The sequence below is a fragment of the Canis aureus genome, chromosome 7 (assembly GCF_053574225.1).
Source record: "Canis aureus isolate CA01 chromosome 7, VMU_Caureus_v.1.0, whole genome shotgun sequence".
Classification (NCBI taxonomy): Eukaryota; Metazoa; Chordata; class Mammalia; order Carnivora; family Canidae; genus Canis; species Canis aureus.
The window spans coordinates 22,721,225-23,009,582 of NC_135617.1; the positions used below are offsets into that span (position 1 = coordinate 22,721,225).

The following is a 288,358-nucleotide window of genomic DNA, read 5'->3' on the forward strand; positions in this document are numbered from 1 at the left end:
CTAGATTAGATAACGATCACTCAATATTTAGAGAATACAGACAGTATTCTGCTAAAGTGCAGAGTGGGGCATTTTTTTCTATTTTGCTTTGAATCCTTGTTTCAAAATGAAGTGCCAAGACCTAAAAAACCTTGGAAAATGTCACATCTGAAAGAGATGACAGAAGTTGGAAATCACTTAACCACCTAGGAGAATCATTTTTAACCTCTTTTTTTAATTCAATGTATAAGTACAGTATAGAAGAAGATATTTGTCTCTCATTTTCTGTGCACACTTTGAATTTTTAAAAGAAATCTGCCATGTAAAGATGGAACTGATAAAGATAGGAAACAGTTAAAATATCTCAAGCCATCTAACTACTTTTGTTTTCAAAATTATCAGTTTAGTCCCTACTACTTTAAGATTATTTGTGTAAGAGCTATCCTAAAGTTTACTTTAGGGTTATCTGTGAAAAAATAATAGTAATAATAGACTGCAAAGCCAAAAAAATTATCCAGTGTTATTAGAGAATAAGAAGTTCTACACAGATATATTCACTCTCTTAAAATCCCTAATTTTTACTGAACACTATTTCATATGTCCATGATGACTCTGTGTTAACATTGTAGAAATAATTATTGTGCTATGCTTTAATATAGTTGTAACCTCATGACTACTAGAAGTTCAGGCCATTTACCCCTACACTAAACGGCCCCAGGTTGCTTCATAATGAGAGATTCTATAGCATCAGACTTCTCTACCTTTCACCGTGAGCTGTCCTTTTACAGTATTTGGATTCTCACACCCCTACCTCAAAGCCACCTTTGCTTCAAAGGTAGAGATGGGGAAGTAAGCAGATTCCTTAGAAGTTTGGGCTACCATCTGGCTTGATTTCCATTTGAAGAAAGCTTACCAGAAAGCATGCTAAATTATGAAATGATGGAACAACAGAACAGAAAATAGTGTGCAAATTGTTTTCTGCTGATAGTGTATACCAGCTGTTATTTCCTATCCAATCTTTGTACAAATTGTTTTCTCTACAGATTTAATACTATGATCATGCCTTTACCAGACCTCTTCTGCTTTATTCTATTTCTACAGTTTACCAATAAGATTTTTTTAAGACTTTACTTATTTATTCATGAGAGACACAGAGAGGCAGAGACATAGGCAGAGGGAGAAGCAGACTCCCTGTGGGGAGCCTGATGTAGGACTTGATCCCAGGACCCTGGGATCATGACCTGACCCAAAGGCAGACACTCAACCACTAAGCCACCCAGGTGCCCCTACCAATAAGATTTTAAAACCTAAAGCTGCCCTCAAAGTTCTGCCCACTATCTATTGACATCTGGTAGTGGAATGGGTTTGATTTTATATTCTAGTCCTACAGGTCTTGGATGAAATTGTAATAGTTTCACTGGGTTCAAGCCTAGTTCATTTGGAATAGTTAAAACTAGTAGCTATAGCTTCTAATGTTAAAACTGATCCTTTGCAAACATCATTAGAGAAAACTTCATGATTTATCTATAAGACTCTGCTATGGCAGAGAATTCAATTCTTAGCCTCTCATTTAGTCAAATGAGCCAAGACAGGCTACCCCTGATGAACATTACCACCACCTCAGCACACAGTATAACAGAGCCAAGGAAATTCCAAACTGCTATTCATCACATATGTGAGAGAAATACTTTATGACCTTTAAAGTGGGCCTTTGTACATTAATACAGCTCTCTGACAATGCTCAACACATTTACTCATGGTGGATTTGACTCTTGGCTCAATGAGATCTAAAGGAAGTTAACTAAAAATACAGAAGGGCAATTTTTATCACTTATTTCTCTGAGTGTGTAGAGAATTTGCTTAGGAATCCAAGTCCTATGGCCTGAAGTACTCAAACTGTCGCTAACACACATAGTAAGTTCAGAGAGTGGCAGAGACTACACAGACCTCTCAGCTTCCCCCTGGGGGAATCAAATCTGTTTGCCCTACAGCTGTGCTGAGATGTATTTTAATAGAAGCACTATTCTTTAAAATTAGTGTCTGTTTCATGACTAATTTTACAGGATTATGTGTGACCATTAAATCAATACACTCGTTTGCAGCATGTGGTATTCACTTCACTTTCAAAAGTTAAAGTTCTTTAAAATTGTATTAGTTTTCTCTTACAGAATAACCAGTTAGAATTGTTAGAATCATTCTCAAACGATTATATTTTATAATGTGTTTTCACAGTGAGCAAAAGCAGAAGTGGAGAAATGAGCCAAAACTCTCCATCCATATAAAACATGAAGAAACCTAATTGAAGAGGTCATATATCCAGAAGCCAAAGTTGCTTCAGAGGGCTTAGATCAGAGCCCATCCTTTGGTCAACTATCCAGTGGGCTCTGTCTTCACCTGGGGTCAGGGTGTGCGAGGGGTCAAACCTGAAACTGAAAAGTAGAATAATTATCCATTCAGTACCCGACTTCACATGGTGAAATGTCCCACTAAATTATGACTGGGTAAACTGAAACCATATCCAGATGCCCCCAGGGCTGCTCTGCTCAATACCTTCCTATCCACCTGCCTTTCTCCGAAGCCCTGCGCAGTCCATGGAATGGACTAGTTCGGCTCTATCTCTTCACTTACCTATCAGTTATTCTGTCTCTACAGAATGGAAAGTCTTGTTTTCAACTCTAACACTCGCTCCCCACTTCCCTGTCCTTTTTCTTCGAAGCAATGTAATTTGAGCTGAAATACAGAGTTGCTCACTCTTTTTTTGCCCCTGTTGCATAAAAACTGAAAGGGAGAAACAAAGGCTCATGTGAACTTTGGAGATTAATACTTCTGGTCCCAGCTGTCAGATTTATTTCTTCTTTGTAGCTAAATCGGGTTATTATACTACAAATCTTTATTCTAGATGAAAGATTTAAATCTCCACAGAATTTGAGGAGTTGGGGGTGCAGTGGGGGGAGGGTGTGCATAATAATCCATACACAGTAATTGGCTGTAGTTTTATCTGGATGCTTGTATGGAGGCTGCTATCAAATTCTGATAAACTTTTACTGACCCCTTTTACTTTCCAGAGTCCCTGGGAATCCCAGCAACCAACTGCATTGTCCTGGCATTCAGACTTTTGTGCTCAATTATAAACTCTCTTCACATCTAAGACGTCATGTTTCGACAGAGCTACTTTAAGGAATCAAAGAAATTAAAAGATCTTTTGGGTTGCTTTGTAATAATAGTAGTAATAAAAAGAAGTTTCTATAACTCAAGCATTTGTCCTTGACGTGTTCTGAATTATTTCTTCAGAATTAAAAAAAAAAAAAAAAAAAAAAAAAGAGGCAGACATAATGGAAGGCTTAGAGATTCCATTCAGCTGCTTTAAAACCAAAACCAAAGAACAGCAGTGGCAGCAAAAGTCTGAAAAGGCATTAAGTCATCAAAATCACCATTCAATGGAACAGCTTTGAAACAGATGTCTCTCCCATCATCTTTATCCAAAGAACCAGGGAGGGGACATTGAGTATATTAATAAAGATAATAAATTAACCAGCCTTAAGTCAGTGCCCCTTTCATACAGGTATTCTTTAGGCAAATTTGTTAAATGGTCCCGAAGCACCCCTTGTAGATTTTGCTTCATGTAGCAACCTCTTATTTTCTCAGTATTTCAAAGGGTAAAAGGATGATACTGGGCACTGAGTCCTAAATCAGGATACTTACTTGCACTTACAGAAAATGGGAGAGTAAAAACTTATCTGTAGCCCTGATTAGGCTGAGTAAAACTCACTTGTGTTTAGGAGTCCCAAGCACAAATTAGGATTTCTGAAGAGCCTTTCATGTTCCAATCTCCAGGTGACAGTGATCATTGTGATTCTATGTGGATAGTCCCCTGGCGCTAAGCAATGCAGAGGCCCTGGATTAAAGGCCTTTTGAAAATGTCCATTTGCCACATTTTTACTCACGTTTCCTTCCGAACAGCTAGAGAGGTTCTGTTTCCAATTGTTTCAAGAACAGTATACTCCTCTGAAGGAGGAAAGGTGGAGCCTGTCAAACAGCAGGGGGAAATGTTCTTGGGTCAAAGTACTTATGTCAAAAGTCCTATGAAAACTGTTGGGATCCTGCCATAAATGTTTGAAATCCTGACTGAGAGAAAGGCTAGAAACTAGGGCTGCCCCTGCTCATAACCTCAAGGCCCCATCTGACAAAATTATCTTTGACCTGGTCCTGTCATAATGTCTGAAATTGCTCCCTCTGAAGACCTCTTCCTTGTTAAGTGCATCTCCTCCAGAAAGTCCCTATTTAAATGCTAATGTTTTGCTCACCCAATATCAGTCATTACTTTATCACATTAGCCTCAATCACCCTGGGAAAATGGAACTCAGTCAGGTAAACACTAATGAAAGACAAGGTGAAAGGGATGTTCCAGAACATGTGTGGGGAGCAAAGATGTGAGTGGTAGCGGTTAAACAGAGTATACTGGGGTCATCAGCTAGAGTGACAGGCAATAAACCAGTACTCCCTCTCGCAAGTGGGGTACATAACAAGCTTCCTGGAGGAGAAGCCAAAAGAAGATTAGGGGATACTTTAAACAAGCCTTATCTCCTTCATAGTTTTATCTAAAGTTGGTCCTAGTTGGGTATAAGTAAATCCAATAAACAAGACAGAAAATACTAACACTAATCTTAACTAAAGCATGGTCAAACAGTCCATATGCCTCCAGAAGAAATAACTCAGCTGGGAATTTAAAACACGCATTTGGCCTTTGCCATTTAAGATGATCCACTGCAAAGTAGGCCAACTCTATTTGACAGAATGACAGCTATTCCCACAGTGGCTTTGGGATGTTATTTGAAAATCAGATTATTTATTTTTTAAAGGCAACATCCATTGTGAGGCTTGTTTTTCTTTCAGTTAATCTAAATGGGAACATCCTTATCTGCAAGGACACAGATACCTTTTTGTGGAGCCTTCTGCAAGATACAAATGTGTTGCATGGTAATGATCTTTCTGGTTAAATTAAGATGTTCTGTACTACAAAAGCCTATATGTACAAACAGCAAAGGTTGGATGTAGTAAAGAACAATTCATTGGGTGTCTAAAAGCATAAGACAAATAGCGCAAGATGGCAAAATATTTGTGCAAACATATTTTTTGAAACATATTTAAAATCCAACTTGTTTTATTAATATTTTTAAATGATGCTTATTCTTAACATGCTTAAATGTCTCCCAGAGGGAAAAGTGGTCTGCAAAAAAGCTTTTGATCTTCATTTATTTTCAAGCATCTGCAAATTAAAAGACCTGTTGGGGAGATATTTCACTCATTTGTTGGCTGAGAGGCACATTTTGTTTTCAAAGGGAAGAAAGATGTTCATTTAAATTTGAAGGAATCTCCTTAAGTTTAGGAAATAGCAATGTCTCCATGAAAGAATATATGACTTCTCAGGTATTTTTCGGTGGCTTTCTACTGTTCTCTATTGGAAGAGAAATTTCAGGATACTCAATTAATAGGGCAAGAATATATGTCCTTTAAAGTATATCTGTGTTAAAGAAAACATCTTTGCATTTATGACACCACCTGCTGAAGGTGAGGGAATTTGTTCCTAGCCAGAAAGAAGATGAGCTGGTGAGATAAAATTGTATAGTGTTGGTGAAGACAAAGTTTTTTGGTCAGTCTGACATGGATTTGAGTTCTAGTTCTAACACTTCTTAATTAATTTGAGGCTGGAGAAGTCATGCAATCCTAATGCCTCAGCTGCATTATCTACAAAATGGACACAAAAATAGAACATCCTTCATAAGACTATTGTTGAACATTAAAATAAGATAATGCCTATAAATGGTAATGAACACATAATGCACAGCACCTGGCATACAACAAGTATCCAACAAATAACAACAATCTGTCATATCATTATTCATCAATGAAACTTTAATTTTAGGCTATGTCTATATCAATTTGATAATAGAAATATTTTTGGTCAAAACATTTTGTGTAGTGAGGAAGGCTTAAGGTAGAGAATCATTTAGCAATAATACCATCATTCTCAGATACTAGTGTATACTTTTATAGATGAGTTCTTATAGCCACATATAAAATATATGAGTTGGCCACTGCCCTAAACTCTGGAAAAGGGCTGGGGATATACACCCTTTCACATCAGATCTAGAAAATAGTCATCAAGTCTTTTTACTAATAGTTACTCCAGAGGCCTCTGAAATACCTGTGAACTACCTGTGAAATGAAATCGCTTTGTCAGCAAGAGGGGCAGAGACAATTTGAAAAGGTTACTGTCATGTGTGGCTAGCATATCGGGAACATCTAAACATTCCACTTTCTATTGTCATGTGTAGCTAGCATATTGAGAACATCTCAACATACCTCGTCCTACCAGAAGAGACATAATTTCAGTACAGTTTGTTCAGCATTGACAAAGATATGAAAAATCTTTGATGTTCTTGTTATTCATTCATAAAGTAAGTCAAAGAACAATACCAAACAGATACAGAAATCCATCAGTGTATCTTATTCAGATCTTACGGATTTTCAGGCATATTTAAATCATATAGAAAGATCATAAATTCCATCCTCTGTAATTTTATATATTAAAAAATCAAGTTGCTGAAAAGTTAAGGACTCCCCCTGAAGTCAGAGGGCTCATTACGGGCAAAGTTGTATTGGAAGGCATGGCTCATGATAGTCCATCCAGGCCTCTTTTCACTACCCACTTATGGCTTATAAGGAATACAAGAGGTTTGCATCTCTCCTAACTCCAAAGTACATGAGTCAAAAGGAAGGTTTTCATGGGGAATTGCAAATCAGGTCACTCTAGTGAAACTAACAATTTTATCCAATATTTATTAAAACAAATTAGGGGGCATTTGGGTGGCTCAGTTGGTTAAGCATCTGTCTTCAGCTCAGGTCATGATCCTGGGATCTTGGATGGAGCTTTGTGTTCGGCTTACTGCTCAGTGGGAAGTCTGCTTCTCCCTCTCCCTCTGACCCTCCCTCCTGCTTGTGTTCTCTCTCTCTTTCTCTTTCAAATAAAGAAAAAAAAAAAAATCAAGTCATGCTACTCTATTAACTTTGCTTAGAATTCTCAATATACTATGAGCTAATAGTAACATAAAGACTAGGAAATTAAGCAACAAGACAAGCTAAACCATGCAGCATCAGTGATTAATGCACAATTTAAGTGTTAAGGAACCTGGGTTGAATTCCACTGATGCGTTCAATGTAGCCATTAACTGGTACACTACAATGTTAATAGTCCTGTTGAAGATATAAAAGTTTTCCCTTCATAAATTGATAGACCCAGAATGAGTTTTATTTTTAACTATAAAGCCCCTATAACATTTTTTTTAAAAAACGACTTATTTGTAGTTTTCTACAGTTAGCCTAGTTCCTTCCTTAATCACTTTTGTGAGGTCTACACACACACACACACACACTCCCATTCCCCCATTCCACTCTCATTTCTGCCAGAAATTGTATACTGCACTAATTACTATAACAATTCCACAACAAGGATGGCTGGTTGTTTGTTTACAATTCTGATTTATAGTAAAGAAGGGAGAAGTCAGAAGCCTCTCTAGGTAAAGAACTACTCAGCTACTTCTCAGAGCTGGAAAGGTGTGTCTGTAGGAAGCTGAAGAGAATTGAAACATCAAGAAAGAATTTCCGTGTTCTCATTCAGTCTGAAACCAATATAGAATTGGAAATCTTGCTTCACGCTTCCTTACCCCAGTACCTGCAAAGCTCACATAGCACCCTATAATTCAAACAGAGAATGAGATGGCCTGGGGGCATTGTGTGAACGAGTCAGGAGCCAGCAAGGCAGACTGAATTCAAACTTCCCTGGTACTGATGACAACCGTTAGCTTCCACTATTTCTGACTTTTCTATGCTTGCTATCTAATTATGTCACATCTTGAAAATGTAGCAAGAGAAAATTCCATTTCAGCTCTAATAATAGAAATGGGTAATATTTACCACTTTAACAGATTGTGCTATGTTGTGAATGAAGGCTGACTCTTCAGTCACATTATATAGATGAAGTTGCTTTGGCAATAGTGGAGCAGATGGGAATTAGAAAACTAAGTAGACTATGAGAGTGATGTGATTTTAAGAAAGTAATTTAATCTAAATCATGGTGTTAAATGGAAATCTTATCCATAAAAAATTGTATGTTGGAAAAGCAACTAAATGTCCTAGTAGGGCGAAAAAGGCAATTTTAAAATGTTATTTTAAAGTATATTAATGGCACTGAATCCTACTCTATTGAAAAATCAGATCATTTTCCCAAACAAAAGCTTAGACTATAAACTTAGTAATAGCAATATGCAGCATTAGTGGACAATAGCAGGAAATGCCAAGATGTCCTTGAGCCACAGATGAAAACAAAATGACTAAATAAACCATCTATATAAACCAATATAGGAGAGAATGAGGGACACTTGATGAAGATTCAAATAATAATGTGCGAAAAAAAATGGTTCATACTCTCTATGTGGGGTTTCTCCTTATTTTAATTCCACCAGTCCTGCAATTCCAGATTTCCACCATGGTCAGCAATGACCATCGCTGGCAAACCCCATCAGTGTTCCACTAGCTGCAAGTAGATACACCCCTAGAGAAAATTAGGGGTGCTTTCAGCACATTTAAAACTTTTCCCTGGGTCACACTTAAAGACAAACAAAAACAACAAAGTCAACTAGTACAAAGTACAACAGTCTCTGCTGAGGGGAGTGGGGTGGGAATGAGCCCAATAAGTGTGATAAAAGTTGCAGTCAGTTTGCAGAGAATAAACCTCCTATGATGCCAGGAGACCTTAAGAATTGATAGAATATTTTCTGAGAAGCAAAGCAAATACATTAAGTTCTGCGTTAATATTCAACAAACCTTTATTGTGCCTAACAGTTGGGTGGAGGCTAGCTAGGTAGCATATGCTTTGCCAAGACCTGAGGTCAATTAAATCAAGCCTTAGGTCCTGCTAGTTATCCTCAGTGGCTCTTTTATAAGATATGTGGGGTAAGTTCGATAACAGAGGATGGTGCACCTACACTAAAAAGTGCTCGCAACTTATCTTGGACTGGGATCCACTGCAGCCTTTTATAGATCCTCCTTCAGTCACTGAAGCCTCCCTGGATCTCTGGGGCATAATACAGGCAATACCTTATTTTATCATATTTCACCTTATTGAATTTTGCAGATATTATGATTTTTACAAATTGGAGGTTTGTGGCAAACCTGCATCAAACAAGTCTACTGGCACCATTTGTCTAGGAATATTTGCTCACTTTGTGTCTATGTCACATTTCAGTAATTCTCACAATATTTCAAACTATTTCACTATTATATTTCACTGTGATCTGTGATTAGTGATCTCTAATGTTACTATTGTCATTGTTTTTGGGTGCCATGAACCATGCCATGTAAGAAGGCAAACTTAATCCATAAGTGTATATATTCCAACCGCTCCACTGACTGGCCATTAGCCTGTCTCTCTCCCTCTTCTCAGGCCTCCCTATTCCTTAAAACACAACAACATTGAAATTAGGCCAGTTAACAACCCTACAATGGCCTCTAAATGTTCCAGTGAAAAGTTCCATGTCTCTCACTTTAAATCAGAACTAGAAATGAGGGATCCCTGGGTGGCGCAGCGGTTTAGCGCCTGCCTTTGGCCCAGGGCGCGATCCTGGAGACCCGGGATCGAATCCCACGTCGGGCTCCTGGTGCATGGAGCCTGCTTCTCCCTCTGCCTGTGTCTCTGCCTCTCTCTCTCTCTCTCTCTCTCTCTCTCTCTGTGACTATCATAAATAAATAAAAATTAAAAAAAAAAAAAAAAAAGAACTAGAAATGATTACAAGCTAAGGAAGGCATGTTAAAAAAATCAAGATAGGATAAAAGCTAAGTCTTTTGCACCAAACAGCCAAGTTGTGAATGCAAAGCAAAAGCTCTTTTAAAAAAAAATTATTTATTTATTCATGAGAGACACAGAGAGAAAGGCAGAGACACAGGCAGAGGGAGAAACAGGTTCTATGCAGGGAGCCCGATGTGGGACTCGATCCAGGCATCCTGGGATCACACCCTGAGCCAAAGGCAGACGCCCAACTGCTAAGCCACCAAGGCGTCCCAAAGCAAAAGTTCTTGAAGGAAATTAAAAGTGCTACTCTAGTAAACACACAAGTGATAAGAAAGCAAAACAGCCTTATTGATGACATGGAGAAAATTTTAGTGGTCTAGATAACGTATCAAACCAACCACAACATTTCCTCCAACTAAAGCCCAATCCAGGGCAAGGCCCTAAGTTTCATCAATTCTATGAGGGCTAAGAGAGGTGAGGAAGCTGCACAAGAAAAGTGTGAAGCCAGTAAAGGATAGTTTGTGAAGCTTGAGGAAAGAAGCCACCTCCATAATATAAAACTGCAAGATGAAGAAGCAGAAAGTGCTGGTGTGAAAAGTACAACAACTTATCCAGGAGATCTAGCTAAGATAATGAATAAAGGTGGCTACACTAAACAACACATTTTCAAGGTAGATGAAAAGGGAGAAGATGCCATCTAAGGCTCTCATAGCTGGAGAGGAGAAGTCAATGCCTGGCTTCAAAGTTTCAAAGAGCAGGTTGACTCTCTTGTTAGGGGTTAATGCAGCTGGTGATTTGAAGTTGATGCCAATACTCATTTACTATTCCAAAAATCCTAAGAAGCCCTTAAGAGTAATGCTAAATCTACCCTCCCTGTACTCTAGAAATAGAATAACAAAGCCTGGATGACAGCACATCTGGTTACAATACAGTTTCCTGAATATTTAAAACCCACTCTTGAGACCTACTGCTCAGAAAAAAAATATTTCTCTCAAAATATTATGGCTCCTTAACAATGCACCAGGTCACCCAAGAGCTCCGATATAGAATGACAACAGATTAATGTTGTTTTCATGGCTGCTAACACAACATCCATTCTGCAGAACATGGATAAAGAGTAATCCTGACCTTCAAGTCTTATTATTTAAGAAATAAATTTTGTAAGTCCATAGCTGCCATAGATAGTGATTCCTCTGATGGATATGGGAAAAGTCAAGTGAAAATCTTCTGGAAAGGAGAAACCATGCTAGATGCCGCTAAGAACATTCATGATTCATGGGAAGAGGTCAAAGTATCAACAGGAGTTTGGAAGAAGTTGATTCCAATCCTCATGGATGACTTTGAGGAGTTAAAGATTTCAGTCGAGGAAGTAACTGAAGATGTGGTGAAAACAGCAAGAGAACTAGAATTAGAACTGGAGCCTGGAGATATGACTAAATTACTGCGATCACATGAAAAAAACTTGAAAGGATGAGGAGTTGCTTTTTATGGATGAGCAAAGAAAGTAGTTTTTTGAGACAGAATCTACTCCTGGTGAAAATGCTGTGAAAACTTTTGAAATGACATCAAAGGATTTAGAATATTACATAAATTTTGTTGATAAAGCAGTAGCATGATTGAGAGGATTGACTTCAATTTTGAAAGACATTCTACTGCGGATAAAATGCTGTCAAACAGCATCACATGCTACAAAGAAATGATTTGTGAATATAGGAGGCAATCTGTGTGGCAAACTTTACCATTGTTTTCTTTTAGGAAACAGCCCCAGCCACCTCAACCTTCAGCAACCACCACCCTGACTAGTTAACCTTTCACCAACAAAAAGATAATAGAGGACTCACTGAAAGCTCAGATGAAAGTTAGCATTTTTTAGCAATAAATTACTTTTTAATTAAGGTATATACTTTTTTAGACATAATATAATTGCATACATAATAGACTACAATATAATGTAAATATAACTTTTATATGCACTGGGAAGTGACAAAATGCATTTAACATGCTTCACTGCCATATTCACTTTATTACAGTGCTCTAGAACCAAACTCATATCTCCAAGTTATTTCTGTATAGTGAGCAATAAAACTGTGCCTCATTATGAAATCTTAGGGAAGAGTGTTGCCACCATGATACCCAAAGGTATTTCAGGAGAAAATTTATAGATGTCTAAATCAAAATTTGTGAATGCTATTATGTTATCTTGCATGTTTTATTTTCTTTTATCACTGTAGCATAGCTCACACATAATGTTACATAGTTTCAGGTGTACAACATAGTGATTTGACAACTCTATTTTATACTACCTTACAAGTATAGCTAACATCTGTTACCATACAACACTATCACAACCATTGACTATATTCCCTATGCTATACCTTGCATCATCATGACTTATTCATTCCATAACTAGAAGCTTGTATCTCTTACTTAGTTTACCTATTTTACCCATCCCAACAACCACCATCACCTGCCCTCTGGCAACCACCAGTTTGTTCCCTGTATTTATGGGTCTGTTTTGGCTTTTTGTTTATCTATTTGTTTATTTGTTTTGTTAGTTTCCACATATAAGTAAAATCATATAGCATTGGTCTAGGTCTGACTTATTTCAGTTAGCATAATACCCTCTAGGTCCACCCACATTGTCATAAATGGCAAATGGTAAGATCTCATTCCCTTTTGTGGCTGAGTAATATTTCAGTGTGTGTGGGTGGGCTCTTTATATCTCACGTCCTCTTTATCCATTCATCTATTGATGGATGTTTAAGTTGCTTCAAAAGTTGGGCATTGCAAATAATGCTGCAATAAACATATGGATGCATATATCTTTTTGATTTAGTGTCTTCATTTTCCTTGCATAAACAGTCAGTAGTGGAAGTACTGTGTAATATGATATATTTTTTTAATTTTTTTAAGGAACCTCCATACTGTTTTCCACAGTGGCTGTACCAATATATATTTCCCCCAAAAGGCACAAAGGTTCCTTTTGCTCCACAACTTTACTAACACTTGTTATTTCTTTCTTGGTAGTCATTCTGACAGATATAAGGTGATATCTCATAGTGGTTTTAACTTGCATTTCCATGATAATTAGTGATTTTCAGCATCTTTTTATATGTCTATTGGCCATCTGTATATCTTCTTTGAAAAAAAATATATTCAGATAATCTGCCTATTTTTAATCAGATTGTTTTGATGCCAAGTTGCATACATTCTTTATAGATTTTGAATATTAACTCCTTATCATATATATCATTTACAAATATCTTCTCCCATTTGGCAGGTTGCTTGGTCATTTTGCTGATGGCTTCCTTCATTCCTTCATTGTGAAAAGCTTTTTATTTTGGTGTAGTCCTGATAGTTTATTTTTGCATTTGTCTCCCTTGCCTGATGAAACATATCTAGAAAAATGTTGCTACAGTCAATGCCCAAGAAATTACTGCCTATGTTTTCTTCTAGGAGCTTTGTGGTTTCAGGTTTCACATGTAGATTTTTAATCAGTTTTGAGTTTATTTTTGTGCGTGGTGTAAGAAAGTGGTCCAGTTTCATTCTTTTGCTTGTCACTGTCCAGTTTTTCCAGCACCATTTAGTATAGTGTATAGTCTTGCCTCCTTTGTTGTAGATTAATTGACCAAATAAGTATGGGTTTATTTCTGGGTTCTCGATTCTATTCCATTGATTTACATGTCTATTTTTGTGCCAATAACATACAGTTTTCATTACTATAGTTCTGCAATATATCTTGAAGACTTGGATTGTGAAATTACAGCTCTGTTCTTCTTTCTCAAGATTGCTTTGGATATCCAGGTTCCTTTGTGGTTCCACACAAATTTTAGGATTGTTTCAGTTCCATAAAAAATACAATTGCTATTTTGATAGGGATTGCACTGCAGCTTTAGATTGCTTTGAGTAGTATAGATATTTTTATTTTTTTTACTTAAACTCAACTTAGTTAACATATATAGTATTATTAGTTTCAGGGGTAGAATTTAGTGATTCATTAGTTGCATATAATACCCAATGCTCATTACATCAAGTGCCTTCCTTAATGTCCATCACTCATTTACCATTCCCCCACCCATCTCCCCTCCATCCACCCTCAGTTTGTTCTCTATAGTTAAGAATCTCTTATAGTTTGCCTCCCTCTCTGTTTTCATCTTACTTTATTTTTCCTTCCCTTCCCTATGTTCATCTGTTTTGTTTCTTAAATTCCACATATAAGTGAAATCATATGGTATTTGTCTTTCTCTGACTTCTTTGCTTAGCATCATACCCTCTAGTTCCATCCACATCATTACAAACGGCAGGATTTCATTCCTTTTGATGCCTAAGTAACAAAACTAATGCTTCCAATCTAAAAGCATGATAAAACTTTCCATTTGTGTCATTTTTAATTTCTTTAATCAATGTTTTATGGTTTTCAGGGTACAGGTCTTTTGCTTCCTTGGTTAAATTTATTCCTAGGTATCTTATTTTAGTGTAATTGTAAATGGAATTATTTCTTAATTTCTTTCTGCTACTTCATTATTAGCATATAGAACATATTACATCTTGCAACTTTACTAAGTTCATTTATTAATTCTAATAGTTGTGTGTGTGTGTTGAATCTTTAGCTATTCTATACACAGTACAACATCATCTGCAAATACTGACAGTGTTACTTCTTCCTTCCTAATTCAAATACCTTTTACTTATTTTTCTTTCCTGATTGCTATATCTAGGACTTCCAGTTCTGTGTTGAATAAATGTGGTAAGAGTGGGCATCCTTCTCTTGTTAAAGCTCTCAGTTTTTCACCATTGAGTAATTAGCTGTGGGTTTGTCATATATGGCCTTTCTTATGTTGATATATGTTCCATCTTAACCTACTTTGCTTTTATCATAAACAGATGTTGAATTTTGTCAATGCTTTCTCTGCATCTATTAAGATGATCATGCTGTTTTTATCCTTCATTCTGTTAATATGACATATATCACACTGATAGAATTTGCAAATATTGAACCATCCTTGTATCGCTGGAATAAACCCCACCTGATCTGATCCTTTTAATATATTTTTGAATGTGGTTTAACATTTTGTTAAGGATTTTTGCATCTATATTCATCAGGGATTTTGGCCTGTGGTTTACTTTTTTTGTAGTGTCTGTCTGGTTTTGGAATCAACACAATGCTGACCTTGTACAATATATTTTAAAGCTTTCCTCCTCTTCTACTTTCTGGAATAATTTAAGGAAAGTAGATTTTAATGTTTGGTAGAATTTTCCAGTGAATCCATCTGGTAGGAGTTTTTGATTACCAATTCAATTTCACTACTAGTAAATGATCTATTCAGATTTTCTATTTCTTTCTAATTCGGTTTTAAAAGATTGCATGTTTCTATGCACTTCTTCTACGTTGTCCAATTTGTTAGCATATGATATTTTTGTAGTACTCTCGTATCTTTTGTATTTCTGGGGTGGTGATTGTTATTTCTCTTCTCTTTCATTTCTCGTTTTATCTATTTGGGTCCTCTCTCTTTTTTTCTTCATGAGTCTGGCTAAAAGTTTATCAATTTAGTTGATCTTTTCAAGGAACCAGCTGGTTTTATTGAATTTTTCTATTGTTCTTTTTTATTATTTCCATCCCAATATTTATAATTTCCTTCTTTCTACCAACTTTGGGCTTTGTTTATTCTTTTTCTGGTTCCTTTAGGTGTAAGTTTAGATTGTTTATTTGAAATTTTTGTTGTTTCTTGAGGTAGGCCTGTATTGCTATAAATCTCTCTCTTATAAATGCTTTCACTATATCTCAGAGATTTGGGACCATTCGGTTTCATTTTCATTTGTTTTTATGCATTTTTTAAATTTCCTCCTTGATTTCTTCATTGGCCTACTGGTTGTTTAATAACATGTTATTTAGCCTCCACGTGTTTTAATTTTTTCTAGTTTTTTTCTTGTGATTTTGTTGTTGTTGTTTCATACCATGGTTGGAAATGATGCTTGATATGATCTCAACCTTCTTAAAATTACTGAGACCGATTTTGTGACCTAATATGTGATCTGGAGAATATTCCATGTGCACTTGAAAAGAATGTGTTCTGTTGTTTTTGGAGGGAATGTTATGAATATATCTATTAAGTCCACCTGGTCTAATGTGTCATTTAATGACCCTGTTTCCTTATTGATTGTCTGCCTCGATGATCTATCCATTGACGCAAAGTGTTATAGTCCCATAATATTATTGTATTACTGTCAATTTCTATCTTTATGTCTGTTAATATTTATGAATTTAGTGCTCCAATGTTGGGTGCATAGATACTTACAACTGTTATAGCCTCTTGTTGGATTGATCTCTTTATTATTATGTAATGCCCTTCTTTGTCTCTTATTACAGTCTTTGTTTTAAAGTCTGTTTTGTTTGAACACAATAGAGAACCTAGAAATGGACTCAACTATTTGGTCAACTAATCTTCAACAAAGCAGGAAAGACTGTCAAATGGAGAAAAAAAACAGTTTCTCCAGTGTTGGGAAAACTGGACAGCAACATGCAGGAGAATGAAACTGGACCACTTTCTTACTCCATATATACAAAAAATTCAACGTGGATGAAAGAAAGAAATATGAGACAGGAAACCATAAAAATTCTAGAGAAGAACACAGGCAGCAACCTCTTTGACATCAGCCAGTATAACTTCTTACTAGACATGTATCCAGAGGCAAGGGAAACAAAAGCAAAAATGAATTTTTAGGACTTCCTCAAGATAGAAATCGTCTGCACAACAATGGAAATAATCAACAAAACTAAATGGCAACCTACAGAATGGGAGAAGATATATGCAAATGACATATTGGATAAAGGGCCAGTATCCAAAACCTATAAAGAACTTACCAGATTCAACACCCCCAAAATAAACAATTCAGTTAAGAAATGGGCAGAAGACATGAACAGACATTTCTTCAAAAAAGGCATACAAATGGCTAATAGACACATGAAAAAATGCTCAACATCACTCATCATCGGGGAAATACAAATCAAAACTACAATGAGATACCACCTCATACCTGTCAGAATGGCCAAAATTAACAATTCAGGAAACAACAGATATTGGCAAGGATGCAGAAAAGAAGGCACCCTCTTATACTGTTGGTGGGAATGCAAACTGGAAAATAGTATAGAGGTTCCTCAAAGAGTTCAAAATAGAACTATTCTGTGATCCAGCAATTCACTCCTAGGTGTATCCAAAGTCTACAAAAATACTGATTCAGAGGGGTACATGTACCCCAATGTTTATAGCAGCACTATTAACAATAGTCAAATTATGAAATTGTGGAAAAATCCCACATGTCCATTAACTGATGAATGGATAAAGAAGATGTGGTATGCATATTACACACACACACACACACACACACACACACGGAATATTACTTGGCCATCAAAAAGAATGAAATCTTGCCATTTATAAGACTTGGATGGAACTAGAGGGTACGATGCTAAGTGAAATAAGTCAGTCAGAGAAAGACAAATATCATATCAGTTCCATTTCGCATATGGAACTTAAGAAACAAAACAAATGAACATAGGGAAGGGAAGGAAAAATAAAATAAGATGAAAACAGAGAGGGAGGTAAACTATAAGAGATTCTTAAGTTGGTTAGGCAAGTGGGAAAGAGGGTACTGGGAATCTCCATGATGGGATGCAGGCATGCCTGCTAACTCATTTATAGCCAAAGTGGTATCAGCCCGGAGTGTTCCAGGGTGCTTTGTGCCATTGTCATCTTGACATCTTGGCTAGACCTGAAGTGAGTACTCAACAGGGGTGTCCCAGTATGTTCTGCACTGAGGCCACCTTGGTGGGATGGCTTGTGCTGGTGTGGGCTAGAGACTTGCAGCTCAATGAGGCAGTAGGCCAACTAGTGTGCTCACAACCTACTTCCATCTACACTATCAAGGTGGAGGAGGAAGACAAAAACCAACACACTCCCCACAACCCCCCTACAACCTGGAGAGAGTTACAGCAGTTCCGCTGCCATTTGGCAGAGTTCTGAGGCTGGAAACCTTATATTCATTCTAGTTGCTCTCTTAAACTGTGGAGGGGGCGGTTTCTGTGCCCCACAGATGACAAATTTTCTGACAGTCCCTCAATAATATCCCTCCCCATTGCAGTTTGCAGCGTTGGGTATAGGGGTTCCCTTAGTTACCTTGTTTCTGACTCTCTTGCCATTCTCTATGTGGCCTTCCTCTCTTTCATTGTACAGAAGCTGTTCAGTCAATCCTCAGTTCTTCTTCAGGAGGTACTGCCCTATAAATAGGTACAGATTTGGTATATTAGTGGAAGAGACAAGTTCAGGGTCTTCCCACGTTTCTATCTTGGATACTCTCCTATCTTGCCTATTTTAAATGCACCATAGTTGGAATTTAAATCCCAAATTGTCTAGGCATCACATACTGCCAAACATGCCTTTAAATAGACAAGAACTATACTATTTATAATCTACAGAACACCATGAAAAACCTCATTTTCCTAAGTATAAAATGTGGAAGCTAGGATGAGAGTTTCACTTGATTTATAAGCTTTAATAAGGCCCTCCAAACCAAGAATTTGTGCGTGAGTACCTCATTTTTTTACTCTTTTAGGAGATAAAAAAGCAAAATATTTAAAGAACATGGAATTTTGCTCTACTGTGAATATCAGATCTTTTCTAGGAACAAACTATTTTCCAGAAGTAGAAGATATTTCAAAGGCTTTAACTGAGTGTCCAAGAGGAGTAGGAAAGAAGCAACATTTTACAAAGGAAAAGAGATGTGGTGAAGAAAGAAAGATGGAGAGAATGCAGATTAAATTGTCTGTTTCATCATTTTGCCCATAATTTTGGTTTGATGTAGCAGCCATGACAATTCATGATGCAGATAGTGTATTAGTGAAATTGATCAGGGGCCCCAGCTGCTGTTCTATGAAATCCTTCTGAGCCTTTGCCCCAAGGCTGTAACTCCCACATGTGCAGCAGAGCTACTCAAGCAGATGGGTTCCTGGTCCCTGGGAGGTATAAGACTCAAGGCCTTGATGAACCTTCCCCAGATTGCACAGCAGTTCTACCAAGCTTTTCATTCTCTTTAACTCAAAGTCAGGTTTACTTCATGATCTAATGATTCTCTTGGCCTTTTCCAACACTCTCTCTTATTTTCTTTCATAGCCAGCTCCCCTAATAAAATCACTGCATATTAATTTCCATCTTGCTCTCTGCCCGAAAAAAAGTACACAGTGACCTGATAGGCTGAAAGGATTTCTGTGCTTCCTTTAAGCCCTTATTTTGCCTCATATACACATCCTTGAGAGGTTCTCTCCATTTTTTTTTTTTTTACTTTTTTTTTGGTTCTCTCCATTTTTATCCAGAAAAACTATGTGAACTTTTAAAAATTTATTTTGGTGAATTTCACTACCTTGTACACGACTCACACCTACTTGGAAGACAATTTTTTAGAACACTTTGAAAAAAATGTTTTAACTAGAATGAGGCAGTTCATGCAGAGAGAGAGTTTATGCAGTCAAATAAATACTCATCAAAAGTTGGAAGCCAGGTCTTGGTTGGGGGTTCCTTATTTATAACATTTTAAAGCTTATAAATCAAGTGAAACTCTTTCTTTCATCCTAGCTTCCACACTTTACACTTAGGAAAATGAGGTTTTTCACGGTGTTCTATAGGTTATAAATAGCATAGTCCTTGTCTATGTAAGGCATATTTGGCAGTATGTGATATCTAGACAATTTGGCATTTAAATTTCAACTATGGTGCATTTAAAATATGCAAGATGACATAAACCATAAGCTGGGCTTCTAAACTCTGGCTTTTTTATGACTGATATTTAAAATAATGTATCAAGAGGTTAATACCCCCATTGAAATTGTCTCTGTGTCTCTTTTACACACAATTGGTTTGACTGTTATGACTGTCAAAATAAATTAGAAAAGAATTGAGCCAATGGTACCTTAGACACAGCTTTAAATATCTCTACAATAGATGAAAAATGAAAAGGTTAAACTAGAAAACGTCTAAGGTTTCTTCCAGCTTTAGTAACATAGGATTCTATAATTCTGTAGTTTAATGCAGTCAGGTATATTTAGAGTTCTCCCTCCCTGACCATTAAGTTCCTTTTACATTATGTACCTTTACATAAGTTTAGAGAATTTCCTTCTCTAAACATTTTCAGCAACCATGACAATTCCAGGTCTAATATGTGGGCACTGCTGGGCCATTTCTGTAACTAGCATCAATCAGATGGTCAAGAACCATAGCATTGTCTCTGAGAAAGCACAGATCTCTCTTGCCTTTATTCTCCTTTTTCTGTTGCTACTTTAGGGGAATAACGATGGGAAAATTACTCTAAAAATATCCAGCTTTAGCATTTTAGCATACACTAAAAGCAACCCAACACAACTTTCCCTAAAGATCACACTTTCCACAACCAAAAGTTACTTGCAGTAAGTATCTTCTGACGGGTTCTAAGCTATTGAACAGGGCCAGTTAGTCATGCTTAGCCATTAAAATCTCTCAAAGCCACAAATACACAATTAAGTTCAACTTGAACTTGAATGATGAGAGAGTAAAAAACCATGGTTTGTGTAGGAGAAGCTAGCTCCCCCCCCCCTTTCCAATCAAAAATAAAGGAGAACCAATTAGATATTTGCTGTTATTATTTAAAGAAACTATAAATAAATCATTAATATTCTTGTTATCTAGTGTACCTGCATTTTATATTTTAGTATCATTTAAATTATATATGTTTATATGTATAAATACATGCTCAGATGCATATATATATCTAAGCTTTGACACATCTACTCTCTATTATCCTTCCTGTCTTGTATTTAAGTACCATGACCAAGAAATAAATAAAACTTTAGGAAACCCCTGCCATGAGAATTTTAGAAACCTAACCCTTACAGATGAAACAGGATTTCTGAATTGTAAATACCTATAAATTCAGAAAAGCGATTTTTTCATCTTTTCAAAGCCCTCAAATTCTTTTTTTTTTAAGATTTTATTTATTTATTCATGACAGACACAGAGAGAGAGAGAGAGAGAGAGAGAGGCAGAGGGAGAAGCAGGCTCCATGCAGGGAGCCTGACGTGGGACTCGATCCCAGGTCCCCAGGATCAGGCCCTGGGCTGAAGGCAGCGCTAAACCACTGGGCCACCAGCGCTGCCCTCAAAGCCCTCAAATTCTGTTCAAAGTTACTGTTTTTCAAGTCTATGCACATAGTTGTTTTATAAAAATTAAATTAAAACAAAGCAATGTTTACTATTCTCTTAATAAAAATTGCAACTAAAAAATTAATTCAATTACATTTGATAGCAAGATGTTAATAGTCCAAATGTTTTATAATATGTAACATTATCTAAGATGGCAGAGGAGTAGGAGACCTTAGTTTTGTCTAGTGCCAGGAATTCAGCTAGATAGCTGTCAAATCTTTCTGACCACTGGTGAACTCAACCAGAGATCTAAGAAAAAAATTACTGAAATTCTACAAATAGAAGAGTGACCACTTTCTGCAAGGTAGGAGATGCAGAGAAGTAAATCCAAGGTGACATATCAGAAAACAGATCCCAAGCAGAGGGAGCCTCTGTAAACTGGCCACTGGGAAGTGATACAGAAGCAGAGTACAAAATCCCAACTTTAGAAGTCTGCTCCAGTGAAGGATGTCTCTGCCTGAAAGGTACTTAGGTGGCGAAGTGCAGCAGAATCCTAGGTGGTCTCAGGATCCATGGGGTCACAGAAAGAACAGGGGTGCCGGAGTGTGGCGGAGTCCCCAAGCATCAGAGCCAGGAAGCCAGCTGCAATCAGTGCGCCCAAGGAGTGGCCTTTCAGCTTGGTGTTGCTATAAACCACAAATCAAGGCAGTCAGGTGACAGCTCTCCAAGCAGGGGCTCAGCAAGCAGTAGAAACTCAGCAAGACCCCTCTTCCTCCCCAGGGAGGAGCGGCAGAAGAGTATGCTGCAGGAGTCTGCAGGGTTTGGAGACTTAAAGCAAGTCACTGCCTGAGATGGAAATGCTCCTCACAGGCTAGGTGAGCATAGACTGACTGAGGACAAAGACCTGGAAGCAAGGAAGAGGGGAGTGATTGACTGCTTTTCCCTGAGGGCACACTGAGGAGGGGGAACCTGAGCTTTCAGCTCTGGCTTTGGAGACTGAGAGGCTGCCATTTTCACTCTCATCCTCTAAAGCTGCAGGGAAATCCTCACAAAATAAAAGCCACCTAGAGCAAACTGGAGCAGATTATGTAGCCTGGCCCTCTGGCAAGGGCAGTGCAATTCCACCCTGGGGTGAGGACACATGAGAATCAGCATAACAGGCCCCTTCCCCAGCAGTCCAGCAAGAACATCCACTAAGACCAAGTTTACCAATGACACAGAACTGCAAAACTCAAGTGTTAGGGGAAAATAGTATTTTGAATTCATGTTCTTTTTCTCATAATTCTTTAGTCTTTCACTTTAATTTTTTCTCTTTCCTTTTCAATTTATTTTATCAACTCTTAAAAATCTTTTTCAATTTTCATTTTTACAGTTACATTCTATCCTTTCATTGTATTTAATTTTATTTTATATATAAATTTTACTTTTTTTGCAATTTTGGGATGCAATTAACAAACTGACCAAAATTCACCCAAAATCTGGTGTATTGCTCTGTTCTCTTCACCTGTCTGATTACATTCTCTCTTTTTTCAGAAGACTTAAATTTTTTATCTTTACAGTTACATTCTCTCCTTTCATTTTTAATTTTATTTTTGTATATATATAAGTTTTCTTTCTTTATAATTTCTTCTAACAGATAAAGGTATGCCCAGGATATAGTGTATTGATTGCTCTGTTCTGTTCACTTATTTATATTCTTTCTTTTCTTTTCTTTCTTTTTTATCTTTTAATTTTCATTTTTATAGTTACATTCTATCCTCTTTGTATTTAATGTTATTTTATACCCACATAAGTTTTTGTTCCTTTACAATTTTCAGATTTAATTTTCTTTAAAAAAAAAAAAGATCTTATTTATTTATTCATGAGAGACACAGAGACAGAGGCAGAGATACCAGAGGGAGAAGTAGGCTCCCTGCAGGGAGCCCTATGTGGGACTCAATCCCAGGACCCTGGGAAAACAACCTGAGACCTGAACCAAAGGCAGACACTCAAATACTGAGTCACTCTGGTGCCCCTGGGATCTAATTTTCTAACAAACAGACCAAAATACACACAGAAGCCAGTGAATTGCTCTGTTCTGTTCATCTGTCTGATTATTGCCATTTTATTGTTTGTTCTTTCATATACCTATTCTTCTCTGGACAGAATAACAAGATGGAAAAACTCAACATCAAAAAAAGGGTACAAGAGGCAGTATTAACAGCCAGGGACCTAATCAGTATGGACATAAGTAAAATGTTGAAACTAGAGTTCAAATAATGATTATAAAGATATTAGCTGGGCTTGAAAAAAGCACAGAAGACACTAGAGAATCCCTTTCTGGAGAAATAAAATGTAATCAAGTCAAAATTAAAAAAGGCTACTGATGAGATGCAAACAAAAATGGAGGCTCTGCTAGGATAAATGAGGCAGAAGAGAGAATTAGTGATATAGGAGACAAAATGATGGGGAATAAAGAAGTTGAGAAAAAAGATAACTACTGGATCATGAGGGGAGAATTCAAGAGATAAGTGATACCATAAAGCAAAACAATATTAGAATAATTTGGGATCCCATAAGAAGAGGAAAGATTGGGGGTGGGGTTCAGAAGGTATATTGGAGCAAATTATAGCTGAAATTTTTCCTAATCTGGGAAAGGAAACAGGCATTCAAGTTCAAGAGGCACAGAGAACCCCCTTCAAAATCAATAAAAACAGGTCTACACCTTGACATATTATTGTGAAGCTTGCAAATCTCAGAGACAAAAAGAAAACCCTAAATCAGCTTGAGACAAAAGATCCATAACCTACAAGAGTAGAAACATTAGACTGGCAGCAGACCTATCCACAGAGACATGGCAGGCCAGAAATGAATGGCATGATATATTCAGGGTGTTAATGAGAAAAATATGCAGCCAAGAATACTTCATGCAGTAAAGCTATCATTCAAAATAAAAGGAGAGATAAAAATCTTCCAGGACAAAGAGAAACTAACAGAATTTGTGATCACTAAAACAGCCCCATAAGAAATATTAAAGGAGGTCCTTTAAGCAAAGAGAGTCCAAAAGAAACATAGACCAGAAAGGAAGGAAAAGAAAAAATATAGAGAAACAGTGACTTTACAGGTAATACAAAATACTAAATTCATATCTTTCAGTAGTTACTCTGATGTAAATGGCCTAAATGCTCCAATCAAAAGATATAGGGTATCAGAAAGGATAAAAAAGCAATACCCATCAATATGCTGTCTGCAAGAGATTCACTTTACAACCAAAGACACCTTCAAAGTGAATGTAAGAGGGTGGAAAACTATTTATCATGCTAATAGACATCAAAGAAACCTTAGGTAGAAATCCTTATATCAAACAAATAAAATTTTAAACCAAAGACTGTAATAAGAGATGAGGAAGGACACTGTATCATAATTAAAGGGTCTATCCAACAAGAAGATCTAACAATTGTAAATATTTATGCCCCTAATGTGGGAGAAGCCAATTATATAAACCAATTAGTAACAAAATTAAAGAAATACATTGATAAAAATACAATAATAGCAGGAGACTAACACTCCATTCACTGCAATGGTCAGATCATCTACACGGAAGATCAACAAAGAAACAAGGACTTTGAATGACACATTGGACCAGATGGACTTCACAGATAAAATTCAGAGCATTTTATCCTAAAGCAACAAAATACATATTCTTCTCGAGTGCACACAGAACATTCTCCAGAATAGATCACATACCAGGTCACAAATCAGGTCACAATCACTACCAAAAGACTGAGATCATGCCCTGCATATTTTCAAACCACAATGCATTGAAGCTTGAATGCAATCACAAGAGGAAACTTGGAAAGAACTCAAATACATGGAGGTTAAAGAGTATCCTACTAAAAAATGAATGGGTCAACCAAGAAATTAAAGAAAAATTTTTTTAAATTCATGGGAACAAATTAAAACCAAAATGCAACTATTCAAAACCTTTGGGAATGCATCTAACAAGGGTCCTAAGAAGGAAGTATTTAACAATATAAAACCTTTCTCAAAAAAACAAGAAAGTCCTGAAATATACAACCTAACCTTACACCTAAAGGAGGTGGAGAAAGAACAGAAAATAAAGCCTAAACCCAGGAGGAGAAGCGAATTAACAAGATTAGAGCAGAAATCAGTGAAATAGAAGCCAAAAGAACAGAAGAATAGATCAACAAAACTAGGAACTGCCTCATTGAAAGAATTAATAAGATCGATAAACCCCTGGCCAGACCTATCAAAAAGAAAAGAGAAAGGACCCAACTAAATAAAATTATGAATGAGATAGGAGAGATCACAACCAACACAACAGAAATACAACTAATTATAAGAACATATTATCAGCAATACATGTCAAAAACTTAGGAAATCTGGAAGAAATGGATGCATTCCTAGAAATGTATAAACTACCAAAACTGAAACAGAAAGAAATAGGAAACCTGAACAGACCATAACCAGCAAGGAAATTGAAGCAGTAAACAAAAATCTCCCAACAAACAAGAGTCCAGGACCAGATGGCCTCCTAGTGGAATTCTACCAAACATTTAAGGAAGAATTAACACCTGTTCTTCTGAAGCTGTTTCAAACAATAGAAGTGGAAGGAAAACTTCCAAACTTATTCTATGAGTTCAGCCTTACTTTGATCTCAAAACCAGGCAGAGACCCCACCAAAAAGGAGAATTACAGACCAATATTCCTGATAAACATGGATGCAAAAATTCCCACCTAAATACTAGCCAATAGAACCCAACAGTACATTAAAAGGATTATTCACCATAACCAAGTGGGATTTGTTCCTGGACTGCAAGGGTAGGTAGTTCAAAATCTGCAAATCAATCAATGTGATACACCATATTAATAAGAGAAAAGAGGGCAACCCTGGTGGTGCAGCTGTTTAGCGCCGCCTGCAGCCCAAGGCATGATCCTGGAGACCCTGGATCGAGTCCCATGTCAGGCTCTCTGCATGGAGCCTGCTTCTCCCTCTGCCTATGTCTCTGCCTCTCATTCTCTCTCTGTGTTTCTATGAATAAATAAAATCTTAAAAAAAAACAAAAAATAAAAAATAATAAAAGACAAGAACTATATATGATCTCAATAGATGCAGAAAAATCATTTGACAAAGTACAGCATCCTTTATTGATTAAAACTCTTTCAGTGTAGGGACAGAGGGAAACTCAATATCATAAAAGGTATATACAAAAAGCCCACAACAACTATCATTCTCAATTGGGAAGAACTGAGAGCTTTTCCCTTAAGGTCAGGACCATGACAGGGATGTCCACTCTCACCACTGCTATTCAGCATAGGACTAGAAGTCCTAGCCTCAGCAATCAGACAACAAAAAGAAATAAAAGGCATCCAAATAGGCAAAGAAGTCAAACTCTCATTCTTCACAAATGACATGATACTCTATGTGGAAAACCCAAGACTCCACCCCAAAATTGCTAGAACTCATACAGGAATTCAGCAAAGTGGCAGGATATAAAATATAAAATCAATTGATATATAAAATCAATAAAAAACACACAAATCAGTTGCATTTCTGTACACTAGCAATGAGAGAAGAAAGAGATATTAAGAAGTTGGTCCCATTTACAATGCACCAAAAATCATAAGATACCTAGGGATAAACCTAACCAAAGAGGCAAAGGATCTGTACTCAGAAAACTATAGAACACTCATAAAAGAAATTAAGGCAGACACAAAGAAATGGAGAAACCTTCCATGTTCATGTACTGGAAGAACAAATATTGTTAAAATGTCTATGCTACCTACAGCAATCTATACATTCAATGAAATCCCTATCAAAATACCATCAACTTTTTTCACAGAGCTAGAACAAATAATCTTAAAATGTGTATGGAACCAGAAAAGAACCAGAAAAGAACCCGAATAGCCAAAGGAAGGTTGAAAACCAAAGCTGGGGGTAGGGTATCACAATTCTGGACTTCAAGCTCTATTATAAAGCTGTAATCATGAAGACAGTATGGTACTGGCACAAAAACAGACACATAAATCAATAAAACAGAATAGAGAATCCAGAAATGGACCCTCAACTCTATGGTCAACTAATCTTCAACAAAGCAGGAAAGAATATCCTAATGGAAAAATGACAGTCTCTTCAACAAATGGTTTTGGGAAAATTGGACAGCCACATGCAGAAAAATGAAACTAGACAATCTCCTCACACCATACACAAAAATAGACTCAAAATGGATGAAAGACCTAAATGTGAGACAGAAATCCATCAAAATCCTAGAGAAGAACACAGGCAGCAACCTCTTTGTTCTTGGCTACAGCAACATCTTGCTAGACACTTGTCTCCAAAGGCAAGAGAAACAAAGACAAAAATGAACTATTGGGACTTCATCAAGATGAAAAGCTTTTGCACACCAAAGAAACAGTCAACAAAACTAAAAGGCAACTTACAGAATGGGAGAAGATATTTGCAAATGTCTTATCAGATAAAGGCTGGTATCCAAAGTCTATAAAGAACTTAACAGGGGATCCCTGGATGGCTCAGAAGTTTAGCCCCTGTCTTCAGCCCAGGGCGTGATCCTGGGTCCCAGGATAGGGTCTCACATGGAGCTCCTGCATGGAGCCTGCTTCTTCCTCTGCCTGTGTCTCTCCCTCTGTGTGTCTCTCATGAATAAATACATGAAATCTTAAAAAAAAAAAAAAAAAACTTAACAAACTCAACACCCAAAGAATAAATAATTCAATCAAGAAATGAGCAGAAGACATGAATAGACATTTCCCCAAAGAAGACATACAGATAGCCAACAGACACATAAAAAAAAAAAAAAAATGCTCAATATCACTTGGCATCAGGAAAATACAAAGAAAACCACAATGAGATACTACCTTATACTGGTGAGAGTGGCTAAATTAACAAGTCAGGAAACAGATGTTGGCAAGGGTGTGGAGAAAGGGGAATGCTCTTACACTGTTGGTGGGAATGGAAGCTAGTGCAGCCACTCTGGAAAACAGAGTGGAGGTTCCTCAAGGATTTGAAAATAGAGCTACCCTCCAACCTAGCAACTGCACTACTGGGTATTTACCACAAAGATACAAAGTGGTGATCTGAACCCCAACGTTTATAGCAGCAATGTCCACAAGAGTCAAACTATGATAAAAGCCCAGATGTCTATCAACAGATGAATGGATAAAGAAAATGAAATACAACTCAGCCAACAAAAAAAGCAATCTGCATTTGCAATGATGTGGCTGGAACTAGAGAGTATTATGCTGAGTGAAATAAGTGAATCAGATTAAGATAATTATCAAATGATCCCACCAATATGTGGAATCTAAGAAACAAAACAGAGGATCATAGGGGAAGGGAGGGGAAAAGTACTTCAAAACAAAATCAGAGAGGGAGACAAACCATAAGAGACTCTTAATAATAGGAAACAAACTAAGGGTTGCTGAATAGGGGAGGGATGGGGTAACTGGGCGATGGACATTAAGGAGGGCACGTGATATAATGAGCATTGGATATTATATAAGACTGATTAATCACTGAACTCTACATCTGAAACTAATAATACATAATATGTTAATTAGCTACATTTAAATTTAAAAATATGTAACATTTTTATGTCAGATTGATTAGCAAAGTTAACAGTATCTGATTGCTCTAGTGTGCACAAGCAGTACAGCTAGTCCTTATCTTAATCATGAGACTATGTCCTAACTCATCAAGAAAAGTCTTTTGTTTATAAATGTTGTCACCTGTGGACAGTTAGTTTAGTTGATTAGAGCACAGCTCCAATGAAACCAAGGTTAAGAATCCCTTCTTTTATGATTATTAACCAGATAGCTTCTCTTAGTTCTAAGACATAAGAATCATAGCCATGGTCTCAAATTTATACAGTGGTTCAAAACAAGGAATAGGTAAACACTTAAACATTTTTACTATTGCCTTCATTTAAGTAAATATGTTAGTTTTAACTATGAACTATTTCAAAAATATAGAAAAGTACAGATAATACAGTTGACCCTTGAAACATGCAGGGATTAAGAGTAGCAACCCCTGCACAGTCAAAAATCCATGTATAACTTTTTATTCCCCCAAAGCTTAATTACTTTAGCCTACTTCTGACCAGAAGCCTTATGGATAACATAAATAGATAATTAACACATATTTTGCATGCATATGTATTATATACTGTATCTTACAATAAAGTAAGCTAGAGAAAAGAAATGTTATTAAAATCATAGGGAAGATAAAATATACACTTTTAGTGCTGTACTATATTTATTGAAAAAAATCTGCATAAAGGTGGACCCACACAGTTCAAAACTGTGCTGTTCAAGGGTCAACTGTTTAACAAAACAAAATCACCCTTCCCTCCAATTTAACAAATGTTGATATTTGGCAATATTTGCCTCAGATATTTATAAATAAAATGTAGCAGATACAAATAAATAAAGATACAAATAAGGTGTTAGACATACCATTCCTTAACTCCCTAGGATAATTACAAATACTGACATGTACCCTTCCGGTCTATTTTTTTTTTATTTTAAGTATTCTATTAAATCCTGTTTAATTTATTCACCTCCTTATTCTTGAACAATTACATTGCTTCCATTTTTTTCTAATACAACAAGGCTGCACTGACACTTTTGAGAATGCCTCTTCATTTGAGAATTGAACCACAATATGTAACTTAAAAGTAGAATTGCTATCTTGTAGTGTATAAACATTATCAAGACCATAGACCTTATTAACATTCTCTCCAAAGTAAATGCACCAAACACAGCCATTGCAGTACATTGAGCTCCACAGAGACAGTGCCAGGGCAAATGAGAGCTAGATAGGTACTGGGTGACTCTGTGCCTCCCGGAGAAAAATAATTAAACATGTGCAGAGGAGATCCGAAGAAGCTTAGAGGCAAAATGTCATTATGTGCATTCTTTGTGCAAACTTGCCAGGAGGGAAACAAGCACCCAGATGCTTCCGTCAATTTCTCAGAGTTTTCTAAGAAATGCTCAGAGAGGTGGGAAACCATGTCTGCTAAAGAGAAAGGAAAATTTGAAGATATGGCAAAGGTGAACAAGAAGAGAAAGAGAAAACTTAAATCCTTCCTAAAGGGGAAACAAAAAAGTTGTTCAAGGATCCCAGTGTACCGAGGCCTCCTTCAGCCTTTTACTTGTTTTGTTCTGAGTATCACCCAAAAATCAGAGAACACCTTGGCCTATCCATTGGTGATATTGCAAAGAAATTGGGAAAGATGTGGAATAACACTGCTGCAGATGATAAGCAGCCTTATAAAAAGGCTGCTCAGCTGAAGGAAAAATATGAAAAGCATATTGTCGCATATCGAGCTAAAGGAAAGCTTGATGTGATAAAAAAAAAAAAAGGGAGCTGTCAACACTGAAAAAAAGCAAGAAGAAGGAAGAGGAGGAAGATGAGGAAAATGAAGATGATGATGAATAAGTTGGTTCTAGTAGTTTTTTTTTTTAATCTATAAAGCAAGAAAAAAAATTGAAATGTAAAAAAAAAACAAAATAGCTTCACCAATGTATCCTAAGACCAACAGTTTTTGTTTTGTTTTTAATTTTTATTTATTTATGATAGTCACAGAGAGAGAGAGAGAGGCAGAGACACAGACAGAGGGAGAAGCAGGCTCCATGCACCGGGAGCCCGACGTGGGATTCGATCCCGGGTCTCCAGGATCGCGCCCTGGGCCAAAGGCAGGCGCCAAACCGCTGAGCCACCCAGGGATCCCAAGACCAACAGTTTTTGAAAATTCTTATGTTCTGGTATTATTGCCAAAATATCATATGATCAGAGTCCTTAAATTTTAGCAATCTACTTGTTATGAAATGTCCCATTTTCTTTTAAATTTCATCACCCTTAATGATCAGTGAGACTTTGCAACTTTTTATATATCTATTGGTCTTAAAATTTTCTTCTGTTAATTGACTCCACATCCTTCATCACTCTCTACTGAAGTATTTCCCTTTTATTGGTTTTAGGGTTTTACTTAACATCTATTTTGTTTATCAATATTTTATTGGTGGTTGCTTGGATTACAAATCTTTTCATCCAGTATGGGGCTTATTTTTTTTTATTTTATGGGCTTTTTTGTACAGATCTTTTTTATTTTAAGTAGCTAAAGTTATCAATCTTTTTAAGCTTTGTGCTTCTAAATCTCGTGGAAGAGTTCTTTTCCAAACTTCCAATATCATAGTTATTTTTGTTACTTTTTTTTACATTTTTCACTTTGTCTTTGTTTTTAATCCATTTAGGATTTATTTTTGTGTATGGTGGGAGGCAGGCTTACAAATTAATTTTTCCCATATGAATAGTCAATTGTCTCACCATCATCTATTATATTATCTTTCAGCAATGACTTGAAAGCCACTGCTCCCATACGTTAATTTTTCATTTACACACATGGCTGTTTCTAGGCTCTCTGTTCTTTTTACACTGATATATTTGTGTATCCTTCTGCCAATACAACACGTTTTAATTACTGTATCTTTATAATAATTCTTAATAAATGAGATCGTAAGTTAATTCTCTTTAATCTTCTTCAATGTTTTCCTTTAGTTATTCTTGACCCTATATTCATCCATATAAATGTTTGAAACAACTTCACAAGTTCTGAGAAAATTTAAGATTTAAGTTGAACTAGCTTTGCTTTAGTAGATTATTTTGGCAAGAATCAAAATCTTAAAAAATTGAGACTTCCTGTCCAAAACCATGGTATTATTCTCCATTTATTTAGATCTTCATATATATATTTTTCTATTATATTTTATAAATTTTTCTATAAAAGTCCTATGTATATAATGTTAAATTTAATCTCACATATTTTATAGTTTTGTGGCTAAAAGAATAGAGTTTGTGTGTTTGTTTGTTTGTTTTAATTTTAAGCAGGCTCCACACCCAGTGTAGAGCCCAATGTAGGGCTTGAATTTCAACCCTGAGATCAAGACTTGAGCCAAAATTAAGAGTCAGATGTTTAGCTGACTGAACCATCCAGGCACCCTACAGGAAGTTTTGAAATTACATTTCTGAACCAGTTGAATCTGATGTATTCAAATACTACTAATTTTTAGATGCAATTTTGTAAACAACATCCTTGATAAATTCTTCAATTACTTCTAATAATTTAAAAGTAAATTCTTTTAAATTTCATATGTGTATAATCATATCTGTGACACTGGCAATTTGGTTTCCTATATTTCCATTCCCATACCTCTTATTTATTTTCCATGTCATATTGAGCTAGCTAGGACTTCCAATACAATGCTAAATACAAATGGTAAGAACAAGCATCTTAAATTAATTTCTGACTTTAAGAGAGTGCTTCTAATTCATTCATCATTAAATGTGAAGTTCACATTAACTTTTACATAGACATCCTTTTTTATTCTTTTTTAATATTTGTTAACCTGAAATGAACATATTTTTTTTCTCTGTTGATATGTTAACATGGTAAATTACATGTGATTTTATAAAGTTAAACCATCTCTGTAATCCTAGAATAAACCTTACTGGTATTTATTCAATTCTGAAAAGTTCTCAGCTAGTCTCTATTCAAATATTGCCTCTTCTCCCATTCTTTCTATTTTATCTTTCTGGAAGTACATAAAACATGTACATTTATAGATGATATATTTATAGATACATAGAAATATATGTAGATATAGATGACATAGAAAGAAAAAGAAAGAGAATTCCTCTTAGGTGTATGTTGGATCACATAATTAGATTGCATCTATTCTATTGTAATTTCTTTTTAGTATTTCATTTCCTATCTCTTTGCTACATCCTAGACAATTTCCTCAGGGCTACCTTTAAAGTGTTTGACTGTCTCTTAATCAGAACCTAACCAGATATTTGATCCACTCACTTAAGTCTTAATTAATGACTACATTTTGTAATTTCTAAACATTTTTTTCAATCTGCATATCATATTCTTTTTTCATAGAGGCCTACTATTTCTTTGTGTTTTTTAATACTTCTTTTAATACTTTGGGGTTTTTTTGTTTTTTTTATTTTTTTAATATTTTGTTTATTTTAATCACTTTCAGATTATTTATTCACCTCATACTCTTGGGATGCTTATTTTTCTGCTTATTGTTCTATGTTAATATATCATTCAGGGTCTACTCTGGAGCCAAAAACCATATCAGTAATTTGAATTGAGAATTTAATATTAATAATTATTAATTAGTAAAGGCAGTTAACAGTAATACAAGATAATAGAAGACTCTAAGAATACACAAATAGCAAGTATAGAGAAGAGCTATTACCTCTAAAGTTGAGGGTAAGTACCTAAGGAAGAAGCAACTTTGGGAAAGGATCCCAACCACCCGTACCCCCACCCCTTCAAAGCTGAGATTCACACCTCGGCCTTGGAGAGGGTGTAATTAGAGCCTACTGGGTGGCAGACATTTCTGGTATACCATTGGTTAGAACTCTTTCACAGGAAGTTGTCCACTGAGATTCCAGCAAAATTTGCTGGGATACCATGGGCCAAAGCTGGTCTAATGGAAGCTGCCTGCTAGAGTATGGGCAGGTCTATGATGGTAATATAGAAAACTGCATATTAGGGTGCCAGAAAAACTCATTGGAGGGTAAATTCTACTGGGTCTTCCACATACCACTAATAGGTGGGCCTTATGAGGGAAAAAAGGGCCCAAAACTGGGAAGAAAAGCTTCATCCTCTATTATGCCTTGCAGGACCCCCCCCAGCACCCTCTATCAACAAAACCTATCATTGCATTAGCTGGCAAAAGGTCCAGTTCCATTATCAAAAATCACGACAAGAGGTAGATTTGGGTCTGAGAATCAATAAGTTCACAACTGGCTGCCTTCATCAAGTTTATTAACTCCTAATTTAATATAAACCCTATACCAATTCTATGAAATCAGTACTAGCCTCATTTAACAGGAAAGAAAACTAAGGTTTACAGAGATTTCTACAGACATCTAGAAAGTAATCAAAATAAGACTCTAATAATTTGATTCTAGAACCCTCTCTTAACCCACTGCACACTCTGCCTTCAGGTTCACCTGAGTAATGTCATTTAGGAAACTGTTATGGTTGTCCTGGACTGGGCTGAAAAGGCAGCCATGTAAATGACTAGGAGAGACATTTCAGAATAAGATTTGACACTTCGGGGATCCCTGGGTGGAGCAGCGGTTTGGCGCCTGCCTTTGGCCCAGGGCGCGATCCTGGAGACTCGGGATCGAATCCCACGTCGGGCTCCCGGTGCATGGAGCCTGCTTCTCCCTCTGCCTGTGTCTCTGCCTCTCTCTCTCTCTCTCTCTCTGTGATGACTATCATAAATAAATAAAATTAAAAAAAAAAAGATTTGACACTTCTTAGATCAATTAAATATAATAGTTACCCCAGGATAATCTCAACTTCAAATGTTCTATCCTATGACCCATAAGGGCATTTTCATTTTACAGAAATAAGTTCAGAAAATAAGGCCCTTCTAAACCTAAGATATAGATAAAAGTCAAAAACAAATCCTAAGAGTAGCATAGAACAAACTCTAGCATTCATCTAATATGATTTTACATAAGATTTAGAGCCAATAATTAAGTTTATATAGAACATTAACACAGATACACATACACATACATGTATACGCCTTCCAGCACAATATTCTTAGGTCTCAGTTTGTTTTTACATATGCCATAAATATTAACTGAAACAGGACATGTGCACAACATTATATAAATGTGGACTCTTGTTCAAGTTGTTCTTTGCTTAGCTTTTCTCAGCCCGTTTTTGGCTTCTAGTGTCAAAAGATCAATATACAATAATAAAAGCATTTGAGAGGATGTCTTATTAGAGTTTGTTTATACTCTAGACATCCTCTCAATCACTTTTATTATTGTATATTGATCTTTTGACAGTAAAAGAAAGAACAAACTCAAGACATTACCTCTCCCAAGGTATCCACATCTTAATCCCCAGAATTTGTGAATATATTATGTTACATGGCAAGGGGGAATTAAGGTTCCAGATGGAATTAAGATTGTTAATCATCTACCTTGAGATGGGGAGATTATTCTGAACTATTCAGGCGAGCTCAATGTAATTACAAGGGTCCTTATAAGTAAAAGAGGGAGAGTCAGTCATAGTGTTACAATGTGAGAAAGACAAGTTCTCCCCTGGAGCCTCTAAAAAGGAACACGCCTTGCATATACCTTGATTTTAGTCTGAGACTCATTTTAAATTTCTGACCTCCAGATCTACAGATAATAAATATGTTGTTGTAGCCACTAACTTTGTAGTTATTTGTAATAGCAACCATAGGAAACTAACATATCCTGCCCCATCATCTGAATCAAAGGAAATTTTGGATTTAAAATCCTGAAATTGGGACGCCTGGGTGGCTCAGTGGTTGCGTGCCTGCCTTCAGCCCAGGGTATGATCTTGGGGTCCTGAGGTCCAGTCCCACATCAGGCTTCCTGCATGGAGTCTGCTTCTCCCTCTGCCTATGTCTCTGCCTCTCTCTGTGTGTCTCTCATGAATAAATAAATAGAATCTTTAAATAAATAAATAAATAAATAAATAAATAAAATAAAATAAAATAAAATCCTGAAATCCTTGTTCAAATAATATTCAGAAGAATGAATTAATTAAGCTTTCTTATTGGGCCATACATTCACAGTCTGCTCACATTCTAAGGCCTCCTCTTTGAATTTTCTTGTGTCTGTATGCAAATTGATCCCCAGGTCTAAACCCTACAACTTTACATTCAGAATTGCTATTTTAAGATAATAATGTCTTATTCACTCATTCAATTATTCAGTCAACAAACATTTATACCTCTAGCTGTACCTCAGATGCCAGTATCTAATTCATGCCCAACAGAAGTTTCAACTTAATATGTACAAAACCAAATTTCTCATTTTCCTACCCAATCGACAGCTTCCAGGGTCTTCTTCACTTCGGTTGATAGAAAGTCCATTCTTCTACTTGCTCAGGCCAAAATGCTTGGGGTCACTCTTGACTCCCCTCTTTCCCTCACACTTCCCATCCAATCTATCAGCACTGCCTACTGTGCATTCAAAATGTGTACACTACTCACTACGTCATGATCATCACCAATTCCCATCTATTCCCATCTCACTTGGGGTAACAGAAGTCCCACTCCTTCCTCTGCTGCCCACTGTCATTTCTATGATGCTCTGCAGTACTCACTCAATTCTAGGAACACCAGCCTCTTTCTTGTCCCTGGAACAAGTTACACTGCTGCCTCAGGGACACTGTCCCTGCTCCTTCTACATGACTCATTTCCTCAGTGAGGCCCTTCTTGCCCATATTATGTAAAAAAGTAACCCATTTACCCCTCAACCCTTGTCCTGCTATTTCATATGTGACTTAACCTGTTTTATTTTTCTCCATAGTACTCATCACTCCCTAATAGATTATATATTTCCTTGTTGATTGTCCAATTCCCCTCAACACTACTAAAAAATAAGCTCCACAAAAATAGAAACTATTTTTTCACTGCTTTACCCTTGGTACCTAGAATTGTACCACATAACAGGCACACACACAAATATTTTTTTAATAAATAAATGAATTGATCAATCCACCAATATTGAGCTTCTGCTATATAAATATAACTGTTTCAGGTCCTAGGGATATGAAGATGAATGAAACATAATATTTGATTGAGGAATTCACAGTCTAGAGAAGCACAGTTCAACAGAACTTTCTGTGATGATGCACTGTTCAATATGGCAGCCACTAGCAAATGTGGCTACTGAGCACTTGAAATGTGGCTACTGTGACTGAGGAAATGAATTTTTATTGTATTTTATTTTAATTACTTTAAACTTAAAAGGTCACATGTGCCTGGTGGCTACCATATCAGATAATACAGGTGTAGAAGAGATAGATATATTAACTTATAATACTGGTAAGAATGGAATGTAATTAGTGTTACAGTAGAGATGTGCAATAAAATGCTGTCTGAACTCAGAGAAGAGAGCCACGAATTCTGCCTGAGTTTAGTTCCGCCAATAGACACTCCAAGTGCACTTAGTGATTTTCTCTCATATTTGGCATTGTTGTAATTCTTATTTATTTATAATTATTTACTTGATGTCAATCTTCTTTACTAAGGTAGGAGAGCTAGAGCTGTGACCATCCTTAGCTACTGACAGAATTCTTTGCACATAGTAAGTAAACAATAAGTATTAGTTTTACTGACAAGATAGTTATGGGAGCAAGATGGTTATAGGAGCCTTCTTGAGGGGGTGACATTTGAGTTGGATCTTAAAGTATGAGTAGGAGTTTACTAGGCTAGAGCCAAAATAAAGTAGAAAGGATGGTAGGCAGGGAAAACAACATGTTCAAAGGCTGATAAACATAGGAGTTCCAGCACTTTCATTAGTGTAACAGGGAGTTCAGTGTAAAGATAGATGCATACGTAAAGACAGATGTACTCACTTCTTACAGCTTGACAGTTCAAGTTAACAATTTTGTAAGTAAGAAAATCCAAAATCCAGTATGAAATTAAGAGTTGGACAATTGTTTAGTAAACTGTTACAGACTTAGACTTCTTCAAATCTTTAGCCAATAACATCCCTGTAATAAGTATAGACTAAAAATTCTCTAACTTTAACTTTTTCATGATCTAGAATATTAAGATATTTCAGTTTATGAGGACCTTAGAGATTATTTAACTGAAGCCTTCCTTAGTCAGATGAGGAAATTAAGACTCAGTTAATTAATGCAGAGGTGGGACCATAATCCAGATGTTTTAGCTTCCAATCTGGAGTCATTACCAACACATGGCAATTACACAATTACATTTCATCTTCTCACTCTGACACAAAGCAAGATACTGGTCCCACAATATGTCCATTAATAATCTCTGATCACTTTTTTAAACATACAAGGAAAAGACTAAGTCATAAATTCTATGTATGAGAACTATCAGGGCTGCCCAATACAAACAAATAACCATTTTAAGTCTCAAGAAATAGTAACAAACTTTGAAAGAGTTATTTTAGGACTGCAGTGTGAAATGAATTACTATTTTTGCAAGCACAATAGGGTGAAAGTTCTGTGCAATATGTTAAAATGAAAATTGTACTACAAGTCTGGTTTCCCATCCTGCATCAGCCATTCTCTAGCTGGGTTACCTAGAACAACTTGTTCAACCCCTAGAGCCCTTATTTCTTAATTTCTAAAATGTAGGTGTTTGATTTCCAACATCCTTTCCAACTCTGGTTTTCATGTGATTTTGCTGAGTTGGAAAGAGAAAAAAAGTAGAATAAATTCCCACTTGGACACAGTTTCATTTATGCTATTTCTCTGCAGACAAATCAACAATCTTAACAATATTTGATATCATTGATATTTCTGTCAATCTATAAATCTATCAGACTATACATAAGTCACATGCTCTAAAACAAGCACCAATATTACATCCTTTTCATTATTCTGCACTTGATATATGACCCAGAAATGCTGTTGACTCTGCTGTCCCAGAAACTTACCCACTGAGTACCAATACTCCAATGTTCAAGATTCATTCTGAGTTTTCTGGGAGCTTTCCTTTGCAAGATATGATGTCTTTATTACCAAGCTACCACCAATTGTTTACATTAAAAATATACTGACTTCCCCAGGTACAGGTTGAATAGAGGATATGCTTTGTTAATCTCTGTCTTATCTTCCTTTAACATCTCTGAAGGTCCTGGAAAACAACACTGCCTAATTTATAACAAATAAGAAAAAAGAATAGTTTATTGTTATAGAAGCAGTTTTGCCTTACTACATGATATGCATATATGTGGGTCTCCAAACAGAATCACCCCAGTTTTACCTTTGTTTCTACCCCTGCAATAGGAAATTTATTTATTTTTCATTTCAGTTTCATCTTTCATGCACAAATAAGGTAAAATTTTTCCTTTGACTAATTTCTTTTAACACACATGATGTTGATCCCCACTTTCTTGAGCTCTCTTAGATATATACCTAAGCATTCACAGTGTGTCTCTTAGAATATGAGAATAATATCCTGCAAGCACAATTAAGAACAGATGGTTAAAAACTTTAAGGTAGTATTTGCATAAAAAGATCATCTTACTTCGACACTGTAGAGTTTTATATTACTTTTAATTGCTTTCCCTGAAAAGAATACCTCCTCCCTTAACCAAAAGATAACAAGAAGATTTCGCTTTTTTTTCTTTTTTTTTTTTTTTTTTTTTTTTTTTTTACTGAAAAGGAAACAATACCTAGCAAAGGCACTGTGGGGAAGAAAGTAACACATAAAGGAATATGATACACTTTAAATAAAGGTGTCACATCTGCTCAAATGTATGAGAAACTAACACTAAATATGATAGATTTCAGCCATCTCATTTTCCCAGAACCAAGAACAAACCTGAAGTAATCCAAAAGCCTTTGCACTAATATAATGTGCTCATTAAAAAAAAAAAAATTATCCCAAAGCTGAGTTAATTCATTGACTTATTCTCTTCTATAAATCATGGTAAATCAAGTTTGCTAGTTTGGTTATCTTAGGTTCCCACTGCATTTCCATCCTGTTCCAATTTACAGATAGAAAGTTGGATAACAGACTAGTAGCTTGTGAACAAACAAGGTGATAGAAACAAAGAGAAACTATTTAAAGTAGACATAAACACTAAAGGAGAAGTCAATCTTCAACTAGAAAAATCCAACAATCTGGAAGTCAATCTTCAACTAGAAAAATCCAACAATCTTGTTATTACAAAAGTGATTCATAAATTCAAAAAATACAAATGGCCCCTTCCTTAGAGACAGCCCTCAATGATCCCGTTTTGTTCCACACAGAAATCTGCCACCTGCCCCCCCCCCAAAAAAAGAAATCTGCTACCCAGACCAGAGTTGATTAGAGTATAGCTGATAATGTGATGCAACCAAAAGTCAGCTGAGCAGTGAGCTTCAAGATGACCTGGTATGAAAAGATTTGCTAAAAACAAAGAAAGGTCCAGTAAGACTCTTAACATAAACAAAGTTCCAATCAGATTATATTTCTAATAATTTGATTTGAATAAATGAAGAAATATCAGGCTATTAGCCATAGGAAATGAGGCTTAAAAATGCTCTAAGATCCATGAGCAAACACAAGTAAACTGGAGTCATAAAGAAATCAAAGATATTAGGAAGCACAAACCAAACCAGTGAATAAAAGCTGTGTTGTTGATAAAACGGATAAAGGAGTGAAGCAATGATTTATAAGATGAGAAGAAAAGAGATAGGGATTAAATAACAGAAGATAAATGGAGAATCTACCATCAGAATCCTTAAAACAACCTTAGATCCATTTCTAATCTTGTGCTATTTTCCCATCCTTGGATTTCTGTGACACTTTCTCTCATTTATTCTTCAAAAAGTCCTTAATCACTTAACATAGTCTAGAAATGTCTTCATTCCTTAAAATTAGAAATGCCTAATATGTCCTTTGTCGATAAACTCTGGGGATTTTATTTTTTCACTGATCTTTTAAAAATTCTTTACATATCAAGTCTATAAATAGATAATATATGTTTATCATTTGGCTTTTAATATAATAGTAGACAGGGGCCAGTTTTTTTGGGCAGTTACTATGTTCCATGCACCATAGAATCCACTTAAAAGGAATTATCTCATTGAGTCCTCAAAATGACCATATGATAATAAAAGTTTGACACTGAGAGTTTCACAAATTTGCTTAAAGTCATTGAGCTAATAAAAGGAAAGAAGAGTAGGAATAAAATTCAAGTAAGCTGCATCATTCTTCATTATTATTATCTTTTATTTTTACTTTTGTTAAAATAAACATAAAATTTACAATCTTAATCATTTTTAAGTGTACAATTTGGTGACATTAAGAACATTCACACTGTTGTGCAACCATCAGTACCATACATCTCCATAACTCTTCTATGTTACAAAACTGAAGCTGTGCCCATTAAACAGTAACTCCCCATTCCCCTCATCCCCACCCAGCCCCTATCAACCATTCTATTTTCTGTGAATTTGACTACTCTGGCTATCTCATAATATATACAGTATTGTGCTTTTGTAACTGACTTATTTCACCTACATACATAATATTATCAGTGTTCATCCAATTGTAGCATGTGTCAGATTTTCCTTCCATTTTAAGGATAAATAATATTCCATAGTATACACCACACTTTATCTGTTCATCTGTCAGTGGATACTTGGATTGCTTCTACCCCTTGGATATTGTACATAATGCTGCTAAATATACATATATCTCTACAAGTCTTTGCTTTCAATTCTTTTGGATATATTTGAGAAGAAAAATTGTGAGATCATATGGTAATTATATTTTTAATTTTGGGAGGAACTGCCATACTGTTTTTCATAGCAGTTGCAACACTTTTAATCTACAATTGGTTGTAGATCTACAATCTACAAAGGTTCTAATTTCTTTACATACTCACCAACATTTGTTATTTCATGTTCTTTTTTTTTTTTTCATACAACAGCCATCCATTCTTTTAATTTATGTGTTTGGGGTGCATTTAAAATTCAGAAGTTTTAAATTTTTATGTAGATAAGTTATCAATCTTTAAGGCTTTAATATCTTGCTTCAAAACTTTTCCCCATCCCAAGATTATTTAAATACCAATTTCTACTGCATTGTTCAGACTTCTTCAACCCACCTGGGATTAATAACATGAAATAGAAGCTAAACATTAATTCTTGGATCTTAATGATTATATAATTGTCCCAATGTCATTTTTAATAATCTATTCTCTCTCAACTGGTTTGAAATTCTACATCTATTATATGTTAAATAATTATATGTAGAAATAAATTTCTAAACTTCTTATTCTATTTCAATACAATAAAAACACTCTGATTATTATAGCTTTATGATGCATTAAAGTACCTGCTAGGACCAATCTCTCTTCATTACTCTTGTTTATCTAAAGTATTCCAGGCTATTCTCACATGAGAGCTTTATACAAGTGTAAAACAGCACCACCTAACTTAATTTCACACCAATATCACCACAACATAATTAATGTTCACAACAGTGGTTCCAAAAATATCACAAAAATTAAATGTGCTTAACAGCATTGACAGAAATAAAGCAAAAAAGAATATGATGCATTTTAGTGAGATTTATGTAAAATAATAGTATTACAAAATATGATTTCAGATCTTCAAAAACTAAGAAACAGAGAGATTACTAATATTACACATGTGCAATAAAAAAAAAATCCTTTAGGTACAGGGATGCACCAATGCATATCAAGCCAAAATGTAATTAGCACTTAGGGGTCATTAATACATCCTTTCCCAAGACATGAGATCTTCAAAGTGTTGCATTTCCTTTCTCATCAAATCATGTGGAGTCATTATATTCTTCCAACTATGGTTTCTCTCCACTCTCATTCATATGATTATTAATTAGTTCTCCCAGGTTGATAGCTATGATGCCTTTCCTCATTTCAAAGAACATCCCCCTCACCCATTTATAGCCTCTCTTTCCTGAATCATTTCCTGAAGATGACTGAAACTTGCATTATAACATCCAACAAGACATTCTTCCTTTGCCTCTTTGCTACAGGTCTAGCATTACTATTTGCACATCATTTGTCAACCATGATGAGTCAAAAAAATGTTTTCCAAAACACAGATGGCATAAAGAGAGGCCGCAGAGGAAACTACACATATTGTAGACACATTTATCTCAAGAAAGCATGGTGGAAGGCTCATTAACTAAGAACATTTGCAGTACAAGGCACTAACATCTATTTGCAGTGCATTCAGCAAAGAATCAAACACAGTAGGTTTCATTGACAAAAAAGCTAAAGAAGCACTTTGAGCACAGAAATATATATTTTAACATCCTGTTATGGCCTGGAGAGAGCAAGACTGACAGCAGGGAGACAGCAACATTTCAAAAAGGAATGGCAACCTGAATCAAGCCAATGGCAGCAGAAATGTAGAGGTAGGCATGATGTCTGGTTGAAAATGAAGAGTAAGGCAGAAGTACTCCCAAGATTATTATTTTCTTCTACATATTAGTTTAGTAAATGTTTATTAAATTAATGAATGAATGAGTGGTTTCTTTACAACCATATTTAATGCTATTCAAAGGTGGCTCATCTACAGACCAGATGTCAAACTATAGTTTGTTACTGATCCGTAACAAGATAAAGAGTTCACTCCAGAAGTTAAGTCAGTTAGGTCACTAATCAATGGTTTAATTTAGCAGATATTTTTATTGTGTCTATTTAGGATACAGTACATTGATTCACATTCTGGCATAACCTTTCAATATCATTAGGAATTAGCACTTCCAAATATATATGATTTTGACAAAGCAGGAAAGAATACCTAATAGAAAAAAAGTCTCTTCAACAAATGGTTTTGGGAAAATTAGACAGCCACATGCAGAAAAATGAAACTAGACAATCTCCTCACACCACACAAAAAAATAGACTCAAAATGGATGAAAGACCTAAATGTGAAATAGAAATCCATCAAAATCCTTGAAAACACAGGCAGCGACCTCTTTGATCTTGGCCAGCAACGGCTTGCTAGACGCTTGTCTCCAAAGGCAAGGGAAACAAAGACAAAAATGAACTATTGGGACTTCATCAAGATAAAAAGCTTTTGCACGGCAAAGGAAGAAATCAACAAAATTAAAAGACAACCTACAGGATGGGAGAAGATATTTGCAAATGTCTTATCATATAAAGGCTGGTATCCAAAGTCTATAAAGAACTTATCAAATTCAACACCCAAAGAACAAATAATCCAATCAAGAAATGGGCAGAAGATATGGACATTTCTCCAAAGAAGACATACAAATGGCCAAGAGACACATAAAAAAGAAATGCTCAATATCGCTTGACATCAGGAAAATACAAATGAAAACCACGATGAGATACTACCTCATACTGGTCAGTGTCTAAATTAACAAGTCAGGAAACAGATGTTGGCAAGGATGCGAAGAAAGGGGAACACTCTTACCCATTGGTAGGAATGGAAGCTGGTGCAGCCATTCTGGAAAAGAGTGTGGAGGTTCCTCAGGGATTTAAAAATAGAGCTACCCTCTGACCTAGCAATTGCACTACTGGGTATTTACTGCAAAGATACAAAGGAATGATCCGAAGGGGTACCTGGAATGTTTATAGCAGCAATCTCCATAAGAGTCAAACTATGGTGAGAGCCCAGATGTCTATCAACAGATGAGTAGATAAAGAAGATGTGGTACATATAGACAATGGACTACTTACTACTCAGCCATAGGGGGAAAAAAAAGAAATCTTGCATTTTGCAATGACATGGATAGAATTAGAGGATTTTATGCTAAGCAAAATAAGTCAATCAGACCAAGATAATTGTCATATGATCTCACTTATATGTGGAATTTAAGGAAAAAAAAAAAAACAGGATCAAAGAGGAAGGGAGGGAAAAATACAACAAAACAAAATCAGAGAGGGAGACAAACCATAAGAGACTCCTAATGATAAGAAACAAACTGAATATCTCTGGAGGGGAGGAGGTTGAGGGATGGGATAACTGGGTGATGGGCATTAAGGATGGCATGAAATGTAACGAGCACTGGGTATTATATAAGACTGAGGAATCACTGACCTCTATTTTGAAACCAATAATACATTATATGTTAATTGAGTTTAAATAAAATATATATATATATAATTCTGAATCCTACAAAACAGGAAACTAAATTTGAATCATCTGGGGACCTACAGTTGGTAAAATCTTCTGACAATGTCTGTGGGATCAGTGTTAAACAAAGAAGCTCTGAGTGCCAGGGAGGGGTCTAAGACACATTTCTGGAGATTACTATGATTGTTCTGAGGAACAATTCGTTTGACTGATGATATACAGGCATACTTGCAGAAAAATTCTTGCCTTGAGCTCAGAGAAATGGCTATGCTGATATTTCTGTGACCTATGGCTGGATTAATAACTATATAGTAATTGTAAAAAAAAAAAAAAAAAAAGTAAATTAGACCCCCCCAAAAAATTGGTTTGGCCATCTGGAGAACTTTTCTTGGTGGTTTGTGAATATGTAATGGATTTCAGAAAGTCATCTTTTAATTAGTATGCTTCCAGCTGCATGTACCTCAAAAACCTAAATCAAACTGGTTCCCCTAAAAAGGAACTCTTTTTACTCATATAAATGAATGTCTGGAGGTAAGCTAGGCTTATGCCTTGACTTAATACAATGACTCCAGCCCCATTCCCCTGTATTGTTGTAATTCTTCTCTCCTCCATGAGGACTTCACTCTTAGATTGGCAGAAGTGGTTACAACCATTCTGACCTCACATCCTTACTACTTTCATAGTTCCCTCTAAAAAGTGGGGAAACTTTTCCCCTGAAGTGTCCCTCTCTCAAATCTCCCTTAATGTCCCATTTGCCCCAACTGGAATATGCACAAATTCTCGGACCAATCCCTCTAGCTGAGGAAATGGCATGCCAGCTTAAATCTGGCATCCTAAAAAAAGCCACTGGCTCTGGCTTGGGAATAAGGCTTTACTGTGATTTTCTTAGACTAATTAGGGCTCATCCTTCTAGTTGAGGTCAGTGCCCCAAACCTCCTGCCTGCTGTGAAATGGATGACTCAACCCCTACATCCAATACAAGGTCCAACTCAAACCTCATTAAGGAATAGACAACCTACAGTGTAAACTAATAAAGACAAACAGTAATTTAGAATGTTATAACATGAAGAATGTCACAAGGGATGTTTTTGATAATAGATATTTCCAAAAGAAAAATACTGCCTAAAGAGAATTGGGAGAACGTTAGTGTGTCTGAGTCTAACAGTGACCAAGGAAAATTATATTGTGATTCTAGAAGATGGATTCCAGTAATTTAGGCAGAAATAACCGTAGGGCAGAGAAGGATTAACTCCAAGTTATATTAGCCTGAGGAGACTTCCCTTGGGCAAAACCTAATCTCTTTGCTGTAAATCCAATGTTCACCAAGCAACCTTCTGAAATATTATTTCTCCTTCTGAGTGACTGACCCTCACAGAAAGGGAGTGCCTGTTGAGGAAATGCTTCTCATTTAAAAAAAATCAGTTCTATTTCCCATGGTAAATGGGCACTGTGGCTTATAAGTCATTCTCTTTTGTATTTTGTTAGTGAGATTCTATCCTGCAGAGCCTGATTACCCTGACAAAATAACAGAAGTGAGATCTCAAAAAGGAAAAGCTGAGGGCCAGACCCAGGACTACAATGTCTCCATCAAGGTGTAATCCCCACAAGGCCTGGCCTACATCTGCCCCTGCCTCCCTTATATGGGAACTCTAATATCTGAGTGGCCCACCAAAAATCCACCAAGCAGTCCTCTGTCCTTTAATTGAACAGAGGGCTCTGAGATAGGGACTTAAGTATAGAGGTTATGAGCCAAGTCTTTAGAATAAATGAGGTCTGGAGATACCTTTTGGCTCCTCCTACGAACTATATGACCTTGAGCAAGTCATTTAACCTCTAAGACCCAGTAGTCTCAATTATGGATGGTGACTATTTCAGAGTTGTTATTATGATTAAAGGAGATAAAATTCACAAAGTGCCTGGTGCATAATTAATAGGTTTTGTTATTGCTGCTTTTTTAAGTATTGTAGCCCTTGTGTCAATATTATGACCTCTGGATTTGACTAAAAGGTATATGCAAACCTTACTCAATGTAATGCTCCACAATAAAAGTTCATGAAATGTGGCTGACTGACCTAACTAGAGAAAATGGGAGAGAAATGTAATCTGAGACATCAAAGTAATTTGTAACTTCACATCTTGACCCAGATTAAATCAGTGTGAAGCCCCAGTATGGGTAAAGTCTAATTGTTGTCTGCTTCCTCATCAACTGGTATTAAAGTATTTATCTTATTTATTTCTGAATTCTTTTTTTAAAAACAACTAGAAAATACCACAGAAAATTAATTTAAAAGAATAATCTGGAGACTGTGTTATATGAGGAATAAAGAAATTAGAGTATATTTAATCTAGAAACCAAGAAAAAAGTGGGAAATGTCAGCCTTCCTCAAAGATTTGAAAGACTGTCATGTAGAAGAGGGAATAGAGAAAGTCTATGTACTTTTTAGTTGTCTGTCTTCCTCATTAGACTAGGAAATTTGAGAGAAGAGAATGCATTTCCTCAATTACTGCATTCCCAGAAATTTGCTTGGTTCTGGCAACATAAGTAATCAGTAAGTGTTTGTTGACTGAAAGTACTCAATAAGTATTTGTTGACTGAATGAGAAGATAGATGGATGGAAGAATGATGAAATGAATGGATGATGGGATAGAGGGAGGGACAGATGGATAAGATATTTAAATCATTATAAGATATTAATGTCAGAATGAACATTAAAGAAAAGGAAGCTAAGGCTCTAAAATAATAAAGGATTTTCTCAAGGTTACTCAGGTGATTTGTAGGAATGCTGACTACACCACAGCAGCCATGATATCTAGTGCAGCATTCTTTCTACTTTGTATCCTTTCAACTTCCTTTTATTCAAATCTGGTAGAACTAAGAGTATCGTGATGAAAATATAATCCTGGTGTAGGACTCTGTTGTGGGCTGAATTACTCCCCCCACACCAAGCTTATATGTGTAAATACTAACCTCTACTACTTCAGAATGCAGCTGCGTTTTTAGATAGGGCCTTTAAAGAGGTAATTAAGTTCAAAAGACTAAAGATGGCTCTAATCCAACATGATTGATGCCCTCATAAGAGGAAATTAGAACACAGATACATAAAGAGGTAAGACCATGTGGAGACTATTCAAGCTAACAAGAGGGAGTGAGTAAAAGGGGTAAAGGTGGTCAAAGGTACAAACTTCCACTTATAAGATAAAGTAAGTTCTGAAGATATAATGTACAGCACGGTGATCACAGTGAATAAACTGTATTGTATATTTTAAAACTGCTAAGAGAATAATCTTAAAAGTCCTCATTATAAGAAAATAATTGTAATTACATGAAGTGATGGAGGTTGACTAAACTTACTATGGTGATCATTTATCAATACATACATATATCAAATCACTATATTATATACCTAAAACTAATACAATGTTGCATATCAATCATATCTCAATAAAACTGGAGGAAAAAGAAATAATTTTGTCACATACATATCTGTAATTATCTCTTCCTGCATCTCATTGCCTCTCTAAATGAGAACACAGAGATATACACACACATGCATATAACAAGCAGTCATCAGCAATCATGATAAATCTTTTAAAACTAAATAAACAGATGATTGATGATTCTACTCCATTCTAGAGCCATCAAAACTCTACAGGATATTATTTTTTTTGATATGCACAAGCTTTTTTAGGTCCTCAGTAAGGTTATTGCAATATTTTTTGCACCCTAAGGAAAACTGAAACTCAACTTATAAGTCAGAAATCTGACCTCTATATATTCATCTTCAGCATCTATACCAATTTAATTCATAAATTTTCTTTTAAAAATGAGAGTGGTCCACAGAAGAAAAAGTCCTGCTGACACCTTTATCTTGGATTTCTAGACTCCAGAACTGTGAAGAAATAAATTTCTGTTAAGCCACCCAGTCTGTGATATACTTTGTATGGCAACCATAGCAAACTCAAGGCCCTTTCCTCATGTAAGTTCAATCTATTTAATTCAGCAGTTTTATATTACAGCACTGAAGAATGTACTTTGTTTGCTTTGCATATTAGAGGCTTAGAGCTACTGCTACCACAGACATTATAGACACTTTGGTATGTCCTCATTACAACACTGCATCTCTGTCACTTAACTCTCAAAATAATACCTGTAACATCAAAATAACTTAGGACTTATACAAAACTTAGACTGATTTAGTGACCCATTTAAAGACACAAAACTAATATGTGGTACAATAGCCAAACTATGGAAAGAGCCCAGATGTCCATCAACAGATGAATGGATAAAGAAAATGTGGTATAGATAGATAGATAGATGATATATAGATAGATAGATAAATATGGAATAATATATATAATATGTATTATATACATATATATATATATATATAAAATGGAATAATAGCCATCTAAAATAATGAAATCTTGCCATTTGCAATGACATGGATGGAACTAGAGGATATTATGCTAAGAGAAGTAAGTCAGTCCGAGCAAGGCAAATACCATATGATTTCACTCATATGTGGAATTTAAGAAACAAAATAGATTAACATAGGGGAAGATAAGTAAAAATAAAATAAGATAAAAATAGAGGAAGGCAAACCATAGGAGATTCTTAACTGTAGGGATCAACTGAAGGTTGCTGGAGGGGCAGTGGATGGGAGGATGGGGTAATTGGGTGATGGGCATTAAGGAGGGCACCTTATGTACTGAGCACTGGGTGTTATATGCAACTGATAAATCACTAAATTCTACCCCCTGAAATTAATAATATACTGTATGTTAACTAAATTGAATTTAAATTTAAAGAAATTTTTTTCAAAAACTAGTATGTGACAAAGCCACACAATTCAAAGGCAAGTCTTCAGAACCCCTCACTCTAAGAATAGCAGCAAATGCTTATCAAGCACATACTATGTTCCAGCACTATGCTACGTGCTTTACATTCATTACCTTATTTAGTCCCTATAACAAACACATGAGCTAAGTGCTATCCTCAATCTCCATTCTGTAGATAAGCGAATTGAGAATCCTACAGGCTAAGTAACTTTCCCATGATCAGATATATATAAGTGGTAAGCTTGAGCTTTGAACCCAAGCCACCTCCTTCCAGAGCCTGTATATTTAACCACTGCACTTTACCACCTCTAATTCGTATCAGTCTTCTCTTCATGAACCTCCTCCACATGTCGGCCTGGCATAATGCTTGCTCTCTTCAGCAAATGCCCAGCTGTTGCTAAAATATCCATCTTCCATGCCTCCTACTTTGCAGAGCAGGTGCACAGGGCCCACCTCTGGAGTAAGGAACTCCTTGCCTTCTAAATGCAGTGAGTGACCTGGGGCTTGACATTTGATGTCAATGACTGACAGTCTCCAATTAAACCATTTTAGAGGCAGGAGGGGTTTGATACTACTGTATTTTTTTCAGTCTGAGCATTTGGTGGCTTTCCTCCTTGATTCGGGATCACAGCCAATGTAAAAACTGAAATCCTTTCTGACAACATTTGCTGAATTGCCACAGTGTATTAGTCCAGATCCCCGTGGACTGACTTTCTCTTTGTGCCAGCTTGTCACAGTAGCAGCAGCAAGGAGAGTGACCTAGTGCTTTTAGTCTAGACATATAGTCATCAGAGGCCCTCAGGTCTCTGGGCAAATTTACAAGCTTTTGAGACAAGGGCTTGTCTGATAACAAAACCAACACCTGATAATTGACACCATAAAGATAGACAGCTCTGCAAAGAAATGTAGAATTGACAGTCTTCTCAGTATGTCATACTATTTCACCCTGTCTACTTTTGTTTGGTTTGATATCAACCTCATATCCAGAGCCCTCTTTCTAAAAGATGTAGATTCTCCTCTTTGGCTCCAGAAGTGCCCTCACAGGACTTTCCCCCAAACACAAAAAGGTGTGCTCCCTTCCTCCTTTTCTCCACTGCCTTTTGGAACTATAGCTGATCACAGCAGCAGCCCCTACAAGGCTGGTAGGAAAATCCTGCAGGTCTCCCCACCAAGACTCACCATATTCAGAACAAACATGTCTAGGAAAAGGTCTGCAAAAGGAACTGGCAGTCAAATATGCATCTTTGCTTCTGAGATCTGTATGTCCAGATTTCCATTTAGGGACAGAACGGACTGCTACAAAGGGGGAAGGGGTGGAGTAGGGCATGAACACGAGTTTAATAAATGAGTTTAATATTCTACTTCCCAAAATAAGCAAACCAAAGCTAAATGAAACTCAAGATTCCTTCTCTCTGTGTCTGTCTGTCTGTCTCTCTCTCTCTCACACACACACACACACATACACACACACACATACACAGCCTCTGAAACCACTCATTTTATTTATGGAGTTCCTGGAATGCCGGATGATGTGGCAAGGTGTGAATTCCTTATAAAACGCAAGCAGCATGTGCAAGAAACAGTTGCAGACCATTCTATCCAGTCACTCTGGCTGCACTGCAAGCCCGGGCTCGAGAACTAAAAATCTATCTCAGATAATTGACATTTATTTGATTGAAACAGCAGGGTGCCCTCCATCACCATGGGAGGAGACCATATGGAAGAACAGTGCGAGTGGAGATAATGTTTGTCTACTGAGTGTGCCAATGTGTTTAGAGATTATTCACAGGGCTCTGGGGACTCCAGTATGATAATGTTTCAGCCAAATTAGAATCAGATTAATTGCTCTAATCTAATGGAAAGACAATGTTTATCAAATTATTGCTCTTTTCACCACATGATATTGCAGTGTCATTATTCTTTGGGTTTAAGAAAGGAAATGAAAAGACTCTTGTAGCACATCTGCTCAAGAGTTATATGATAGTGCTTTTCCCACTACACACAGGACTGTAATGCAGTTGTCAATTCTGTGAAGTAACCAATAAATTAAAGTTAAAGATCTGTAGTGGATAAATCTGCTGGAGTCCTATGATATCAGTTCATATTTTGATAAGACAATCTAAAGTCAATTAGCTTTTTCCAGATTTGAGAGATTTTGTTCTTCATATTATATAAGGAGTGTTTTCTTCCATAAATGGGGAAGTGCTTTTTTGAAAAACCCTAAGAGGCACTTACAACAAAATTCTAACACTCCTTTTTAAGATATCAAAATCAGCCCAATTTCTCAACACCCATAGAGGAAATGGGGCTCTTATCAACTCCTAGCTTGTAACTCTCTATGGATGTGGAGGAGAGGGTACACTCATCTATGGCCCTAAGTCACAAAGGACCATCAACCCTTCAGTCCTAAAGGAGTTGCCCATCTTATTGTCCCACTATGGCCCATCATTTGCATCCCTGAGAATTCTTAGAGGCTTCAAACATCAATCAGGGGTCATTTCAGAGAGTTAGAGAGAGTCACACATGAACCAGGGGCCTCAAAGAAAGGCACTGGTGATCAGTCAGTGCTTCCTAACACCTCGTAGGCTGCACGCCCAGCTCCAACAGGGAATTTGGGAGGAGTTACAGAAGGATTTTTCTGCCATCCATATCTCCATAGGGGACCATGTTGGTCCCTGCAGAGCAGAGAGGAAGGATCAAGTGGCACAATTTGTATGTTCACTCTTGTGTGCACTCTGATTATTTCAAAATAATAGCAGCACAAAGCTCTCAAATGTTCATGAAGGCTGTAGGGAGGTAACTGTCAGGTTTCTGCTGGGCCATGTGCCAAGTCCAATCCATTACCTTTTCTTTTGGAGCTAGTGCCCTTTGCAGAAGGATCTTAGCAAATGGGACCAGACAGGGCAAAAGATGGAGAATATTTTCTTTATCAGTAATTCTACATTTATGTGATACTTCTAATAAGAGGCAGAAATCTTAACTTCACCTCCCTTTTGTGGTTGGCTCATCCTATTTAGTGCTCACAAAACATTGATATCATTAAGATTGAGGTCCTTTTAGTTATCTATCTCCCTTCCCAAAATAGTTTGTTATACTCTCCAATTCAAAATGATACAATCATGAAATGATATAATCACAAGGGCTGAACCAAGATCCAGGTTGAGATTTTAATTTATGCCATTGTTAACTTCTCACTCATATTAAAGTCATTCTTAGGACTTGAAAATTTTTTTAAAAGCATGATTAGACTATCATTACTGAATTGGTCTAAACAATGTCCTATATGTCATTATAGACCACATTTATGGGGTGTCAAGACAAGGTTACGTACATGTGAATAGAGTCAATTGCTCTCTGATCTGTCCAAGCTCAAACCTTGCTGTGATTTTCATGTTCCTGCCTCAACAATGGGCTTCCCTGGGTTAAAAGAAGTTATTCTTGAGAAATAAATGAAGAATACAGTAGTTGTATTGATGCCTATGAAAACAATGTATGCTTTCCAAGACAAAGCACAGAGCTGTAGATCTTCATTAATTACAATGTACTGGAACAAAAGCAAATGCAACCACTATAATTAACAATGCAATGCCTATAACCCCTGTCTAAATGCTTTCATTTCACTATAATTTAACAGTAAGAGCCTGAGAAATTATTTTAATCCTTATTTTTGCAATTCATTTTGAAAAGGTTGTGGGACTCAGTCTGAAGTGTATTCATACATTCATTTACATTTTTATTTTAAATGCCTTCATTATCAAACTTCTTTAAACCCCTACCCTATCATTTAGAACTGAATTCCAACACTTTTATTGTAAACCAAGTATTTGTAGTAACATCTGTGGGATTCACATAAATATTGTTAATATGATGGGTATATATTTTATCTCTTTAGGTGGGAAAACTAATTTCATTCCTAACTGGACCAAAGGAATTACTGCAGCAATATATTCAAGTAGTCATCAGTTTGGATCAACTTATAAAAAACATGGAAGAACAAGTTGCCAATGCACAAATATTTATGTAATGCTTATAATGTATACATGGCTAAGACATTTAAGATGTCACCCTGGCTCACAAGTTAGAAAGGTAAAATAAATAATGAAAGTAATGAAAAAATTTAGAGAATAGTTAGTTATATGTTGATTTAAGTAGTTCTGACAGTCACCACAATAGCAACTCAAGGAAGAGAAAATCAATGTTAGAAAAAGTGAAAAAATACCTTTATAGAGAAAGTAGCACTGACACTACCTTAACAGCTAAATATGATTCCAATGGATGAAGAGTAAAAAGAATAACAAAAGCAAAGTACAAGGAAGAGAAAGAGTGAAAAGCCCACTTGCTGACAGAGGAAATACTTAATAATAATCAAGAAAAACACTGGGGATCCCTGGGTGGCGCAGCGGTTTGGCGCCTGCCTTTGGACCAGGGCACGATCCTGGAGACCCGGGATCGAATCCCATATCAGGCTCCCGGTGCATGGAGCCTGCTTCTCCCTCTGCCTGTGTCTCTGCCTCTCTGTCTCTCTCTCTCTGTGACTATCATAAATAAATAAAAATTTAAAAAAAAATCAAGAAAAACACTGAAAAAATAGTGGGAGAGAATAGTCCATAGGAGATGTCAAAAGTCAAAAACAAGCAAATGGACCTAACTTGGTACAGTAGGCAATGTTGGAAGCAAGGAGGGAGAGTGATTGATAGCTGTGGGAACTTGGTGGCTAGATTATTTGAAGTAAAGAGACCCTGGGATTAAAGAGGTAAAACAAGGAGTCAACAAGATTAGGACTTCAAGCAGTGGACTTCCACGGGATGGTGAAGTAGGAAGATCCTAAACCTAAACCACAACTTATCCCACAGAAACACCTAGATGACACCCATATCAGCATACATAATCCAGAAAAGAAAACAACCTGAAAATTGACAGAACAGACTCTCCACAGCTAAATGTAGAGAAAAGGCCATGTCAAAAAGGGTAGGAAGGGCAGAGACATAGTTGAGAACCAGGCTAAACCTGAGGAAAGTCTGCAGAGTGGGGGGACACTGAAGGCACAAAAAACGGAGAGGAACAAATGCCACAGCAGGCACCCCAGATAGTGAGGACCTGGAATGAGATGAATTCCCATAACATTTGCTTTGAAAACCAAAGGATTTTAACTTCACGTGTTCCTCACAATCATTGGGGCTTAACACCTGGAACTTTAAGAATTGGTACACTCCAATATGAGAGAGCCAGCAGGGCAGGCTCTCTTAAAGAGACAACATAACAAACTGGACCACTAGGATACAGCATAGAAGCAGCAGTTTGAAAACACCTAGTATATATGGCAGGGAGATTTATGTACTAATCTCTGAGCATGTGCTGGAGGGGAGGGATTTTTGGAAGACTTCTGCAAGAACAAAAGAGCCTGCTGTGCCATTTCTCTTCCTGTCCCCCCTAGTCTAGACACATAGACATGTGTGGGAATCAGCGCAGCACAAATACTCTTCACCTAGGTTGCGAGCAGCACCATCTACCCCTCACAATCTTCTGCAGAGTCACCTTCCCCAACCTGCCCTCCACAAGAGTTCTCCAGAGTTGCTCCAGGTCTTCTCCCACAGCAGAACAGCACAAACCTTGCCAACACCCCACACCATGTTCTCCCGCCAACCTGTCCTCTCCACATCTGCCTAGGCAGGTATCCATCCAAAGCAGCACCACAAGTGTGGCAGTGTGCAAACAGCCCCAATAGGGGTTAGCACCACTCCAAAGTGATTCCTGTCTCAGGGAGAGGGGAAGGTAACCACATCTACCAGTTCAACTGTGGCCCCAGCAGTGAACTAGGGGTAGATATCTGGTCTGACTTCAGGTTCTATCCACTAATGAAAGTTTCTCAGGGGACAACACACAGAGTGCACTCTGCAGTTCTGAGTAACTGCAGTTCTAGCAAATGCCTGGTCTGAACCAACTAAAGCCCAAGGTGGCCACAAACTCACCAAAAATAACTCAGGAACCAAACCCTGCACACAACAGGCAAAGAGGGCCATTGCAGACAATTGGACTGAAGGCAAATGCTGCTCAGCCACAGCAGTAGGGTACATATAACACTCATAAGAGATACCCCTGAAGCACCACGTTCTAGTGAATGGGGAACACTACAATGCAGGGCACCACAGGACCTCTTCTTCATAAGGCCACTACTTTCAAAAGCATGGGATGTAACTGATTCTCCTAACACATAGAAACAGACACAGAGAATTAGAAAAAGTGAGGAAACAGGAATATGTCCCAAATGAAAGCGCAGGACAGAGAGAAACAAATCAAGAAACAGACTCTTAATTATAGAGAACAAACTGATGTTTACCAGAGGGGACAGAGTGAAGGGAAGGGTTAAATAGATGATGGGGATTAAGGAATGCCCTTGTCCTGATGAGCACTGGGTGATGTATAGAAGTGTTGAATCACTATATTGTACACATGAAATTAATATAACACTGTATGTCAACTAACTGGAATTAAAATAAAAACTTAAAATTTAAAAAAGTAAGAAAGAACGAACAGGACAAAATCACAGTAAGATGATAAACAGATAAAAGTAATATCCTTAATAGAGACTTAAAGTAACGGTCATAAAGATAATCACTTGACTTGAGAAAAGAGTAGAGGATTTCAGTGAGATCCTCAATAAGAAGCTAGATAGAAAATATAAAAAGAGGGATCCCTGGGTGGCTCAGTGGTTTAGCCCTTGCCTTCGGCCTAGGGCATGATCCTGGAGTCCTGGAATTGAGTCCCACATCAGGCTCCCTGCATGAAGCCTGCTTCTCCTTCTGCCGGTGTCTCTGCCTCTCTCTCTCTCTGTGTCTCTCATGAATAAATAAATAAAATCTTTTTAAAAAAAAGAAAAAGAAAATATAGAAACAGAAAAATATTTTTTAAAAAAGAACTAATCAGAGATGAAGAACTCAACAGCTGAAATTAAAAATACACTGGAGGGAGTAAACAGTAGACTAGAGGAAGCAGAAGAGCACATCAGTGACTGGTGGATAGAGTAATGGAAAGCAATCAAGCTGAACAGGAGAAAAAATAATAATAAATGAGACTAGATTAAGAGAATTCAGAAACACTATCAAGCATAATAACATTCAAATTATAGAGACCTCAGAAGGAAAAGAGAGAGAAAAGGAGGAAGATATTTTATTTGAAGAAATACTAGCTGAAAAATTTCTGAATCTGAGGAATAAAACAGAATTCTAAATTCAGAAAGCAGAGAACCCCCAACAAAATCAACCTAAGTAGGTCCACACCAAGATACACAGTGATAAAGAGAGAATTTTAAAAGCAGAAAGAGAAAGGAAAACAGTTACATACAAGGGAAACATCATAAGGTTATCAGCTGACTTTGCAGGCCAGAAGGGAGTATCATGATATATTCAAAACACCTGCAGCCAAGAATACTTTACCCAGCAAGACTATTATTCAGAATAGGAGAGATACAGTTTCCCAGACAAAAAAAAGTTAAATTCATCACCACTAAACCAGCCTTATAAGAAAAGTTAGAAAGGATTCTTTTAGTGGAAAGGAAAGAGTGTAAGCAGGAGTAAAAAAAAAAAAGTAGGAACAACAAAAGCAATAAAATTAAGCATATCTATAAAAAGAGCAGTTAAGGGATTCAGAAAATAAAAGGTTTAATGTAAAGTACAATACCACCTACCTAAGATGTGTGTGTGGGAGTAAAACTAGCACTTTTAGAATGGGTTCAAACTTAAGCAACCATCAGGTTAGCATAGACTACTATATGCCTAAAATGTTATCTATATATGTATATCAAATGGTAATCACAAATCAAAACCCATTAATAGATATGCAAAAAATAAAGAGAAAGGTATCCAAAACAGTGAGAGGAGAGTAAGAGAAGAAAGGAATAGAGAAGGACTAAAAAACAACCATAGGAGATCCCTGGGTGGCTCAGCGGTTTAGCACCTGCCTTTGGCCCAGGGCGCAATTCTGGAGACCCAGGAGAGAGTCCCACGTCAGTCTCCCGGTGCATGGAGCCTGCTTCTCCCTCTGCCTGTGTCTCTGCCTCTCTCTCTCTCTGTGTGTGACTATCATAAATAAATTTTTAAAAAAATTTAAAAAACAACCATAAAACCAGTAACAAAATGGCATTAAGTACATACCTATCAATAATTACTTTAAATATAAATGAATTGCTACAATCAAAAGACAAAGGTGACAGAATGGTTAAAAAATAAGACCCATCTATAAACTGACTACAAGAGACTCATTTTAGATCTAAAGACATGCAAATTAAAAGTCAATGGATCGAAAAGCATTTATCATGCAAATGGAAGTGAAAAGAAAGAGTAGCAACACATATATTGGACAAAAGAGACTTTAAAACAAAGACTGTAACAAGAGAAAAAGAAAGACACTACATAATCATAAAGGGATCAATTCAACAAGAAGATATAACAATTATAAATATGCACCCAACTGGGGAGCACCCAAATACATAAAACAGTTAATAATAAACATAAAGGAAGTCATCAATAGTAATACAATAATAGGAGATTTTAACACCACTTACATCAATGGACAGATCACCCAAACTCAACAAGGAAAGAATTGCTTTGAATGACACATTGGACCAGATGGCTCTAACAGATTCATTCAGAATTTTCCATCTTAAAACAGCAGAATACACATTCTTTTAAAGCACACATAGAACATTCTCCAGAATAGATTACCTGTTAAGCCACAAAAAAAATCTCAGCAAATTCAAAAAGATTGAAGTCATAACATGCATCTTTTTTGACCACAACACTATGAAACTAAAAATCAGCCACAAGAAAAAAATCTAGAAAGAATATAAATAGATGGAAGTTAAACAACATGCTACTTAACAATGAATGGATCAGCCAAGAAATCAAGGAAGAAATAAAAAAATACATAAAGATAAATGAAAATGAAAACACAACTGCCCAAAATATTTGAGATGCAGCAAATGTGGTTCTAAGAGGGAAGTTTATAGCTATGCAGGCCTATCTCAAGAAAAAAACAAAAAAATAAAGTCTCAAATAAACAATTTAACAAAACCTAAAAGAGTTAGAAAAGAACAAAGTCCAAATCCAGTAGAAAGAAGGAAATAATAAGGATTAGATTGGAATGAAAAAACAATAGAACAGGTCAAAGAAACCAGGAGCTGGTTCTTTGGAAAAAAATCAACAAAATTGATAAACTTTTAGCAAGACTCATCAAAAGAAACAGAGAAGACTCAAATAAACAAAATCAGAAGCAAAAGAGGAGAAGAAACAACTAACACCACAGAAATACAAAAAAAATATAAATAGAATATTATGAAAGATTATATGCCAACAAACTGGACAACCTAGAAGAAATAGATAAATTTCTAGGAACATATAACCTTCCAAAACTGAATCAGGAAGAAACAGAATATTTGAACAGATTGCCAGCAATGAAATTGAATCAATAATCAAAAAACTCCCAACAAACAAAAGCCCAGGAAAAGATGACTTCACAGGTAAATTTTATCAAATATTTACAAAGAGTTAATGTCTAATCTTCTCAAACTATTCCAAAAAAATAAAAAAGGAAGGATATATTCCAAATTCATTCTATGAGGTCAGCATTACCCTGACACCAAAACCAGATAAAGATACCACAAAAAAAAGAGAACTGCAGGCGATATCTCTGATAAACAGAGATACAAAAATCCTCAACAAACTATTAGCAAACCAAATCAAACTATATATATATTTTTTTTTTTTTTAAATCATTCACCAGGATTAAGTGGGATTTATTCCCAGGATGCAAGAGTGATTCAGTACTCACAAACCAATTAATGTCATACATCACAACAATAAGAGAAAGAATAAAAACCACATGGCCATTTCAATAGATACAAAAAAAAAAAAAAAACATTTAGGGACACTTACGTGGCTCAGTGGTTGAGCTTCTGCCTCTGGCTCAGGGTGCGATCACAGGGTCCCAGGATCAAGTCCCACATCAGGTTCTCTCCATGGAGCCTGCTTCTCCCTCTTCCTATGTCTCTGCCTCTCTTTCTCTGTGTCTCTCATGAATAAATAAATAAATTCTTTAAAAAAAATTTAACCAAGTACAACATGGTTAAAAATGATAAAAATTCTCAACTACGTTCATTTAGAGGGAACATACTTCAACATAATAAAGGCCATTTATGAAAAATCCATAGCTATAATCATATTCCATGGGGAAAAACTGAGAGCTTTTCCCATAAGGTCGGGAACAATACAAGGGTGTCCACTTTCATCACTTTTAATAATAGTGACCCTAGAAGTCCTAGCCACAGCAATCAGACAACAAAAAAGAATAAGAAAGCATTCAAATCCATAAGGAAGAAGTAAAACTTCCACTATTTGCAGATGACAAAATACTTTATGGAGAAAACCCAAAAGACACTAGCAAAAAAAATGCTAGAATTCATATATGAATTCAGTAAAGTTGTAGGATACAAAATAAACATACGGAAATCTGTGGCATTTCTATATACCAGTAATGAAACAGCAGAAAGAGAAATTAGGAAATCAAACCTATTTGCAATTGTACCCAAAACCATAAGACACCTGGGAAGAAATCTAATGAAAGAGGTAGATGATCTATACTCTGAAAACTATAGAACACTAATGAAAGAAATTGAAGAGGACACAAAGAAATGTTAAAACATTTCATGCTCATGAGTTGGAAGAACACATAACGTTTAAAATGACTGTACTATCCAAAGCAATCTACACATTTAATGCAACTACATCATAATACCACTGGCATTCTTCACAGAGCTAGAACAAACAATCCTAAAATTTGTATGGACCCACAAAAGATCCTGAATAGCCAAAGCAATATTGAAAAAGAAAAGTAAAGCTGAAGTTATCACAATTCCAGACTTCAAGTTATATTACAAAGCTGTAGTGATCAAGACAGTATGGTATTGGCACAAAAATAGACACATAGGGACGCATGGGTGGCTCAGTGGTTGAGCATCTGCCTTCAGCTCAGGGTGTGATCCCAGAGTCCTGGGATCAAGTTCCATATCATGCTCCCTGCAGGGAGCCTGTTTCTCCTCTCTCTGCCTATGTCTCTGCCTCTCTCTCTCTCTCTCTCTCTCTATCTCTCATGAATAAATAAATAAAATCTTTAAAAAAAATAGACACATACATCAAAGGAACAGAATAGAAAACCCAGAAATGGACCCAAATTATATGGTCAGCTAATCTTTGACAAAAGGAGAGAATATCCAATGGGAAAAAAGTCAATCTCTTCAAAAATGGTGTGGGGAAAACTGGACACCAATATGCAAAAAAATGAAATTAGAACATACACAAAAATAAATTCAAAATGGATGAAAGACCTTAATGTGAGGCAGGAAACCATCAAAATTCTAGAGGGGAGTATAGGCAGCAATCTCTTTGATCTCAGCTATAGCAACTTCTTAGATATGTCTCTGGAGTCAAAGGAAACAATTGCAAAAATGAACTATTGGCACTTCATCAAAATTAAAAGCTTCTGCATAACAAAGGAAACAACTGACAAAACTAAAAGACGATCTTCAGAATGGGAAAAGGTATTTACAAGTGACATATTGAATAAAGGGTTAAACGTAACCAAAATCTATAAAGAACTCATCAAACTCAACACTCAGAAAACAAATAATCCAGTAAGAAATTGACAGAAGACATGAATAGATATTTTTCCAAAGAAGACATCTTGATGGCTAACAGACACATGAAAAGATGCTCAACATCACTCATCATCAAGGAAATACAAATCAAAACTACAATGAGATACCATCTGAAACCTGTCAGAATGGCTAAAATTAACTAGTAAACAAGTATTGGTGAGGATGCAGAGAAAGGAGAACCCTCTTACACTTTTGGTGAGAACACAAACTGGTGCAGCCTCTGGGGAAACAGTATAGTGGTCCCTTGAAAAGTTAAAAATAGAACGGTACTATGATCCAACAATTGCACTACTAGATATTTACCCAAAGGATACAAAAGTACTGATTTGAAGGACACATGCACCCTGATATTTGTAACAGCATGATCAACAATAGTCAAGTTATGGAAAGAGTCCAACTCTCCATGGACTGATGGACTGATGAATGAATAAATAAGATGTGGTGTGTGTGTGTGTGTGTGTGTGTGTGTGTGTGTGTGTTATATAATGGAATATCATTCAGCCATCAAAAAGAAAGAAAGCTTGCCATTTGTATTGATGTGGATGGAGCTAGAGTATATTATGCTAAGCGAAATAAGTCAGTCTGAGAAAGACAAATACCATATGGATTTCACTCACATGTGGAATTTAAGAAATGAAACAGATGAACATGTGGGAAAAAAGAGCAAGCAAACCATAATAGACTCCTAGCTACAGAGAACAAACGGAGGGTTGCTGGAGGGGGGTTGGGTAGAGTGATGGGTTAAATGGGTGATGGATATTAAGAAGGGCACTTGCTGTGATGAGCACTGGGTGTTGTATGTAAGTGATGAATCACAAAATTTTGAAACTAATATTATACTGTATTTGACTAACTGGAATTTAAGCAAAAACTTAGAAATAAAAAAAAACAGAAATAAAGCAGATATAAGAACGCATTTTAGAAGTAAGTGAAAGCCTTTGATTTTCCTAATATTGCAGATGGTTGACAATGTGTAATTGTAGCAAGGGAAAAAACAAGATGACTAATGCAGATCTGAAAGCCATTCAACATAGAAGTGCTAGCTGAAGTCAAGAGATGTACATTGGGGAACCGAAAGCAGAGAACATGGCTTTGGCTTTTGCTTTACTTTGGCAAACAGGAACAGGAATGAGATTAAAGAGTGGTATAGTGCTAGCAAAGGATATAGCAAAGGAACTAGCAAAGGATATAGAAACTAGCAAAGGATATAGGAAAAGGGCAGGGAAAGAAAACAGGAAAGCACATTGCTATAGAAGTCAGCGAGAAGAGGATTTTTTAAAAATTGGTAGTCAGAATTATCAAATGTCTAAAGGAGTCAAAATGGATAAGAACTGAGAAAAGTTCATAGATCTGGAAAGAAAGAAATCATGAGTAATCTTTGAGAAACTTAATGTACTGGGATAATACAAATATAAAACAGATAATCAAGTGATTACATGTTAAGATGTCATGGAAAAGAATTATCTGGGCAGAAGAGAAACAAAGAAAAATGGTAAGTAATGATGTCCTAGTGTACAAAGGAGGCTATAATCAGAGCTAAGAATCTGCTGACTTTGAGTTTCAAATGTAGAATGAGAGGGGAAGGAGGGTGAGCAATTAGACACTCATGTCAAAAAAATGAAAACCTAGAGTTCAAGATCTCAGTGGTTTCATTTTGTTAAAATTGATCAGGGATCATAGTAAAATCCTGAGGAGTAGACAATAATAGAAAACACGAGGACTGCAGGAATAGGTAAGAATTTGCCCTAACCTCATGTTTCCTGGGCTAATTGGCTATGTTTAATACAAGTACTATGTCTGTGCAAGGTACTATATTGTCTATGTCTGTGAAAGAAGCAGAAGTGATGGCCACATGGAGGCTACCCAGTATACTCCCTATGTTCCTTCCTCCAGCCTTTAGAACCTGTTCTCAGTAACACAGACAAAAGCCACAGAGCATCCCACAGTGTTTGATGCCACACTACTTAACCGATGGCGTCATGGGAGGAAATATGCTGGTTTGGGAGAACTGGCAGGGCAGAGGGAATGAAAGTAAAGAACTACTGAAGGTATCTAACAATCTGATACACAGATAGTGGTTTGTGAGCTCTCTCCAAAACATTGCTGGGACAGGGTCAGGTTGGGGGAAAGATCAGAATAAAAATAGTCATTTATTATCCGTTGAGAGATGTTTAGTTGTTAACTATCCTAGGCCAACATTTCCAGAAGAGGCTTCCATTGAAAGTTCAATTTGACATTAATAGAAAAAAGTTCCAAGGTCAGACAATTTTAAGAACCACTAAATTAAATAAAGTTGAATGGGTTTCTTTACTGCAGGATTTCTCAGAGCCTTTAATATGTTAATGTTGTACTGTAAATCTCCAAGACAGATCCCTCATTTCCCAGATCTCTGTGGCCATAAAATGCTTTTTTTTTATGGAGCATCTAGAGGAGACAGTGAAAATTCTGCAGTAGAGCCCATCAATAATAACTCTGGTGCTTGCAGTCTCACAGCTGGTGCCCTCATCTACCCTTGAGGGATGAAAATCAATAGGAATAGATCCAATACAGGCAGTGGGGAGTTTTTATTCTCTTCTTGGGACAGATATACAGGGTAATATCTGAGGACCTGCCAAAATATATCAGACTTACTGATCACCACACATTCCTATGGATCCATGAAGGGGTGAAGGATCAGCAAAAAGAAGACTCAGGAAGCATTCTTGGAACAGATAGCAACTACACTACCACTCATCTAGCTGTGAACATTTTGGCACCCTTCACTCCTTCAAATCCTCACACAATCTTAGGAGATCCAGGATGAGAACTAATAATCCTATTTACAATTTTTTTTAAAAACAAAAACAACTGAAGTTCATAAAAGTTAAGATAATTTTTCAAGTTCATTAAGCTTGCAATTAGAAAAACTAGAACTCAAACCAAAGTCTTCTAATTCTGAGGGCAATGGTTTTCCACTACACTAGGAAAACAAACAGCTTGAGGACACAATAGTGTTTTTTAAGTTTTTTTACAAGTAACAGAATTTTGGAAGAGGAGAATATTAGTAATAGAATATTTTGCTTTGCAGATGATGGCAAAGGGTAGAAGTTTCCTCTCTGGGCCCTGGCATCAAATTCCAGAACAACATAACCTTGACTATTGATAGGTATTTTCTCAAGGAGAGGGAATAATTTGTTATCTAGAGACTAATAGATTAAGACTCAAAATAAAGAGGGATTTAAAAAATGCAAATCAGTTGTTACATTAAGTTACTGCGATAACTTACTACAGTGGTAATAAGTAGTTACATTGAAGAATAGAAAGCATAAAAGAGGGAGAAAAAAAAAAAGGAACAATGTTGGAACCAACCAGTCATTCTCAAGATTGGTATCTCATTGTCTGAATACCAAGGCCCAGTGTATTGGATAATAAAGTATTTATCTATAAGAAGTTTAAAAGCTTACACATTTGTGGAAGACACAAAATTCAAAAGGATAACTGCTTAAAAGAATCATGATCTAAGTTCTTGAGAAGCTAAAAAGGGATTACTACATCTAAAAAATAAAATCTAACAGGGAAAAATGTGATATAGTGGGCTTCAGTCCAAAAGAATCAGCAAGTTCATGATAGGAATATGTATCTAAGTAGCAACCTGTATTAAAAAGAACAGTGGGGGCTCACAGGGTTAAGCAGTTGACTCTTGGTTTCAGGTCAGGTCATGATTTTGCAGTTAGTGGGATCAAGGCCCCAGTTGGCCTCTGTACTCACCACAAAATCTGTTTCAGATTCTTTCTTCTTCCCCTCTTCCTCCAGCCGTCTCTCTCTCTCTCTCTCTCTCTCTCTGTGTGTGTGTGTGTGTGTGTGTGTGTGTGTGTGTGTGTCTCTCAAATAAAAAAATAAGATCTTTTTTAAAAATAAAATTTAAAAAATAACAATGGATTTTAGCTTATAGTACATTCTGTGGGCATCAAAAGCACAATATTGGCCACAAAAATATTATAGATTATATTTGTCACTGTAATTAACACTTTAAACTGCCAAAAATCTTACTGTTTAACATTAATAAAATTGTATTTCACAGTCATGCTAAGTTTGATAATGGGTTGAATGGTTCTTCCATACAGCTCTCAGCAGTGTGGTGACTCAGGACTCAGGGCTGCTTCCATTGTGTGGCAATGTCATCTGAATCACACAACTCCTGAGGTGAAGCTTTAGGAGGCCTTGGATCAGACTTGGAGGTGGTTTATATCATTTCCATTCATATCCCATAGGGAAGAATTAGTCACATGACCACATTTGGATGCACAGGGCAAGGAAATGTTCATAAATGTATATTTATTGCATGAGCACTACTGCATTTCTTACAGAGCACTAACAATCTCTGTACATAAACTCTAAAATTGTGTATCAAAATATAGCATGTGGAATGAGAAAAGTAATTGTCAGTTTTCTCTGGGACTATGATCAGGGCTCACCTGGCACTCAGATACTCGGCTTTAGTCATGGGCCTCATATTCTAAAAAAGATTCTAAGATTCTAAAACACTGAACCATGTTCCAAGAAGGACAACAGAATAGTGAGGGCAGTCAAAGTATTAGTGTTTGGGGAATAGCTATAGGAAATAGAGATAGCTAATCTACTGATAGGTCCAAGGAGACAGAGTAGCTGTCTTCCAGCATATAAATGACTGTCATTTAAAAGAAATGTTAAAGTTCTACTTCAAGGTCCCATGGGGTAGAATTTGGCAAGTTTTATAAAACTGATCTGGCCAAGGACAGAATGAATTGTGTCTGTATATCATTCTCCCTTTGCTAGAGATGTTCAAGCAGACCTTGAATCATCAGTTGCTTATTGCCCGGATACAGTTGATCTTCGTTATTCATAGATTCTATATTTGTGAGTTTTCCTACTTACTAAAAGTTATTTGTAACCCCAAAATCAATATTGTTGTGCTTCTGCAGTAATTCACAGACATAAGCAGAGAAGCAAAAATTTGAGTTGCTCAACATGCACATTCCCAGCTGAGGTCAAACAAACAAGCTGGGACACTGCCTTCTTGTTTCAGCTCTCATATTATATTTTTTTAAGATTTTATTTATTTATTTGACAGGGAGAGATAGAGAGCATGCACACAAGAAGAGGGAGAGGGAGAAGCAGGCTCATGGCTGAACAGGGAGCCCAATGCAGGACTCAGTCCCAGGACCCCCAGATCATGACCTGAGCTAAAGGCAATCACTTAACTACCTGAGTCACCCAGGTAAACCCTTGGATCTTACATTATAAGCTAGACTGCTTCTGCAGTCTAGTTAATGACATATGTTTTTGACATTTGTGTGCTTTTTGTTGGTGATTTCACTGTTTAAAATAGCCCCCAAATGTAGTGTTGAAGCACTGTCTGGTATTCCTAAGGACAATAATGTTCCTTACAGAGAAAATAAGTGCATTAGATAATTTTCATTCAGACATGAGTTATCCAGGAGTTAATTAATGAGTCAATAGTATATATTAAATAAGGTGTCTTTAAACAGAAACACATATAAAACAAAGTTTATATTGATCAGTTAATGAAATTACTGTGAATAGAGGCTCACAGGAACCTAACCCTTTATTTCACCTAGGAGCAATGGTTTAATAGTTACTAATTCAATGTTCATGATGACTGTATAGAACATAACTACCTCAAACAGTGAGGATTAACTTTAAGATTAAAAATAATAATAATCTTAACTGACAATTACCTCACACTTACCAAGTAACAGGAACTACAGCAGGCACTCTATAAGGAGATCTTTAATTTCTATAATAATCCCATGAAATCAGCAGTTTATCCCTTTAACAAATGAGAAAATAGAGACTTAGACTTATTCTGTCCCAGAATTCAAACTCTGACAGCCTGACTCCAAAACTTGTAATCTTAATCCCTGCACTGTATGGAGTCTCACTACTTTTCTCATTCTGAACTAGTAAGATGCTGTGACTTTTGCCTGAATCACAAACAACTCATTCCTGAATCCTTCAGTGTTTACTATCTAATTTCCTCATCTCTTTTTGTAAAAAAAAAAAAAAAAAAAAAAAAAATCACACAATAATACTGTGAGAGGTTATTTTTGCATTAGACATTGCATTGCTTTCTAAGCCTCAGGAGTACAACACCCAACAGCCCTTCAATAGCTCTTTAGCGAGGAGACCAAGTGATGCTGCCAAATATCCCTCCTTGCAGAACAAAAGAAATAGCACTCATTGCTTACTCCATAACATTATCTCACTCTACTCCTAGTCCTGCTGCTGCAGCCAGAAGGAAAAAAGAAAGGGACTGAAACATAGCATATAAACCCTGCTTCCAGGTCCCTAGATCACTGAGGGCAGGGCTTTCCCTATGTCCTAGTATTTCATTGTTCTGGGAACCCTGAGTAAAGGATGAATATGTAACCAGGATATTGAACAGGAAGGATTCATGAAATATAATTACCTAGTATCTAAGCTAGTATCTATTTTTGCTTTCTATTAAATGTTTAAACTTTATTCAGTAAAGGAAAGTTCTTCTGTCCCTAGATGCAACCTTGGGCAGTGCCATACATTTTCAGTTGCAAAATGCCCCCAGAGATATTAGGTCACAAGAACAAGCTCAATTTGGCAATCAGAACATCTGATCGTATCTTTCCCTTCTTGTCCCTGCCTTATGCTTCCAAAACCTCATCTTACTCTACTGCCATAGCTATAGTAGGGGAAGGCAAGAGAAGGAAGAGAAAAAGAAAGGTTTTATTTGATAACATTACAAGACAGCTTCACATTCTCTGCATCTGTTGAGTGCTTAAAGCACTTATTTTTGAGGCGCATTTGAGAGTTCCTTGGGGATTCTCAAGCATTGTAATCCTCTGTTGCTACTTCTCAGACTCAGGCAATGCATCTTCAATCTGGCTGGTCACCGATTCCTTCTACAGCTGCAAGGACTCCATCAGTGATCAAAAGCGTGTTCTGTTTGAGGATGCCATCACTCCTGAAATTAGCACTATTGAACAAGACTAAAGATGACCACCACATCAACTCTCTCTCATGAATGATTCACAACATGAGAAATTCCTGCAAATTCAGGGTATATAGGCTAATCCCAGTGTATCAGAAACAACTCACTCTTCCAGTGCCAAGGCAGCTGGGTAGCCCATCCATCATATTCCAGATTCCCCTTGCAAAAGACAGACATTTGTCCATGGTACCTGTCTAACTGCAGGGAACACACTTTAAAATCTCCAAGTAGTCTTGTTGAGGGCCAGAAGCAAGAGACAGGTATCTTCTGACCCTCTCCCTTGATAATAGAAGGGTAAAAACTCACAACTCATCCAGCACCTTTCTCCAAGGAAGTCTCTTACAAAAAATCCCCTGTCTACAAACAACAACTTTCTCAATTCTTTTCAATACTCAAAGTGAGTCGAGGATTGAAAAGTCATAAAACCAGGTTATAAACACCTACTTTGAAATTCCAAACAGATGCTCTGTCTCACAACTCATTCTGGTGTCTGATATTCATCATATCATGGTACCTTAGTTAAGATTCCAATTGGACATTTTGTATACATATATATTTCTTTCTCAAGAAAAAGACTTCTAACCATTCAAGAATTTGGAAGGCATGATTCTACGTGGATGCCATGTTGTAAGCCATTTGCAGCTACACAGAGTAGTCTTTAAATTTTTAAATTTGTTTTGTCTTCTAAACTCACACAATTACAGTAATTGGAAATAAAGCAATAAACTTTCTATATAAGTATTTCCTAAAGAGATAATGAAAATTCTTCTCTCAAAAGTAAACCTGCAGGCTTAACAAGGGATGAAGTCCCTTATGTATTGGGTACATGGTCTGCAAAATAAACTAGCACAGCACTTTTATCCAAAATGACTATTAAATTTCGCCTAGGTAGGTATTGTTTTGACAACTTCTATTTCTCAGGGACCAAATCCATTTTTTTCTCTCCTTGTTTCAAGGTCAGTGGTTAGTTCTTTATCTTCATATGCTTATATTAAAAAATTCATTAAGGCTTAAAAAGGGCATAACTCCTCAAGCAACTCTTAACCTAGAGTCATTTCTCATTTTTTAATTTTTCTTCCACTTTTTTTTAATATGGAGTCAGAGTTAATAATTCTTCCTCTTAAATCTTCAGTTTTAATAGGGTCACAAAAAGCATTTGCCCTGACTCCTGCAGAATACAACTATTCTTCTTTCTATATTGAGGTGCTTAAGTCACCTCAGTCCTCTCCTTGTATCTAAAGCATATTATTCTCCAACCTAAAGGGTAAAGCCCCTGGAGTTATCAAAGAACTTCAGGGGGCATCTAGATACTAATGAGACTGGACAAGATTTCATGAGGCTTAGAGTGGCTGCATATTATGAAGATGTTTGGATAGTATTATTTAAATCCAGCTAAGTTATTAATTTGAATACATAAAATGTCTAGACACAAAGCCACAAAATATAATCCCAAAGATGAATTGAACTTGATCATGTCAACTACCTCCCATTTAGTAGTTTGTGATTTGCTTTCCAGTACTCAGAGCAGTGGTCTCCAAAATAAGGTACGTGAGCCCAGGGGATAAACAAGTTGAACCATCAGGGTGCAGAAGTAAAATGTTACAACTTCTATTTTTAGGTACCTAAAATATAAGAAAGTCATTAAGGATTTCTAATATTTAAAATATGAACTGATTTCCAGTATTTGACAGTGGAGCCCTCAATCATCGATTTACCAAAGCACTTTACATCACACTTCAATTTACATGTTTCACGCAAAATGGATTTACAGGTTTTATGGAATACTTTTACTAGAGTAACTATCACAAGCTGGACAAATGGTACATTGGTCTCTCAAAGAAGCTGTGGATAATCAGAAAGTCACAAGACAAACATTTCTCCCATTCCCAGTTTGAACTCTGAGTCATGCACAACAGGAGGTGAAAGCAAAAATGAGATAATCAGAACCATTACTGACATACCTTAACTTACAAAACTAAGTACAAAATCTGTTTCTTCTAGGTAAATGGATGGTGTGAGAAAGAGAGAGGAAACAACTTCTTGCCAGGAGAAATCTGGCTTTGGAGAAAGCATTTTGAAAACAAATGTTTAGAATATTTTCTTTTGTTATAAGATTTTTTACTGGAAATGGCATGTATCATCTTTAAGAACTGCCATATCTAAACTCATGATTTCCTAAACTGGTTAAAAAATTCCAGGTGAACAGTTTCAGTGGCATGAACATATTGTGAACACATTGTGTAAAATATGAAAACAAAGCACTCAAATTCATTTGCATATTGACAAGCAATTGACAGCACGGAAGGTATAAACATACCAGATAAATTAAAAGAAAACTTTTGCATAATTGGTGGATAGTTTTGAAAAATAATTATCATAATTTGTAAGTGAAACCAACAATGTACTTCTTTCATTTGAATCCATGTATCTTTGTAAGTTATCATTTTCAACTGTGATACTGTTAAAACTGCATATTAAAGAAAGCTAATTTTGAAATGATAACTTCAAACAGCAGTATCAATGCTAAGCCAAGATTTTCAAATATAATTAAGTGTATTCATTAACATCACTCTCATTAAACATCATCATTACTATAAGACAGCCAAAAGGTATTATGAATCATCAATAACTAAAATAAAAACTATTCTAAATATTCATTTTATTTTCAGTTACCTTTTTTAAATTTTCATATTCGTACATTTTATAATGCATATGATATAGTACTAATTGTGTTAAATGTAGATAATTTATGAAAAATAAATGTATTTAGAAGAAATGCTCAAATTATTTTGCTGATAGAGAAGATGTACAAGCAAAGCAGAAATCACATGCTTGGAAGATAAAAGTTCAGGCTTCCAGATTTGTGACTAGTCCCTCTCATTCAAACTGCCTCCTTTCCTGTCAATTTCCCCCCACTGTTCCCATGATCACCAGCACTATGTTTTGGGCAATCTGACTAGCTATCTCTTAAACATACCAAGCTCCGTCATACCTTTGTGTCTCAGCCTAGAATATTTTGTCCTCTCTTGTCCATTACAGAATTCCAACTTTTTCTTTAAGATCTAGACCAGGTGTCACCTCTCCTACAGAAATTTGCTCTACTCCCCTAAGCATATGTCAGCAAAGACATCTAGTTTGTGGGAAAAGACAATAAGGGTGTGTGTGATGGTTTTGACTCTCAGTTCTGTCACTTGAAATCTAGATATGAGGAAGTTACTAAAGCTTCATTGATCTTCAGTTTCCTCTTCTGTGAAATAGAGATCCTGCATAGCCTTATAGCAAGGGTTGCCAGACATTTACTGTAGTAGGCCAGAGAATAAATACTTTTGGCTTTGCAGACAAAAAAGTCCATCTTGTGACTACTCAATGCTGCCCTCATAGCACAAAAGTTGGTATGGACAATACATAAACAAATTGGTATGGCTGCTTTCTAATAAAACATTACCGACAAAAATGTTAATGGACCAGATTTGGTTCATGGACTATAGTTTGTTAATCTCTGCTTATAGAACTGAGGTAGAGATAAAAGGTAACACAGAATGTAAATGGATATTTAGTTTCTTTTGTTCTGGGCCTGGGGAAACATCAATGTACAAAAACAGACATGATCCCTGCAGTCATGTAGTAGGGGGGGAGATGGATATTAAACAATCACACAAGTTATATAAATAAACCTACCCCACCCACAACTCCCACCAAACCTCACGTACTTAGACTTACATTGATCACTATCATCAAAAGCTTCCTCAGTTGCCTTCTTTTATTTGTCATCATTCTATGAAGAAAATATAGACGGTGGTATGAGAGTGTAAAGCATGCTCTGTGAAAATGACACTACAGTCTCAGAAATGAGTTACCTATGTGAAGGAAGAGAAGAAAGAGAGAAGTTCCGGGGCTTTGCATGTACAAAGGCCCTGAGGAGGAAAACAGCTTGGTCCATTTTGCAAAACAAGAGGAAGGCAGAGTTTGGGCAGGGTGGAGAGTTTGCAGATCAAGCTGGACAGATTCTAGGGATCAAGGGACCTCATAGGACATGTGAAGCTTTGGGGATTTAATTCTAAGTCACAAAAAGAAGCATTGAGTATTCTTCAATTATCACATTTGTATACCCAACACATAGAAGTTAGTGTGATTACTGTTATTATGTAATTATTAATGAGGCAGCAAAAATATTATGTGAACCATTAACAACTAAAAACACCTTTGAAAGTAATCCCTCCTTCAAAGTCTCCCCCAAAACCCCTTTTTGATTGTGCTCTCTCGACTATTTGATTCAGGCCACTAAGAAAGTTGCTTCAGTCCCAAGTGAAATGTATGGCCCAAGATGGAGCATAGGACACTCTCTCTACTTCTGAGGACACAGCATGGCAGCAGTCAGAAGGAGTGTGCGTCACTCAGTGACTCATAGCCTCTAGAGAACGAGGAGCCTGACCCTGGACCCTGTGCCATGGACAGCACTAGCAGTGGCATTCCGTACCACATGACTTCACAAGTAAGCAGTAAAGCTCAAGTGGGGCCCAGCACTAGGAACACAGAGTGCTGCACGTGAGCCCAGTGAGGCACCTTCCCTGTCCCCTCCAAACCAGGTATTTACAGAAACAATTGGCTAGGTCTGTGAAGTGGGGAACAAGGAGTCTTGCAGAAGCAGGTAAAATGCAAGCACATGAAAATGTGGTTAATTGTACCAGCTGTACTTCAGTTCTATTGGTGGGGAAAAAGTAAATATTGGGGTTAAGGCATAGGAGGAGATGAAGAAAGAAAAGTAAATGGAAAAGATGAGAAAGAAAGGGAAAGGGATTAACAAACATAAACAGGAGGAGTGCTCATGGTCCTGTCTTCATGAGTGTTACTAAGAGGGAAGAAGAGTAACAAAGGGGACAGGACAGTGGCATGGTATACCAAAAAAGCAAAACCCCAAATGGGACCGAAACAAACTGAAAGGGGCAAGTAAAGATGGGCAGACAGAGCCCAAGGGAGACAAAATAAGCTCAATATGTTTCTGAGGTGCTTTTTTCAAGATAAATTTCTTTTGTCACTTCTTGCTGTTCATGAACAAGTGAGTTGTTGCCTGTTATCACTGACCTTTATAATTCTGATTATCTACCCAGCAATTAACTAGTATTCCCCAGACTCTTAACTCTGCACTACAGGAGAGATAGCCACAACAGGTTCCTGGGTGGAGGAATAGGGGAGAGAACCTGCCGAAGAGAAAATTACCATCCTGCTACAGAACAATGATGCCTCATAGGCTTCCTGCCTGTGGTTCTAAAAAATAATAATCATACCATATATCTATTAAACTTAAAAAAACACTCTCTCATTTGCAACACAGCAACTGTTTCATCTACTTACCATCCTACAAACTTCGGGCAGATTTGGGCAAAGTTACATACCAAACAGTACTCACGCACAGAAGTGGAAGGTGAATGCCCTTGGCCTGGCCAAGCCACAGGCTCATTCTTGCCCACCTAATCTCCTCAGTAACAAGATAGAAGGTCTGATGCCTTGCAGGGCATCAGCCTGGAAACATTTGTTCTTCTGAACCCTCATTTCAGAAAGTCTTTGAATTTGGTTTCAGGCAATGAGATTAGCAGATGGTTTCTCCAACACAAAGCTAAAATCTTGGCAACCCTTTCAAACACTATTTTTAGGTTCTTCTCCACCAGCCCCTCCCCCCACACACTCACTCAAGAGCAAGAGAAATTTGAGGCAGAGAGTGTAGCCTAAACAAAAAAGCTTCAATGAAGAAAACTTTCTCCTCTGACTCAATCATACTTAAAACATCCAATACTGAGCCCCCAGGCCATTATGCTCCTCATCCCTCAGAGAATGAAATAGCTCCACCTATGATGAGAACAATGTAGTTCCAGGTTCATAATATATAAATGTCCTAAGTGTGGAGTCATCACATAATTATCCAAATTATGAATTCAAATAAATTATCAATTTATCCTATCAATAACAAGAGAAACTTGCATTTTTGTCTTTATGCACTATGCACGTAGATGCATAGTGTCTTTTTATATTTCTTTAAGGGATAAAAAAGTAAGAAATTAAGGCTATGGTCAATATTTGTTCATATGAAGCAATGATGTTAATACAATTGCTCTGAAACTGGGATAGCTCTGGTATGAATTTCTTGGAACCTCAATAGAAAATGTGAATGGACTTAGGGCCCAAGTGAGACGTATGTTGATGTAAGCTGATACCAGAGAATCAAACTAGGTCACAGGCCTCTTGACAGACAACATTTTAATGCAGCTCCAATTGGCATTCAGTCTGGGTAAGATGAGTGTCAAAATGTACCCCCTGCACACACACACACACCACCAAAAATGTCACTGGTTACTATCTAGCATTCCTAAAAAGTATTTAAAATCTTGTTTTTTGTCTTCATTTCCATGGGAGTGGGAATGCAAATGAGCTCATGTAAATGAAAACTATATTTGACAAAGCCTGGTTGAGCCAGGAAGCTTAATCACTAGCCCTCAATGCCAGATGCCAAAGCCACCACCCAGCAAACACTAGGTACCAGAGATACCACAGGACATTTTCCTGGCCCTCTTAACCTAGGCAAGGATGAAACTGATGTCTAAAGGTAGAGGTGAAAATTACAGTACAAAACATATAGAAGATTCTTAAGATACACAGCAAGGGAAGGGTGTGTATATGAAGGGAGTAGGGGTAAACATAGCTCTTCTTACATATCTGTTCACTTAAATATAGCATCGGGAGACTTCCCCCAGCTTCCTGAAGAAAAAAAAAAAATGGCCAGATGGATCATTTGTTCCTTGGCCCTGTCATAAGTAGAAAGCAGATTACAGGAATGAGTGAGTCACAGATCTACCTTCTGCATGGGAGTGCCACAGGACTTACATATTAGCTCATTTACTCCTCAGTAACAACTGCATGAGGTAAGCACTATCAATAGCCCAATTGTACAGAATGGGAAACACAGGCTTCAAGAAAGTAAGCGGCCTAGGGACTCCTGGGTGGTTCAACGGTTGAGTGTCTGCCTTTGGCTCAGGTCTTGATCTGAGGTCCTGGGATCGAGTCCTGCATCAGGCTCCTCTCAGGGAGCCTGCTTCTCTCTCTGCTTATGTCTCTCCCTCTCTCTGTGTGTGTCTCTCATGAATAAATAAATAAAATCTTTAAAAAAAAAAGAAAGAAAGAAGCAGCTTACCCAACTCATTCAGCTATTAAGTGGCAGGTAGCAGACCAGAATGCAGATGTTTCTGATTTCAGAACCATTGTTTCTTAACTTCTGTCTATACTGCAACACAGAAGCCATCCTGAAATGAGGGAACAGCAATTAAGATACATTAGTATCACTGAACTTTGATGAGTATGAGACCTAGAGTGTTCCTGGATTACAATAACACTGTTAAATTCTGGCATAACAGAGAATTACTTTTTATTTCTAAATGAGAAAACTCTCTTCTCTTCCTCTACTCACCTCATCACTTCTAACACCAAATGTATGGGTTTTCCATGCCAAGCAATTCTGACACTAACTTCCTAGAATTAGTACAGATCCCACAAGTTAAGAGCTCAGTCCCAGGAAATTTCCTCTCTTGCTACTTCAAATATCAATTGCAAGTCCAGGTTGACACCTGTGCTTCTAATTGATCAGCTATAAATTGGAGTTTCCCACACCCCCTCCTCAGGTTTGAAAATTTGCCAGAACAACTCAGAGAACTCAGAAAGGCACTCTACTTGCTATTACCTGCTTATTATAAGAAACAACTCAGGAACAGCCAAATAGAAGAGATGCATAGAGCAGGGTCTTGGCGGGTGGGTGCAAAAAGATTCCGTGCCCTCTGGGTACACCACCCTCCCAGCACCCCTATATGTTCCCCAACCTGGAAGCTCTCTAAACCCTTCAGTTAGGATATTTATGGAAGCTTCATTACATAGGCATGATTGATTAAATCACTGGCCATTAGTATTTACTCAAACTCCAGCCTCTCTCCCCTTCCCACAGGTAGAGTGGGGCTGAAATTTCCAACCTTTTATTTTTTTATATTATTTTATTTATTTTTTTGGTATATATTTTTATTGGAGTTCGATTTGCCAACATATACTATAACACCCAGTGCTCATCCCGTCAAGCGCCCCCCTAGGTGCCCGTCACCCAGTTACCCCATCCCCCTGCCCACCTCCCCTTCCACTACCTCATTGTTTGTTTCCCAGAGTTAGGAGTCTCTCTTGTTCTGTCTCCCTCTCTGATATTTCCGACTCATTTTCTCTCCTTTCCCCTATAATCCCTTTCACTATTTTTTATATTTCCCATATGAATGAAACCATGTAATGATTGTCCTTTTCCGATTGATTTACTTCACTCAGCATAATACCCTCCAGTTCTATCCACGTTGAAGCAAATGGTGAGTATTTGTCATTTCTAATGTCTGAGTAATTTCCAACCTTTTAAAGATTTGGTTGGTTCCCCCTGGCATCCAGCCTCCATCCTGATGTTATCCAGAAGCTCTGCCCCCCCTCCCCCCAGCCACCAGTCATCTCATTAGCATACAAAAAGAAACTTGTCACTTCAGAGACTCCAATGGTTTTAGAAACTATAGGCCAGGAAATGGGGACAGAGGGCAAATACATATTTCTTATTATGTCACAGTTTGTTTGTTTTGTAGAAAAATCCATGGTGCTGGTGTAGGTTAATATGTATTAAATTCTTTTTAAAAGTCAAGTCCTTGACCTAAAAAGAGCCTCATGTTAATACATAATGGGTTTAAGCTGAGAGTTGTGTTCATGTTTAAGATTCCCTTTGCAAGAAACTAAGCCTGAACACAGAAGTTGTTGTTACTAAAAGTCACACCGCTAACAGTTTTATGAGTCCTCTGAAAATGATCAAGTTGACTTAGAAGATAAAGATTTGCCAGAGAGATGTTCCTGGCAATGCACAATTCCTTGTCAAAATGAGATACAACAGGAAATATGAAAATGCAAAGTTCATGGATATATAATTTATTTAGAGGACAAGACCAACTTACGGGATAACAAAGTTAAAAGAATGTGTTTCCAGGCAATGACTCCCTGTTACATGCTATTACAGAGGGAATTGTTATAGTTACCAGACAAACCTCCTGGAAAAGAAAAGAGTCAGTATGCTCTCCCAGAATTATTGACATAACCTCAGCTTTAACAGTCCACATATATGGTTTCTATTCACAATTACAGACTCTCAGAGACACCCCTGTACTCCACATCTATGTCTCTGGAAGAAAAAAAAAAACTTTTATTAAATTGATTTGCCCTTTGTCACTGTCACAGATATGTTTTCCCTGTTTTGACAGGTAGTTGTAATTCTATTAGCAGACCATCGACTTCCCTGTGAAATCGATCTGTGTTGGGCTGGCTGGATCTTCTTAAACTAGCTGATTTATTGCTTCTGCATGTTTTTAGAAAAAAAGAGCACGTGCATGCTCACAAGTGAGCTAAAGAGTCAAGGAGCAGGAGAGGAATAAGGGGAGAAAAAGAGACACTCCTCTGTCACCACAGAGTATAAAGTATCTAAACAACCTTTGAAAACAAATCATTTTAAGCTTCACTGTTGGCTGTCTCTGTGATAGGTAAGCTATGACCTTTTGATAGCAGCCTAGCTGAGATGTGTGCTGATGTTGGTCATATAAATGACTATTAATTTCCCTTATTAATTTATCTTGCTGTCTCATGTATAAACTAGAAGAAATCACTCACTTTGAATGTCCTTGATGTTGATCTATCATGTTTACCTAATTTTGATCTTGTACATCACATCTCACAGTAACCAGAAAACAAGTAGCTGCTTCCAGGTGCCCCTGTCTCTGCTTCAGGCTCTCCTGTTTATTGAAAGGAAAGCATTCAAGCCAGTTTGCAGGAGATCACAGTTTGCCAGAGGTCAGAGCCAGAAATCACCACTGTATTTTATTTAAAGAACCACATTAGAAAAAAAGGAAAGGAAAAAAAAAGAAAAAAAGGAAAGGAGGAGGGAGTGGGGGAGCAAGGAGGGGAATTGAGAGGAGAGGAGGGTTCACTCCCAAGATTTATAATGGAATCCAGAAACGCTAAATTAAAATAGTATGTGTAAAGACCAAGCAAGGTGAAAATAAACTGATATTCCTGGTACTAAAGAAAAAAATTATTGCACAGTTACATTCCATTTCAAACTGAAAATTATTCTGAATATTCTAGTGTTAACTTCATGAACATAGAATATTAGCATCTCACGAGTACCATTTGTAATTTCATTCTTGAGCAATATAGTGAAGAGGCTAATTCTAAGCAGAATTATTACTAGAAAACACAGTTAAGCAGGAAAATTCCACTTTTGCACATTTTCTTCTCCATATATGTATCCTCTATATGTTTAGGGGCTTTCAACTGAGATACTCCACTCACTTACCTTCTAGGATAATACTGGAGCTTTCTCCATCTTTTTTACCCAAACCTTTTCAGATGTTAGGCCAGCAAAGTGTAAAGTAATGTTTATATAAATTATAAACTAACAAAATTTAGTGTATTAACTCTCCCAGATTTTGCATTTTTACTGGAAATTATTATAAGCACAATACTTTAATCAAAAATTGAGACTAATGATGAGAACCCTCAGCACCACTTAAGATAGATCAGTGGATAGAAGGATACTTGTCAGTAGGTGTACCTTTAACAACCTTCAGATGACACTTTTATAATGTGCTGTTTCTAAAACATAAACAATAACTCTTCTGTCCTACAGAACCTTGCATATGCTGGCAGTGCCATGTTGTGCTTTGATGTCAGCTTGGTTAAGCTGAGACACCCTGAAATTTCCAGATTGGGATACCTGGGTGGCCCAGCAGTTTAGCACCTGCCTTCAGCCCAGGGCATGATCCTGGAGCCCCGGGATAGAGTCCCACATTGGGCTCCCTGCATGGAGCCTCCTTCTCTCTCTACCTGTGTCTCTGCCTCTCTCTCTCTCTCTCTCTCTCTCTCTCTCTCTGTGTCTCCCATGAACAAATAAATAAAATCTTTAAAAAAAAAAAAAAAGTCCAGATTAAAGGTGGCCAAAAGAGTAATTTGTGTAAGATTGGAAGACAGAAGTGAAGCAGCAAATTTTACTCTTGGAAAGTGGTTACAGTTAGACATGGGAGCACTTATCCTCACTCTCCTCTGCTCTGCGCCCAGCTTTCCTTGACAACAGATGGCTCTGCTAGCCAATAGTGGCCCCAAGCTCAGCTATAGACCCTCAGAGGTAATAGCCACACAGAAGCAACAGATTCCCAAAGACTTTTCCATGGTCTCACTTTGGCAGCTTGATGATCTAGGCTTCTGAGATCTGGCAACACAAACTTCCCTGCAAGCTCTGACTTGTCCATCTTGGATAGTACTTCAGGCATACTGGCTGAAGTAACTCCTCAGATCCTCTAACTCTTCAGAACTGTATTTCCCTGGTTCCTCCCACATTTGTGTCAGGTCTAATCGCATTAAAAATCTCCTATTTCCATAATGCTCATACCACCCCTGCTTCCTGACTAATACAGTCCCCTGCAAAGGATCTTTATAGAGGCCTATGCTGTACATGCAAGGCTGTGCACATATGCATGATTCACAGCCACAAGGTATTATCTGTTACCAAGTACCATAATCAAACTTAAACCTATATTATGTGTGAATCTCTAATTTGTGCTGTGTGAGATAAAATTTATAATTTATCTTTATAAATTTTTTTTATCTTTTTTAAAGCTGAGCCTGGTTTTCAATATGTACTCTTGATGTATCAGCTAAATTAAGGAGATTACAGACTCAAGTTTCAAAAAAAAATTATTAATGGAGTGATTATCAACAACCATCTTGAAACCCCAAGCTAAGTAGATTGTATTATACCATTTATCCTCTTAAGTAGGGTCCTAGGTCATGAATATTTATAGTTTCTGACCAATATTAGTCCTAAGTCAGAGATTGAAATACTTTAGATCTCAGGACACAGAGTACATAGAACAAATACAGAACCCAGTAGGTCCTATCTAAAATTTTGAACAAGTTGGGAGAGAAGGGTCACTTTGTTTTGCTTTATTGTGATAAGAATACTTAACATGATATTTATCATCTTAACAGATTTTTAAGTGTGTAATACAGTATTATTATCTATAGGTACCATGTTGTATAGCAGATCTCTACAACTTATTTATCTTGCATAACTAAAGAAGCACAGGCCACTAAGGTCTGATCACATCCTCAAGAAACCAGTGTTTAACTTACGGCCTCCATGTATTTTGATAACAGAGTTGACTTCAGTTGGAGTTATATTTAATAATTATGTGCCAAGCAGAGATGCTATCCATTCACAATTTCTATTAAAATTTAAAATGACATTCAGGGGATCCCTGGGTGGCTCAGCGGTTGAGCATCTGCCTTTGGCCCAGGGCACTATCCTGGAGTCCCAGGATCAGGATCAAGTCCCACATCGGGCTCCCTGCACGGAGCCTGCTTCTCCCTCTGCCTGTGTCTCTGCCTCTCTCTCTCTGTGTCTCTCATGAATAAATAAATAAAATTTAAAAAAAATAAAAATTGTATCTTTAAATAAAATAAAATAAAATGACATTCATAGATACTAATTTCTAATTATTTATTTTAAACTTGGATACACTTGTGATGCAAAAAGAAGGGCAGGAAGGAGACTAATGCACTATGAACAATGGGAGATTCACAAAGAAAAATAAAAAATCATGCATTGAAGAGTAAATAGATGGAATGGAGGTACAAAAAGTTAATAGAGAAGGCCTGAAGACTAGGAAAAGTAAGGGGGGAATTTACATGCACACATGTATACATATGCTGATTATAAAGTATAAGGGCTAAGGGAATTGGGAGGTAAACATAGGAAGGGACTGGTCAGCCTATAAATGTTGCCTTTGGTTCTGATGCTCACAACTGGGCCAATCAGATTTGATCAGGGCCAGGCTCACATACTGCAATGGAAAGGTGACCTATGAAAGTGACAGCTGCTCTAAGACTCCTCTTAAAGGGAACTGCTTCTGACACTTAACATTCATAATAACAAAGTAGACTTCAGAAGGGAAAAACACAAACGTCTTCCATGAATTTTATCCCCATTTACTGTAGAGATTGAAAAAAAAATCAAAGAACTGCACCAAATATACCACAATCAGAGAACTCTATCTACAAAAATTTCTGTCATAGTGGACTAACTTTTAAAATCCTATCTTTAAAATCATTGAGGCCAGAAAAATAACTATAATATGCAGAAATTTTCTTGTTTGCCATTAATATCAAGTGCTGATAGAGTGCTCAAAATAGTGCTGATAGAGTGTAAGCCATATGGACAAGCACAATACCTGCCTCTGAAAAGAGCATTTTTTCAAACGTCACAAGATAGCACAAAAAAAGAAGCAAACTTCTCTGAAGTTACTTGGGTGTCAGATTACATCTGCAAAATCAAAATTATATCACAATATTCTTGTCTGATTTTTAATTTGCTTCAAGCCAAATAAACATGAATAATGAGAAAGAAATCTCAGCCTAGGAGCTGATAGCATCATAAACCATATAAAGGACACTTGGTTGGCTTCTGTCATAAAATGCCATCATAAAATCACACCTGCATGAAAAAAGTTTTTGCCAGTTTCTGTCTTTCCCCCTCAAAATAGCCATCTCTGCTAAAGGACATTCAGTTCGATGCCTAGAACTATCAGTTATTAGGGCTTGTCAGCAGTCAGAAATCATTCAGATATATTTCCTGCACCCTTCCGAAGCTATAAATAAAAATTGTACACTAGCACCTACTGAAAAAAGGGATCTGGGTTTAAATGACAGCAGTCAGGATTTAGGTTAGATAGAAATAAATATTTTGTGATGGGGAAAGTTAAGATATTGGAAAGGCTCTAGAAAGACTAGAGCCCCCGTCTCTAAAATTATTTGAAAACAAGATGTATTTTTCTTTCGGATCTCACAAATCAAGGGCTCAAGTATATAATAACAAGAAAAGATTGTATCTACTCATTGCTCTATAGATTATCAAATCCTACAATTCTATGACTAAATCAGAAAAGCAGTGTGGAAAAACTTAGTTCTTATCCTCATTCTCTCATGAAATGTGAATCCTTTCACGTCTCCACCACCATTTTCCCATTAATCAAAATTACTCACAAATGGGGTTTACTAACAGGTTTGATAATGGAAATCCAAAAATAATAGAAAGATCTCTGGACTTTGGGTCAAGAGACCTCAGTTTCAGTTTGAACACCACTCTACTAGCTATGTGATCTGGTAAAAGAAAAAAAAATCAATTAACTGCTCTGATCCTCAGATTGTTCATGAGTAAAATAACGTCTGCCTTACCTACATCATAGGCTTGTCATAAGGATCATATGCAGTAATGTCTATGAAGTGCTTTAAACCATAAAACATAAATCATGTGATGGTGTCACTATCACTATATGACAAGTGGCTGTCCAATCACATCCAAGTCACAGAAAAGCAGTTTGTGCTCAATTATTAAGAACATATAATGCAGATTTAGTGAATAGTAAGCAAACACTAGCAGGATGGGGGCAGGGAACAAAAACCAACTGAAATGTTTACCCAAGTTGTTATTGAACAGATGGGAACCACAAGGTCTCTGCCATACTTCATATTTTCTGGGTCTCTTGTGTTTAGGAGACAGATTTGTCCCTTTCAGCTTTTCAATCCTTGATATGGTTTTCCACCACTTTTGCTACACTGAGATTCACTGTGTTAAAGCCTACTGACATCTAGTTCTCAGGAGTCTAGACACTTGCTCAACCTTAGAGAATATAGAATATGAATCATGATTCTCTGTCTTAGGCCCAGAAGGGTTTATACTTAAATTATGAATGTAGGTTGGTCTACCTTTGCTCTGTGGTGCAGTCTTAATCTGGAAGGCTTTAAACTTTATGAAGGCAGTGGCCTGGCAAGATAAACTTTCTTAAAATTAGGAGATAACCAAAAACCCAGAGATACCAGAGAAACTTACACAGAAAGTCATATAGAATCACACAGTATTTCTGTAACACACTTGTCATAATAATTAAAATTATTTCAAGGTGTCTTGTGAAATATGAAAGTACTAAATAATAATTGCAAAGCCAGTTAAGTGCTTGATGACAGATATGTAGAAAAGATGAGGTGTGGCAGATAAATTCTCTTTTCTTTTGAAATATAATGTAATAGAAATAAATTGTGCAGTCTAAAGAGGCATTCAAGTTTCAAAACTCTATTAAATATTACCTATATGCATACGCAAGCATTTTACAGCCATTCTGTGGCTGCTTTCTTCACAAAATTCATGGAATCTATTTTAAACTTTGTTAAAACAATATATAACTTGAAACTGCACTGAAATGTCTCCAGTAGCCAAAAGTAGCATCCTTAAAATCAAGATGACTTTATGATGTGTATGTGATTCAGTACCTAAATGCACAATTTCTATTGATGATACCTGAACCCATATAGCCCAAATTAGCAACTGCATATAAATACGCCAAAAATAATTCAAGAGTTTATTTTCTATTTAAGAGACTATTTAGGCTCTTCAATTACCCATGTCCATTCTGGTGTATGATTTTTAATCATTTTACAGATTATCCCTCCAACAGAGTTCTGACTTTGTTATTTTGTCTTGCCATTTCAAACATTGAGGTTATAGTCTGTCCCCTGTTTTGGAAAATGTGTATGCTGCTGAAAGCTAATAAACCAATGTGTACTTACAATGTGTTAGGTTTCATACTCTGTTGGGCAGTAACAGAGACAGAAGGTGGTCCCCACACAGGAATCAGCCAAAAATCAAGCCAATGGATAATTGAGTGCTAAGTTTCGCCATAAAATACAAATGTTCTTGCATATCAAAGGAGAGAAAAACTCTAAGGAATGGAATTGTTCAGTATAATCTTCCTGGAGGAGATGATTTGAGCTGATCTTTGGAAAATAATTTAGGATTCAGAGGAAGAGTACTGGTTTTTCAAGTTGGGAAAATTCTCTGAAGAAATCAGTCCAAAGTCCAGACTGACTGGAAATAGGGATGATGTTAGAAGGTAATGAAGGATAAATTTGGGTTGGTAGAAAAATCATTTTACAAAATCTTGATAGCTTGACAAAGAAGTCATGCTTGATGCAATAAGCCAAAGAGAGCCATTAGGCCACTTAATGAACAAGGATGCAACATGAAAGATTAGTGTTTAAGGAAGCTTCATATAACAATTATATGCATAGGACTGAATGAATACGACACCAAAAACTGGGGCACCAGTTTGGAGATATACTAGATAGTAGTATATACCTAGAAAGTAGTATCAGGATCAGAAAGAAAAGGTACAGGACTGAATACCTACAAGAGAATTCACGGATTATCAATTTTTTCAGATGTGGAAACTAGGGGTTAGAAAACTGTATGGCTCGTACAAGTCAATCATTTTCCCAGTTAGCAGTAGTCAGGACTGAAACCTAGGTTTCTGAACACCTAGAAAACTGGGGAAATTTTGAAGAAAGAAATTGTAGGACTTGATTATAGGCAAGTTTGGCAAAAACAATAAAGATGGAAAGCATAAAGCTTACCTCAGTGGTTTAAAGTCTAGGGATAAATAAATAGTGTGGTTTAGTAGTGCTACAATTAACCATGAGGGAAATAAGAAAACTAACTTGGGGAAACACTGAGGAGTTAGAATTTTATTATGTCGAATTTTAGATGATGGTAGAATATCTAGATAGACACATCTTACAACAATTGAACATAAGGAACTGTTCAGCGCTGACAGTACAGTTCTACAGCTCCTTCCCAGGACTCAACATATATGATACCATCATACATGAACCACTCATCTGACCCTGGCACCTGCGATTTATATTAGCCCAAACTGAATGCAATGCCTTAATTCTCTCTCTTGTTTAATATCATTATCTATGCTATTCATTCACTGGAAAAATATTTATTGTCACTCAAGTCAGAAAGCTGAGATTGATCTTCATCTACTTCTTTTACCTCACTGACTACAGCTATTCAGTGACCAAATCCTCAGTGATTTTCTCTCCTTCCTATTTGTCCATCTTTACTACATTGCCATTTTGGTTTAGACTCGTGTGAACTCATGCCTGGATTATCGCAATAGTCTCCTAACTGAGATTGGATGGCCTTTGAGAGCAAACACCATATCCTATTCACCACTATGTCTCCTAAAAGAGTGCCTGGTATGTGCTTTATAAAGGTCTGCATTTATGCATTATGTAAACACCTGAGATATAAATACATTCGAATGAGACTGGAAGTGCAAAATTCCCAAATGGATTGCTTCAGAGACCTATTAAGGTGTAATAATAGCTAAAGAGGTCATAAAAAAGACAAGAGAAAGAATGATAAGTACTTTCTAAAAAGCCAAGGAAGAAAATAGTTTTAAGGAAAAAAAATGGGAGGAAATAATTTAAAGGTAATTAAAAATATTAAAAGATTTAGAAGGCCATATTTATGATATTTATTTTAAAAGATGTATGATTAATACAGCAGTTAAAAATAAAATAATCCAAATCTCCAAAAAAAGGGCACACCTGACATACTTATTTGATAGAACATATGATGCCAGTAAAGGGTTCAGTATGAAATACAGGCAGGTAAATGCTCATGTAAAACAATGCTAAATGAAAAGTAGATAATGCTGCACAATTCATTGATTACAAGCATATAAAGATATATGAGTTTCAATTAAACTACTGCAGATGAATTTTTTTTAATTAATTTATTTACTTCAAAGAGAGAGAGAGGGAACATGCCCATGCACATGCACATGCATATGCACAAGTCAGGTAGGGGCAGAGGGAGAGAATCTTCAAGCAGACTCCCCATGGAGTCCAACATAGGGCTAATCTCATGATCCATGAGATCATAACCTGAGCAAAACCAAGAGTCCACCACTCAACTGACTGAGTGACCCAGGTGCCCCAACACTGCAGATGAATTAACACAGTTACTGCACTAAAACAAAGGAATTAAGTAAATTTTTTGTAAATATTTATGTTTTATTTAAAAGTTTCATTTTTTAAATAATGGGTATTATAAATATTGAATTAAATTTAAAAAGTCAGTTATTTATAAATAAAACTGTCTTATCTGAGCTTGATAGTCTCTAGACAAAAAAAGTATATAGCACTGAGTCCTTTTATAAAGAAACAATACATAACAAAAATTATCAAGTCATGATGTCTTTGCCATTTTATAAGCTCAAATTGTTATTTTTTGAAGCAGAGTGTACCTGCCCTAATATAATGTTATTTTATGTTTGTGATGGCCCTCTCTTTAAAACATGAATAACTGAGGTTTGACTTTATCAGTTCTATTTCCTAGATTAAAGGTTCCAAAAGTTCTTTATAAGTCAATATGCTAAGTCAACCAATATATGGAAGATCTCATTGTCAGGAGTAAAAGTATTCAGGATACCAAGTCCCTTTATTCCTAACCACCTACCTGAGGCCATCATTACTTCCTTGGGACATCATAAGATAAGGTTTGGGTGTAGATAATAGTTGAAATAGGAAAGCCAAATTAAAATGCCCCAGGCAGGCAAGGTAAATTAATGAATCAAATCAAGCTTAAGAGCACATGCCTATCCATAAGAGAACAGTAGCTACTCAATTCCATGACAGGTTACTCTAAAGAAATGCTAGCTCAGTGTTGTCACAGATTCACATTAAGCAAGAGAAGGAAGAAATCCAGATTTATCTGTGAAATCTCCCAATTTAAATGTCTCTTGAGTGAATGATGATATTAGAGAATAATTGGGGCCTACAGTCCTAGCTGGGCCTAATTACTGCAGGTCATACACTGAAGGTCATAGCTTGAAAGTTTTCTTTCACTTATTCAGTGTTTTTTAAAATGTTGAGTTTCTGCTCCATTCCAGGCACTGAGCTAGGCAAATGATTAGCAGGAGTTATTAAGGATACAGTCCTATGGTCACTCTCCTGAAAAAAAATTCACAGAGGAAATCAGGAAGGCCTAGTCAGAAAATCAGAAGGAAAACTAGTGTGTGTTGTGGAATAGTGCCAAGAAACTGTAGAATTCCAGTGATATAAGGACTGCACAATGTTAGGATTGGAAATTAGAAGTTATGGGTGATATTAGAAACATTTTGACAAGTGCTAGGGACACTGATGCAAGAGTATAGAGTGGAGACAAAATGGAATGAGAGAGATTAAAGGCAGTAAATATGAAACATTCTTTTGAGAAGTTTAAATATAAAGGAGAAAAAAATCAATTGAATAGCAACTGTAGCATAACATGAAGGAAGAATTTAAGAATTGTTAAGGATGATAAAAACTTGAGCCATTTTGCAATCTAAAGAGTAGTAATCATTACAGGGAAAGGGGTTTAAATACAGCGGATGTGTAAGATTCAGGAGAGAGAATGGAAGACTGAGAGGAAGTTTCTAGGGGATGCAAAGAAGGTCTGCATCAGGGTCCACTGAAAAGAATTGGCCTTGAGCCATATGAGGGAATTTTTATCTGATGAGAATAGGAAAAAGAAATAGGAATTCAGTAAAGATGAAAATAAATATAGGGGCTACATGGTGGGGGCAGGTGGAAGCAATAAAAGCCTTAATTTTTCTTGACATAAACCCCTATCTAGAGAGCTGTGTTGGACCACATATAAACCTCAGACTTCTCTTTATCCAAAGGCCCACACATCCTAGTCAACAATCCCATTCCCCAAACTCAGACTTTGAGGTTGGCATCATAGAGCTTATCATTTTAGTTTAAGAAAGGAAAGAAAAAAAAGAATAAACTTTCATTTGTTTTGATCCTTAAGTAAAATTGGTCTGAAATCTAAGCTGGGTTTCCTTTTCTGACTGGCCATACAAGAGTGCCAGCATTTGTACAACTCATCCCCAAACCCCATCTGCTGAGCATGGAAAAGGAAGAGAGCACCTCAAGAAGGACATTTTCAAAGAGATCCAGAAAAAGAAGTATTATCCATTCCAGCACTTTCCATATACTGTATGTTGCTTCTACTAAATAAAGGTCAGGCTGTTAGTAGAAGAATCTTGGAATTTTATCTTGCCCCTAGCCCATCAGAAGACCTTTTCCCTAGTAATAGGACCAAGTCTTAACATACCTATATGAAATAGTTCATTTCAAAATACCTTCTGAAATAAAATATCTTCCAACTCTAGGAAATCACCACAGTTATCTGAATCCAAGCCACTTTGCATAGGCTTTTTAAATAAACAACAACATAGGGATGCCTGGGTGGTGGCTGAACATCTGCCCTCGGCTCAAGTTGTGATCCTGGGGTCCTGGGATTCAGTCCCATAGCAGGCTCCCTGCAGGGATCTTGCTTCTCCCTCTGCCTATGTCTCTGTCTCTGTCTCTCTCTCTCTGTCTCTTATGAATAAAGTCTTTAAAAACAAACAAAAAACAATATAAAATCAGCAAAAAGACCATAAATAAAGTCACACATGACCTTTTAACATGATTAAAAGATAAAGAATACCATGAATTTTAAACTACCATAGTTTATGAGAAATAAACACCACATTCCAACAAAAACTCCCGCAATCACTGTAAGCTTGTAGATATGAGGAAGAGAAAAAGAGGAGGCATAAAAGACTCAGTGAAAAGGAGGAGAGGGGAACAGAAGACAAAGACTATGTACAAAGAAATGATCCCTAGAGGGCAAAAGTCCAACACTAAGTGTCAAAATTCTGAAAACAGGACTTGGTAGTTCACAGGGCCAGCTACAGGGAAGGACTAAAGAAGGAAGAAGGATAGAAAGTGACAACCAACAAAAAACATTGCTTCTGGGGCAATCATATTAAATAGAGAAAGGATGGTGCCTCTGGGAAGTATGGCATCTTTCTTTTTCTTGAAGTGAAATAAAGAAGAAGGAAATATTAAAAGTCCACAGAAACAAAAGGGAAAAAAGAAACACCAATCCCTCTACCTGCACCAGTACTACTGACATCACTCATTAAAGAGACTGAACTTGAGGAAACAGTGGTCTTAATTTAGAAACCCTATCCAAAAAAATGCCTAAGAATAGAAAAAATAAAACAAACTCTATGTAAATCTACTGCACAAAGTAAGGATCCCTCAAAAAAGTTATGAGACAGAAGAAAATAGTAACATAATACTTATAACTAAATTCAATATCATCAAATGAACATTTTGACAATTAAAAGAAAGTTACATTTAAAAATTAACAAATTAAATCTTTTTTATTTAAAGAAACTGGAAAATATGCATGGGAATTGATTAAACAAAGAAATTGGTGTACATACACAAAAATAAACTAAAAATGAACGAAAGACCTAAATGTGAGGCTGGAACCCATCAAAATCCTAGAGGAGAACACAGGCAGTAACCTCTTTGTCCTCTGCCACAGCAACTTCTTGCTAGACATGTCTCCAAAGGCAAGGGAAACAAAGGCAAAAATGAACAATTGGAACTTCATCAGGATAAAAAGTTTTTGCACAGCAAAGGAAACAATCAACAAAACTAAAAGGCAACCTATGGAATGGGAGAAGATATTCACAAATGACATATCGATAAAGGGCTTTATAGAGTTTGGATATAAAGTCTATAAAGAACTTATCTTTTTTTTTTTTTTTTAATAAAGAACTTATCAAACTCAATGCCCAAAAAACAGAAAATCCAGTCAGGAAATGGGCAAAAGACATGAACACACATTTCTCCAAAAAAGACTTACAAGTGGCTAACACACATGAAAAAATGTTCAACATCATCAGGGAGATAAAAATCAAAACCACAATGAGATGTCCATAAAAAGTGCCTCAAAACAGTTAGAATGGATAAATTAACAACTCAGGAAACAACAGATGTTGATGAAGATGAAGAAAAAGGAGAGTCCTCTTACACTGTTGGCGGGAATGCATACTGGTGCAGCCAGTCTGGAAAATAGTATGGAGGTTCATCAAAAAGTTAAAAATAGAACTAACCTATGATCCAGCAATTGCACTTCTAGGTATTATCCAAAAATAGTGATTCAAAGGGGGCACATGCACCCCAATGTTTATAACATTAATAGCAGATAGCCCAAATATAGAAAAAGTCCAGATGTCTACCACAGAAGAATGGATAAAGAAGATGTGGTATATATATACAATCGAATAGTACTCAACCATCAAAAGGAGCGAAATCTTGCCATTTGCAATGTAGATGGAACTAAAGGGTGTTATGCTAAGTGAAATAAGTCAGTAAGAGAAAGACAAATACCATATGATTTACTCATATGTGGAATTTAAGGAACAAAATAGATGAACATAGGGAAAAGGAAGGAAAAATAAAATAAGATGAAAACAGAGAGGGAGACAAACCATAAGAGACTCTTAACTCTAGGGAAAAACTTAGGGCTGCCGGAGGAGAGATGGGTGGGGGGATGGGGTAACTGGGTGATAGGCATTAAGGTAGACACTTGATGTAATGAGCACTAGGTGTTATGTGCAACTGATGAATTATCAAATTCTACCTATGAAACTAATAATATAGTATATGTTAACCAAATTGAATTTAAATTTAAAAAAAATTTAAAAATAAGCATCATTGTATATAAATGCTAATATCAGAGATAAATGTGATAAAGTTCACTAAAATATTAAAAATGTAACTTTTTTAAAAAAACACTTGTTTTTAAGAGGCATGCTCAATAGCAGCTTATTTTGTGGATAGTCTCTTAATAAATGAACATAATAAAAAGTTTTAAAAAAAGAAAAAAGAAATTGGTGTAGGGATTACACAATCTCAGAAAAAAATTAATTAAAAAATACCCCAAACAGAGTAATTTAAGTGAATATTTAATAAAGGATGTTGGAAAAGGCATAAAGGGCGGGGGGCGGGGGTGCCTGGGTGGCTCAGTCAGTTAAAAGTCTGCCTTGAGACAGACAGACTGAGGGTCATGATCTCAGGGTCCTGAGATTAAACACCACATCAAGCTCCCCACTCAGCAGGAACTCTGTTTCTCCTTCTTCATCTGTTCCTCCTTATTGCTCATTTCTCTTTCTCTCTTTCAAATAAATAAATAAATATTTTTTTAAAATATAAAAGGAAAATGCAGATTAACAACCAAGAAAATGAAAATAAGAAAGAAGGAAGTGAAAGACTTCAGAGAAAAATACTTAAAATGGAAAAACAGGAAATGGAGGCCCAACATGCATGCAATTGGAATCCGAGAATAAAAAGCCATAAAATAATACAACAGAACTAAAATTTAAAAATATAGTCAAGGAAAATATTCTGTAAATGAGGGATAACAAATTTTACATGTTTAAAGGTACATGAGAAAACTAGATAAAACAGTCCTAGTAAAACTACTGGAGTTCATAAGTGAACAAGAAAAATTCTTAGGACCTGTGGACAAAAAGATCAAATTAATTGTAACGGGAAGAAAAAATTGACTGGTATGAGACTTCTCAAGACCAATATAAATATCAAGGCAAGAATGAAACAACATTCTCCAGAAATTTTTAAAAAGTAAAGAGTAAGGGATTTTATATCCACCCAAGTTACCCTTTGAAGCTGTAGAAAGCAGTTTTAAATGTGCAGAAACTCAAAGAAGGGGATCCCTGGGTGGCGCAGTGGTTTAGTGCCTACCTTTGGCTCAGGGCATGATCCTGGAGTTCCAGGATCGAGTCCCATGTCCGGCTCCCTGCAGGAAGCCTGCTTCTCTCTCTGCCTGTGTCTCTGCCTCTGTGTGTGTGTATGTCTCTCATGAATAAATAAATAAAATCTTAAAAAAAAAAAAAGAAACTCAAAATTGTACACACATGCCCTTCTTAAGGAATAAAATAGAGAACGATCCTTATTGAAACAATAGAGAATTGGGGAAACTCTAGCAAAGGCACTCTAGTGAACATTAAATATACTTAATCATGGAGCTCAAACTAAAACAAAGAGTGGGGACATTAGTCAGAAAGTAACATATAAACATTGTATATAACAAAGTAGAATGAATACAAGTAATGAGAGGATAAAGAGAGAAAAAGTGGAAAATAAAGTCATTATACAGGTAATAAGTGGGAGTGAAAGGATACACTTTAAAACTGACAGAAGATTGTAAATAGTTAAGTAAGAAAGGGATTAAATGAACTATAAAAAGTATAAGCACAATGGTAATAAATAGAAAAAATATAAATTTTCTTAAATACTGAAAGAAACTTTTTTAAAATAACAAACACATGTTAGAGAAAGAAATATACTACAGGGATCCCTGGGTGGCGCAGCAGTTTAGCGCCTGCCTTTGGCCCAGGGCGCGATCCTGAAGACCCGGAATCGAATCCCACATCGGGCTCCCTACATGGAGCCTGCTTCTCCCTCTGCCTGTGTCTCTGCCTCTCTCTCTCTCACTGTGTGCCTATCATAAATAAATAAATAAAAATTAAAAAAAAAAAGAAATATAGTACATATGACATAATACAGTAATTATAATATGACACAGTCCACACCAAACATATAAACAATAAAAGTGAATTAACTTGCCTTGCCTATTAAAATTTCAAATTGGTTCAGAAAACAAAACCCAACAACTCTGTATATAAGAGATACATCTAATACAGTAATTCTAAAAAGTTAAACATGAAGGTAAGGACAAAGATGTAGGAGGCAATTGGAAACAATAAGAAAGCAGGTTTGTAATCCTACTATAAAGTACAATTTAAACTAAAAGCAATAAACTAGAAAAATAAAAACAGTATGAAATTCCAAAAGCCAGAATTTGCAAAGAAATTAGAATATGGCTATGGCCCAAGTATGCAAATCAAAAATGACTGATGATGCAGAGAGAAAGAGATGAAAATTTACAAATAATATTTGTATTTGAAAATTTAAAAATACTCTCAGTACAGAACCAGTCAAATGGAAAAACATAAACAAAAACATAGAAGATCTAAACAATATATCTTATAAGTATATATGAAATAGAACAGTAACCCTGAAAATTAAAAACACTTTCTTTCAGGATGCTCATGAAAAATTCACCAAAAGTGGTAATATCTTAGGTGATGAAGAAAACATTATCATGTTTATAACACATATAAACATTATAACATCATAATATTGTATATAGTAGAAACATTATAAATAACACAAACTGATCAGAATACAATAAAATTAGAAGTGAAAAATGTAATGAAAAATCAAAAGGCCTTTCAGGGATGCCTTGGTGGCTCAGCAGTTGGGTGCCTGCCTTCAGCCCAGGGCGTGATCCTGGAGACCCAGGATCGAGTCCCACATCTGGTTCCCTGCATGGAGCCTGCTTCTCCCTCTGCCTCTCTCTCTGTGCATCTCTCATGAATAAATAAATAAAATCTTTTTTTTAAAAAAAAAAAAGGCCTTTCAACTTAGATTTTAATTGTATTAAAAAACTCTTTGAAAAAGTGAAAAAAGTATAAACAGAAATTACTAAATTTGTGAATAATATTAAAAGTGAAAACACTACATGTCAGAGAGTCTGTTGGGTATATTTATGGCACTGGTGAAGAGAAAATCCATAACCTTAAACATCTATGTTAATTAAAATGAAATAATTAAAATACATAATTTAGATTTCTAATTCAAAATGTTATTTTTTAAAAAGCAACAAAGTAAACCAGGAGTAAGCACTAAAAAGGAAGATGAAGATAAAAGTAGATATAAGTAATGTAGAGAATTTTTTAAAAATCAAAATTTTAAAAACAAAATTTTGATCATTTGATAAAAATTAACAAATTACACAAGCCACTGTTTAATTTAAAAGGAAAAAAGCACAGAGGTACCTGAGTGGTGCAGTCAGTTAAACAGCCAACTGTTGGTTTTCACATCCATCATAATCTCAGGACTGCCAAGATTGAGCCCCCACTATGCTCCACGTTCAGCATGGAGTCTACTTGAGATTCTTTCTCCCTTTTCCTCTGCCCCTTCCACTAGCTCTCTCTGTCTGTCTCTATTTCTTTCTAAAATAAATAATTAAATCTTTTTAAAAACAGAATATAGCACAAATACACAAAGAAATGAAAAGGAGGAAATAACTATTGATAAAAGAACAGCTTTACATATCCCTATGTAAATAAATATGCAAACTGGGAAGTTTCTTTTTTTTAAAAAACTGGGAAGTTTCTTAGAAAAATACAGCTTATCATAATTGATTCCAATAGAGATAAAAAGTTTAATACACTTATTTCTATAGAAGAAATAGTTATCTGGTGATTCCACACCAAAAAAATTTTTTTAAATAAATAATCATGATAGTTTTACAGGCAATTCTAACAAACTTTAGAGACCAGATAGTTCCAAAGCTAAATAAATTATTTTTTATTATAAAAAGTAAAAAAAAAAAAAAACTTTGAAATTCCATTTATAACAAAATCACTAAAAAAGAATATTATAAACCAATATCACCTATCAATATCAATGCAAAATCCTAAGCAAGATATTGGTTAAAAGATTCTAACACTGCTTAAAGAAAATAACACGGCATGGATAAATGCAATGTATACAAGGAATACAATGATTTCTGATATTAGAAATTCTATTAACATATTTCACCATGTTAATAGTTCTAAGGAGAAAAATATTTTTCTCCCTATAGATGGTTGTTTTCATATCTGGACTATTATTTTTTTTTTTTAATTCATGACAGACACACAGAGAGAGGCAGAGGGAGAAGCAGGCTCCATGCAGGGAGCCCAATGCAGGACTCGATCCACTGAGCCACCCAGGCGTCTCATATCTTGACTATTATGAATAATACTTGACTGTCATGAATAATTATGAGTAATACTTCCATATCTCAACTATTATGAATAATACTGTATGAGTGACAGAGCAGATATCTTTTCAAGATCCTATTTACATTTCCTTTGAATAGATACCTAGAAGTGGAATTGCAGTATAATATGATAGTTCTATTTTTATTCTTTTTTAATCTCCCTAGTATTTTCCACAGTGGCTGCACCAATATACATTCCCACCAAAAGTGTACAAAGGTTCCCTTTTCTCCACATCCTCACCAATACTTGTTATCTCTTGTGTTTTTGATGATAGCCATTCTAACGATGAGTATGAGATGTTACCTTATTATGGTTTTGATTTGTAATTCCCTACGGATTAGGGATGTTGATCACCTTTTTAACATACCTGTTGGCCATTTATACATGCTCTTTGGAAAAAATGTGTGTTCAGTTCCTCTGCTGATTTTTTTCTTTTTTCTTTCTTTTTTTTTTTTACAGGAGTGAGGAGGGAGAGGCAGGGGGAGAGAAAGAAGAGAATCTTTAGCAGGCTCCACGTCCAGTGCAGAGCCTGACACAAGACTCATTCTCTCAACCCTGAGATCATGACCTGAGCCAAAATTAAGTCAGATGCTAAACTGACTAATCTGCCCAGGCACCCCTCTCTGCTGATTTTTTTAATCAGATTGTTTGGGTTTTTTGCTACTGAGTTGGATATTAATCCCTTATCAGATATAAGATTTGCAATATTTTCTCCCAATTCCAGAGACCATCTTTTCATTTTGTTGATGATTTCCTTTGCTGTGCAGAAATTTTTTAATTTGATGTAGTCCCACTTTTTTGTTGTTGTTACTTTTGCTTTTGGGGTTAAATCCAGAAACTCATTACCAAGACAGATGTCAAAAGGCTTACTCTTTATGTTTCATTATATGAGTTTTGTGGTTTCAAGTCTATGTTCAAGTCTTTAATATGTTTTGAGTTGATTTTTGTGTATGCTGTAAGATGGGGTCATTTCATTGTTTAGCATGTGGCTATTCAGTCTCCCAGCACCATTTATTGAAGAGACTTTCTTTTTGCCATTGTGTGTTCTTGGCACCCTTGTCAAAAATTAGTTGACCATGTCTGTGTAGATTTAAGTCTGGGCTTTCTATTGTTTCATTGATCTATGAGTCTGTTTTATGTTAAAACCACACTGTTTTGATTATGATAGCTTTGTAATATAGTTTTAATCCCTCTATTGAAGTTTTCAATATAGTTCTATTCTTCAGTTCTGTGATTTCTGTTTGGCACTTTCTTATATTTTCTATCTCTGTTGAAACTTTCACTTTGTTCATGCATTGTTCTCTTGACCTCAGTAGTGAGGAGCTTTATGACCATTATTTTCAACTCTTTATCAGGGACATCACTTGTCTCCATTTTATTAAGGTCTGGAGTTTTATCTTTTTCTTTTGCTTGGAACATATTCCTTTATTCATTTTTCTCAACTTTTTGTGTTGGATTTGGTGCATTACATAAAAGTTCTACATTTCTGTCTTGATGGAATGCTGTGTATAATAGAGGAAACTTATATTTCAGCCCAGCCCAAACTCTTGGTTGTCTCCAAAACCTCTGAGATTGTCTGAGTTACCTTCTTTGTTCTTAATACCTCCCAGTAGTTGAGGCTATGCCCAAACCTGTCAGTGTAGTAAAAGAAAGGATATCAGTTAGCACCTAGATGCAGGTTGGTGGGAAGCCAGACACTCAGGCAGCAGTTTTTAAAATATGCAAGTAGACCTCTTCTATGTAAAGAAAGACTGGAAGCTGAGTGTTTCTGTCTATTTCCTGTGCACTGAGTCCTAGGGGAATAGCCAGTTAAGAACTGTTTCGTTGTTTGCTATACTCCTATGGGGCCTCACAACATGAGTCCTCCTGGCTGTCACAGCCAGATGATCAAGGGGTACATCCTCTGGTGGCAGCCACAAACACTAGGGCATAAGACATGTATATAAGCTCCTTCCAGAGAGATACCAACAACCTGGAGCAGACCAGAGAGAAGACAGGAAGACATAGAGAGGACACCTACCAGCCTCCCAGGTCTCAGGGGAGGATCAAAACCAGCCCCTAAAAGTGTGCTAAATTAGAATATTGACTCTCATACAGCAGCTTTTAAAGTATATAAACAGACCTCTTTCAGAGGAAGATTGGAAGACGAGTGTTTCTATCTGCTCCCTCTGTATTGCACCCCAAGAGGGAAAGCCACACTGAGTTCTCTTGAGTCCATTAAGAACTGTTTCTTAGCTTACTATAGTCTTGTAGGCCTCATGGATGAAAGCCTTTGAGAACTAGATGTTTTAGGGATGCATCCCCCATGTAGAAGTCTTAAAAACTGGGGTGCTAGATGTTGAGTCCAAACCTTTTGCACCTCAGGGAGAAGCTGGGAGTTGTGAGTTCCTTCCTGACTGAATGTCACTTTGCTGGAAGTGGGGTTTGTGGTAAGAGTTTGTCTCAGCTTTTACAATTTTAATGTATATATTTTCTTATTTTCCAATATGTAGTATTTATTCCACTAGTCTCTGGATTTCTTTCAGAAGGAGTTCCTCCATTTATAGCTATTGATTTAGTGTATCTGTGGGAAGAGGTGATTTCAGGAGCCTCCTAAATTATCATCTTGAACTGGAACTCACACAGGACATTTGAATACATCTAGAAACCCCTAGAGAATCAATGATAAAACTGTCTCAAGAAACTAAAGAATTAATCAAGATAGGAATACACAGAACTAACATGTAAAAATCAGCAACCTTCATATACACAAATAATAATAGAAGATAGATATGATGGAAATTAAAAGCTCATTTACAAAAGCAACAAGAAAGAAAATTTTCTCTCTCAAATAAATAGATAAAATCTTTTAAAAAAATAAAATATTTAGGAAAAAACATGAAATGTTCAAAATGAATATTTAAGTAAAACTATTCATATAGCCCTTTATAGCCCTTTATAGCTATAAAACATTCCTCAGTGTAAAGATACTCTTTGTTCTTGGTTAGGACATTTCAACATCATCACGATGTCAGTTCTCTCCTCAAGTTAATTTACAAATTTAATGCCATCCCAATAAAAATACCTACAAGTTCCTTTATAGAGCTAAATAAGATAATACTATGGTTCATATGGAAAAATAAACATAAGCCAACCTATGGAATGGGAGAAAATATTTGCAAGTGACATATCTGATAAAAAGTTAGCATCCAAAATATATAAAGAGCTTATAAAATTCAACACCCAAGAAATGAATAATCCAACTTAAAAATGGGCATAAAGGGGGTCCCTGGGTGGCTCAGCTGTTTAGCACCTGCCTTTGGCCCAGGACATGATCCTGGTGTCCCAGGATCGAGTCCCACATCGGGCTCCCTGCATGGAGCCTGCTTCTCCCTCTGCCTGTGTCTTTTCCTCTCTCTCTGTGCCTCTCATGAATAAATAAATAAAATCTTTTTAAAAAATTGGCAAAAAACATGAATATTTTTCCAAAGAAGACACACAGATGGCCAACAGACACATGAAAAGATGCTCAATATCACTGATCATCAGGAAAATGCAAACCAAAACTACAATAAGATACACCTATCAGAATGGTTAAAATCACAACACAAGAAACAACAGGTGTTAGCAAGGATGTGGAGAAAAAGGAACCTTCCTGCATTGTTTTTTGTTTTGTTTTGTTTTTAAAGATTTTATTTATTTATTCATAGAGACACACACAGAGAGAAAGAGAGAGGCAGAGACACAGGCAGAGGCAGAAGCAGACTCCATGCAGGGAGCCCGATACGGGACTCAATCCCGGGTCTCCAGGATCACGCCCTGGACCAAAGACAGCGCCAAACTGCTGAGCCATCCGGGCTGCCCACCTTCCTGCATTGTTGATGGGAATGCAAACTCATAGGGCTATTCTGGAAAACAGTATGTAGGTTTCAAAAAGTGAAAAATAGAGCTACCCTATGACCCAGCAATTGCACTACTAGATATTTACCCAAAGAATACAAAAATACTAATTCAAAAGGATACATACACCCCAATGTTTATAGCAGTATTATCTACAATAGCTAATACTGGAAATAGCCCAAGTGTCCATTGACTGATGAATGGGTAAAGAACATGTGGGTTTATATAGACAATGGAATATTACTCAGCCATAAAACAGAATGAAATATTTCCATTTGCCACAACATGGGTGGAGCTAGAGAGTATTATACTAAGTGAAATAAGTCAGTCAGAGAAAGACAAATATCATATGATTTCACTTATATGTGGAGTCTAAAAAACAAATGAGCAAAGGGGGGAGAGAGGAAGAGAGAGGCAAACCTCTCTCAAGAAAGACTCTTAACTATAGAAAACAAATCGATGGTTACCAAAAGAGAAGTGGGTGAGGGGATAGGTTAAATAGGTGATGAGGATTAAGGAGTGCACTTGCTGTGATCAGCCCCAGGTGATGAATGGAACTGGTGAATCACTATATTGTATATCTGAAACTAATATTACACTGTATAGTAACTAACTGGAATTTAAATACAATTTTTTTTCAAATTTATTATCTTTTGAGAGAGAGAGAGAGACAGCACGCGTGCATGAGTGGGGGGGAGGGGCTGAGGGAGAGGGAGACACAGAATCTCCCCCAGACTCCCTGCTGAGCTGGAGCCCCACACAGGGCTCAATCTGAGGACCCTGAGACCATGACCGGAGCCAAATTCAAGAGTCAGACACTTAACTGACTGAGCCACCCAGATGTCCCTAAATAAAAACTTTTTAAAAAAGAAAAAAAAAACATGAAGGAATACTAGGAAAACACAGAAATAAGAAAGCTATCCCTACCAGATATTAAAATATACCATAGAATAGTATACTACTGATACATGAATAGACAGACCAATTGACTAGAATAAAAAGTTCAGGAACATGGAAATTTAGTATACGATAAAGGCAGTATCTCAAATTAGTGGGATGATGATGAATGTTTTAATAAATGGTATTGGGACAACTAACAGCCATTGGTAAAAGACAAAATTAAGCCATTCCTAACAAATACATTAAAACAAAATGAAACAACACAAGCAGTAGAAGAAAACACAGTAGTTTCCTTTATAATCTGGCTATAGGGAAAGACTTATTAATAATTACTCAAAATCTAGATACAATAAAAGAAAATTTGAAAAAGTTTACTACCTAAGAATAAAAAAACACTTGCTTGACATTAGGTGTCACAAGACAAACACAAAAGACAAATGACAGAACAGGAGAAAAATCTGTAACATATATCACAGATAAACAGCAGATATCCCTGACATAAAAACAATGAAGAAAAAATGAAAAAATCCTTTAAAAAAGTAGACAATTACATGAGCAGTCAATTCACCAAAAAAATCTCTAATAACTCCAAACATGATGTTCAACTTCACTCATAATAGATATATTAAAATTACACTGACATACCAATTTTCACCCATCAAACTGGCAGAAATTCAAAAGCTTGACAACATACTCTGTTCATGAAGTTGTGGAGAAAATAACTCATATAAAACTCCTGGGATGTAAAATAATACAACCATTATGAAAGTCAATTTAACAATATATAACAAAACTGCAAACACACTTATCTTTCAATCCAATGATTCCAGTTCTAGAATTTTTACCAAGAAGTTATACTTCTAACAATACGAGATTATTCATTTCCACATTATTTGTAACTGAAAAACCCAAAAGCCCAAACAACAGATTGAATGAATGAACTATAGTACAAACACACAACGAAGTATCATGTAGCAGTAAAAAAAGAATGAAGAGTGTATCTAAGAACTGATACATAATTTTCATATCAATGCAAAAATGCATATACAGTATGCTACCTTTGTCTAAGAAAGAAGAAAAAGTAGGAAATATACAGGAACATGCTTTTTTTGGAAATGCCATAGAAAAGATAATCTAGAAAATCATGAAATTGGTTACTTAGAAAGAGGCGGCGGGAATGGAATAAAAGGGATAGAGGAAGGATTGAGGATACCTGGTATATCTTTTAGGATACTTTTGAAAGCATGTTAGTGTATTCAAAAAATAAAAGTAAATCAACAAAAATGAGGAAAACTATAAAATTAAATGCAAATAGAAATAAGTAATCCAAACTGTATTTTAAATAAATAATATAAGCATATCATGTGAGAAATAGAGAACTAACCAAAATTACTTTTGAATACTGGCTAGTAAATAAAAGAATTGTAAACAAATCTGGATCTCATCTTAGGTTTGTTTTTGTAGTGGTAAAGGTATATGAATTCTTAAAAAAGTTGATGTGCATCAACGAGATAAGCAAATGGGTAAATGTGTTGATGCGGCCACAGCCAGAGTTCTCTCTGCAGAGAACTCTCCAGGGAGACATGCAAATACAGAAGACAGAAAGGCAAATAAAGAACTTTGTGACTTTGGATTGAAATTAGAGTTATCAGTATGAGCTCATGATTTCTTTTTTTTTTTTTTTAAGATTTTTATTTATTTATTCATGAAGGACACAGAGAGAGAGGCAGGGACATAGGCAGAGGGAGAAGCAGGCTCCATCCAGGAAGCCTGATGTGGGACTCATTCCCGGGACTCCAGGATCACGACCTGACCAGAAGACACTCAACCACTGAGCCACCCAGGCGTCCCATGAGCTCCTGATTTCTAATACACAAACACACATGCACAAGTTATACCCACTAAACAGGCCTCAGAACAATGAGCACATTTAACATCTCATCTTGGTTTCTAAACACTATTTCCTAGTAATTGGAACAAAAAGTTCCTTGCAGAAATGCTGATTCCAGGTCTGTGGCAGGAAAAGTTTAAGATCAGCCTTAAACATCTTCTTATGCCAGAAAGTAAAAAATCACTCAAAAAAATGATGGAAGCTAATCAGAAAAATACAAGGCTGGCTTAAAGGGCCTCCCACTGCTCAAATCTGGGACAAGTGGAGCAGGAAAATAAATACAGTAAGAATTATAATTCAATGAATAAAATAGGAATCCACAAGTTTGTACTGATACTAGGTGACAACAATGATGATAGATGATAGGTAGATATATACATACATAAACTTTTCCCATATATCTTGCTTCAATATTAATTTCTTTGCTTACTACTAATAATAAATTTTAGGTCCTTCTATTTCTTCTTTGAAATGTCTGCCCATGTTGTTTCTTTTCATTTTGATTCAAGTTTCAATATCTTTTGTAAGGCTGTAAGGTCTCTCTCTCTTTCATACATATATATATATATATATATATATATATATATATATGATGGCAAAACATTGTATTTATTGCAACTATCTTTCTTAATTTGTCATTTTAATAAACATTTTAGTCTAAAAACTTCTTCTGACACTATATGCATCTTAAGAAAAATACTTATTGTGTTATATTCCTTCCAACAAATTCCTTAACTTTTTCTCACAAAAATAAAATAAAATGTCACCCAAAATCCCTAGAAGGTACCACTAATGCTGAAAAGGAAGAGGAAAGGAAAGAGACAGAAAAGAGAGAGCCAAACTGTGAGGGTTAATGAGAGAGGAGTCATATTCCCTCCTTTGTGCCTTAAACCATTCAATTGAAATTGGGAAGGACATCAGAAGACAAAAACGTGATCTTCTTCCACAGAGAAATTAATTACTTTCTTAGATTTGAAACCTTTCCAATGAAAAATTTCCTGTTGCCCAGAAGCACCTTTCTAATTAATGATCTTTAGTTTCTCAGGTAAGCTCATGCTGCACAAATCCCTTCTCAGCTTATAAGGGAAGAGGCATTTAAGGAGTGAATGGCAAGCTGAAAGAACAGGAAAGTTACACAGAGGAAATGAACTGACAGCTGGACTCCATGCATCCCACTCTTATGCTTGGAGCCGATGAGGGGCTACAACGATCTTTGTCCCCTGGCTCGGTGGAGAGGAGTGTGTGCTGACTCAAAGCTCCTGCATATTCTTGAAAAATCACTGCACAGTTAACTTCTAAATTACTGAAGACAATTGTAGAGATCAATAGAAAACACCAACCTCTAAAGACATTTCCTACAGCATAATTTGAAGAAGTAGAATACATGAAGCAGTGAGCCACAGAAAATCAGGTCTTAGCACTAATTAGAAATTTTTCTAAGCTTTCTCTCTCACAAAAATCAGTTCATCGGATAAAGGACCAATTTGAAACATGGTTGGTTTACAAATTATCATTTAGGCTGAAAAAAATTACAGCCAGATATTTCAACCAACATTCTAAATAAAATTGTGAGACTGATTAATTACTCACTGTTAATAAAATTGTAATGGAAATTGATTATTCACTAGTAGTTAAAAGCTGTTTTCCACATATCAGAATGAAGACAGCCTATGAAGCAGAAAAAATAAAATACCCACTGGAGTATCTCGTTTAATCACAAAGGGGAAAAAGAAGCTTAATACTGTGTCCCCAGCAATATAACTTCTTCCCTTAAACTTTGATTTTGTAACATTTACTTGCAACAACTTAATAAATACTTACCTCATGATTAGCTATTAATCTCATCTAGGAAAGCAATCTTTTTCTTTTATAGCTTGATCCTGCTTAACCTAGAGCCACAGAGATGCCACAAAGCACTATGATGTGTATATCTATGTGTGTGAGTGTGTGAATATGTCTATATGGTTTTTTTTTCCAAGTAAATCTTTTAGATGTCATTTCTCCTCTTTCTACAATAGAAATTCCTGCTTACCTTCTACTTACATCCACCCATCTCATTTGATTTTTCTATGTGTGGTTCAACTGTTTACACTGATGTGTTGTCAGAATTACAGTACCCTAAGAATACACCTGCCAAAAGCTACTCTCTTAAATAAAAATAAGAAAATAAACTTTCCTTGAGCAGATCAATTGGACCATGTTTTCTCCTCAAAGGGATACAATCTTATTGTATAGCCAGCCTGTCATCTTTTTTTAAATGAAAGTCACACCTTCTTTCCTGACTGGTTTGATCAATCATTACCAATAGTTAGTTCTATTATCCTTCTCCCCATGTGCAGATTCAAATGTAGTATAATTTGGATCTACTGCCTTTCATTTCATCCTTTCTATATGCCCAGGTCATATCCTATACATTTCCTTCATATTATCTTAAATATTCCCTTCTCCTATATTTGCAAAGCTTAAATTCAGGTCCATTGTTCGATTGTCCTTTTTTTCTAGTTATGAATTCATTCTATCTTCTTATTCATATGAGACCAATTAGGTACTATCCATGATATATTTTCCTAAATCTTTAAGACTTGGTAAAATGTTTCTGTGATACAAAACAGAGGACAAATGAATAAATAGGAATTGTAAATATATGTTAGGACCAACTAAATAGCAGCAAGAGTACACAATTACATCCTAAACTCATATGAAGATTTTCCTGCTAAACATTATGCAGACCAGAATGTTAACATATGATACTAATATGTCATAATCTATCACATAATTAAATGTTTGCTGTAGAAAAATAAGGAAAATACAGATATGCCTAATGAAAATTTTTTTAAAAATTAAAATCTCCCACAATTCTACTGCCTGAGATAACCATGGTTAACATTGATATATGTCCTACCGGTTTTCCCCACTCCTACATATGTTGTTTTTTCTAACACTGATGGGCCTCATACTATATAGCCTGTTTTGTAATATGATTCCTATGTCAATAAATACACACCTGAAATACCATTCTTCATGGCTTCATTTTATGAATACCCTAATTGGTTATCCAAATCTTAAAAAACTTTTTAAATTCTATATCTAGATCCATTTTTTGTATATAATTTTTACTTACTAATTCCTTTATAGTAGTTAATGCATACTGACCAGGCTCCACTCAAAGCCTACTGTTATATCAAAACGTCAACAAAAATATTTAGCTCTTAGAGGAAACCATGCATCATAATGTAAAATCCAGCAAAATAAATTTTTTATTGAACTACAGGATTTAGTTCCGTGGACTCATCTGCTATCAATTAGGGTGATAAGCAGGCACTCAAAAGCTAGCTTTTCAATTATGTTTTCTACCTTTCAACTGAAATGTTCCTGTCAATGCATATCGTGTAGTAATTCTGAAAAGGCTTCATCTTAGCAACCAAGTGATAACTTTAAAATCAAGAATCTGAACCAATTAATTCCTAACATTAATTACTTCTTTTAAAACAAAAGGCACTTTAAAGTAAGTGACTGCAAATATACTTTTTAATCCCACTAACAGTCCTTATCTCTTTTTCCCCCAGCTCACAATTCTGTTGACAACTCATGCTCAGCCTCAAATCATCATTCAAATCATAATTAAAGCATAATTCTGAGCTCTCTTTGTACATGCTAATTCCACAACCACCAGATGTAAAAGCCACACAGAAATTCCTATAGAGTATTATTAGCTTGCAAGGAGCAGAATTAAGATGCATAAAAGTATCTTCTATAGCAAGTAAATATTTTGGTTTTAATTACATTATTACCTTGTTTTATGCAACTAATTACTATGATTTATTGTATAATTGACTCTCAGAAAAAAATATTACCAGAGCAGTGCTGCAGCCTTAAACTGAAGATAGTATATACTAATGATTTTGCCTATACCTCAGTTCCCTTAAAAATATAATGTAAAATATTTTTTGTAATAGGTTGGAAAAAATCTCTTTTCTATTCTCCCACTAATATGTAAAGTTATTATATGCTACAGCTATTTGCTGATTTATTTCTCTGTAAATCAAGGGCAATTAAAAAAAAAAAAAAAAAGAAAGCATATTTTCAAGCCAGGAACAACATATTAATCTCTTTATTCCCTTGCACCTAGCCCAGAACTTTAAATTTAGCAAGTGCTCAATTAGCTTTATTAAATAAATTAATGAATTAATCATTTAAAGTATTCCTTTAACTTAACGTCATAAAAGCATTATTATTAAATACTAGCTGGTATCTGTTTCAGCTTTACAGATTAAAACCTGCAGCCTTTAGAGCAAAAGACTGAACATTAGAAATAATAACAGTTTGCTGTAGATTGAAAACAAATGAACTCATTCTGAGACTCTACAGTCATTCATAAGCCTCTTGAGCTGCCTGCCCTCTTGCAGTTTATGACCTCAGCCAAGCCTTTCTAGTAAAATAAAGCCTTTTGTTCATTCTGGGGCCATCCATTGTTCTCTCTGTAATTTGTACCAAATTTTAAAGGTTATAAATACTTGCAGTGAAGCATAGTTGCTGAGCTGCATTCATTCACACTTAGGTGCTTTTCTTGTCTTTTTTAACTACAAAACCAGGGACTGGCATTCACTTACTTCATAATAACCTAATCGTATGTAACTTTGAACTCAGGATGTTCTTCAAATGCCATGATTTATTATGTCCTCCTTGGCCACATAATAGTCAACCTTGCCAAATTCAACTAGGCCAACCTTATTCTCCTAGGAGTAGTAGCTAGCAATAAAAAGGGGAGATTTATTTCTCGTATGAAACTATATACACCTGAATTCTTTTCAGAATAAGAAAACCTGGTAAATTATGTTGCAAATGACAATGAGTGAACATAAGCATAGTTAAATACATAATTTTTTCTGCCTACTACTTCTACATCTATTTCCTTCTTGTTGCTACGCTTTTTGTTTAATATTTCTTGGACTAACGTGCCCTCTAATGGTTAAAATAAAAATACAATCAGAACCATAAAAGAAGTGCCAACATATTAAGTCCAAGGAATAATTCTATTTAAAAGACAGTCCTTTGACTCAAACTTATGTCAAGATTAAAATGGATATGCCTTTAATAAGGAACAAGGCGACTCTACATTTTATCTGTTCTGTACAATAGACAATGCAAATGAGGAGTAGCAAACAGACCTTTGTCAAAGAGATTTAAATGTTAGTTTTCCCATAAAAAGGCATCAAGTATTTTGAATAATCTCTATAATTAAGTCTTGTATACACTGAAGTTGAAATATGGATTGGGATTACGCTTCTTCTAATATTATAATTTAAACATTTAATTTAAGAAAGATATTACTCCAAAACAGATTATTTGAGTTCTTCCTTCATTTTTGTTTCTCTAACCTAAAATGAAAGCCTGCCTCAATTTCTAAAAAAAATATAAACATACGTACATAAAAAGAGTTAAGTAGCTGTGCTATTTATTCACAATTTACCCTCTGTATTTGTGCTCTCTTATTTTTGGTTCAGCTATAATGTCAGAGAGTAATGGAGATTCAGTAAATATCCAGTTAATGTGACCAATGGCAATAGTCCCTTGAGCTAAGGCAGGAATTCAGGGAAAAATTATTAGATTTAACTTGGTTTACTAAGTTCAGAAAAGTTATTGTAGTTTTACAACACAACTTATTTCTAAAAAGAATTTGGTCAAGACAGAAAAACATATATACAGAAAAGAATAGAATTGAAATCAAAGGCATAAATAAAGAATAAATAGAAATCAAAGGCATAAATAAAGAATATGAGTAAATACTTTCTGTCTTGCTTAACTATATATTGTTAGTACTTCAAATAATTTGCTTCTTAAAACATGATAGTATGTCCATAATGTGGAATTTCAAACTCCCTTCCTATTGTCGATGCATTAAAAAAAAAAAAAGAACAAGACAGCCTTTTCTCCACCTCAGAAAATAAAGACATTATTTTTCCTATTGTGTATATGGGGTAACTGTCATTGAGGTGAAATGACCTACCAAATACTGCACAAAGACAGTGACAAAAGCAAGATTAGAATTTAGAATTATTTATGCAGTTTGCTGATTTTGTACTGATTTAGTGTGCATCACAGAAATGTGTTATTTTGTTAGAGAATAAAAAATACATTTCCCTGAATTAAATTTCTGCCTTTATCTTTTAGCACTAGTTTTATAGAGTATATTATGTATTCTATTCACATATTAATTTTTTTTATTTTAGGTGGATACAAAATTACTGGAAGGGCTGCAGACCAAGGGATCCTGTTTCTGTTTGTGCTTCCAAGCGAGCTTGAACAAGACCTGAAAAATTCTGATCCTCAGTTGCTCACTCTATGAAGGAGACTGAATTAAATAACCTCTGATCTCTCTTCTAATTTAAAACTAGAGGGTTTTTTTTTTTTAAATAGTGACATGGAAAAAATATACAGGCATTTTATAAATATAATCTAAACTTCAGGATTTTATTTAGTTTAAGATAATTTTTTCATTCATATTTTTATTTTTGTCCTTGACTGTTTTGCAAAAATACTTAATAATATTCAAACAGATTAGGATAGGAGAAAATATCTGGGGAATATCCTTTTAAAGTATAGCCACTGAGAGTTAATATAAGTGATTCTATTATCATCTGCCCTTGTTTATGTGACTTTTGATTACATTGCTTATTGTTTGTTTTGGTTTGCTTTTTGGCTCTTATACTTTGAAGACAGGAATTATTTTCTCCTTGTTGGTATCATTATTCAATAAAAGGATCTTCAATAACATTGACCAATACAATCAAGATTAAGTTTGGCAGTTTAATGAATAAAACAACTGAGACCAGGTAAGTAAATTATCAATAAAAGAGGTGAATGAATGTATTCTCATATTCTTAAAAGGAAACTTAGAAATAATATGTCAAAGGCTTTAAAAGTTTATATAATAAATATGTTTGTACCAAAATAAATATGATGATAAATGATTAGAACCAGAGATTTCTTGGTTGATAAAGATGAAAATAACTGTCTAAGAGATCAACACTACCTGGAGCACCTGTTTGGCTATGGCTCAGTCCATGAAGTGTCCAATTCTTGATTTTGGCTCAGGTCATGATCTTGGGATTGTGGGAATCCAGCCCCACATTGAGCTCCAAGACAGGTTCCACACTCCACAGTCTGCCTCTCCCTCTCCCTCTGCTCCTCCCCATGATCATGCTGTCTCTCTCTCCCTCCCTCCCTCCCTCCCTCTTTTTCTCTAATAAATAAGTAAATAAAACTCTAACAAAAATGTTTTAAAAATTAAAAAAAAAAAGATCAACACAATCCACATTAGAACTGGCAGTATATTGCTCTTAATGCTTGAATCCCATAATGTCCTATTATAAAGAAAGCTAGAAATCAAGGAATGATGGATCCAGTGGTTTCTCTGTGATTTCTCACACAGACTCAGCATTGTGGAACCTCTGTGTGGTCTCTAGCAGTTTAATGGTAGCCAGGATTGGAGGCTGTGCCAATGAGCCCCAGTGCATTAACTGAAAACACCTCCCTTTGTCCCTGTTTCCATGAGCTTTCTCTCATTCTTTTATTCCCTAGAAACAAGAGCAAGTCATTCCCTTCTATAAATAAAAACTGAAGCCAAGGTTGTGTATATAGCTCATGTGTAGACCAAAGAATAGTCATCAGTCTCCATTTCCTACCTTCATTCCTCATCTAAGTCAGATATTCCTTTTGCCTCTGCTTGCCCTGAACCCACCATGTGGTTATCATTTCTGCTTCCTTGAAGCATGTGTAAGATCCACACGTTAGGAAGCACACCAAGGGTCATCCATAACTGCAGTTTCATTCTATAATTTCTGATTTTTAATACCAGGTATTTTTACTGGTCTCGAAGCATCTACTTCACAACCTGCTACCCTGGATTTCCAAAGTTTTATGGCCCCTAGGATTGCAAACCTTTGAGATCTGTTTAGTCCTTCAAATACTACTGCTATTCAAGACCTTCCTCCACAACCATCAGTCCTGGATATATGAGAGGCAAAATAAGGTGATGGTTAAGACATAAACTCTGGAGCCAAAATATTTGGCTATGCATCCATCCCACCTCTTTTACTACTAGCTTTGCAGCTTTGGACAAGGAATTTAATCTCTCTAGACCTCAGTTTCCTCATCTATGAAATAGGGAAAAGAATAGCAACCTCAGAGTTATGATGAGGCTTAATCATGGTTTTGGAAATAAAATACTCATAATATTGCTTGGTACATAATAAGTGATCAAAAATGTTAGCTATAATTAGAATAGCCAATTTAACTTTTCCTTGGTCATAATGGCAGAACAATAAAAAACAGAGTTAAATTAATGTTAATGATTCAACCATTTGGCAATCTTAGCTCCTATTTTTTATAATAAAGGTGGTCATAAATCTTAAGTCCCCAGTTTATACCTGGTGTCCTGGGATAATTATTAATAGCAACTTCTTTTATTTTCAGTGTCCAGATTTGGACAATAAAGTATGTAATCACCCTAATTATAATACAGAATATTCAGTGGTTCTCCTGTACAATTAGGAGAATGATTTAGATGGCCTCTGAAGTTAAGTAAAATATGAGGGTTTTCATTAAAATATATAGGTTATAAATGAAAAGAAATACATGAATGTTTTATAAATAAAGTCTAAAATATTACAAAGTACTATCAGCTTTGGTTAAGATGACACACTTTGATGGCTTTTTTCTTTTTTAATAGAAAGAGTTTGAACTTACAAGTGGAGAGCTACTTTCATTTCACTTGTTCAAAATGCATGAGAACCCCCTTAGAACTATGCCCTCACTTCTCTTTAATTTTTCTTCTCCTCTTCCCTATTTAGTTTCACTCCAACTTCTCTCACTAGACATGAGGTGGAATGAGAAGTGGGCAAAAAGAAAGAGAGCTTTACCTCTCTCCTTAAACCCAACTGTTAAATTATGGTTTTCAGAGAAGCTGACCAGCTCCGATCTAAGCCTGGTGAGCTATCATTCCTAAACAAATATTAACTGAACTTCCTTAAATATAGGGAAGAAAAAATAGATTTCTAAGTATCGTCTGTCACTGCACGATATCTACAGTATGACAGTATCGAACCCAGGAAGTAATAACATCTTCATCTAGTTCATTACTAGCATTTTAAAGTCCTTCTGGAGGATGACAGGACTTTTTAAAGATTAGATTAAATACAACATATAAGAATTGCTTTTATTTCTTATCTTGTTTTCATCAGAGTAGTTTTTCCCATTTGAATATTATACTATTTATGTCCATCTTTAATGACATTGTTATAAGCCATTGATTGATAAAAAAATTAGGCCAAATAGATATTACTTATAAAGGATATATTGCAATCAATACTACTTACTTAAAAAGTTGATTGATTATATAAAGATAGCTCACAATTATGAAAAATAGAGATTTTTATATATCTCAGTAGACATGCAAAATTTAATCTTAAATATGAATCACACTATAATTGCTTGATTGTTGCAATGAGCTGAAAGAAAAAAAAAAACACAAGGATCCTGCAGAGAACAAGAAATTGTGAAAGCAATCATAGAGGGAAATAATTGTTACATTTATGATTCTTTCAATTATGGATTATGGAGACGACTGCATGGCAACCTCTTCAGTTTCAAGACAGCATGGAGTTTTATATAATAAGGCTCTGAATAAAGCAACTATTATCAATAGTGTTTGCAATTTAATTGGCTACCTTTGAAGCTAAAGAGGTCTTTTTGCTTTCTAACTTTGATTCCCAGCTATATTTTAAAACATTGGCATTCTGTCCAGCTGTTTAACTTCCATTTATGTTCTTAGATTCTCTAGAGGATAGTGCATATGCATTTTACTAGAGCTGAGAAACATTTTTCACTAGGGAAGAATAAGCACAGAATCTGTTAAGCATCCATAAATGTATGTGTTTATCCAACAACATGCCTACACTGCCTACACTGTACCTCTACCCTATTATAATTACATTTAATGTTAAAAGGAATATCACCTTAAACCACAAGTAGAATTTATTAAGTTCTCAAATAAAGCCAGCCTCTAATGCAAGGGTATTACCAGAACAGTATTAAGAAGGATGCGTTCCCTGTTTGTGTAGAAGAGGCCTCATGTTAAATAGGCTCTGGTCTGATAAAAGCTGATGTTCTCAAAAGTATCTGCACCAAGAGAAATGCCAGTTAGTGAGGATGGCAGTTTGAGAAATGACAGTTTCACTGCCCTGGTTTAACCAACCAAAAAAAAAAAAAAAAGAGAGAGAGAGAGAGAGAGTCTTGGTGTAGCCAAAAAAGGGAAGGCTTATTAATGTAATACTGTAAATCAGGAAGAAAAGAGGGTAAAAATATACATCTCACTACTGTAAGTAGAGATCAAGAAATATATGACCTAAAAACCTTGGAAGGTTAAATCTGAGAGTGAGAAACATTCATCTCAGGCTAATTTCAATGATCCGTCCCATTTGATTTTCCTATAGTAAAGTCTCAGCTCTCATATGACAACATCCTCTTTAATTTACACCTTAGAAAATAATTGTTTATTTGATGTCTTTTAAGTGTCATTTGGTCAGTAATTCCAGTGCAGAAAGTGTATGAGAGCATATTATTAAAGATAACAATATTTAAAGAGCAATATACTGATTCACAAAGTGAGCTTTCTACATCATGGTATTACCTCAAATAACTCAGTATTTTGATTGAGTTTCTCTAAGACTCTCTTCTGTTTTTCCTGGATGATCTGTGCTGATACAAAACCATTTGGAAAGAAGTAAATGCAGTGCTAGGCAGTAAGGTCCCGGTCCTGGTTCCCACTCCATCAGTCCCTGCAGGAAAGGAGTCCTTTACTCCTGGTGTTGGCCATATCCCCCTCTGGCCCTGAACTAGTATTTGTTATAATTTCAGACATTGAAAGGCTCCCAAAATATCTCTCCATGAAATCCAATACTGATAAATTCCCACTTTTATAGCTTTTCCTGTACCTCAAAGGATTGATTCCAGAAAGCCCTTATTAAAATACAAATATGTAATCAGAAGACCTAACATTTTATCATCCACTATGATAGCAACCCAACTTTGTAATTTCATAGGCTCTTTATTAGAAAAGGCATTGAAAAAAAGGTTAGTATCCATTCATTCAAACGTATATTGTCAATCTACTACAGCTAAACTAACTGTTGGGATTTCAAGATAATAAAATAAAAACACTAATAAAACAGTGTCCCTGGGCAGCCTGGGTGGCTCTGCGGTTTAGCGCCGCCTTCAGCCCAGGATGTGATCCTGGAGACCGGGGATCGAGACCCATGTCAAGCTCCCTGAATGGAGCCTGCTTCTCCCTCTGCTTGTGTCTCTGCCTCTCTCTCTCTCTTTCTCAAGAATAATAAATAAAATATTTTAAAAAATAAAAAATAAAAATAAAACTGTGCCCCTACCATCAGGGAGTTTACTGTCTGATGGAAAAGATGGATATATATACAATCATTTTATCGCATATATTAGATGAGTCTTTTTTTTTTTTAAGATTTTATTTATTTGAGAGCAAGAGTGAGAGAGAGAGAGCCAGCATGGAGGGAGAGCGAGAAGCAGACTCCTTGAGCAGGGAGCCTGATGCAGGGCTTAATTCCAAGACCCTGAGATCATGACCTGAGCCAAAGAGAGATACTTAACCAACTGAGCCACCCAGGTACCCCTTGATAAGTCTTAATAAAAAATCATTTTACAACAAAAAACATAAACTCAACTAGACAAGTTAAATAAAGAACATATTAACATAGGGGCCTATGTCTCTGCCTCTCTCTCTCTCTCTGTATGTGTGTGTGTATGTGTGTGTCTCTTATGAGTAATAAATAAAATATTTTTTTTAAAAAAGAACATATTAGCATAAATAGCAAAGAGTTTCTGAAAGGCAACTGCAGTCTCAAGAGGGACTCCAATAAGAATTGATAAACCAATGAGAACCAATTCTTATTAGCAACTCTTTCATATACACTTTTTCCTGCAATTGCTCCATTTTCAACTTTCTTGGCTTGCACATATGACCACATCAACTCTTGAAACCTTAAGACCTTACTCATCCAACATCCATAGCCAACTAAGTCACTCCCCATATCAATTCCTAAAAAGAGAATCTGACTTACTCCTAACCCAGTCCAAGGACAGATTCCCCTAAAAAGTAGTGTGGAAATGAGGAGGAAATAATTGCCACTTTCAATTCAATAAGGTAATTTCAAGGTGAGCCTTGAAGGAAAGGCAGGCATCTTTCAGAGAAACAAAGGGAAAAATGCAATCCAAGGAGACAGACTGTCACGTTCAAAGGTATGGATGGAGCAAAGCAGCCCTTTTAAAGACACATGTACGAAGATCCATGGTCAGGTAGCAATTGATGGTGCTGGGAAGATAGCCAGGGACCAGATGACAAAGTACTTTTTATGCTCTGCTAAGGAGTATGATCTTTATCTGAAGGCTGATGGAAGTGGGGTGTCAAAATTTTTAACCAGAGGAGAGACAAAATCAGACCTGTGTTTTAAGAAATAAATAAAACAAAACAAAAACTCTAACATCAGGTAAAGGATGGACTACAAGAAGACCATACTGAATGTACCAGTCAAGAAGCTATTGTAGTAATTCAGACAAGAGATGGTGCAGTCTCAAAATAAGACTGTGGCAAAGAGGATATAGAGGAGAGGAAAGATTCAAAAACATTATGAAAGCAGAATCTAAAATGAAACAGAGTCAGTTCAGAAAAGCAAAGAATAACAAGCCTTGACCCAGAGAAGAGAATGAAAGTCTAAACTAAACCCAAGGTGCTAGAGGGATCCCTGGGTGGCTTAATGGTTTAGCGCCTGCCTTTGGCCCAGGGTGTGATCCTGGAGTCCCAGGATCAAGTCCCACGTCAGGCTCCCTGCATGGAGCCTGCTTCAACCTCTGCCTGTGTTTCTGCCTTCTCTCTCTCTCTCTGTGTCTCTCATGAATAAATAAATAAATAAATCAAATATAGAAAAAAAAAAAAAAAGATTCTCTCTTAAAAAAAAAAAAAACAAGAACATTTAAAAATAAATAAATAAATAAACCCAAGGTGCTAAAGGGTATAACCGACATTAAAAAAAAAAAAAAAAAAAAAAAAAGAACATACTGGAAGAAGGGATGGGCATAGAAGACACACATTGCATTCCTTTCAATCTTCCTTTGGGGGCAGCCTTTCCCATGATCTCTGAATATTCTAACCTAAATAAATAAGTGCAGACTCCAAATCTTCAGGATGTAAGCATAAGGAGCAGCAAAAAAAAAATTGGTAATCAAACCTTAATCGAAAGCATAGTCTAGTTATCCTATCATTTTATTACAATGTCTGTCATTTCTTTCTATCACATAAAAGGACAAGAATTCATTCCTGGTGAAGCCTTAACTCACCGGTGCTGGGCCTTGTTTCATTATGTATTTAATTAGAAGTTTTCACGGTGTTGTTTTCCTTTCAATTCCAAGAATAAAAAGTAAAAAATGAGAAATGCAAACTTCTCAGATGATCCTATGACTTTGAAGCCACATATCTGAATATATGATCTCTTGCTTTTGCATTTAGAAGCCCTGGGGAGCAACATTATCAGACTGATTATGAATGCGTATATTTTCATAAGAATATGCAATCTTAGCCAGCTCAGCACAGGACACTGAAGTGACTAAGTATCAAATTAAAGATTATTCTTTTTTGTGTGGAATTCACTCCAGCAAGAAATTGAACAAGGGGATTTAAAATCCAAAAACAGTAGGACCACCTCCTGAGACATTATTAATTATTAGTAGGCCCCAGTCTTCCAGTTTCTTATCTCCCTATACACCCAATGCTCCCATTGCTTTAAATTATTATCATTATTTGTTAAATGCCTTCAATGTGGTTGGTACCCTGGCAGGCACAGAAAAAAGGTACCATATCTACCCAGGGGCTTTCTACCTAAATTGCACAGATATAATTTAAGTTTGAAAATGGGTTGTGGTTGTCAGTTACAGTCTTTTCCAAAAGCTTAGAAGCAATAGAACAAAACTAAAAGTATGTAAGTTCCTACCCATCCCTTTCCCCCCTTGGGTGTTCTTTATATTCCACAGCCTGGTCTACTAACCCAGAAAACAATATCGTGGAAATGTGCCACAGGTCAGCAATGAGAGGACATCAAAAGCGCAGAGAAAATTATCAACACTTAGAAACAATCTTGCGTTTCTGACTTCTCACCTGCTCCCTGCTGTCCTGGACTGAGGCTGGGGGGTGGGGTGAGGGAACCCACTAGGAAGCCTGTATTCAGAAGCAGAGGCAAGTGAGGAGAGTGGAGAATAAAGGCCCAGAACTGACTTTTTCTTCCCTGTCCTTGTCTTACCCCACCCAGTCCAAGCTGCTACATTGCCAGCAGTGCCCATGCCTGCTCCAAATCTTCACCATCCTCTCAGAAGCCTTGCCCTTCCCTGACATCTACTCCAACTTCTGTGACAAATAATTAAACTGAAGTCTGAAACTTGGCCTCTGATTTAGGTCCTTCTATATATATTTTTGATTCCATAAAAATCTACCTGTGTAAAAGAAGGGAAAAGTGGGATACCCTTACACTTCTATCTGTCCCCTCCTTTTGCATCATTACTAATAAAAACAATCCCTTTTTTAAAAAATGCTGTATTTGCTTCAAGGTCAGATGAGTGATAGGGCAAAAGCAGTGAATCTCTATTCCACCATAGGATGAAGAAAAACCCACATGAAAACCATAGGAAACAGTTGTAGAAAAAGGAAAACAGGCAGACCAACCCTTGGGCCAGTAAAGAAAATAATAGTAGGAGGATTAGTGGATGGGAGGGGTATTAGGAAATGGTCTTGAGGTTCTGGAGAGTGACTGGAGGTTTACTCTACTAAAAAGTTTCCCACCCTAAAACCCCACTGCCACTACAGCCACCACCAAAGTGATAAGATTCCCCCAAGCCCCATCCCAGCTTCCACTAGTGGCCTTGAGATCTACCACCAATAGGTTGACATTAGGGAATTCCCTGCTTCCACCATCCAACAGAGAAGAGAGGAGCTTTTCCTAATTGCACAGAACCATGAGGTACACACTGAAGTTCAATCACTGAACGTTATTTCCTAATACATCATTATACACAGTGGATTATTTAAATTTGAAAACATATGCTATTCCTTTAAAATACATATTCTTTGAAGGCAAAGCTCTTATCTGAGCATGAATAAAGTGATCAGTCCATATGTATACATTTCCAAAGGTTAAGTACTCATATATCCTCTGCATTATTGCCTACTGGCTTTACCCTCTGCTTTAATTCCTAGAGCAAGTTCCTTAGTCATTGTAACCCAGAAAAGTACCACCAATTACGCCCACTTCTACAACTAACAATGTCCAACTCTACCACCCCACTGGCCTTCTCTTTTCTGTTTCCTATCTGTATTCAAATCTGTCCTACATTACCTCCTGCACACATGTGTTACACAAACACCCATTATTGATGTAAAAATTATTCATCGAATGCCTACTACGTACAAGACATTGTGCTGAGTACAAAGCATTGGAGTATCTGGAGTTTAAGCATTCTATTCATGTCTGCTGTAGCCCACCAATTTCTAAAATGTCAACTAGGTCTTAGTCCACTGGTGCAATATGAACCTAAGTTTTTATTCCTCATGCTCCTGGCATTTGTCTAGAGATTGTTGAATGCATGCATAGTTCTTTTATTACTGATCCTTGGTAGTCTTATTACGTAGACCACAAAAACCCTACCCCGTTTTTGTGAGAATGAACCTCAGTTGTTCAATCACTCAAATATATGAAATTGCCTTTGATAGGTAGTTCTGTGTTTTACAGATATTATGTAAGAGTAACTTTTTAAATGGTTATGTTCAGAGGTGATTCTGAGGAGACAGAGGGAGCAAAAGGAGATGAAAACCATAATAAAAGTAAAATAAAATAAAAATAACTGAAATCGTGAAAGTAAGAGGTATAAGTGTGCCATGTTTACTTGAAAATACAGATCTTGGGGATCCCTGGGTGGCGCAGCGGTTTGGCGCCTGCCTTTGGCCCAGGGCGCGATCCTGGAGACCCAGGATCGAATCCCACGTCGGGCTCCCGGTGCATGGAGCTTGCTTCTCCCTCTGCCTATGTCTCTGCCTCTCTCTGTGTGTGTGACTATCATAAATATATAAAAATTTAAAAAAAAATACAGATCTTAAGGGGAAAAAACTGAAGCAGAGGTGAGTTTTCACTTGACAAAAGATTTACAGTATCACTTTCCAATATGAATAAAGTATGATTCAGTTAGTAAAAATAAAATATATATATGCTTTTTTTTTGGTATGTGGATATAGCAAATGTGCAGTATTTACTCAATATAAGTTTGTTAAATAATGGATGCCCATCTTCTTAATTTTTAGCTCCCACTCCATCTTCAAAACTTTGCCATCTGGGAAAAGAACAAAGGGTTGCAGAAGGGGAGGTGGGCGGGGGATTGGGATAACTGGGTGATGGGCACTGAAGAGGGCACTTGATGGGATGAGCACTGGGTGTTATACTGTATGTTGGCAAATCAAACGTCAATAAAAACAAAACAAAAAAATTTTGCCAAATAGCTGAGGCGTATGAGGTGTTATCAGATGCAAAAAAAACGGGACATCTATGACAGATACGGCAAAGAAGGACTAAATGGTGGAGGTGGAGGTGGACTTCATTTTGACACTCCATTTGAGTTTGGCTTCACATTCCGTAACCCAGATGATGTCTTCAGGGAATTTTTTGGTGGAAGGGACCCGTTTTCCTTTGACTTCTTTGAAGACCCATTTGAGGACTTCTTTGGGAGCCGAAGAGGCCCCCGTGGGGGCAGGAACCGAGGCACGGGGTCGTTCTTCTCCGCCTTCGGTGGATTTCCGTCTTTTGGAGGAGGGTTTTCTTCTTTTGATACAGGATTTACTTCCTTCGCATCGCCAGGTCACGGGGGCCTCACTTCGTTCTCTTCCACGACATTTGGTGGTAGTGGGATGGGCAAGTTCAAATCTATATCCACTTCTACTAAAATGGTTAATGGCAGAAAAATCACTACAAAGAGAATTGTAGAGAATGATGAAGAAAGAGTAGAAGTTGAAGAGAACGGCCAGTTAAAGTCCTTAACGATAAATGGTAAGGAGCAGCTGCTACGCTTGGATAACAAGTAACAACGCACGCGTGTAGCAGAAATGTTAGCTGTAACGGGCACCATTGAGGACTGACAGGAACGCTTTTTTTTGAAGATTTCAAACGAACTCAACTTTCAGTATAACTGTACCTAATCTAAAGTATTTATACACAGCTCATCGGAGCCCTATTTGTCATAGACTTTTGAGTTTATTGTTGGGACCACATAATAGGACCATTGTTTGGGGGTTTTTTTGTTTTGTTTTGTTTTTGTTTTTGTTTTTGTTTTTTTTGTCTTTAAAAATTGTTGTAAATCTCTGTATGCACTTTGCTTTTTTATTAAACATAATCCAAGGTGGCCGTGACTCTTTCGTACACTAACACCAGCACGGACCTGCTTTTCCATTGTGTTTGAAATGTGAGCCAAGTAGAGTCAGCCTGCTGTGAAATTAACATTGCCAGGATGAATCTTCCACAAAAATAATTTCAAATTTTTTCAGTATTTAGTAGTGAGAGATATTAATGCATTAATGGTAATACATTTCTCGTTTAATATAAATTGAGGATGTTTTTCTAGTTGTGCATGAACGCTGGCAACTTAGTAAGATTTGACAATTGTTTAAATATGTAATGTTAAGCTTAGGTTTAAAAAAAGTAAAGCTGGTAAACTGGGTCTTTGTCATTTGCTTAAAAAAAAAATAAATGCGAATGTGTTTGGTGCATTCTTTTCTGAGTGGGGCCTGTAAAAAAAAAATTTGCCAAATATCTACAATAATAATGTGTTACACAAACATTCATTATTGATGTAAAATTATTCATTGAATGCCTACTATGTACAAAACATTGTGCTGAGTACAAAGCATTGGTGTATCTGGAGTTTTAGCATTCAATAATAATAACCAGGTGAGAGGCATATTTTAAGAACAGGTTAAATGATTTAAGATTGGATTAGTCCTCTGCTTCTTCTTAGCTACCCAGACAAAGACTAATATATGATTGTCAGATCTGGAATCCATAAATGTCATAAGCACAAAGCTGGATAATCCATATCAGTATGCAGGGGTTGGGGGAAGGTGTGGAAAACAGGAGAGAGAGGGAGACATTACATTTGAAGAAAACATTCCATAACCATAATTTCTAAAGATTGGTTAAAGGAACATTTTATCATATTATAATGTATTTTTCCTACTTTCTACACTGCCCAAATTCTATCTAAATTACTGATTAAATCTTATTTTTCCTTGCTAGTAAATTCCCCCCTTTTTCCATTTTTTCTATAGATCTTTTATGTTTGTCCAGATTTTCTCATCCTTGCTTCTTTCCCCCTTTTCATTAGTCCACATAATCTATTCTTCTCTCATTTTATTTCTCATTTTTTTTCTCATCTTAAATCCAGTATTTGTGCAATCAGATCTATAGATAACGATAGCAGCTAATAAGAGGATGCTACATTTGTAGTATAAGAACAAAAGTTATCATTCTAGCTTTAAATTTTTTGTAAATCAGTTTTTTGTTTTTCTGAAAAATTCTACCTATTTTCTTTTTATTGTTATAAGCATCGTTACTCAGTTAAATGTGTAAGTATGAATCGCTGTTTCCAACAAGCGCCCAAACCCCAAGCTAGGAACCCAAAAAAATTCGGGGTCTGTATAAATTGCCAGTGCCTCCACTTTTTGATGAGAACAGATTTGGGTCTGGATGAAGTCACCGATGTGTCTCTGAAGAAACAAATGTCAGCGCGACCTATTAAAGTCAACCCTGAGCTAGGTAGCAACAATGAGCTGGGGATTAGCATTGACAGCTCCCTTAATGTGATTCTTTTGGACAGGGATTAATTTAATGTGTTGCTGTCAAATGAAACAAAAAACGAGATGGATTTACTAATGACTCTATTCTATACCACACACTTTTCCACCCCTGATCTATGTCAGAATGAATCTGACAGCAAAAGAAAATAATTTTTAAGATGAAAAGGAAGAAGACATTGCCTTCTTGACAAACTTCCAAGAAGGGAGTTTTTAGTGGGCTCCCAAGAGGAAGGATGAGCATAGGGTGGGGGGCCAAGTGAAGGGAGACCATGGCAACAGTTGACCACTACTCCAACAAACAAGCAGAGCACGAGGGTGGGGACCTGGTGTTGGTCCCATGCTTTGGCACAAACTTGCAAGGTGACCTTGACTTCTGCAGGCCTCTTTTACCTCCTGCGTGAAAGTAAGAGGTAGAATGTGCTCAGCGGCTTCTAAATCTCCTCTTACTTCTAAACTGCTAAAACTCTGAAAGAGAGGGGCCCCCAAGCCAACGGGGAGCATTAGCCTTGTTGCAAAGACAAGCCAGCACTGAGGCTGTGACAGGGAGGGGGCGAATCAGAGAGCGAAGGTTGATCTTTTAGCAAAACGGTTTGCCAAGTCAAATGCTAAAGCCTCCTTAAAATAATGTGGGTTCTTCTTTGTTCTCCCTAACAAAGAAACTTTAATTCGCAGTTCTCTGCGAAGAAAGACAAGGGAGACAAGCCATTTTCAGGTGAAAGGTGTCTCGTCAATTAATAATCATCGAACAATCACTAAGCATTGGCAGGAGCTATTCGTCGAACGGGGGTGCTCTTGACACGCAACCGCACGGACTCGCAACCTGGGCATTCTTCTTCCCGGTGATGGTTTTGTTTTTACCTCCTGTAGGCGCACACGTCTCCACTCTTACGTATTTGTGTACACTCGCGTAAGTTACCGGAGGTTAGCAGATGCCCTCGGCTTCCCTGTGCCTGATGGCGCGCTCACTGGCAGGTACGCTCCGCCAGAGCACGAGCCCGCCCGGGGCGCGCGGTTAAGCGGCACCTACCGCGTGGGCGCGTCCGCGGGCGGGGGCGGGGGTGACGGCGCACGCGGCCCAGGGGGAGCGGGGACACCGCGACGGCTTCCCTGGGGGACCCCGGCGCCGAGCGGGAACACCCGGGATGCCCCCGCCCTTGCAGGAGCCCAGCGCCGCTCGCCCTCGCTGCTCGGCCCGACTCGGGCCGGGAGGACAGAGACGCCCGCAGCCTGCGCGCCGCCGCCGGACGGCCCGGTTGGGGATGTGCCGAGCGCCCCGCTCCCGGCCCCCGCGGCGCCCCGGAGCCGCACTCCAGTCGGGGGGTCCTGCGCTCCGCCCGCCCTGCACGCCCTCCGCCCTGGGCAGGGCTGGCGCGATCCCGCCGCACCCCGGGTCGGGGCCAGCAGGGCGAGCATCCCGGCTCTGGAACTTAGCTCGGCGACCTTGAGCTGCTCTCTAACCCCTTAGGGTCGACGTTTCCCACCCGTTAAACGGGACCGAAGACGCCGTCTCCGCCGTCTCCGCCGGCTCCCCGGGGGATGACAGGAGAGGACGGGAGCCCAGCCTCGAGCTCCTAGGGCCCTGCCCCGTCTTCCTTCAGTTGTGCTGCTTCCTCCCCTATATTGTCCTCTCTTCCCTGGCTTTTATGGTCATTTCTGATCCTGGGTTTTTCCCTTGGTTTTGTCTCCCCAATCTCTCCCAGAATCCTTTTACTTCTTTTTTTTTTTTTTGGTCCATTTCGCCGTTTTCTTTCCATGTTCATTACTGTAAGCCAACAAATTCATCAAAGATGTGTTTCCACTTCCTAGACTCTAGGATTGCCAAGGCAAATCCCTACCACATCCGTGGGGCCGCTCCCCGGGCCACCCCAGTCAGTCAGTCAAGGAAGAGCTCTGCTTACTATGTAAACGCGGTCGCAAGACACACGGGCCCTCGCCCCACTTCCGACCGGTAATTTTCTGCTATGCAGGACCCCTGAGACTACCGCTACCCTTGTCATTGTGTCCCCTCGGCCAGGCCCTGAATTCTACGCAAGAGCGCAGGCGTCGCAAGCTACCAGCCGGCAGAACCCAGAAACTGATCCTGGAACCCAGTCTTGCGACGATTTGCCTTGATTCCCTACTACAGAGAAAAACGAACTTGTATGTGATGTTCCATATTCACACGTGAACAAATTTTTCGAATCTTCAAATAAGCTGAAAGATAAAGTGTAAGAAGAAATAGCGCGGGGACGCCAGGGTGGCTCAGCGGCTTAGCGCCTGCCTTCCGCCCTGGGCGTGATTCTGGAAGCCTGCAGCTTCCTGTCTAGGTCTCTGCCTCTCTGTGTCTCTCATGAATAAATAAATAAAATCTTTTTTAAAAACATAGCACAAGATCTACTCAAGTGTTTTGTTGTCTTTTTCTAAGCCATGCTGTGTAATTTTTACCTATAGAACTGAAGTTTAGATCAAGTTCTTCACTGAGATTGATTAGAAGAGGGAGAAAGTTGAATTGCCTAAAAATGAGAAGTTACATTTGTGCTCATTTATTGAAACATTTTAAAGATGTCTGATAATGCTATTTTTTGTAACAACAAAAGCTGCTACTACATACACATAGTATAGATACTATAAAAAGTATAAATACAATACCAAAAACTACAACCAAAGTTTGTATATAAAAAGAAGCAAAAAGTTAAGGGGGAAAAAAACTCTTCTAAAAAGGTCGAAATAGAGAATTTTTAGTTGCCATTTACCTCCATCCTAAAAGTACCAAGTTTCCCTTGAAATTATTTCTCATTTTTATTAGAATCTAATTGTAGATCACCTGTAAAATGTTGGGGGTAAGGAAGACAAGTGGAGAAATACCAATTCTGTGCTTAGATTTTTGAAAGAGTGAAAGAACCACAGTACCACCTTGTGGGGAACTGAGTTTTTTTCATCTGTTTTATGGCTGTTTTATTTCCTTCCACTAGCTGGTCATGCGTGCTTGCGGTGCGCACACACACACACATTTTAAATAAAAATAAAACCATTTAAGGCAGAGAAGAAAAACTTGGGTCTACGTGAATAAATTATGATAATACGCCTTCTCTATTTTAAACACACAAGCATATTTATGTCAAAACAAGTTTTATTAACTATCCTAACAATATACGGCATTAAGAAATTTTGCTTCTAATACTCATCCCAAAAATCAAATGTTAGGCATGAAACACTAAATATAAAATTATGTACACATCCCAAAAGAAAAGAAATTCCTTCAAAATTGGTTTAAATTTCACTATTAGTGTTTATGCCTTTTAAATTTAATTTCTTTGTTCAGTTGCTTGGACTTGAAAGATGAATATTTTTAGACAAATACAAAATAATGTTTTACTTTTTAAAGCTGTTTGTTTCATTACATTTAAGATTGGCAGAGAAGCCAGACATGTATAGATGTGTATAGAACCTATATTTGTTAGTTTAACAACTGTTCTAGTCATTTTGTGAATATAAAAAGGGCACAGATCATAAAACTTGCATTTTAAGATTATAAGACTCCAAAGCCAAGAAATGAAAAATAAAAACTGTGCCTCTGCTATTGTACATCTGGAACTATCTTACATGACATGAATGTCTCTTGCTTTTAAATGTGTTTTCTGCAAGGCAAGAGAGAATTCTGGGGTTACCTGTAGGCATTCTTTATTCTCTGTGCTTTAGAATCACAGAGCTAGTATCTCCCTCTGACCTTCAGGAAGGACTAAATCAAAAGCATCCTGGGAAGAGAACAGTGTATTTCAAACTGTGTTCAGCAAGCCCTAGGGTCTGTCAAAAGATTATAAGGGGAGGGGAACACCAACAGAAGCCCCTCACTCCCAGGTTCCACCAACTAACTGATTTCATCAGTTTCAGATACAGTAATCCCACTAGTATTGAGTTTAAACAACAGGTTCCATGGCTTTAAAAATGTTAGAAAACCACTAATCTAACCTAGCCTATTTTGTAAAAGATTAGTAAAGAATTGCCACAAGAAATGTCTTGATGCTTCCTATGTACTTATTAACAAATGCATTTTAGGAGAAGCCCACATGTTTCCATATAAAACATTCTTTTTCTTTAAAAAATAGTCCATTACAAAATGTACACAGTTTGGCTGTTTAAAAGAAAAAAAAACTCAGGACCCTTGGGTGGCTCAGCGGTTGAGCATCTGCCTTCGGCTAAGCATGTGAGCCAGGGATCCAGGATCGAGTCCCACAACGGGCTCCTTGCAGGGAGGCTGCTTCTCCCTCTGCCTATGTCTCTGCCTCTCTCTTTCTCTCTTTGTCTCTCTCATGAATAAATAAATAAAATCTTTTAAAATTAATTAAAAATCGAAAAAATTAAAACATAAGTATATTAAATTTTAAAAAAATCTTTGTATCACTGCCATGACCCACTCACTTCCCAGGAATAACACAATTAACAATTTGGTTTGTACTCTCCCAGAACTTTGTTTCTGTGAGCACAGATACAAATGTATGTGGATACACACACAGACACACACATAGTTTGTTTAAAAAACAAACAGGATTTTATCATCTGTATTTTCTCCCTAAATAATATAATAAAGAATATCTTTGTGTCAGTACCTACAGAACCACTTCATTTCTTGTAATTGACTCCATATTATCATCCAAGGTATGGATGTATATAATGTACTTAATTTCATCTCAAATGTTGAATATTTGGATTTTTGTTTGTATATATTGTATTTGCACTTGCTTGTCCCTGTATCCAAAATACATTGCCTACTCTCCACCCAGCCAACACCTACACATACAAGTTTCAGGTTTTTGTTACCCCAGAGTAACCATACTACCAAACTCTAAGAAACAACAATTTCAAAATTTTAAAACATAGTTTCTCAATCCAATATACTTCTCTACCTGAACATTTTAAACACAATAATATAGGATTTGTAAAAGCACATTAAGTTCTTCACATGAAAACAATAAACCTACATCCTTTTTGGATTTTCCTACTACCTCAAGAATGGGATTGAGCAATTTGGCTGCATCTATCAATATTTAAAATGTGCATATCTTTCAACCCAACAGCACAATAGCTTTTCTATAGGAATACTCACACAAATTTGTTAATTCATGCAACATTTATTAAAACCATGTAAGTGCTAGTCATTTGCTAGGTTCTCATGAAAGAATGGTTAAAAGAGGAAGGGGAAAAAAATCCAGGGAGATTATAGGATATTGGGATAAATCTACACTGGGTAAATAATGACATAGTATGTTTGTCATTATTAATTTCAATAAATACTAATATGAAAATTACATTATGATAAACTATTTTCACATTGGGTTTTCTTCTCAAAAAGCTGCAAAATGTTATAAAACCTCTCATTCTTCTTTACCTTTTAAACCCAATCTTTGGTGGTATATTTCTAAAGCACCCCACATATGTTTTCTTTTTAAAAAAATATATCTGAACATGCAGAAAAGCCACTCTTAAGTCTAATGGACTTTTGATTGAAATTGATGTCACTGCTTTCAGCACATTTAATGATTGTAGTCCTTGTCCTAAATTTATTAATAAGATACTTTGTCCTTTGTTTCCCACTAGACCATTCATTTTTCTACTGTTAATTCATTTTTCAAATAAGGATAAAATACAATTGGATATTCAACTATTAAATAAATACTGCTACTTGGATAAACCCAAGGAGATAGGTGAAGCTAATGATTTGGTTGCATGATTTCTAAATCATTGCTAATAAGATGGTGTATAGGAGCCCAAATTCAATGTGCAGAAGGCTGTGCAGGTGTGTCAATGTTTAAATGTATTAAGTCTTCACTTTAAGACATGAAAAGGAATGTATGAAAGCTAAAGGCCAACAGAAAACAGTGTTTCCCATGGTATTGGAGGAGTAACAGCTAGAAAAAAGGAATGGCCCTCATCAGTGGTTTAGTTCTCTTTTTTTTTTTTTTAATAGATTTTATTTATTTATTCATGAGAGACAGAGAGAGAGGCAGACACTGGCAGAGGGAGAAGCAGGCTCCATGCAAGGAGCCCAGTGCGGAATTCAATTCTGAGGCTCCGGGATCACGCCCTGAGCCGAAGGCAGACACTCAACTGCTGAGCAACCCAGGCGTCCCAGTGGTTTAGTTTTCAAGGATGTCATTTGTAATAGTAGCAACAGACACCAAGATGAAGCTAAGCTACAAACCCACAGAAAATTCAGACATATCAGAGTATTTCTAAAAGAGACCAAGGATGTTCCTGGGAAACACATCCTTAGGTTAGCAGAGACTTTAGGAGTACCAATTTAACCCAAGTAAGGGTAACAAGCTACTGTTAACACAGAGGGATGATTTTGGTCATGTTAGCAAGATTATATGATATGCATGACTTCTTAAAAGCACTGGTAAGAATTTAAGACACCAGAATGACCTTAGAGTGGCCTGGAAGGGGCGGTAAGATAAGGAGGGGGGGGGGGGGTGATAACCATAGAAATACTGTTTCCTTCCTGTTAAAGTGAACTTGTAATCTAGTGCACCCTAAGAAAATGTGAGTGAGATAATACAACACTAGGCTCTACCTAACTTGAGAAATTCATTACGAAGCAGACCCTGTGCCAAGTTCTACCTTTTAAATTTTGATTGATTTTTCATTTTGGAAGCAGTTTTTATTTGAATCATGAGAAGAACAATTACCAAAAAAAGGCTATTTAAGGGCTTATTAATGACCTTAACTTGTATAAATTGATGTCTTCAAACTAAATAGGGAAAAAATAAAAAACAAACAAAACCCAAAAAACAGAACAGCCCTGGCCTTTGAGGGTTGAAGCAGAAATCAATTGGTAAGCAGTATAAGGGAATTTATACAGATGATGCCAATGTTTCATACCTTAATAGTTCGGATTATGTAGGGGTATCCACTTGCCAAAACCTAGCAAATGGATACTAAAGATTTGTACATTTATGATATGTAAAACTTACTAGAAAGAAAAAAATGTAAAAAATGCTGAACTTTTGTAAATGATATGAATGATGAAGCACTTAAAGAAAAATGTAGCAATGTCTACAATTACCTTCATCAATGAATACATCAAAAGTTAAGATATATTAAGAGGTGGATAAAGAGCTAAATAGATGGAGAAGTAATAAAACAAGGAAAATAAAAATGTTAATGTTAGACTCGAGGTAGTAAATATTTGGGTTTCACAGTAAAATATTGTCAACTTTGCTGTACATTTGAAAACTTCATAATGAAACATCTGGGAGAAAAATTAATACCTTGGCTCTAAGAAGGCTTGATATCTAAAAGGGATCAGAGTAGGCTGATAGGATCTGTTTACACCCCATCTAAAACAAATAACGAACTGGGATTAAAATAATAAAGGGATTATTATATAAAGGGATTAACTGGGATTAAAATAATAAATAAAATATTAAAATAATAAAGTATGGGATGGGAATAGGAAAGAGCAGTATGTTGATTCATCTCATTTCCACCGCCTCCAATTCCCCCACCACCTCAGATTATGTTGATTCTCCCACCTGGAGGGTCTACCTTTGCCTGGTAATCCAGCCTTTCTGTGTGTCAGGCAGTTAGTATGTAAATAGTTATAGCTGTCCACTATACCACCCACTTCCAACTCACACAAACATCACACTCCAAACAAACTTAGAAGCTGACATACTTGCCCATATTCCCAGTCTCATCACTGGCTTCCATGTTTTGCCTGAGCCTCTTTAGCCCACAGTTAGGTTTGGGATTCTATGTTCCCATAATGACCAACGGGTTTTCGGGATTACCCTGCTCCTTTCAATTCCAGCTCTGAAAAGCTCTAGTTCAAAGGGCAGAGTTTCTGTTTTGGTTTCAGTTAGCTCATCAGGTTTCTGTGGTCACTCTCCCAGTTTGGTGCCTGCAGCCCAGCCTATCACATAAATAGACGATGACTGCTGTACCAGAATGACCTCTAGGATAAGCAGCTTAAAGAAGAGGTAAATACAGGGTCCTTGACTTAGAAAGCATGAAGCTCAAAAAAAAGGTTAAGACAGTAGAAGCTGCTTCTAAAAAGGTTGAGGTCAAGCCACATATTTATGCAAAAATATATTTAAGTCCCTACAATGTGTTAGGCACTATGCCAGGCACTGAGTAATTCAGCGGTGAACAAAACAAATATAGTCGCTGACCTCACAGAGAGGGAGAGGTAGTAAATAAACATTAAAAAACAATATAAATAAATATATATGCATATTAAATTTACTATAAGTACTATGGAAAAAAAGAGATCAAATATTAAGGAGATCCACTTTAATTGGGTGGGGAGGGAATGTCTCTCTGACGGGAGTGTCATTTAAACTGTGACCACATGAAGTGTCAGGGGAAGAGATAGACAAGATGCAGAGATGTGAATGTTTGTGAGACAGATGAATGTTCAAGAAAGGAAAGAAAGTTTATTTGCCTGGAGCAGCTTGAGTAAGGAGAGTGTAAGTTCTTGGACAAGGTTTTAGACAAGTGAACATGGGCCAGATCCATGCAGTACTGGTAAGCTTGCTAAGGCCTTGGGATTTTAAGTACAGTGGGAAACCACTGGGTTTCAGGCAGAGGAATTAAGTCTTCCTGAGTGCTCCCTGCCCCCCCCCCCAAAATGGCTCCAGTTCTGGGTACCAAGTCTTCTGGAATAACACAAGAATGTCAGCTCCAAGAGTTCAGAGATTTTTATCTATATTACTTACTACTCTATTCCCATGCCTAAAGTAACAGGAACTTGGCATACATTTCTTGAATCAACAGTGTATCTCAAAGGACAATAGGTCTTTATTTTTTTTTATAAAGATTTTATTTGTTTATTCATGAGAGACACACAGAGAGAGGCAGAGACATAGGCAGAGAGAGAGAGAAGTAGGTTCCCTGCGGAGGCCTGATGTAGGACTCTATCCCAGGACCCCAGGATCACGACCTGAGCCAAAAGCAGATGCTCAACACTGAGCCACCCAGGTACCCCACAGATCTTCTTTATTATTGTAGATTCAGGTCATATAGATTCAGGTCATACTCAGTTTCAATGGCTCTGCTTTCCTCTAAGCAACTAACTATGGTTTCAACATCATAGACTCCTCTTATTGCCTCACATAAAAGAAAGCTTAATTCTCTTGCATATATCCCAAGAGCCAAAAGATTTTAAAATAGAAGTCTACTTATTTGGCGTTTTGATCACAAAAGTCTTATTGGGATAGGAGAACAAGTCTCATAAAATTGTGAAGGGGTAGTGGGAGACTATTTGGTGGAACAGTTGGAACTTAATGGGTCATGCAAATAATAGTTCAGGGGGAGTCTCCAGGCACCTCTGAACCCGGATGCTTAGGCATTGTCTTTAGGATCCTGTCTCTTTCCATCCATGCTCCAATTCCCTTACATGCTTTGTTCTCAAGCAAGGTCTCCCCTAATAGGCATAAGAACACCTAGTAGTAGCTCTGGGTATACAGACTACCTACCAGTCTAGCAACCCTGGCAGAAAGAGAATGCCTCTTTCTCATAGTTGTAGCTAGTCTATTGGCTCTGATTGGCCTGACTTGGTTTATATATCTACTCCTGAACCAATCACTCCTGACCCAAAGGAAGGTACTACGCTTCTTGGCCACACTTGGTTTTCGCCACTGAAAGGGAGGGAGCAGTCAACTTCACCTGAAACCCAAGTACAGAGAGGGATTATTCGAAAGGAAAACCAAGATGCTAATGCCAGAAGAAAGGACACTGAATATTAGATGAACAAAAAGCCAACTACAGAGTGTTAAGAATCATTTCTATGTGCAAAAAATATTAAAGGCAGAGAATAACTTTTTTTTTCCCAAAGGAACACACAGATCATATGAATACAAAACTTTAACAGATTCTATATGTATAAACTCCCTGCTATTTCCTCAAGTTTCAGCTGAGTTCAAATTCCGGTGAACATTCCAATCAATGCATCCATTTGAAAAAAAAACAGCTTTTAATTTAGGTTAATCCTGACACATGACAGGAAGGCAATAACCATTTACAAGAATTTTATGCATTTCTAAGTTTTAACTTAATATTTTCTAAATTAAGCTGAAAATTGTTAGAATGTGAAAAGCTAAATGTGATGCTTATTTCAAAATGCTATGTACTATTTTACATAGTATTAAGAATTACTTGTGTTTAAGACCCCTTTTTACTTAATAAAAAATGTATTCAGTTGTGAGCATTTTTATACTTAATCAAAAACTCAAAAAAATCTTATGTGTAAATATGGCTGAATCAAATATAACATTGAAAAATGCTAATTGCAGTAAGATATTACTGGAATAATAAAGTAGACCTCAAAACAAATTCTGCAATAATGAAGTCATTCTTGAAAAAGCAGTCTTGAAAGAGAGAATGTCTGAAACTGAAGAGGAAAAAAAGAACTGATTAAGTAGACCTACCAGATATACAACATCAGTAAGCTGCAATCAACATGGAAAAGCATAACAGAGGAAATGTATAACTTTGAGTTTTACAATACAAGTACTAGGGAAAAGTATTAAACACATCGAATAAAACCAATAATTTATTAAGATTTGCAAAAATAGTATGTAAATATAGCTGAAAACAATAAAATAAACTCAACCTTAAACTTCCATAAAAGGGTGGAGAGTTAAGACTAAGTAATCAATAGTCTTGTTAATTGCTGTATCTCTAAAGCCTAGAATAGTACCTAGTACGTGGTGGATGTTCAGTATGTTTTGTTCAATTTAAAAAAATGGCATATGTAATCACTCTAACCAGTTACTCCTATTATTTAAAGGGAACAATTTGGTGGATCATTTGGTGAATCCAAAACAGCATACACGTAAATGTGAACTTACAATCAGATATATCCAGTAAGACTTTGCCGGTCATATGTTGGAGTATTAAAGTTTTCAGGCCTTAAAAAGTAACAAAAATTGTACCTACTATTTGTATTTTGTAGACTTGCTTGGCTACAACCAAGATTCTCTCTTTATTGTTTAGAGAATACCAAGTTCTTAGCTGGGTTCCCCTAAAGGCAAATCCTGAGATATGGATTGCATGCACCTGGTTTATTTGAGATAGTGACCTTAACAGGGTAATGAAAATACAGAAGAGGAAAGGCAGGTAATACATGGTGCACAAGCCAACTACCACTGTGGACACCACAGGGAAGCTCTAGAATTATTCCAGTAAAGGGGTAAAGAGCCTGGTATTTATACCTCCTATACCAATGACCACTGGATAAGAGCCATTACTTTTCATGCATTTTCAGACCACCCAAGCATGTTGACAAAGTGAGTTTTGGTAACCAAAGTTAGCTCCCCAACAAAAATCAAGCTGGCATGCTTGGAAATACTAAAAGAATCTGAGAGGGTTATGGGTATGACACTCATAGTGTCTGCTATAACAGGTAAGAAATGGCAATTGGTATGTGTAACTGAAAAGGCTGTAGAGTTTAAAAGAGAGAATATGAAAATAAAACTCTTACTTCATAGCACCATGCTCAATAGCCTCTAAGGGCACTATAGTATAGTAGCTACTACTGTCTACACTCAGTAAATCACCCAGTAAATGGAGGAGTGGATAACCTATTTACGACTGAGCTATTCTGGAACAGATACAGGAGCTCACTCACACTGAACTCTCAATTTTATTTTTTAATGTTTTCTTTTCACAATCTAGCTATGAGGGAATGGCTCTGATGTAGGACTTTTTCTAAGAGATAGTTATATACACTGTCTTAGCCATAAAACATCAAAAATAAAAATAATAGATTAAATCCCAACAATTTCTCCTAATATAAACACAATTACATAGTCAATTAAAAATCTAAAGTTAAAAAGCATTCTTTTAAAGTGAAAAAGCATTCTGAAAGAAGTGTAGTCATTTAACTTATTCTCTACGTATCCTAAATCTTCCACATTCTTTCTCAAAATCTAAAGGCATTTCAAATTTTTAAGTGAGATTTCACATATTATAGTCCTACAGCTAAATTTTGCTGCTTTCAGAAATCTTTTGTATGTCAGCCCAATATGCTTCAATTGGAGGTGAATAATCAATTCTGAGGATATGCATTTTTGTGTGTAAATTAAGCTAGAGACACAGGAAATAATGTATTATTTGTTTTCCAAAGGGGATCAATCTGAGGTTTATTTTTTTTTTTTAATTTTATTTATGATAGTCACAGAGAGAGAGAGAGAGGCAGAGACACAGGCAGAGGGAGAAGCAGGCTCCATGCACCGGGAGCCCGACGTGGGATTCGATCCTGGGTCTCCAGGATCGCGCCCTAGGCCAAAGGCAGGCGCCAAACCGCTGCGCCACCCAGGGATCCCCAATCTGAGGTTTATTAAAGTTGATAATGAGTCCTTTAGAAAAAACAGAGATCAATTCTGAGCAAGAAAGGTAAGCAATATTATATGAAATTAAAACCAAAGACAACTCCATTTCTGTTAGTTTAATAAACACATCAATTCAAATATGCTATTGCTTCTCTTTTAATGAAGATAGCTTATATTGATTAATAAACTTTTGAAGTGTCTGGATATACAAGGAAGTGTAAAACTTACTCTCATTTAGATTGACCAAGAATTGCTTAATTTGATCTCAGAATGAAATTTCCCTTTAGGCTGGGAACCCAGTTTGACCAGGATAATGACTACTAACGTTAAGCAAGTGCCATTTATCAAGGAAATACAAGTATTTACTAGGAAAATTAAAAAAAAAAAAAAAAAATGGAGATTTAAAACTGTAACATAAACTGAATATTCTTCATCATCCCCAAATATAATGTACCATGTAGTACATTATATTTGATACACTTATTACAGCATGATCATATTCCTAAACATCCCTGAAGATTTATTCTTAATGATTAATTGACCTTGCATTCTTTAAAATGTTTTACTCTGCTTAAATTTCAACTTTAATTTCTTCTCCCTGAAACCAAAGAATCTCACCACACCACCCCCAAGTTTTAAGCATAATTGGCCTTAAATCCATAGTTAGTGATCAAATAAGAAAAGAAAGGAAATACTATTAAGAAAATCACAATGATGTAATCCTAAAATATAATTATCTCATCAAATAAATAAATAAAAAAGGCTCCATGTTTTTCCAGGAAAGGCCCATATTCAAAAAAAAAACATCCTGCAAACAAATAAGGTTACAATTAATCTATTTTTCTTAAGGAACCTCAATATACTTCAAAGCAATTTGATCATCTGACAGTCCAATATGCAAAAGTCTAGAACTGGATTGTTAGCAGCTACAACTGGTAGTAGGATCTAATTTAATAGCTCGATAGAAGCTAGGAGTAGTAATCTGGCTCTAAGCTTTCAGATAAATAGGTTTTGGTGATTTTACAAAGAACCTCAATGGCCATTAAAATGAGACATCTTTTTACGGTTACAACGCTAATTATTGTCTTTACAAAAGTATTCAGAGAATGTTGGTAAAATGATTTTATAGGACACTGGTGAGTTCATCGCAACTGCACCGTAATCTTTAAAAACACCACCCCTCTCAAGCCTCCTTTTCTTAATCTACTCTATTATAGTAGTCCCCTGCTTTAACTAGGCTCCTTTTCTCCAGTCCCTCACTCAGAAGCACTAGTATATAGTAGCAGCTTTTAGTTCTTATGGTCACTAGTGGTTTTGATAAGCAGAAATCTAAAGCCTAATCATCCTTTGAATGAACCAATAAAACTGAGTTATTGAATTTATATAACCAAAGATTACAGCCAAGATCAATGTGTCCTCACATGAATTGTTCCATAGATGCTACTGGGAACAGTCTTCAACTGTGGCCAAAAAAAATGTATTAAAAAAAAAAAGTATTACAAATCAGAAGAGAGGGATCCCTGGGTGGCGCAGCGGTTTGGCGCCTGCCTTTGGCCCAGGGCGCGATCCTGGAGACCCGGAATCGAATCCCACGTCGGGCTCCTGGTGCATGGAGCCTGCTTCTCCCTCTGCCTGTGTCTCTGCCTCTCTCTCTCTCTCTCTCTCTCTCTGTGACTATCATAGATAAATAAAAATTTGAAAAAAAAAACTTATAAAAAAAAAAATCAGAAGAGAATCACTAACATCAACTTTCTTCTTTTAAACAATAGAAAAATAGGCGCAGGGGCAGCCCAGGTGGCTCAGCGGTTTAGCGCCACCTTGAGTCCAGGGTGCGATCACGGAGACCCAGGATGGAGTCCCACGTCGGCCTCCCTGCATGGAGCCTGTTTCTCCCTCTGCCTGTGTGTCTGCCTCTCTCTCTCTCTGTCTTTCATGAATAAATAAATAAAATCTTAAAAAAAAAAAAAAAAGAAAAATAGGCCCAAGATTAAAGTTGTATAATTTTTAGTTCTTCAAAATGAATTATTAGAATTATTTGTTAAAATATATGCTACTACCTATATGTGATCTTAACAGTTCTCAACTCTTACCAGGCTATGAAATAGAAACCAAGGCTGCCTCAGTCACATTTTAGACCTACCTGATCAGATTCTCTAGGAGTAATACTTACTGACAGAACTATAGGCTGTGGCTAACTTTTGTTGTCATATGTCATTCACTTCTGTTCCTCTATCTAGTATTTAATTCATATTAACATTTCTGAACACCACATGTTTCCTAGGAATTGTACTATATACTTTCACACTGTTTCATATACATTAAGATTTAGAGATGGATTGACATTTTAATATTTAACAACTTTGATATGATTCATATTCCTAACAACACAAAATATTGTAATATTAATAGGAATATAGCATAACTTCCAGTGTAACTCATTTAGCTCAATACTGACAGTGTGGTCAGTCAGGCTTCAAATATTAAAAAATTATTGGATTATTTCTATAACAACTCAAGCTAAAGCTACAGGCATGAATTTAATATTCCATGCTAAAATTGTCTTCCACACTACAAGTAGGAGATTCCATCTAAATTGTCATAATTCCATTTCCTGAACTCTTCTAATACTTCCAGTATTTCTTCAACTATCTGAGCTTTAAATATTGATTTCCCAAACTTATCAAATATGACAGAACAAGTGAGTATTGAAGATCAAGCTAAAACACCACTGGGGGATGATTTTCATTTAGACTATTTCCCTTAACTTTCTGAATGCCTCTGGGCATAAATGAAAGACCCTGTTTTCTTTCCTGTACCATGTGTTAAAGTTTAAGTGTGTTACATAATTGAATTGATTAACAATTTTTAGAAGATTAATTAGCATCCCAACAGAAATTTAACAGAACTTTTCATTAATACCTTAATCTTGATAGTACCAATTTCCCTCTCAGCACACTTTGAATTCCCAGAGATGGTTTCTAAATATGGAGCCTCTATTTACTTAATGGAGCTTTGCACCACTGAGAGTAGCTCTGTGGGGTGCTGGGGAACTCAAAGGAAGACGTGAAATGGGCTGCTTAGGAATAAGAATGCAAACTAGGCCCTCTCAGCCTTGCAGGTTTCAAGCATTATATATCCCTTACCCTGATTGCAACTTCAGCAGAGTGGAGTGGTTTGTTTATTGAAATAATGAATAGTAGATGGCATCCATTTTAGTGGAAATTTTTAATTTGCCTCACACCCTGAGGCAGTGTGAAATAAAACACCCTTATTTATTCCCGTAAATGAAGCCAAATTGCTTCTGGAATTTCTTCTGAAATAGACCATCTAAGAAACTGATTTGACATATTAGTTCATGAAATAAAACATTTAATGAATGTACTTTTGTAGTGAAGAGTGCTATTTCTATGAAGATTATTTTTATTTATGAAGTATGTTCTTATTTAAGTTTTTGCTTTTAAAAACTAATGCTGAAGTATATCATGATGTTTAAGCTTGCCTCAGAAGCTCAAACAATAAAAATCTGTCTGTTTTGTTTGATTCTCCACCTATTTCATTTACTTTTTTAAGTAAGGTCTACATCCAACATAGGACTTGAACTCAGGACCCTGAGATCAAGAGTCTCATGCTCTACCGACTGAGTCAGCCAGGCACCTGTGATTTTATCTATTTTAGTTAAAATATCAGTTATTGCTGAAATCAATCATTAGCACCACAGTAACATTTCAATCTCAATAAGCAATTTAAATGCATTAAATAGTACTGAGTATTTGGAAAGAAGAGGAACTGAAGTTTATCCTTGCAAAATCTAGAAAGAGAAATATCTCAAAAATTAGTAATTTTAAGATAGGTGAAAGATTTAAATTGCCCAGGAGAACAAAGCATTTTTGAAACTCTCAAATACTTAAGAAATCTCCAGGATAAACAATTGATACGCTACTTATATATTAATTCAGCCATTTATTAAATCTTCTCTCAATGATACTATAGAAAATGTGATTTATTCCTTATGCCTGAAATAAATTAAACAGTATTTACTTAGAAGTAAAGATACTCATTTACAGTTTAGAAAATTATTAAATGTCTACTACATTTCAGATGCTGTTCTAAATCCTGAGACAGTGATGAGCACAATGCTTATAATCCCTGTGCCGTGGAACTAACGAATATCCAATGAGTAGGAGTAGGGAGGCTTGGAAGAGCAGAAAATAAACAAGGAAGCAAATAATTAAATAAGATGATGTAAGATAGGTAAAGGGCTAGAAATAAAACTGAGTAATGAATGGAAAGTGAAGGGGGGGGGCTAACATCACTACCTCTGGAATGGTGACTGAGCTGAGACATCTGCGGGAAATTGCAAATCCAAGTTGAGAACAGCTTACCTGTAGACCACTAGTATGCAGGAACAGAATCCTAACACATAAAAAACAGAACTCCTAATATTTGTGGGCCCAGGGCAAGAATACAAATAAAGGCTCACATACTACATGTCTACATAAGTTCCAACTCAAGATAACAAGCTGGTAAAGGAAATATATTCCATCCTCCTACCTTGATGACATTACCTTCACCAGAATGTGGTAGTATGAGCAAAGCCTGCCTTCAGCTTCTGACCTAGACCCCTCTTCTCCTATTTTGAACTCAAGTCTATACTGCAAGGAACCTTAAACACCCACATGTGGATACCTCATGTTTAACTCCTTGGAAGTATTGAACACTGAAACACACTTTTATCCTGGTTCCCACATCTTAATTTTTAGTTTTCCACAGATTTCTTTAGCAATTCCTCTGCATCCACTCATGCCTTAAATATTTTATTAAGGCTCGTTTTTTTTTTTTTTTAATTTTTTTATTTATTTATGATAGGCACACAGTGAGAGAGAGAGAGGCAGAGACACAGGCAGAGGGAGAAGCAGGCTCCATGCACCGGGAGCCCGACGTGGGATTCAATCCCGGGTCTCCAGGATCGTGCCCTGGGCCAAAGGCAGGCGCTAAACCGCTGCGCCACCCAGGGATCCCTTAAGGCTCGTTTTAAGTCCTATTCTTTCTCACTTGACACATTTTCCCTAGATGACCTCTTTATTTCCACAACTTAAATTATTGTCAGCAGATCAGTACCTGTCTCCCTAGCACAGTGTTTTTCCCTAAGACTGATAATTATACTTGGAAGTCTCTCAGGTACCTCTAGCTCAAAGTGTCTAAAACTGGTATCTTTATTCTTTTCTCCCTCAATCTTGTTCCAGTCTTTGCTTCTGTACATAGCACCCTTCGTATCTAAGTTGCACAAGTGAGAATTTTGGAAATTATTCTTTATATTGCTCTTTTCTTTCCCTCCTCCCTCCACATCCAGTAAATCTCTAATTCCACCGATTTCATTTCCTCAGTATCTCTCAAATCTATCCATTTATCTATAACTTCTATGGCCACTATCTACATTGTTAAAAACACTATTATTTCTTGCCTTGATTACTACAACAGCTTAGTGCTTCTTAAAGTTTTTCACATAGAGAATGATATTGTAAGATACTCTGAGATGAACTGTGAAGGATTTTAAGGTATCTATCTGGGTGGGGCTTAATAAAAGAATATAATTGCTTTTCTCATACTATGTAATTTTAAAAAATAAACACAAAACATTAGAAACAATGTTAAGCATTGAGTTTATATAAATATCAAATATATTTTTCAAAATTTTAATAGTAATTTTTAATATGCTTTCCTTCATAAATTTCACTTTTTAATATAAGATTTTCTGCTTAAACTGCTTACTATCAATTCCTGATGGAGACCTTTAAGGATGTTCCCTTCAAATTCTTGATAGTCATCACCAAAGAGGAACTTTGTTTATACAAAGAAATGAAAAAAGTGTTCAAAAGTTTTTAGAACCATTTTAAAATTTGCAAAAGTTGAAATCATATTTAAGACTCTAACAGCTTTTCTTTAAATGCAAATGTAATGTTCAAAAAATAAATGCAAATGTAAAAAAATACAAATGTAATATTCAAATTCCTTGTGATAATATGAATGGATTTTGAAACCAGTTGAACTTTTTCTTATCAAATATTTCAAAAACAATGGAGATTTCATCTGTAGGACATAAAGGCACCATCAAAGCAGTTGCCTTACAGCCAGCTTAGCTGAGGGAGTGAAAAATAAAACATTAGTTAGCTGCAAACAGAAATGTCTGTTATACATAATGTCGAGAATGCTTTGGAATTGCACCTGTCTCTATTCCCCCCTCACAGGCCTTTACCATCCACGCTGTGGGCATCTGAAACACAAACCCTTTCTGCAACTCCATGGGCTGTGAAAGACCTAGGATAAAGATGTGGGGAGTTAGAAAATATGGAATACACTCAAATATTTGAGAAATGCACGAATTTGGAGAGCCGCTCTCCAGCAGTGTCACTGAATTGCTAAGGAGCTGGCTATCCTCTGTGTATTGAAGTTTTGAATAAGTACAACAGAAAACTATTTGTGAGCTTCCTGGAAAGAATAATAGTTGATCAGTTTGGGCTAGTTTGGTTCTAGGACAGGCAGTAAAGATACACATTCTAGATATAGAGCTCCATCTGAATAGACATATTAATAATGAACATTTGTTGGTTGCAAACCAAACAACCATTCCCTGCTTTGCCTCCTAGGAGTCTTCAGATTTTTCTTCTGGTTAGGAGCTCCTCCCTCTCAAAGCCCATGATCCCATGAGTCCTCAGCCTAAGTTATCCCAGATATTTTCAACCTCAAACCACCTGTCCTCTATTGCTCACTCAAGGGTACAGTTGCCAAGGGCTTTTTGAAAAAGAAGTTCCCTGCTCTTCTGAAAGAGCTACCAAAAGAGACACTCTCTGTCATTGTACTGTAGAGTGTGTACGTCGTATGAAAAGCAAAACTCCTTAGAGCCTACATTCTCAGTGGGGGTAAAAACTGAGAAGAAAAAATCTTATTCTTTTTATGCACAAATCATAAAACAGGCATACAGTCCATAAACAGACATGCACTATAACTGTGATATTAAAACTTGGCAGGGGGAAGCATTGAGAAAAAAATCTTAAAAGGCTCTTTAGGGGAGCAATAAAGAAAAAAAGGTTGAGAAACACTGTTCTAGAGCAATGGCAAATACCACAAAAAGGAGAAGACAATAATGGAAATTAAATTATTAATGCTATCATTAAGTTTATGACATCTAAAACCTATTCTAGCTCTTGACTTTCCATTTAAGTAAGAAAATAAGTTCCCTTTATTGTTTAAGCCACTTTGAGATGAGTCTCTTGTTATTCATAACAAATATATTAACTGACAAAGTATGGAATTCTTTATCTGATGTATTATACATGCCAATGCAAAAGAATATTAAAGTGGAACTATTTTAGTCTGTTTCTGCTAAGTCTCCATGAAAATAGGAGCCAGATATCCTCATATCCAAAATGAGCTAAGTAAGATAAGAATCCCACTTAAACCATGCAAAGAGATAGTGGGAAATGAATTTCAAAACTCTTAATCCTCATCCCATCGATAGCACAGAGTTAAAATTGAAGACAGGGTTGAAGGTTAAAGAGTAGTTATCAGGACATTGACATGAGGGTGGTTGGTGGAGAGTGCTCAAATTTCGAGGGACTTCAAGAAGGCCCTTTAATAACCTTGTATTTATCTCTGGAAATTTGTGTAGACACAACAGACAGGAATCTGAAGTTGAAATTGTGAGGTCCAACCTTCTATTCTTAACTCATGAAAGTTAAAGGGAACACAAAATAAAAATTGAGGTGAATTAAGGGAAGTTCAGCCCCTCCTTCCTCATTTCTCTGGATTCAAACTGTATTACTCAGGACACTGATTGCCAGTGACAAAAATACAACCTGACTCAGCTTAAATGAAAAATGGGGATTTACCACCCACATAATCAAATCACAGGAGAGGTGAACTTTGATCTAGGGGATGACTGGATCCACACATGAACAGTGGCAGGACTTTGTCATAAGCTAGTGAAAAGGTTCCAGGCACTGGAACCTACCTGCCCATCCCCTGCCCCCGCCCCTCCCCCCCCCCCCGCCCCCGCAGTCTACAAGCACACAGAATTGACTTTAGACTAGTATCAGTATCTAAGTCCAAATCAGTGGATAAAATATAGAAGCAGAAATTCTGGAGTGGATTTCAGAATCAGTAGGAAGTTCACTTTGAAATGCATCCAACAGAAGAAATGGTAGAAATACATGTGCATGGGTGAGTAGATGGACAAATATAGGATAAAGCAAGTATCGTAAAATGTTGTTAGAATCTTGATGGTAAGTATATAGGAGTTCACTGTAAAATTCTTTCAATTTTTTTTGTATGTTTGATATAGTAAATATGTTGGGGTGGGGAGAGGAAATCAAGCAGGAGAATAGCATCATGGCTAGAATGATTAATATCTTTTCAGCAGGATTCTAGTTCTAAACCGAAGGTACAGAAAACAGACCTTACACGCCTGGCAAAGGGGGAACTAGCAAAAGCTAGTCATTCAGCTAGAACATTGACCAAACATTTCTTGTGCTTCCACTTGGTAGATCCACTGAATTAGAATCAAGGTGTTAAATAGAAATCATTAATGACCTGCAGGTAGAATTATCATATGATATAATCCTAATTTCGGAAATCCAGAAATGACAGGTGAAAATGGTTATCCCATGGACTTAATCTGCTTCTACTTAGTTATTAGTGCACTAAGCATCATTTTATTTATTTATTTATTTTTATTAATGAGAGACACAGAGAGAGAGAGAGAGAGAGGCAGAGACACAGGCAGGGAGAAGCCGGCGCCATGCAGTGAACCTGATGTGGGACTCGATCCCAGAACCCGGGATCAGGCCCTGGGCTGAAGGTTGCGCTAAAACGCTGAGCCACCCGGGCTACCCCTAAGCATCACTTTAAATGTAGAAATAAAGTCCTGATTTCTCACTTGTACAAAGGAGTAGATGGATGGTATCCTTTATGGACTTAGAAAATGTACACAGGAAAACATATTTGCGGGGGGTAACTTTTGCATTTGCTTTTGGAATCTTGAAGTTTAGCTGTTTATGGTAAACCTAAATAGAGATGTTCAATAGTCCGGGAATTCAGGTAATATTTGAGCCTGGGAGATTGGGAGTGGTCATAAAAGTGGTGTAGATATTCAAGACACTGTGTATCATTCAGAGTGTGTAACAAGAAGGAATTATTTCATTCTTTTTATGCTATTCACCAAGCTATCATTGAGTATTACCGGAACTATAAAAAATGACAGATCGTTTTCAGTTCATAATTTCTTCATAATTTCTTAATTGCCAATTCCAATGACCTATTTGCTATCCCAAATGTGTTTAACTTACTTTTCTGTACGGCATTTATTGGGCCGCCTATTCTTTAATTGGAAAACTCTTCTCCATTCCCCTCACTTTCCCCTTTCTGAATTGTTCCTTTTGTCTTTTACCTTTACTGAGTCTCAGAATTTGACATGTGTTAAGGTTTCATCCTTGGTCCTTCAGCCTTCATCTCGAACTCCACAATTTTTTCCAGTTAGGCTTCAGGTCACATCGACTAAAGTCTAGTTTAAAACTATAAGTTCTGTGGATAGCACCACACAGGCACCACTATCCACCTTGGAGCTACAACGACCGAGCTTCTACTAGCCCGTGAAGCTCCTAATTTTTGCATCTCTTTGAGCCTATTTTCTAAGGTCTTTAAAAACGGCAGCCAAAATATTTGATGTTACTGATGATTACATTATAAACGTTAAAGCACCTGAGTGCGCCGCATTCGACAAGGACTATTAATGCAATCCATAACTTCAGATGAATACAAGTCATAAATATCTACCTTACCTAATATTAAGGTCTGTTCCTGCGCACTCAGCCTACATAGTGTTATTCAGGTTACACGTGCTGGCTGGCTCGCTCTGTACCATTTTCTTTAGAATCCCTCGTAACATCAGGGACTCTGGCTCAAAGAGTAGCAACTGCTTCCTTCCATACATCGCATTGAGAGAAAACATCTCCCAAGGATTCTTAAAGAAATAGCTCAGTTTCCCTTACGGGTGAAACTGAAAAATGCTCCGTCACAAAAACTCAGTCCAACACTACCCCATCTGTCCGCAGGTCTCTGAGATTAAAGGGACCCGCGCCATAACACAGCTGACGGAGCAGAGTTGAAACCTTACTTTTTATCTTTCCCGCCAGTCTCTGAACGACCAACCGCACTGATAGTCCGTCAGGCTCCGCGCCACTTCCGTTCGCGCACTTTAATTGCGTCACCGCATCAGCTCTCGCGGTATCATCCGATGTTGGGGGGGGCGCCCTTCAATAAAGATCTCGCGAAATTTGTCCTGCAGCTCTAAGCTCGCCTCTCGCTCTTCCCCGACCCCACCCCCAACCGGCCCTTCCTTTCCCCGTCTCAGTCACAAAACTCCCCCCTCCCCTTTCTAGAGCTCGCAGCCCTCCTCCAGTTTCCGATTTCAGGCCGGAACCGGAAGTCCAGTGGGCGGGGCCCGGCGGCGGAAAACGCAGCGGAGCCGGGGCCGGGACTCGGCTGTGGCCGCTGCCCCTGTCCCCCGCCACGGATCGCCGTGGCTTCAGGCTGAAGGTCGGTCCGGAGGCGGGTGGGCACGGGTCTCCCCCGGAGTGTCCGGGTGGCAGCCTCCCCGGGCCCCCCGGGCTCCGCGAGGGATCATGTCTACAGCCTCCGCCGCTTCCTCCTCTTCCTCGTCTTCGGCCGGTGAGATGATCGAAGCCCCCTCCCAAGTCCTCAACTTTGAAGAGATCGATTACAAGGAGATCGAAGTGGAAGAGGTGAGTGAGGCTCGGCATGGAGGCACCCGAACCGGCCTTGCCTGGTTCCAGCTCTTCAGGGGGCTCCTCGGGCCCCTGCGGTTCTCAGGGCCCCGCCGGGTCCACCCGGGAGTCCCTACCCAGGCCAGGTGGAGAGAGGACTTTGCCTTCAAATGCCCTGGGGAAGCTTGCTTTCTTCTTCACTGCTGCCCTCCTCTTCTGGGTCCGGGGTCTGGAGTTCGATCACCTCAAACAGCAGGACGGACTGGTGAGATGGTGTGGTCCACCGGTTCCTAAATACATAGGTAGCAGATTCATCAAAGACCACGGCCGTTTTGGAGTTTCGGTTCCCCGAGACTTGGTGCTCTTAAGGGCCGAGGGTTGTATTACGTCTGACGTATATAGCTCCGTACCTAGTACGAACGCTTGGTCAAGGAATCTGTCATCCTGTCGTATACAGCGTTTCCCCAGCTACCGAATGATTCTCATTTTGGCCTATTCGATAGAGCAGTAGACCTAATAATAAACGTTCTGTCCTCAGTTGGACTAGCCTGGACAAATTTTAGCATCAGTAATGTAGACTACGGTGAAACGATGTCTCAAGGTGGCATATTCCGAAGAGCTAACTCAATGATTTCAGTGACAACCACAGTTTAACACCAAACCAGAAATCGCTGTGTGAAAACCCAAATCCGTCCTTTATTCTGTAAGAAGTTATTTTAGAGAAAGGCAGTTAGGTGCTTTTAACATGTCGTTTCTTTTCAAATATATAAAGTAGATTGGATCGGGGCGCCCGGGTGGCGCAGCGGTTTGGGGCCTGCCTGCAGCCCAGGGCGTGATCCTGGGGCCCCGGGATCGAGTCCCGCGTCGGGCTCCCTGCATGGGGCCTGCTTCTCCCTCTGCCTGTGTCTCTGCCTCTCTCTCTCTGTGTCTCTCGTGAATAAATACATAAAATCTTTTAAAAAATAAATAAAGTAGATCGGACCACACAATTTAGAAAAGTGAAAACAATGTATATTTTAAAGACACACTTTAGAAAGTGTTAAAACTTTAGTTGAAAATAGTATCTATCAGTTACCATGTAGTCTTCATTTTTAAAATTTATTAAGTACTTCGCAGTACATAGTCCTTAAAGAACACTGTGTGTTCTGTGTCACAGACTTCAAGGAGTTACCTCTACTTTAAAAATCCAAAATTATTTTTAGGCAGTGGCAGGGTAAAGTGGTGAGATAATTTTCACTCAACAAATAATCTTTTTTTTTTTTTTCCTATGGCATGTTTTGGAAGAATAATGGATTCTTTAAGCATGTCTTTTTATTGCATAAAGTAATCATGGAGAACAGCCTCATTTTACAAGAGAGCGTAAGCAAGGCCTTTGGAGTTAGAAGAATGTTCAGTATATCAGGTATACCATTTATTAGCTGTGTGATTTGAAGCAAGTTTCATAAACACTTTGAGCATTATAGCTTTATCTCTTAACTATAAATATAAAACAGGGATAATAATTTTTATTTAATTTTATCTGTATAACATCCTGTTAGGCAATATAATCAAAACCCAACAGGGTACCTGACACTTACTACTAGGAAACTGAGTTCCTGAGAGGAACAGTGACCCTCTTTAAGGTCACATGGCTAAAAGAAGGACCCATATTTTGAAAAGAGGGAGGAATTTATTTGTGTGTGTGTGGGGGGGTGATTTCTATTGAGGCTATGATAAATTCCTTTTTCAGAAGTGGATAGTTGATCCAGCTTTCATGGCTAACTTTCTTTTTTAAGAATAAAAATTCAATGAGTCAGTATAAAAGAATTGCAGTTTTTAAATAAGCATTTACGTCTACTCTGTGGCAAACTGTGCTGGTAGACTACAAATTGTTATATAATAATAACTTGTACTTCATGGTCTACCAACTGCTTTCACAGATTTAAACATCATTTGATTCTTACAGCCTTTATATTGTCACACTACTTTCTAAAGCATTTTACATTATTGCTTCTTGGAAGAATGGAAGTTACTGAGGAGACATCATTTCATATTACTGCTCTTCCCAGAGAGCCATTTAACTTCTGATAAGGTTTTAAGTTTCTAAAGATTCTTCTTTTGACTTAGATATTGTTTGAACCTTTTCTTTATTATATTTAGGACATTCCTGAGGAGTACATTTTTGTTTTCAGATGAAAATTTCTAATATTAGCTTGTTATCTTATTTATTTTTAAAAATATTTTATTTATTTATTCATGAGAGAGAGAGAGGCAGAGACACAGGCAGAGGGAGAAGCAGGCTCCATGCAGGGAGCCGGACGTGGAACTCGATCTCTGGTCTCCAGGATCACACGCTGGGTTGAAGGCAGCGCTAAACCGCTGAGCCACTTGGCCTACCCCTGGTTATCTAATTTAATTTTCATTTTTTAATACTCAGTTTATTTTCACTTTAAAGATTGAATTTGGACCTTTCTAAAATTAAAACTATTACATAGTTCCCATTACATTCATTTGCACATGTTAAAACAGTGTTATATAATCCATAGTGTACTATAGGCACTCAGTGAATAACTATTTCTCAATTTAGATTTTGCTTCTAGATTAAAATCATAAATAAGAGACTGAAGAAAGATGACCAGAAAAAAAAAAAAGTATTTTACATTGCTTTCAGTATTTTATATAGTACAAATATATTGCCTATAAATAAAATCCTGTTCTGTATTTCTCAAATAACAATGCGATTGAAGGGGATCCCTGGGTGGCTCAGCGGTTTGGCGCGATCCAGGGTGTGGTCCTGGAGTCCCGGGATCGAGTCCCACATCAGGCTCCCTGCATGGAGCCTGCTTCTCCCTCTGCCTGTGTCTCTGCCTCTCTCTCTCTCTCAGTCTGTGTCTCTCATGAATAAATAAATAAAATATTTTTTAAAAAAAAGCAATGCAATTGAAGCAGAATTATATTGATTCAGTTAGAAACTATGTAAGAAAAATACTCCAGCCACAGGCCAAATATGCAGTCATTTAGTAGATGCATATTTTTAAGGCATCAGCTGATTATAATCCTTACATTCCTAATCTTGTGACTCAGTAATATCAGGGTGGCACTTCCTAAATTCAGTTCTGATACCAAATTATAGGAGGTCTCAGCCTCAGAAACTTACATAGGTAGGTACCTTGTCCTTTTTTTAAGCCATCTAGTTGTTACCATTCTGGATCTGAGTGAAGAGAATATCAGAATAAATTAGAGGTATGCACATTGAAGACTAAGTTGCAAGAAGTGGTAAAGACAATGTGGTGTGGTAAAAAGTGTACTGGGCTGGGTATTTTTAAAAATTGGATGTCATACTGATTTTGCCAAAATATATTTCAGTAACCTTGAGCAGGTAACCTCAATTTTCTGGGTCTCTGACTTCTCAGGTAAAATGAAGAATTGAACGTGGTATTTAAAGTGTCTTCCAGTTCTAAAGTGAAAACACATTTGTTATTTCCAGTATTTTGGTATGTTTCCACAGTAAGCTTTACATGATCTCTTGTGGAATATAGTTGGTGACAACCAACCCTGATTAGACAGGACAGATATCCCCATTTTATATTGACAAATGGTCATAGGGTTTGATTTACTAGAAGCCTGATGTCTAAGTAAGTGGTAGAGCTGGAAATTGAATTTGAGATTTCTCACTCGTGTCAATTGTTCTTTCTACTATATTTACAGTGTTACTTTAGTTCTTTATGAAGCACTCTGACCAAACCTTATTCTGAAAGTGGAGAAACAATACTGATTTCCTTTCCTACAGTGATTGGTCCTATGCATTTAATGAACATTCTTTTCTGTATACAGTACTGCTTTTATTCTGAAAGTGGAGAAACAATACTGATTTCCTTTCCTACAGTGATTGGTCCTATGCATTTAATGAACATTCTTTTCTGTATACAGTACTGCTAAGGTACTGTGGAAGATGAATAGAAGAATTCTAGATTCTCTCCTTGAAATTTTTGACTTATTGTCAGGCTAGAATAAACACAGAACAGTTAATAATTAACATTTTCAGAACCACAAATTTAAAACTGTGGCTATAAACTGAGCACTGAAGGCATAATTTGAAAGTAGAGTTAATCACAGAAGACTTAGGTGAATAGAAAGTAATCTGAAACTCAGTTTTGAATAAAGTAAGCATTATAGACTGGGAAAGGCACAAACGTGAATTGTCTTTGCAGTTGTTCCTCTGCCTAAAATTCTCTTCCCCCAAGAACTTCACATGGCTGACTGCTTTCCCATTCAGGTGCCACTTCAAATGTTTATTCCTTAGGGATACTTTGCCTAAGCAACCTAGATCTTTGTCAGTTTTATTATCCTTTGTGGCACTTAACCAGTAAGCAAAATTGTGTATCCCCCCAGCAAAATATAAGGTGCCTTATTCACACTTGTAACACCAATGTGTAGCACCTATTTTTTCTGTAAATATTTGTTGAAGGAGTAGTTGAAGTTATCACAGCATAATCATGAGGATTTAGTGCTCATCCAGTTCTTTATTGTATGTGATACAAACCAGAGGTTGTGATGAGTTTGTGATTTGGCTAAGGCAGCATTTACACTTAGAAGTGAAATCTGATTCTCTATCCAAATGTTGATTCCATTATACTCCATTATACCTAGCAAATACTTTGGTTTAGCAGGGGTTTTAAAAACGCCGTGAAGGGTCAGATGCTGTAAGTAAACCACTAGTGAGTTATTACTAAAATCCTAAGAAGACCCTATTTGGTATAGTTGCTTTTTAAAAGGGAGACCCACAGTGTTGACCTCAAGTATAATATAATAAGCAAGGCACATATAATCACTACAGTACTTACATGTTCTTAAACTTTGTTATAGAGACCCAAAGGTTTTGTTTTAAAGGGAAATATAGAAAGAACTTTTGGTAGTGATGTTTATTTTGTAGTTTAGATGTTTATAGACAACTGATAATGGGAAAAAACTTTGTTTATAGCGACCTGAAAAAACGGAGTCTCTAGATTTGTTAGTATTTAATTGTGGGTATCAAAAATTACTAATAAACTCTTCCATGTGAAACTTTTTTTTTTTAAGATTTTATTTATTTATTCATGAGAGACATACAGAGAGAGAGAGAGAGAGAGAGAGAGGCAGACACAGGCAGAGGGAGAAGCAGGCTCCATGCAGAGAACCTGACGTGGGACTCGATCTCAGGTCTCCAGGATCACACCCAGGGCCAAAGGCAGGCGCTAAACCACTAAGCCACCCGGGCTGCCCTCTTCCATGTGAAACTTTATGATCATTGGTTTCATTTGAAATCTGGAATTGTTATCACAGTGAAGATAGGTACATGATAACTTTTATATTGTGTGTGTTTAGCTTAAAAGATGACATGGGCATATAATTTGAAAGAAAGGCCTACTAACTGTGTCAGATGTCTGTGGCAGGTTTTAAAAAACTGCATGAAAATTCAAAAATAAGTTTGAATAATCAAAGCTTTACTTCTATGTTTTCAAGACTGTCTTGTCAGCAGATGGCAGTTCTACTCTGCCACAGTTTATTAATAGATATTGAAGTTCTGAGTTCTGAAATAGTTGGAAGCTCTAAGTTCTAACACATTAATGTAAGATCTGTGCTTGTTCTGTCATGTTCCGTATTTCTAGCCAGAGCAGTGGCAGCATAGCCAGGGTCCATTCACATAGTCCATAGAACAGGGCCAAGTTGATGTGACAACTAAAATCACTGAACTAAAAATAACATGAATTGGGGACAATTAAGAATAATATTTCATAGTAAATTAAGAGCACAAAGACATCCTTTTCCATTTAGTATAGTTTAAGTGGGTTTTTTGTTTGTCCATTTGTTTTTAGTAACATGACTTGGATAAAGGAATAGTCTTCCATCCTAAAGAAATTCGTTTTTAAAGGAGTTGCTTTCTTTAAACACATAACAGAATGAATCCTGATTTTGATATTTGTGCTTTTTAATATCAATTGCTTGATAATAGTCTTTGCACTCTCATTCTTCTTTTCTTTTTTTTTTTTAAATGACATTTAAGGGACGCCTGGGTGGCTCAGTGGTTGAGCATCTGCCTTTGGCTCAGGGTGTGATCCTGGAGTCCTAGAATTGAGTCCCACATCAGGCTTCCTGAGTGGAGCCTGCTTCTCCCTCTGCCCATGTCTCTGCCTCTCTGTGTGCGTGTCTCATGAATAAATAAATAAAGAATTTTTAAAAAATTACATTTAAAAATTACATTTAAATCTGCTTTACTATATGAAACTAAAGTTGTGGACCCAAAACCAAGAAGACTACACCATGGGGGTGGGGGGGGGTAGATGCATGTCATAAGAGAATTAATCTAACAACATTTTAATTTAGAATGAATTCATAAATTTAGGAGGAAATATTTCTAAGTTGACTTCCCTTTTAAAGCCAAAGTCCTCTTTGCATTCCTTTTGTTTTTCTGTTTTTACAGATGAGGGATTGTGAAAAATATCTAGTATTTATTTCTGAGTTTGCCATTTTGTATGGACGTGTGTGATGGGGAGAGATACTTGTAATTTGGATATGTGCCCTTTTTTACACCCTTGCTGAAAATTGATCTTTGGAGAAAGCTGTCATTCAAAATAATTGTTAATGATAATGTGTCAGAGAAACTTATGTTCAGATAGGAATTCTATCCAAAAAGCATATTTGATTTGTGAACTTGAATTAAAAATTTAGTAGTAAGTAAAAAGTGACTTTCTTTCCTTGTTTTGTAGTTTGAATGTTGGATTTTTCATTGTTTACCTTAGTTGCAAATGTGTCTCAATTTGCCATGTGTGCCACTCATTTCTACTCATCTACTGTGTATAAGGAAAAATATTGGATTGTTCACAAAAATTCCCTTTTTCTCCTTTCTTCCCGCCCAAGTTGGCATCTTAGTGCTCTGGAAAACTTTCATAAATAATATCAACAACAGGAGAGGACTCCCTGGTCTATGTGATAGCTTCCACCAGAGTATCTTGTTTCTCTGTTAATTATGTTTTTAATATAACCTAGTATTATCATTCTCAAACCAGAATCACCTAAAGAGCTTGTTAAAACATAGATTGCTAGACCCTACCCTCAGACTCAGTACTTCTGAGTTGGAACCTGAGAATTTATATTTCTCACAAATTTCCAGGTGATACTGATGCTTTGGATCCAGAAACCACAATTTGAGAGCCATTGAATTAATGCTTTTGCTGGTTTTGCATTTGGTTTCTTTTTGGAAGTCTTCCCTTGGGTTCTTATGACACTAATCTGATTTGCCTGCTACATTATTGACCGTTCCTTCCTAGTTTTTGCTGTTTTATTCTCCTCTCTTTTCAAGATGTTAAAGTTCTTCAGAACTCAGTTCTGGGGCCCAAGTATTTAGAGACTACTTTTTTGGTAATCTCATCCAGTTGATTCACTAGAAACAACTAAATGCTGTTATTTAGTTGCTAAATGTGTTATTTTACAAAAATCTGCCTACTCTCTTTGTTTTCCTTCATTAAGCTGTTGCCTAATCTAGACATTATCCTTAATTCATCTATTTTCTTTCTGCCCATCCTGCCTGCATGCAGACCATCAACAAGCTCTTTTTTTTTTTTTTTAAAGATTTTATTTATTTATTTGAGGCAGAGAGAGAGAGAGAAAAGTAGGGAGGGAGGGACAGAAGGAGAGAGAAGAGCAGACTCCCCACTGAGCAGGGAGCCCAGTGGGGGGCTCAATCCCAAAATCCTGAAATGACCAGAATCAGACACATAACAGATTGCCACCCAGGCACCCCTGCAAACTCTTTTAAACTTATAATAAAACATACCCCAAATCTGCCTGTTTTTCTGCTCTACCATCAACCTTGTCCTAAGCTATTCTCTCTTGCTTAAACTGTTGAAATAGCCTCTTTGGTCTCTCTATATAGTCTAGCTTCCCTACAATCCATTTTTCATGTAAGAGCTAGAATGATTTTTTTTTTTTTTTAATATGCTTCCCATTGCACTTAGAGTGAAATCCAAAATCCTTTTCATGATGCAGAGAGCCATTCAGGATCCAGACTCTGCCTGTCTCTCCAGCCTTATCTGGCATCACTCTTCCCTTTTTCCACTGTGCACCACCCACATCAAACACTCCAAATATTTCTTTAGGTCATCACTAAAATGTCACCTTTCTCAGTGCAGCTTTACAGGACTTCCCTGTTTAAAATTGGCGGTGTGGTGGGGGCGGGGGTAGTGCATTTGTGTGTGTACACACAAGAGTTTGCTCCTTTACTTCTTAGCATGCTTGTTATTTACTAAAATGTGTTTTCTTGTATGTCTTGCTTCATTTGTCTCTCCACAAGAATATAAGCAGTAGGAAAAAGGATTATGGTTTATTTCGTTCACTTCTATATCTTGAGGGTCTAGAATACCACCTAGTCTGTAGACAGCGTTCAAATATTGTTGAATAGGGAATGGGGTTTTTTTCCCCCTCTTAGGGCCATCACATTACTTGTTTATTCTTCTTTGGTTGGTTCCTTGTATTATTCAAGTATCAAGGTAGTAACCTCATCAGATGGCCTTACCATACTATCCATCCCAAAATTTCCATTAGTCTCTTTGTTCTATCATCTTCCTTTTTTGTTTTCTACATGACTTTTTTTTTTTTTTGCAATCTGGTATTTTTCTCATTCATCGTTTTGTCTGTTGTCTGCTCCCCAGCCCCAAATGAAAGCACATTCCATGTAGATCAAGGCCTTTGTCTTATTTATTGCTCTATCTCTGGTATCCTAAATGGTAGCTAGATATAGTAGACCAAAAACTACTATTTTAAGGAGTAAACAAATGAAGTTCATTATTTTCTTGACATGAACCTCACCTTTACCGCTTTGAAAGGAGAAATGATTTATTTCTCCCTTGCTTACTGACTAGGTCTTACCCTTTGGTAAGATTCTAGCTGATTCTCCAAAATTTACAGATGCTTCATTAGACAGTATGATTGATTAAATCTTTGGTCATTGGCAAGTGATCTGACCTCCAGCTCCTCTCCTTTCTTCTCCTCTCCTGTCCTTAAAGGTCAGGAGGATGATTTCACTGATTCTCCAAAATGTAGCCAAGCTCTACACTTAGCTCCCTGTACTTGAGTTGTCTGCCATCTCACTGCCTGTGATATAGGTTCCAGCAATTTGCCCTGCAACAGCCTCCTTCCAACAGTTCAGAAGACTCTAATTTTCAGTTGCCTCACTTTTCTCTTGGCAAGAGGTTTTTGTATCATTTCCATGTTCTTTTGGGGCTGAGAGAACCTGAGTAGGGCCTCCCTTTGTTTATCTCCCTTGCATTCTTAATCATCTGCAGCTTCCCTTGTGGGCTAAGCTGTGTGAGGCTACCCTCTCTTAGGGATCTCTTTGAGAAATGGGAAGGGTAAGTCCTTTTTGCCCTCAAATCCCTAACCTATCCTGAATCCCTGAACCTATCACTGAAGGGGATGGGGTGTTTCTTTAGGCACCCTCATAGACTCACCTTTGGCTCACTTCAGCTGGTATTTAAAAAATTATTTTAACAGTGTTATTTTGTCTTGAGTTGTTTCTCTACCTCACAAGGGTCAATTCTGTATCTTTTTTCCTGTTAAAGTCTCTATAGTTATGCTATTTGGAAAATGGGAGGTTTTTTTTGATATTGCAATCTGAATGACCAGATGTATATTTCGTATATATATTTGACTTTTGTCCACAGTTTCTGACTCAGAGTTCCTAAGTGAAGAGAGATACCCTCAGTTGTTCCTAAGTGAAGAGAGATACAAAAACCCTCAGTAGTTCCTAAGTGAAGAGAGATACAAAAATCTTTCTCCTCCTCCCCTTCTTTCTCCTGTATGTCGCATATGTGTGTTTTGTTATGGTAATGAGGTTACTTTTGATGCCTACCAAAGGATGGGGCTCCTGCTAGGAGAACCTACTTTGTGATGAGAAGTTTGGAACTTCAGTTTCAGCCTCCTGACCTTCAAGGACAGGAGAGGAGAAGAAAGGAGAGGAGCCAGAGGTCAGATCACTTGGCAATAACCAAAGAATTAATCAATCATACTTGTCTAATGAAGCATCTATAAAAACCCAAAAGGATAGTGTTTGGAGAACTTTCAGCTTGGTGAATAGGTAGAGGTAGGTGCAAGGAGAGTAGCTTGCCTGGAGAGGTCATCAAAGATCTGCACACTTTCTGCATACCTTACCCTCTGGTTCTCTTCCATCTGGTGGTTCCTGGGTTATATCCTTTTATAATAAACTGGTGATCTAGTAAGTAAATTGTTTGAGTTTTGTGAGCCACTCTAGCAAATTAATTGAACCCAAGCAGGGAGTCATTGGACCTCCACAGTCTGAAGCCATTGGTCAGAAGCACAAGTGACACCTGGGCTTGTGACTGGCATCCGAAGTTGTGGGAGAAGAGGCAGTCTTATAGAAATGAGATCTTAACCTGTAAGATCTGATGCTACACTATCCAAATAGATAGTGTCAGAATTGAACTGAATTATAAGACACCAAGCTGGTATCTGAGCATTGCTTGTTGGTGTGGAGAAAATTTCTTTTTATTTTTTTTAAGATTTTATTTATTTATTTGACAGCATGTGCACAAGCGGGGGAGTAGCAGGGAGAGGGAGAAGAAAGGAGAGGGGCTCCCTACTGAGCAAGGAACCCGATGTGGGGCTTGGTCCCAGGACCCAGGATCATGACCTGAGCTGAAGGCAGATGCTTAACCTACTGAGGCACCCAGACACCCCCAGAAATTTAATTCTTTAAGCATTAACTCTGTGTTTCTAACCTCTCCTTTGAATTCGTAGCAATTTTTTTTATCATGCATTTCAGTTTCGGTGTACAACCTTAGGCATCTTATACTTTCTTTACTATCATTTTGTATCTGTTGTTTCACTATATATGTGAAATATCTTATGGCTCTAACATGAGTGGATGCTTTTTAAAGCCATGGGCTTTTACCTTACATGAATATGCTTGTTTTATAGTTCAAAGTATTCCCAAAAATTGCTTTCTTAAGCAAATGGAAGAAAATTTATTGTGTCCTCACTTGTCTGCATTTTGTTCCCATGATTTTAAATTGAAAACTCAGACTCAGCCATTATCTCGGCACTAGATGGCACTTGTGCATCACAACTAGTCATACAACACCTAACAGTTTTTCTGACAAGTGAATGATCCACAAATGTAATGTTTGGAATCCCTGCATGGACATTCCTGAGAATAGGAAAATGAAACAGGAGGAGACCTACTAAGTACCAGTTGCTTTGAGGTATTTTTAAATACATGGTTGAAGAATATTTTAAATTCATAGTCATTATTTCATAGTTTTATCAATAGTCTGGTCTCCATCCCTACCTTCTTAGCCTAATGTTGCCATAAAGTTGAAATTTGTCTCAGGACCTGTTTGCTATTTATCATGGTTAATTGTGAGAGAAATGATTAGTACAGCTCTCTTACACTTATTCATACCCAACTCTACACAGTTTTTCTTTTGTAGGACTTAAGAAAACGTGTGGCTTTGGCTCACTTAAGAACCCTGTAGATATCACTGAGAACACTGTTGAAAAACACAGAAGTGCAAAGATGTTAATCTCCCCAGCATTAATAGCTAATAGGTAGACAGAACCTATATTCAAACTCAAGTCTGTTGAGTTTTAGAGCCTGTGTGTACTCTTTCCCATACTCTGATGTTGCCAGGGTTAGCCAATAACCATTCATGTTAAAATAGCTGGATGACTAGTTCAAATGACTGATGTGGTTTCTTTCTCTTATGAGAGATACAACTCAGTGCTCAAGAACAACCCAATTAAAAAATGGGTCAAAGACATGAACAGACATTTTTCCAAAGAAGACATACAGATGGCCAAACAGACACATGGAAAGATGCTCAACATTATTCATCATCAGAGAATGCAATTCAAAACTGTAATGAGATCACCTCACATCATCTGTCAGAGTGGCTAAAATCAAAAACAAGAAACAAGTATTGGGGAGTATATGGAGAAAAAGGAACCCTCATGCATTGTTGGTGGGAATGCGAACTGTTATAACCACTGTGGAAAACAGTATGGAAGTTCCTTAAGAAGTTAAAAATAGAACTATCCTATGATCCAGTAATTGTACTACTATTTACCAAAAAAATGAAAACACTAATTCCAAGGGATCCATGGGCCTCCTTACATTTATTGCAGCATTATTTACAGTAGCCAAGATATGGAAGCAGCCCAAGTGTCCATCGACTGATGAATGGATAAAGATGATGTCATGTACACACACACACACACACACACTGAAATATTATTCAGCCATAAAAAAGAATGAAATCTTGCCATTTGCAGCAACCTAGGTGGAGCTAGAGTATTATGCCAAACAAAATAAGTCAAAGACAAATACCATATGGTTTCACATATTGATATGTGAAACCTAAGAAACAAAACAAATGAACCAAGGGAAAATAAAAAGATAAACAGACTCTTAACTCTAGGGAACAAACTGATGGTTAGTAGAGGGGAGGTGGGAGATGGGATTGGTGAAGTAGATAATGGGGATTAAAGAGTGATGAGCACTGAATAATGTATAGTTTTTGAATCACTATATTATATACCTGAAAGTAATATACTGTGTAAACTATTCTGGAATTAAAATTAAAAACTTAATAAAAAATACTTAGAGATAGGGCGGCCTAGGTGGTTTAGCGGTTTAGCACCGCCTTCAGCCCAGGGCACGATCCCATGGTCCCGGGATCAAGTCCCACATCAGTCTCTCTGCATGGAGCCTGCTTCTCCATCTGCCTATGTCTCTGCCTCTCGCTCTCGCTCTCACTCTTTCTCTCTCTCTAATGAACAAATAAATAAAATCTTTTAAAAAATACTTAGAGATAATAAAATAAAATTAAAATAAAATAAAATGGAGGAGAATTAAATGTGTTAATGCATGATTAGCACATAGACTAGTACTTGGCACATGGTAAACATTCAATAAATGGCACATGGTTAACCATTTGGGTGATTTTATGCATTATTTAACATGAAAAATGTCTATACTACTTTGTGTAATGTATGAAGTAGAATTTGAGCTGTGGGGCACCTGGGTATCTCAGTTGAGCATCTGCTTTGGGCTCAGGTCATGATCCCAGGGTCCTGGGATTGAGTCCTGCATTAGGCTCTCCATAGGGAGTCTGCTTCTCCCTCTGCCTATGTCTTTGCATTTCTCTGTGTCTCTCTCATGAACAAATAAATAAAATCTTAAAAAAAAAAAAAAAAAAAAGAATTTGCACTATGGCTAGAGTGGCCATACATCCCAGTTTACAGCTACTGTCCTGGTAATTAGCACTTCCTTCTTATGCTAGAAAGCATTCCGATGAAAATAATAAGTTATCTGATCACCTTAGCCATAGCTAGCTTTGTTACAAAAGAGCTTTGTGCCCAGGGATTTGTTCTTGTAAGTTTATCTGAAGTGAAAACTCCTCCTCCAAGGAAAGATAACTGTTACCTTTCTGACATAGAATAGAAATATATGTGTACATATATTAGGATTCCTAACATTCTGGTGTTAAAGTCTCTGGCATCAAACTGCACTAAGTCTTTACTAATGTAGCCTTGGGCAGTTTACTTCTTTAATACTAGGTGCTTTACAGTAAAATAAGAATAGCATTAGTACCTGTCTCTTGTAGTTGTGTAAATGAGGTAATGTATGTAAAGCACTACACAGAAAGTACATCATAAACGAGAGATGTACAGAGAGGTAGATATTTCACTTAAGCAAAAAGCTTTGTGACACAAAGTACTTAGATACATTGGAAGCTGAAAAATTGGAGTAGATGGCACTTAACTAAGGTCCTTTACAATGATAAACATCTAATGATTTTGTTTTACAAGTATCAAAAGCTATTCTTTTGTTGATTTTATATCATGGCAAATTTCAAACATTGGTAAAAGTAGAAAGTATAGTGTGAGAAAGCAGTGAACCCATAAGGTACCCATCACTTAGCTGTCAACAGTAGATGGCCAATCTTCATTTTATAACTTGCAAAAACAACTTTAATGAGATATTTTACATATCATAAAATTCACCCATTTGGACTGTTTAGTCATTTGTACAAATTTGCCAAGTTATACAACCATCACCATAAATATGTTTTCAGATATTTTCATCCCCTTGACATTGAGTTATACCCATTTACAGTTAATCCCAGTTTTGTTTTTTTTTTTTAAGATTTTATTTATTCATGAGAGACACACAGAGAGAGGCAGAGACACAGTGGGAGAAGCAGGCTCCATGCACGGAGCCCATGTGGGACTTGATCCCAGGTCTCCAGGATCACACCCTGGGCTGAAGTGGTGCTAAACCACTGAGCCACCAGGGCTGCCCTTAATCCCAGTTTTTACTCCATTCCAAGCAACTACTCATCTCCTATCTGTGGATTTCTGGATATTTCATATCAATGGAATCATACAGCATGTGATTTCTTGTGTCTAGTTAGCATAGTGTGTTTGAGGCTCATCCATATTGTAACATGTATCAATTAGTTCATTTTTTTCTCTTGATGAATGTATTCCATTGTATAGGTAATACATGTTTTGTCTGCCTTCACGATGGCCAGTCTTATAGCATCTATATTTTTATACTTTTCCCTCCATTTCATACCCCTACTGAATTATTCAAAAGCTATTTTTAATTTCATGAATATGATAGCTTAAAACATTGATAGTAAGTTCTTTTTATATTTGTTTTCCCAAACATCATCTTTCTATCCTCTGCCATTCATCTTGCCTGTTTTAATTTGTTTTCTTGCTCCAGGGAGTCTTTGTTGTTTGATGTTTTGGTTTTATCTGATAGTGAAGAGCTGTCTATTCTATAAACTTTCAAAGATAGAGATAAGTTCATCATTTCCTCACTTTAAGAACTTTACACTTGCTCAGTGGCAAATCCAGATAGTGATGATTTCTAAAACCTTTCAATAAGTCTTTGAAGTAGGCTTCCGTGTTGTATGTTGGGCTAGATCTGTTTATTTCTAATTATCATGGGTGTTTGTTTATTTGTTTTGTTTTAACTCAGGTTGTTGGAAGAGGAGCCTTTGGAGTAGTTTGCAAAGCTAAGTGGAGAGCAAAAGATGTTGCTATTAAACAAATAGAAAGTGAATCTGAGAGGAAAGCTTTTATTGTAGAGGTAAGTTGAGATGTTTCCAATGTGTAATTATTTACCTACGATACTCTATGGATTTAATATGAAAAAGTTGTTTCCCAATTATAATTTCTCTGTACTTGAGCCTAAGCAATTTTATTGAACCAAAGATAATGCCGTAGAAACATTTTTCATTCACACTCTTAATTCTGATTAAAAATTGGGGCAAAGACTCTTAACTACATAAATGAATTCATCCCTGAATTAAAATACAGTCTCATCTATGTAATTCAGATCTATTTCAAGGCATAGGATTTAAATTTTAAAATAGAAAAGAAATAGTATTCTTTCCTGTTATCTAAAATTAAGAAGGAAAATTTTATGCATTCATTTTTGGCTGAATATTTTTAGAAATTCAAATGAGATCACTTTACAGGGAAATAATTTCAAATTTGATTTTTTTTTCTCATTTAGCATGAAAATGTACAACTGTTCTCTTACAGATTTGATGATGGAGAATTCAATAATCATGAATTCAGTAATCAATAGTAATTATCAGATTTATTCTTTATTAATTTTGTACTATTTTGTATATTAGATCGCAGTAGTTCCTTAAATTAGTGGTTTTATCACTTTTTTTCTCATTGGCCAATGGGTAAGTGTTCTTTACCTTACAGACCTTTCTAAATTTATATGTGATTAAATTTAATTATAATTTGAAAATATACTTTATGGTATTTTTAAATGTATAACATGGAGAATGAGAAGTGAGTTGGGATTTGATGAAGTGGATTTTTGTAATTAATTGAATGAGTTAAGAAATGCTGACAGTGGGCAGCCTGGGTGGCTCAGCGGTTTAGCGCCTGCCTTCAGTCCAGGGTGTGATCCTGGAGACCTGGGATCGAGTCCCACGTCAGAATCCCTGCATGGAGCCTGCTTCTCCCTCTGCCTGTGTCTCTGCCTCTCTCTCTCTTTGTGTCTCTCATGAATAAATAAATTAAAAAAAAAAAAAAAAAGAAAGAAAGAAATGCTGATAGTTTGGGGTCCTCATGAAGAAAAGATGATCTCTAGTAGTATACTCCAAGAGTGGCCTCAGCCTTGCCTTATTCATGATTTTTGTTTATGATTTAGGTAAAGGTCTAAGAGTGCATTGGCACTTTCACAAAACTAGCTAAAAGCATATGTATTAAATGCTAGGAATTAGGAGTTAGAAAGATAGCTAGGATAAAAAAAATTTTTATCAAAGTTAATACGTACAGGTAATTCAGACTGTATTATTATTTAAGCATTTAATAATAATAATGTGAGAATTATACAGTATGTATAAAGTGCTGACCAGGGCCTGGCACAGAGTTTGGTAGACTGATCAGCCATAGCTATGAAGGTGGTGACGGTAACATAGCTTCTTCTGCTTTGGATAACTAAGCTCAGTGCCATCTTTGGGATGGTGTCCTAACGTTTTTAGTTGAAGTTTATTTTTTTTATTTGTACTTACCATGGCTTGTTCAATACTCCTGTTATAGTACTTTGCACTTTGCCTTAATTGTTTACGTCTGTCTCCCAAGTAAAGCATGAGAGCTCTAGGACAGGGAATCTTTGTCATTCTGGGTAGGCATTTATGACCACAGTGCCTGCTACATAGTGAATAATGATTGTTGAATGGTTAAACTAATGTTTTGTACACCCTAAAATTGTAATGATGCTATGAAATCAATTCTCAAAAGTTAGCATCTTTTAAAAGAAACTTTAATTTGTTACAGCTTCGACAGTTATCCCGTGTGAACCATCCTAATATTGTAAAGCTATATGGAGCCTGCTTGAATCCAGTAAGTTTGTCATTTTTTCATTGTCACCTACCTATAAATATTGACATGGTAAATGTTTGCAGGTGTGTAGCTTATGAACCTATTTTGATCTGTTATATTATTTCCAAAAAAATTACACTTTATTTGTTTCTGTCTGTTAGCAACATAGTATGTTGGAGGCATTATCTTGGATGGTCCTGTCCACTAACCTCATCTTATGAGGTTTATGACATTCCTTGACAGAGTCTACTCAGCACTGAAAGTTCTCAAAGGTTTTGCGATTGTTTTTACATTCACCTCCACTCTTATTATATATTATAATATCTATTATGTTATTTATTACATACTAATTTTGTAGTGGGCCCCTACAAGACAAGGCCTTAGATCATAGGGCCTTCTTTTTCCATTAGTACCATTTACATAGTGGGGACCAAAAGAATAATTTTTAATGCATTTATAAAATTACAGATTGAACTAAGTTCTCTCAAGTCATCTAAGATGCTATAGCCCTGTGGTTAATTATACTGACATGTTTCTTTTAGGTGTGTCTTGTGATGGAATATGCTGAAGGGGGCTCTTTATATAATGGTGAGTGTCATTAGACCTGTCTTTATATAGTAGAGTAAAATCATTGAAAAGCTTTTAATATACATTGTTAGTTACTTAATGTTCTTCACAGTTTACTACCTTCAGAATCTCAAAAGGAGGTAATTTAAAAGAAAAATCTGTTAAAGATTAGAAACGAAAAGATAAGATGCTGCAACATTAGTATGTGAAATTTAGAAGCCTATCAATCTTTTCAATTGATGGTACTTTTCATAATGTTAAAAGCATTTAAGTAAAGTAAAATTTGCTTTTTAAATAGATTTTAAAATATCTTCATACTTTTCATGTTTTTCATTTGCCCACTCTTATCTTTGAGCCTCCTTATTTGAGAACTCTTTAACTGTACTTTCTTCCCTCTCTTACTACTTAATTTGCTCTCTTTACAAAAAATAAAATTGCGAAAACGCACTTCACAAAACATTTTAATTATAACAAAGAAACAAGGTCATTTAGTTATTTTTATAGAACAGAGATTTTTCACTCTTAAGAGACACCAGCCATATAGTAAATATATTAATGATTGCATTTATATAAAATAAATTGTTGCATTTTATTTTTTTAATTAACGGTTTATTTAAATTTTCATTTATATTTAATGCCCATGTGTTCATCATAGTTAATGGGTATCTCTAACACTTGGTTGTCTTATTTGGTTGAACTATTTCTAGTTTTTAGCTATTGTAGAAAGCATAATTATATACATCTTGATGCACATTGTTTTATTTCCTTCCATACTACTCTGTATCTCAGTGCTATCACATTGCCTATAATTTATATTATTATGAAAGACCATCTTTTAAGCCGGAAAAGTGCAGTAATTCATATTAATTTTGCTAGAGAGTGTGTATAACATTTGATAGAGGTACTATTACATTTTAGATACTTGTGTGGTAGTTCTCTATTTGAAATTATTAGATATTTCCATCTTTATATTTAGAAAAGAATTAAAAGCAGGACTGATGGGAGCATGTGTAGAAAAATACCCAGTCCTGTGTCCCAATAGTGCTCTCATTCACCTTGTGTCTTTTGTTATATGCAATAAAGTTCTTTTTAGTTTGTGCCTTTCTTTTGCAGTGCTGCATGGTGCTGAACCATTGCCATATTATACTGCTGCCCATGCAATGAGTTGGTGTTTACAGTGTTCCCAAGGAGTGGCTTATCTTCACAGCATGCAACCCAAAGCTCTAATTCACAGGGACCTGAAACCACCAAAGTAAGTTCTAATAGTGTGATGTCTGTCTCCATCTCTCTCTCTCTGTCTATCTTGCCCCAACCCCTGCCCACTTCCTAATTCAAGCTAATTGTTGCACTTGACTTTCTCTTTTCTCCTCCCTTTTGGCTAGTTTGAAAGAGTTTATTTTTAACTCACCTTTGTTATTTAGTCATTTATCTAAGCTTGCATTTTAAAATACTGTCTTTAGTAGGATTTTAATTTTAGTCATATTTTTGTTATATTTTAATAACTCTTGCCATTGATTGGCATACTTCTATAATTGGTTAGCCTGTAAATCTTATTTTGTGCCTGCTGTATCTATTGTTGCCCCTAGACGGTCCCCAAGTTTATATTATTCCCCACTATATTCCTAATAACTAGTACAATGTCCATATATAATAGACATTCTACAATATTTTACAGAGTGGTTATTATTTGCCATTTTAGAGGAAGGAAAATGGACGTGTCTGGCATCTGGGTAGAACCTGAAAATATTCTGGATTTCTCCTTATTAAGGATCATAGGACTTTAAAACTCCCCTAAATAAGTACATTAACAGGCTAATACTTTGGGGGTTTTTTGTTTGCATAGGTACTTAAATAAAGAAAACATACATGTGGTATTTTCCCCTTTCCTCTCTATTTTTTTTTTCTTTATCCACTTGTGATAGTAAAAAAAAGTCCACATGCCATTCTCTCACTCCCCACCCCCGCCACTACATCAGTCCTCATATAAGAGGTTTCCCCTAGGAAATCAGTCTCAAGTATTCCATTCTCTTGATACAGGTTTAAAGCATTAAAGTGTCCTGTGTGGGTACAACTTGTCACTCTTATGTCTAATCTAATACGTTCTACATAGCTTTCAGCTCTTGCAATGGCTGTTCTCACTAGTGTACATTATTCCTACTCTCAGACTTAAACTGATTTCTAAAAAAAAAAAATAAGCTGATTTCTGTTTCCCTAGGTCCCTGGTCAAATAATGTTTAAGACTCAGATTCATGATTCTTTTATTTTTTTACTTGACTCCTTGAGGCTATTGCCGTAGCTACCTATCTTGGCCAATGAAGAAGAAATCATTTCATCTTTTTTTCCTGTTTACGAAGATTGAATCATCTTTTGCTCCTCTTAATTAATATACAGCTGAATTATCAAAACAAATTCATGAGAATCATAGCTCTTATCCAGCCACAAATTGACTAATGATTCAGAGGATACAGGCAAGCATCAGGCATCTTTTTCTTGGAAGAGCCAGAAACCATCAGATGGAACTCCCAAAAGTATCTTGTTTCTTCTGCATTAGGTCATATTTTGGTTTTGGAATAACTGACTATTGTTAAACAATATACATGAAAATACCTCACAAAAGGAAGTCATTTCAGTTTTCCAACATCTTTTCTATTCCATAATTATACAACTGAAATGACTACCTTCATTCTCCATCTACCCATATGCCATAAGTCCATAAATGTTAGATTTATTTAACCAACCTACTTAGATATGTCCTACTTAAATCATTTGTAGATACAGACTCTTCCTTTTGCTAATAGATACCATCAGTATAGTTGTAGGAAGTCTAGCGTAGGTCATTCATTCCTCTTAGGCATCCTTATGGTTGTACTCGTTCTATAGTATTGCAGATTGTTTTTAGGACACCCAGTATACACTTTGGGCTTTAGAGTTAGAATTGATTTCTCAGAATGTACTGGAAAAAAGAAAAGTCTTTGGAATGGCTATGCTTTCATATATAAATTGTATACACAAGCACACATACTATATTACTGTCAGTGGAAAACCTGTGGATTCTGTATTAAGGAAGAGTGTTCCAGAGAATGGTGTATAAAGAAGGCACGTGATGATTTGATTAGGTATTTTATATAATTTCAACTTGTGTTTGTGCCCCTATTTTATTCATCTTTTGCAGGTTTGTTTGCATGTACTCCAAAAATAAAAATGTGGTTTTGGTCCCAGCTGTGTGAATGTAAGCCTACAAAGATAATTTAGGTTCATATTTCAGTGAGTCTTGAATGTCATGTTCATTGCTGGTGACCTATTAAAATCTTATGAGTGAAGGAGTACTAATTATAATAACATTAATATAAAAGTCATTCAGAAAAAATTAACTTGAATCTACTAGGTAATAAAACGAGGAAAACCAGTTTTACAGTTCTTTTCTGGGTAAAGAATAGTTAGAGCTGGAACAAGAACAATAAAACAGGCAATTTTTTGTTGAAATGCATATAAAAGTAAATTGCATTTAGCATTCTTTCCACTTCAGTTTTCATAGAAGTATTTTTGACATGAGATCTGTATAGTTGTTTATCTGGTTTATTTATCCTAGTCATTTGGACTAAAAAGAAACTGATTTCTGAATAATCTTTCTAGTTAGAATTTTAATATAAAATTATATACAAAGAATTTATAAAAACTGTAATTTCCATGAACACCCCCCCCCCCAAATACTGCTGTTGAATATTACTACAGTGTGATAGTACAAATTATCCTTATTTCTGTTTGTCATCCAAAGGAAAACCTAAGTAAGGGTATATACTACTTGGTGATTGAACTTGGATGGTATAGCACCTAGGAAAATCAGAATCTTAAGTTCAGAAAATTTACTGGAAACCTTCCATTAAGTTACTTTATTATTTAAAGATTTTATTTATTTATTCCTGAGAGAGAGAGACAAAGACATAGGCAGAGGGTGAAGCAGGCTCCCTGCAAGGAGCCTGAGGGGGGCTCAATCCTAGGACCCTGGGATCACCACCTGAGCCCAAGGCAGATGCTCAACCACTGAGCCACCTAGGCGCCCTTCATTAAGTTATTTTAACTGTAATAAAGTTATGCTCCTCCCACACACACACACTTCGAACATAAGAAACAGTTTTGAGATTAAACATTTTTAGAAGTATCTTAAAAATAAAGACATTTGGGGAGCCCCAGTGACGCAGTGGTTTAGTGCCACCTTCAGGCCAGGGCGTGATCCTGGAGACCCGGGATAGAGTCCCACATCAGGCTCCCTGCATAGAGCCTGCTTCTCCCTCTCCCTGTATCTCTGTGAATAAATAAATAAAATCTTTTAAAAAAATAAATAAGGACATTTAAAATCAGGACCATTTTTTCCTTCTCCTGTATACGTTTATTTTACCTTTTTAATTAAATTATATCTATTTGGGACACCAGAATGGCTCAGTCAAGTTGAGTGGCTGCCTTTGCCTCCAGGCATGATCCCGGAATGCCTCCAGGATCAAGCCCTGCATCATTGGGCTCCCTGCTCAGGAATCTGCTTCTCCCTCTTCTCATCACCCCACTTGTGTGCACGTACACACTCCCTCTCTCTCACTCTCTCTCTCTCTCCCAGATAAATAAACTCTTTAAAATAGATGAATAAATAAATATGTAGTTATTTTCAAATAATATATGTTCATGATTAAAAACAAATGCAAATAGAAGAATATAAAGCGAGTCTTTCCTGCTTCCTGTTTCTACTCCTCAAAGGTAACCACTATTTTGTTTTTTTAATCATGTATGATTTATACTTTATATAATGTTGCTTTTTTCACTTACATGGACATCTTTTCATATCACTATATTCAGATATTTACCGTTCTATTTTTAATAAATAATATTCCCTGTTACTCTTGGTAAATACTCGAAACTATTCTTGATCTTATAAATAATCTTAGACTTGGAAGACTTGATTTTTATGGCTGTTTTTAGAAAATATACTGCTACTGAATTATTTGATGTTTTGAGAGTCTGCAAAGTTTTTAATGCCCTAAGTTGGTGCTTCTCAAATTCCTCTCCCCGCCCCTGAACAAAGTTATGATAAAATACAACCTCAGTAGTTTTAAGAGTAGGGAGAGAGAGCCCAAATAATCATCTTTTTTGGATTTTGCATGCAAATTTTGCATTCAACTTCATATATTATGTAATTTGTTTTAAAGTCAATGTTCAGATGTTAAAAATACTTAAGACTGAGTAAAAACGATGGTCTAAGGAGAAGTGCTAGTTTTAACCTGGGGCTCTGTAGGCTCCCTGCCACTTACCTTGGCACACACTGACTGGTATAGTGACAAGGTTTCATACCCTAGTTTACAAAGCACATAAAGTTAAGCCACAATATCTATGTATTTAAATCCTAACAACCTGTGATAGAGATTATATGGAAATGTGGCTTGATTCTTAATGCTCACATAATAAGAATTTTGATATTCCAGCAATATGGCAAACTAGATCAACTGAAAAACCGTCCTACAACAAACACCCAGAGATACTGCATATTACAACAAACATCCTTTTACATACATAGGTGATCTTACAAGAAAATAAGGGAAATCATCAGGGCAAAAAATGGAAAGAACAGAATCCTAAAAGAATATAATCCAAGCATGAAAGCTAAGGGACTGTATGTGAGCTTCTGTCAGTATCAAAAATATAAAGCCCCGGTTTTAATGGCTCTTGTGTAATTGGAGATAAGTCTTTTGTTCTGTACCAGGTAAAATAGCAGAACTGAGATCTCTCCATAAATTTAGTATTCCCAGAGGGAACAACTTAAAAGTAGGCTAGAAAAAAATACCAGTTTTCTTACTTAAGCAAACTTTTATTTCTTAACAGAGATCTCCCCTCTTGTTGTGAATTTGGATTTGCCCTACTTGCACACTTAAGAAAATCCCAACAAGACAATAAAAGTGTTTTGGGATTGGTAGTGTCCCAGGGCATCTGATAGTAATGAAGCTCCCATTTAAAAGTCCTGTGCCTTCAGTCCAGGCCTTTAATTATTCCAGATTAAAATTAATCAAATATGAAGCCACAGTAAAAATTACCACACCCATAAGGGTCCAAGTTACCATGAGTAAAAGTCAGCAGAAATAACACAAAGCAGAATTAAGCTCTCAAATATTTAGACTTCAAATATTTGAAATATGATGTAAATATGCCTATATTATTTACCCAAAAAAAGAATTAAAATATGCAAGGAATAAATTACTCAAAATGGCCAAAAGGACTAAATACAACATTTAGGAATAATTAAAAATTTTAAATAGGGGATCTGAAATACATGACAAGAGAATTGGCAAGCTATAAGATATATCTGCAGTTACCCAGAATGCAACACAACCAAATAAGTAAAGGAGAAAAATGATAGATTAAGGAACAGAGAAAGGAAAGACAGGACTAACAATACAGAACTACAGTAGAAAATAAGATGGAGAGAGTATAATTCAGGAGGGACTGACCAGGAATTTTCTGGACAAAGATGATTTCTAAACAGGGATAAATGAAATCTACCCTATAACACATGTTAGTGAGGCTACAGAACAACAGAAACAAAAGGGAGATTTTTAAATCAGCTAATCAGGAAAGAGATTACCTACAAAGGATTGACAGACGGAAGGGTATATTCCAGCACCATTAGTGGAAGCTGGAAAACTGGAATTATAACTTCACAGAGCTAAGAAAAAAAAGTGTACCTGCCCTAAATTATTTTTTAAGGAGAAGGGTGCAAATTCAAGATGTTTTGAAACAAAACCTGAGAGAATTTACTATAAATGGACCTTAATTGAAGGTATTTGGGAAGAAAGAAAATGATTGCATAGGACAAATATAAGATTCAAGAAGGAATGGTGAAACACATTAAAATAAAAGTTGACTGTATAAAACAAAAATACATTTATGCATGTAAGAGAAGGTGGTTAAAGGGGATTTAAAATAAATAATTATTTCTACTAGTTTACAGAATAACCCTGAGGACTGTAAGCCTTTTAGGTAATGATACAGAAAGTGAGTTACATATTTATTTTTAAATGTTTAACTCTTTTAATAAGCTAATAAAAATTGTCTTTTACTTTTATAGTTCTTTTAATACTTTCTTATGTTGATTTCAGTCTCTATAGTAGTAATAAGTTACATTGGGATATTAAAAAACCTAAGACTCTGAGTATCAGTTTCTTTAAAGGAATCATAATAGCTAAGAATATTAGTTGTTTTAACACCAGCTGCTGTAGCTAATACTGGGCTTATCACAGTAGAAATTTATTGCTTGTGCATGTGAAATCCAAAACAGTTGTTCCTGTTTGGCAGATGATCTTCCGTATTGTCATTCAAGGACCCAGTTATGCTTCCTCCATCTTGTACTTCTGCCATCCTCCAGGGCTTTGGCAACTTAATCATTTAGCCAGCAGATAAAGAGAATGGAGATCACATGAGAGGTTTTTTGAGCCAGGTCTAGAAATGACCCTCCCTTTAATCACATATCAGTGGCCACAATTCAATCTTAGAACTGTAACTTCCTAGAGGGGTTAGGAAATGTCTTGTATGCCCCCAGAGGAAGAAGGAGATGGCTTTTATGAGCAGCTGGCCAGTCCCAGTTACCCAGAGTATTTACTCCTCTAACCACAGGTTAGAACCACTTACTGTTGCCAGTTAAACATCCCAAAGGCTCTTCCAGTCACCATCCAATTCACTGTCCAGGATGAGCATTTCAAGATGACATGTGGTCCTCCAGCTGGTCTAGATGTAGCCTCCCATAGTTTAGAAACAAATGAATTAAAAGGACAAGTTATCTGTCACCTCGCCCTCTCCAACTCACACAATACATAATAACAGAAAGACAGGATAATCAGTAAAAGTTTCCACTGGGAAAAGGAAAGCGTGGAAGCATACCACAGTAACTCGTCTATAGGGATGAAGTCTTGGCATTGTCTAGTCCCTCTGCCCAGGATTTGTGAACGGGGTCTTGATCAAACCTTGCTTCAGCCCTTGGAAAGGAACTCCCTTATCCATTGGTCATGACTCCAAGCTTCACCCTTTAGTAAATTCCTTCTTAATGCATTCTTCATACAATGTCAGATGTGGGTATTGGCATATACTCTCCTCAGAGTTTGTACAGTTTTCACAACCCGCACCTTGCTTATGTAGATCTGGGGTCCTGAGGATTGTTGTAAGACTCAAAACAATCAAAAACTTTTAATTAGGAATTTGTGGTTCCTTTGGCAGTTTAATTTCCTCAAAAGTAGGCTTTTGATCTCCTTGGTTCCTGTCCGTTTCATGTACCTGTAACTATTACTATAATTCCTTTTAGACAGAATCTTGAACCTGGTTTATTTAATTTCTGGCCACACTGCTTTTTCTCAACTGAGTAGAGGCACCTTGAAGCCGTCAAGTTTTAGTGGGAAATACTTTCTCTTAATTTATTCTTTGCTGCAGTACTGAGTCTTAATGGGCCTTTGTCAGTCTTCTTTCCTGCTATTTGGAGTCTAGAAGCAGCCAGCTTTTCCAGTCCTTTAAGGCCACAAATTTGTCATAGGAGACAAATTTTACCAAATGTTTTACCATGTCACTAATGAATCTCTGTCTTTTCCAGTTTTAGCTTTTTTTGCTGCTTAGTGCTAGGCTAATATCAAATATATTAGATTTTTGTGATAGCTACATCCATTTCTATACCATTTTCTTATATTGGTTAGAGTGGCACTGTTATAATAAGCTCTGAAATATCATGGCTTTACAAAGTACAAGTTTTTTGTTTTGTTTTTTTTTTACTCATATGATGTCCAAAAGAAATGTTTTTGATTAGTGAGCAGTTTTCACATTGGTGGCTCAAGATCCCAGGCTCCTTCTGTCTTGTAGTTCAAAAGCCTCTGCATTCAGTGGCATATGAGGAAAGGAAAAGGAATATATGTATGTGAGAGATTTTTATGGCCAGGCTTGAAAGCAAAGTACATTTCCATCTACAACCCATTGACTAGAATGGTCATATAGCCACACCTAACTACTCAAGTCTAGAAAATGTAACCTCTGGGCAGCCCGGGTGGCTCAGCGGTTTAGCGCCTCCTTCGACCCAGGGCCTGATCCTGGAGACCGGGGATCGAGTCCCATGTCAGGCTCCCAGCATGGAGCCTGCTTCTCCCTCTGCCTGTCTCTGCCTCTCTCTCTCTCTGTGTCTCTCATGAATAAATAAGTAAAATCTTTAAAAAAGAAAATCTTTTATGTCCAGGAGGGAAAGGAAATGGGGTCAGTGAGCAGCTAACCAGTCTGGCAACATTAGGTTAATCTAACAACTCATTTCTGTTCACCATAAGGTTAATAAAAATAAAATAGTTTATAAACATTTGGACAATGATCCATAATAAGAGATACTTCACAGTCTATCATGTTTACATACTAATGTGTATAAGACTAAAACAACATACATCAAACAGTATTTCATTTTACTAGTTGTGATGTACTTTGATATTTTCTATTCTATTTTTTAAAATGCTTTTATAGTCTACTGAATCAATTTTGTGACCTAGGTTTCCAGATCTCTGATATAGATTTTTATGATTTAGAGGATCCCTCCTGGGTGGCTCAGCAGTTGAGCATCTGCCTTCAGCCCAGGGTAGCCCAGGGTGTGATCCTGGAGTCCTGGGATTGAGACCTACATCGGGCTCCCTGCATGGAGCCTGCTTCTCCCTCTGCCTGTGTCTCTGCCTCTCTCTCTCTCTCTCTCTCTCATTAATAAATAAAATCTTTTAAAAATACAGATTTTTAAGATTTAGATTTTATGAGTAGGTTTCTGCCTGTAGCTTAAAAAACACTGCAATAGGTAGATTAAGTTTAGGGGGCAAGTGATTTACAAAGGTATTGATATCCACCTACTTCCCTTTCAGGACATATAATGTTTACCTGATAGGACTTTTTTTAAACCCTATGTTTTATTTTCTCCCAGAGAGATGTATAATCAGTAAAGATTATGGAGATAGAGATGGAGACATCAAACTTTTGGCCTAGCAGTCTTGGTCCCAAGAGAACTAGGTTAGGGTCATTTAATTTTTACAAATATTCGTCTGAACCATTAAGCTCTTAGAGTGACCAGGAAACTGGTTGGAAGTTGAATGATGACATTGTGCTTAACCATTTCTATTACCACAAATGTCTCTTCTTTTATTGTAGGAATCAAGTATTGGTCTTACAACCTTTATTTTTGATTTTTTGTAAACAGCTTACTGCTGGTTGCAGGGGGGACAGTTTTAAAAATCTGTGACTTTGGTACAGCCTGTGACATTCAGACACACATGACCAATAACAAGGGGAGTGCTGCTTGGATGGCACCTGAAGTTTTTGAAGGTAAATGACAAAATCATATTGCGATTGATAATCTGCCTTCTTACTCCATGTACATCCGGTGTGTGTTTATGGCTTTATGCTGTTTCCACAGTTTTATTTCTGCATAGTACATATTATAAAGCATATACAGTTGACCCTTGAACAATGCAGAAGTTAGTGGCACTGACCATCCCACACAGTTGGAAATACACATGTAACTTTTGGCTCCCCCAAATTTAACTACTAAGTGACCAGAAGCATTAGTCATAACATAAACAGTTGTTTATCACCTACTTTATATATGTATTATATACTGTATCCTTAAAATAAATTTGAGAAAAGAAAATAGTAAGAGAAATACATTTATAGTATTGTACTGTATTTATCCAAAAAAGAAAAAAAAAAGATACGCATTTAAGTGGACCTCTGTAATTCAAACCAGTATTCACAGGTCAACTGTAGTAAAGTCTAAGGAGTTAGTAAACAAATATAGCCCTAGATCTTAATAGCAATTTGTATTGTCTAGCACTGTTCTATGCAAGTTCAAGTATATATACAGTCAGTCCTCATTTTCATATTCCACCAATTGCAGTTATAAAAACCTGACTATTTTTAACCCTAAAACCAGTATTCTTGGTGCTTTCATGGTTATTTGCAGCCATATACAGAGCAGGGAAAAATTTTGAGTCATCAACACATGTTCCTAACTGAGGAATAAGACAACACACTGCCTTCTTATTTTGCTCTCTACTTAGTGCTTTTTTTTTCCTATTTTTTTATGTGCTTTTTGTTGGTGATTTCACTGTTTAAGATGGCCTCCAGAAGCAGCATTGAAGTGCTTTCTAGTGTTCCTATTTATAACAAGGCTGTGACATGTCTTAGAAAATACATGTGCTGGCTAATCTTTATTCAGGCATGATTTATAGTGCTGTTCCATGAGTTCAATGTTAATGAATGTCCAATATATATTAAATAAAGTATCTTAAACAGAAACACATAATAAAACAAGGTTATATATTGATCAGTTGACACTAAGGTTCATAGGAACCTAACCCTGACTGCACCTACGAGCAATGATTCAGCAGTCACTAGTCCAGTCGTCACAAACTGTATAGAACATAAAGACCAAGAATAACAAGAATCAACTGTGCTTTGTATTAGTTTCCTAGCAATTAAAAATTGACAGCCTAAGTTTAAATGAGCATGCCTTAGAAGGAATGCAGGTAATTTGGTTTAAATATAATACTAAGAAAGGCAAGTAACTGATAAACTTGTTTAATTTCTTTTACATCTCTGTACCTCAAGTTATAAAAGAGATCTGCAAGTTTCATAACAGGTTTCTGTATGAAAATATTAAGTTATATTTTAAATGAGAAAAGTTGATTAAAGATGTGGGATTTGTATGTTAGGAAGTATGGCTGTCCAGAAGATTCAGATATGTTTAGTAATCAGATTCTGATTATGGCCTATTTATTTTCTTTTTGGCAAATTTAAAGTATTTTGTTTCTTTGTTTCTAGCCACCTGAGAGAGAAATTTACCGTGCAGTTGGTCACTTGAGTAGAGCTATTTTGCCATAAAATTCAATTAAAAAGTGAATGAACTAGCAAATGTTAAATTATACAATTAACCAAATAATGTCTCTTTTTTAAGTTCATGTGTAGAATACACTGGCTTAAAACTATTCATTTAAAATGTTTTCCTGTGAGTTAGCATAGTTTTACTATAGTGTGAAAAGCAAAAAAGATTTATTTATACAAAAGAGGCAAGAAATAAGTTATTTTTAGTATTTAGAGTAGCAAAATTCATACTATGAGGCTATATAGATTTCTTCATTTCTGAAAGATGTCAGCACCTAAAACCAAAATTAGATTGTAATATCATTTTAATGCTTACAGTAGATTGCTTAGTGCATGTGAAGTACACACGCTACATACAAATGTAATTATCACTGTAATCATTGTTCATTCTTACAGTGGGTTTTTTGGGGGTTTTTGGCTGTTTATTGGGCTGATTCACCCAATTTAGTGATCCTATAAATTTTTCAGCATAATCTGCTTACTATAAATTTGTTATCTATAATTTTCACTGCTTACAACTGTTAAGTTTACAAATTAAGAATTTTATCTTGCCAGATATTTAGAAGAAAGTCATAACATTAAATTAGAAATTTCTTCTGCCTTGATAGAGTAGTTCCATCAAGAGAATGAATGGGGAAAGAAAATTTAAGATTAAAAAGTTACAGAAAGAAAAAAAAAAAAAAAAGTTACAGAAAGGAAAGTACAAATGCTTTATTCTCTACCTTAGAGAAAGTATAAGTCTGAGTAAATAAAAAATAAATCCTGTGCCTCTCAGTGAAAAGGTATGAAGTGTCCAGCTTTCTAAAGTGTTTTTTTAGTGCATTATTAATACTTAATTCATAAGTAAATGTTTTGTTGCAGAGACATAAGGTACTTAGGAAAGAGTAATTTCCCAGCTCTGTGTGTTGTGTCCTCCTGTTTTTGTACACAGTGCTGTTAAAAATTTATGAAAGCAGTTGTTTCTGTAAGTCATGTAGAAAAAGAATCTTGAAATTATACCACCTTTTTCTCTAGGTAGCAATTACAGTGAAAAATGTGATGTCTTCAGCTGGGGTATTATCCTTTGGGAAGTGATAACACGTCGGAAACCCTTTGATGAGATTGGTGGCCCAGCTTTCCGTATCATGTGGGCTGTTCATAACGGTTAGTAAAACGAAGTTTTTCTTTAATATATTTTGTATATTTTCTGTCTGGAAAATTGCGTCTACCTTAAAGAAGACCATTTATCAAAAAAAAAAAAAAAGAAGAAGAACGTTTATCCCAAATATTAAAATATCCAGTTCTTTGTTACCAGAATACTTTGCTCTCATCAGTCTCCTACTCTCCCCCAAAATCAAGGAGGGCAGAGGTGAGAGTGGTCCCATCCTTTGCCCAAGGCTGAGGAGGTCTGCTGATTCTGCTGATTAGGGAAGAGCCATCAGTAGACAGCCAGAGCCAAGTACCTAGGTTGGCTTTCTCCAGGGGATAGAGAAGCATCAGATTGGACTCTGTGAAGAAAATAAAATTTTTAAATTAAATTAATAAAATCTTTCTCAAGGTTCAGATAATTGAGGAGATATAACCTTTTCTTTTGAGGGAGTAAAAGATAATAAGAGTTGTTACTTCAGCTATTCATAAAGGCAGAACATAGCGCTTCACATATGCTTTCTTTTTAAAATCTTCTCATTCACCCTTATAAGGGGAGTACTATTATTGCTTCATTTTACAATTTTACAGAGACCGAGACCTAGAGAGGGAAAGGAAGTTGCCCAAGGTCACCAGATTAGTAAGTGGTATTGCTGGGATTCACATCCATATCTTTCTGACTCCCAATGCCCATATTTTTAGGTTATATTGATTTATGAATTCAGTATCCTTATATCCCTCCTGCTCCTTTCAGACATGTAATTGTGATATTTCTAACCACTCAGGATGTTAGAATACATGTTCTTCATTAATCAAGTTACTTCACATTTGATTTGGGAAAATAAACTCTTCATGAAGGGAAATTGCTTAACCTTCCTAATTTTTATTTCACTATTATTTAATTTCTATCAATTGGTTATAATCATTGTGATTATGGCATTTTAATTTTTTTGGCATTTTAATACACTGTTCCACAGATCATAAAATACTTACCTAACTAAGTATCATAGACTTGTCAAACAGTATCATTATCTGAGTAATCCTAAGTGTTTTTATTGGTTTCCTGTACTACTTTTCATTTTACTACCTTTAATGTCATTGTAGAGAATGCTAGAGTAATGACTAAGACAATTTGTTGTGTTTTTCTGGCAATTGTCAGTAAATTATCAACTCGGTAAAGTAAGGAATAAAAGAGCTAACTTGTTGGTAAAATTACAAAGACTTCATAATATTAAAGGCTTTTTTTAAGTTAGGGACCTCACTATAGTATTTACACAAAAGTTGACAGTTTTCTGGCTGTGAAATGATGGATTCACAGCAGCCAAAAAGGTCTGCCACTGACAAAAGAGTTATTTAGAGGTCACTGAGTATAACACCATAGTTGATGACTTTCCTGATATGAAAGAGGATTTTTCAAACACATTTGAAAGTTTTACAGTGAATCTGAAAATATAGTTCAGGTAAGATTACTTAAAACCACCATTTAATTTTTTTTTAATGAAGTGCCCACTAAGCCATTATTATTTGTTACAGGAAAAAGTTTAGAATAAATGAGATAGGGGGCAGCCCTGGTGGCTCAGCGGTTTAGCGCCACCTTCCATCCAGGGCCTGATCCTGGAGACCCAGGATCAAGTCCCATGTCAGGCTCCCTGCATGGAGCCTGCTTCTCCCTCTGCCTGTGTCTCTGCCTCTCTCTCTCTCTCTGTCTCTCATGAATAAATAAATGAAATCTTTAAAAAAAAAAAAAGAATATTTCTATCTTACTCTTACTATAATGCACATAAAAATTTTATTTTAACTTTGCAAAAGGTGTAGCTTCCCCTTTATGAAAATACAATGTTAACAGAAAAAAAAGTACTTCACTATTCCAAAATCTTAAATTACAAGATCTATAAAATAAGTACTGTGTTGGAAATACATATAAAAATTTTATACCATTCTTTTGGATAAATACATTCTTCCCCCTCCTCTAATTTTCAATTCTAGGTACTCGACCACCACTGATCAAAAATTTACCTAAGCCCATTGAGAGCCTGATGACTCGTTGTTGGTCTAAAGATCCTTCTCAGCGCCCTTCAATGGAGGAAATTGTGAAAATAATGACTCACTTGATGCGGGTATAATCCTTCTTTTGAGGGGCTTTGGATTTAGGGGAATTTGATAGATACTGAGTTTGGATGGGGTTTAATGTGAAGAGACATTATTGCTATTTTCTGCTTTATACTTTTCTGTTTTGTCCAGTTTCGAATGGGCATTTATTACTCATATTCAGAGGAGGAAACATCATTTTGGGGAAAAAATCGAGTTCTTTATAATGGAAAGATAACTAGACTTGGTTTCTGAACTTGCTTTTTCCTCTTGCTTAACTTAGTGGACAAATGCGTTTGTCTTGATAGGACTTAGGTATTTTCTGACTCTAATACTTGCCAAACTAAATTTTAAATTTTCTTGAGTACAGATCTTCATCAAGGAGTCATTTATGCAGGGCAATAGAACAGTTGTATACCCAGGCACATTTGTTTAAATGATTTTTACCTTCTGGTGTTTCATTGCACAGTTTTAGCTTTTCATTTGCCATTAAAATGTTAAACTTCTAGGATTTATAGATAGGATTTTTTAATTTAGAGGAACCCTTTCAAATGATTATCAAAATTTCTTAGTCTATAAACAGTTTGAGAATTATTTGAATAATTTTAGGCCTTTAGTTTTGGGTGCACTAATAAAATCTATCGAGTGGTACTTTGACTTGAAAAGTTCACATACTTATGAAAGTGCCTGAATTTCAGAACAGTTTGCTCAATAGAAGAACCCTTCAATCTCCTTACATATAGATTTTCTAAATGGCTAGAGATTTGTTTATTCTATTGAAAATGATTTAGGCAAACCAAGCTTGAAGTAATCTGATTAAAACTTACCATCATATGTGAATTCCAGCTATACATAGGATCCTAGGCCCTAAAGATACATTCATAAGAAATCTACTTCGTCTCCATAGTGAGATACCTTAAAACATTGGGATATAAAAATTGTTCAGATTGTTGTTGTACTTACATGTGCTTTGTCTGATTTGAAAAGAAAACCTTTCCTTTTCTCCCCTAATTTCTAATGTTTGCCCAGCAAAAATTTCCAATATTATATCTCCAGTTTATAGCGGAACAGCCATAATCTATTTTTGATATTCAAAATATTAGTTCTGACAATTATTCTATGGCATACCAAGCTCAACTGTCAGACTGACAGAAATTTCAACAGTTTGGAAGTTTGTATCAGCAGAACATAAATACATTTTATATAATTATAAAAAAATACATTTTATATAATTATAAGGAATGATACTATTATATTACCTATGTTCCTCTAGAAAAATATAGCTGTGTTCTTTAGAACTGTCTAGGCTCTGTGTAAAATAGATACTTAAGTACATACATGGCATTGATCACAGGTGAAATACAAAAGAGTAGCACATTATCATCATCTTTGTAAAACCAAAAACCTAAGGCATATACTGAGTATATGTATCCACAAATTCAGTATATGCCTTAGAGAAAATGAAGCAGTATCTTTGCTACTTTCACATCTCAGGACAAGGAAATAATGTGTATTCTTCAAATTAATTTTCACAGGATTTATTTTACGTTAAAGAAATTTTAAATTGTGATTTACTTTTTCATATATAGTACTTTCCAGGAGCAGATGAACCATTACAGTATCCTTGTCAGTATTCAGATGAAGGACAGAGCAACTCTGCCACCAGTACAGGTAAATGGATAGATTGGAAGAGTAATAACCTAATTTTTTTGTCTCTGTTCCCATGAAATTATAATCAAGAGGTAATGAATGATGTCTCCATTTGCATTTTAATTTCTTCGTTTCATATGATTGACTGCAATTTGGGTTTCCAGGTGCATCATTCTTCATGAAGGTATCCAGATTAAAGAGTTACTAAAGATCTGCTTCCAAGTATTAGAATTCTTGCATAGTTAAATATAAAAATATGGAATATTGTATTGCTGGGAATGTCATTCTTTATTTGAAAGAAAATCATTTTTACACAGATAACGGCTTGATCAAATAATATTAGAAATCATTGTAAATGTAAAAATCAGTGTATTTCTTCTTCGTATTTCACCCTACTTTGTAGAAAAGCCTGTAGAAACTCTTATTTAAGAACTCTTGTTTTTAGTTCAAAGTTCCTTAGTTTTCTAAATACAAGGTAATAGTGGGATCCGTAGTATGTGAACATCAAAAAAGACAGTAGAGATAACTCTCTTAGAAAAATTGTGCTTTTCAAAATATATGGCCTTTTAAGTATTTTTATTAAGATTTTATTTTTACTGATCTGTTTCCCCAACCTCGAAAATAATTACGTTTACTTTAAGCTGGCTTAATAGTTATTACCAAATTCCATCTTTACTGAAAATCTGTAAGTTGCTCTGAATTCTAAAGTGAACTTCTCTGAAATTCCATGATTTGTTTCTGCCACCACCTCCAGACTCTCTCCCTGTTTAAGTATTGTGACCTTCAGTCCTTTGATCTTTCCATCTTTTCACTGAGCTCCAGTTCTCTCAGAGCCTTCCTTTCACTTAATTCCAGTTATTTTAATTTCTTGTCTCAGGCTTGTTTGGCTATTAACCACAAGTGGTTAAATCTGACACTTGCAGGGCAGCCTGGGTGGCTCAGCAGTTGAGCATTTGCCTTCAGCCCAGGGTGTGATCCTGGAGACCTGGGATGGAATCCCACGTCAGGTTCCCTGCATGGAGCCTGCTTCTCCCTCTGCCTGTGTCTCTGCCTCTCTCTCTCTGTCTCTCATGAATAAATAAATAAAATCTTAAAAAAAAAAAAAATCTGACGATTGCTTTTGCTTGCCTCTGCCAGTATGGGTGCACATGGCTGGAGACAACACGTATTTACTGTCTTCAAACACCTTAGTGATTTAGTGATGCTACATGGCTGTCCTATAATTTAGTCTGTCTCCTCTCACTTAGGTGACTTAACTTTATACTTTAACCTGTCTCCTCAAATGTCAAATAATCTCCTCTTCACTCCTCACTTTCAGCTGATCTTATTTTCTATTTCTTTGAAAAATTGGATTGATCAAAAGGTAGCTTCCAGAAGCTCCCCCACTACATCTGCCCACCGGCCGGTATCTGTGCCCATCTGCTCTACATTCTTTTCTGTTACCATGGCTGAGCTCCTCACCAGAGGCAAGCTTGTCTACTTAGGCAGTGTATCCCATCTGCTCTTCCCAGCAGTTCTTCCCTCGGTCTTTTGCATCATCAGTTTTAGCCTTTCTACTGGAATCATTCATTCCCAGGGCATATATAGTCTGTATTTGCATCCTCTTAGCTTCTCTCTTCCCATTCTCTCTAGTGCCCAGTCCATTTAGGCTTTTATATACTACTACTCCAGAATTACCCCTGTCAATGTTACTAGTTGTCTCCACATGACTAAATTGAAATGATTTTCACTTCTCATTGTTTCTTTAAAAAAAAAAAAAAAAAAAAAGATTTATTTATTTAAATAAGCAAGAAGGAGAGAGACCATGTACAGCAAGGGCAGGGGGAGAGGGAGAAAGAGAATCTTAAGCAGACTTCCTCCTGAGCAGGGACCTGACCTGGGTCGTTTTGGTTTTTGTTTTTTTTTTAAGATTTTATTTATTTATTCATGAGAGACACACATACACAGAGGCAGAGACACAGGCAGAGGGAGAAGCAGGCTCCATGCTGGGAACCCGACGTGGGAAGTGGGACTCGATCCCAGGTCTCCAGGATCACACCCTAACCCGAAGGTGGTGCTAAACTGCTGAGCCACCCAGGCTGCCCTGACCTGGGTTCTTATGACCTGAGACCTGAGATCATGACCTGAGCCAAAACCAAGAATCAGATGCTTAACCAACTGTGCCACCCAAGTGCTCCTAGTTCTCATCTTTTTTGGCTTTCAGTAACATTTAACACAGTTCATTACCTTCTCCTTATATAGAGCATTTTCTTTAGTTAGTCCACAGGTTACCATATGAGCCTGGGTTTCCATCTTCTATCTCTGGCCACTTTCTCTGATGGTTTCCTATGCTGGTAACTTTTTATCTTCCCAACCTATACATGTCACCATGCCTAGCGCTCAGTCATTAAGGCTCTTTTGTTTATCTCTCTACCCTCATTTCCTCAGTAATCTCATCCAGTATCATAGTTTTATATACCATCTATTTGCTGATGTTTTGCTTCATCCCTGGCCTGAACTTCATACTCCTATATCCAGCTACTTGATATCTAATAGGAACTCAAACTTTTTTTTTTTTTTAAGATTTTTTATTTATTCATGAGAAACACACAGAGAGAAAAAGGCACAGACAGAGGCAGAGGGAGAAGCAGGCTCCATGCAGGGAGCCTGACGTGGAACTCGATCCCGGGTCCCCAGGATCATGCCCTGGGCTGAAGGCGGCGCTAAACCGCTGAGCCACCCGGGCTGCCCAGGAACTCAAACTTAACATATTCCAAACTAAGCTCCTGATATACCCTTCAAATTTAGTTTTCCCATGGTCTTCCCCATCTTGATTAATAGCCACTTTGATTTACTAGCTCAGACTAAGAACCTTACAGTCACCCTTGACTTTAGAAGACTAAGCATTTTGGTTCCCTGTTTCTGCTATCCTTAAGTTTCATTTAAAATGGGTTTGGAGGGCAGCCCGGGTGGCTCAGTGGTTTAGCACCACCTTCAGCCTGGGGCATGATCCTAGAGACCCAGGATCGAGTCCCACGTCGAGCTCCCTGCATGGAGCCTGCTTCTCTCTGCCTCTCTCTCTGTGTGTGTCTCTCATGAATAAATAAGTAAAATCTTTAAATAAATAAATACATACATAAATAAAGGGTGTGGATATCTTCATTGGCTTGAAAAGTCTTAGTTTCGATTCATATCTTGTTAGTTTAGAAAAGAATTTAAATTACATATTATTGAACAAAGCATCTGTATAATTCCCAATTTGTAATCATAAATATTTCTGCTTTCCTAGGCTCATTCATGGACATCGCTTCTACAAATACCAGTAATAAAAGTGACACTAATATGGAGCAAGTTCCTGCCACAAATGATACTATTAAACGCTTAGAATCAAAATTGTTGAAAAACCAGGCAAAGCAACAGGTTTGTTTTGTTACTAAAAGTAAAATCATATGATGACTTTACTAGTAGTCATAACTTTATACTGACTGAAACTATTTGTCATCTTCCATTATACAAATGCTGAATCTTGTTCCTGAAGCAGATAACCATAGAGACATAAAATGAGATTCTCCTACCATTTATCACAATCAAATTGTTTTCCCTTCTGATGATTGCTGCCTTTGCCAATAGTGCAACTCCCTCCCTGTGATGTTCCCTAGCTTTAATGGTTGATTAAAAATGTAAAGTGCTAAAAAAAAAACCGGTTCTGCTACCCAGTTAAAGGAATTTGTCCTAAATCTATCATTTCATATTGTTCAGATTTATTATCTTTTTGTGTTGTTGGTTAAAAAGTATTTTAGGTAGTAATTTTATTTATCTTACCTGAGGCATTTAGGTTAACTAATAATTGTAGCCTCTAACTCCCAACTCCAGTGACTGCCCTTTCTTAAAAGCAGCCATCTGTAGCTTGCTCTCCCTTAACCCCTGCAATTTCTTCTCCCTTAAAACTTTCTTTCAGAACAGAACAGATTCCATAAGAATCTTAGGTGATATCTTCCTCCTCCTAGGCTGCCCAGGAGTTTTAAATTTAAAGAGCTTCAGTAATTCTTGTAATTTTAACAGAGTGAATCGGGACGTTTAAGCTTGGGAGCTTCCCGTGGAAGCAGCGTGGAGAGCTTGCCCCCAACCTCCGAGGGCAAGAGGATGAGTGCTGACATGTCTGAAATAGAAGCCAGAATTGCTGCAACCACAGGTAAAAAGGAAACAAAAACCTAAAGAGAAGTGGAAATAAAAGTTTTAATTGTTTCAGTAGTGGGAATGTCAGGTTTTTTGTGTCATAAATTTTTTTCAAGCAGGAAGTAGGCTTACACTATACTTTCTAAGTTTCTAGCCATAATTTGTATGTTTTTCTCCAATTCCAAATAAGGCAAGTATGACTTACAAAATTATTTGGATCATAAAATATATTTTTATTAAATATAAATCTTTCACCTCAAACATGAGGTCAAAATTTAAGTAGGAAATTGAAATCTTGCCAAAATTAGAATGTTTCAGCAGATTTTTAGTGATTATATTAGAAATTGTGCTGACTTCAAATAATAGCAAATATTTTGTTTTGAAATTAGCAGAAAAATGTACTCTAGATCCAAATATGATTTGGCCATACTGTGTGTTCCTCTTCCTTCCAGTAGCAAGAATAGCCAAGTTGGTATAGATAATTCTTTTAATTGTTATCTAAAAGATCATGGTAATTTTATTCAATCCTGGAAAAGCTAGTATTTGAATTCCATTTTTTCACTTAAATGATTAATGATTAATTACTGAAGGACTGGTTTTCACAAAAACAATTACAGTTGACCCTTGAACATCACAGGGGTTAGGGATATCAACCTGCCTTGCAGTTGAAAATCCACATGTGCCTGGGTGGCTCAGTCAGTTGAGCATCTGACACGAAGTCTTCTTAAGATTCTCTCCCTCTCCATCTGTCCCTTCTCCACTCACTCTCTTGCTTTCTAAATGAATAAATAAAATCTAAAAAATAAATAAATCTTTTTAAAAAAGAAAATCCATATGTAACTTATGACTCCCCCAGAACTTAAGAATATTATAAGGAGAATAGGGGCACCTGGGTGGCTCAGTGAGTTGGGCGTCTGCCTTTGACTCAGGTCATGATCCCAGGGTTCTGGGATCGAGCCTGCTCAGCATGAAGTCTGCTTCTCCCTCTCTCTCTGTTGTTTCCACTTCTTGTAATCCTTCCCTTTCCCTCCCTCTCTCTGTCAAATAAAATCTTTTTAAAAATGTAAGGAAAATACATTAATAACACTATATTGTATTTTTTTTAACCATGTATAATTGGACCCTCGCAATTGAAACCCATGTTGTTCAATGGTCAGTTGTATATATTTTATTACCTGAGTGAATTACCAGTTTTTAGCTAGGTAATGCTGGTTTAATTTGTTTTCGTTCCAGTTCTTCCAGGGGTAGAGGAAAGCTAATTATAAAAGTAAATACATTTCTTTTGTGGAAAATGTGGAAATAAAAACAACCAAAAACCAGTTTTCCTTAACTGTCCCCCTAAGAGATAAACTCTTAACAATTTTGTGTCTTTACTTCTAGTCTTTTAACCGTATGTATGTATACATGTGTATTTTCATGCATATTAGTATGTATATTTCTTAACTTAGCTAACCAGGTTTCTTTGGAGTTTTTTTAGGTCTTTTTTTCTCATTTGTTTTTTTTTTTTTCTTCTAAATAGAATGTTGTCATTTTTTGTGGAGCTCTTTTCAGAAAGAAGTTTCCCAGAAGACCATCATATTGTACTTGTCTTCATCTAATAATGAACACTGATTATATTAGCATTAGAATCAGCTAGCTACAACAGAATATTCAAAATAGCAGTGTCTTTAACACATAAGCTTTGTTTTTCATACATAGAGAAATTTGAAATTTGCTCTATGATCTTAGACAGCTGAGCTCCTCTGTCTCTGGGCCACAATTCTATTGTGTGGCTTCCATCTTCAAGGTTATTTTGTGCTCTAGAATAGCTATCATAATTTCAGTCATCACACCCACAATCCAGGCAGCAAGAGGGGAAAATTAGAAGGCCATAGGATACATGCCCAAGTTCTTTCAAGGATCTTTACCAGAAGTTTCCCCTATCTACTTCCATAGAGATGCCTTTGGCCATAGTAATAGATGGCTACATGGGGCTACAAGGAAAAAACGGATCTGTGATCTTTTATGTAGGAACATTGCTGTCCTGGGTAAAGTCAGTGTGCTGTTGCTAAGAAAGAGGGGAAGAATAGAGATTGGCAGGGGACTAGCAATCTTTGCCACACAGATGGATCTTCATAAATGATCAAATTGAATGGAGCTTACCAGCCACTAACAAGCTCTCCTACTCTCTGAGTCACAAGTGTTCTTCTGTGGAGTGAGGGCATCTCAGTATAGCATTAGATGAATAGTGTATACAGTGACACATCTTCACACTTGGGAAACCTTTCACTTTAGGGATGTCATTCAAGTTAGATCTGCTAAATAATAATTACTGCTCTAAAGTGGTGTTATAATTTATATCTTTTCTGGTCAGGTACTGGTTTATAATTATTCTGTACAGAAGTGATACTTCAGTAGGTTAAAAACAACCACATATATTTAAATTATCCTACCCTCTAAATGTGGAACAGATGTTGAACATCCACTGAATTTTATACAGTTCAGATTTTTTTAATGAATTGTCTTACTTTGAAAGATTCATATTCTCCAGCTTTTAACACTGTTCACATTTAATGGGAATGTACTTTGACCTTTGGAAACTACAGCAAATATTCAGCTGAATAGAAGTGTATGTAAATATTTATTTACAAAAGCATATATGTTTTGTACTTTGATTCAATAATTACCATTTAATCACAAATTTCACTTTATAGCAACTTCAAGAAACATCTAATTTGAACATATATTCCTTTGTTTGTGTAATTAAAACAAATATGGTGGCTTATTTCTTTTTAACTCCTGTCTCCCTTCCCACTTTCATCCTAGCCCTCCATCGCTTATCAGTGATTCCACTTAGGTAGATTGTTTCCCATGTTTGAAATTTAGCTTCCTCACTACTGTGCAGCTTTGTCTCTGTCCTTTTTTTTTTCCCCCTGCTAATTAAAACCAGTATGTGAAAATCTTTATTGATAGTTTGTTTTCTCCTAAATCATGCCTTTTCTTAGCATGAATGAAAAGTTAGATAGTTCTGCATGCCATTCTGCATGAAGTATTAACATAACTATTTGAAAATTATTCTGTTTTTGTAGTTAATCGTTTTCTGTGTTACTGTTTGTGGTTGTTTGCATGTATACTGTATATATATGTTTTTGCAGCCTATTCCAAGCCTAAACGGGGCCACCGTAAAACTGCTTCATTTGGCAACATTCTGGATGTCCCTGAGATCGTCATATCAGGTATCATAGACCACCTGAGTTGGTCTAATAGCTGTGGGACCGGAATAATGATCCCTGGTACTTATAAAATGCTTCTTGCTCCAATTGTTATAGGACATAAAAATAGATACCTTGCATGCAGTGATTAGGGAGACAGACTGAAAGGTAATACATTTATATATACTGAAGCAGACTTGACAGGATACCTTAAATCTCCAAAAATGAGGGTAGCATAGAAGGCAAAATAAACCTTTTCTCAGAAGGGGAGAATACCAGCCTAGAATTTTATCAGCTTCCTCCCTGCTTTTAAGTGAGGTGAGCTAAACCAAGACTTTATTTGCACCCAGCAGAAAAAGGAAACAACTGTTTAAAATATTTACTGTTCTTGGCTCCTTTCCTTCCTTAGTTTCTACTTTTGGGGTTCCTTTTAGACTTCCTATCTAAGCCTCTTTCTGTTGGTAGCAAGTGAAATTTGAAGTTAAGAAAAGAGAATTGCTAAATAACATTTTGCCTTAACCTAGAAAATAGAAACAAAGTAAAAGAGATTTGCTGTTTTGCATGGTATCTTGCCAAAGAATCATGGTCAGTTCTGATTCTTGTATGTTATCAAGAGAATCTTCTTGCAAACTACATGTTTTTATACCTAACTAGCACATGGTACTTCAATGTCTTAAATTGGTAAATTGCATTTATTTGTTATGGTGATAATTTCATAGATAAATCTCAATCACCGTTTTTGACAGACAACAAACGTGTGTCATCAAAATTAATCATTTATTACTCTGTCTGCTTTGGGTTTTCCTCTACCTCTTCCCGGTAAAGAAATACACAGTTTTCCCACACACATTTATGGGTATGTTTTGGGTAAATTCCTCAGGGCTATGCATTGCCCGTGATTGTGCTTTTAAAATAGTTTTGTTTCGTAGTTTAATACCTACAGGTCATTTTCTCCTCCAGTAAAGTGAAAACAGAATACAGACCATGTCTTCATTATATATTATTGATTGTATCAGCAGCTATCTGGCACTGGGCCTCATGCGCAGTATTTAATAAATATGTGCCTGTTAAATGAACCAACTATTATTGACCTCCCATGGCTAGGAACTAGGATACATATAAAATCTGTATAAACTATAAATATGCATAAAACATAATTCTTAGGTACTTTGTATAAAACCACTTTATATTAGATTAATTTTTATTTTTTCAAAGTGATTTATTTTATAACATCATCATTATTGCTGTTCAGGGAAAAGAGTTTAACCTATTTCTCACATAGCAATTTCGTTAATTGAGTCATGGCCTGCATGCATAATTAACAGAGTACTTGAGATTATTTCACCTCCATACTGAAAGGTACTGTGTTTAGGGGCATATTATTTTGACTAAAGAAGTAGCAACATTTAGACATACATACTATGAAGCTGTGATTACTTTAAATGTTTGAATCAGGAGTATTTAGGCATATGGCAATATAGTCTTAATCCATGTCTTATGAGTAAGCACTAATAATATATACAAACTCATGTAGTGAACAGTGTAGCCAGTACTGTACAAAATAATGAGGGAGAGAAAAGAGAAAGAAGAGTTTTGATGGTTCTCAACCAGGATGAATATGCCCTCCAGGGGATATTTGGCAACATCTGGTAACATTTTTGGTTGTCACAAGTGGCAGGTGGCAAATAGTGGGAAGGACCCCGGGATGCTGCTAAACACCCTACAATGTATCAAACAGTGTTCCACAAGCCAAGAATTATCCAGCCTAATATGACACTTGGTCAACCTGCCAAGGCTGAGAAACCCTGCTTAAATGCTCTTGTGTGGCCTATAAAGTAGTTTAAGGTACATTATCTCAATTGACCTCTATAGCAGTCTTAATAACTAGGTTACCAGATAAAATTAACAGCTGTTTTATAAGTGAGGAACTTAATCTAATGAATTTTGAGTGGTTTTCTCAGAGCCACATAGCCAGGATCCCAAACTAGATCTGATTCCAATCACATCCATTTTCTCCTCTTTTGTTTGAGGAGGAGAAGACAGAAAAATTGTCTTGCTCCTTTTTAGTGTCCACATTAAAGAGACCTTTTTGGCTAACAGACCCTCTTTTGACACTATGTCCTTATAGAGTCAGGAAACTATAATTCTGCTCTTAATTGCCAGAGCAACAATGCTGTTCACATAGAAATAGTATTCAATAACACATTTTATTAAATATTCTTGGTGACTTTTTTTCCCCCAGATATCTAAACAGTAACCTAATCAGTTTTTACTTTCTTTAATAAAAGATTAATACAAGCACTGGACTTATAACAATTGGACATAAGAGCGAGATATTAATGTATTCTTAGGTTGTATTTTTAAATTAAATATAAAAATATAACCCATGCTTTGGGAGTACTTCAGATGTCTTACATGGCCATTTTAAATTACAAAGAGGGATACTTAATTGCCAGAATTTCTTGGTACCTTGTGCAGTTTTTTTCCTGAAAGTCTGTTTCCCATAAGTTCTGTGGTATTAAATACCTCTTGATAATACCCAAACTGGTATTTATTAATATTGGATCCCAATTGTAAGCACTTTTTTAAAATATAACTATATTTTTTATCTTATCTGTTATGAATAAATATAAGCAAAGTAAATATAAGTGTAGAAGTTTCTTGCTCAGGCTTTAAACTATTTGACCTACCATTTTCTAATCTATTCGTTTATTGAACATTACAAAATGATAAGCTGAAATGAACTTTGAGAAGAGGAAATAGCCTTTCTTAAATGTCTTCTAAAACTTGGAAATTTTAAAAACATAATCATTTCTCCCGTTTAGCCGGTACATTTTAACTTGTATTACTTTTATTTGAAGAAAAGGTGAATGACTGGCATGTTATTAGATTGCTTTAAATTTACTAATTTTTTTTCCTCCCAAGATTTTAATAAGAATATGATTTTTTATTTATTGGGTTTTTCCACTTGATTTTTTTACTTTCCCACATTCATTTTTGTTACTCTCCAAGCTTCCAAGGTTCTATTCCCTCCCCCAATCTTTATTTCATATACTCAAATGAAATAGGGATTATGAATTGTGAAACTATATAATACGTTTTGATAATAACATTTACTGGTGTTAGAATACCTAAATTTTGCATTTCTTTCAAAGATGCAGATGCCAGAGATAAACAGGTAAAATGTCCAAAAAAAAATTAACAAAACAGGAGCAACAAACTTTTCCCATTTAAAGCATGGAGTAAGAGACTTGAGTAGTTAAGTCATGATTTTGTTCATGGCTTTAGTTTGAGTGGTTGAAAAAAGTCAGCAGTTCTGCTCCTGTGTCCTTGAGTGAATAGTTACAGCACGTAAGGAAATCAACTGCAGTAATAATGTATTTTGAAATCCACTGAAAAAAAGGTACTATTTAAGTACATACAAAAGATTTAATTGAAACATTTATCTTCTATACTTCTTCTCTTCTAATATGAAATTCCTTATACAGAGTTTATACCAGATTGCTATCCTAAAATGATCTGTATTTCCAAATATTGCAAAAGTAAATTTTTCCAAATACTGATACTGTGTGACTACCGGAATTTTGAATATATCTTTAAAAAAGTAAACCATAAAGTTTTATAGGATATTTATATTTATACCCAGTGGTACTGAATTTCTTTGTTCAGACTAAATTATAATGCTTGAGTTGATTTAAAACACTTGAAAATTCTCATTTATTCTGTAGATAAGAATAGCTTTAATGTACTTCAATTTGAGATCCTTGAATAGTGGTGCTTCAGTATACCTTTTGCAAGGCTAAAATAACATGGCATAGCATTTTAGAATCATAGTATGCTTTGACCAAAGATGGTACTCCATCTTATATACTGTACTTAAGGATATAAGAAATAATGAAGATTGAATATGCAAAATTTTTAAAAGTCATGTAAAATATTTTTGCCCAGGACCCTGAAGAACCTGAACTTAACTGATATTCTTGTTTGTAATACAGTTCTTAAAGCTGAAAGAAACTTCAGGTATCCTTATAATTTCAGCTGCATTTAGATATACTTACTGAGAAAAATTTAATGAATACTTACATTTAATTTCAGTCAGACACGTTTAGGTCTACATTAGTTGTTTTCAAGAGTATGATGAGTAGTTAAATAGAATAAGTAGAGTATGGGAGATCCCAGGCATATTTAACAAAAATAAATGGTAGCTCAATGTCTCATACTTACACCTTTTCCTGCTTCAGAAGTTTCAGCTATCTTAGGGAGTTGGCAGACGGATTGGACTGGTGGAGGACAGTGCACTGAGGGCTTTGTAGAATGCTGGATAGCTGGAGGCTGTAATACTATTCAGAGACACTTGGGCACTATTTTGCTTTCTCCCATCAGGACAAGAATATAACCTTTTATTTTTTTTTATTTTTTTTTTTAAGAATATAACCTTTTAATACTATATTTGGTTCAAGAACCAGTACATACTAATGTTTTATAAACATTACTTCAAGTACATAAATTATTGGTTCATTTTTTCCCCCCCAAATAGTGCAGTGCTGATGTGAAGAGACAGTGAGATAAGAAGTAGACTTTACTAGATTTGGCAAGTTCCTACCTTGGACACATAGTGTCATTAGCAGCTATAAATCTTTGGATTAGGGACTCTGAGGCTCAAGGAGAGCTATGCTGAAATATATCTGCTTCTGTCATGTGTTGTAGCCACATCACCTTCAATAAAATTCTGTATTTGTGGCTAATTAAATAGGGAAGTTCATCTAACCAATATTAAAGAGAATGTTTAGTAGTCTCTTTATGTATTTTAGCCTATCAGGATCACTTTTTGTAATCAAAAAATTGAACTCTTACCTAATAAAAGCTAGTGTGTTAGAAAGCAAAACATCAATAATAATTACTTTCCTTTGATAGAAGGAAAAAAAAAAACCCACCCTGAAGGGCCTTCTAAGGAATGACACAGAATTTATTGAAATAAATAAAAGAATATGAAATTTGTAGCAGCCTAAATGAGAACATATATTTCTAAATTGCATAGTTTACCATGAAGTGGTGATATAATACTACAGTGTATATAGTGCTATACAAAATTTTTTAAATCTTATGTATTTTACAGATGAAGAGAACAGTGTCCCACAATTTTAATATTCAAAACTTATGAATCTCAAAATTTCCAACATTTAGTGAAGAGATGTCTCCAGGAAAATGTAGCATTGAATTTTACATGAAAAGAGCCTTCAGGAAGTTTGGAAAATAGAAAATTAAGAGTAGTTAAGGTAAGGAAAACAATGAGCTTACTTAAACCAATTGGAAAAGACACAAGAGTGACTGGGAAGGTGGACTCTGTTCAAATCAGTTTAGGAAATAAGTTGTACTTAAAAGAGCAGCTTTTTGAAGAGATGAATTCTGTTTTTGTGATATTATAAAAAACAGTTAAATTGGCCTGTAACCCGCTATCTCAACCACCCTTTCTTTTAGGGGGGAAAGGGATTATGGGCGGGAGTGGGGGTGGCTGGGGAATTATGATGAGCTAGGGATATAGTATATTGGTGCTCTTACTTAGAAAAGTTGTTCTAAAAAAAAATGTCACTTATTCCCTGTCATAAGTCCTAAAAGTTCCAGAATTTATTACAAAATGAAATACTCAGGATGCTTTTGCAGGTTTCGTATTCCTCCATCAGGCATCTGTAGACATATTGGCCTTTGATTCTACTTTTTTCATTTATACTACCATGTGTAATATAGGTATGCATATGATAAAGAACTACGAAAAAATGTAAAATGAGTGAGTTTCTAAATTAGTATTTAGTTGCAAAAAAAAGTTCAGAATCAAGCTAAATTTACTGAGAACATACTCTAATTTTCATTTGCAATAATAGTTTTATTTTTTTTTACATTCACATTTCTAAATTATGACTTAAAATTTAATATTGGAGCAATAAGTATTTGTTGATTGCAGTCCTTTTTTGCTTTGTCTAAACTATTTGCCAGATGGTTTTCTGCCATGGTTATGCTAATTAAAATGCATTGCCTAATATTGCTTGCTTTGACTCATGTTGTAGCTTGAAGATTTCTCATTTTATGGCATTTGTTAACTGTGTCACTTCTTATTTACCCTACTTCCTTAAAAGTTTTTATTCCCCTTCCTTCTACTACCCCACTTAGATTTGAGTTTGCTTTTGTTGTTATTGCAGTGGTGATGTAATGATTTTTAGACACATGTGCTGGGTGGTTCCCCAGATTCACAAATGTTGCTAATCTGAAAAGAGAATTCCAGACACTTTTACAAGCCTGTCTCATCTCAGCTAATTTTAGAATGATTGTGTTGAATGAAATGTGTCTAAAATTGCTTATTAGTCATGGTGGTGGCAATCTTTCTGTCCTCAGGAAGCAGGAATAGTTAAAATTTTTCACAAAAGTATCTTAGTGTGCCTGATTGAACAAATGTACTGTTATTTATGTTATTTTAATTTGTATCCAAAAGTTGGAACTTGGAATGAAATGAAATTTCAAGTAAATTTGAGCTAAAATTCTGCAGAGAATTCTAAAACATAGTTTAAAATGAAAAAAAGTGATGATATCTTATAAATTTGAGTGTGGCTATAAACTTGAGTTCTTATATTTACTACACATATTACTTCATTAAACTTCATTCTGTTGTAAGGTCCCTTTAGTTTACATGCAAAATAATCAGATTAAGATGTTAAATTATATTGCTGATTGTTTTCAAAATAAGATTCTTAGGATTATAGAAATATAAATTTTTTTAAAGATTTTTATTTATTTATTCATGAGAGACACAGAGAGAGAGGCAGAGACACCAACAGAGGGAGAAGCAGGCTCCATGTAGGGAGCCCAACGTGGGACTCGATTCCAGGTCTCCAGGATCATGCCCTGAGCTGAAGGCAGGCGCTAAACCGCTGAGCCACCTGGGCAGCCCTAGAAATATAAAATTTTAAGAACAAATTCTGTCTGCTAGTTGGGCCAAAATTTTTAGAGTGCATGTTGAGTGCTGCCTACTAGTTGAGAAATTATATAATAGAGCTTTCAGAGTTAAAAGAATTCTGAGTATTTTATCAGCTGTTTCTCACAATATTTTGGTGTTTCCTTTTAGACAGCTGATCTCTCATCTTAGAAGATACCATATAAAAAGCTCTATTCCCAAATAAAAGTACCAAGTGAAACTGTTGCTTAATTCATTCTATTATGTTTATGTTTGTAACATTTTTTCATTACTGCTTTTTAGGTTAAGTTATTATTAGCGTGGAAGTTCCTAAAGCAGGATTAACACAATAGCCATCTCAAAAAACGCTGTATATTTGAGAATGGAATGAGGGTCATTCATCTTCAGTAGAAAATTAAAAGTTATTCACCAAAAATGAACTACTAGATTCTTACAAAGATTAATGGGATTAAGTAAGTGTGCCTCAGTATAATAAATTTAAGCCTAAACATCCTTGTAGGCCCTGAAGAACAAGGTACTGTTGTTGGTTAAAGGCAGTCATGTCATACAACTTCCTGGCTAGCTGTCTTGCTGTAGAAACTGTAACGTAAGGCCCTTGAAATAGATGCCATCATCAGCCCCAGCCCACAAGCATTCATCTATTTAAATACATGACAGAAGATGGTGCAAGAGAGTTCAGTAGCTATTCATGTGGAGTAGGAGTGGTTAATTGTATTAGGACCTACTTTGCCGTAGACCAGCAACTTTTGAGTTAAAACTCTGCAGCTGTTTCTCTTCTTTTCCTTACAACATTCTCTTCTTTTTTTTTTTTTTTTAACAATAAACTAACTTAATTATTTTTTCTACAAACATTTTGTGTAGATCCACGGAGCAACAAATTTCAACTTCCTACTGTAGCAGTAACAACCTTGTTATCTGTTTGAATAGATCTCAGTATTCTACTTTTTTTTTTTTTTTTTAATCCTTTAAAAGGCAACGGACAGCCAAGACGTAGATCCATCCAAGACTTGACTGTTACTGGGACAGAACCTGGTCAGGTAAGACCTAACATTTGAACCTTCTATCTTTGAAGAATAATAATGAGCAGAGATAAAGAGTTAACTATAATGTATACACTCTGCAGAATTAGTTTCCTGAGTTGACCTAAAATCGTAGTAGAGACGTTCATTGGCACTTGAATTTAAATACCTTGGAAAAAAAGTATATATGCCATTATTAGTTTAACATGAGGGATAATTTATCATGGTAGGTTAATTCAATAGTGCTCCATGTGCATTACATGGTTTCTATATATGATTTAATAAGGAAGTATCAGCCTTGTAATTTAACAGTTTCTTGTTATCCTTGTCCTCAAAAGTTAATCATTAGTGCAGTCTCCTTTTTATGAGGTGAAAAAAAATATTTTTACTAATTATTAATATTTACTAGTGAATATTTCCTCAAGAAAATGTCACTCTTGTGGCATCACATAAGACACTGACAGATCTAGATGACTCTAATATCTTTTAATTTGTTTTGTCTACTGGATTTATATTTTTGTGAAGTATGCTTAAGACATTCCTAAGCAGATGGATAAATTCCAGAAAGGCTTTCATCGCAGTTGCTAAGGTTTTCTTCCTCTTGTATTTCTGGACTTTCTTCTAAACTCCTCTTATCTCTTTATCACTTTCTTTCTAAATGATCCAAACACTGTTCTAATTTAAGCCGTTACTGACTAGCACAGAGTTTTAACCAACAAGTATATACAAATAGCATTTCGGTCATTATTTTTTCTGTTATTCAGATCAATATACTGGACATATATAATATGATATTTTTAAAATGAATGAGAACTAATTATGAAGTATTTTTATTTATTTTCACTTGTGTTGAAATGAATGTTAGTACAGCATACATCTGAAGTAATAAAAATATCACATTGTATCAGGTAAAATTATAGGATTATATATTATAAACAAAGTGATTTAATTTATGGTAAAATGCACAAGTACTTTTCATTCTAGAAAAGTGTTTTATTATTATTTAATTTTTATAAATATTTTAAATTTTAAAGAATCTTTGTAGTCATTAAAAATTTGAAAGCCCTTTATGGCCATCAACTTAACTAACAAAAGCACTTGAGATATTTATGGTAAATATCTTTATTCTTTATTCTTTATATCTGGAAATATTTCTATTTCTTACAATACCTATACATATACTCAAACATGCATATATACACAGACACATTATACATATATATTAAATTATTTTTATATGATATTAAGTAACCCTAAATCTGAAAGTATTATGGATGAATACAGGCATTTTATTTCATTTATTTAATGGGTTTTTTCATTATATTTACTTTTGTAAAACCCCAAAACTTTTGAATGAAATTTCGCACTTTCTCACCCTCAAATACTTCAAGTATTAATGAGGGCATTTAGTAACAGATAGTTTGGCATCTGGTATTTGCTTTGATTCCTTAGAGGCTTGATGAGCTCAGCCTTTTTAACTTTGTTTACTATTGCCATTGATATTCCAGTTATGAGAAACTCTAGCCAAGTATTCTCCCTTTGACTGAGAATGCAAAGCCTGTTCTAAGGCAGTTCAGGAGCATCTGCTAACGCAAGTGCTTTTCTCTGTACTCTATACTAAAAGCATCACTGTAATTGAGGACTGACCTCACCATACCAAAGCTTCCTTATTTCATCACAGGTTCTATATTAATTGAGATTTTGATTGCTACCCTTTCATACCTTCAGTAGGAAAACACTAGAACTGAGGCAGACTGTGGTTGTGTGACAATCATTGCATGAATTGTCATGGACTACTACAAAAGATTTGGAGTGAGGGGGAATTTGGTGTGGTAGTACAACCTGTTCTAAAACAGATGATATATAACCATTATGTAGCCAGTTTTTACATTGATCCATTCTTTCAAAATTAAGTATTATAAACTTAAAATGCTAGTTTGGGATGAGGCTGGCAAATAGTAATTCTAATGCACTGTGAAAACATTTTCTTCTGAAGTGTTAGGATAAATGACCATTAAATATTTTTAATTACTCATGAAAATAGCATTAATTATTTGAAAAAAAATCATGCACATTATGGATTTTTCAAAATTAAAAGTATAGTTCTTTTTTTTTTAAGATTTTATTTATTCATTCATGAGAGACACACAGAGAGAGGGAGAGAGAGGCAAAGACACAGGCAGAGGGAGAAGCAGGCTCCACACAGGGAGACCAATATGGGACTCGATCCCGGGTCTCCAGGATCACGCCCTGGGCTGAAGGCGGCGCTAAACCACTGAGCCACCCGGGCTGCCCAGTATGGTTCTTTAAAAAGTCTGGCTTAACAGTGATAAAACAGATGCATGGTGGTTTTTTGTTGGTTGGTTGGTTGGTTGGTTTTAGCCATGGGATTGATAAAGAACATGAAGAAAAATATTTGCCCACCTAGTACAATCATCAGAGGAAGAGAGAAGACTTATTAATAAAGTTTAATATTATATCTCATTAGAGGAGAGTGAACTGATTGGAGTTTATACTTTGGCTCTTGATTCAAGACTGACCTTAAAGTCCTTTAGACTTTACATCTGTAAATTAAAATTAGATATTTTTTTATACTGCCATTGCTAGAGTGGAATGGTGAAAGAAGCAAGCACCCCGCCAGTCAGGCCTTTAATACATGTTATTTAAGTTGTAACCCTGAAAATTTCATACTTTTATTTTCCTCATTTTGCAGATGAATAAACTGAAAATTAGAGAAACTTTCCAAAGTCTCTTCCCTTGTACTACCAGTAATTGCTATAACCAGGTTATGAATCCAGACCTGATTCCAAAACACACAAACTACACTCTGTCATTCTGTCTTGCATGTAGAATTGAATGTATTGCATGCTAAAGTAGTCCTACATCTCTCCAATTTCAAGTGTTTTGACTTCTGATAGTCTGCATTATCATTATTTAAATAGTTTTCAGTGATGACAAGTTTTAGCTTGTATTATATTATTGAGCAAGGCAAATTCACCTTGATAATAAATTCCTGCAGATGTCTACACAGAGTTATTTATTATATATCTGGATGAGCCTTTCTATGTTTCACTAAAATTACACATTTTTTGTGCATGTCTGCATGCCCTTTCTGGAGTTTTATCCAATATAGATCTGTTTTCTGGAAGTCTCTTGGTGAGGACACCAGTCAGTGAAAATCATGACCATAAATGATGCAATTATTATTGTTTAGAGAACGAGAATACTGTATTTTTATATGGACTTTAGAATATACTTTTATTAGATATGTGACACTAGATAAGTTCTTTAATTTCCCCGAGCTTCAGCAATCTTACGTACCAGTGGGGACCATAACACCCACCTCTTGGGGTTCTTACAGACACACTGTAGATGCTTAATTATGTATACCTGCTTCCCTATAATGTACCTGCCAAGGTTCTTACCACTTCCTTGCTCTCAGTATAGTATATTGCTATCCAGAAAACAAAAATACCACTGGGAAAGAAGTAAAATCCCATTGGCATTCAGTTCTTTTATATTGTAAAAGAAATTTGTGTTAGGGGTCATAGAAAGTATTTGCCTTAAAGGCCTTTTATCACATATCAGTTGTTACTTATTTAAGGAATATAATTTTTTATACTACCTCTTTTATCTGTCCTCAGTCTGTACCTCCTTCAGTGCAAATAATTTTCTATTAAAGCTCTAAATCAGAGGCTTATGTAGTAAGAATAATAAATTTCCAAGAATTTAGAAGGTAAGGAATAAGAATAATAAAGTTCCAAAATTTCCTTATAATGAACTATAGTGAAGCTAAAATTAGTTTGATCCTATACCTTCAGATTGTAATACAGATGTTTTCAATATTATCTGTCATGTATAGATTTAATTGAATTATCTGTGACTGTCCTAATGGAGGAAGTGCTCTTATAAATCCACATCACCAACTTGATACCCATTTCTTTTTAATGCTATTATTCAGATGTTACTTCAGCAGAATTATCAAATCAACATTTAATCTCTGTGTTTTGTGCTTGTATAAATTTAGCAACTGAGGGCTTTAAATAGCTCTTAAATGTCAGTCTAAATAGTAGCACTGGCCATGAATTTTTGACTTATGAAAATATTTTCCCATTCAGGTGAGATATAAAAAGCAAAGCTTTATTTTTGTCTGTAAAATAACTCCCAATTCCTTTTTATAAATACAGAGATAAAGTTCTGTGCAAAGTCCAATTCTGCTTCATGTCTACTGGTTGTAATTTGCCCTCTGGTTTAAATTTGGCTTCGTATTCTTTTGCTGCCTTAAATTGCAGTGTGGCATTCTGTACTCTTGTAACCATTTTCATATCCAATCCTTGTGGTAAGTCAAGTTTCTCTGTCTCTCTTAAACTTTACAATTTGTATAAGAATAGAATAAAGTAATTGTAAATGTCTTGAAGAAAGGAGCAACTCAAATGAGTTTTGATAGTTTGAGAGCATACATGACCATAAGAATTTGACCAATGATTTTTTTTTTAAGTAGCTACTATAAAGTAAGACTTCTTAGTAGTTTGCAAATAGTAACATAAATTTAATCCATAAACTAGCTCAACTTTTTTAAATTCTCAAATGTTACCTGATCCTCTTATTTATACCTTATATTTTTCAGGTGTTAAAGAAATACAGTTATGGCTTGTTTTTAAATATTTCTTTAGTTTTTTTAATATGAACATTTCAGCATATTGTGATTCATCAAAAAACTAATTTCTTGAAATATAAAGACTTAGTTAACTAATTTATGGATGTAAATTTAGCTCATGATGGCTCCGAAAGACTGAGTTACTTATTCAAGTTCACACTTGAGTTTAAGTCTCCACAAAGTTTTAGACAGTCATGTGAATTTGCTGGTATTTAACTGTTTTGATGTGTAAAGGTGTCAGTTTCATATAGTTCAGTTGTCACATTTGTTCTTTGCATTAGACCAGATACTCCTTGAATGAATATGGGGTCCAGATTAAAAGTAGAAAGAGAAAGAGGGACATAAGGAATTGTCAAAGGGGAGATGATCTGGATAGGGAAAGTAAAATCCGTCATTGGAGGGTCAGAAATGCCAGGGTGAGAATTCCAGAATTGATCATTAACAACCAGTAAATAAAGATTTTGTATTCCACACACTGCTAGAACAAAGCAGTCTTCAAACACAGGGTCTGCTTTTGTGTGCAGAAAACCAAGGATGTGGCAAGAATGAGCATTTAATGTAGGGAACCTCAGCTGGGCCCTATAGGATGAAGAAGAATTAGCAAGGAGGAGGGAAAAACAGAAAGAACATTGTTCAGGGCATCTTTGTAAATGTGGGATGAATAAACTAAGGTTTTTGAAAGACCAGTCTGATGTGGAGTTAAAAATTGTTTATGGTGTAGAAAAGCTTTTTGGAATTTCTGAAGCAATTTCAATAGGTACCCAAGATGAAAGTAATAGTCCATCAATCTTTGCAAAAAATTTTTTTAATCTTCCTTTTCTGTAATTTTATTATTTATTTTTTAAGATTATTTATTTATTTATTCATAGAGACACGGGGGGAGGGGGTGGGCAGAGACACAGGCAGAGGGAGAAGCAGGCACCATGCAGAGAGCCTGACATGGGACTTGATCCAGGGTCTCCAGGGTCACGCCCTAGGCTGCAGGCGGCGCTAAACCGCTGCACCACCGGGGCTGCCCAATCTTTGCAAAATTATTTTGTGATTTATTTCTGAAATGGTTATAAAAGTGCCTTTTAATTAATTTTTATTATCCTCAATTCATTGTGAGTTTTTAAGTCTTAAAATAATAGAACTTTAGCAGTGGGTAAAATACTAAAAGTTGCCACATCCTTTACCCAACCCCACTCCCTCTCTAGATAAAGAAGCTAAGACTTCTTGAAGTAAACTAAATCAGACATTGCACCATGGTTAGAACTCACATCTGCTAATTTCTATAGTAGTAGTAGAGAGTCATTTTACTTGTTGGAATCTTTGAGTGTTTCTGTTGAAGTTTCTTTTGTATTTATGTACTTTTTTATGTTCTACTTTGTATAACTCCTTACTCTTTTTTTGAGTCTCCTACAGAGTATTCAGTAACGCTTTAAGAAAAAAAAAAAAAAAGGTGCTTTTTTTAAAAAAAGATTCTTATAAAATCCATTTTTAGCTTATATGTCCTTTGAGAATTTTTAATATATATAACACTAATACATAAATAAGAGTACATGTAATATGTAAGTTCTGAAGCCTGATAATAAAATGGATGCTCATGAATCCACCACCCAACTTAAGAAATGGAACATGATCGATTCCCATGAGTCTTCCTGTGTGCTCCTTGCCTGTGAGCACCAGCCTGTGTCATCCACCAGCCCACAGTGCCATTTTCTGTGCTACCATATTTCTAGACTTTTTATAAATACCACTTCTCTGGCTAAGAAACTATGTTCTCTTAAATGAGATTCAAGTTGTTAAATGTAGTTTCATAAATGGCTATTAAATTTTGTCAAATGCTTTTTTTGCATTTAATGAGATTTATCTTCTTTAATCTGTTAATATGATTAATTGGATTAATAGAATTCCTAGCATCAGGTGACCTTTGCATTTGTAGGATAACCTCAACTTCTCAAAAGATTTTTATTATTACTGTTTTTACACTGCCAAATTCCATTTGCTAATGTAATTTTTAGGACTTTTGACTTTTGTACCTATTTTCATCAGTGAAGTTGGCTAGCAGTTTTTTATTCTGTCTTTGTTTCTTAGTCAGGTTTACTGACTTAACAATAAATGAGGAACTGTCTTTTTTCTAGAATAATTTCTTTAAGATGGAAAATGTTTGATAGAACTCAACTATAAATCCTCTGGGCTTGGTATTTTCTAAAATGTATAGAAACTTGAGTATTCACTTTATGAGTGGTTTTTTTTGTTGTTGTTGTTGTTGTTGTTGTTTAAGAATTTATTTACTCATGAGAGACAGAGAGAGAGAGAGGGGCAGAGACACAGGCAGAGGGAAAAGCAGGCTCCACGCAGGGAGCCCAATGTGGGACTGGATCCCGGGACTCCAGGATCACGTCCTGGGCCAAAAGCAGGAGCTAAGCCACTGAGCCACCCAGGGATCCCCAGATTTTTTGTTTTATCTTTAATTTACTAAGCACCAAATTATATTCTCTCATTCTTATTTTGTAACTTTTGAGGGAAGGTTGATGATTTTGTTCTTTTTCTAATTTTGTTCTTGTCTTTGTAAATTAAATCCCTAGTCACTGCTTCTAGTTTACTTCATCTAAAAATTTGGAATTTTGAAATTTGCCTTACAGCTTAGTACATGACCCGTTTTTATAAATATTCTGTGGTGCTCAGAAAGAATGCATATTCTCTAGTTTTTCGATACATGATTCATTTATATGATTAGATCAAGCTTGTTTTTTATGGAGTTCAGGTTTTACTGATGTTGTACTTTGTTTTTTGGTCTGCTTTTATAAATGGTTTGCAGAGGAGTGTTCAAATATCTCACTGTGGTGAATATGTCCCTTCTTCAGTTTTATTACTGTGTCCATTTGGAAGCTATGTATGGATATGGTATATCTTATAATAGGTAGAGCATATAAATTTTGAATTGTTATATAATGAATTGACTCACTAATCATTTTATTTCTTTGTCTAGTAATTTTTTTAAACCCTCAGATGTATTCTCTCTCATTAATTTAGCTACATAACTTTTCTTGGGTAGGTTTGCCTGATTATCTTTTTTCATCCTTTAACTTCCTGTTTTCTCTACTCTGTGAATTGCATATATCTCTTTTTAAAAAAAAAAAAGATTTTATTTATTTATTCACGATAGACACAGAGAGAGAGGCAGAGACAGAAGCAGGCTCCATGCAGGGAGCCCGATGTGGGACTTGATCCTGGGACTCCAGGATCATGCCTGGACCGAAGGCAGACGCCAAACCGCTGAGCCACCCAGGGATTCCTGGATATATCTCTTATAAAGAGCATTTAATCCACCCGACAGTTTGATTTTTTTAAATAACTGAAGATTTTAATCCATTTATATTACGGTTACTGCTAAATTTGCTCCTTCTATTTAATGCTTTCTCTTACTTCCCTTTTTGGCTCCTTTTTGCTTTCCTTTGAATTGAACAAATATATTTCTCATTCCGTTACTTGTCTTTGTAATTTGGGAATCCCATATATTATTATTACTTTAGTAACTACCTGTGGAATTCTAACACTCATACTCAACCTAACGTTAATAGCTTTACCCTTATCCTCAATATAAGGATTTTTTTTTTAAGGTTTATTTATTTATGATAGAGAGAGAGAGAGAGGCAGAGACACAGGAGGAGGGAGAAGCAGGCTCCATGCCAGGAGCCCAACGCAGGACTCAATCCCGGGACTCCAAGATCGTGCCCTGGGCCAAAGGCAGGCGTCAAACCGCTGAGCCACCCAGGGATCCCCAACATAAGGATTTTTAAATCAGTGCTTCTCTTGCTTATACTGTTTTATTCAGGTTTTAGTACTGTCTTATTTATTTGTTTGCTTGGTAATTTTGTAAATTAGTCATATTTCCAATGTTTAATATTTTCTGTGTATAGATTCATCCTTCTGTTTAGCAGTATTCCTGATAGCAACTTGGCCTTTCTGTCAGGGAAAAATTCTCTTATCCCTGAAGTACATGGTTTAAAAATTGTTATGATAAGAGCCTACGGATAATAGAGTCCATTTTTGCTTGTTTAAGAATGTTATTTTGACCTCATTCTTTACATTTTTGTTGGCTAAACAATTCTAGGTTGGTAGTTATTGAAGATATTCCACACTCTTCTAGCTTCCTTTTTGTTATTGAGAATCTCACTGGTATGGTTTGTAAATAATCTGTCTCAGAGGCTGGTCTCTGCTATCTTCTATTTGTCTTTGTTTTCTAGAACTTGACTACAAATGACCCATGTTTAATTCATTATTGTAGTTTTTCTGTTATTTTATCTGCTTGGGTTTGGTTGTGGTTGGGATTTGTATCATCCACAAATTATGGAAATAGTTTGTGAATTCACATTGGATACATTTTCTCCCCTCCATCCAGAGCCACTCCCAACACAGACAAATTTATTTGCTCTCTGCTTTTGTAGGATAGATCTTTCTTCTTAGTTTACTCTTTCCCCAAGACTGAAGCTTTTCTTGGGTTTTAGCTTTAAGCACAGTAGTTCTCCAGTCTTACTCCCTTCCTGGAAAGGCCCAAGACATAATGCCTATTCCTGTGAGTGTAGAAGGTAGTCAATACAAAAGCTCTACATCATTGGTATTCAATTGAAATTCCCGGGGCTAACAGCTTTAAATACTTACCGGACTCCTGATTCTGCTTCATTTCTGGTCTCAGAGCATTTCTCTTACTTTTTTGAAGACTCATCAATTTTAAGAGATATCATACATGAGTGCATATAAATTTTTTATGTTTGTGTATATACGTGTGTATGTGTGTGTGTGTGTGTGTAAAATCTTAGAGGATTTATTTTTTGCAAGAGTATTTCAGGACCTCATGATAGAAATGGAAGTCTATCCTTTGCTTTATAATAAAAAATTTTTTCTTATCTTTTTTTTTTCCACATATAAATCATATTTTGTTCCTTCTGTCACTTCTTCCTATAGGTAAGCAGTAGGTCATCCAGTCCTAGCGTCAGAATGATCACTACCTCAGGACCAACCTCAGAAAAGCCAACTCGAAGTCATCCCTGGACTCCTGATGATTCCACAGGTGACCAGTGTATTTCTTCATTATACTTAAGAAGTTGAATTCATCGTATTTGTTTTTATTTATTTATATCATGATTCTGATCTTCATAAAGCCAGGCATTTTACAGTAGTTTAGATTTTCATATTAATAAAATCAAATATTTAGCAATAAACTTAAAGATGAGTTTTTAAGTACTGAGATAAATTGTCTTGCCTTCTGCATTTTTTTTCCCTGGATACTAAAAAATGTATATTGAAGATGTTTTGGTTTGGGGTCACTACAGAGAGGAAGATACTATATTCCTGATACTTAAGTCCGTCCGTGATTTTCCTATTTTTGATCCATCCTACTGGATGATAGTAGTAAAGTCCATTATCTTTTAAATAACTAAAATCAGCAGAATGATAAAAATAATCATCTTCGTCTTAGTCATTTGTTTTAAACATAAAAGATACCATGTATGTCAGTGAGAAAAAAATTTTCTGACCATTGACTTTTTGAATCATTTTTAAATGGTAGGGAGGATTTGATTTCAGTTACAAAATTTCTGTTAACTAGACCTTTTAAAAAGCCTTTTAAGAGTTAATTAAAACTCCCTAATATGAATGACTAACTGGTCAAAATACTAGTATTAAAATCTAATGATGGAATACTTTTATTATGGGCAAGCAGGAAATTATGTGTCATGGTGAAATTAACTTTTCCTTAGCATTAAGAGAATTCCCTGATAAATACTCAGTAGTATCATTCTATGAAAATTTATTATTTATATTTTATTATGTCAGAGAGGGAAAGATGATCCCTTAAACCTTGGAAAATGAAACCATTTGGGATTTTATGTAAGATCAACTATGTTATTAATAGTGGCAATTAAATTGAAATTAAAAAGTCAGCTTTCTGCTTTTACAAGCTAAAACACTACTATAAGTATTTATAGATTTTTGGCATGATTTAGTGAAGTTCACAATTTAATTTAAAAAATTAACCGAATAGCTTTTCTGTTTCATGTAAGATACAACTATGTTTAGCCAGGGGTGTACTCTCTAGTTTTAGTAAGCTTAAATTTAGTAGTGGCAAAAACTCCTCTGTGTTTAACCCCTAGCATAGCCCAACCTAGGATTGTCCAGATCATTCACTGCTCACCTCAGCACATGTGCAGAATTCATCACTATGTGCCTCTCCTCAGAGGTAGATAGGGAAATGTCTCGACCAATTTGATCATTAACATTCAGGTAATATTAGTTCTTTTTGGTTCTTCAACCTCCTGGTGAGGGTTGCCCTGACATTACAACATTTGACAAGACCTAGCGCTCACCTTGGCAAGGCCTCCTGACTTCAGCCTAGACTAATCTGGCCATACCAGTCAACATGACTAAATTCATGAAAGTAAAATAAAAATTCTTCTTTGCTTCTCTCACTTTCATCTGTTCTTCCAGCCTTTCAACCCCAATCTCATGTTTTTCTTTTCTGTGACCTAAAATACCAATAACTAGAAATCATGCGAAGGTCCAAAATTGACCTAGATTTTGGCTTTGCCTTGAAATACGGCAAGCTTGTGGTTATCATTTTTAGATAATTTTGTATGTAATTTTAGAAGTTGATACTGGTTTAAGCTTATATTTAATGAAGTTCAGCTTTTCACAATTTCTGAGAAAAAGTATTGATAATCAAGCTAATCAGTAAATTACAGGGAAGACATATTGGTGAAGACTTTTTCTTTGAAGTCCCCCTGATTCAGGAAAAAATTAGAAGTACATACATAGGTTTAAATAACCTAATTAATTAGGTTTTTTTTTTTAAGGGGGGATTTTTATGCATTTTTGGAAAAAATTAAAAAGCTTATCAATTTAATAATCATAGCACATACTGAGTGCTCTTGGATTTCTATTTATAATATATTAGATATAGAGAAAGACATGTATACCCAAGAGCAGTTAGTGAGAGAAATGACTAGACACAGTAGAGGGAGCCACAGAGGGGGAAAAACCCACTGAGGAATTTTTCTTATTTGCAAAGATGGAAGTATAATACATGGCCCACTGCTTGCAATCTTAGAGTCATAATTCTGGCACATTAAAAATTTTAAAAAAATCATCATACTTTATTTAATAAATTTAAGACACTACTAAATTTTCAGCACAAAGCTGAGTGTTTTAATAGTTAATAGCACAATCCTTGAATTTTTTTTTCCCCATTCCCTGAGTACTGTGAAACACTGGTATACTTAATTTTAAAATACATATCAGACACAGAGTATTTATTTAATAAGATATATCAAGTATGAAAGATTTAAGAAAGAGTAATAGGAATAGAAACGTTGAAAGAGTTCAAGAGACTAATTTTTCCTATAAAGTCAGGGGCAAATAATCTTTAATCAGTTGTAATCTTGTTAGAGATTACATAGTTTGAAACTGTTGATGTGGGTGGGGAAAGAGTTGGTCAGAGAAATAACAAGTTAAGTGTATTTCTTGTTCAGCCATTTCAGTTAGTATATGATTTTTGGGCAGATAAGACTACTAGGCAATACACTGTTACTCTTTCTTTATTGCTGTCCAGTATTTAGTAAACATTACTGAATGTTTTTTCAAACTGAAATACAAACTTGAGTATATAAAATTACTCTTCCTTCCTAATTCTCCATTTAGTATAAATAACAACAGCAATAACAGTAATAATAACCACCATATGTTGAGTGCTTACCATATAGGTTAGCATTGCATGGTATTTCTTACATGCATTATCTTACTTCATTTGATTTAGCTTAGCTTTTGGAGTTACTTGTAAGCACATTCACGATGGCTTTGAAAAAGAAAACTAGAATATCAGTCAATAATAAATTATTGAAGTTACTGAACCATCAGACTGTCCTATTATTTTATTGCATTGCATGCAGTGCATTGCTGTCAGCCCGACCTTGTCTTTATCTGCACCACTCTTTCAAGGAGTTACTTCTCAGGGAAAGGGCTGAACAGTTCACTTGTTTAACTCATTTACTCTCTCCTAACAGTGGGAAAGCAACTACTTCTGAAATAAAAAGATCCTATTACTTCACAGTTATCCTGCCTGCTTCTGGAGGCATAAATGTTAATCCCATGTGACTCATGCAAGTTGTTATGACAGTTTACCTCTTTTGAAATACAAACAAAAGCTGTCTGTTCAAAATACTTTGGTAAAATCGACTGGTTGTTGGATTTAACCCATTCAGCTGTTTTGTGCATGACATTGAGCTATAATTTCCATACTGTTCATACTCCCATCAAAAACATCTTCCATTTTCTACAGTGATTCTATTAGGAGAAGTGGGAGGGGGTTCATGCTAGAATCTGTATAAATAGAAGATAATCTACTGGAAGAGAATGTGTCTCTTGTTTTCCCCCTTTTTTCATTAAAGAACACGAGTATTCAGGGCAGCCCCGGTGGCTCAGCGGTTTAGCACCGCCTGCAGCCCGGGGTGTGATCCTGGAGACCCGGAATCAAGTCCCACGTCAGGCTTCCTGCATAGAGCCTGCTTCTCCCTCTGCCTATGTCTCTGCCTCTCTCCCTCTCTCTCTCTCTCTCTCTCTCTCTGAATAAATAAATAAATAAGTCTTAAAAAAAAAAAAGAACACTAGTATTCAGGGAATTGACACAGCCTTATAGTACACAGCATGATTAAGGAAAGAGAGCTATGAGGTTTGATTAGGTAGGGTCAGTGAAGACAATATAAAGTATAAAGGTCCCATTACCACTGTTTTTTTTTTATTTGCCTTTAAGATTTTGTTTAAATTAAAGTTGGTTAACATATAATGTAGTATTTAGTCTCAGGGGTAGATGTTTTTGTTTTTAATTGAACAAGGGCTTATAAGCTTTAATGTTACACAATTTATAGCCAACTTAAATTGAATCAGAGTATGGTTGCATTTTGATTATCTGGTAATTGGATGTTCTCTTTTACCTTTAGAATTCAGAATAGACTTTCTTCATTACCAGTAGTAATAACTTTTATGTATTACTTATTTTATGAAAAAAAAATGTCAATATCTCATGCATGCTTTCTTGCTTTGTCCTTATAATTATTTATGATAGAAAATAAATAAAATACATACTTGAATTCCAGATACCAATGGATCAGATAACTCTATCCCAATGGCTTATCTTACACTGGATCACCAACTACAGGTAAAGAATTGCCTTCTCAGTGACTGTTTACTATTTCCTTAGAAAGTTTAGAGAAGTTATCTAGAAAGCTGACAGTTGTGTTTATATCTGTCATCATATATTCACTTACTTATGCTTTTAGTTGGCCTACTTAAACTTTCTAAAATCAAGTTAAAATGATTCATTCAGTTAAATTAATCAAATCTGAAGTTGGCAAAATCATATGTTCTTAAGATATTTAATTGTCTTAAAACACTTCCATATCTTTGTTTAAGAATGGCAAGAAATAGGGCAGCCCTGGTAGCTCAGTGGTTTAGCGCCACCTTCAGCCCGGGGCATGATCCTGGAGACCCAGGATCGAGTCCCATGTCAGGCTCCCTGCATGAAGCCTGCTTCTCTGCCTCTTTCTCTGTGTCTCTCATGAATAAATAAAAAATCTTTAAAAAAAAAAAAAGAATGGCAAGAAATAGGAGATGCCTGGGTGACTCAGTCAGTTAAGCATCTAACTCTTGATTTTGGCTTGGGTCATGATCAGAAGGTTGTAAGATCAAGTCCCACATCAGACTCTGCGCTGGGTATGGAGCCTCTTGAGGTTCTCTCTCTTGCTCTCTAAAAAAAAAGGAAAGAAAGAAAATGCCAAGAATATAGCATTTTTGATCTCTAATTTTAGTACTGTAATATAAAATTTGCATAAGCTCATTTGTACTTAATAGATTTCATGATACACTGTCAATGTCTCATGTTCATAGTGACTGAAAACATAAGTAATACACTTCAGTGTCTCCTCATGAGTATGAAAGCCATAAACTTATTGTATAATATGGTTTGACAACCTGAAATGTAAAACCAGAGGCGAGTGATACTCTATAGTCATGATTCTCTGTAACAACAAAAGTGTTAAGACAGCAAGTGTGAATTTAAGTTCTGAGTTAACTCTGACAAAAGGACACTGAAATTTTCTAGGCCATGGTCTAACACTTACTTTTAAAAGACCATTGCTTTAGTGCTATAAAAACATGTCACAGTCACTGTCTTAACTTTCAGCTTGATATTAAGATTTGATTTAATTATGTTTTAACAGTCCTGATTTATTTTCAGCCTCTAGCACCGTGCCCAAACTCCAAAGAATCTATGGCAGTGTTTGAACAGCATTGTAAAATGGCACAAGAATATATGAAAGTTCAAACAGAAATTGCTTTGTTATTACAGAGAAAGTAAGTTATCTTTTGTGAATAAACACGTTAGTATTTTGAGTTTAAAATATGTTAAGATGAAATATTGTTGGAAGACATGAAAGCTTGATAATTTTTAGAACTAATCATTAAGCATGCAGATGCCTGTTGAACGGCTTGGGTGTTGGGGTGCTGAACCCCCACTCATTCAAAAATCCATGTGTAACTTTTGACTCCCCAAAAATGCTAATGGCCTACTGTTGACTAGAATCCTTACCAATGACATCAGCAGTCAATTAACACCTATTTTATATGTTTATGTATTATATACTATATTCTTAAAGTAAGCTAGAGAAAAGCTTTTATTAAGGAAGTCATAAGGAAAAGAAAATACATTTACAGTACTGAACAAAAATCCGTGTATAAGTGGATCCATTTAGTTGAGACTCATCTCATTGTAGGGTCAACTGTATTTCCAATTTGGAGGTTTTATGTGTGTTCATCTTTTAAGTTTGAAGGAACTTTCGGCTGTTTTTCATGTAAAACTCAACCCATTGGCTGTATGTATTATATTAAAACTAAGGAAAATAAACTGGTGTTTCATGTTCTAAGAATTTTGAAACCAGAAGCTGGTTAGATTTATAGTTACAATGATTTATTGTTTCCTTAGACATAGGTAAAATAATTTGATTTACTAATGTTCAACTGTACTTTATCTTAGAAATGTTTTATTGATATAGTCTTTCCAGGTATATATTTAGGAAAGTAGGATTACTTTATTTTATACCCATGAGTGTTTTTATAAGGTGTTTTATACTCACGCATATGTTTTTCTGAGAGTTATTGAGTTTGCCTTCCTCTCCTCCCTTTTTTAAGAAAATCAATTTTCATGCTCCTTTATTTGAAATTCTTAAAAAAAAAAAAAAAAAACTTCAGTTTCTGCATGGATCCTCATTTTAGAGGGAACTGAAATGAAGTGCTATAGGAAAAAATCATGGCATGGTAATAGGATTCCCTCTATTGATTTTAATCTAAATAAGTGAAAATTTCTTGCTTCCTGAAGTAATTTGTGGAAAGTTTCCGTTTGTACTTCAAAAAAAAAAGAAAAAATAGCTCTATCACAACTTATTGTTAAATGATTTCAACTCTACCTTAAAGGCTCTATAGGAAATAAATATTTGAGTCTGCAAATTGTGGAGCTAATTGTAGAACTGTTGACACTTTGTTTTTTAAAAAAAAACCTCTTACTTTATATATTTAGTCTATACTTTTTTCCTTTTTTATTCATTTGAACGAGGAGTTGGTTCTGTGCTGGAAAAAGAAATGATAGATTGAGGGAATGCGAAAACTATGACAATTTTAATCAATTTTATTTAAATACTTTGAGAAATACTACAAGAAAATCATCTGGAGGCTCTTCATTAATTATTCATTTATATCATTAATTAATCACTTATAACTTCACTTTAGGAGTTAAAATTGAACATCTCCCAAATAAAGGGGTCTTTAAAAAGTTTATCAGGCTGTAAAAGTCTCTAATGGTCTTCCTGAAAATGTTTGTAAAAGTAACTCATTCGAAATTGGTACTTTGTATTGTTCTCACTTTTAAAGTAGGAAATAGATTTAAGTTGATAGCATCTATTTTAATTAGCTTGCCAATGTTTTATGAGCCCCCACTTTGTACTGTAGTTAAATAAGATGTAACTTCAAACATAAATAAAAGTTCACGAGTGTAAAAGTGGAATGTGAATGATAAAACATGTTATTTTCCTGTGCCTAGAGCCCTTCCCCAGCCTTTTTTCTTCTTCTTACACAAAGGGGATACCAAGTAAAATGTTTTGAAACTTTTGTTATGCCATTTTATCTGCGTTCATTAATTATCTAAGTGCAGTTACTTACAAAAGGATCGTGGTGTGGTGTTCGTGTGGGTACACCAGAAGAGTGGGTAATAGTTTCCATTCTAGCCTACAATTATATTTGAGTAGTGTACCTAAAATGTGTAACAGTCAATACAGAAAGCCCTAACAAGCCAAGCTCATCAGTTACTAAGTATGGATTTTTTATCATGTACAAGATGTACAATATTTTATTATGTGGTATTTGTTTTTAGGCAAGAACTAGTTGCAGAACTGGACCAGGATGAAAAGGACCAGCAAAATACATCTCGTCTGGTACAGGAACATAAAAAGCTTTTAGATGAAAACAAAAGCCTTTCCACTTACTACCAGCAATGCAAGAAACAACTAGAGGTCATCAGAAGTCAGCAGCAAAAACGACAAGGCACTTCATGATTCTCTGGGACCTTTAAATTTTAAAATATGCAAAGACAGACTTCTTTTTTTTTTTTTTTTTTAAGGAAAGAAAAGCCCTTATAATGACAATTCATGAGTGTTAGCTTTGGGCGTGTTCTGAATGCCAACTGCCTATATTTGCTGCATTTTGTTTCATCGTTTATTTTCTTCTTTTCATGGTGGACATACAATTCAACTGTCTCCTTACATAACATGGGGGCATCTGTGACTTGAATAAGCAGCAGTTCTCAACTTCAAAACAGATGCAGTGAACCATGGCTGTACATGCATGCTCATTGTGTGAAGGCTAGCCTAACAAAAACAGGGGTTATCAAACTAGCTGCTATGTGCAAACATCGTCTTTTTTTCGAGGTGGAACCTCAAGAATGATTTTGTTCTTGTATCTCATCTCAGAAAACAATTTTTTTTCCAAAAGATGGTATATGCCAAGTTGAAGACAGGGTATTATAAATCTAGAATAATTGGTGGTACATTATAGAAATGCAGAATCTTTAGGGACAGTTGCAGGTAAGGGCTCTGACGCCAGCATCCTGCAGTCAATGCTGAGCTTAGTTCCACCCATAAAATATTTAAAGGTAAGTGGCGGCTGCTGTATGTAATAAAACCATATTTCATTGGACTAAAATTTGACTATGATACATTGAACAAAATGGAACCCTTTTTTTTAAGATATAAAGATTTTTAATTTGTGATTGCGTGTATGTGTGTTGAAACTGTAAAGATTTTATGACTCTAATATTAATATCTCTTAAATGAAATTAAAAGGTAAATGAACACGATCCATCTTAAATGATCATTCCTTCCTGCAATGATTATTGGATTGTTTTAGTGTATATTTGAAAAAATAAAGAGAAGTAGTGGAAAATGGAAATAATTGCTCCAGCCAAAAGGCTTGGGCTTAGATTCCTTTTATGAAACCAAAAGGGGTAAAAAACCTGGCAAATCAGGAGAAGTTAGTAAGGAAACTAAAGAAGTCAATATAAAATTCATCAAGTATACTATTTATCAACATTGGAATAATTGATTTTCCTTGCAAGCCCATCCTAGAATGCCTGCTGCCTTTCAACAGTTTTAAGGGAATTTCGACACTTATAAAGAGAAAATTTATATTGTTAACAATAACTTTGCTACCAACTTTGAAAATAAAAGTAATTAAAGAACTTCATTGAAATAATAGACTATATAAGCTCTATTTTTTCAGTTGGTATTAAAATAAATCACATTTTGGTACCAGTACAAGGTGTCTTTTAAACAATGATGTCATCAACCTCATTTTTATAGCATTAATGTTTTATGAAGAGAAAATTAAAAATGAAAGCATAATTGCTGTGATTATTAGAATTATATCATGATTGTATTGTAGTTTTGCTCTGTTTCAGATAAGCAAGTTGATCTAAGAAGTTATCAAAACTATTCTTAAAAATGCTAAAGCAGGTAACTTTTTCTTCTGTTATTTTTTTCCTCCTCCCACTGAGTTTTATAATGTATTCCTGTGTATACAAGCAATAAAGGTAAAAGACAGTTTGTACTAAACTGTGTCCTTTTTAGCTTCCTCAAAATCTATTGTTAGAAAGTTTCCAGTAAGTAGATGTCTACCATTACTTTAAAAAAAAAAAAAAAGAAGGGCTATCATTCCCAAATAATTTGATTGCCTAGCTGAAAGTGATACTGGTCTCAACACATTAATAGTAAAATAAAATTGGCACAGAAAATAACTATAGACTAAGGAAAAGTAGAACTCTTTCATAGCATTGCTGCTTGTTGATATATGTGTGTCACTCCACCAAAAGGGACCTAGTCAGTGTTCAGAGACTTTTCTGATTATCTCAGAGCATGAGATATTCAAGTGTGGATGCTAATGCTTGACCTTTCCATTAGGATTTAGCACTATAGATTTCAGCTTTTATTTCAAGTCATGAATGTGTTTTTGCTCTATATTACATACTTAAAGGGAAATTTAATTGTTATCACATGTAATCACTTCATAAAAATCTCAAATAGGAAAATGGAAGAAAATAGTAATGTTAAGTCATGGTGCCAAGTGCAAAAAAAGGTTGTTGAACACTTGCTTGTTTGTTTACAGTAAGTTCCTAGGGATTCTCACACTGTAATTGCCCTAGATGCTGAGAGTAGTTCAGCCTAAAGTAGTTGTGTTGCAAAGCTCATACTTTTTATAAGTCCTTGATTGTCCTTGATGGGAGAAAAGGACAGCAGGGATCATTAAAATCCACCGCCAGTTTTAACCAGCATCCTCACCCATCAAACCTTTAAAGAAATTTTAACAAGGAGCCAAATATTTTATGATTCTGGTTTCACTTTTTATTCGAAGCCTCATTTTTGGTTGGAAATGGCGAACAGACAAGCAAGTGGCATAAAGGTCCCCATGTAGGAAATTCACAGACAATCCCTGAACAATCCCTAATTACATTTCATTCTTTCCTCGAGGGAAAGAAAACAGAAACTGCAAAATTAAAATCAACTTTTTTTGAGTCAAATGAAAATCATTTAAAATTATTTACTTTATAACAACACCACAAATTGAAGAGATTTGCTTAAAAGTTGTTTACATATGTCTCACTCTTTTTGCTGAACCGGTTTAGAGTGTTTAATGTGTTTTTTTCCTCCCAAGTTTCTTCTGTGTTCCTAGTTTCAGCTCCTGCCTGTAGCCAGAGATCACAGGTCTTGTCTGAAACTTTTTTCTTTCTGTAAGTGTGTGGTTTTTTAGCAGTTGACTCCTCTCTCCTTCAAATGGTAGGAAGTTCTACTTCTGTCATTCAGAACATTTTATGTAAAACAGTGTAATGCAGAAATCCTTGTGCATACTGTATACTTGAAGGAAGCTTTTCGATTTATTTTTGTTTATAATAAAATAGAGATTGTTACTCTAAACCTGTTTATAAAAGTGATTAATGATTTATTATCAGCAAATGAGCTGTGAGGTGTTCTGCTCTAGCAGTGTGTTTACCAACACAAAATTGAATAAAAACCAAAAAGTGAGTATTCTTAAAATACTCAACATGGTTTTAACGTAATCATGATTTTTGAGAGGCTGATTGGCCAGCTAACATACCCATCTATAACATTTCAGATTTTTTGTTAAATCGGTGCTCTTCACAATTTCATTAAATCACGATTTATGTGAAATACAGCATAGTATATACATTACTGAGTGATTCTTCTCATTAGAAAATTGATTTCCTGTAGTGTGTCTACGTTACATTATTTCATTCCTTGATCAACCTCTTAGCCTCCCAACCATCACATATGTACACACACTCTTACAAACTTGACCCTCATTTTAATAAATCAGCTCATTCATCATTCATTCCTTCCTTTAACAAATATTTATTGAGCACCTATTAAAAGTGAAGCTTATGGCTAATGCCAAATCACATGTTCTCTTTGATCCCATGGTAGTTAGATCATATTCCCATTTCTCTGATGGAAAACTAGGCTCCTAAAGTTTAAGACTTGTTCCTGAGTCTGCTTTTCCCCCATTGTCTGTTTTAGGCAGAATCTCATGCAAGGGGACTCTGGTAACCATCAGCTCATGATGTGAAGAAGAACATGAGAAATGCAAATGATGGGGGGCGAATATGAGGTAACTTACATAGTTACCTCATAGGCACAGACTTTGTGACCACTCTATAGATCACAACAAAGCCAGCACTGAGACCCACATGTGTCTTGTAAACCCAAGTCTGCGCTCTAAACCACTTCGCTGTACTGTAATTTAAAACTTGCTGAGTGCTTCGGCTTTCATGTTCATTTATTCAGTGAGTGGGGTGTCTTCATTCTTCCTTCCCTCAACTGAAAGCTGTACTAAAAATGGAAATACAAATAATGATATTGTGAGGCTTGATCTAAAAAGAAGAGTTGTCCTCCACTCTCAGGAAAGGCTTAATCTAGGCTTTTTCATTTTTGGTTTGTTATGTTTTTTTGTTTTCACCATTTTGTTTTTAATTGAGATTTAATTTTTATACAAGAAACTGCATCCATTTAATGAGTACAGTTTACCGAGTTTTGACATGTACATATGCTTGGGAAGCCATCCAACAAGCAAGATAATGAACATTTCCTTCCTCCCACCCCAGGGTCTCCCATGCCCCTTTGGGGTCCTTCCCTGCCTTTACTCCAGGCCCTGGGCACAGTGCTTTCTAAAAATATAAATTTGCATGTTCTAGAATTTTACATAAATATAATCATTCAATATGTACTCTGCTTTTTAAGCTTTTTCCCCCTCTTGAATAGTTGTTTTAATTCCTTTGACAGGAAATTTTAATTAAACCATTCTTAGTGATACTTGGAAACCTTCCAGTATCAGTAGAGAAAACAGGTTTTAAGAAGAAATAGATGCATCCATTGTGGCCAACTTGGTCATGTAGTGTTGCCTTCTGAAACATTTAAGATCACTTTAGTTTTACATTTTTACAGAACCTTAATACTTTGCTCACAAAATCCTTCATATTGTTTGTTAAAGTAAGCATGTTGACCACTGTGTTTAGGTGTTAGAATGCAATGCAGACATGGACAGTAGCATATTAGTAGGTACATGGTAGTTTTCAGCAAATATGGTTGATAAGTGTAACTTTTTACAAATTCTTCTTTTCATTTTCGTTTAGATTACAGTTGCTGTTTTGCTTGCTCAGAAACCTGGGAAATAATATTTTAAATAACAAACAGTCTTCTGTATATAGTATTTGATATGGATATCTCATACCCATACTGTTGGTGGTCCTGTATGCTGTAGAGGTGCCCATAGACATAAATAATAGGATTACCCTGGTAAATCATGCACTGCTTACTCCCAGGACCTTCCTATTCCACCAGTAATTAATACCTGCTCTCAGCTTCTCATCTCTACTGCCATGAGGTCCCACCTAAACTGAGTTTGTGAAATGAACTGTCCTTCATGTCATTTTCAGCAAAGTCTTTTTGAGAATCAAATGCTTATTTAACTTTCCCTAGTTTCATGGTGCCTTTATAGATACACGTATCTATAAAGGTTTTATTATTTGAGAGAGAGAGAGAGAGCACGAAAGAGGTGGAAAGGAAGAGGGACCGAGGGAGAAGGAGAAGCAGACTCCATGCTGAGCAGAGAGCCCACTGCAGACCTCAATCCCAGAACCTTGGGATCATGACCTGAGCCAAAGGCAGAGGCTTAACCGACTGACCCACCCAGTCACCTCCATGGTGCTTTTATATTTCCAAGTAATGAAATGTATTTTTTATCCTGTAGTTTAATGGTCAGTGATACCTTATAGATGCCATATGGCATTATCAAGATAATTGCTTTGAATACCAGAAATCACTGAGCAAATGCTGGATATTTATCTTCTGAAAAGCAAAAGTAATGTACAAAATGCAGTTCCTGCTCAGACTTTTTTGTTTCTCCTTGTGGGTACCTCTTCTTTAAGTTATTATAGGAAAATCTGCATTGATCATTGATGATAAATTTGCTAAATTCAAATTAGAGACTGAAGAAATCTGAAAATGGGTGTAACTTTTTTATGGTTGAAGAAAAAATGGTAATATTACCTCACATGCCTTTTTGACTTTTAATCCATTACCTGTAAAGATACTACTTAAAATCCATGTAAAATGTCATGAGCATATTACTTGGAAAAATCTGTACCACACTTCTTTCCTTTGAATGTACCATGAGAACCTTTTTTTTTTTTTTTTAAGATTTTATTTATTTATTCATGAAACACACAGAGAGGCAGAGACATAGGCAGAGAGAGAAGCAGGCTCCCTGAGGGGAGCCTGATGTGGGACTCGATCCCAGGACCCCGGGATCGTGACCTGAGTGGAAGGTAGACGCTCAACCACCAAGCCACCCAGGTGCCCTCCATGAGAACCTTTTAACAGATACGATTTCTTTGAGGATTGGAAATATGTCTTTATTCCCCTAGATAAATATGGAAATGATAATTTATATGCTGAACAAGTGATCTGTTTCAGTACACTTGGGCGATTACATATTAGTACATTGCTGTTGGACAATAGTCTTACTTAAAAATTCATACTAAAACTCAATATCTGACTACATAATTCTGTCTTCCCATTCATGATTCCACACCTTATATACAAGAGACTTGAGGAAGTGGTACAAAGTTCCTTGGCCTAAGCTGAGTATTTCTTCCCATTTCACTTTCTTTGGCAGCCATATCAGCAAATTCTCTAGTCTCTGTGCCCCATGTACCCTGTGATTCATAAGAACACGAGTTTGGCTGCTGCCCAAAATAATAGTTTAAACAAGATAGCACTTTTTTTCTTTCTACCAGAAAAAGTCTAAAGTAATGTGGTAGTTTTGCTCATTTGCATCCTAGCCAAAGAGGAGAGAAAAAGGGCAAGAGCAGCAAAGGTGCAGGTCACTTATGCTCACATCCATTTGCCAGAACTTAGTTATATGCATTTACCTTACCTGCAGGGAGGCTGGAAATGTCTGTACAAATGGGCAGCCAATGCCTAACAGAAGGATCAAAAAGATTCAGAGGACAATGAGTACCCTTCACCACAGTCTTGGAAAGGAAACTAGACCACTGCCGCCTCTACTTCCTCTGTCCCCTCTCTCCATATGGAAAGTAGGCAAAGCAGAAGAATGCATAGTAGTGTCAGAATCCAATCAGTATGGTGTACAATATTTAAAAGAGTTCCCTGTATTTTTTAATTGGTGCAGCTTAGAAAAATAAAACTTCAAAATGTGAAATTAGAGCACTTTAGTTGGAACACTAATTGGAAATCAGACTTGAAGTAATTTAGATATTTGATAACAGACAATCCACCTTAGAAAAGAAACGTTAAGTTGTATCTCGAATGAAAGAGTAAATAGAGGGACGCCTGAGTGGCCAAACGGTTCAGCGTCTGCCTTCGGCCCAGGGCATGATCCTAGAGTCCCAGGATCGAGTCCCACATGGGTCTTCCTGCATGAAGCCTGCTTCTCCCTCTGCCTGTGTCTCTGCCTCTCTCTCTCTCTCTCTCTTTCTCTCAAATAAACAAAATCTTAAAGAAAGAAAGAAAGAAAGAAAGAAAGAAAGAAAGAAAGAAAGAAAGAAAGAAAGAAAAGAAAGAAAGAGAAAGAAAGAAAATAGAAATGTCAGAACAAATCATTATTGATGAGAAAATAAAAAATAGCCATAAAAGGAAAAAAAATTTTAACAGACTCGGAGATATTGTAAAGAAAAAAAAGAACTGGTATTTACTAAGTATATACCATGTATTAGGCATTTTGTACTTTTTACTCTTGTTTTAGAAATAAAATGAAGAACAGAGGTGTTCAAAAACTTGCCCAGCTAGTAAATAATGAACTGCAGTTCACATCCAGGTCTTTCTTAGCTTCAAGGCTCAGAAAAATTCATTTTTAATTAGTTTAGAATTTGGAATACATTTTCTTACAGACTTAATAAATGGGAGAACTAGGTTCCTAAGTCTATTTATAGAAGTGTATTTAGTCCTTAATGGAAATGAAATAATGCCATTGAATGGAACAGTTCCAACAAAGGTGTGAGAGAAAATGGAAAAATGACGTGGTTGTTGTCTTCGGGTATAGACACTGTAGTAATTTTTCCTTTTTAAAAGTTCTTTACCTTTTTATTGTTTTCTGCACAGTAAAAATTAAAATCAGGAGAACACAACCTTACATATCACTCTAACCATGTTTCTTTGGCAGGAACTCGGGGCCCTTTGCCTTGGGCATAACCATTGGAGCCCTTGCACGAATCCCACAGGGGCAAGAACTTCCCTTCTGCTGCTGGTCCCAGCCTGGATCCCTGCAGGTAGAGGTAGACCCAAAGGGAGGGGATGGCAAAGGTCCTCCCATGGATTTTGGTGAGGATGAAGCACAGTCTCAACAAGAGGAGCAAAAAAACATAAATCAGAACTTTTTTTTTTTAAGATTTTTTATTTATTTACTCATAGAGACAGAGAGAGAGAGGCAGAGACACAGGCAGAAGGAGAAGCAGGCTCCATGCAGAGAGCCCGACGCGGGACTCGATCCAGGGTTTCCAGGATCACGCCCTGGGCTGCAGGCAGCGCTAAACCGCTGCGCCACCGGAGCTACCCTAAATCAGAACTTTAATGTCTTGAAGATGATGATGATGATGGTTATTATTATTACCGCACATTCTAGGGACCCCAGCCTCTTAATTCCTGCTTTACATGACAGGCTATTATTCAGGCATATAAACTTTTTTCCCAAAGTAATTCCTTTACATTGACAGTTTTGAGAATTACCTAACACCATAGAGCAGACAGGGCTATTGCCATTGTAAATTTTCTATATTCTAACCCATCCAGTGTTGTATAAACTAAGAGGAGGAGTATGATATTGTGATGTATAATAAGAAATCTATATTTGGTCTTCTTTCAAGTGTTCTGGCACACAGCTGAAATTTATTAGTTGGTGAGAACAATAAAGAGGTCTTGCTTTGTTAATGAGGCAGTTTTTTGGAAAGCCCCTAGGTGGGTATAGGAGCTAGTTGTCTGGGAGACCAACCACTGGATTAGAAGATAGGAATTCTTATTCCCTCCTCCACTTCAGGGAAGGAAGAAGGTTAGAGATGCAATTCAGTCACCAAAAGCCAGTATTTTAATTAGTCGTGCCTGTGTAATGGCGCCCCCATAAAAACCCCAAAAGACCAGGGTTCAGACTGCTCCTGGGTTGGTAAACACTCAAAGGTTGGAGGAGAATGATGCACACAGAAAGCATGGAAGCTCTACACCATTTCCAAATACCTTACCCTGTACATCTCCATCTGGCTGTTCCTGGTTTATATCTTTTTATAACAAACTGATGATCTAGTAAGTAAAATGTTTCTCTAAGATCTCTGAGCCACTCCAGCAAATTAATCAAATCCAAGGAAAAGATTGTTGGGACCTCTGATTTATATAGCCAGTGAGGTCAGAGGCACAGATTACAACTTGGACTTGCAATTAGTTCCTGAAATGGGGGCAGGAGGTAGTCTTGTAGGACTGAACCCTTAACCTGTGGAATCTTACACTGAGTAGATAATGTTGGAATTGAGTTGAACTATAAGACACCCAGCTGGTGTCGAATGATTTGGTATGGGGGAAATGCCCACACATACTTGGAGTCAGGGTCATGAATGCTTGAATGAGTCAGTGAAAGATAAAACCTGCTGTGTCCCTGATATTCACCAAACATAGGACCATGGAGGTAAGATTCGAGAAGATGCAGAGATAGAGCTTCAAAAATATAGAAGGGCAACTCAGAATGTCTTTAGGTAAGTGGAGCCTGGGGGAGAAATCCACCTTTCTGTATAAGTAGTGATGCCTGAACATCAGAAATTCAAGAAGTTTTGAATATATGAACCTTGTCTTTTCTACCACTTCCATCTCTATGGAGGAAGCATAGAAAATAAAGGTGAAATCAGAAATCATTTAGAGGTACATTGTTACACAATTGTGTTTATCACAGCATTTCACTGTTTTGTTTTGTTTCAAGATTTTATTTATTTGAAAGCCAGTCAGGGGAGGAGCAGAGGGTAAGGGACAAGCAGACTCCTAGCTGAGTGTGGAGCCCAGTGGGCTTGACACAGGGCTTGATCCCAAGACCCCAAGATGATGACCAGAGTCAAAGCCAAGAGTCAGACATTCAACCGAGCCACCCAGATGTCCCAGCATTGAGTTTTTGAAAAGCAATCTAAATAGCCATTGATCGGTGTTAAGTAAATTATAGTAGCTCTACACCAAGTATTGTAAAACTGAATAAAGGAAACCTTATTTAAAATGGGAGGGGCACTTGGCAGGTTCAGTCGGTGGAGCATGCAACTCTTGATCTCAGGGTTGTGAGTTTGAGCCCCATGTTGGGTGTAGAGATTACTGCAAATAAAAATCTTTAAAAAAATAAAATAAAATGGAGTTGGGAGGCCAGAGGGGGCAGTTTTTGTGTACTACCACTCATCATTAATGCAGACCCCAGCAGGAAGAGACATACCTTGCTTTTCCAATAGAAAGAAGCCTCCTAAACTACTCCAACAGGAAGAATTTCTGCGTGCAATTAGCGCAACCAATAAGAAAATACCACACTCAGCCAATGAGAAACCCTCACCACCCTGACCTCTCACTTTGATTCAATAGACTTTGGTTCAAAAAAGCCCCTCCCAACTTCCTCCTTTTCTCCATCAAGTACCATTCCTCTCCTTCTATCTGACTTGGTTATGGTTTGCCATAGTTTATATGTTTCAGATTGTAATTCCTCTGCTATTTCCAAATCCGTTTTGCTGTTAAAATAACTTTTTTAAGGTTGACAATGTGATATAGTTCTGCAATGGACAAATCTGTCCAAGTTGAGTGCTTCAAAATATTAAAAGATTGACATATGAAGAAGTATTTATAACAAAACTGCAACATTTTTTTTTAAATCCTCAGTGTCATTCATCATTTAAATAAAGAGATGCCTAGGGGACATTTGATAATATTTACAATAAAAGAAGGATTAAAGTGGAGTTTCCCAAACTTGATAAAGATCACACATCTAGACCAACAGCATACTGATTAAATAACTATTATTTTCATTAAATCTGAAACAAAGCAAAGATACACTGCCATTCGGCATTTTTTTTTAAGTTTTAGCTAATGAAAAGACCCCAAAATAAAATAATTAGTGTAAACAATGGGAAGATTATCATTACTTGCAGGATATAAAATTATATTGAAAGCCCACAAGACTCTACTTAAATTCTAAAAATTTGAGACTTTGCTAGAGTAACTATATCTGGTATGTATCAAAATTAGTTTTTTCTCTATAATAACAATAATCAGAAGTAGAAATGAGATTTTTCTCTTACTCCTACTGCCAATGGCAATAACACTATAAAATATCAGAGAAAACATCTAACGGGAAATAGGACTGATGAACACTATAGCCTTAATAAATAATATAAAATAAGACATGAACTTAGCATTTTCCTAAATGAGAAAACGATATCATAAAAATTGTATAGATTTTTTGTTTAATGTAATTTCAGTCAGAAGCCCAGTGGAGTTGGGAATAGATTTGTTTTAAACTGGAGAAAGTGATTTAGGAAACAAATGCTCAATAGTTAAGGTATAATTTTCATACAAATTGCAAATATTTAGGTGTACAATTTGATAAGTTTTACAACATGTATACATCTGTGAAACCACCACAGTCAAGATACTGAGAATTTCCCCAATTCCAAAAGCTTCCTTGTACCCCTTGATAATCCATCCCTCCTCTTCCCTCTTTCCCAGACAACCACTAATCTGCTTCCTATAACTAATTATTTTCTAGAATTTAATCCTATGGAATATAGTCTCATGGGCAGCCCCAGTGGTGCAGCGGTTTAGCGCTGCCTGCAGCCCAGGGTGTGATCCTGGAGACCTGGGATCGAGTTCCACGTCGGGCTCCCTGCATGGAGCCTGCTTCTCTCTCTGCCTGTCTCTGCCCCTCTCTCTCTCTATCTCTCTCTCTCTCTCTCTGTCTCTCATGAATAAATAAATAAAATCTTAAAAAAAAAAAAAGGAATATAGTCTCTTTTGGCTGGCTTGTCACTCAGCATAATGTTTTGCTATTCACCTAAGTAGCTGCATATATGACTAGTTTGTCCCTTTATTATTTTTCAGCAGGGTTCCTTGTATAGATGCAGCAGTTTGTTCATACACACAACTACTGATGGATATTTTGGGTTTCTAGTTTTTTTGTTTTAAGATTTTATTTATTCATGAGAAACACAGAGAGAGAGAGAGGCAGAGACACAGGCAGAGGGAGAAGCAGGCTCCATGCAGGGAGCCCAACGTGGGACTGGATCCCGGGTCCCCAGGATCACTCCCTGGGCTGAAGGCGGCGCTAAACTGAGCCACCCAGGCTGCCTTGGGTTTCCAGTTTGGACTCTTAACAAATAATGCTCCTATGAACATTGGTGTACAAGTCTTCACATAGACGTGTGTTTTCATTTCTGTGGGGTACTTAGAAGTGGAACAGCTGAGTTTTATGGTAGGTATATATTTAACTTGTTAAGAAACTGCCAGACTTCTCCAGAGTAGCTAATTCTATGTTCCCAACAGCAGTACTAGAGCAGTATCAGAATTTACAGTTTCTCCACATCCTTGTCAACATTTGGGATGATCAGTCTTTTTAATTTTAGCTACCCTTATAGATGTGTAGTGGTAACCTACAGCGGCTTTAATTTGAGTATTTCCCTGACAACTAATGATTTCCAGTGTATTGGCATGTGCTTATTGGGCTTTCATATAATATATTTTGTATAGTGTCTGTTAAAAATCCTTTGCCCATTTTTTTTTTAAAAGATTTTATTTATTTATTCGAGAGAGAGAGGCAGAGACACCGGCAGAGGGAGCAGGCTCCACACATGGAGCCCAACGTGGGACTCGATCCCCAGTCTCCAGGATCACGCCCTGAGCAGAAGATGGCACTAAACCGCTGAGCCACCGGGGCTGCCCCTTTGCCCATTTTTTAATTGGGCTATTTCTCTTAATATTGAGCTGTAAGATTTCTATATACTCTTGTTACAGTTTTTTTGTGATATTTTTGTTAATGTTTTGTCCCAGTCTGGCTTGCCTTTTTCATTTTCTTAATCATATTTGTCAAAGAGAAAAAGCTTTTATTTTTTCCTATGAAATTCTTTTTTTTAATAGTCTTTATTTAAAAAAAATAGTCTTTATTTAAGTGTAATTAACATACAATGTTACATTTTAGTTTCAGGTGTACGATATAATGATTGAACAATTCTGTACATTCCTTAGTGCTCATCAAGATAAGTGTACTCCTAATCCCCTTTACCTATTTCACTCATTCTCTCTCCCGTCTCCCCTCTGGCAACCACCAGTTATTTTCTATATTTAAGAGTCTTTTTGTTGTCTTTATTTTTCTTTATTCATTTATTTTGTTTCTTAAATTCCACATATGAGTAAAATCATAGGGTATTTGTCTTTCTGTGACTTAATTTCACTTAGCATAACACTTTCTAGGTGAAATCTAATCTGCATGATAGACCCCTTCCCTTCCCCCAAAGGAAAGTGACCTTGCCTGAAATAATCCCTTTTTTTAATGACTTTCTTCTCCATACACCCTTCTGGCTATCAAAGCCTTCCATTTTGTACAGTTCCTCAGAGTTCCTTTCTACTTACTAGATGTGATGTTGCTCAATCACATCTAGTGAGTAAAGTCAATTAGGTCTTCAAATCTACTCAGTTGAAAATGGTTTATAACAGGGTAAATAGAAGTGGTCTGAGAGCAAGAGGTACAGCGTACGTTGCTCATTTTGCTAGATGATACATTTGATTTTAAAACTAGGTGCAGGGACCCCTGGGTGGCTCAGCTTAGGTTAAGCATCTGCCTTCGGCTCAGTGTGTGATCCTGGAGTCCCTGGATCGAGTCCCAGATCAGGCTCCCCGCATGGAGCCTGCTTCTCCCTCTGCCTGTGTCATTGCCTCTCTCTGTCTCTCATGAATAAATAAATAGCATCTTTAAAATAAGACTAGGTGCAAATATTACTTTAAAAGATTAAAGTGGATCTTTAAAATGCATATAAAAAGTCAGACAAATTGTTAATTTACTTGCTGAGGTGTAATCTCCTTTGCTCTGAAACTTCTCCCCACCCAGCCTGTGGTCAGGCCACCATGGATGCTCTACAATCAAGACCCCTAATGAGCTGACCCAGCAGGCAGAAGTAGAGGAGGCGTCAGCATTTCAGGGTTTGTTTGGCCCTCTAGTTATCAGAGCCAAGTTCTGAGGAGTTTTAATTAAACTCAAATTGGGAATGAAGAACTGGGAGGGATTGAGAGAAGAAAACCCCATCCCTTGTCCCAGCTTGCCTTGTCATACATTACTGCTTACATAGCAATGATCAGCCATACTCAGCTACCACCAGGGAAATTATCATATGTAAATAAGAAACTCGGGATTAAGAAAGGTCTTTGAATGTTCAAAGTGATTAGCGTTCAACTTAATCTTCAGGGATTAGTATTTATGCCAAGTTAACAACTGAAAGGATATTCTGTAAATGACTCATTTAGTCATAGCATACACTTACGGTTTTACACAAATAATCACTACAATTTATGGTGATTAAAGTATTAAGTTCACTTTCCACTTATGTTTGGAAGCAGCTGTTTCTCTCGGTGTCCCTCAGGTTTAACACAGCAAGACGTAGAATGGGTCATATGTTGTTGTATCTGGGAATGCTACCCTGCCATTTTACCAGAGAAAGGCTCTTTCCATTATGCTGGTCTTGCAAGTACATCCCTTGTGCAGAGGAGCAATAATCTGGCCCAAATCCAGACTCTTCTGACAGACCTAAAGATCTATGGGGAGTTTGACTATTATATTCGTTCACAGAACATTTACAGATTCCTAAATCAAGGTAACATTTTTAAAGGCACTATATAAAGAATTTATGTTAACGGTGTTAGTGTAAATGAAAGGACTTAGAATCTTTTCTGAAATGAGGAATCAACAAATAGACATTCAATTCGGTTTCCCCTCCCAGCATTTTGATGCATTCTTGCTCATCAACACCTTAAGTATATCTGTAACAGAAGAAATGAATTTGCCATAGTAGAAAATGGGGAGGGTAAATTAACAACACTGAGATTACAAGCATTTAGGATTGGCTCCAGGCCACCCTGTGTCCTTGGCGTGGAAACTGGCTAGGCCTCCTGACTCCCAACAGCAAGGTGGCATCTAGCCAGGCCCAGAACCAGTCTGCCTCCAAGGTCTTTTTCCTCCAGGAAATTACTGTTCCTTCACCAGTCAGCTATAACCCTCTCGTTTTCAGACTCCAAGCAAAGCTCATTTGATGACTGCACCTCCTTCCCCACAGCCAGGAGCAATTTAATGAATGCCAATCTAGGGGAAAACGGAAATGTACTTGTTACCATTACATCTGTAGATGGCATGCCTAGCTTGGAATTACAAATAATAAAAACTGGAGATTGTCATGTCAGTGAATAGTCTGACCTTGTCCTCACTAGTATGGTTCCTTTCTTTTTCTTTATATTAAAAAAAATCACTAAAAAACAAGACGGCTATTCACCAAAGAAAACGTGAAGTATTTCCATATGTTCTTGAAATCAGTTTGTAGGGGACAGTCTTATGAAATGTCACATTCTAATAGATAATAAAATGCTCCATTCCTGCCAACCAACAGAATAAGAGAACTTGGAACAAAGGTAGTAAAGGAAATCTTTTAAGTAACAAATATTTAATACTTCTAAGCCCCCATTTGACTATTTTTAAGTATAAAATAAGACATTTTCCCCCAAAATAACCAAAGCACTGTGTCTCAGTAGGGGCAAATTTTATTCTTTCATTTTAATGAACCTGCCTCTTGTTCATACGTGGAACAGTCTGCTGAAACAGACTACTTTTGCATTGCGGACCAACCACCTCCGCATATGTCACTATGACAGGTTGTTATTTAAGGGAAATGGCAGGTTGTTCAGATCCTAAATGAAGTTCTAAGGAACAATTATAGCAATGTTTAAACATTTCAGGCAGCAAAACTGGCTCAGGTACTAGCTTGTTGAGGCAAGGAAAAATATAAAAGCTGATTTCTTGTATTTTTCAATTTATCAACCTACCCAAAGAGTACATGCTTTCTTTCTGTTCTTTTCAAATAGTCACTTATGGGGGTGCCTGGGTGGCTCAGTCGGTTAAGTGTCTGACTCTTGATTTCAGCTCAGGTCATGTTCTCAGAGTTGTGAAGTCAAGCCCGCGTCTGGCTCTGCACTGGGCATGGAGCCTGCCTTAAGATTCTCTCTCTCCTTCTCCCTCTGCCCTCCTCCCCTCTCCTATCTCTCTCTCCCCCTCTAGAAAGAAAGAAAAAGAGAAAGAAAGAAAGAAAAAGTCACTTTTGTTAGCATGTTGTTTTAACTGTGATAGTTGGCCTAGCTAATATTGGAAAAAGGAGACCCATCTAATGCTTTCTGAGAATAAACTAAAGTAGCTTTAAAACTAAAGTATCTCTCTTCAGTATTTTTCTCTAGTCTTTTGTCAGCCCCCAAATGGTTGACAATATTGGCAGGGCCTCCGCGGAAGCACAGCAGGAAACCTACCCCCGCACCCCCATCCTCTTAAAAAGAATGAGTAACCAAAGTTAAAGGACATTTCGGTGCTAGTAAAGGTATGTGTTCATGAAAAGGACCCTGCTTCTTTGGTTCCTGGTTTCAGATCTGGTCACATAGACGCAAAGGGGTTTTGCTTTGTCTATGCAAATTTTCTGTCTGCACGTATATTCTGTCCATGGGAATCTGCTCGCAACTCTATATAAGCTGAGGGTTTCAGTGAGATTGGAATTTGTTTGTCATTGACTTATGAATTCACCTTCATTTCTTTCCCAGAAGGGAGACAATTCAACTTCTTGAAGCTTTCCTTGGGTGCTTCAGATCAAAAACATTGGGGTGCAGAGAGATTTATGATTCATGATATATGTGGCTGCAGATGTACTCTGAAAAGCTGCTAGTTGCAATTTGTTCTCTTCTAGATGGTTATAGGCCAGTTCATTATGCTGTGCTCTTGTATTTTCCCTCCTTCTCACCTCATTTATTATTAGAGTCTGTCACTATTTACAGACTGGTTATTACAGAAGATCACTTTTAAAAAGAAAAGAATATTCTTGATTATCTAAAAACCATTATCTTTGCAGGCCTTCATTAGGTTGATTACATTATATATGTTATAAATCCCTATAAATACATTTTATGAAGCTTTATTCATCTGATACAACTACTTTTAAATTACTATAATTTAAAACATTTATTTCAAAAATGTAAATCACTTTTTTTGTAAACCAAGAAATTCATATTCTTGTTGCAGAATCGATTACAAAATACACAAATAGAAATCTCCTGTAATTCCCACTCTCCAACAGCAACCTGTGTCCCCATAGACCACCACACCTTCAATACCTGACTTCTCACTGTTCCTTCTCTGCTTCTCCCTCCTTCTTCAAACGTAGATTTTTAAATTGCACAGTTATCTGTGCTCATCAAACATGCCAAACAATTCACAATTACATTTAAAAAGGTAATAATTTGTTAAGAGTATCCTTCCTATTTTCAATATTCATATGCATGTCATATTATACATGCAGGCTTTTTGTTTGGTTTAACTTTTTTTTTTTTTTTTACCAAAACAGCATCATATATCTACTCTTCAGTGTCCTATTTTCATGTCATAGTAGATCACAGAATCAATCAAGATCAACATATATAGACTTAATTCAGTCCTTTAAAAAAAACTGCATCATTTACCATAATTTAATCTTTTCCCTATCAATAGACATTTTTGAGATTTAGAGTATATATTTTTTTTTAAAATTTTTATTTATTTATGATAGTCACAGAGAGAGAGAGAGAGGCAGAGACACAGGCAGAGGGAGAAGCAGGCTCCATGCACCGGGAACCCGACGTGGGATTCGATCCCGGGTCTCCAGGATCGCGCCCCGGGCCAAAGGCAGGCGCCAAACCGCTGCGCCACCCAGGGATCCCTAGAGTATATTTTTTTAATTAAAAAATATTTTGGGGGGACGCCTGGGTGTCCCAGCGATTGAGCATCTGCCTTCAGCTCAGGGCATGATCCTGGAGTTCCGGGATCAAGTCCCACATCAGGCTTCCTCATGGGGCCTGCTTCTCCCTCTGCCTATGTCTCTGTCTCTCTCTTTCTATGTCTCTCATGAGTAAATAAATAAAATTTTAAAAATATATTTTTTGGTTATAATGCAGTATTTAACTTCTTGGCCCTTATATCCTTCTATACAGGTGCTCTTAATCCTGTAGATTCCTCAAAGTGGGAATGTTCTATCTAAGAACATGATTTCACTTTTCATAGACACTCCCAGAATGCTCTGGAATAAGTATAACAAAACAAGAAATAACAAGTATTGAGGATATGGAGAAAAAGGAACCGTTGTGCACAGTTAGTGAGAATGCAAACTGATACAGCTACTATGGAAAACAGTATGGAGGTTCCTTAAAAAATTAAAAATAGAATGCCCCTATAATTCAGTAATTCTACTACTGGGTATTTACCCAGAGAAAATGAAAACATTAATTCAAAAAGATAATATGCACCCTGTGTTTAATGCATCATTATTTGCAATAGCCAAGATACAGAAGCAACCTAAGTGTCCATTGATATGAATGGATAAAAAAGATGTGAGGGGGGGTGTGCGTGTGTGTATATATATTCCATTCCATTATATATGTTATAAATGTTATAAATATATAATGGAACATTACTCAGCCATAAAAAAGAATGAAGTCTTGTCATTTGGAACAACATGGATGAATCTAGAGTGGCCAAACCCTGAAATGCTGATGCCTCCTCTACTTCTGCCTGCTGGATCAGCTCATTAGGGGTCTTGATTGTATAGCACATCCATGATGGCCTGATCACAGGCTGGTGGGGAGAAGTTTCAGAGCAAAGGAGGAGAATACACCTCAGTAAGTAAATTAACAATTTGCCTGACTTTTTATATGCATTTTAAAGATCCATTTTGATTTTTTAAGGTGATATTTGCACCTAGTTTTAAAATCAATGTATCTTCTAGCAAAATGAGCAATTTATGCCCTGCCTCTTGCTCTCAGACCACTTCTTCTATTTACCCTGTTATAAACCATTTTCAACTGAGTAGGTTTGAAGATCTAATTGGCTTTATTCAGCAATTCATGAATTGAGCAACATCACATCTAGAAGTAGAAAGGAGCTCTGAGGAACTGTACAAAATGGAAGGCTTTTATAGCCAGAAGGGGGTATGGGCAAGGAAGTCATTTTAAAAAGGGGGGAGGGGGATTATTTCAGGCAAGGTCACTTTCCTTTTTTTCCCTCTTTTTTTTAAGGTTTATTTATCTATTTTAGAGCATAAGCCGTGGGAGGGGCATGGGGAGGAGAGAAATTCTCAAGCGGACTCCCTGACAAGCAGGGAGTCTGACTCAGGGCTCAATCCCAGGACCCTGAGATCATGACCTGAGTCAAAATCAAGAGTTGGATGCTCAGGTGACTGAGCATCCCAGGCACCCCAGCTGCTTTCCTTTGGGGGAAGAGCAGGAGTCTATCATGCTGATTAACTCAATAATGTTGATCATGAAATTTCAGACAGATAGTTCCAAATGGCATTCCTGGGAGAGACTGAAACTTTGATTAGGTTAGGTATTAGATCTTAGTCTGCTGGAATGGGGATTAGCACAGGTGACTCCATTTGGGGCCTGTTGTTTCTTTTTATCTCCATACTTGTAAATAATATGTTTATACTGCTATTTATTTATGAATTTTGCATACCAAAATTTTGACTTCATATTATGGTAGTAGAGGATTTAACCAGTTACCTGTCCCATTTTCTCTACCCTTTCATCCCAATATAGTTAGATCACATTTTTAGATTAAATCAGTCCATATTGCATTATTATGACTATATAACTAGTGTTCACAGGTGAGCCAAGTGATGTATGACTATCATTATATGGTCTTTCTCTTAAAACCATTTGTTTCTCCTAGTACCTTTCTCATTTGTCTATAGATTTATCACCTTTTTTCGGCATTTTATGATTTTATTAACACAGATATGACATGCACAGAAGCTGTCTATTCATTTTCTTCACTAGAAACCTGGTATTGGGATTGAGGACTGATGGCCAGCTGAGCTGTTCTTTCCCCAGTAGCTTTAGGGTTCTTGGAGGGGACATTGTGAGCAGTCTCTGTACAGTAAGACTTTTGCACATCAGCAGCATTTCAGGCTCCTTGACATCATGGACTAGGGAGTCCCAGAAGCCACTGGGCAGCATGTGCTTGTTTTCTTATAGCTCCCATAACCAATGTTGGGCATCACAATCTGGCTCTTGAATCTTCTGCCTCTGGATTTCTGTCATTTGTGCTTGATTCTGATATAATACTCACTGGTGCTGGATGAACTTCTTGGTCCTCTTTAACAACTTTGGGCTTCACCAGAGGTCTGAAGGCAGCCATTATGCCAGGTAGGAGATGGCTGCCACCTCCGCAGGCAGTGCCAAGGAAGAGCTAGATTTATAACCTTTAAAAAAAATGCTCCAACAGATTTATCACCCACACCTATTAATTTTTCATATTCTCAAACACTGTTGTGGATCCATTTCTGGAGCCATCATTCTGCAGATATCCACTACAATTCCCTGAGCTCCCATACAGACTTGGTACTCTCAGGCCATTGCTGAGCTGTCATCCAGTGACTTACCTTTGCTGCTTTCTTGGGCCAGATCCTTACTTCCTGGACTTCATGTCTTCTTTTGTGGTTTACTCATTTTGCTAAAGTGTGTCATCCAGCAGCTTCTTCAGAAAAGGCACCAGTGTGGTAAACTTTTTGATACTTTACTTTGTCTGAACATATCTTTATTCTACTCTAGATGCCTAGTGACCCCTACACTTCTCCCAGAGGTGTACTCAGTTCTGTCATATGTTTGTCCCCTGAAGCCCGAGCACCACCACCTCAGAGGATCCTAAAATGGCCTTGCTCAACTGTTTTCTAGACCATTTTAGACTAAGAAAACTGATCTTTTCAGTTTTCAAGTCTCTTCCCTTTTATCATATAAGGAAATACGTGCTATATATTTTTTTCTTTTTTCTTTTTCTTTTTTTTTTAAGATTTTGTTCATTCATGAGAGACACAGAGAGAGAGAGAGAGAAGCAGACACACAGGCAGAGGGAGAAGCAGGCTCCATGCAGGGAGCCCAATATGGGACTCAATCCAGGACTCCAGGGCCATGCCCTGAGCCACCCAGGCAACTCTATATGTTTATTTTAAATTATTCTATCCTTAGGCCTTTTCTGTCCAAGGACATAGATTGGGATGAGGAGAGGCAGAAGTCCTAAGTGAAAACTCAACTGCCTCAAAGTTGACTCTCCTTGGCCCGTAAGAGTTTGGCAGTATTACAAGACAAGCAACATAGGGTAGTATTTTCTCTGGCTGCCATCTGTCCAGCTGTTAGTACCATGAGTTGTGGTGCAAGACTTATGTGCTCTAACACCTCACTGTGAAGGATAAGGATTGATCAGTTTTACAGAGAAGAATAAACTGTCTTTGAGAAAACCAATACCATTTTTTTCCTAAAAGGAGCCAAAGCAATTTAATATTCTTCTGAAAAGGGAGAGGGAAGGGGCATCTGGGGTGCTCAAATTAAGGGGAAAAGGGCGGGGTGGGGGAAGATTTAGGGATCCCTGAGTGGCGCAGCGGTTTGGCGCCTGCCTTTGGCCCAGGGCGCGATCCTGGAGACCCGGGATTGAATCCCACGTCGGGCTCCCGGTGCATGGAGCCTGCTTCTCCCTCTGCCTGTGTCTCTGCCTCTCTCTCTCTCTCTCTCTCTCTGTGACTATCATAAATAAATAAAAAAAAAAAATTAAAAAAATAAAAAAAAATAAAAACTAGATTTCCAGCAGTCATTATCTTTACCACCTTCTGTCTTGCCTCTGTGGAGGCTGGAAACAAGAGATTTGCATTTCGAGCTTCTGTTACAGGCTGGAGTGGCTGAATAACCTACATATTGTTAGTAGGGGGAAGACTGCTGGGAAGGCTCCTGAAAAAGCCTTTTTTCCAGACTGGCCTAAAAGGAAGCAGGCTTTTGCTCCCATCTGTCCTTCCTGCTTAAGACCCCTCCACTAGTACGTGGAACCTTCATATGATGATGGTGACAAAAAGCCCACAGGTAAGGGTGTTGGGGCAAAGGATGGGAATGACCTTGACAAGCTGCCCCACCAACCCTGAGATCACAATTTCCAGACTTCTTATTAATAACCAGTAAGTGTTCCTACACAGAAAGCCACAGCAACTTGGATTTTCAGCCACTTGCAGCAGATAGCTTACCTAACTGATAGAACCAGTCAAGGAGAGCCTTTTCCTACTACCACATCCCTGTCATGATGCTCCATGTGACTTGACTCAACCCTGTCCAGACACTGGGAGTGTGGGCCACTCAGAAACATAACGTTCCCCTTACTACTCATCTGGCTGAGCTTATGCCCTCACAGGATGACAGCTTCCCTTTAGGGCTGGGTTCTACCTTGATCTTGCCCATTGTAGGCCCTAATTCCATTAATATCATCATCAAATATGTTAGCAGGTGATCTAACTCAGATTGTGCAATTCCCTGGCTATCTGACATCCAAATATGGTCTGTTCCCAGATGTCCTATTTTGTAGCCCATGATACCCTGCTAGAACTTTCAAAGGTCAGCTACTTACCTGAATGGCCAGTTACCTTCACTGATCACCTTCCTCTCTGGGCACCAAGCTCTACCTACCTGGTTGAAACACCTTTCGGACATTCACTGGAGTTTGCTGATCCTTCCTCTCCCAATCCTTGCCCAACCCCAAGGGGGTGTCTGGTTCCATGTCCTGCCCCTGAGTATCACATGTGCCAAGTAGATGACATCTAGACCATCTACACATCCTCCGCATGGTGGCTACTTTGCATTTTAATCATTGATTCTGTTACCCATGGTATTGAAGTTATGAACTACTTCTACTTTTTGAGGCAAACAGCAGATAAACGCTCACTAAAGGTTATTCAGAAAGTTGATAGAGTCAAAATGTAGCAATGGCTCAGTCACGTTGATTTTGCTCAAAGAAAAAAAGTCATTTTTCTTTAGCTAAGCAAAGAAGTATTTTCCATTTCAGTTTTCCTTACACTGTCTTAGATTTTAGCTTTTTCTTATCAGTAAAGTCTTTAATATGAAAATTAAGTTAAAGCTATGTTGTCAGGAATGTTATTTCTTTTTTCTTTTGGTAGGGGATGATCTTTCAGTCCAGGCACTGAAAAGAATTTTTTTTTATCAGTTTGATAAATAGGAGGAGGGTACCATGACAACCAGACCAAAGTCCTTAGGCTGTTGTGGCTTCAGGAAGATGTGTTTTGCCGTTGGGTATATTGCTGGATGTATTGCTACGCAGGCGGCAGCAGTCTTCCCAAGCCAGCTGTCTGCAGCCTGTCATCACTCTACATAAAGGAGAAAGGTGCAGGTGGAATTGTGGGGACAGGAGTCCCAGCTGCTTTAGCACACACAGCAACTCCCCTCTGTTTCCCCTTCCTCAGAAGGTATTTGTGGCTGTTGCCAACTCCAGCCACTGCTCTGAGAGTATTATAAATATTAACTTGTCCAGTGTTCACAAAAGCTCCAAGGTGGGTACCATTATCATCTCCAGTTTACAAAGGAGAGCACAAAAGCATGGGGATGAGGAATAATCTGCTTGAGGTTACCCTGCTAGTGCATGGCAGAGGTGGCATTCAGTATAAGCTGCTTGGGCTCCAACACTATGCTGAAGCCTAAACACCATCTGGGTGATAATAGATGAATGTCTTCGGGAAATGGATAATGTCCTGAATAACAATGAAATGAATATATTTTTAAAATTGGGTCTTCAAGAGTAAAAACTTGACCAATACTTGCAACTCAAGGGTTAAATGGCCATTAGAACAATAGGTCTTTATTTATTAATCATTTATGAATTGCTAGTCTTCAGATTAAAGAGCTAGAAGTGTCATGAAAAAGGAAGGAAAATAACCTACTGAAAAGTATTGTTGGCATTATGAACAAAAGGAACAGTGAGAGGGTCGTTCACCATGAGAAGACGGCAGAACTAAATGTGATTAATATTGTCGAAGGATGGAGACACTGAAAGGTGGAAAGAGCCAAGCATTTCAATAAGGGACGGTATCTGTGGGAGGGTGGAATGGAGATCTTCAGTGAAAAAAGAAATGATGTGGGTTGGGTTTTTTTAAGATTTTATTTATTTATTGAGAGAGAGAGCACAAGCATGGGGAGAGGCGGAGGGAGAGGGAGAAGCAAACTCTGCTGAGCAGGGAGCCAGACATGGGGCTCAATCCCAGGCCCCCGGGATCATGACCTGAGCGAAAGGCAGACGCTCAACCAACTGAGTTACTCAGGTTTGGTTTTTTTTAAGATTTTATTTATTTATTCATGAGAGAGAGAGAGAGGCAGAGACATAGGCAGAAGGAGAAGCAAGCTCCCCACAAGGAGCCCAATGTGGGACTCGATCTTGGGCCCTAGGATCATGCCCTCAGCCAAAGGCAGGCACTCAACCACTGCGCCACCCAGGCATCCCAAAAGAAATGATGCTAACCAAGAACTCAAAGCAGATTTCAAAGAAAGGCACCTTGAGTTCTGACTCCGTCTCTTGAAGGAATTCATCTACCTCGGTGTATAATGCAAGGCAGCAAGACAAAGGAATTCCTGCCTGGAGGCATTTATGAGTTAATGGAAAAAACCAAGGGGGTAAAACAGCAAAGGCCACCCAATCCCTCCAGAGTGCTGGAGGGAGCTCCTAAGGGGAGCCCTATAGGAGCCTGGGGCCAGAGCCACATCAGCCTTAGCTGCATGTCACAGGTTGAAGAGAAGTTGGCCAGGCAAATATTATGTGGAAATGTTTCAGGATAGGAGCACAATGTCCAGTGGCCTGGAGTGAAAGAGACTGCGGTACCTCTTGAACTCCTGAGTACTGAGTGCCTGCCATTCCTTATGGCTGGAGCAGAGGCTAAGAGCTGAGGAAGTTGACGTGAGCCAGGGGAACTGGGAGGGGACAAGGTCATGATGACAGGTGTGACCCTGGAGGGTATGAACCAAATTGCCTGTCTCAGGGACTTTAGTCCAAGTCACTGTTGTGCATTGCATTCTTCCTGCGACCCTGCTCTGCTCTCTTTCCTCTGCCATCCATTCCTGCAGAATTCAAAAGTGATAATGTTGGGACGCCTGGGTGGCTCAGCAGTTGAGCGTCTGCCTTCAGCTCAGGGCATGATGCCAGGATCCAGGAGCAAGTCCCATATCAGACTCCCCGCAGGGAGCCAGCATCTCCCTCTGCCTATGTCTCTGCCTCTCTCTCTGTGTCTCTCATAAATAAATAAATAAATCTTTAAAACAAAACAAAAGTGATAACCTGTAGGCTACTATGACTGTACCTGGCTGGAAACTCTTCAGATTTCCCATGGCATTTGTGATAAAATCTGAGATACTTTACATGCTTACAAATCCTTACCTCATCCTGCCACTGCCTTCTCCTTCAACTTCATCCACAGCCACTTCTTGTCAATGGCATGTTCTCAACAACCTACTCCTAGCTAACTTTCGCTAACCTTTAGGTTTCAGCTTAAACTGTGCTTCCTCAGAGAATCCTTGCTTGATCTCATTTTAAAATAGGCTCCTTTGCTATGCCTTTTGGGGGTTTTTTTAGATGAAATTCACATAACAGAAAATTAATAATTTTTAAGTACACAGTTCAGTGGCATTTACATTCACAATGTTGCACAACCACCACCTCTAGTTTCTTTTTTTTTTTTTTTTCACCTCTAGTTTCAAAATCTTCATCATCCCACAAGGAAATCCTGAACCCATCAGTTACTCCCTATTCTTCCCTCCTGACTGCAGGCAACCATCCGTTTTCTGACTATCCATTTATCTATTCTAGATTTTTCACATAAAAAGAATTGTATGATATGTAACATTTTGTGCCTTGCTTCCGTTCAGCTCCTTTGTATGACTAAATAACTTTCTACTGCATAGATACCACCAAGTTTCATTTCTCCATTCCTCCACTGATGAATGTTTCAGTTGTTTCTGTCTTTTGGCTATTGTGATTAATGCTGCTATGAACAGTTGTGTACAGGTATTTGAGTACCTGTTTTCAATTCCTTTGGATATATATCTAATGAGTGGAGTTGCTGGTCATGTGGTAATTTTGTGTTTAACTTTTCTTTTTTAATTTTATTTATTCATGAGTGACGCAGAGAGAGAGAGAGAGAGAAAGAGAGAGAGAGAGGCAGAGACACAGGCAGAGGGAGAAGCAGGCTCCCCATAGGGAGCCTGATGTGGGACTCGATCCCACAACCCTGAGATCATGCCCTGAGCCAAAGGCAGACACTCAAACACTGTGCCACTCTGGTGCTCCTATGCTTAACTTTTTGAGAAACTGTCAAACTGTTTTCCACAGTGGCTGTGTGCTTTTTTTTTTTTTAAGACGCTGTTTATCTCTCTGTGTCTTTTTCTTACCTACCTTACAAACTCTGTAAATGTCCTGACCACATCTGATTTATGTACTGTTGTGTCCCCAAAGGCTTGCAAAGTACGCACTCAAAAGATATTTGTTGGCTGAACAAGGAAATGCATGAATGTGACAAGACCACTCAGGATGCAGGTAATGGATGGATGAGAGGGATCAGATGTGTGACAGAAAGCAGCTGGAGCTGGCTGCATAATCAGGAGCCTGACTGGACCCACAGACCAGGTGAGAGACCTTCCTCCAAGTTGTCATCACTGCCAGAGCACAGCCCAGCACACTGCATTATACTTGTCTGTCACCAACAAACTCATTTGTTGGTGAGTTCTTTAGGACAGCCATCACCACGTTTTTCTCCATTGCCAATTAGTTACACAGTAGATTCTCCACCAGCGTTTGATAAATGAATGGATGAATATGAATGGAGAAGCAAATAGTAACTATATGATCTTAGGCAAGATACTTAAAGTCTTAGTTTCAATGGTTAAATGGAGACAGTGATGGTCTCTGCCTCATAGGATTCCTGTGAAGAGGAAAAGAAATGAAGCCATTAAGGTTCTTGGCACCAGGCTGCCCGTGGCAGGCATGCACTAATGGCATCATGCACTCTTTATGACTGCAGGCATAATTAGAACAAATGAGCGTAAGGTAAAGAAAGAAGATTTTGGCCTAAAAGAACAACATCCTAACACAGACATTAGGAGAGCAGGACCACATCCATTTTGTTCCTTTGGCATCTCCAGTGCTGGACACAGAGCCAAGACACACTATTGACTGAATGTGTAGTATGAGACTGAACAAAGGTGGTGTGGGCAACCTGGGAGGTGGAGAACTACTCATCACTGGAATTAATCAGGCAAACACTGAATGTCCACCTGTCGGAGATACTAGAGAGGGGAACCTACTTTGGTAGGACAACAGAGGAGTCGGCCACAGAGATCCCTTGCAATTCCGGGATAATTTGTGTTCTTTGCTTATCCTTGTGAGACAGCAAACTCCTCCAAGGCACAAATTGGGAACGAAGTAATACAAGTACATCTCTAAAGGTAACGGTTATTGAACACAGTACTTGTATCATCTTTCATGGGGAAAGGGAAGCATTTTAAATGCTTCAAAACTGAAGCTGATGAAAGTGAAATTTGGAATTTTCTTGAGAGTCTAAGGATGAAGGAAAGCTTCATAGAAAGCTAGGAGCCCGATACTCAAAAAGATATCTGTACTCACATGTTCATTGCATCACATCATTATTCACAGTAACCAAAGCATGGAGACAACCTAAATGTCTGTGGACAAATGAATGGATAAAGAAAATAGGGGAGTGGGGGAGTGTATATGTAAAATGGAATATTATTCAGCCTTGAAAAAGAAGGAAATTACCACTTGCAACAACATAGATGAACCTGAAGAACATTATGCTAAGTAGAATAAGCAAGACACTGACAAATACTTCATGATCTCACTTGTATGTGGAATCTAAAATAGTCAAACTCATAGAAGCAGAAAGTAGGACTGTGGTTGCCAGCACCTTAGGAGAAATGGAGGAAATGAGGAGAGTTGGGTTAAAGGGTACATCTCTCAGGTACTTAAAATTTACTAAGAGGGTAGATCTTAAGAGTTCTCACCACACCAATAAAAGGAGATGACAACTATGTGGTGGTAGATATCTTAATTAGCTTGATTGTGCTAATCATTTCACAATATACACATGTATCAAAACCTCAAGTTTTATTCCTTAAATATAAACAATTTTTTTTATCTTTCAATTATACTCAAAAAAGTTGGGGAAAAAAGCTAGGAGCCTAAGATTCTTTGATAATTGTGTTTTGCTTAATATGCTTTTCTTTAGCAATTGCAGAAACTTTTGTATTTTCCAATTGGAAAATTCTAAGTACTATTTTCATTGTGGTAAAATACATATAACGTGAAGTCTACCATTTTAACCGTTTTACCACTTTTAAGCCTACAGTCAGTACCATTAAGTACATTCACATTGTTAAACAAACTTACCACCATCCAGCTCCAGAACTTTTTCATCAACCCAATCTAAATATTTTTAAATACTAATATTTTGCCTAAGAAATCTGTTTAGAATTTGAAGGTAAACTGTTGATTAGCAATTAGCTTTTTTTAAAAAAAGAAAACCAATAGAATTTTATTTTTCCACTATGAGCACATGAAGTTGCTTTCATATGAAATAAAGTAGCCAAATTTCTTGAGTAGAAAAGGTACTTTTGAGAGATTTTCTATATATATAAATTGATTTAAATGTCATTTGTTTGAGGGTTCAGAAGGATTAAAAACCATATAGATTTCATGCATACCAATCAATAAAAACTTTCAAAACCTTTTATTCCAAGAGTCAATAAATGAAGCTTTTACAAGCATAGATGCTAGTGGGAAAATGAAAATCACCAGCCTCCGGTAATTTGGTTGCTTGCTTTATTTGCACCTATTTGAACTACAGTTGCTTTCACAGCAGGGATATAATAACTCCACCTGCCCACATCAGAATCTCATAGATAAGGCATGAAATCTATTAACAATAAGTCATTTTTGACAGCAGAAGTAGTTTCTGTTTCCTCTTCAGCTGACCTCACATGGCATCTCCAAGCAGCTCTGTGTGCTGGGCTCCACTGCCTTGGATCAGTGCAGAGGTGGGACTGGACCTCACACATCACTCCATCACCTGGGGGGCTCCAACAGCCCACAACAGTTCCTGGCAAAAGTGCACAGCAGGCCCAATCAGACTGATTATAATCAGCTTCATATTGTTTTATTTTACTTCCTCCATTTGATCAAAACAGAATCACCAAATTCAAAAGACTCCTGAGCAGCAAAGGTGAATGAAACAAACAGCTAATATCAGACACCATTTCAAAAGCAACTGCCTGGATAAGCCTGTAATAGAATTTCCCACTTTACAACTCTGAAGATGAAGAAGGCAAGTTACCATGGAAACAAATACTCTCTTTAAAGAGAGACAGGCTCCTCTCTTAGTCTGAGCTCTTTCCAGAAGGGAGGAGGGGAGAGAGGAGGGAAAGGCAGGCCAAGGATCTTCAACGAGAACAATGAAGTTTTCTTCTCATTATTGAAATCTTACCTATGAAATTTGCTTGGAGGGTCAGTCAGCTCAAGACTATTTCATTTTCTTGGCTGTACTATTAAAAGAAATTCTCAAAAAATGCTCGGGTTAGATATTTTAAGATACATAAGCAAAATGACATTTTATTGATAGTTTCTTTACATTTTTTTCTTTCTTCAATTAGTGACACATGTTGGTGACAAGTGGAAACTGGCAATACATGACACAAAAGGCAAAGAGGCTTCCCTTTTCCTGGTTCCCTTATTCCCCACACAGACTCTAAGGTAACACTCTTATTTGGCCATTTTTCTCTGCCTCTGCCTTGTTCATGTATAAATACATTTAAAGGATTATATACAAACAAAAGGCCCAAATAACCCATTAAAAATGGACAAAGAACTTAAATATTTATTTCTCCAAAGAAAATATACAAATGACAAGCACATGAAAAGGTGCTCCAACAATATTAATAATTAGGAAAATGAAAATGAGTAATCATAATGAGATATACCACTTTATACCTGTTAGGATAGCTGTTATATATAAAAAATTACAAAATAAGTATTGATGTGGAGATATTGGAACACTTATGCACTGTTGGTGGGAATGTAAAATGGTACAGTCACTATGAAAAAGAGTATGATACTTCCTCAGAAAATTAACAAGAAAAATTAGCAACAATTACCATATGATCCCCAGATTCCACTTCTGTGTATGTACCCCAAAGAATTGAAAACAGGAATTTGAATAGATATTTGCACACTTATGTTCTTAGGAACATTATTTACAATCACATTATTATCTTTTTTTTTAATTGAAATGTACCTGACACAGTGTTACCTTAGTTTCAGGTGTACATCATAGTGATTCAACAAGTCCATGTTACACTACAATGGCATTATTTACAATAGGTAGAAGCAACCCAAGTGTCCACTGACAGATGAATAGATAAACAAAACATACCCCTTAAAAGGAAGGAAATGCTGGGGATCCCTGGGTTCAGCGGTTTGGTGCCTGCCTTTGGCCCAGGGCGCGATCCTGGAGTCCCGGGATTGAGTCCCGCATCGGGCTCCCGGCATGGAGCCTGCTCCGCCCTCCTGTGTCTCTGCTTCTCTCTCTCTCTCTCTATGTCTATCATAATAAATAAATAAATAAATAAATAAATAAATAAATAAATCTTTAAAAAAAAAAGGAAGGAAATGCTGACACATGCTACAGTATGGTTGAACCTATAAGAAATTATTCTAAGTGATGTGAGTCAGTCATAAGAGGACCTGTATTATATGGTTCCACTTATGGGTGGTGCCCAGAATAGTTAAATTAATAGAGACAGAATGTAGAAAGGTGGCTGTTAGGGGCTGAGGGGAGGTGGGAGTGGAAGTTAGTGTTAACTGAGTACAGTTCCAGTTTGGGAAGATGGAAAAAGTTTTGGAGATGGATGGTGGTAATGATTGTAACGCAATGTGAATATATTTAATGCCATAGAACTATACATTTAAAAATGGTTAAAATGGTTCAATCAATACAGTCCTGTAAATGTATTTTCTCTTTTTTATGATTTTTCTTAACACTTCCTTTCTCTAGCTTAATTTTTTATAAGAATTTTTTATAAGAATACAGTATATTATATATATATAAAACATAAAAAGTATGTGTTAATCAACTGTGTTATCGGTAAGACTTCTGATCATCAGTAGGCTATTAATATCTAAGTAGTTAAGTTTTGAGGGAGGCAAAAATTATATATGGATTTTCAACTGTGTAGCGGGTGAGGTCGCATCCCTAACTCCCTACATTGTTCAAAAGGTCAACTGTATAGATGTTTTATACGGAGAGATATGGGAATACAGAAATTTCATTTTTGCTCTTGATTGCTTACTTTTCCTAAAAAAAGAATTATACTACACACGTATTCTTTATGTAACAAACCCCAAACCTTAATAATATAAAGTGGTCATTTAATTGTGCTTAGATTTAGGGATGCAATGAATATCAGGAATTTAACCCATGCACAGAAGGGACAGCCATCTCTTCTCCATGGTATCTGAGGCCTCTGGAAAGAGTCAAAGCCTGAAGATTGGATCATCTGGAGGCTTCTTCACTTACATATCTGGCAGTTGATATTGGGTCCTCATTTGGATTGTTATCCAAAGCATCTACATGGGGACTCTCTATGTGGGTTGCTTCCTTGAACTTCATCATAACATGGCTACTGAATTCAAGGGATGGTATCTATCCCAAGAAAACAGAGTAAGTATATAATATTTTAATTTTTTTTTAAGATTTTATTTCTTTATTCATGAGAGACACACACAGAGAGAGGCAGAGACACAGGCAGAGGGAGAAGCAGACTCCATGCAGGGAGCCCGATGGAGTACTCAGTCCCAGGACCCCAGAATCACACCCTGGGCTGAAGGCAGGCGCTAAACCACTGAGCCACTCAGGGATCCCCTATATGATATTTTTATAATCTAGCTTCAAACGTCACATTACATCCCCTACTATACTGTCCTCAGTTGGTTGAGGACATTACAAAAATCTGGCCAGGTTCAAGGGGAACTGCTCAGTGGGAGAAATGTTAGGTCCTTTGAAAGAGGAGTCTGTGGAGGGACAGTGTTGTTGTGGCCATCTTTGAAAAATACAGTCTGCCACAACACATTCATTAGTTTGCAACTTGCTTTTACAGCATTTCCGTGGCATCTCTAAAAGTCCCTAAAGATGTAATTCTTCAATTTTTCTCACTTATTTATAATTACAAAATTACTTTAAATTCTAAAAATAATATAAATATAGAACTTGGAAAACATGACAGAAAAATCTATCCACAATCCCCCTCCTTCAACCAATCACTGTTACTATTTTTTCATCTTTTTTACTCCATAGTTTTCTTATAATGTACACAGAGTTTTGTGTTCTTTTTTATTTTCCCTTAGCATATAAGACCCCAAGTTCACATCCCCAAAATAAGTTATCTTCTTTATTTTTCTTGTGCTCAGCTCAAAACTTTAGCTTAGCCTAATCCTACCTCGAACTCCCTAGACAAATCACACCAGAGTTTCAAGTCCTCCATCTTTTTTAATGAACATAAAGCAGAGACATAACACACTGACCCTGGAAAAGTAATGGCATGAGTGAGCTGTGCTTCTGGCCACAGTTATAAAAGGATCAAGCCAGTGACTGGCCAGGTGTAGAATGCCAGCATGCAAGCTTTCACTCACTTTCCTGCTACAAAAACTTGGCTTTGGGATTTCGACAAATACATGGAGCTAGTATATTAAAGATTGGCAAACCCATATCTCCCAAACACTGCTCCAAACTATCACTTGTTGTCACTGGCCTGCTGTGAAATGAGAAAAAAAAATAATAATAATGAAAAGGTGATGAGTGTTTCATAAAGTTAAATGTATTTAATTTTTTAAAAGCTAGACTTTCTTCTGGGATCATTTTTTAAATGTCAACATTTATTTTCTTTTATGACATAATTCTGACCATAGATTTTCTTTTTTTTTTTTTTTAAAGATTTTATTTATTTCTGAGAATACACAGAGAGGAGAGAGAGAAGCAGAGACACAGGCAGAGGGAGAAGCAGTCACCATGCAAGGAGCCTGATGTGGGACTTGATCCCGGGTCTCCAGGATCAGGCCCTGGGCCGAAGGCGGCGCTAAACTGCTTGAGCCACCCGGGCTGCCCTGATCATAGATTTTCTTAGCATTTCTTTCTTTCTTTCTTTCTTTTTTTCTTAGCGTTTCTAATGAGCAAAACAAATCTGGCAATTCTAAACTTAGTCGTCCTTAACCTTAGATTCAACAATTTTACTGATCTGTGATGTCCCAACGTCTAGGAAACACTGATCTAGCCCCTACTGCCTCCTTACAAAGAACCTTGTGTTTTGACATATGTTTGTCAAAAGGTATGACATGCTGAACTAGGGGGAAAGACTGACATGAGAGGAGGATCCAGAACGCTGAATCCTGCCTGTGACAGTCCAGTTGTATGCATCAAGCGGGTCACTTATGCTCAGAGTCTCTTATCTCAGCCATCAAATCCTGTCAATTCTTCCACGTTCTCCCCACAGTGCATGGAGTGGTGAAAGGCTTAATTGTGTTAAGTGCAGAATGCTGTGTCAGTGCTGAGCATGTTATTGTGCTGCGTCCTGTCCTCCTCGGAGCTCTCCCTCACAAAGGCAGCTCAGCAGGTCCTGCAGTAGCAGGTGTAAAAGTATGAGGAGGGATGCTCGAACATACCAAGTATTTCCCTGAGAGTTCTTAATTTCAATGAGAAGAATATTCTCTAATTAAAACGCCGCTGCAGAATTTTTTAAAAAACAAATTGCCATCTAATTTCCCTTTGATCTGCTTTTTCCACTTGGGTTGCAAGGTTTTACAGAATTTTCCCCAAACGCTTTGAGTCTGCAGTAATTTTATTTCATTCTGATTAAACTTCAAAGGACAAAATGCTAAGCTGCTAGAACAATCCTTTTACCACTTCGCTTATGCAATAAGCATTTTCAGGGCATCTGCAATGTACATGACGTTGTGTTAGGTGTTGGAGATACTGTGCTCGCTGGGTTCAGTGTTTCCAGGACATGATCAAACCATAAACAGTTGACAATAGAGATGTCATCACATAGCTATTGTATAAAGGGCCTTTTGAGAGCAAAATGGCGGCACTAGCTGAACTGGCACTTTTTTATTTTTAAAGATTTTATTTTTAAGTAATCTCTATACCTAATGTGGGGCTCAAACTCACAACCCCAGGACCAAGGGTTAAGTGCTCCTCCACCAACTGAGTCAGCCAGGCACCCCTGAGCTGCCACTTTAAATGAAACTTAAAGGAAGACTAAAATCCAGAAAAATGAATGCATGAAGCCATCCCAGGCAGAAAGAACTGCACAAGCTCAGGTCCAGGAGTAGGAAATGGCATGGCACCCGGTGTGTGTGTATGCATGTGTGTGATGTATGTTCATGTATGCATCCATGTATGTGTGCCTGCCTCTTTGTGTGTGATCGAGTTTCCAAGACCCACAAAAAATCCAGGGTGCTGCTAGCTTGCTTCAGATCAACATGCTTGTCCTCATTGCCTTTCTGTTAGGTCCCCAGACCATACCTACTTCAGCCTTTCCTATCATGGAGGGATTCAAAAGTTTGCTTTAGATAACCTAGAAAGAAGACAAAACTGACTCCTACACAGACCAATTTGACTTTAATGGATGTTTTGAACACACTTATTGGAGGCTCTGTGGAAACCAGTGCTCACCCTCGGAATGAAGAACCTAAGGCCTCCTGCAGAAATGATGTGTGGGGCCTTTGTCTTCTGGTGGCCCATCCAGGACTTCTCAAGGCTTGATGTCCCTATGAATCACTGGAGATCTTGTTAAGATGCAGATTCTGGTTCATGGCCTAGGATTCTGCATTTGTAACAAGCTCCCAGGTGATGCCAATGCTGCCATCCACAGAGCACTTTTGAGTATCAAGATTCAATGCACTTGTCACAGTCTTGATCACTTGCCAACCCAGACAGACCATAGGGGATTCACTACCCTTGAATCACTAGTCAATGGTACAGAGTCTGCCAGAGAACCGTGTTTGGATCCTCCACACACCTGGGACACAGGGTCCCCTCCAGCCGGAGTCCAGGCCCTCAGGTTTGGCTCCACACTCCTAGAAGTGAAGGGGGGTCTTGGGGAAGAAAGAGGTAGAAATGGTGGTTTGGGGCTGACACGTGCTTAGAAATGGGCCCAGATACCTCGTGTGACAGGGATTAAGTGAGATACTAACGGGCACAAAAAAGGAACCAAGAGCTCAGGCAAGGGCCCAGGTGGAGCCTCAGAGTCGGGGTGCTTAGCACTAACTGTGTGCCAGGGACTGAATTTATGCTTTACACAGAAGTCACATTTCATCTTCATCCAAAGTCTTTGCAAAACAGACTATAAATCCCTGCTAACAAATGAGGAGCTTGAAGTGCAGAACAATTCAGTAAATCACCCAGCGTCGCAGCAGACACACAGTAGAGCCACAGTCACATCCAAGTCTGCATGATCTGAAAGCCCAAGGCTTTCCAGTACCACACACTGTCCACTGTCCTTTATAATGAGGAATGATAGCCAGGCTCTGGGCCTGGGCCTGAGGTATCCTAGAGTAGGGACTCTTGATACTTGAATCCAAAGCAAGTAATGTCAGCCACGAATAAAGGAAGCACTAGGCCACGAGGAAGTGGGTCAGGAGAAGCTGTCATCTGAAGGACACCTGGTATCTGGAACTGGACTACTCTTGGAAAAAGAGTCCTGGCCCTCTTGGTCCTGAAGTTCACCTGCCTCCATGTAGACCAGTCAAGGGTAAGAACTCTCATGGTCTGAGCATGTGCCCAGGTAGACAAACTGGTTGGTGGGCATCTTAAAGCCATCTCCAACAGAAACTTTGGCAGAAATGGAATATCTCCCTGAGAAAAAAAGGAGACAGAGCACTAAATGGGAAGACTATATAATATGACAAAGTGCCTTGAACATAGTAAGCAATCAGTGATTGGGAGCTGCTATTACTATTATTGTTGTTGTCATGGGGTGCTATGCCTGTGCCTTGCTAGAGAACCAGCCAGCAACATTCTTGGAACATTCCCAGGCATAATTCAATATAAAATATTCTCAGGAAACCAAAGCCTAAATGAGTCCAGCAAAGTGGCCAAACAAACCACCGGAACCTTCATAAAGTACTCTGGAGGAGCATGTGCCTCACCACGTCGTGCATCACTAACATGCAGAAATCAGGATGCCGTTGACACTTGGTTGCTGCTTATGCCCGCTTGTTCCTCCTCCATCTCGCAGTTCAAAAGTTGTGTTTCTAGATGCCAGGAGCCTTCCTATACAAACAGCCTCAGACTGGAGTTGGAAGACCCTCTCTGCTCCTCATTGCCGCGTTCAGTCTCCTCACGTGTAAAATGGAACCAGCCCCCTCCCCCTCATACTTTCTACCTTTGGACCAAGTGGGAGGAAATCTGTGAAAGGAGCTAAAAAAACCTGCTGAGCCCTCCACACACAGAAGCAATGACATTAGTCCACAGATGTCTTGCCATTCTATTTTAATTTGGGAACTTATTCTTTATTAAAATCTTATTACTATACCCTCTGAGTTTCCTCTAAACTGCCTCAGATCCTTTGCGGAACCAGAAAGCATTTACTTGCATACATATGTCCATACAATAAAAGTCTACGTGGAACCTAAAAGCAAAATTACACGTATAGATCTAAATACACCTATAGGTATTAATAGATACATGTATGTGTGCATACAGACACATATGTTTCTATATCTAGGTATAGATATGTAGTTTCTCCTCTGTACTCAACTCAGAGGACCATTTGTTGAAGCAGGTGAGACATTTGCACAATTAGTCTAAAAGATTATTATTTAAAAACAGAAATTTAAAAAAAAAACAGGAATAGCTTGAAGCTGATGTCTGGAAATCATTTCTTGCTGCAACTCCAATGAAGGAAGCTGTCTAATTCTTGGAAATTTAGACATTCTGCTAGTAATTTAGCACAAAAGTGGGCCTGGCTCAACCTGCTCTTCACATTTTGGTAATTTAAAAGGACATAACGGAATTTTATTTTAATGGTAATTGCAAACTCATGCAGAAAATGTAAATGCACATTTCATGATTAGCTTACAGCATAAACTATGGCTTCTATTAATGTATTCCAATTTGTAATTCTTTTCACAGTATGAGATTTGAAAGCTGTGATTAAAATTAATTAGGTTAAGTAAAGTTTATCCCCCCTGAGCACTGCTATTGGGAAAAAGCAAGAGGAAAATGCGAACTACATCTGGCTCTGCAGGAAGCTGTGTCTTCACAAGAAGTCGGCTGACTTCTTTTCTCCCCACAGAGGTTGCATGCTGCTTATTTGGCATATCTCAAGCACCATGTATCTCCTCAAGGAGCTAATTGAACCATTAAACTATTCTTCGCTGGCTCACAAAAACCACATAGACTGTGACTACATCATCTTCAAATAAGGGTATTAGGTAGATCCATCAATTGTTTAAACACAATAAATCTAGGGGGGGAAACACATACATCTGGTGAACCTAAGGTAATGAAGGCCACCCAGAATTCAGTACCGTAATTGCTATGAAAGAGGTGCCAAGGGATCCCTGGGTGGCGCAGCGGTTTGGCACCTGCCTTTGGCCCAGGACGTGATCCTGGAGACCTGGGATCGAATCCCATGTCGGGCTCCTGGTGCATGGAGCCTGCTTCTCCCTCTGCCTGTGTCTCTGCCTCTCTCACTCTCTCTCTCTCTCTGTGTGACTATCATAAATAAATTTTTTTTAAAAATTAAAAAAAAAAGAAAGAGGTGCCAAATGAAGGAACAACAATAAAGATAATGACAGACACTTGTACGGAGCTCTCTGCTTTGCATATTGTCTTAAATATTACTTCACTTGATCTCCTTGACAATCCTGACAAGGAATCCTTACTGTTGTCCCATTTCACAGATGAGGGTACTGATATTAAGTGAGGTACCCAGGATCAAAAAGTGCTGGAGATTAGACCCAGTTCTAATCCTACACTCCAATGGCCCAGCTGTATGACTACTCAACAAAACAAAACTTTTAACCTATGGCTGGCCTATGTTTTCACAATGGGTTGAAAGTCATTACTAAGCCTCATATAATAGGAACTAGGGCAAAGGTTAACTGTTCCAGAATGGTGTCATGCATTCCAGCAAGTACAGCATAAATTTGGAAGGCCAGGACGAGACAAAGTGAAAAACTGGCACAGAGATGCTCTACTTCTCATTGGAGAGCTTGGTTAGAGTTCTCCAGTCTTTCTTTACTGTCTCTTTGCTTGATACCCAGCAATGTGTGCTGCCTCTGCACACCGCACCCTCTGGATCCCATTTCCTTTGGCACAGTGAAGTCCCAGCTCTAGTCCAAGCCCTGGGAGTGCAGACATGGATGATATACACCCTGCTTCTGAGCTTGCCTGTCCCATGTCCTGAGTCACAATGAACCCTCCTGTCCCGTGACTCATCCTACCTGGCTCTCTACATTGTCCACCCCGACTTCATTCAGGGAGGAATAGATGGTCCTATCGTTACCTTGTGATGATGCATTTTAAAACATGCTCTGTATAAAATACAATCTAAAGGCAGAAACTTCTAGTTCATATGATAGGGGATTAGTGGGAAAGATGGCAGAGTCGGTGGGACCTAGTAATGACCATTATATCCTGCCAGATGGAAAACCACAAGCTCCCAGAGACTAAATGCAGGATGAATCCTGCTTTAAAGGTGGAAGATGGTGTAAAAAGACTTCATTTACCAATGGAATGGGGTCAGGGAAGCATATACATGTTCTTGTACGGCTGGTTCCTATAGCATATTGCTGGTGTGATTTGGGCATCTGCTGTAATACCAAAAAAGCAAGAGGGAGTAGTCTCCAAAACCAAACTAGTCTTTGCTTGCAGAGGCTCCCAGTAATCTTGGTCTTTCCTCCTGCTGTCTGTGAGTGAAGATTTAGTGAGCTCTCCTAATATCCACCCACCTATGAGGAGCACATTACATGGAAATATGTCTTAGCTGTGCTGGAGAATTACATTCTATTAAAGCTTTCCAGCAACAGATAGACTAAACAAACTTACGAACTCCTTTTTCCTAAAAATCCACGCAATTCAACAAGTGGGGACAGCACTGAACCATAGCTGTAGAAAAACAAGATGTATGAGGTGTGCCCTCCAACCTTCAGGCAGGGCCATTCAGAGGGTGAATGCAAATACACTGTCCGTGCTGGGTTAGAGGCAGCAAACTATCATGGGGAGTTTATGAACCAGGTTAGATTTTTGTATTTGTAAATATTCCCTTGTGAGCATATACAATACTTAATAAGTGTGGACGGCTGTGGACTAGCTAGAGTTACTAAACCAAACCAAGCTCGGACTTGCGTCCCTCATTTACTCATAAGGCTCGGGAGCCCAAAGGGTAAATAGTTGGTTGACGCTTGAGAAAGGGCTTGAGCAATGGTTTCCGGAGCTCGCTTTTACGTGATCGCCCACATAATACAATTGATATAATGTGTTCTAGCCTGGTGGTAAAGTTAAATAGGGGTCTGTGCTATTCTTACTGGTCTGTTAATCATATCTATTGTCCTTTTGAAAGTGTATGCACCTAGAATAGCATGTTTGTCTATTAACTAGGACCCTCCTGTGTCAGTAGGGTCTGTCATGCATGTGGGTATTCCTTTATTTTTGTTCTGCTTGTGCTATATAATACCGTAAGAACCTTGAATAAAGTTGACACTGCTTGGACATCATCCACTGTGTCCCTCTTGTCCCCATGTCTTTACTTTTCTTTTATTTTTCTCATCCCCTTACCCTCGGGACCCTGATCGTGTTGCTGCAGAGCGCGCAACAAATAAGTTTTGAAAATTAGCTGAAAGTATGTTTACAGATTGACTCTTAGGAAGGATTTTTGAACCTATAACTTCAATACACCTTTCAAATTTTGTGTTTCAGGGACTCGGCACATTCTGGGGTAAAACTCTGGTTTAATTGTTGCTGAATTAAAAAGAAAACCACCCACAGAGTGGCAAGGCCATGTGAATATTGTTTGATATTCTTAAGGTAGCTAATCCACATTCTTTTAAAAAAAAAGATTTTATTTATTTATTTATTCATGAGAGACACAAAGAGAGAGAGAGAGAGTCAGAGACACAGGCAGAAGGAGAAGCAGGCTCCATGCAGGAAGCCCGATGTGGGACTCCATCCTGGATCCCAGGATCACACCCTGAGCCGAAGGCAGACGCTCAACCCCTGAGCCACCCAGGCATCCCACTAATTCACATTCTGAAGCTAACAAGTCTCCAGAGATAAAGAATATTTATTAATATTAGTATTAATAAATAAATATTTATATTTCCTTGAAATTTAGGAGTTACATGAAGGACTGATTTTTTTTTACATGATAGTTAAATTAAAAAGAACAAACAGTATGTGTTTAGAAGTTGGAGAACACAGTTGGTGGGTAATGTCCCTCCAGGCAAGGGGCAGAATTGATTCCATGTTAAATGGCAGGAGTATCTTTCTTTGTACTCAGACCTTTCCCTTATCCACACAAAAATGTCCATTTTCTGTCTTCTAGAAATCAGGAGTAAAGGGGATCTTGGAGAGTATTTTATCCAGCTCTTCCATGTCACAGCAAGACAACAAGTTGAGAGATTCACATGGACTCTGAGGTCCTGGCTCTGCCCTGCCTTCTTCGAATCAAACAGAACTAATTCTATTTAACAGAAACCCCTTCCAGTAAACCCTTCCCAGTACAGGCAATACTCAGGGGTAGGAGAAACTTTTCAACAAGTTCTGAATGCTGCTTTTGGGGTCCAACATTCCCATTTCCCAGTCAGCAGAGCCAGACTGACTTGGAGAAGGAAGTAAAAGCTACAATGTCCAGCTTTGAGGTCAGACATCACATTTTCACAACTTCTAGAACTGGCAACTCTGAACAAATTACCTCACTAAGCTTGAGTTTCCTTTATAAATAATAAAATCAACTCATAATGCTTTTATGCAACAAATGCAACAGTGAAGGCTTTATAAAGATTAAGCAATCCATAAATGTTAACTGATTTTATATTAATATTATTAGCAAAGTTGACTATTCTGAACTTGTATGATGAGTCTGGGGGTTTACAAATAGGCAGACCCTATTTCTCATGGGATGATGCCCCTTGAGGGCATTACTTACCCTCTCCCAACCTCAACTTCAGTATGCAATAGGGTGCTCACTGACCTCTCAGGATGGCCTTGGAGATTAAACTATACAATGTATGTAAGTGAACCATTAATGCTTATATCCAGTAGATGCTGGAGAGCTGTTTATCTCTACTTCAGCGAATCATGACAAGAGTCCTTTCAGGAGAATCAGGAAATCCTGTAATACAGGGCAAGAAAGTTAATGGCCTGTGTCTGAGGTTCTCCATCATGCATGGCCACACTTTTCTGAGACACCCCACAGTGGGTGTATTTTAGAGGAATTGTGGTTCCTCCCCACACTTTTCTGGCAAATATCTCCCTCAAATTTGAGCTTATATGGCAGCCTCAGGAAAAGATCTGCTTTGTCTGTCCAGCTTCTCTTATCTAATGCCAGCTCTTGAGATATAACCTCTCTATGCCTGGACTGTAGCTCTTACAGACAGAGGAAGGGTCCACGCCCACCCCAGACCCTTGATGCCCAAAGGGGGTTGCATTCACTCTAGAGCATATGCATGATGAAACGTTATGTATAAATTTCTCACCCTTTTAGATGATCTTTTTTGCAGATGTCCTATAATATACATGATACACACACACAAATATTTGTAGTGAGGCATTTGCTTAAAATGATTTTACAGATAGGGGTGCAGAGGCAAACAATTTGGGAGACCTCTGCCCTGGAGGTCAGCTGGGGACACAGGACTCACAAACACAACCAGCCCCATGGAGAATAAAAGGCAGGGTCTGACCTTAGGGGAGCACTGAAAGGTTTGCAGAATCTCAGATCCTGGGAAGATTTCAGAGATCAAACAGGAGCTGAGCCAGGCAGGAAACTGTTCTGAGGATGTCTCTACCCAGGTCATGCAGGAATGCCCAGGGCTGAGCCTGGGGAAGACAAGCAGAGCTCTTCGTCTCTGCTTGGGGTGGGGAGCATCATTTGGTATAAACTCGGTATGTCCTGTCTGTTATCAACCCACCTCAATGTGTTTTGTCCTCTAAATTAAGTTTTGTCCTGGGAAATGGGTGACTGGCAGGTGTAGCCCTTGACTCTTTTTATTGTTAACTCTCTCCCAGAGCACATCCTGGACTGGCTGTTCCCCACTTTTTATTTGGTTTTTATATTCTATTTCCAGTACCAAGGTGGAGGGATCTCCACTTCCTGGGAGAGAAGAGGAGGTTGGCTGGTTGGTTTCACTGAAGGATGGGTGTGGGCATCTGGGCTCAGAGAGAATCCAGGTGAAGTCGAGGACCCAGATGTTACAGGAAAACATCATGCTGTTTGTAAAGGGGCTTCATACTTGAACTTCACAGCCCCCCAGACCCTGGTATTGTTAATTTTCATTTTTATAAGAGAAAATGGAAGGTTTAAGCCACTTCTCCAAAGCTGTACGATGAGCTAGTGACAAATGAACCTCTAGACTCCCAGGCTGGTCTTTTGGTTCTACCTTGAATCTCAATGTTTCAGTGCTTGGGCCAGGGTGGGGGGGGGGTTGATGTCATTAAAATAAATCAGGGGAATAGCTTGCAAAGCTGTGAGTACTGTGTTCATCTTACAAAATTTCCGTGAGGAAGATACCGGTTCTTGGGAGTAACTGCACAGCTGGGTGACATTTAGGTCCCGAGTCCTCCCCAGACCGGGGTCTAGTTTTTTGTAACCACTAGGTGGCAATACAAGCACAGCCTTCCAGGGACCCCTCAGCATCCACTATCTGCAGCAATGGCAAGCGAGGGCTTTCCTAGTCGGCTCTGCTTAGTCAACCCACAACTCCAGTGTCGTGGTATCAGTTTCAGTGTGTTTGGTTATCTGGAGTTTTCTCTGAGCTCTCTAACCTTACTAGAGGCTGCATAGTTTTGCTGGGGGTGACACCAGCTATGGGACTTTCTACTGGATTAAGTACAGTGAATGAGGGAAAAGCTTCAGCAGGCTCCCCACCCTTTGAATACCCAGTAGTTGCCATCCCTGTGAGTAAGCAGAGCTGCCTGGGATCCTGGAAGACACCCCAGGTCTCCTGCACTGCGCTGCAGAACCAAACCCTCAGACTTCTTAACGTCCCAGCCACTTTCAGTGACGTGACCAGCTACAGACGAAGCGCTGTTGAAAGGAATCAGAGACTCAGCAGTGGCAATTTACTGGGAGCAAATTTCTTCCAACACATTGTGTGTAGCACTCACATGGCAAAGAAGGGCATCTTTTGGGGTGAACCAGCCTGTCTGCCTCTAGAAAGGAGCGCTCAGCACTAAAATTAATTATATGATTAATATTTATTAATGCATATTGAGCACATGGTAAGGACTGTATTACACACTTAATCTGTGACTAAGAGGTGTACACTATTACTACCCGAGCTCCAGGACCATGAGGGTCAGAGAAGTGAAGTGAGTTGCCCACGCCCTAGAGTTAGAATCTAGGTCTCTCTGATTGAAAGCCTATGCTCTGTCTCCCCAGAGTTGTGTTTAGCACATCCTTTAGCAGCGCATGGTGTCTCACCCTGCCTCTGCCACAGAATGGAGGCATGCCAGTGGGGCCCCGTGTTCTAGTGCTAAATCCTTTGGTGAGTAAGAGCAAGATGCCAGGATAGAGGGCCCGGACTGGGACTGCCCCACTCAGCAACCTGGGACAGGCGTGAAGTTTCCGCAGGCCAATCTCAGCAGAGGTTCACGTAACTGGGCTCATCCCATAGGCCAGGGAGGCTTAGCAGTGATCCATTTTGATCCTGACCAGCACAGGAAGACTGAGGTAGTCCAGATGCTCGGGCTGGTGGTTCCACAACACAGCCAGCATGTGCACAGGTATTCCCATGTACTCATCTGGATGCACGCGTCTTAGTGGGTTTTATGAAATCCAGTTTGATCAAGTGGCAGTCACCACTTCTCTTTTGTGGCCCTGGATGGAAATCCTTAAGTCTTAGGGTCAATTTGGAGATAAGATAGTGCAAGCCCAAGTATCGTGATTTCACTCATGGAAACAATCCTGGAATTGCGAATCTCCCTCAAGGTTGATTTCCCAAACGTTTGTCCATGATGACTCTTTCCTTGATTGGCATCAAAATGAAAACAAAAAGACCATATGGTCAGTTTTCATGTAGCTACATTTATTAGATTTAGAGGATGATCCCTAATGTTTAGATTCTTTCCTTTTTTTTTTTTTTTCTTAGATTTTATTTATATGAGAGACACAGAAAACAGTGGGAGGGAGAAGCAGACTCTGCCTAGCAGACCGCCTGACACAGGGCTCAATCCCAGGATCCCAAGATCATGACCTGAGCCAAAGGCAGACGCTTAACCTGCTGAGCCACCCAGGCACCCCTATTTCTTTATGGTTAAAATGTTTCTCATAGGAAACAATGGAAATTGATTTGTATCTTAATGATGTTCCTAGAAAAATAATTTAACAAGCCTATCCAGCGCTCCCCTTTTCTTTTTCTTTTGAAAAAAAAATTTACAGATTAAAATCTGGGAACCCCAGTTCTGGGTAGTCCTAAAACTTCCTTCCCCTGAGCACACGGGAGTGCGTCATATACTGCCACCCAGTGGTCATCCTGGCACACACGCACAGACTCCTCCCTGAGGACCTAAATGGTAGGCATGTGAACACATGGGGTGGGTGGGTGTGTGTGTTCAATTAGGTGCCGACAAGCAGAGATGTGTTAGCATGGAAAAATGCAGGTTTTGAAAACTGTAGAAATATTCGGAGTGAACAGACCTCCTACTCCAAACCCATGTGGGCAGAATTGAAAGCAGGTGTGTGGGATTAGCACTCTGTATTTTTTCCAACATCCACCACTGAAAGGGCAGCAGCACAGAAATGTTTGTGCTCAGGAGTGCTATCAGCTAATAGGACATGAGAAGCTGTAGAGGAAACGTTTTCAAGACTAAACTTGAACCAAATGTGTTCACAATTTAACTCATACCTTTTGAACAACAGAGACATCCCTTCAAACTCTGGGAAGACCCATCAACCTTTCAAAAATGGGTAAGTATGTATTTCTGCAAGAGCCCAATGTCTTCAGGAGGGGGGGGGGATGTGGGCTTGCAAACATCAGACAGTCTTCATCTTCTGAGGGACCTGCATTTAGACCTGGCCTGTCCTCCAGCAGCCGGCTTCTCCCATTCCTGTCCTCTGTGGCTGCTTGCAGCCTCCGGAGTTCTCTGTCTTCAGCCTCTCATTGACTGCCTCCTCTGAGCCTGCTGCTTATCCACTAGACAGAGTGGACTCCCTTTCAGACTGCCAGAGAGAGAGAGAGAAGGGGGAAATGGGAGAGATGCAAAAAGCCCCAAGCCTAAGCCAGACAGGCAACGGCCACTGGATCCTTAGGAGTCCTACTACATCTGCACAGCCCTTCTGAAATCCAGATGACCTTGTCCAAAAAAAGCTTTAAGCCATATGGTGCTCTGTAACTCACCTGAGTTGTCCTAAAATGAGCCAGGGGAATTCAGGTTCTGGACACCCGTGCACAAGCAGGCGGTCTGTAACTTGCTAACAGGTATATACTCTGAAGTGTCATGTGTATATGGGCATTTTGAAATCTGAATTACATTTACACATAAAACCAATAAGCCATAGTGCTTAGGTTCTCAGGCTGGCTCAGGAAACCCATTTAACCTATTCTGTGTTTCTGAGCTGCACTTCAGACCTCCCTTAAGCTTTCCCCGAATGGGGCACATGGATGGGTTTGGGGAGGGTCTGCAGAGACTCGACATTGATTCTTTTAATAATTCTCAGTGGAAATTCTTAGCACATCAGAAGAGTACCCAGAGGGTGGGGGGACTAGAAATAAAGAAATAAATCTGAATATAATTAATCACATTTGCCAAGGGGAATGTGTTCAAAGAATTCTTAGAGAAGAAAGCAGCAATAGCAAAAGGGGGGAAACTGCAAGGATACAAACAATTGTTACGGTGCCCTTGCTCTTCTGGGTTCTGGACACCCAGGGCTGATTTTTGTGCCTTTCAGTTTCCTTGTTATCTGCACCCCTCAGGCCTGGCTCACAGTAGGTGTTCAATAAGCCTCTGATAAACTGAACTGCCAACAGCAGGTATAATCTATTTTTTTCATTCATTCTATGTGTATATTAAGTGCCCACTGTGATGCAGGTGTGTGCTAGGTCCTCGAATCAATACTGAGCATGGGGAGATTGGGTTCCTGCTTTTATAGCCTGTGGCAGGCTGAACAATGGGCCCGCCAAAGATGTCTTCATCCTGACCTCTGGAACCTGTGAGTATGTCATCCTGAGATGGCAGGAGGGACTTTGCAGAAGTGATGAAGTTAAGGACCTTAAGATAGGGAGATTATTCTGAATTATCTAGGTGGGTCCAATGTAATCATAAAATCAAAATCTTATGAGAGGTCCCAATAAGGCAGGACCACAAGCCAAGGAGTGTAGGCAGCCTTTAGAAGCTGAGAAAGGCAAGAAACAGATTCTCCCCTGGAGCCTCTGGGAGGGACACAGCTGTGCAGACACCTTGAGTTGACCCCACTGAAACTGGTTTCAGACTTCTAACCTAAACTGTAAAGTAATAAATTTGCATTGTGCTTAAAGTCACTCAGTTTATGGTAACTTGTTACAGCAGCAATAGGAAATTAATGTAAGCTGAATATAGCTATAGCTTATTAAACATTTTGTATAATGTTTAACAGACATTAAAAAAGTGATCCTTTATTTAAAGATTTTATTTATTTATTCCTGAGAGAGACTCAGAGTGAGTCTGAGACATAGGCAGAGGGAGAAGCAGGTGCTTGACACGAGACTGGATCCCAGGACCCCGGGATCACGACCAGAGTCAAAGGAAGACACTCAACCACTGAGCCACCCAAGTGTCCCTAAAAAGATAATCCTAATAAATTATGACAATAGAGGGAAGTATCGAGTGTTGATTAGCTCATTCACCTTCTCTCTTTTGATTGGCTTCATAATTTATCCTTCTTTTTGCCAATTAGAGGATCTGTCTGAGGCTGTCCCTTTCTCAGGTAGCAGAATTCACTTTGTAGCTTCTGATATCAAGTCTTGAAGCTTCAAGAATGTTATAAAAACATTTGATGGATGAATCTCTCCCTATAATGACAACAACTTTCACATAGAAGGAATATTATTCCTTAATTGACAGTCAAGTTCAACTTGGTTTTCTGGTCATGGCACCCTTGAAAAATAGAGAGGAGATCTTATTTGCACCCCATTTCTCCAGGGGGGAAACTGAGGCATGTGTCTGACCAAGTTTGCTTTGCCTCCCAGGTTCAAGAATATGAGCTCAAGGGGCGCCCAGTTAGCTCAGTCAGTAGTTCTCAGTCAGAGAACTCTTGATCTCTTGGTTGCAAGTTTAAGCCCCACATTGGGTGTAGATGTTACTTTAAAATAAAATCTTCAAAAAAAAAAAAAAGAGAAGAAGAAGAATATGAGCTCAGCTCTTTTGACACTCCAACCAAGGGCTTTCCCTTGGCCTCACTCATTGTTTCCCGAGGCATTAAGGAAAAGAAAGGCATTAAACACACAGCAGGAAGGATATACTCAGCTTGCAACCAGGAGAGGAAAGGAATCCTGGAGAAAGGCTAGCAATCAGAATCTATGGAATAAGAAAGCCTCCAGCTTTTTAAATTAAAACTTGGGGGAAAATTTGACAATCGGAGGAGTTTCGTTTTGAAACTCATTTAACCCGAAAAGTCAAAACGAAACTCGAGGGGTGTGAACCCACAACAATCAAAATAAAAACAAGTTTTCACAAACCCGTTGCAAAGCTAAATATAGATTTTTCAGATAGACCCACTCACCTCCAAACTCATGACTTTAGAACTATTTCAAACATTATTTTGCAAAAGTGTCAATCAAAAGAAAAGTAGGTTTGTGTGGGAGGTGGAGTAAAGCCGGGCGTGTATGGGTGAGGAGAGTATTTCTCTATTTTGTCCTCCCTCACCAAACTGTCAAGATGTTTTTAAATACCATTTGTGGTCACCTACACTGGTAATATTTTCTAATTGTGGTCAAAAGAAGCTGACTAAAGGTTTGTGCGTTTGCTCCAAGAGGAAACTGTCAGGTGCCGGTGCCTTGATGTGCCTGCAGTCGATTTATTTCTGACCCGGTTTGCAGGTGCACTTGTAGGAGCCTCTCTGCCTTCTGACCTAAGGAAGAGCACAGTTAAAATGGGGAACCAAAGGCCTCCAGCTGCAGCGTACATTTCTGCTTACTCTACCTCTGTGCCTAGGAGGAAAAGGGAGGGGACTTGCAGGTTGGCCCGGAGTCACCTGTGGCCTAAGGGTTACCCCCGGAAAGATAGCCTCTCAGCCTCCTCCACGTGTGGTGAGGGCTTTGAACCAGGAGGTTTGAACTGCTGAGCAATTTCTAATTAAGACGTGAACACCGGAGTGTCAGCTGGAGCTTTAGGCTTTTATTTGTGGTGGGCTGTTTTCCTGCCACGGTTGTTGTGGTTTACCGTCTACCTGAGTGTTCAAAACTGCTTTGCAGAATCCAGTGGCTTTGCTTCAGATTTGGTACCTCTCGTGCCTCACCCAGCCTTGGCCCCAGTGACACGGCCTGCCGCGCTCCTCCTTCCTAGGCCAGGCTGTGCTCCCAGGGGAGAAGAATCACCTAGGGAACAGGCACTGACATTCTCAGACCTTCAGCGTGGTGTGTATTTCCAGGAATGATAATTTAGGGAAAACTAAGGTTTCCAGACTGCTGTGCCAAAGATGATTTCCTAAAATGGACAAGGGAAGTCAATCATAAGACCATGTGGTCCAAGAAAGGAATTATTAAATCAAAAGCCTTAGAATTTTGTGACCTCTGCCTATGAAGTTATGCTAAGGAAATCATCATAAACATGTGAAAATTTTACAAAAATAAAGTCACAAGGATATTTATTAGGAGCTGATCATAACAAAAAACTGGAAAAGATCTAAATAGCAAATAGGCTATTGATTGAATAAATAATGTTATAATCACATTATTGCCATAACCAATAGTTAGAATTCATTCAATGCTTACTATGTGCTAGATAATACTGCTAATTGGTTCACGTGTATTGTTACATTTAAAACACCCAGGAACTTACGCGAAGGAAGGTAAAAGCCCTTATCCATGAACATAGCGCCCATGGTATCATGAAATAAATAGCGCCCCCCTGTAATTCATGTCCACTCTGAACCTCAGAATGTGACCTTATTTAGAAACAGAGTTTTGTTTTTTTATTTATTTATTTATTTATTTATTTATTTATTTATTTAGAAACAGGGTTTTTGAAGAGGTGATTAATTAGGGATCTCAAGATGAAGTCATTCTGGGTTCAATGACTGGTATCCTTATATGAGAAGGGAGAGAGCAGTCTGAGACACCTAGGGACACCAGAGGGTAGAAGTCTACGTGAGGATGGAGGCGGAGATTGGAGTTACTTGGAGCCAGGGAATCCCAGGGGTTACTTGGCAGCTGCCAGAAGGTAGAGGAGAGAGGTATATGCAACAGGTAGATTCTCACTCGGAGCTCCCGAAGGAACCAGCCCTGCAGACACTTTGGTTTTAGGCTTCTGGACTCCTGAACAATGAGACAATACATTTCTGTTGTTTTAAGCCACCCGGTTTGTGGTCATTTGTTACGGCAGCCACAGGAAGTGAATACAGATAGTGAGTAGTACACAAGGGGTTGGGACCCAGACTGACTCCAGGACCAGAGCTCTCCCGCTGTGCTACAGAGCCTCCTCTAAAAGCAGGGCTTAGAACTGTATACATAATGTCACATTTGTGTAAGAAATTTGAATATATGCATAGAAAAGAACTGGAAGCATATACAGCAAAATGCTTATTTCTGGGTAGAAAGAATCCAGATGGATTTTAATTTCCTTCTTTTTGCTTATCTGCTTTTTCTTTTTTCAGCATTGAAGTGCAATACTTTTCAGAGTAAGATACACACTGAAGTATGTAGGAGTAAAGGGGCTTCATGTTGCAACTTACTCTCAAATGGTGCAGACGAAAACTAATAAATATGTATAGTGCAGAGAGAAAATGATAGAGCAAATGTGGGAACTTGGTAACCATTGGAGAATCTGGGTAAAGGGTATATAGGAATTCTTTGCACTATTCTTGCAACTTTTCAGAAATTCTGAAATTATTTCAAAATTTAAAACTTACCCCTCCCCCCACAAAGAGGAGTCCTAAGATGGAAGATCCTCAAAGTTGAAACAGAAGAAACTTTATATACATGAATGCCAAGACACTGCCAACTTGAATATTCTAAGAATCAGAAAAGTTTGAGGAATAAAAGCAAGTATATACGTTACAGCAAAGATGACTCTCAAAGGAAAAACAAATGCAAAGAGACAGAGACAGAGAAAGAAGGGACAGAAGAAAATAATACCAAAAAGAGGTCCCTGGTGAATGGGCCCTACAGGCCCCTCACTGTAGGGCAAGAACACAGCTGTCCAGTGCCATTTTTTGCACACACTTGACACCGAGTGGTTTCGGGCTAGACTGATAAGCCGTTGAAAGAGGAGGATTCCGGTGACCCACAGGGAAGGAGTGAGACCCACTCCTTTATAGTCCCATCAAGTTCTGTGGCAACCTGAAGGCACTGGTTTCTCATTCCCCAGGGGTGCATGTTAATGATAACCATACAGATTACATTTTTAAAATAATTTGGATAGACAAGCTAGAAAAGGATTTCATAGCCTTTTGAAAATGTGAAATTATTACCAGGCCACTTGATATTTTTGTTTTAGGAGGACAGAAATGTTAACTTTGTGCCAATTTTAAAGCTCACTTCCAACCAACGTCTCTAGTTTACCATCTGGACAAATACAGGGAACAGTATGTCCATAATTTTGACTTATCTAAAGGGAAAGAAAGTCACATCGCTAAATTGCATTATTTCAAACGATCCATTTCTCTATCGCTGATTTCTCTAAAAATCTGTGACCACTACAAGAAAGAACCCAATGTTTTTAGCATAGTTTTACTCGTGTACAAGATACTGTGCAACCACGCTAGCTCCCATCCATTTGAAGGAACTGCTTGTTCCTTTCATTCCAAGGTTGGTGAGGGGCAGGGCTGGCATGAATGGGTCTTGCTTGGGAGTAGGCACACCCTCTCCAACAGTAGATAAATATATGGCTTGGCAAAAGCATATTGAATAGATTATGGGCACTTTAATTGAGTCAAAGAATAATAGGTCCATTTTTATTCCATTCTCAAGTTGTTTCACGTTCAGCATTCTTCCGTCACAAAGGTTTGCTAATTGTTCCAATTTGCAGTGCCAAGTAATTTGTGCTGAGTGATTCCATAAATGTTTTCATTTCTGGGTTCCTACGAAGCAATTCTACTTCACAAAGCCTCCAAGTGGCCATTTGGAGGGAAAGGGTCCCACGGAGAGCACGGGGAGAGGCAGTCCTGCCGTCATACGTGAGGACTCCCAACATCCCTCCTGGAGGTATTGAGAGCAGCACAATGATGCACTGGCTGCCCGGGATGCCACCCACGGACCATTCAAATAGAATTACCAGCCCGTGGGAGGGTGTCTGGGTGGGAGATTTGTTGTGTGTATATATTTTTTTCCTAATATATTTAAAACGAGTTCGAAGTACAAATGGGAAGATTCCCTTTTTAGCCTTTCCTTTATGGAAAGGAAAGCAGTTTCTTGGTAAAATTCCAGACCACCAGCCCACCTCCACTGTAAGCTCTTTGAACCCTTGTCTACCGGTTTCATTACCATTTTCTGCTTTAAGCCATTATCGTGATATACAAAGAATGAGTCCCTTTGAGTCCTACACCGTCCTTTTAAAGTGAAATAGTTGGCGGAAAACCTGGCCTGGCCATGGCATTTTCAATTTCTGTTCTTATTTTTTGGGTAACAGCAATAGTGCTTACAAACTTAACGCATACAGCATGACCTGGTGATGGTAAGAACCCTGAGTCTAAGAGAATTTTAAAATCCCTTAGGTCAGCCCGCCTTCACAGATAAGTATCTGAGGAACCGGTAACATTGATTAGGACACTTCATCCGTCCTGAACCACCAGACTCAATCCTGAAGCCATTCACTAATGAGTTTTTATTTGACCTGATGACAAAGCTAAAACCTTCCTTCTGGAAACGATACTAAAATGGGGCTTTCCTTATTGAAAATGGCTAATGTTTTCATGAGCTTGGGTGAGACTATGTTTTCATAGTTTGAGCTGAATGCACAATGCATAATTCTATGAACATTCTCGGTCTGTGTTCTTCTACCTTATAAAGGAGGTGGGAACCAAGTTCTTGCAATTCTAACACACAATGATTATGTACATTGTGTCTGATGAGTTTTAATTTTTTCCATGTCCAGAAGAAGAAATCTAGAGTCAGAAAGATGGTTTTCCTAAAGGTTTACACACTGAGTTCATGATGCTTGGGGTAAAGGTCTCCTACTTGGGCCCTCACCTAATAGTGGTGACTGCTGAATATGTGGTCTATGGCTACATGGTCACAAGGTGAGCAAAAGTGCCTTGGGTTGAGAGTGCTGGCTCTCAGACTCCTGTGTGCATAAGAATCAACCAGGGAAGGGGAAGTTTAAAATGTGAGTTTTGGAACCCCTACACAGGCCTTGATTCTACAGGTGAGGGACAGTGTACATTTTAAACAAACACTCTGGGTGACTGTGATGCAAGCAGTCTGCAGAGAAGCACTGTCCTATAAACCCTAATGGAGAATATTTGGACATGCCCCTCAATTCATAGGTTTTTGGTTTTCAGATTTCAAAATTCTATTATTTCAAATATTATTTTAAATATTTTTCCTAGGGCAGCCCTGGTGGCGCAGCGGTTGGCACTGCCTGCAGCCCGGGGTGTGATCCTGGAGACCCTGGATGGAGTCCCACGTCAGGCTCTCTGCATGGAGCCTGCTTCTCCCTCTGCCTGTGTCTCTGCCTCTCATTCTCTCTCTGTGTCTCTATAAATAAATAAATAAAATCTTTTAAAAATATATATTTTTCCTAATAAAAACTTTAGGACATGAAGGGATTCCCTCATTAGGGAAATGCCCTTGAAAATCACAATGAGATATTACTACACACCCATTAGAACAGCCATAACCAAAAAGACTGACAAATAGTAAATGTAGATGGAGGACATAAAGAAAACAGAGGCCTCGAGTATTGCTGATGGGAATGGTAAAACCACTTTGGAAACAGTTGGTGGTTTCTTAACAAGTTTAACATATACTTATGGTCCAGTAATTCTGTTCCTAGGCATGTACCCAAGAGAAATGAAAATGTATGTCCACACAAAGACTTATAGGGCGTGAATGTTCATGGCAGCATTATTTATAATCACCCTAAACTGGAAACAATTCAAATGTCCCTCTACTGGTGAACGGATAAACAAAATGTGATATATAATGCACATGTACATAATCTAATGTGATATATAATGCAATGGAATATTACTCAATATAAAAAAAAAGAATGAGCTGCTAATATATGCCACAATAGAGATGAACCTCAAAAACACTGTGAAATGAAATAAGCCAGATACAAAAGACTGCAGATCATATGATTCCATTTAGATAAAATTTCTGGAAAGGGCAAATCTATAGAGATGGAAAACAGATCATTAGTTGCCTGGGGCTGGCAGTGGGATTGCCTGTGGACAGGCAGAAGGGAACATTTTGGTGAGCTGGAAATGTTCTAAAACTGGATTGGGAAAAGGACTGCAAAGCCCTCTACAATTACTTTAAAAATCATTAAACTTCATAGGTACAGGGGATGAATTTTAAGGTGTGTAATTATACTTCCCAAAAAAGGTGTTTCTTTAAACAACAGGATCTCAAAAATGGCAATAGATATGGTACATGAGTGAATAAATTAACCAATCAAAAATATTTTGAAGTGTGTAAAGAAGCATATATGTAGATATAATTAAGTGCCTTCCGTGCTGCTTCTCATTAGTAGGTGGGGTTTGCAGGCTTCATGGGCTTATCCTCAACTTTCCAGCTGCTCTCAGCTTTTCTCTGCCTTAACCACCGCTAGACTCTTCCCGTTAGGCTAACTAATGGGCAATTCCGGCCTTTTAGCTTTCTTAACGGGCAGAAAGGAGCGTCCACCATTCCCTCTGACTCATCTGCTTTCTTTTCCATGTGGCAGGAGAAGAAAAAAGAGTTTCCAGTCCCATCATCTGTCTCTGTGTCAGCAATTCAATTGTTCCCTTAGCAACCATCGCTTTTACTGCCTGCTCTCCGATACACACTGCCTTCCCGAAGAGCTTGGAGCCACTGAATATCTTGGTTCGTGCCAGAAGCAGTTTTCTAAAAAGGCCAATATCTCTTCTAGAGCAAACTATTTTTAAAACAACCCTCAAACAAAACAGTTTTTAGACACAGGTGATAATGGGGACAGCGCCGAGGAAACAGTGCCTCGTAGGCTCATTTGCCTTCCACTCAGACAGGAGTACGTGCAGCCCGGGACTCTGCTCTCCTCCTGCCCCCGGGGGATGGCACGGGTCACAAGGGAAATCAGAGGCCGAGGAGAGGGAGAGTCACACCGGGTGGGAGCCATCCAGTGACCTTCTGGTGCTGATGGAAGGATCGAAGAATTATTACTGCATTCAAAGCATTCCAGATTTACCATTTTTCCATCTGACTCCTAACAGGTGCTCCCTGCCCTTAATGTATGTCTGCATCCAGGAAACTGTAGTTTCCCTGATTATTGCATCAATTATGTATTTTCCCAAAGGATCCCTAATTTTTTTTCCATAGAAAAGACATATTTCATATATTGGCCACTGTGTAAGGAGCAAGGGTGTCTCAGACGATGGAGATCATGTAAATGCTCTTTCAAGAAAACGTGTCCCAAGGCACCTGGGCGGCTCAGTGGTTGAGCATCTGCCTTCAGCTCAGAGAGTGATCCCAGGGTCCTGGGATTGAGTCCCGCATCGGGCTCCTCATGGGGGGCCTGGTTCTCCCTCTGCCTGGGTTTCTGCCTCTTTCTCGGTGTCTCTCATGAATAAATAAATAAAATTGTAAAAAAAAATAATAATAATAAAACAAAACATGTCCCAAACACCCTGAGAAAGATTTGCAGTTCTCTCATTATTCCCTCTCACAGATCCATCCGTGGGAATAGATCACTTAGTAGCAAGTTGGTAGTTTCTTCTCTAATTCGTAGGAATGAACAGGTATTTTATCACTACTTGAGATCCCACAGCGGCTTTTCAGCATTTCAGAATATCTGTACTTCAAACCACTGATGCCAAATATTTTTGATGAACCTCCACTGAATATTATGTGCCCTGGGATTGGGTATATTACTTACAAGATTATGGGACATGCCTTATTTTAATATAGGCACATATTTGGGGTTAAACTCACTTTATTTCACCTTATCCTTTAAATCGGTTCTTCTTCTAATGCAGGCAGGTGTTCCTTGATATTTGCCAGAATTAAGGACATTTTCCTGTATAGGAATTATTTTTTAAAAACTCTTGACACAGGAGCTATGGACTCACTGGGTTCGTGAAAAAAAGAGGAGATCCTCTGGTGTATTTAACAGCCTCTGAGGAGAGAGACTCATGGTCTGGAAGCATGTGCTCCTGCTGCTGCGACTGCTGGGAAGCTCAGTTTGGCATTGATGTCCCTAAACCAGTCAGTCCTTCCAGATGTTTCAAGAGGTTATATTTAGGCCAATCCGCTGCCTTGGGGTTTCCCAAAATAATACTAAATCACCAAGAATGAGAAACTCAAACCACAAGTTAAGGTTCTGAGTCTACTCCGAACACCTTAAGGATAAAAATTTCAGGCAATTTAGCACAAATATCCTAAGGTAAACACCACCAGCCCACCCCCCACACAGAAGGATGGAGATCCGCTTAGCTTTCGTTCAGCAAAGGCTAAGGGAGTCCTAACACTCTAGCTTGCCTGGGAAGAATCAACATTTGGTTTAATCGTGACAAAGGAAGAGGAGAAGTCTTCTCAGGTCCTCCCTCCTCGTGAAGAACTGGCACTTGGCGACTTCTGCAGGCAAACGTGCTCGGGCCTAGCCCGACGGTGGTCACTGAGCTGCTGAAGAGCCGGGTCTCCTCTCTGACCTCTCTGGGCCTCAGCCTCCTCGCCTGCCAAGGGAGCACCACAGGACAAATGCCCTCCAAGGCTCCTCCATGGCTGTTAGAGCTGTTTTTATCCAGTTTCTTCCAGTAGCGGACTGTGTAATTTTGTGATTTTCAGCCTGTCTGGCCCAGCTGCCCCAACCTTCTCGAGGGCTCTTGTTTTCCCCTGGGAACCAAGCAGCTTCACACCCTCTATCCACACATGTGGGTTCTTCTCATGGGCCTCTCTCACCCCCATCAAAGCCCGAGTCAGTTGTTAAAGGAAAGAAGGAAAAAATATACACAGACACAGGCAGGTAAATATGTGCACGGATACAAAGACGTGTTCTAGGAAAGAGTCAAAGGACTGAGGTAGCCCAGAGCTTAGCCCTCTAAGTCTCCAAGGTGATTCTCTTTGGCAGGAAGTGACCCTGTCAACATCCTGCTCTGTCTCGTGGGGCCCGTCATACATCCTGTTCCTGGCGGGTGAGGCTTGCCTGCCACAGACTTGCTTTCTAGGCTGGAGGCCAAAGGGGGAATCTCCTAACTGCACTTTCTACGTCAGGTTATGGGGTAGCTTACCTCAGGAATGGGTGTGTTTCCAGTCCCAGCCTCACACATTCAGGCTCCCTGGTCCCTCATCCAGAACTACACATTAGCAATCCGTATGTCCGGGGACATCTGCCCTGAGTTAAAGTCTGGTAGGGGAGTCCGAAGCTGCTCTTTTCTCAGAACTGGCCCGTGGTTTTACAAATGATTTTATTAGTCCTCAGCTTTCTGATACTCAGGAAACAAACAGGGGTCCCCCCACACTCATACCCCTGTCTCTCTAGTCTCATTACACTCCTTTCCCTGACCCATCAAAAACAGGTCAGAGCTGGGGATCCCCGGGTGGCTCAGAGGTTTGGCGCTTGCCTTTGGCCCAGGGCACGATCCTGGAGTCCTGGCATCGAGTCCCACGTCGGGCTCCCGGCATGGAGCCTGCTTCTCCCTCTGCCTGTGTCTCTGCCTCTCTCTCTCTCTCTTTCTCTATGTCTATCACAAATAAATGAATAAATAAATCTTAAAAGAAAAAAAAAACAGGTCAGAGCCAAGATGATTCCCATGGTACGTAGAGGGACCAGGCTGTGCCTTGGAGTCATTCTCTAAAGGAAAGAATGGATGACAACCCATGTAATACTGATGTTCATTGTAGAAAATGGGTTTCTGGGCTGGAGGGTGCTGTGCCCAGATGTAGAGAGGGGGAGAAAGAAAGGGGACAATCCAAACAGGAAAAGCAATATAAAGACCACATTTGTGAATGGCACATACATTTATGATTGCATGCATCCATTAAATTATATTAAAAGATTTGTGAAGGATTTCAAAAATGTAGACTAGTCTAGGAAAAAATAAAACCTATAACTTCACTTCCCGAGAGAGAACCCGTGCTCACATTGCGGTATATCTCACCCTTTTGTTTGCTACATTAATGTAATCTAAGCTTCAGTTTGTGACCTATTCTCTTTCCAGTTAGTAATATTTATCACAGACCATCTTCATTCTAGTAACTAAGGGCCCGAGGCAGGGCTGAGCTCCTTACATCATTCCAGTAACCGCCAGCGTGATTTGTCACTTATTTTACGACCTAGGCATCTGGTTTGGATCTGGCTTCAGTGATGTACTCACACAGTCTTCAGAATTACAGCCTGTTGGAACCAGAAGGGACCATCCATGAGCGATCTTGGAAGTCAAGCCCCTCATTTTACAGGTGAGAAAACAGATCTGAATGGGAGCCAAACCCAGAACTAGATCTACATGTCCCACTGCTGGTCAGATCCTGCAGTGGCTTTCTTTTCTTTCTTTCTTTCTTTCTTTCTTTCTTTCTTTCTTTCTTTCTTTCTTTCTTTCTTCTTTCTTTCTTTCTTTCTTTCTTTCTTTCTTTCTTTCTTTCTTTCTTTTTTTTTTTAAGATTTTATTTATTTATACATAGACACACAGAGAGAGAGGCAGAGACACAGGCAGAGGGAGAAGCAGGCTCCACGCAGGGTGCCCGATGTGGGACTCAATCCAGGGTCCCCAGGATCATACCCCAGGCTGCAGGTGGCGCCAAACCGCTGTGCCACCCGGGCTGCCCCTGCAGTGGCTTTCTATCTTACTTAGAGTAAAAGCCCAGGTTCCTACTATGTCCACAGGGCCCCTCACCACCCAGTCTGCCACTCTGTCCTACTTTCCTCTCCACTCGCTGGGCTCCTCAATCTTTCTCAAACTTCTCTTGGAGCCATTGTACTTGCTGTTCCCTCGGCCTGGAAAGTTCTTCCCCATACACAGTCTTTGTTGGCATTCTCATCTGCTTTGGGTTTTGGCTCAAACATCCCATTCTCTGGGTGCATGTGTGTGTGTTAGGTGGGGGTGCTTTCCCTGAGAATTTTAAGTGGGATCTCTAAGAATTTTAAATGCTTTCCTTTTAGAAATTCCTGCTCCTTTTTTCCTGTTTTCATTTCCCTTACCCCTTATCACTATATGATTTATCACATACACCATTTCTTTTTATTGTTTGTCTCCCTCTCCTAGAAAGCAAGCTCTAGGAAGCCTGGGATTTTTGTCTGTTTGTGTAATTAGTCAAGGTCCTTTCGTTGCAAGTCATGGAGACCAATTACAGCTACCTTAAAGGAAAGGGTGGCCATTTACTACAACAGACTCATGAAACCCAAGGCCAGGAGGAAGCCAGACCCCAAGAAGGGGTTGAGACCCAGAGACAGAGCTCTTATTCCCTTGTTTACCTCTCCCTATATGCCAGCTTCTTTTGGGGCACCTAGATGGCTCAGTGGTTGAGCATCTGCCTTCGGCTCTGGTTGTGATCTCAGGGTCCTGGGATCGGTTCCACGTAGGGCTCCTCGTGGGGAGCTTGCTTCTCCCTCTTCCTATGTCTCTGCCTCTCTCTCTGTGTCTCTCATGAATAAATAAAAATAAAATCTTTTTTTTTTTTTTTTTAAAGGCTGCTTCTTTCTCCTTTTGATTCTTGCTGGCTTTTCCTGCTTCTCTAGACCATGTAACAGAATACGGCCATCCCACAGCTCCCCTTCATTAGTCAGCTCCTATTTGTTGGATATAGTATGTGTCAAACACTGGTCTAGGCGCTCAGGCTGCAACAGTAAACAACAAAACAGGGCCCTGCCCTCCCAGAGTTTACATTCCAGCAGGAGAGGTGAGGTGTAAACGTAATCAATTAGCACATACTCTAGCATGTTGGATGGGAAGAAGGTGGAGAAAGAAAATTAGAGCAGAGTAAGGGGTTTGGGGAACCCAGGATGCAACTTTGAACATTCATCAGAGTAGATCCCAGTGAGAAGATAAGATGTGACGGAAGATCTCCAATCATTGCAGAGTTAGTTTGGAGCCCACTTTTAAATCCACAAAGGAGAAATCAAAAGGTAGGGTCACAAAAAATGAGCATGGCTTCTGGAGGCCAACTGCTGAGGATGAGATGGTGAAACGAAGGTCAACCTCAGAGAAGGGGAAATGACCTGGAGCTGGAAAGACATCTCCAAACGCATCTGCCACTGAAGGGATTTAGGAGGCCTCTGTTCACTCCCCTGGAGCGCCTGTGTTGACTTTACAGTTAAAACAAAAATCCCAATCTATTTGGGTTGTTTAGGCAACCTCACCTGTTGGAGGTCTGTGGTAAACCAGTCCCCCCCATTCTGCCACTTTTGTGGGGAGGTATTGTGTTGCTCATTTCCTGCTGAATTGCCCAAAAACAAGAAGACAGAGATGGTGATATCACAAAGAAACTTGCTGAATGTGAACTGACTGAGAAAATAATGTGCCTCATCCTCAACTGTCAAACTTGTTTCTGCCTCCTGGGGAAGGGCTGCCCATTTTTAGGACAAGCAGACCCGTTTCTCTTCTCTACCCTAAGGATTTTTCTCCTTGAAAGAGCAAAAAGTCACAAAGAATTAAGGGAATGAGGGGGAATAAGACACGAGACATATTGGATGATATAATGGTAGAAGCCATGAGATTCAGGTTATTTCCTTCTGAGGGAGACAAAAATAGAAATGGAAAATTTGATAAACCCCAAGTCATCTGCTGCTTTGCAAGAAAAGCCTAAGAGAATTTTAAGCCTGGAGGGCTGCCTCAGAGGACCCTCCTCAGATGTTTACAGCCTTATCTGAATTGTTAGCTTTGGAAAAGGAGACAGTAATATTTATAAATTTATGAATTTAGAAACCTCAGGGTCCCATTATTAGCACCAAGTCATGTAGGAATTGTCTGGAGTTTAAAAGCAGAATGTAGTTCATCTCTGAAATCATTACAGAGCTCTAGGCTGACTTCGAGTACAGAGATTCCCCCACCACACCCCCAATCTACCAACATAGGTAGGCAGTGGAGACTGAGTCCCTAATGCGTGGGACTCCTCGCCAATGGGCGAAAATGCCACCAGTAAGGTAGAGAGATGGCAGGACCAAAGAACTGCCTTTGTTTGCCAAGGCCCAAAGAAGAATACATTGCATTTCTGGCTCTCAGTCCCCAGGGTGTCTTTCATGGGGGCTCATTGCCTAAATCATCCAAGCCTGACAAGTGAGCAAATGGGTTACCTGAAAGGAAGTCTTGGTTCTGGCTTGCACCAATCCCAAGAAGCCAGAGGCTACGGGGAGCTCCTCGGCAGACAGAAGAGGCATTGTCCCAGGGTCACCTTTGATCATCTGCCTCCTCGGAGTAAGCAACTGATGCAAGCAAAACTGAGTATTTGCAAGAGTCAAAATCAGGAAAATGTTTTCTGATTTACCTTCGAGTCTCACAAGAATTCTAAGCACTGACTAACCTGCAGATACAGGTTTTATTATAGTTACCTGGGCTCCCATGGCGCGAAATAGATCCCCCAGAGACTCCCTCCACCCCCACCTCTCCTCTGATTGTTCAAGGGACCACTCAGCAAGGACCCCAAAAGTGCTTGAGAGAATCCCAAGGCCATTAGAAGCTGGTTTATAAAACTTGAGAATTTCGGCCTTATAAACCCAGTAGAGAAATGTCCCCAGGGCTTTTCCAGAGCAGAAGGAAAGCCTCACAATTGCAGCAGGCTCCTCTTTTTACAGAAAGTTCCATCTAAGGAGCTGCCAGAGGTTAGTCTCTCTGCTGCATGTTGGCACATCTCCTGTAAATCAGACTGGAAAAAGAAAGGGCCACTCTGCCCGAGGTGGGTCCACGCCTGTTGCCAGCCTCCCATAGACTCGTACCCAAGGGTTGCCGAATGGACTTGCATAGCTCCTTGACCATTTTCACAGAGCACCATCGCCCAGTTGAGGTTTTCCCCCAGGAATCAAGGCTTGGCCTTGCCACTGAAAAATCCATTACTATTTGAGAAGTAACATGTCCACAGCACTTCCCCTTTTCAAACTGCATGGCCCCTGTATTTCCCAGAGCCCTTGCTGAATTCCTGGAAAGACAGCAACATGAAGCTGCCAAGCTGTGTGCCCTGTAGCAGGAGTGAGAGAGCACGGGGCGGGGGGTGGGGTGGGGGGGTGCACGTGCAGGGCCAGCACAGAGTCCCAGGGATGAGTTGACTGCTGGGGCTCAGTTACCAACCTCACTCAGGAGACGTCTTCAACATCAGGATGCCTTTTTTTTTTTCACTTGAGTGACTTCGAGGAGTTGTAAGAGGGCAGCAAGTGGGTAATAGATGCAGCCTGCTGTAAGAAGAATGTATGGTGATTATGAAAAATCTATCTTCTTTCATGTGTGTGGATCCCTCAAGGCCAGTCTTGATCCAGGTATGGAGGCAGTGCTTGCTTTAGGAAAAGCATAAGCTTTAGAGCTATAGAGACTTTCGTTCACTAACGCCATCACTTCTTAGTATGCAGCCTTGGGCAAACAATTTACCCTCTCCAGCCTCAGAGAGCCTATTTCCTTATCTGTGAAATAGGGACGTGATTTTCCCCTTGCAGGTAGGATGACTGTAACTAGACTGGAGGAAAGGTAGAAAAATCCGCTAGCACAACACCTGGCACATAGTAAGTCAGTAAATGATAATCACTTGCCATTTTTAATACAATGACAGTAAAGGCAATTTTAAATTTGAATGATTTGGAGAGGTGTATGAAGACTCCTTCCCTGGAGGCCTGACTGGCTCAGTTGGTAGAGCGTGTGACCCTTGATCTCAGGGCCTGAGTTCAAGCCCCATGTTGGGCCTGGAGCTTACTTAAATTGGGAAAAAAAAAAAAAAAAAGACTCCTTCCCTAACGCCAGGGAAGTTAAAGAACTAGGCATACAGATAGACAAAATATGGTACTTGCCAACAGCTGACTATTCCTAACCCTCTTTCCTACCTGTTCCTTTACTGTGGAGGCAAAGAAATCTCCCTGGCAGCAAAAGATTTCCATAAGACACAGTTCTGACCAATGAGATGAGAGCAATTGTGTTTCTTCCTGATAAAGACACAGGAAGATGTATGTATCTTCCTGATAAAGATAGGCTAACACCAATCTTGCTTTCCTTCCTCCCTTGAATGTGAACATGATGCTTGGAGCAGAGGCAGCCATATTGTAGCCATGAAGCAACAAGCTACATGGTAATGACATCCAAAGAGAGCAAGAAAAAGATTTTCAGTTCTCATTGACATTATTCAGCTGTTGCACTAGTCCTGGGTTACCTACTTGCAGACTTCATAGTTTGGGAAGAAAAACACCGTTCAAATAGTTTAGGTGACTCAGATAGGTTTTCTGTTGTTTACTGCTGAAAACATTCTTATCTGATAAAGAGCTTTGTGATAAGCTTCTGAAATACCTTGCTGACGTAGCAGAAAAATCCACAATCACTTTGACTTCCTAATCAAATTTTCAGAAGCATAAGCTTTGTAGGCATTAAAAAATTCTAAGTATTTTAATGAAAATAGGGGCACCTGGGTGGCTCAGTGGTTGAGCATTTGCCTTTGGCTCAGGTGGTGATCCTGGGGTCCTGGGATCAAGTCCTGCATCAGGAAACCTGCAGGGAGCCTGCTTCTCCCTCTGCCTATATCTCTGCCTCTCTCTGTGTATCTTTCATGAATAAACAAATAAACTTTAAAAAATATTTCAGTGAAAATATATCTATGAGCATATGACACACACATATTTGTATAGTAGCTTATGAAAGTTGAGAGTTTTTTTTAGAAGCAATTCTCGACTTTTAGGGTGCACAGGTAGAGCATAACCACAGTGGATCTCTTTCTTTTTTTTAAGGATTTTATTTATTTATTTGAGAGAAAGAGATGGCACAAGATGGAGGGGAAGGGAGAAGGAGAAGGAATCTAAAACAGACTTTGCCCTGAGCCAGACTAAGGCTCCATCTCACTACCACAAGATCATGACCTGAGCAGAAACCAAGACTTAGCCACTTAACCGACTGAACACCCAGGCGCCCCCAGTGGATCTCGTTAAACATGCTCATGCCTGGACTCCAACCCTGGAGACAGGCCCTCCGATGAGGTCAGAGCATCACAAAATTTTAAAGTTGCACAGATACCTGTGAGGGAGAGGGCCAAGTAAGAAGTACACTAGAACCTTCATTAGCTGAGACCTAAGCTTAGCAAACAAATCCTGTCTCCTAGAGACTAGCACCTCAAGAACCAGACTGGAAAGGGTAAATAGCCCTTCGAGCAGCATGGCATAGTTCTACTATTTAATTCAATAGAATTACTACACACAGATTTAAAAAACTTTTCAGGCTGTATAAAACATAGGATTTATATGCAATCCTCTATGGTCAGTTACCCAGGTTTCCTCCTTAATTTTATATAACATTTAGTCTGGATAAGCCAACATTTAACCTGCATAGGGACCAGAAATACCTGAACTACTACATTATGACCTTATTTTAATAGCCTGGACAGCCATGATAGAAACTCAGTAAGGGGGGATTCCTGGGTGGCTCGGTGGTTTAGCACCTGCCTTTGGCCCAGGGCATGATCCTGGAGTCCCGGGATCAAGTCCCACATCAGACTCTCTGCATGGAGCCTGCTTCTCCCTCTGCCTGTGTCTCTTCCTCTCTCTCTCTCTCTCTCTCTCTCTGTGTCTCTCATGAATAAATTAAAAAAAAAAAAAAGAAACTCAGTAAGGTAGTAGGGCTTCATCGGCTAAGCCCTACATACACGCGTATGGACAGACTAGAGTTCCCTGATGAGAAGACAGCCAGCTAACTCCTCATCCTTGGAAATGTTGCTGTAGTGTGACATAACGTGCCCACGTGGGAAGATCGGAATCACTCACGTTGCTGACCCACATGTTTACTTCGATTTTGTAATTTTTCAAGTTATATGTAGTTTCTTTGTCGGTATTATAGATTTGCTTAAATTTCCTGTATAGATTTTTAAGTGAGATATTTACATGCATAAATAAATATGCACAAGGTCTTGAGTTGAGTTTTTGTTTTTAGCCCGCAGCAAAATGTTTTATGAGCCAATTCTGTTAGCTTATCAATTAAGCTTCTATTCTAGTATACTCAGTGGCAGTTGCAATTATTATTGCTAAATAATCTTAGGTTCATATAGAGAGAGTATCGTGTTAATTCCTTAATCAACCACCTTTGAGATATAATTGCCGGAGTTCACATTATAACACCTGCTGATGCACTTTTACAGCAGCCCATCCTCACATTGCATTTTTAGTTTTCACTAGTAATAATGATGGTATAGCTTGAATGAGCCCTAACTATATGCCACTGTGCTATGCTCTCTACGGGAATTATTTTATTTAATCCTCAACTCAGTAAGGGAAGATAATCTTATCACGACCATTTTACAGTTGAGCAAACTGAGTTTGGGAAGTTAAACTACTTGTCTGAAATCCCAAAGCCCATGGTAGGTAGAGTCAGGCTTTGAACATAGGTAATTTTTAAATTAAAAAAAAAATTGTTGTGAATCTAGATAATTTTTTATACCAAAGTCCACCCTTTTAACCATCATGCTGTGTTAGCACCAGATATCATCCACACTTATCAACCGTATTTTTCTTTGGGGCATGTGGTGAGAATTTTTTTAACTCCATTATAAATCACCATCAACAAAACATAGTTTGCTGCAGCATCAACTTTAAAAATCTTCTTCTTTTTTTAAAAAGATTTTATTTATTCATTTGACACACAGAGAGAGAGCAAGGGCAGAGGGAGAAGGAGAAGCAGGCTCCTCACAGAGCAGGAAGACCAATGTGGGGCTCCATCCCAGGATCCCAGGACCATGACCTGCACCAAAGGCAGACACTTAGCTGACTGAGCCACCCAGGAACCCCTAAAAATCATTTTCAAACAGCCAGGACCATGAGTCTGTGTTGTATTGTGGTCTGTGACGGCTCTAGCTGGTAGGTCCCCTCCACCAGTGTTGATGTGCTGGAATGAGGCTGAGTTTGAGAGTCAAGTGCTTTGCTTCGTGACCCAGGATGGACATTTCATCTCTTTCAGATGAGCACGTCTCTAAAGGGGAGCTATTCATGCTGCCTTCTCATTCCTCAGGGTTGGGCTGATGGCTACACGAGTCAGTGCAGGTGGGAAGTGCTGTCGGAACCATGGGAACGCATCCATAGTTTGTAACTTTCTTTCAACACAACTTTCCTGACAAGTTTCACTCTCATTCACAATCCCACGTCTCCAGTGCCCTTCCGCACTGCTGGGGAACCCTGCCAAGCTCTCCCTGTGTTCGCTGCCCTGTTCTTCAAAGTGACCATTGAGCTTCTTCTCTCCCCACACCGTCTCCACCCCAGTGTTAGCTGGTGCCCTTGCCTCACATTTCCTCAAGAAAACTGAAGTGACCAGAAGGCTCTCCCTCATCATGTCACTACCAAAACCACCACCCTATGTCCACAATGGCTCAGGTGTCCCACTCTCCTGAGACCAACTGCCCCTCAGCTCCCATCTTCCCTCCACCTGAGTCAGGCAATGCTTCCTCCTTTTCGGCATCATCCATGTCATTCTACCAGAGTGTGATATTGTGCTTCCCATATTAAAAATATAGACAGAAAAAAAATGCTGTCTTGGCCCCATATTCCAACATGGCCACAGCCACATTTCTCTGCTCTCCTGAACAGCCAAACTTCCTGAAGTAGTTTCTCACGGTCACTGCCTCCACTTCCTCAATTGCAACTCTTTCACCCTGCAGAAGCCAAAGCACATTCCCTGTTCTCATCATACTCAGCCTCTCAACAGGAGTCAACAGAGTTCACCACTCCTTCCTTTTAGAACACTTTCTTCTGACTCTTAACACACTCTCCAGGTTCTGCTTCCTACTTGCCAGTTGCCTCTCGTCCAGCTCTTTCACTAAATTTGCTTCATTTTTCTGATCTGTAAGTGTCAGAGTGGCCTGGGGTTTATGCAATGACCACTTCTCTTCCAGGTCTTCATCCACTAAGTGGTCTCATCCATTGTTGTGGCTTTAAATGTCGTCTATACACCTGCCCCTCCCTACACCAACTATTAGGACTATTTAGCACTGCCATGTGGATGTTAAGTAAGCCTCTCAACTTATGGCCAATCCCATTCTTGATTTTTCCCTTCCAAAGTTTCTCCACCACTCTTCTCTCAGTACGTGGTTACCAGAGGGGTATCACCAACCGATGCCTTTAAAAGGTACCACTAGCTCATGACAAAAATCTGGAAACTACCCTTGATAACTTTCTTTGTGTCTTCTCCATATCCAAACCATCAGCAGAACTTCTTTTTTAAAGATTCCACTTATTTTTCTGAGAGAGAGAGCGTGTGCATAAGCAGGGGAGGGGCAGAGGGAGAGCAGGCTCCCTGCAAAGCAGGGAGCCCTATGTGAGGGCGCCTTCCCAGGACCTTGGGATCATGACCTGAGCCAAAGGCAGATGCCCAACTGGCTGAACCACCCAGGGGCCCCAATCAGCAGAACTTCTTAAGTCCATCCCTAAAACATAGCCTGAATCTATCCATTTCTCCCCATCCCTCTGCTGACACACTTTGGAAGAAGCCATCCACACCCCTCCTGTGGAATTCTTCAATAGCCTCCTAACTGGTTGCCCTGCTTTGTTCAATCTTTTCCATGGCGTAGATAGCTCTACATGATCTAGCCCCCTGCCTGTCTCTCAGACCTCACACCCTATCATTTTTTCCCATTTCTCCTACTCGAACCCAGCCAGGGGTCTTTCTGTCCCTGAAACATACCAAGCTCATGGTCAGCTAGGGTGTTGAAGCTGTTTCCCGCCTGGAATGCTCTTCCCTTCAACTTTGTGTACTTGGCTCTTCCTTGACATCCAAACATTGGCTTCAAAGTCACCTCAAGGAAGCTTTCCCTGACCACCCCAGTTTCTTTGTCTCTCATCCCACCCAGCAGTAATTCTATGCCGACCACTTACCACCCATGTTTTTCTTGTTTATCTTATGCCCCCACTGAACTGTCAGCCCGAGAACAGGTATTTTATCATATTCACAGCTATATCCTACATGCTTAGAATAGTGCTGGCTTAATAAATATTTGCTGAACAAAGAGGAGTGTTTGTTATGTATTTTGATAATTCTGTATACTACTGCCATATTGAACTAAGTCTCTTAGCAATAGAGAGTATCTTCCTCTCACCAGTCATGAGCACTTTTTCCTATACAACACCAGAGTTTTCTGTCCTGGGGAAAATTCTGGTTATATTCAGAACAATAGATATTTTGTTTCAGTTCCTTTTTTCCAGTGAGCCAAAGCTCATTAAGCCCCTTCTCCATCAGGACCCTTGGGGACCAAGGCAATTACTAAGAGGACAATGGGCATTATGTGCTCCTACACTTCCCAGAAATGATGCCTGCATCTCATCAATGGCAGGGCCTCAATATGCAGTGATTATTTTTATCCTCATTGTTTTGACACCGCTGATGAAAGATCTTCGTAGGCCATTCTCTAAGAGCCATGCCGCAGCAATAGTTGTCATAAGTTGGGGGCCGGAAGAGAAGTTTGATCCTGCTGTCTTCTGCCAACTTCGAGTGGGGTCTCAGATTTGCCATTTGAGTTCTCTGTGGCAGCTGCCTCCCTTTGAATTGAGAGTGGCTCTTTCAACTTCGTGAATGAAGCCCGGGGCCTGCGGAATCAGAAGCCTGGGCCTCTGTCCTGCTGCTAACCAGTCTTCACAATTTCCTGTGTTAGTCACATTCGTGAGCTGCGGTGAAACTCTGAGGACAATGTGTTGTGAAAGAGATGTGATCTGATCCATAAAATTCATACCTGTCGTCATCTTTCATCCACTCCAGGAGGCCTGTCAATAGGACTGCCCTTCACGACCGTCCCCAAATGCTCAGGAATATTGTGTCTCCCTGTTAAGCCACATAAAGGGAGCCAGCTCGGCCGGGGAGGATGGGAGAGATGTGTGCTGACATAAAAACCAAGTGTCTCCCAGTGTCTGGGAGCCCCGAGAGGTCGTGCGGCTCGCTGCAGCTCCACGGGAACAGATGTGTGCGGTGAGGGGCTGCTGCTCCGAGGCGCCACTGGGCAGATGGATTCATTACACCACCTAATGAAAAGCAGTGATTCGCTGTGGCCTGAGGGAAGGCAGGTTAGAGTCATAAAGATGATATAGGCACTTGGACATGTGTGCATGCAGAGATGTGCAGACGGAAAGTGACAGGACGGTCCAGGTGACAAGACACTCGTGCTTCTCTCAGAACTGCCTAGAGAGCTCCACCTGCATCAGGTTCACATCCACGCTGACTGCTGCGTGGGACCCAGCTTGACCAGAGGCCTCGAGGTACCAGGACCATCAGTAATCATGGCCAATTAAACAAACCCAAATTGAAACAAAGGATAGAAAAAGGCTGCAGTGGATTTAGAAGGCTACAGTGTGGTGGTATCTTGTTTCCTATTAATTACCAGCTAGTGACCTTGGGCCTTTTAATTAACCTCCTGAGCCTCAACTTACCCATCTACAAAATGAAGGTAATAATAGTACCCTTCTCATATGGTTAATGTGAGGGTTAAACGTTAACATACACAAAAACCCTTAACACCATGCCTGGTAAGGGGTAAGCCTTCCTTGAGTAAGTGTTAGGTACCATTGCTATTTTCATTTAACCATTAGGCACCTAAATGTCCTCAATTACATTGCTGCCCATTTAATATTATTGAAATCCTTTCTCTTTTTAAAAAAATTTTAAAGATTTATCTGTTTATTTGGGAGAAAGTGTGTATGCAGGGACAGGGGATGGGCAGAGGGAGGAGAGTGAGTCTTTTTTTTTTTTTTAAGATTTTATTTATTTATCCATGAGAGACACAGAGAGAGGCAGAGACACAGGCAGAGGGAGAAGCAGGATCCATGCAAGGAGCCTGACGTGGGACTCGATCCTGGGACTCCAAGATCATGCCCTGGACTGAAGGCCTCGCTAAACCGCTGAGCCACCTGGGCTGCTCCAAGGAGAGTCTTAAGCAGACTCCACTCTGAGAGTGGAGCCCTACATGGAGCTCGATCCCTCACCCCTGAGCTCACGACCTGAGCTGAAACCAAGAGTTGGCTGCTTAACCGACTGTGCCACCCAAGCGCCCCAAATTGAAATCCTTTCTGAAACTTGCATAGCTTTATGTGAACTGGCCCCTGCTTACCCCGTGTAACTCTTTCTTGACTACCCTGTTTAACTATACCAGAAGTTTTTTTGTCCCCGAAACACACCAAACTCATTCTCATCTTTACATCTTTCTATAGATTAGAAAATAAGCCTATATGCCATGTTTATTTGCTCAGCAAGGAATGTGATGGTCAATATAACAAAGCCTAAACTTCAAATACAAGGTCCAAGAGAATATACTGATGGAAAGAAGTAAACTTGCTTAAAGTAGCACACCTTGGATCTTAGGGCCTGCAAGTAGGAAGTCCATTCTATAGAGTTGACAGACCAAGTTCAATGCTTCTTATCTCTTGGACGTAAAGAGAACTATATCTAGATAACCAGTTGGTTAGCCTTATTTTGCCAATGAAAAAATTGAGTTTTAAAGAGGGTAACTTTGTCATCAACAACTTGTTACTAGTGGAGCTGAGTCTTAAACCCATACCTGCCTTCAAGAACTCTTCTCTTTATAATCCTCTACTGGCATAGAGATTTTCAACATGGGTTCTCCCATTATTTTGGAGGCATATCAGATCCTATTCCACCCATGGAAAGAGTTCAGAAAGCCAACACTGAATCACCATACTTATCCTGAAACATTGGTCTAATACAACTTGCCTCCCCAGAAAAATGGCTTAGAGAACCAATCTGGCTCACCACTCCCCCACAGGTCTGTTGGTTCTCCTGGCACTGGATCTGCTTCCTGAAAACCCAACTCCCCTGACCCTCAACAGCCTCAGGGCCTAGGATCCAACTTTCCATCCAGAGTCCCTTCTTCTGTCTTTTCTCTTCTTACCTTTTGACTCACACTCTTTCTTCCCTTACAAAGATTTCAGAGTAGCCACTATATCCCTTGCTACTTAAAATAGAATTCTCCGCATCCCCCAGTGGCTTGTTAGAAATGCAGAATCTCACAAGACTTCGACCTTGTGAATCTGAATCTGAATTTTAAAAAGATCTTCAGATGATCCATAGCCCATTAAGGCTTGAGAAACACTGATCTTGCCCATTTCTGGACAAAACCTCCACCGATTTCAAAAGTAATAAATTAGCCCTATTGGATCTGTCACTCTGATTTTTCAGCCCCTGCACAATCTGAGTATCTGCCTCCAAGAGTCCAAATCAGCATTTTTAGCAGTTCACCTGCCTTCTCTGCTGCTTCTTCCATAAGCCCAATATTTAAACCCAGAGGCAATTAATTGTATTTTCTGAACAAGAGCAAAAGAGGGAAGGGAGACCATTCCTTATAATACTTGGGGGTGTTATTCACATGTCACCTGATGTGAACCTCAGTCATTATTGTTGAGTAACATGTCAGAGGTAGATATGAATTCAGTACACTGTCCTATTATAGGATAGTATCGTGATTTCCATTTAGGAAATAGACACAGCAAGCAGGGAGGTAGATCATAAGCTTTTTTGCCAAGTCCTGATATTTTCTTGCTAATGATGCATAATTTTGTCCAACCTCTGATGTTCAATGGCTGGTACAAAACCTATTTTAAAACAAAGTTAAAATGCATTTGTATTTGCTGTATTTATTACATCAAGACATTTTCAGGAAGGTTACATGTATATTGTTCCAGATTGTAATTAGAGTCCATAAGTTTCTTTCTTTTTTTTTTCATAAGTTTCTTAATCTTGGAAGTGTACATAGTCTACAAGTCATAGCAGTAGTTGAAAATCACAGCTGCAATTACAATGACCAAAGTCATAATTTATTTGCAAATACTATTGCCAGATATTAAGAGTCAGGTATTATTGGTATTTTGCCCTTCCGGAAAACCAAGGCCCACAACGATGTGGACATCGTGATTGAACCTCCATTAACAGTTGCATCAGTCAAGCTACTCTCCTCCGCCCACCCCCCAATACATACACATGCAGTAATATTAAATTTGGGTTCACTGCTAGGTGGGCTAAAAATAAAATAGCTTCAGTCAAATGCAACCACATCAGAGATTTCACACCGAAAAAGTCACTTTCAGAAAAGGAATGTGCTGAAAGGTCAGATGGAAATTTCCCCTTTCCCACCCCCAAGAGCTCAAAGAGTGAATAAATATATCCCTCTGCTACTGGGGCCAGGCGCTTCGAGAAGGTGGCTGTGGGCAAAAGTGATCACTCTTCTGATCTACAGAAACTGTTTTAAGAAGAAACATGAAAATAAGTGCAAGGATTCAGGGAGGTGGGAGTTAGGTGATTTTCCACTATCTAAGGTCAAGTGCAGAGGACATAATTTGTTTCCTATATAAATCTCAAGTCAATTTTCTAAAATAGCAAAAAGTGGAGGGGCAGGGGGAGTGTTGTTTGAACTGACTCTCTAGGCCTGCTAGATTTTTCTGTTCTCTTTGTTTGCATTGTCTGTCCAAGTTAACCTTACCTCACACAGCAAAAGTGAGGAAAAAAATTAGACATCTCTCACACAGCCACTTAATAATCAGAAAATCCGCATTTTTCTAATGTTCATTCACTTTTTCTCAGTAACTTTGACTTTGTTAATAAAGCTTAGGCGATAAAATTGTACTTTGAGGTAAATATTAAACTAGATCAACCCACCAGTGGGCAGCCATTCCTTTCCAGGAAATGAAGTGAGTAATTAGAAAAATGTAGAAACATTTTCCATAGTCCTTGCTTCCTGCTCTACCTTTTTTTCTTTCTTGTTTAATTTCCTCATATAAAGTACTTTTTATGATGCTAGTTCTTAATGACGAGCCTTATCTCTTGCTCTGAAATAATTGACCAGGTGAAGGGTGTTCTCTGTTTTAATTCTGCTTCTTGGAACATTGCTTTTGTCTTTTTCCCTTTTTCTATTCTCTCTTTCAAAGGAGTTGACTGAACATCTCAAATTCGTTATGTTAATGTAGAGTAATAAGAATACGCTTTCAAATTGTTTCATTCTGCCATCTTGAATATTTCCAAATGGCCATTTATCTATAATTTAATATTAAAAAGCTTTAAATATAAGATTAACCCAAATGAGTTCTATGGGGAGAAAAGCATCAGCGTACTCAGAGGAGTCTGTTCTACTTTTTATTCCAGCTGAACATTCATCGCCTTCTCCACTTTTCTGCCTTGATTTTTCTATCTCTACAGGATGGATATTAACTGTTTGAGGAAACAGACTTAGGTATTTTATTTTTGTACCTTTACGCTAACCCAACAATACAATTTATAGCATTTACAAGGAGACTTCCATGTTCTAATCAATTGTAGCTCTTCTGCTCTGAGTACCAGCATCAGACATTATATTTCCCATGGGCCTTTGATTAACACAACACCAATGCTACAAACAGAAACTGAAAAAGCAGCAAAGACATAAAGCTTGCTTTTTCCAGCACTGACATCATGCTGCTCTAGCAGTAAGGAACAGATAGAAATTGCACAGAGAAGTTGGCTATCAACACATGGCTGGTTCTTTGAGACTGATCTGAGTTTTCCACTTGAGGGCTTTTAAGCACTCAGAATGGAATGCAATATCTCAAAGCATTCCATGCAATGGACTGTGCTCTTAAAGAAGACTGGCCTGGAAGAGTTTTACCTTTCAAAATAAAGCTGGAGCTGAGTCTGTGAGGGTCCATCTCTACTCTGAAAGAACCTTGCTCGAGGTATGCCAGGAAAGAAATTTGAAATAGCCAAACATCAAGATTCGCTTTGGTTGTTTCATAATAATAATTAAAAAAAAGTTGAAAACTTCCACGTCACACAATTTGGAGGCTAGAAACGTCCTGACCCTAGAAACAAACACATTTACAACATAATCTGGCCATTTAAGACAAGCTTTTGGTAAATTCAGATTTAAGCACTGCTCTTTCCATAATTCAACTTCAATCTGGTGGGCAGATTAATTCAAATTAATCTTCATTTGATTCCACTTTTCAAAGAAGAGTATGGGATTTAAAATTTTACCCTTCAAATTCTGCATTAAAACAAAGTCATATATTTTCCTAAACTACATACAATCAGGGCTTTATACAAAGCTCAAGTGTTGTATCCAGGTTATTATCTGTTTTTGCTTGTCTACATGTTTCTGGTCCAAGCACAGTTTGAGGATAGGTAGGCTTGCCTTTGTGCCGGGAGGATAGGGTCCTTGGACTTATGGGTGGGGGGACCAAGGCCAGTGAAACATAAGACATGAAAAAAAAGGGGGGGGAGTGAGAAAGACAGATGCCCAATCTTAAAGCATAGGACCAGACTCAACATACAGACCTTATTTTAAGAGAGGTCTTTAAAATAGTAATGAAATCTGTGTTATTACAAGTCAATAGCCGTAATCCCTCCATCCAAAGTAAATCAAATCAATTATCTTTGTGAACTCATCATCACTGATTGCTGTTTCTCAATTACATGCATCCCCATCTTCCTCCAAGTTGTCCTGCTTCTACCTTCACTTCACTCTGTGTTCCTATTCAAAGGCCAATACTTAACTATTATCTAAACCTGCACTATGGCACTATTGCCCTAGTCTGTCCGCCTGCCCCTACCCTTTTTTTCTTGTCCAGTGCATCTTCACTCGATCATTGAACTATTTCCTAAAACTCCATTTTTTCATCATGTTGGCTCCATGGATAACAACCAGCAACATCTTCCACTGTCCAGGCTTTTCAGTCTAGTATTCTATAGCTCCCTTCCATCTGGCTCCACCCTCAATCCTATAGCAAAATTCCCCACCCTCCCTCTGAGGGAACGGACTCCTGCCGATAGTCCATAAGGATGTTTTTCTATTGTAAGCCTGTCAAGTTAAGATTCTGAGTGGTCACCTCTGGTGGACAGGAAGAGAAGAAGACAACAGAGTCACCACTAGGAAAGAGGTGGTACCTGGAGCCGGGGAGAAGCAGCCATTCCTTGGACTTAAGATCTGTCAGATGTCTTTGCTCTGCAAAGACCAAAAGTAGGAGATCCTTATCTCCTAGATTGGAAACAGGAATTCAAGAGGGTGACCTGTCTAGGTGGAGCTTGCAAGTTGAGCCTTCTGTTGGCTAGGCACGAACCAGGCTTAGGGCCCATGGCTCCATGGCCCACAAACTCCAGGAAAGTCCAGTTTGCTGTTAGCTCAGCTGCCAACCCAGAACCATCACCCAAGAACCACCACCTTAAACCGTAATTAAATATACATTAGGTAAACTTCTTCTGATGCAACTCAGGTGCCATGACCTCTGGGAAGCATTCTCTGACCTTATATCCTGTCCATATGACCTCCACTAAGCTTTCTTAGCATCCCTCATTATCTGAATCATAGCTCTTAGCTCACATTAGTAATCTGTTTCCTTGCCCGTTTCCTCCATGAAAGAGCACCGTGAGAGCTCATCACACAATGCCTGGTATGTGGAGCAGCTCAGTGAATGAAACCAAGAAGTTGTGAAAGGAAAATTCAGGGGAAGAGTAGGTGGATTGGAAGCTTTTCTTGTGGGAAGGAGTTTGTCTTACACATCTTTCCTCTGCAGAGCCCCGCTCTGGACTGCACACAAAAGCGTCACTTGCCGAGTCAGTCAGTGACTGATAAGCTAATGCTGTTTTTCATATTCTGGCGTTCTTTGCATTTCTTTCTCAGATTAAATGTGAAAGTCCAACTCTGTTACTACTATAACTCTGAGAGCTTTATTTTCAAAACTGATGGTTAAAATGACACCAAATTTTCCCATGTGCAGTTTTAGTGCAACTATCTTATCGTACAAATAGATATTTTAATACTCTGTATCACAGTGCACATGACTTTGGAGCATTTGCAAGGCTGTCTGTGACTTAGTTTCCAGATGGGGCTATAGCAGCATTGCACAGCTCCCCTAACCGGATATATTGCTGGTGAGAGAGAAGGGTCTGCAGTTGCCTTTTGGTGTACATAGCCTCTCCCTGATGCACACGTACTCTAATTCAGAGCATGGCTTCAACTGCTGGTTGGGGAAATCTGGCCTGCAGGTCTGACTTCAAAAACAGAAAAAAGAGACCTCCTAATTCTGGTTTCCACTTTGGCCTTAACTAGCTCCTATTGTGCTCCATATGGCAGGACATATGTTTTTCACTGCACAAATTTAAAACATCTGAAAATAATATTTTCCTGATCGCGCAGCCATTAGGGATGAGGCAGCATTTTCTGAGCAAAAGCTTGAACCTAAGAGTGTTGACCCTAAGAGGTGGCATCAGAAGGACAATAGCTCACTGTAGCTCATCTCACATCGAAGAACAATATACAAGTCCAGAAAGTGGGATGGGTAGCAGAATATCATCAGCTACCACCGCAGTCCTCCCCACAGGCCCACAGACACATCTTCCTGCCCCGACTATGAACTTTAAAACAAAATAGAACAAACCATCCATATTATGCAAAATAAACAAACCCAGTATTGCAATATACATATTTTGCTACACTAATTTTTGTCACCCTCTCTGTATACTTCATAAAGGATTTTTTGGCCCTGGAAGGTCTCATGTACACTCTGAGGAAAACGCAAATACCCTCCCCATCAATTACCTTGGATTGGGCTTTTAAAAACAAGACCAGAGGCCCAAAATGGAGTTGCTTATGCTCAGCTCCGTCAGCAAACTGAGATTTAATTCACAGTTTCCTCTCTGCCAGAACTGGAATCTTTTTTTTTTTTTTTTAAATTGAAGTTCTATTTGCCAACAAATAGTATAGTGTAACACCAGTGCTCATCCCGTCAAGGGCCTCCCTCAATGCCTGTCACCCAGTCTCCCCATCCCCCTGCCCACCTCCCCTTCCACTACCCCTTGTTCTTTTCCCAGGGTTAGGAGTCTCTCATGTTTTGTCACCCTCTCTGATTTTTCCCACTCATTTTCTCTCCTTTCCCTTATAATCCCTTTCACTATTTCTTATATTCCCCATATGAGTGAACCCATATAATGTTTGTCCTTCTCTGATTGACTTATTTCAAGTTGGCATACAGGCACCCTGGAAAGATACCCTCCAGTTCCATCCACGTTGAAGCAAATGGTGGGTATTCGTTATTTCTAATGGCTGAGTAATATTCCTTTGTGTATATAGACCGCATCTTCTTTATCCATTCATCTTTCGATGGACACCGAGGCTCCTTCCACAGTTTGGCTATTGTGGACATTGCTGCTAGAAACATCGGGGTGCAGGTGTCGCGGCATATCACTGTATCTGTATCTTTGGGGTAAATCCCCAGCAGTGCAATTGCTGGGTTGTAGGTAGCTCTCTTTTTAACTCTTTGAGGAACTTCCACACTGTTTTCCAGAGTACCAGTTCATGACCCTATCCGTATAGAATATGGATATGGATAGGAGTACCAGTTCACATTCCCAACAGTGCAAGAGGGTTCCCTTTTCTCCACATCCTCTCCAACGTTTGTTTCCTGCCTTGTTAATTTGCCCCATTCTCACTGGTGTGAGGTGGTATCTCATTGTGGTTTTGATTTGTATTTCCCTGATGGCAAGGGATGCAGAGCATTTTCTCATGTGCTTGATGGCCACGTGTATGTCTTCTTTAGTGAAATTTCTGTTCCTGTCTTCTGTCCATTTCATGATTGGATTGTTTGTTTCTTGGGTGTTGACAGAACTGGAATTGTAAACCAGCCAATCAGGAATTGCCTGCTCAGTACCAATGAGGTAATCTGCTTGATAGACCCCTGCCATCTCCTCAAAGAAAGTAACCTTGTAATAACCAACATGCTTTTTTTTTTTTCGCCAGTATAACTTCCTTGTTTCTACCCTCTTCTGCTATGAAAGTCTTCCATTTTGTACAGCTCCTCAGAGCTCCTTTCTGTCTACTAGATTGGATTGTGCCCAGTTCAAATTGATTTTTGCTCAAATAAACTCTTAAAATTTTTTTTATTATGCCTCAGTTTATGTTTTAACAGGCTGCCCCAGGCCTGACTGGAGCCAGGGGCAACAGACAACTCTGATGAGAACGTGTTTTGTGATGACGTGGTCATGTAATTCCTTGAGATTCAGAAGGAAGGACTGGTTGGCAAGGAGACAGAGGTCCTCAGGTGAAAGATATTTGAAGATTTAGGATTATGAAAGGGTAAAATGCAGAGAAAACCCCAAGGTAGCCCAATTACTAATGGACGCCGAGCCAGCAGTTGAACAAAGCGTCCTGTAACAGGCCTGGGAAGAAGGGAGTCTTCTCTTGGAATTCCTAATCTGGGGAACTCTGCAGAGTCGGCATACAGGCACCCTGGAAAGACAGTTTCAAGTTAGCCACGAGAGCTGCCCAGGATGCTAATGGGGAGAAAGAGAGAGAAGGAAAGAGAGCAGGGATGAAGGAAGGAAGGAAAGGAAGAAGGGAGGAAAGGAAGAGGAGGAAGGGAAGAAGGGGGATGGTATGGGGAAGGCCTAAAAAGAAGTTCAAATTCCAAATCTACTTCATGTACAGAACAAGGGTGCTATGTCCCATCTCAC

The 288,358-nt window shown here is 37.6% G+C and overlaps 1 protein-coding gene, 1 long non-coding RNA gene and 2 pseudogenes across 8 annotated transcripts; 3 read left to right on the forward strand and 1 right to left on the reverse strand.

The window, feature by feature from the left end:
- Positions 1–2,171: 2,171 nt before the first annotated feature.
- LOC144317119 (uncharacterized) lies at positions 2,172–121,606 on the reverse strand. 4 transcript variants are annotated; one of them, XR_013383023.1, is made up of 8 exons: positions 121,451–121,606; positions 75,389–75,497; positions 71,926–71,980; positions 69,689–69,827; positions 66,931–67,011; positions 18,001–18,101; positions 3,924–4,005; positions 2,172–2,408 (listed from the first exon to the last, which is right to left on the reverse strand). It is a non-coding gene; the product is annotated as an uncharacterized LOC144317119 (long non-coding RNA). The 4 variants fall into 4 exon arrangements; XR_013383024.1 differs by lacking the exon at positions 71,926–71,980; XR_013383025.1 differs by lacking the exons at positions 69,689–69,827; positions 71,926–71,980.
- On the forward strand, positions 29,871–30,447 carry LOC144316787 (high mobility group protein B1 pseudogene; annotated as a pseudogene).
- Positions 113,959–119,517, forward strand: LOC144317868 (dnaJ homolog subfamily B member 6 pseudogene; annotated as a pseudogene).
- Positions 121,607–143,366: 21,760 nt separating the features above from the next.
- On the forward strand, positions 143,367–219,960 carry MAP3K7 (mitogen-activated protein kinase kinase kinase 7). 4 transcript variants are annotated; one of them, XR_013383019.1, is made up of 20 exons: positions 143,367–143,699; positions 158,704–158,814; positions 160,530–160,595; positions 161,117–161,162; positions 162,255–162,393; positions 171,373–171,497; positions 174,069–174,197; positions 176,166–176,296; positions 177,857–177,938; positions 181,186–181,316; positions 181,959–182,088; positions 185,207–185,287; positions 193,200–193,264; positions 202,854–202,959; positions 207,035–207,096; positions 208,174–208,289; positions 210,358–211,993; positions 214,070–214,160; positions 218,232–218,337; positions 218,480–219,960. XR_013383019.1 is itself a non-coding variant. In XM_077903058.1 (17 exons), exons 1-17 carry the CDS (start codon positions 143,580–143,582, stop codon positions 210,536–210,538), a joined length of 1,821 nt encoding a protein of 606 aa, XP_077759184.1. In that variant the 5' UTR covers positions 143,367–143,579; the 3' UTR covers positions 210,539–212,092. The 4 variants fall into 4 exon arrangements, 2 of the variants coding, with proteins under 2 accessions (XP_077759184.1, XP_077759185.1); XR_013383021.1 differs by lacking the exon at positions 214,070–214,160; XM_077903058.1 differs by lacking the exons at positions 214,070–214,160; positions 218,232–218,337; positions 218,480–219,960 and having other exon boundaries at positions 210,358–212,092.
- The last annotated feature ends 68,398 nt before the right edge of the window (positions 219,961–288,358 follow it).

What these genes read in the sequence shown, in the direction of transcription:
- MAP3K7 (XM_077903058.1), top strand. Translation starts at nt 143,580, where the DNA reads ATGTCTACAGCCTCCGCCGCTTCCTCCTCTTCCTCGTCTTCGGCCGGT. An exon ending in CCCTGAGATCGTCATATCAG is followed by an intron (nt 185,288 to 193,199) that starts GTATCATAGACC and finishes ATCCTTTAAAAG; the next exon opens with GCAACGGACAGCCAAGACGT. An exon ending in GCTTTGTTATTACAGAGAAA is followed by an intron (nt 208,290 to 210,357) that starts GTAAGTTATCTT and finishes ATTTGTTTTTAG; the next exon opens with GCAAGAACTAGTTGCAGAAC.